The 230,977-nt window shown below is 45.7% G+C and overlaps 3 protein-coding genes and 2 long non-coding RNA genes across 6 annotated transcripts; 1 reads left to right on the forward strand and 4 right to left on the reverse strand.

Annotated features, from left to right (window-relative positions):
* Positions 1 to 1,262: 1,262 nt before the first annotated feature.
* Positions 1,263 to 112,547, forward strand: LOC146057888 (uncharacterized). Its single transcript, XR_014469797.1, has 4 exons — positions 1,263 to 1,614; positions 101,096 to 101,139; positions 109,025 to 109,196; positions 112,429 to 112,547. It is a non-coding gene; the product is annotated as an uncharacterized LOC146057888 (long non-coding RNA).
* On the reverse strand, positions 89,149 to 94,328 carry LOC146057887 (uncharacterized). The gene is made up of 2 exons (XR_014469796.1): positions 93,474 to 94,328; positions 89,149 to 89,348 (listed from the first exon to the last, which is right to left on the reverse strand). It is a non-coding gene; the product is annotated as an uncharacterized LOC146057887 (long non-coding RNA).
* A 7,603-nt stretch (positions 112,548 to 120,150) lies between the features above and the next one.
* KCNRG (potassium channel regulator) lies at positions 120,151 to 123,716 on the reverse strand. The gene is made up of 2 exons (XM_083171299.1): positions 123,136 to 123,716; positions 120,151 to 121,158 (listed from the first exon to the last, which is right to left on the reverse strand). The coding sequence occupies exons 1-2, from the start codon at positions 123,714 to 123,716 to the stop codon at positions 120,906 to 120,908; spliced, it is 834 nt and encodes a 277-aa protein (XP_083027425.1). The 3' UTR covers positions 120,151 to 120,905.
* Positions 123,717 to 136,751: 13,035 nt separating this feature from the next.
* Positions 136,752 to 139,638, reverse strand: TRIM13 (tripartite motif containing 13). 2 transcript variants are annotated; one of them, XM_083171301.1, is made up of 3 exons: positions 139,385 to 139,433; positions 139,250 to 139,337; positions 136,752 to 138,020 (listed from the first exon to the last, which is right to left on the reverse strand). In XM_083171301.1, exons 2-3 carry the CDS (start codon positions 139,250 to 139,252, stop codon positions 136,791 to 136,793), a joined length of 1,233 nt encoding a protein of 410 aa, XP_083027427.1. In that variant the 5' UTR covers positions 139,253 to 139,337; positions 139,385 to 139,433; the 3' UTR covers positions 136,752 to 136,790. The 2 variants fall into 2 exon arrangements, with proteins under 2 accessions (XP_083027427.1, XP_083027426.1); XM_083171300.1 differs by lacking the exon at positions 139,250 to 139,337 and having other exon boundaries at positions 139,412 to 139,638.
* Positions 139,639 to 212,236: 72,598 nt separating this feature from the next.
* On the reverse strand, positions 212,237 to 215,451 carry DLEU7 (deleted in lymphocytic leukemia 7). The gene is made up of 2 exons (XM_083171302.1): positions 214,678 to 215,451; positions 212,237 to 212,544 (listed from the first exon to the last, which is right to left on the reverse strand). The coding sequence occupies exons 1-2, from the start codon at positions 215,155 to 215,157 to the stop codon at positions 212,338 to 212,340; spliced, it is 687 nt and encodes a 228-aa protein (XP_083027428.1). The 5' UTR covers positions 215,158 to 215,451; the 3' UTR covers positions 212,237 to 212,337.
* Positions 215,452 to 230,977: the final 15,526 nt, after the last annotated feature.

Consider the following 230,977-nt stretch of genomic DNA (forward strand, 5'->3'; position numbering starts at 1 on the left):
GGCGGGCAGCTGACATCCGGTGATGTCAGCTGCCGCCCCCCCGCATGTCCGTCACAGACTTATTAGCATGAGAACGCCCAGCATTTTCATGGGAACGCGCATGAAACTCTGGGCGTTCCCGTATGCTAATGAGTCGCCCTGCCGCCCCCCCTCTTCCCTGCCTAGCATTTGCAAGATTAGGTGCATGCACCCACCAAGCACATGCACATGCGCAAACACAAAACATCGGCGCAAACACAACATCATCTGGACATACACTTGATACCATATAACATCATCTGGAGATGCACCTAGACACTATGGGGTCCATTCATTATGCACCACATATACAATGCGATGCACTCAGGCAGGTGCCTGGGGGGGGGTCTGTGCATGAGCGGGTAGCACTGACTCCCTTCTGACCTCGCTGACCACACTGCCCCTGTGGCAGTGAGGTCTGTAGCCCATAGGCTACAATGGGATCCCCCATGTCAGAATGGCGGTAGCCCCGGGAACCACTGCAATGTTGCTTCGCATCTCCCATAGAAACCTATGCGGGATGCGGCCGGCGGCAGTGCAGGAGGGATCGCAGCGAGGATCGGAGATACATTCAGGTGATAGTTAATATTAACCCCATAAAAAACGGCATATTGTCTGGCAATTCCCAAGTAACAGGAATAGGCAAAGTCAATGGACACACTATGGATTTATGGCATCACCTTGGTATATGCCCCAGTATTCTTCTTAAGAAATCCCAGTATAAAGTAGCATTTAGACAGGACACAAGACTCAAGAATGGCGGCACAGATTTGCCCCAGAAGTCACCAGTACAAGAATCCAAGAATTTTGGAGAAGCCCCAGTAGCAAACCATCCAGAGATCTGCCCCAACCAATACCACAGTAGGATGCACTGACTGGTGTTTCTATAGAACAGCTGCTTATTATGGCTATTATATGTGTGTTCCTCATCAACAACCTATGTACGAGGACACACAAACACCCTATAGCTAGCTAGCTAGCCACACATACATAAATTATATATATATATATATATATATATATATATATAATATATATCGATCTTTCACCCTATTATTGACACTGTGACAATAGACAGCACTTCGGCTGAAATCTGAGTGTTGCCTGACTTTCACCTAGCAGGACTTCTCTTGAGTGCAGATGAGGCGGGGTAGGGGGAAGGAGGAGGGAGGGGGGCAGCCTCCATACAGCGCTTTATCTTGCTGGAGCTTGCTGCTGCTGCCTGTGTGTCGGTGTGACAGGCAGGCTGGCAGGCAGGCGGGCAGGGCTGGTTATCCCCGGACACGTGATCCATCTGATCTGGCGATCCTCAGCGGGGTGGAGGAATCAGCGCTGCTGCGATGTGCCTGCCGGAGTGCTGTGGCCACGCCTCTCCTGTTCGCAATGTTGACGCAATGTATAAATAGTGGAACAAAGACAACTTCCTAGAAGCTTTTGCCTAAACTGCCCAGACAGTCCGCGGGCTCCCCTGCCCCTGCCCGGCTGAGGAGCGTGAGCACATGAAACGCATTGGATGTTGGCACAGGACAAATGGCTTTCTATCAATGTTCAGCTTCAGGTCTGGGTTCCCCATCCACTGAAGGCTTCCCCCCATCAGTAAGTGCCGATCCACTCTTTCTTGTCTGTGCATTTAGGGTTGATTCGTGCGTTATATATAAAAGACAAGAGGGGCATTGTCAGACACGTCCCGGAGACTCCTGTATATACTCCTGCTGGACGTATGTGTTGTGCTGACCACTGTGCATGCTAGCCTTTGATCAGCAATGCCTCTTGCTAACAACTGATCGCCTATTTGTCGCAGTCCGCTGTGTAAACAGAAGATCGGCGGATTATTGGACGGCCAGCCTTGTTTACCTCTGTGCGATTCATCTGGTTGTATGGTGACTACTGATAGCGCCAAGCGCGCAAATGCCGGCGCAGCTGCGTGTGCATCTATGTGCGGTATGAATGATTAATGTCTTTATGATATGTTTAGCCTTCTACAATGAATGTATTGCTCTCTGTGTATGCCCTGAGCTGCTGGCAGTGGAGGGGTTACCATCCACTTGTCTTCCCCTCAGCTCGCCAAACCATTGGAGGAGGCTCTGCTACTGGGGACATTACGTCACCTCCTCACTGCTTCTCAATGAATTGCTTTTTTATTTATTAATTCTAGTAATTTGCCGCTGGATCCCCCCCAGCCATAGAGCCCGGCATAGAGGGGGATGTCCAAGCTGCGGTAGTGCTGAAGGAGAGCCTTTAGTGAGAGGTAGGTGAGAGGGGGAACTAGGAGTGAGAGGGGAAGGGGCATAGATCGCCGAGAACACAGAGAGAACGTTCTGTTTACAGTCACAACAGGCGTATTGTGACGTCACGTAATTGACAGGTCCCTCTGCCAGAGGGAAAAGTCGCCAGCGGCTGACAACGGGCTAATTTAAGAAAGGGATGACGTCATCGCCTCCTTGACAACAGGAGAGGCAGCACTGCCCTCCCTAATCCCCCACTCCCTATCACAGACCCATAAGTGACAGCCTTAGGGGACAATGCTCATTGGGGGAGACCATCACAATTAACAAGCCATATGAACTGGATGTGACTAGCCTTTGTATCTGTACTGTCATTAATGTGGGGTGCTGCTATGGCCATGAGCAAGTGAATCTTGCCCCCCACCCCCCACATACACACACACACATTTTAACCACTCTTCTTGTTTAATCACAATGCTGCTGGGAAAGGGGAATGAGACTGGTGGAGATTTCATGTTCCTACGCGCAAGCTGTGTGTCATCTTGCAAGGCGAAACAGGTTACTCGACGGCAGAATAAGGGTTAAAACAGCAATTTCCTGCTGATGGAGCACATTTCTATATAATTCCTTACGGGTGAAGGTGTAGGCTTGTAAAATGACCAGTGTTCAATGTATCTTGAGTGCAACTGTGATTCAATTGATTCTCCAGACTTTCTTTGGTTTGGTGTAAAAATCTCACATAATATTAAGTTGGATAGACTTCTTTGGCAGGTAGCCTGATACAGATGTACCTGTATTTCCTTACTGTAGGGAGCTAGAAACACAGGTGCATACAGTATGAAAGGGGAATTGTAAAAGTAGACAATTAAAAGTTATAATACTGGTTCCATCTGTGTTGGGGCTGAGGACCCATTAAATGTATCAACTGGGTCGCTGATTTCAAACTGTCCTGAATTTCTGGATCTATAGTATAGCAGTTTGGCCTTGTGGGAACCGTAATGTAGTGCACCTTTTTTCAGTTGTTCCTCCACGAATATTGAGAAAATGATATTGTTTTAATATATGTATTAAGCCATGCTCCTTGCAAACCATTATGCAATCATTTTCCTATGGGAATGCTCCCATACTGTACATTGATTTGCAACTGAATAGGACCCATCTGCTGTAACGCAACTCAAAACGCCATGATTTATTCTGTGCTTCTGTGCATAGTACAGTTTCATGCCACGTATGTGCCAGTATCAAAGGACACGATGATTTCTGCTTCGGGTAATCATAAATAACACCCAACACACCGAAATGCCCAAATAGTATATGTAAACCACTAATGTACAATCTGCACATTTCATACCTACAACCACAGCCAAGCATCTATTGCTTAAATGTAATCATTCGTTCACATCAGTATTAATTATTCTACAAGTTTGCAAGGGCTCTCTACCTCTGTGTTCATTCCCTGCCTTTTTTTATGACTGCACTTGTGAATTGTACAATGCAATGGAATACGGTGGCGCTTTAGAAATAATTGTTTATAAATAAATTTTATATATATATATAAAATTTATAAGTAATAAATTTGAACTAATCAGATGTATTTCAGTAATCTAACACCCCTTTCACACCAGAAGCAAATTCCTGGGTTAAAGATTTTCAACCCGGGAATTTGCTGAAAAACCCGGGTTTTTCTTTGGTGTGAAAGGGTTAACACGGGTCTTAAATCCCTGCACTCCGACCCTGCTCTTGACCATGGTCGGTGAGCCGGGATTTAAGACCCGTGTTGATTTTTACACACCAAAGAAAGACGCTGGTTTTTCATCAAATTCCCGGGCTGAAAAGCTTTAACCCGGGAATTTGCTTCTGGTGTGAATTGGGGCCAGGCTTCAACTGGCCCCAATTCACACCTTGGCTGGTGTGAAAGGGGTATAAGTTGAACTAAACTGGGCACAAGGAATGACTGATTTCTTGCCATGAGCCTGTATACATTTGTGCTGTTTTAGCAATCAATCAATAATATGGAGCAAATTTACTAAGATGGGAGTTATATTTCACATGGGATGTTGCTATGGGAAATTAATCAGAATCCACTTCTTATTTCTGTAGCATCTACAAGAAGATAATAGATGGTATCTGATTGATTGCCCATAGCAACATACCATCTGTAATGGAAGTCCCATCTTAGTTAAAACCCCCTATGTATTTTTAAGGGTTTGCGTAGAGGCAGCGTGATGCAAAAAATCTCCCAGTTTTTAAAGGTTACTAAAAGAAATCATTTTAGTACACAATACAAAAGTGTATGGAATACAATTTATTTTCAGTTAGTTTTGAATACGGTATTGTCATTTCTTGGCATGTAGCAGCCTTTAGTTTATAAATGGTTCTTGGTGGATGTTTCTAGACCTCAGCTGTCACAGGGCCCCGTTGGCTGTGTAGAGGCCTCTCATGAAGCCGAGGAGGATTGTTTTCTGTCCAGCAACGTAAATTCTGCTCGCTAACTTAGCCAGACAAATGAAAGTGTGCTTCAGCAAGAATTGTAGCGATAACGGCGGAAATGATCCAGCGAGTGATCAGAAATCCACTACACATGTGTATCGCACACTAAGCTGCATCTGGGTGATATATTCAAAACCAATTGGAAATAAACTGTATTCCATGCAATTTATGATTATGTACTAAAATTTTATATAGCATTTACCATGCTTATTTATAACTTGGTGTTTTTTTTGTTTTTTTTGGGGGGGGGGGGGGTTGCTTCACCCTGTCTATGTATATCTAGGCAGTATCCAATTAACCATGGTAACCACAGCTCATTGATTCAACCGTGGCTATCCTATTAGCCCCGATGTGCACATGAAGCAATATCCCAGATAATCAGACCTTAGAACCCCATTTTCCCCCCAAAACACATAGTTCCTGGAACATGTGTTTCCAGTCGAAAAAGAAAAAGGGGCTATAATTGAATAGTGTGACAATGACCATATGGCTAAAATCACAATATTAGCCATTTATTTTTGGCCCCCCAAAAATTTTCGCTTGCAATCACCGCATTTTAATGTGTGTGTCATAGGCATGTGCAGCACATTTTATTAGGGGGTGCGCCATCAAAGGGGTGTGCCTAGCACCACCTACTGGTCATGTCTAACAGCCCGTTGGGCGTGTCTTACACCACCAAGCAGGCGTGTCTACCATCATCTATTGGCACTCGCTACAATATAAAGAGTCTCTCAGCCACACAATAATATCCTGCCTATTTCAGTTTGTAATTACTCTGTGTAACACTACATGCAAATAAAGTCCAAACATACTGTATATGGATTACGCAGGTATGTAGTGATATGGCAATGGTCTAGTACAATTACCATTGCACAATACACATAATTGATTGATTGGCAGTTCTTTTAATGGATTACAGTTCTAAAAAGCAAAAGTTTTCAGTAAAACGTATTTCTGGCAGGGAGGTTCATAAGGTGTGCATTAGGGGGTGCCTGTGCACCCTAACACTCAATGTGATCACACCTATGGTGTGTGTATTATACATTACACTTCATTATAGATTTTTTTTTGTATGCACCGTACACCTGATTTTATTATACAGATCATACATGATTTGTATAATACCAGAGTCCTCTTGGTATTGTAAATGAGCAAAACCAAAGATCCTGGGTCTGATAGAGAATGGAACACGTATCTGCCGCATTGAGTGCACAGTATCAAATGCCTGTATTTGGCGTATGCAGATACCTACACATCTTGTGGAGCGCCCACCCCGATTAGCTTGGTTTGCTACTCGTCATCATAAACGTTATTACACCTTTGTACCAGTCTGTACTAGGCACAGGTGATACACCTGGAAACAGACATATGTAGACTTACACAAACGTACCAAGATGGCGCTGATAGTGCAATGTTTTAAATAATTCTTTCAAATATTAATCAAATAACATCTAAAAAAAAATATTCTAAGTATTACACTAGCAGCACCCCTTCATCGAAGGGTCTACATAGAGGAGCAGCGACATGGGCCTATTTTGTATTAAATGACTGTGTGATCATTTATGGGAGTTTTGTGTGCTGAATTTGTATATAATTTCATGGCAGTGTAAAAGTTATTGTAGTATAAAATCTGATTCACACTCCTGCTTGGAGGAGGAGTCAGCCACAGAAGCGATATCGGTGGCTTTCAATTAACTAATTTAAACTCGTAGGGGAGGAGAGGTGCCCCCTTAGGAGCAGGAGCCCGGTGGCAGATGACTCCACTGCCTCCCAGAGTTCTGCCTGTGGTGCATGGCACTGACTGATGATCACACGCATGCAGTAGCCATCCCACAGCTCAAAGTACAGTGAGCACTAAAGCGATCGCTTTATTTTACACCTGGCAAGTGTTCTTTCAAAAATCTGGGCACTACAGAATTTGATAAGAGATTTAAATGATAAGGTCTAGGATCAATGATTAATAAATGTGACCCCATAGGATTTGTAGTCTTTTCTAGAGGAAGAAGTATATATGGTACTTGTTTCCTAGCACGGCCACAATCGCGGGCATCGTGTACTTTTAAGTTAAGGTACACGATGCCTGCGATGGACCCGATTTCCTTTGAAATCAGGTCCATTTTGCCGGCAAAGGGAAAATCGAGGGCATCGTGTCGGTCGCGACCACCAAAATATTTTTTAACATTGAAATCGGGAGCATCGCGTCGGTCTTGTGCCATTATAATGGCACAAGATGAGATGGACTTGATTAAGTCCATCTCACATAGTAAAAAATGTTAAATGGGCCAATATGACCCAATTCACATTATATATGTCCCCGTCGTCATCCCACAATTAACGTGAACCCGAAGCGTGGCGAGCGCAGCGAGCCCGCGCGGGGCGGCGGTGCGCGTCCTCCGACCTTTTCATTCCCCTACTATCCACGTCGGCATGGAGTTGAGAATATAAAGTGTGGCGAGCACAGCGAGCCCCGCGAGGGGACGCGTATACCTGTGAAGTTATACGCGTCCCCTCGCGGGGCTCGCTACACTCACCACATACTTTATATTCTCAACTCCACGCCGACGTGGATAGTAGGGGAATGAAAAGGTCGGAGGACGCGCACCGCCGCCCCTCGTGGGCTCGCTGCGCTCGCCGCGCTTCGGGTTGGCGTCAATCGTGGGGTGGGGTTTACGGTGTAAAATTGGGGGTCTAGAGAATTTTTTACATTGAATCCAATGACCAGGGACCCTATTCACATTTGATTAAATAAAAAAACTGGGTCGGTCGCGTCGGTCGCATCGCATGCGACCAAATCGCATGTGATGCGACCAACGTGATTTTTCCGACACGACCACCCCGATGGAATTCGGTGTGGCCGTGCTAGGAAACAAGTACCCTATATATAATGTTTGCCATATATTCTGTTTATAGAGGATATATACTTGGGTGATCGTTGTGGTATGGGGCTCCGACAGGGGGGCGGGTTCAAAGAAGCCCCTTGCGGGTTTGCTGCGCTCGCCACGCTGTTGGCCTCGCTACGCTCGCCACAGGTTCTATTCTCCCTCTGTGGGGGTTGTGGACCCCCACAAGGGAGAATAGTCCCTGTGAGTCGGTACCCCCCTTGTCGGAGCCCCGGCAGTCGGGATCCCGATGTTGGGATACTGACTGTCGGGATCCCCACTGCCGGCACCCTGGGAGACAACTGGGGCTTTGGAGTGCTGGGGAGACGTAACTTCATTTAGGGGTGGACTGTTCCCTATGTGTACAGGGAAAATCCCAAGTGAGCCCACTGCCTAAGGGCCTTGCTCATTCCTCTAGGGATCAGTAACTTGTTGGAGCAGGATCATGAATGAACTTGGGTACTTGGCTTTATTTCTATGGAAAGTACACCAAGATTAGCCCTCCTGCCATTCAAAGTGGGTGATACTGACACACCCCAGTTCCCTTCTATAAAGGGCCCATGTTCTTTGCATGTCCTCTCAAATACTTGGCCAAGTACCTCTATGGTGACTGGCCACACCCTTTCTGGTGGTATGGTATTCCTTATGCTTGAGCACCTACAACTGCATTCCCTGGTGGGATTCATGCGCCAGTCCCACACTGACTACACCCCCACGATGCCAGAGCCGTATACTTATCCCCTGATAATTCCTCACTGTAGCAATCAATGTATGTCAAAATGGGCATAGCTGTGACTCCTCACATGACCACTTCCCCTATTACCAGACAGAGATGTCTCAGCAGCTGTGCACATAAATAGGTAGAAAAAAGATATTTGCTAAAAGGTAAATATAAAATCCTATCCATGCCCTGAAAAAAACGATAGAAGAGTTAAACTCACATAAAGAAATATTTGTTATAGAAAGCAGTAATATTATAGAATACAGATAGTGTAATGTATGTGATGTTATGTACACTGCTTATCAGAACTGACAGCCACCTCTTGTACAGAGGCCTACCTATACCTCCCAAAATGCTCTGCTCCTGGACTTTCAGTGGTGGAACTGCACCACTGTCCAAAATTTAAATAGGGGAGCCATACCTGTCAGTGAGTCCTGAACTGTGGTGTATGGGGTAGCAGTTGGTGGGGCTCCCCTTTCTGAATTTTGGACAGTGGTGTTGTGCCACTGGCAGGGAAGTCCAGGAACAGAGCAACTTGTCCCTCCTGGAATGGGTCCTGTTGGGAGGTATGCCTACCTCTCATTTACCAGCCACCTGTTGCATAGAGACCTACCTCCCATTTGCTAGCCACCAGTTGCACACAGGCCTACCTAAGGATTGCTAGTCGCCTGTTGCACACAGGCCTACCTAAGGATTGCTAGTCGCCTGTTGCACACAGGCCTACCTAAGGATTGCTAGTCGCCTGTTGCACACAGGCCTCCCTAAGGATTGCTAGTCGCCTGTTGCACACAGGCCTCCCTAAGGATTGCTAGTCGCCTGTTGCACACAGGCCTCCCTAAGGATTGCTAGTCGCCTGTTGCACACAGGCCTCCCTAAGGATTGCTAGTCGCCTGTTGCACACAGGCCTCCCTAAGGATTGCTAGTCGCCTGTTGCACACAGGCCTCCCTAAGGATTGCTAGTCGCCTGTTGCACACAGGCCTCCCTAAGGATTGCTAGTCGCCTGTTGCACACAGGCCTTCCTCCAATTTGCCTGCCACCTGACTGGAATACAGGGATTGGCCTTCCCTTCAACTCTTATCTGTAGGTGCCTCCCTAGAGATACAGTCACTATGTTGACATAAAAAATGCCAATACCACAATGTACACATTGTTCAATCTAGGGGGAGGGTAAGAGGTAGGCTGCGGAAGCTGATGGTTAGCATAAATGGTTACAGTACTTAACGCCTAAACTGCTCCATGACAGCTGACCACCAGATCCAGAATACAACAACAGAGCCATTGGAGAGCCAGGTAAGCAGCACTTTACTGGAAAACATTGTTTTATCTGTATTTCATTATTGTGAACATGGTGAATGTTGATATGATGAATGTCGACATGGTCAATATCAACATTCTAATGCAATATGATGAATTTCAACATGATGACAAAATATATCCAGCAATCTCCACATCACTCACTATCAATGTTCAGCGGCAAGTCAGGGCTGAGTGAATAACCTCAGAGGTCAACCTGCCAGGAGATTGTTCCACTTTCAGGATCTTGCAGGTCCAAAGGGCCTATGTGTCAAAGCCTGGAGAGAGACAAAAGTAAAGCGAGACCTAAAGTACCAATAAATCTGCTACTAACGCCTATTTTTTAAACACAGGGCTCTATGTACTAATGCCAGGAGCAAACTATGCAATGTGTACCCAGCCAATATGTCACCCAGACAGGCCAACATATCGGAAGGATGGATCGACATTTCACTCCGTCCTTCATTTGCGTATAAGAAGCCACTAGCATTATCGCCCGGTTGGCCGCGCAGCAGAGCCGACTGGGCGGTGATGCTAGCAACCACAGGCACCCGCATATCGGGAGTACAGACCGAACGTTACAATGTGTTTTTGCGATTCAGTCGGAAATACATATCTTGAAGATATTGGGCGGTATTCAATGAGGCAGAATCGCCAAGTTTTATGGCGATTCTGTGTTTTTTTCGTGTGTGCCGGCGATTTTTGGAGCTGAAAAAGCGAATCACCCTATTCAACGACCTCTATTCGCCGATGACGACCGGTGAATGAAGCACCAATCGCCAAATGTTATTCTCTACAAATCGCCGGTTTTTGTCTATAGGAATTTTCATGGGGATTCGCCGGTAGTCGACGGGAATCACCATGAATCGCCAAAAGTGTATTCAATGAGAAGTTGGCGATTCTTATTTCTTGTTTCATATCGCCGTTCCTCACCGAGTGTCCCTCGTCATCTTTTTATGGTGAACTTTTATAGGAACCTGTGAAATAATTGGTTTTAAGTGTTCAATTTAACTCTGCAAGTGTAATGTATTATTATTTGCTGCCCTTGTATGATGTGATGGTCGTAGAAGTGCTATACAAATATATATTTAATTTTTTCTGGTATTTTTTTTTTCGCCCACAAAGCACTGTTCTTACCCATGGTGCACCTCACTTACCCATGATTCTCCTCCCCACCTCACTCCTTCGTTTGGCCTTTGAGGAGATTACACAGCTTTTGCAGTCTGCTGTATTGGAATCATTTTTTCAGGGTAATTTGCATTTTTCTTGCATTTCACTGCAATTTCTTACAGTACTGAAGCTGTTTAGGGAAACGCCGGATTGGCTGAGAATCGCCGTTGGGGGCGGCGATTCTCAGCCACGTTGAATAGGGTGACACAGCTAGTCCCGGCGACTCCCGACGAATCCCTACGCTTGGCGAATCGACGTTAAAAAACCGGTGAATGGCTGGCGAATGTAAAATCAGAATCGCTGTGACCAACGATTCAGGTCATTGAATACCGCCCATTGTCTCAGAGTGTACCCAGCTTAAGCCTTGGAGATATGGTAACAGCCAATCAACTTCGGCCTGCCGTGCTACAGGAGCTGGTTGGTTGGTACTTTATCTCCATCCAGCTTATCTTTCCAAGGCTTAGAACATGTGGCTAACAGCCAGTAAACTGACAGTTATAAGGTGATTGGTTGGTACTAGGGAAGCCAATCCCGGGGCATTTTTTCAATCACGGAATTCGGGATTGAAAAATGCCTGGGCAGGTGGTGTGGCGTGGCCTGGAGCTGGGTGGGTGGGTGGGACGGCTGTGTGGCCTGTGTAGCTTGACCTCTGACCACATCACATTGCGCAGATCTGCACGGCCGGGGACAGGAGCGCACATCTGCACAGCCGGGGACAGGAGTAGTCTGGCAGCGTCTGAGCGGGTGCTCTGATGCTGCCCGGCATTAGACTGCGCATGCACAGTTTAATCCTGAAATCCTGGTAGTTAAATCCTGCAATTTTTGGCCTGGATCCCTGTCCCGGGATTGGCCACCCTAGTTGGTAATTTATCTCTATATCATACCTCCCAACATGACCCTCTGCACGAGGGACACAATGCTCTGCTTCTGGACTTTCCTCTTAATTTATGATTACTATCACCTGTGTGGAAGAACCTTTCTTAGCAACTAACCGATTTAAAACAGGTGATGGCAATCATACATTAAGAGGGAAGTCCAGAAACAGCATTGTGTCCCTCCTGGACAGGGTCATATTGGGACGTATGCTAACCACTGTATCTCTCCGTACCCATGGGCATGGGTGATTTTGGCATGGTGCAGTGGTAGCAGCAGTGATAGCAAGTTCACCATTGAAAATTAATTTGGCTGATTCCTCGGAAAAATGTCTTGGAGTAATTAATAAAGTGTAATGTGTTCATTGTACAATGGGCAAATTCATTACAGTAATAAGCAGCATGCCCCGAATAGCGAAAGGTGGCAAATATATATTTTTGAGAACTTGTGTATTATCACGGCGCTGGTGCAGGCAACGTAGTCAACATAGTCAGAGCTAGGTAGTCAGCGTAGTCAGAGCTAGGTAGTCAGCGTCAGCCAGCGTAGACGTAGTAAGGCAGCGTAGCAAGTGTAGTCATCGTAGTGTAAAGTAACGAGTAAAGCTGCCGGCGTCCACAGGGTCGGGTGCGCTGGCAGACGCTGGTACAGCATCGGAGGGTGCTCTTTAGATACAGCGCTGGCAGAGAGGCGCTCCATGTTAGTTGAACGAGCAAGCATCTTATACGCACGAGCGTCCCAGACACTCTGCGGCTGTGGACGTAAACCCTGCCCATCTCCGCTTCAGTGAGACGGACAGGGTTAGGGGATGTGGTGCACATGCGTCTTGTGCACAAAAAAAGGACGCAATTGCCAGTGCTCCATGTCAAATTCTGGCAAATGCCTCCATTTCAAACCCCCACTATCCACGTCAGCCCCGCATGGGGGCGCGGATTACTTTGCATGTATTCCGTGTCCCGCGTGGGGCTCGCTACGCTTGCCTTGCTTTGGGCCTCACAGGGCACGCTGCGTACGCCACACTTCAGGCTCGGTGGCTCGCTCGGCTCGCCACACTTTATAAAATCAACTCCACTCCGACGTGGATAGTGGGGGTATGAACAGGTCGGGAGGACGGGTACGAGGACTGCGCTCGCCACGCTTCAGGCTGATGTGGATAGTGGAGGTGTTTAAAGAAAACATTCACACCTGGCCTATCATCCGTCTGAGACAGTAATGACGACGTGTGTTAACTGGCAACTGGATTTTATTGGATACTCTAAAGAAGTCATTCTTCACTTTCTGCATTCCCTTCAGATGCAGCTGATGTTGACTCATCTGCTTCAACGTTTGTGTCATCTGGTTTTGGCCATTGGGACCAGAGTTAGTGCGTGTAAAATTTGCGGGAAAGCGTTCTCTGCACCAAGGGTTTTGCGACCATATAAACTCCTGCAGGTAGGAGTCAAGGTATTGGGGCGCAGTGCCCCTCTGTCTCTTGTTCCTCCACTTGCAAGAGCCCCAGAGCCTTTCAATAGCCACAGTCACAGTCGCTTCACCTTCACCTCTGACTGTCTATGCTGAGTGCGTAAGCATTCTGACTGACTACGCTGAGTGCGTAAAGCTTTGCTTCGAAGCGATCGTACACACAGTCACAGTCCCTGTTCCGCTATTCCGCTTATTGGGGGGACGTACACACAGTCACAGTCCCTGTTCCACTTACACTACGCTGGAGGGACTGCCGTCGCCGTGCTGAAGGGACACTACGCTGAATGGGACAGTACGTAAACTACTTAACGGGCGCCGTGATAATGCACAAGTACCAATTTTTGCTATTCTACCATCAGTACTGAATTAGCCCCTATATACTGTACACACATGTAAGGCAAGGAAAAAAAGTAAGCATGAAGCCTCAAATTTTGATTCTGATGCCGCCCCAGTAGAAACTCTGATTATTTTCAGATGTGTTTTTGTTGAATCAGGCAGCATTTGAACAAACAGAGCATTAGTAAGCATTGACAAGTGTCCCCATGGGATCGCTAGTATTAATCAGCTCTGCCATGTGTATAGTGTTTCCATTGTGGTTTCTTTGCTGCTGATGCAGTCGTAGTATTAAGTCCTGGTTTATGTTACATGTACAGGTCTATCCCCATTCATGATGCTTATCTAATGTCAGATGAGATTACAGTAGATATTAGCAGAGAAAACAGAGTAAACCGAGTCTGAACCCTGGGAAGGTCAGAGAATTCTAGATTAGGCTGAATCTACATGAGTCGCCCAACTACTACCCCTTCACAAATAGTTGTTTCTAATGGGGCCTAGCCACACACATAGCGATAAAGGGCTATTTTCTAAAGGTGCCCACACACTAGAGCGATTTTTTGCCCGATTGGCCGTTTATCGATAAATCGGCCGATATATAGTCCGATGTTTACCGATAATCGGCCGATTTTGGTCCGATGCGCACTCCCGTGGATCTTTTGCGAAATCTTCCGATCTTACGTGCTGCATAAAAGATCAGAAGATTTAACAAAAGATCCATAGGAACGCACATGGGATCTAATGCGGGGTACACACCAGGACGACCCGCTCACGATGCACATCGTGAGCGGGTCGTCAGTGTCTCGTCCGACCCGCTCACGATGACGCGGGAGGGCACGACCCGCTCACGATGTGCACCGTGAGCGGGTCCGATCCGATGCCGACCCGCACCCGGCTGTATGGTCGTCATTGAGATCCTACCTGCAGCAGGTAGGATCTCAATAACGACCGACCGACCCGCGGGACCGCGCATCGGATCGGTATCGGTCCACACCAGGTCAGAAAAGGGCCCAATCAGCACACAATCTACATCCAATTGATCGGAATTGGATCTAGATTGTGGGGATCGGGCCCTAGTCGTCCTGGTGTGTACCCAGCATTAAGGTAAAGATGTGCCCTTGCCTGAAATCTTTTGTCCAGGACAGGCAAAAGATTTGAAGGCTAATTTATGCAAACATCTTCTGATCGCAGATCTTTCTAGTGTGTGGGCACCTTAAGTGATCTGACTTCATTTGACTAGATCGCTTAGAAATTAAGCACACATCACTGTGTGCGTAGGGGCCCATAGCGATGCGCGGCACCATGTGTCGCTAGCACCGGGAGATGTATAGCCAGACTGCTGGATAAATCTGGTCAGATCTTTTATCAAGAGACTACACATCTCCCGTGTTTTGTGTAGTGAGCGATAGCGATCAGCGATCTGCGTTCACTTGCTTAACTTAAATATCCCATGTGTAATCGCTGGTGCACATTGCTGGCACTTTTTAAACGATCTAGGTTCCGGAAAGCTCAAAGGGAATCTCTCATGTTAAATCGCTGGCACAAATCTCTGTGTGTGTAGGCCCCTTATGAGATGCTGTGATTTACTACAATTAGTTAGGGATAACCAGGGTTGCATGTAACGCATAATGGGTACCTGCAGTATCCCATAATTGGGCATGACGTCAGTGAGTTTTTTTTTACCTTGCTAAACCTCACTGCCAATTGAATCACCCCCCATAACTGGGATTCATATGTCAAATGCGAATACAGTAGGCGAGATGCAGCAATGGATAAAATGCGATCAAACCTCCAAAAATGCCGTTTTCGGAGGTTTGGACGCAGCCCCCATTTGCACCAATCCCAGAATGGATTCCGTGGGCAATGCAATTTTAAAATCAGCTTTGATCCCGGGGCTGGTTATAGCCAAGGGGGGGACCCCACGCCATTTTTCAAAAATTATTATTTTTATGACACTGGACTGCATTGCACGGATCACACTGATCTGTGCAGCACCCATGGAATTATTCAGCAGAGAAGCTGCACCCTGCTATTTTAAAATCAGCATTGCCCATAGAAGCCTAAGGGCTTCCATCACAGTTTTCTGTTGTGAGGGAACCAACCGGATCCCTCCCAGCATTCCCAGCAGCGCATGTCACTCTGCGCATACACAGATAGGGCTCTGGTCCAAATCCCAGGAGTCCTATCATCACAAAGGACGTCTCTTACCGCAAGAGGTGTCCTTTGCAACATGCTTTATGCACATGGTGTTAGTAAATGCCAGTATGCATGCGTAGGCTGGTGGCAAGCATTGTAAGATTCTTACAGTGCTTGCTACATCTTGCCCAGTGTGTATAAAAGGTTTTGGTACTTATGTAGTGTCTGGAAGCCTGATTTTAAAATCGGGTCGGAAAAATCGCATCGCATGCGATGCGATTTTCTATAGGATTCAATGTTAACATAGTCCTGTTCATTTCTCCACTATCCAAGTGAGCATAGAGTTGATTTTATATAGCGTGGCGAGCGGCCGCGGATTACTTAAAATGTTTTCCGCGTCCCCTCGCTCCTTTGGCATTTTTTTCGTATTCTATTTTTTTTTTCTTTTAAATCATGGGAAAATAAAAATGTTCAGGTCTTCCCCTCAGTGAGGAACACACAATACTCTGTAATGTCACATAACATAAAAACAAAAAAACACATTGATTATTGTTTGCCTTTCACCAGAATATCTCCCTCCACTATAAAATGGTAGATTCCTTTCCCTCACAGGCACAAGCAGACACACATATACATACAAACATACACGCACACTACACACACCACCACTGGATTGCTACCCAGGATGGAAGCTTTCTTTGGAGGAAACTCCATTTTTCTTTTTAAAAAGTCTTAGAACTCTTGTGGAAAACTGCGATTTGATGGTAATGCATGGGACTTATTGTAATACTTTAGTGTATTTAGTGTAATACTTTAGCAGCACTGTGCTGCTGTTTAGTCATTAAAAGATATGAAGTATGAAGTGGTTAGGTGAGGCATTGCCCAGAGCAATATTATGATAGTATGATTCATCTTTTTCCATCAATTAAACCTTCCAGATATAAGATGGTAATAAATTCTGTGCCCCAGAGATCAGCTCGAGGAGTAAAAATTGAAGGAACTGGTTACAGACGGGTGACGTCAGCGCAGACTGGCGCAAAGCGAGGATGTTTATTTATCATAGAAAAAAAATAATTCTGCCCTAAAATATAAATGAGTCCCAGTATGAGAATGTACCATGGCAGTGTTATGCTTGTTGTCTAGTTTAGCTACACACAATAACTGTTTCAATTTACATGTACAGTATCTAGGCATCAAAATTGTATTGTTAAAGGACACAAAGACACAGCACAAAACATTGATAGGACTGTGTTCATATAAAGTTTGCTGATTGGTTACTTTGCCCAAGTATTTGTCAAGAGATTATTTGTCAAGAGATGTTTGATGCCTTAGTTGTTACGCACAGTCAAAAAAGGAAACATCAGGGGTAGCTACAGGGATGGATTGGGAGCTAAAAGTGTCCCTGGAAAAATTTGTAGAAGTGGCCTCATGTGATCGGCACCAAATCAAATGTAGGCGGAGCCAATTCCAAATAGGCGGGATAAATACATCACTGCACATGGGTGGACGCCGTTGGTTTCAATGTGTTTGGCTGTCTAGATATCCCCAGACTGTTAAACTGCTGTGACAAACCTTTACATTTCAAATAATACCCGGGGTTTAATATCGACCATGGTATGGTCAACCACACTTGGTTGACGCGGCTTAGATAGATGCATAAAGATAGTCAGGAGCCATTAGAGCAGCAGAAACGCTACTTAGACACTGGTGGCTGATCAGCGGGATCATGGTCGACGGACACATAGTCGACGGGACTTTTTTAGGATTTTTTGGCGCCAGTCCACTTGGATCATTCTTTACTATCCAAGTGGACATAGAGTTAGAATAGAATAGTGCCCGAAGCATGGCGAGGGGACACTGTGCATATATACAGTGTCCCTGGGAATCCGTGTGACATACGGCACCAAAAAATCCTGAAAAAGTCCCATCGACCATGGTCGCGCCAATCAGCCGCCAGTGTCTAACTAGCGTTACTGCCGCTCTAGCGGCCGCCGACTATCTTTACATGTCAACCAAGTGTGGTCGACCATTCCATGGTCAATCTAAACCCCGTTACCCTGCTATACCACAGCCCAATTGATGAGCATTGGTTTCTTGTACAGAATGAGACCAACATTTGCCTAATTATCAGCCAAGTGTCTGCAATGTCCCTTAAGTATGGGCCCACACAATTGTATTTCTCCAGTGGGATCTACATGCCCCAGTTCAACATTGATAATAAGCATCTATTACAGCAGGCCTCAGGGGCTGAGATCCAGTCTTAGGCCCTGCTATTCACACCACACCTCCCATTGTACAAACAGACAGGTCAGAGCTACTGGGTACCAATGCATATGACGTTGGGTGTGGAAAAATTCAATAAGGAAAAGGGCAAAATGTGGGCCTGTAAAATAGGGATACGCACACTGAGGTGAATTATACCTATTTTATTTTAAATGTATTCATATCATAAACCATAAAATATGCATATAATAAAACCTACAGACAATTTAAAAAAAATGCATTTTTCTGACCATAAGTATATATTCAAACGGCTTTTAGCGATAAGCTCTAATTTCCCACTCTGGTATTCCAAACACGGAATAGTTCTTACCCCACAAACGTCCAGATCTGGTATGGGTGATATCTGTAGATATTCAGTTAGGGAATAAACTAATCCTCCTTTTAAATGAAATGGGTATTTGTATTCAAAGATCAATTGTTTGAATCCAGATATACTGTATGTCTGGTCACTCTCCCTTATTGGGACCTTAAATCCAGGCAGTTCCCTACCCTCTTATGCTGGCCGGGACAATCGGTGTCATAATGTGCTGCTGATTACTCACACTGGGGAGATGGGTGGTTAATGAGCGTCCATACTCTCTCTCTCTCTCCAGCCGTATGAAGTCACACTTGACCACGGCCGCAACCCAGTGCTCAGCTTCCGCCGGGCAGCTCAGATGTTGTTTTGTGAGCCTGTCCGTTCTCCCGGTGGCCGATCGTGCGGTGCTTCTATTGATGTCCTGCTCGCCAAGCTGTCTGGACCAATGTGACCATCTGTGAATCTGGGGAAGGAGTCCACTATTGAACGACACTGTGGATGATGCCTTTACGCGTTTCGCCGGTGTGCAAATTTACCGGTTTCCTCAGGGTTTTTTTTTTGTGAGTATATTTTTCCAGTTATCTGGGAGCTGCAGGTGAATAGAGGGTTAATTTAATTTAATCAATTCGATAAATTGAGATTATACATTTATACAATATATTTAGTAAAACTATCTGGGTTGTACCTGATTTGTTTAGAGTAAAATAGGGATAAGCCTGTGTGAAGTGCATGTCCAGCATGGATATGAGAGCACTCCCCATAATGAATGGGTCTAAAACCTTATCACTCAGCTTTTCCCGTATTTCAAAACAAGATTGACCTCTGCTAATAGATTTGCTGGGGCTCTCCTATTTTCCCAATGCCGGTATCCTTATTCCCTGATACCAGCACTTATCGAGTATTATGCTTTTTGTGCCTCTGGCGATAAGGAGCCACAAGACCCTCAATATCACAAGGATTCGGTAACTTATGCCTGATCCCATGTGCGTTTGTGCAGTTACAAACTTTTGTGCAATTGCCCACTTTCACAGTGACCATTAAAAATGGCCTCCAATTGGATAACATGATAACAACCATTGATCATTAAACGTGATATCAGTCCGTTTTTATCAGCTGGAAATGTATCGGGGCTCTTAAACCTGTGAAATATTTATCTGACAGAAACAACTTTTTCCAACCATTTTTATCTGGAGAGAAATTTGCTGTCTCAGATTTGTAATTTAGTTGTGAATGAAGTGTGAGAGGGCTGTCTTATTGTTGGAAAGATTTCCACTTTGGTAAGATCAACTAGAGACACATGTTTATAATTTTGCAATGTATCAAGTATAATCTGCAAAAGTTGTTGTTTTTTTTGTTAGTTTTAGCCTTTCCAAACACATTTTATATTGTTGCAAGAAAATCAGGGCTTTGTGGTAACGTTTTGTAATGGTCCATTGCTGTTCCATATGCATTTTTATTTAATAAATATAAGCAAAAAAAATAAAAATAAACCTTCATACTTGTATATGGCCCGTGCTACTTTCACACAATGGAGGGGTAATCAATCTTGGCCCACTATTGTCGCCATGGGAAATAACGGCCTGTCTATACAGTGCTATCCGACAAAACAGATCATCTTTAAAACAGGTCGGATCTGTTCTGTTGGAAACGGTCACAAATTGTGGAATTCACTGCTGTTTTTCGACAATCCATGGCCCTTTTTTCGCCGATCCGCCCAGTTTCATTACACTCAACAGCCGGAACATTGAAGCTGTTGAGTTACAGTCTAGCTGAGCGAAAACTACCCGGGATCCTGACTGTGGGGACGTTCTGACAGTCCGAAAATCAGATTGAATACATCCAATGTGTGCAATCTTAGAAATTTAGAAATATACTAAGATGTTTTGGGAGTAGAGTTATCAAAAACTGTAAGGAGGAAATATGGAGGTGATAACCATAGTAACAATCAGATTCTTGCTATCTAGTACATTGTAACAAATACTAGCTAGAATCTCATACTTCCCAACATGACCCCTGCCAGGAGGGACAAAATGCCTTGTTCCTGGACTTCACTCTTAATTTATGATTGCCATCACCTGTATTGAAGGGGAATTGATAAGAAAGGTGTTTCAGCACAGGTGATGGTAATCATAAATTAAGAGGGAAGTCCAGGAGCAGAGCATTTTGTCCCTCCTGGCATGGGTCATGTTGGGAGGGGTTGGGATCGTTTGGTCTACAGCAAGTTGGTTGACACCGTTAGGTTAACATGGGGAAGGGTCAACATGGGTTTAGGTCGACAGGTCATTAGGTCAACACACGCATTAGGTCGACAGTGCGTTTGTCGACAGACACAGTCGACATGGACACGGTTTCCAGTGCACCGCATCCCCTCGCATTGCTCGCTTCACTCGTGATGCTTCGGGCACGGTGCCTCGCTACGCTCCGCACACTCTTTTGTTCTCCCACCACGCCCTAGTGGATGGTAGGGCATGAAATACTGCCTGTCAGCTCAAAAAAACGTGAAAAACCTCCATGTCGACCTTTTGACTGTCGACCTAAACCCATGTCGACCTATCCCCATGTCGACCTAACAGTGTTGACCCAATGCTTGTCGACCAACTTGCTGTAGACCCAATGACCGTATCCCGTTGAGAGGTATGTAATCTGATTGATTGCTATTACCAATTTTCCATTTTGGAAGTTATGCCCAATCTACCCATTGGGGTCATACATACTACAATTATCTGGCTGATATGCCCAATATCGGTAATTGCAGCCTGTATGCGGGCAAACACTCCTGTACTACTAGTTGGGCATGCAGAATTATCCAACATGTATAGTTTGAAAATGCATGTAGGCCGCATCGGGCACTGTATGCCCTGCTGCAGCCCAATGACAGAATGTCTCCTCCCAGGAGGAGGAGCGCCAATATCACAGCCAATAGACTGTGAAAAATATCACTTTGTAAGTTCCTGATATATGCAGTGACCGATATTAACTGCAAAATATTTCCACCCTGCTGTGCCACACGGCATCTTGAGGGGAGTGTAAATGGGTAGGACTGCCCCTGAAAACTGTCCTACTTAGTAAGTATGCGTACATAATTACAAATAAAACAAAATGTCATAGTTCAAGGATTGTTTTTATTATGTTACATTGTCAGGCTTCAAAAGAGGGCTTTTAACCAATCAATGAAAATAATACAATTCGGTAGAGGCGAAGAAGCTTTTAAGGTGTGTACACACGGTGCGATTCTGGCTCATGGCTGTTTAACTACACAATTTTGACTATCTTCACTTACAGTTTTGACTTAGTGCTATTTGGCCTATGCCAAAATACACTGTACACATAGACATAGTTAAAATTGTCTTGCCTGCACAGGCTGTCTCTACTTGCCATACCAACCTCACGTATCACCATCAATATCGCAATCAAGGTTAGAAACTGTGCAATTTTGGCTAACTTACTACATGATTTTAACGTGGGGTTTATTCTGGTTGATTCGCATTCATGTCACTTACATATGCGTGCACGCTGGGAAAGAAATGAGTGGGCAGCAAACATATGGTGATGTCAGCTGCCCGCACCCGCATCATGGCCTCATTAGCATGAGAATGCCCAGCATTCTAATAGGAACGCCCATGAAACGCTCCTATATGCTAATGGGGCCGCCCGCCGACCTGTGTCCCTCTCCGCCCCCCCCCCCCCCCCCCCGCGCGCTGTCCTGGGTGCGTGCACACGGTGAACAATCTATTAGTGTATACACATTCGCAGTAATGCGCATGTGCACATCGCCACCATTTGTTTTCAGAATAAGGGCCCGTGTGTACACACCTTTACTGTTGTGCTTAGGGGAACCATGACTAATAAATCCGTCCCTGCCTATCCTTCTGTTGCTTCAGTAACAATGTGTGTTACATTACAAATACATGTGTGTCTGCAAATGCATGCATGCATTCATTATCTGGGCATACGTGCAAACTCACACAAAATATAGTACGGAAACTACCGTAGTTCTCACTGTGTCAACCCTTTACCGGTTACATAATTATAATACTTTACACATTTTTTTGTAGGCAGAACAAAATAGGAGACTTGCTCAAGAGAGCTTACAGTCTCCTGTATTACAAGATCCGGTACTTATGTAGTATCTGGGCGCCTGATTTTTTGATTGTATGCCTTAAGTTAAGGCATACAATCAGATGCGATGCGATATCGCATCGCATCACATGCGACCATCGGATGCGATGCGATGACCCGATTTTTCCATAGGAATCAATGTTAAAATGGACTGAGTCCATTTTAACATGGAATTCAATGGGAAAAAGGGGTCCTTTTCATACCCCTACTATCCAAGTGGGCATGGAGTTGGATATAAACCTGTGGCGAGCGTAGCGAGCCACCGAGCCCGAAGCGTGGTGAGCGAAGCGAGCCCTGCGAGGGGACGGTATTCTGTGTCCCCTCGCGGTGCTCGCTACGCTCGCCACGCTTCGGGCTCGGTGGCTCGCTACGCTCGCCACAGGTTTATATCCAACTCCATGCCCACTTGGATAGTAGGGGTATGAAAAGGACCCCTTTTTCCCATTGAATTCCATGTTAAAATGGACTCGGTCCATTTTAACATTGATTCCTATGGAAAAATCGGGTCATCGCATCGCATCGCATCCGATGGTCGCATGTGATGCGATGCGATGTGCCCGATCCGATTTCTAAATCGGACGCCCAGATACTACATAAGTACCCAAGATCCATGTCAGCTGCTGTTAAACCCCAGTTACACTGGCTGTATTGTGAGGGTCATGTGATTACTCTCCTTTTCTTTGTTATTTTCCATTTTTATGGCCCCCTAGATGACTTGTGTTGTAGAAGGTTGGGAATTGTAGAAGATTGGGAAAGCTGACTCAGAGGAAGGAGATGAGTTTGCCTCACCATAAATTAATAGTTTGGAATTATATTACTGGTCCCCTTATAGGCTTATACCAACTCACAAGAGATGGAGGCGTAACTCTGCACCAATAGAAATGTGCTCCAAGTTTTCTCAAGATAGTAATTTAAGACAGGGGGATTTTTTTTTTCTCCACATTTATACACCACGATTGAAGGGCTTCTAGCATTTTTGGGGTTTGGAAGTTAGAACACTGGAATGGATACAAATAATACTTTTTTATTATTGTTATTTGACCATGGACATGTTAGAATGATCTTGGTCGTGAACCAACCGAAATGAATCTTCTACACAATGGCAGGTATTCAATGCTGTTTGCGAGTGGTGACAGCGAGCAGGGCTTCCTGCTCGCTGTCACCACTCACCCTGACAGCATTCAACACCAGGGACGTGCAGTCAGGGGAGGCAGGGGAGGCAGTGCTTCCCCTGTCAATTTGTTTTAAAATAATACAAAGAATATACCTATGACACATGTTCTGTGTCATAAGTATTTTCTTTATATTATTTTACTAGTTTGAATGATTTAACCTAGTTTGGGAGGCACGATAAGCGTGCCTCCCAAACAGAACTGCAAGGGGACGAAGCGGGGGGCGGGGCTTGGGGCAGGGCTAAGCAGTGGTCTGAAAAATCCATTAAAAATAACACTAAAAGCGGCACTTCTAGAAGTGCCTAATTGACAGGGGCTGCTGTGATTGGACAGCAGATCCAGCTGCTGTCCAATCACAGCAGCCCCTGTCATGTAAGCCGACGACAGTGCCGCGTTTGCTCCCTATGCTGTGACCTGTGCCACTGCCGGCTCCCGAGTCCCGGTTCCCTGCCTGCGTGGCTGCTGCTCCCCTGCCCCCTGCCCAGTGAGTATAATTTTTTTTCGGGGGGGGGGGGGGTGGTACAGCGGGCGGGGACGTAGGTTTGCGGCAGGGGGGGTTTTGGCTGCTGCTGGAGGAGGGGGGCAGCGGGTGTCGGCAGCAGCCAGGAGGGGGGGGGGTGCGGTGGTGGCTGTGACAGTGCCTCTCCGTTCACAGCCACCACCGCACGTCACTGTTCAACACAGCCTCCGCATCCGCCAATTCCCCCTCGCTCCGTTTGCCAATTCCCCCTCGCTCCGTTTTTTGAGCGAGGGGGAATTGGCGGATGCGGCTCCAGAAGCAGCGAGACCCGCGGCTAAAAACTGTGAGTTTTCTGCAGCAGCCGCGGGTCTCGCTGTTTTGGGGAATTCTCGCCGTCCTGTGACGGCGAGGATTTCCCCTGAACGTTGAATAGAGCGAGCGGCCGGGGCGGGGGTTAAACAGCGAGGATCGCTGGTTTTCAGCAATCCTCGCTTTTTAACCTCCTCCCCGGCCACTCGCTGCGGCATTGAATACCCCCCAATGATTGACTTTTCCTAGAAAGCTGGGATAAATAAACCAGTAAAATCCTCCCACATCAGGCCCCATTACTAGTAAATGTTGGGCTCCGTGTGCTAGGGGGCCTTGTGCAAATGCCCTTTTTTTTTTTTTACTTATTTTCCTTTAAATGGCCCTTTATATAAATGAATATGGTAGATTCTAGAACCAAGTCTAGTGTATACAGACATACATTTAAATGTTGTTTTAACACATTGATATTTTTTCAGGGGACTCGTTGTAACCGTCTCATGTTCATGGCGACTCAACCCTAAATTTCAAGAGCGCTGGTGAGTTGCCTGTTTACTACCAATGTGTACATTGTTCCCAACAGAGCCATCTCTGGGGAATAACCACAATTTTCACAACTATAGGTAGATATTTTACATTGTGGGGTTGAAAACCACTATTAGGCAGTCTGTTACAGGTTGAGGGGGGAGGATGGTTTCTCTCCCCCCTCACACCAGAAAATGCAGAGACTGACCGGGAATGTCCCTGCTTGATCCCTGGACTGTATTTCCGGGTAAGTCCCTGCATTTCTGGTGTGAAAGGGGTATAATTGACAGGTCATTTGCCAAGAGGTCCCCAGTCCAGTCTTGTACTTTGTTTGTACACCGGAGGCTAAGCTCCACTGCCCCAACCGCCAGTCACAGCAGTGACCACAGGCAGCAGGCTCGGGGATGTTTGTGGCAGCTCGGGATGACTTGGGCGCCTGAACTCCTGAGCGCTCTCGAGACGCCCCGAACATCCCTGAGCCTGCCACCTTTGTCAGTGCTGGGGTAGCGGCAGAGCAGCTCCGGCATACGATTGCTGGAGCGGAGGTGATGGGGGGGATGACGACGACAGAAGGGGGGGAGTGATGGGGGGCCCTAGAGGTGGTGTGCCAGTGGTGCACAGCTGGAGGCACCACTGGCGCGCACCTACGGCATATTGGTATACCCGGAAATTTTCCGGGACAGCCCGCTGCGGCAGTGCAGCTGAGCCCGGACAATTTCTGGGCATACCACCCAAAGTAATGATGTACTCAACCGAACAAAGAATATGAACATACGGTTTGGAAAATCTATATTTAAAAACATTGTTTTCCTGCAGTCTCCATAGATGATTCTGTTTTACTTCCCCCAAAGTGATTCTTTATATTGCCTAACCGATGCCCATGGAGAAGAATAACATATTTCTACACGCCATTACAAAAAATACCCTTTTGTGCGTTTGCTAGACTATAAACACTGTAAATACAATCTCAGTGCTCTGGCTTCTTATTACATTTTTATTGCCTTCTTAGTAGATACTTTACAACTTGTGAGCAAAGCGCAGTGAAGAGAAGAGATTTGAGATTCCCTGTGTTTCCCGAGTTAAGAGAAACACACAGTTGAACTGCTAGCTCAGCAGTTTGGGCTGAGGCAATAGAATCCTCTTTGTTTAGCATTGCATGGTCTGCTATAATATTTTTGCTCTACTTACTTTCTTTTTTTGTGTTCTGTCATGTGCATCATAGTGTTGGAAAAATAACGATATTCATTAGCGAGATTGACTCTTTTTCTTTATTAGGGTTGTGAAGGGCACAGACATAAAGGCAGGAACAGTGCTCACAGTGTGTGCATGCTCGTATGGCAGGAAAGGACCACGAGCAGACTTGGATAAAACTTGCTAATAGGAAAGAATCTAGAGCCTAATTCAGACCTGCATACTAGACTGGGTATATGCCCCCCCCTGAGCGAATCGCATGAGCCCACAAGATGGAAAAGTCATTTGATGGTTGCTCACCATCGAATGATTTTTCCAGCCTTCATAGAAAAATGTAGGTCTATACTTATTGTTTCCTGGACGGATATGGGCGAGATGGTCATGGACATCAGCCGCCCAATCAGGCATGGACTTGCTTGCATCCTGATTAGCCACTTCCAGCATTTCTATGGTCGCCTCCACCGGTTTTGTGAGTAGTAAGTTTTATTTACATAGCGCACTTTCTCCAACAGGACTCAAGGCGCTTTACAGACATTAAAAATAACAGTGCACATACTGCAATACACAGGGTTATCAGTACAAGGAACAAGCAACAATGGCAGTACAGATATACATCACACGTACAGATATGCACTAGCCGCATTCTAATAAGGGACACGGACACGGGGAACATATTTACCAAGCTGTGCAGCACCCAGTCAGCCATTCATCGGTGCCACATGGTGATTGCACCAGCCAGATAGGAAGACAAGTAACACAGTACATATATAGGACATGTACAGACATATACTAGATGTACTCTAATGAGGGACACGGACATGGGGAACATATATTTACTGAGCTGTGCAGCACCCAGGCAGCCATTCAGCGGCACCACATGGTGATTGCACCAGCCAGATAGGAAGACAAGTAAAACAGTACAGATATAGGACACGTACAGATATATACTAGATGTAGTCTAATGAGGGACGTGGACATGGGGAACATATATTTACTGAGCTGTGCAGCACCCAGGCAGCCATTCAGCGGCGCCACATGGTGATTGCACCAGCCAGATAGGAAGACAAGTAAAACAGTACAGATATAGGACACGTACAGATATATACTAGATGTAGTCTAATGAGGGACGTGGACATGGGGAACATATATTTACTGAGCTGTGCAGCACCCAGGCAGCCATTCAGTGGCGCCACATGGTGATTGCACCAGCCAGATAGGAAGACAAGTAAAACAGTACAGATATAGGACACGTACAGATATATACTAGATGTAGTATAATGAGGGACGTGGACATGGGGAACATATATTTACTGAGATGTGCAGCACTCAGGCAGCTATTCAGCTGCACCACTTGGTGGTTGCACCAGCCAGATAGTTAGACAAGAAAACAGTACAGAAATTGAACACTACAGGGGGGACACGGGGTACATATTTGGCACACCCATGAAATGCTGGGCGGATCCCATCGACCTCCTCCTGCCCGCCCAATAGTGATTGGATGCCCCCGGTGAGTGTGAAACTCACCAAAGGCGTTCGCTCCGGGGGCTTGCACATGTGCATATTCACACATGCGTAAACCCCCATCATTGGGATAGGGGGCAAATTCCGACCCGAGGTCTGAATCACCCCCAATGTTAGATTTAAAATGAATGAAGCAGTCACCACCAGTTTAGATTCAAGTATTGATGTGTTGAGTTATGTTACTTACATTTACGTTAACATGACCCAGTTATGGTTTAGAGGAGCTTGAAGAATTATTTGCTCCAGCTCAAAATTCAATCCAGTTTAGCCAGCTTAATAGTCTAACCGGCCTGCAGATGGTCAGTGTGGGGGGGCATGGCCAACATGATCGCATCCTCGTAGCGCCAGCACCCCGCCGTGTAATGCTGGTATTTTAGGCGTTGCACAGCAGGGGACAGGGTTACAAAGACGCGGCTCGCAATATTTGCTCACCCGGTTGCAGGAGGCTGTCGCAGGAGGCTGCCCGGAGTCTGGGAGACTTGCCTACCTTTCCGGGGGGCAGGGAGGTTGACCCGATTTCTGGGACCCTCCCAGCCATTCCAGACAACCCTGGTCTAAACAGTTTCATGGTATACTGTAGTTGTGATATCTGGGACAGATCGGTTTAATCTTTCATTTTTTTGTTTGCGGTTCAAGATTTTTTATTCAAGGTTCATTTTTATTAACTATAATTTCCAGCAGTTTTACTTATTTATTTTTCCCAGTTGGAATAGCAAAAAAGTGCTTCACTTCTCTGTTCAGGGCAAACACTTTTAATAATACTTTTCAATGCAGTCATTTAATCTTGAGCAATTTTAACTGTCTCGAACATTCTTTAACCTTTTCAAATGTTACATCCATTTAAACATTTTTGAGCCTTAGTAAATAGACAGTGCAGGGTAAAGTGCTTGTCTCATTCATGCCAGGATGATTTACAATTAACACTACTCAATTGTGTTATAAGGATAGAGACTGGCTATATGATTGCTGTACGTGATCTGCCCAGAGAGGGTCCTACAATGAGTATAAAGGCCCATACACACTGGGCAATTTTGAGCTGAAAGACGCTCAAAGTACCAAGTTTGAACTGCTTTCAGCTCAAAGGCGCTCGGTGTGTATGGCCTGGCGATTAGTGGTGAGTAGTGATGTGCGCTCCCGCATCATCGCCGGAAAAGCCGCTCAACTGCTGGTATTACCAACAGAAGAGCAGCTTTGTGGACAGCTTTGCATAGCGCTGCGCTATGCAAAGCCGTCTGCCCCCCCACCACTGACCACTGCCAATGAGCAGCTTTCTCCCCAGCGATGACAGCGATCATCGCTGTCCATACATGCTGGCATATGACCAGTGATGGGGATGCCGGCAATCATAATATAGACTTAGGCATCCCAATGGAGGGAATTCGGACAGGAGTCAGGTAAGTATACTTCCTCCCCACAGCCTAAACCCACCCCCCTGCCCTGCAGCCTAACCCCCACATTCTAAGTGTCTAACCCTCAGTCCCTGCAGACTACCCATAACTAGAGTCCCCTCTAGTGCCTACACCTTAATCAAAGATTGACATGCTTTTAAATGTGTGCCCATAAAACCTATATAATAAAAGGCTAATGCTGCTCTGCACTTCTATGATGGAATTCAAGTGTTGTGCGCCCCGGTAGCCACTAGATGGCACCTGTTGGGGCAATCGGTGCCAACATTACTGTTATGATGTTCCATTATTTTGACAGGCTGGTAGCTAGTACTGTATATTTATATGTGCAAAAGAATCCCACCATGAACATACAGTGGTTGTAGGGTTTATGTCCAGTATAATGACATTAGAGAAGCATTAGAGGGTATAATAAGTATTCATTGATGTGTGCCAGAATTTCTTCAGTTCTCAGGAATATATCCTCTTTTAACACTTTCAGTCCCAACGTTGCTGCAAGAAATGTGTACATACTGTATGTGCTAAAGATAATCCACTTCAGATCATTTCCAGGCAATGAAAAAAAAGTGATTGCTATTCCTCGACTACGACCCTGGCATATTTTCTCTCACAGCAACATTGACACTCAAAGGATTACTATGGCCATCCCTCTATTAGTAAATGGCACTGGGTAATGCTAGCCTACTCTCCTTGGAAATCTGCGGAGCTCTCCTGCATTCTGTCCAGGTTTACAATTAAGTGGCCCATGGACCTCTCAGAGGGGGGTGGGTTCCACTAACTAGCGACTGTAATGCACTAGGTTGTTTGCCTCTGGTACCCCTGGAGTAAGGCCCGTATTGTGGCTCAAGTTAATTTAATATAACCTTTTTCTCCCCTTAGTTGCGTGGGTTTCCTCCGGGTACTCCGGTTCCTCCCACAATCCAAAAATATACTGGTAGGCTAATTGGCTCCCAACAAAATTAACCCTAGAAAGAATGTGTGTGTGCATGTACATGTGGTAGAGAATATAGATTGTAAGCTCCACTGGGGCAGGGACTGATGTGCATGTTCAAATATTCTCTGTAAAGCGCGGCGGAATATATGTGCGCTATATAAGAAACTGATAATAAATAAATATGTAATTAACCCCCAAACTCTGATTAATATGACTCCCATGATACAGTGTTAAAAATTCCCTGCGTAAGTGCCATCTTCTCCTACACATATATCTACATCCCATTACACCCTACATATGAGTCACATTGCTGTGACGTTACCGTATAGTACTGTGTGCCGCTGGATGATATAGGGGTTGCTAGATTTTTTTCCCCTGAAAATTGTGTTGCTGTGAATCACCAGATCAGAACTGCTATAATTCAATACACATCACACTGGATAGATGCTTGGTAGGCTGGATAGATGCTTGGTAGGCGTGAGTGGGCTGATATAAAGTGAATGTATTCATAATGGTTTATCCAGCATGTTTACACAAGCTATTGTAATATAGGTACAATACATGTAAACAGTTTTCATACTAATAGATATCGGGATTTTTTTTTTATTTTTAAGTATTAAAGAACGTCTGTTCTTTAATACACACAAATAGACATGATGTTTCCCCTATATCTATTAATATGAAAACAAATAAAAAATGACATATACATTTTATTACAGCCTAGAAAGTCACACCTATCCTCTAGCACATTGTATTTAATATCTATATAAATGTTAAAAGCCATGTGGGTTGGATTAATTGTGTAAATTGTGTAAATCATGGGCAGTATGGATTGTGCAATGGTTAGCATTACTGCCTCACAGCACTGAGGTCATGGGATCGATTCCCACCATGGCCCTAACTGTGCGGAGTTTGTATATTCTCCCCGTGCTTGTGTGGGTTTCCTCCGGGTACTCCGGTTTCCTCCCACAATCCAAAAATATACTGGTAGGCTAATTGGCTCAATTGGCTAATTAAAAAAAATTAACGCTAGAATGTCTGTGTGTGTGTGTACGTGTGGTAGGAAATATAAATTGTATGCTCCACTGGGACTGATGCGAATGCTTACATATTCTCTGTAAAGCGCTGTGGAATATGTGTGCGCTATATAAGACGTACGCAACCGCTTATGCTTACGATCAGAGCAGCGCGCTGTCTCCGATCACTAAGGTTGAGAACCGTCCATGCGCGGCAGCGTACGCTCATATGCACGCCACTCCCCATCGCATCGCATCCCCCTACAAGTGCCAGAATTGTACGGCACATTTTAAAGTACAAAACGTACAGCTCCATATCCGAACGTGTATGGGCACCTTTAGATCTACCTCTGGCTGACCCTATAGAGGGGGATCCCTTCTTTGTTTCACATAGAAGGCAGGACATAGTGTTCCCAGAACAGGCTGATTTGGAGGATGTATTCAAAGCGGCCTGGAAAAACCCTGAAAAACGTTTCCAATTGTCTAAACGTTTTAAATCTATCTTCCCCTTTGATCTTGCGGGTAGGAAGGCGTGGGAGGAGCCTCCAGTAGTGGACGCTTCGGTGTCCCGCTTATTTTGAAAGAGTAGGCTGACAAGGAGGGACTGAAAACAAATAGCAAATAATTATGTTAAGGTAGTAGTTAAAGATCAACCGATCTACATTACCTGCAACGTATCATAAAACACTCAGCTATCTGACGTGTTATGGGGGCTACACACGGGGAGATTTAGCTGAGCGATGCTAGATCGCTCAGCAGGATCGCTCAGCACACAGTGATGTGTCAGCGCTGTATGCTGAGCGATCTGTCGGGTCCAGTGTTCTCCAGTGAGAACACTGGCCCTGACGGGCGATCTAACTAGATTTATCCAGCATGCTGGATATTAATCGCCGGGCAATAGTGGCGTGCGGGCTGCACATCACTATCGCTATAGCACCTACACACGGAGCAATGTAGGGGCATTGTCTTAGCCATCTAGTCAAATTAAGTCTGATGACTTAGAAAATGCCCAGAAATCACCCCCCGTGTTTAGGCCCCATTACTGCTGCTATGGGATTTATCTCACTCCTGTGCTCAACTTTTTATTGTCAGTAAATCATAACTTGTTTTTTTTCCAAAGTATACAGATGGAGCGCCTCCCAGCCAGCCTGAGGAATCGCCAGATTCCCTGAGCTGGCACAGGCTGGCAGTCAGGCGCTCCTTCTGAAGGGAACCCACGAGCGTGTCCCGTCAGCACGGCGGCGGGAAGCAGATTCCCTGACCATCTCTGTTTCAGGGCAGAATGAGGGGGCTTTGGGGTAGCAGCAGGGATGGTGGCGGCGGCGGGATCCATCAGAACGGGGCACACAAGTGTCTCATGCGCGCGCCCCCCTTCTGTCGGATGGTGCGTGATTAGGGATTCTATCGGCAGGAGCAGCTATATTGAGAGCTGCTCCATCTGTATTTGCTTATCTAACTTCAGCCACGATTACAATAGCTATAATACCGCTCTAAGTTTGGGGTGGAGTAGCTTTTTGAATGTAACGTTTATGTAAAAAAAAAAAAATGTTAGACTTCATTGTTAATGTATTACTGTAGCTCCTTCTCGGTACAAACCAGGAGATGTTGCAACCTATCGTTGCTACTGGTACAGTTGTTCCTGTCATTCCCGTTTGTTTTTATGCTGCTTTTCAAAGCAAATTAGTGTTTCGTGACCCTGGACACTAGCAAGTAGCAGACCATCAAAAGATTTCTGCAGCCATTACTTACTTTTCAGATGGCCGCTGAGCTCTGAATTTATGTGACATCAGCCACCCGCCCTGAAAAGGCGTCGCCATGCCTGCCTTCTCAGGGGAACTCCCAGTGTTTTTAGGGAGATGCCCATTAAACGCTGGGCATTCGCCTCCTATCACCCCCTGCTCACGCCCTTACCTCCTCAAGCCGTTCGCTCCCACAAACCCCGGACATCCGGGTGGAGACTAATTCGGCCCATAAAAAATTGGCCTGAATCGGCCCCAATGTTGCAAATTAACTAGGATGGTTCTTGTATTAGAAAAATAGTGAATTGGTAAAGTCTATTCCTGTAGAATACAAAGAAGTATACGATATAGGACAGCTCCCAAGTCAGCCCGTCAGCTCTAACTAACGGATTCTACAAGATGTGCTTTCCAGCATTGTTGTAAAACATGGATCCAATGCCAGGAATTGAAGTTTGCATTTTACTGTTTATATGCACTGGAAAGTTCTGACTTTGGCATATACAGTATACCATACATATGTTTATTGATTGAGGAACAACTTTTACTTAAATTCCAGTTTCAAAAAAATAAACTTAAGAAAATTGATTAAGTTATTTATATAGCGCACACATTACCCAGAGCTTTATACAGAATATTTAGTCATTCACATTTTTATCAATTTAAGCACACTGAGGGTTCGCCCCTACATGGCCAAGTCAAATTTGACATTTTGAGATGAGTTTTTGAAAAGGGTACAGGTTTTACATTTCTAAAGGTGCCCACACATGGTAATATTTTTTTTTAAACAATATGGCCATTTTCAAACAATATGGCCATTTTCGACCGATCGGGCCAACCAATCGTTTCAAATTTTACCATCATGTGGTCATGATGATGATCCAATGCGGGTTCATCGAGCCTGCAGATCCTTTCCACTGCAGCTCTCTCAGCCAATCAGCTGCCATCCATTAATTTGAATCAGAATTTTGAAATCTCCTGCCTACCACCGGCCTCTCTCTCCATCTGCCAGCTGTGTGGGGGGTGGCGGCGGTGGGGGGAGGGGTATGGATGACCACGAACACCCTTGATCATGGCATTGATCATTTACTCAATAATTCTATGTGTGGCCATGATCAGAGGTGTTCTGGATTTCAAGGGAAATTGGTTAGATCCGATATCTATGGTACATCCTCCTGACCTGCCGACTGATCTAATGATTTGTAAGGTTTATACACAAATGACCTTGTGCTTTAACACTTACCAATATCTGTTATATTCAATGGATTTGGCAGAGCTTCTATGGCTTATCCATTGTATTTCTTCTGGTATTGTATAAGAGTGTTAGTGTGCCTCCGGATAGGACTATGCAGCTGTTTTGGAAATGCCGATAAAAAACTTTTAATTTCCAATTCAAACTTGGTGCCAGCTGATGTTATCAGTGAGCTGACGGTTTCCTGTATTTTAATAAACAAAATGGAAATAGCTCAAGTCACTTTATAAGCCCATCATAGGTGCATGAAAGGGAGGGACTAATCTGGACGAAAGAAATATAGCAAATCTTAGCCCCAGCTCACTGCAAAATAGCATAAAGAGACTAAAGGGCTGGAGACACTACATAGTCAGAATTACATTGAAGGTTAGCCAAAATCGCACAGTTCACAGACTATCACAGACTATCATAGTGAACATAGACAAAATCGACCAGTGCATCTAGTCAAAATCGCTTAGACAAAATCGCACAGTGTGTACTCACCTTTACATTCTACCTGATAATAGCAATGCCAAGACATCATTTGCATACATTTACAATATTGGAAGTCTACAGGCCACAGCAAGGTGTCTCTGTTCTGGTCAACCCTACGTTACATGATAATAGCACTCACTAAGGTTCATATATTTCTGTTTCTAAATTGAGAGATAACTTAAGTGGAGGTACCCCAATCCTACAGTAAGTCACTACAAGGATCAGCATACCCTCCTGCATACCATCCACCTGCTGACCCCATCCATGCTCCACAAGACACTGAAACAGAATTAAAGTTGCTCAAATCAATGCAAAAGCCCACTACAGGTGTATGATTTCCTGCCCACCTCTAGAGGGCGCACAACCGCACACAAGCAGAAACAACCATAGCAGCATCAGCATCGGAGAGCTAAGGGCCGTTCCACATACCAGTGGCGGATCCACCAAGGGGCGCCTAGGGGCGGTTGCCCCGGGGCCCCCACACTCCAGGTGGGTGGGTGGCAGGCAGCGGGGTCCAAGCAGCGCGGGACGGCCAGGGGTCCCTGCGGTGGCCGTACAGTCAGCGGCCGGGTCCCTGCTGTGAAAGGGAACTAGTTCCCATCCACCACAAGGGACTCCGCCACTGCCCATTCGCCGCAGCGTGGGAAGCATTGCAGCAGTGCTGGGGGATAGATGCCATGTTCTCCCACTCACCTGCCAGCCTCGCATCTCCTGCTGCCCTGCTTTCTTGACACACTGTCTCCGGGGGGGACCTACCCCGCTCTCCTGGCCTGATCACCCCATGTCCCAGGCACCATGAAGAGGCTGTGCCCGTGCATCTCAGACTCCGATGGGCAGCGAGAATAACTACTCTGGTGAGTGCTGTGGGGGGGGGGGTGCAGATTAGAGGAGGGGGCCCCCACAATTTTTGTTGTCCAGGGCCCCCACAGACTTTAATCCGGCACTGCCACATATACAGGCCAATAGCAGTTATGGTCAAGCATGGGTGTTTTAAGAAAGGAGACGACCCCCATGCAGGCAGCGTGTGGGCACCATTCTCTCTGGCAGCGAGTAAGCACTGGCATTATGCCAGACTTTCGGTAACAAGAAACATGTCAATTGCATCTTGTTCCCGGGACACTCTATTGCGCATGTGCATACCACTGGGAAAATGGGCGTGGTACTCCAGAGTAGTAAACATAATTATATAGCTGCATGGTGTAGTTTGGGCCCCCCTGGACCCAGGAGCCCATGTGCACCCATTATAAATATGTCTATTCAATTAGGGTATACAATTAGCTGGCAATTTTTTCCGAAAGTCGAAAAATCCGCACTTTACGACGATTTTAGGTTGAATTTTTACTTGACGTATTCAATTGAAGTACCAGTTTCTCGACTGTTGAAAAATCCAGCATGGTCGGATTTACTCACGTATCTATGTGGTTTTTTGTAGTTTTTGACTATTATTTACTCATGTTTCGCCAATGTAGTTTCGACTTTTAATAAAGGGAAACTGAATCAACAAAATATATCTAAAAACCGTCTGAAGTTTTTTGGGTGCTAGCCTTAATTGACATACTTGAATACCCCTATGTCCCCATATGTTATAAATTCCCCAACTTTTTGGACATAAATATGCAGTGGAAGCAGTGGACTAGGGTATGAAGGGCCTACTAGGGTATGGACTGATTAAATTTGGCTAAGCTGAGAGGGAATTACGCATGCGCAAATCTGGATAAGTGTGCAACATTCGATGATGGAAGCATGTTTTACCAATCGCTTACAGGCTTCCAATGGCCATCCCTACTGCAGCCTGACCAGCACTGTGGGGCAGATTCATGATGCAGTGATAAGGGAGGAGAAGTGAGCCAGAGGAGAAGTGGCCCATGGCAACCAATTAGCTGCTCTGTATAATTTGCTATTATGCTAATTATATATGTTACTTCATTGCTGATTGGTTGCCATGGGCTACTCCTCCTCTGGCTCACTTCTCCTCCCTTATCACTGCTTCATACATCTACCCCTGTTTTCCATGTAACTACTGCACTGAAGTTAAATGAGAGAGAGAGCTGTGTTACACATAGGTTGTGGAGGAATTGTATCAAACCTAAATATGGAGAAGGTGCAGACGTTACCCATAGCAACCAATCATTTTATAGAATGTACTTGATAAATGCTGGATGGAATCTGATTGGTTTCCACGGGCAACTTCTCCACGTGTCTACTTTTTTTACTCTGTAAAAAGTTTGATACATTTCCCCAGGGTATAAAGCATCACACCTGGTGTTTTATCAACTAGCTGAGTGTACTTTGGAAAATATAACAGACCTACAGAACGTAACACATGGAAATATCAGCTTAAATTTATGTAATTAAATTGAAATATTGAAGCAGCAGCAGGAATGATGGAAAAGGTTGTAATTTAGCTGTTGATGAGAAATCCAGGCAACCCTGTAATCCTGAGATGCACACCCTGCTATGTGTCACTGCTTACATAACCCTCAACTTTATTTTGTATTCATTAAGATCTATTTATTCTGTAAACAAGATCACTGGCTGAAATCAGGGAGCTAGAGTGGGGAACAAAAGTACTCACTTTATTTTGTGAAAGCAATACGCCTCCTGCCAAAAATGCAGCACATCTTAATATCAAACTAATGACAGGCGCGCTTACTAGATTTCTTTTTCATCTGCTAAGGCTGAAATTTCCACAGGCTGGGATTTTACATTAAAGAGGTAATAAGGGGTTCCAATAGTATCCCCTGCCCCTACTGTATGTGAGTCACGGAAAGGTGCGACGGGGGCACGAATAGTGTCTGTACGATAGAAACCAAATCTTCAGTGTAGATATATTCAGAATATAATATACTCTATGCACAACAACAGATAGATCACCCTATTTATATACAGCCATACTGTATACATGAATTTAGGGCATGTTCCTGCAGTCCCTGGCCTGACAGTAAATCTACATTATTTTCCCCACCTAGTCTCAGTAGAATCTCTCCTACTTGGCTCAGGAAATGCTTTGATTGCTGAATGAATCACAAGAACGGGCTACATTATGACAGGGCTCTGGGTACTGTTGGGTTTATTTGTGGCATTGTAGAAGTGTGTTGCAGAATACAGACTGGGCGATTTTGAGCTGAATGCAGCTCAGTTTACTGTTCGAGCTGCTTTCAGCTCAAAAGCCGCCCAAGGTGCTCGGCCCGGCAGTGAATGCTGATGTGCGGTCCTGCATCATCCCCGGCCGGCGCCGCTAATCTGCTGTTGGTATTACCAGCAGATGAGGGACAAGGTGGACGGATTTCCATAGCGTCCTGCTATGAAAAGCCGTCCACCCCGGGAAAATCAGTGGCCAGGGGGAAGATCGCTCCGTGTGTATGGACATTAATGGGGCAAAGCGATAATAATCGATATTAAGCCATTTTCTAAGCGATTTGTCTTAATTTCTCAAGATCGCTTAGAAAGTAAGCATACGTCGCTGTATGTGTGTGTACAGCCCATAGCGATGCTTGGCCTTTGCATCGCTGTCGGTGGTAGATAAGGAATGAGCATGTACCATAAATCTAGTCAGATCGCTTAGCAAGAGACTGCATATCGCCCGTGTTATGTGTAGTGGGCGATAGCGATCAGCGATCTTCATTAACTTGCGTAACTGAAGTCTCCCTTTCTAAGTCGCTAAGCTGAATCGCTGGAGCACATCGCTGACACTTTCTGAACACTTTCTCAAGGGGAATCGTCCATGCTAACTCACTGGCACAAATTGCTTTGTGTGTAGGCCGCTTAAGACTTTCTTCACTCAGTTTGCTGTCTTTGCTCGCGAAGGGGTAATTTGGACCAGCAAGCTTCCATCCCCTCAAGCTACATAAAGCAACGTTTGCCAGTCAGGAGTCTAAAGAACGAAATAGTACTAAAGCAGCGCACACAAGTCCTTATGTACCTTCATCTCAGTATGTATTATCATTATCAGGAGCCACTGTTATGAAGTCATTTAGCAATGTCAGGGGTGGAAGAGGTTTCCACCAAGGCAGCGACCACTCTGTCCCTTGGCATTGCGCCCCAGAGATAGCTGTGGTCACACAACCCTCATTATGGGGTTTATTTACTAATACCCCTTTCACACAGAAAATCTAATTACTGGATGAAGCAGTTCTCCTTCCTGTGTGAATGGGTCAAGACCCGGAGAATTTTACCAGGGTGGTGGACCTGGGTTGACCCTTTCACACAGAAGAAATACCCATGTTATTAAGCTAATTACCAGGTAGAAATTTCTAACCCAGTAATTTGCTTTTTTAGGTGAGGAAAGGGGGGGGGGGGGGGTGAGGCTGCGATCGGCAAAGTTACCAGCCAATGGAAATGCTGGCTAGAGGCCCGGATTTCAAGAAATGTCTGTCTGAAAGTGATATACGATGGGAGTTCTATTGAAGATGGGATGTTGCAATGGGCAGCCAATCAGATTCTATCTATTATCCTCTAGAACAGTGGTTCTCAACTTTGGTCCTCAGGACCCCCACACAGTTCATGTTTTCCAGGTCACCTGTGCATTTTTAAAATGTGACAGTTGGTGATACAGAGAGCAGCTACTGGTGACCTGGAAAACGTGCACTGTTGGGACACCCGAGGACCGGGATTAAGAACCACTGTTCTAGAAGGTGTTAAATAAAGTAGCTGGTGATTTGGTTGCCATAACAACATCCATTCTTCAATAGAACTCCCATCTTAAGGTGCCCATACACGTACCAATTACCCGGTACTTTTTGTGCTAAAATAGCATCGTTGTGCATATGTTGTGCATGGGATGCGATGCTATTTTAGCACAAAAAGTACCGGGTAATTGGTACGTGTATGGGCACCTTTAGTAAATACACCCATACAGTATATCTCTGTCCCAGTGGGCTAGCTTCATCTCCTTTACAATGGACAGTATTCAGCCCAGTTCCGGAGCATGGCAGAACATAACATCATGCAGTGTTCTCTTGTCCTTTAAGTCTTTTCTTGTTAACAGAGCTATAGCTGTAGCACTGCGTATTACCTCCACACCTTATACACAAGTTTAGTCACCTTTAATGTCCCCGGCGTATTACTTCAAGATATAAATTATAGTTATTATGTTCCAGGAGAATGACAAGAAATACATTGTAATAAATGACTTTAATAAAAATGAATGAATATAAAATGTGATATAACAGAGCAATCCATCAGCAATTAACAGCCACGTAGAAAACCTTGATGTTGTAAGTATAAACATATTGTCTGGATATGGTGTAGAAATACTCGTAGGTAACTAAAGTCAGATAAACAGCTGTACAATTGCCTCAGGGCTTTATCCATGGAGGAAGTTGAATGGTTTGCTTGCAGCCACGTCCAGGCATGAGTCATGCGTTAGGTAATCATGGCAGCCGCTAATTAGTTAAGATGGGGACTGGAAGGGAATTACTGCACGCTTGGAAAGCACCATTGATTGAAATGGGGAAATCCAGTGAGATACTGAAATCGCTGTGTACATGCAAGGCTTCTGATTCCCCCAGAGGGCCAAATGTAACAGGGTGTGAGAATCAGAAAGTGGGAGATTTTGGGAGTTTTCCCATTTTTTTAAAGCAGCAATTACAGTACATGGCAAAATGTATCTGGCTTTATATTTTAAATGATTGCTGCTTTAAAAACATGGGAAAACTCTCCCAAAGGGCCAGGTGTATCAAGCTTCACAAAGTGATAACATGGAGAGTGATAAACAACCAGTCAATCAGCTCCTATCTGTCGTTTTTTTCAAACCCAGCCTGTAACATGGCAGGTAGGAGGTGATTGGCTGGTTGTTTATCACTCTCCATTTTATCACTTTAAGGGCGGGATGTATTAATATATACATCGCCGCCCAGCCGCCGCGATGCCAGCGCATATGTACTAACATATGCGGCTGGCATCGCAGTGCGATACCTGTAATGTGGTGTGCAGGGGGGTCTCCGTCACCTCCCTGGTGCCTCCTCCTCCCCTCATGCTGGGACAGCTCAGCGTGGCTGTCCCCGGCGCCTCCTCCTCTTCCTGCAGCCAGAAGGACGTCCGGCTCCCTTGCTAGGGGGAGGAGGGGTTTACCTTTCCGGGTCCAGGAGGACCTGCAGCAAGGTAAGCCGGAGGGAGGGGGAGAGGGGGGTCAGCAGAGGCGGTGAAAAGAAGGCCCATAGGCTTCTATATGGTATTGCCACCCAAAGGTGGCGATACCCTGCTATGCGGTAATGCGGCGGCCGGGGATTCATACATTAGGAATGAATCACAATCTATTACATTTGGCCCAGAGAGTGAGTTTGGGCCTAGTTAGAATCAGTAAGCAAAGAAGAAAGGTCTGTATTAGTTACCTATCATTTAGAGACATAGAGGGAGATTTGAGAAAAATAATTCAGAGAAAGATAAAGTACCAACCAGCCAGCACCTAACTCAGCAAAACAATACAATGGTGGCGGTGTACTCACAGCTCCATGGAGCAATTGCAAGACGAATGCTGCACCTAAAATATACACCATATTTTTGGCTGCAACAAGGAAAAAGACATTCTTGCAAGGTCAATTTTTCTGTGTCCACTTAAAGTGTCCGTACATAGTGCGATATGGGCACTGTTCGTCCGATTCCAGCAAATCGGCCCAAGAAATACCCCTACATTGAGTGATTAGTGGTCTGGTCTACTCTTCTGTTTCCCAGACCCTATGTAACAGATTACAGGAGAGTATGGGGAGTGGTGCAGATGAATGGGTGTGGAAGGATTTATAGCATGCAATGGTAGGAGAAGGTCTTATCTGAAAGACAACAAAGACAATGGCTGTTTAATTGTTGGTAGCAGATAAAGCCTTTATTACCAGTCACTTATACAGAGCACACATGTACTGTATTCCACACTGCTGTACACAGAAGTCTCTGCCCCAGTGGAGTTTGTAATCTATATTCTGTATCACATGTACAGACACACATATATACACACACACACACACACACACACACACACATGCACCCATTCATACATACAATTATTTAAAATCACTATACCCATCAATAATATAAATGGTTTTCAGCCTTGTTTTCAGGTCACTGAATCTATACCTTATCACTTGGCTGTTATATACTGTAATATATATATATATATATATATATATATATATATATATATACATACTCCCGCTGCAATCACGCAGCAGTAGCAGCACTCGGTATAAAAAAATCACAACTCCAGCAGGAATATAAACTGCAACGTTTCGATTGTTTCATCGATTAAATAATCAAAACATTGCAGTTTATATTCCTGCTGGACTTGTGATTCTTTATACCGAGTCCTGCTACTGCTGTGTGATTGCTGTGGGAGTGTATATATATATATATATATATATATATATCTATATCTACACATATATATATATATATATATATATATATATATATATATATATATATACTCCTTGACTAGCGGGCACCACCGGGATTGTATGTTTGAAATCGGGTTGTGTTTGGCCTCCCAGTGACTGTGTGTATGTGTGTGTATATATATGTTTCAATGGGCCCGGCACTCTCAGCAAAACAATACAATGGTGGCGGTGTACTCACAGCCATTGCAAGACGAATGCTGCACCTACATACTATATATATATATATATATATATATATATATATATATATATATATATATAATAGAACAGAAGAGCCGCACTCCATCCATTTCATGCGGACAACATTGTGGTGCTCCGCTCTGGAGGAAACAATGTCCCAAATACAGCAGTTTTTGTTTGAAGCAGGCACTCACCATAGACCATAGGTAGTTGTTGAGACAAGGTTTATTTCATAAATGTGGTCACATTTATGAAATAAACCTTGTCTCAACTACTACCTATGGTCTATGGTGAGTGCCTGCTTCAAACAAAAACTGCTATATATATATATATATATATATATATATATATATATATATATATATATATATAGTATATTGTACTTACTGTATCTCAACTTTGAAAATAGGTATTAAACTTACTAATGCTCAATACTATGGTGTGACTGTATGTGGTTTATGTATTTGTGCAAATATGATGTAACAGATTTATACTTCAGGCAAATATTATATTCACCTTTATTTGCAAGAGAACATTGGTCCATGAATTTTAATCAAATAAAATACTAAAATATATACCATATTTTGGGCTGTAGCTAGGAAAAAGACATTATTGCAAAGTCAATTGTTCTGTGTCCACTTAAAGTGCCCATACATAGTGCGATTTGGGCACTGTTTGTCCGATTCCAGCAAATCGGCCCAAGAAATTGGATTCAAAGTGTCAAATCACGTGTTTCAGCTCTGATTTCGATCCGATGCACTATAAACTTATTGGATCCCTCAGGCCTTGATGGAATTATATACAATACATTGAATGAAAAAGGACCACATACGATCGATTCAGCCACCTGCGAAGCTGCCGGGTGGTTCAAGGAGTATCGTGTGAGACTTCTACCCTCGGAGAAGGTGCATAGTGTATTGGGGCCTTTACTGTTCATTACTTCAAAACAAGATGAAAACTATGAATAGTTTTCTTTTTAGATTGTCACATTGGGTCTTATTCTGGTTCACTCCTTCTGGTAAATTCCTTCTTAGATGGACAAAACCATGTGCACTGCAGGGGGGCTGATGTAACATGTGCTGAGAGAATTAGATTTGGGTGGGATTTTACTTCAAAGTGAGATCTATATTGCAGTGTCAAAAAAAAGCAGTCAGTATTTTCCCCGCACAGAAACAAAATAACTCACCCAAATCTAATTCTCTCTGCACATTTTACATCTGCCCCCTGCAGTGCACATGGTTTTGTCCATCTAAGAAGGAATTTGCCAGAAGGAATGAACCAGAATAAGGCCCATTGTTCCTAAAGATTCACATACATTAGCAGACAGCCACTTATACACCTAATAAAACCCACTTAGATCATTATTTCACCCCTCACAAGCTGTCATTTGGTGCAGGGGCGTATTTAAAAAAAAAAGGAGGAGGCCTGTTCGTTGTCTCCATCTGCAGCATACTTCATTACACTGTGTCAGCACTAGAGTCACTAGGAGACTAGAGTCAAGCGCCCATGCAGGTCTCCAGGTAAACAGAGCGGTATCCATTTTACTGGTGATTTTATTTCTGTCGGAGTCCGCTGAAGAGGGGGCGGGTGCTGATGTCAGCTGTCATGTGACTTCATCCGTCCACCACAAGCAGGCATTGGTCCGCCGACGTTCCTAGGGGAACGGCCAGTATTTTCATGGGGACACTTATATAACACTGGGTGTTCCTCTCCTCCAGGCCAGTGTCCGCACAGGGGTCTGCACATGAGCAAATACCCCCCCACCTTCAGAACATTAGTGAATCACCCCCTATGTCTCACATCTTGCACCCATTATTGATAAGCCACTGCAATGGGGCCCTTACCATTGGTGCTTCACCTCTTTAAGATTTTAATTTTTACCTTCTTAAGGTACACACATTTTTTGTAGAACTCATAACTCATAATTTGATTTGCTGATTGCATCTCGTTAGCTGTGGTAATCACGTTTCCTTGTGCTAAGCAAAGGTTAATAAAGCATGTCAACAGTAATGGGGAAGTAATGCTTTCCTGTAATCTGTAGCTTGCATGCAGTCAGAACAACACATGTTTTGAAATAAAAATGTTACTTCAGTGTTTGTATAAGTGTTTCTGCATTCTGTATCTCAGCCAACATTCTTTGTTGTCAACAAAAATATACACATTCAGTTTATACAGTATACATGTTTTTATGGTTCTATAAATTATTGCTGTATAGGGGTGTACACAGAGTACTCGTGCTGGGTGATTTTGACTAAGCCGAATCAAAATGTAGCTAGTCATCGGAGATAGTCGAGTAACTACATCTTGCCATCTTGTGCGGTGGCTTAAGGCCCCCTTATGTAGCTTTCACCTTACACTTGTCCAACTTGTTGTCCAACAAATTGGACCTGATTGACTTGACATTTATCTTATGTGCAGGAGGATCAATCTCTTGGTTAGACCCAATGCGCACGGGATTGTGCATTGGGTCCTACACATCAGATTTTGTCAGACAGGTACATCAGATTTTGGGCCAGATTCTCTAAGCTTCAAAAGTGATAAACAACCAGCCAATCAGCTCCTGCCTGACATTTTTCAAACACAGTCTGTGACATGGCAGGTAGGAGCTGATTGGTTGGCTGTTTAACACTCTCCATTTTATCACTTTTGAAGCTTAGAGAATCTTGGGTCAAATCTGACAAAATCTCACAAGTGTAAGGGACCCTTTAGACAAAATTGCCTTGCTTGCACAGTCTATTTGATGCCGCGGGGCCACTCTACATTACCAGCAATGGGAACTATGGACATTGGTACCAACATCTGAGTGACGTTTCCATGTACTCTGAGTTTTGAGTATACTATTACATACGTGATGTGTAACCTCACTTTTCCACTAAAACCCGGGTTACTGCCATGATAACCCAGGTCGCGGTTCAGCATAAATATCTTCCTTAATAAAAAAAACCAGATCCAGTTTCCCGAGTAGCAGCAGCAGGGGAGCTTGCACTGGCTGGCGGTGGGCAACAGGGGGGGGGGGGGGGTGTGGCAGGCGTGGTGGGTACCCCTAGTGGTGGTGCATCAGTGGTGCACAGCTGGAGGCACCATTTTCGCACACCTTAATAGGTGGCATGTCCAGAAATGTCTCTGGCAAACCCGCACCGGCAGCACAGCTCAGCCTGAGAAATTTACGGGCATACCACCGAAGTGGTTAATGCTGAAAAATAGAGACATTTCTATAGAGAAATGCTGCAGTACTTCTATCCACAGATACAACCCTGGTATTTTCTCTGGAAATAAGGGACATATATGTATGCTATAATTATGTAGTGCTGCCCATGCACACAGAGCCTAAAGAGATTGCAAGCTACAGGCAATGATTATAGTACACAATGGAAGAAATGTGTTGCACAGTAAAGGCCATGCAAACTTATAATCTTATACTGTTTTTCCACCAAAATCATGGGTCACACACGCGGAACTTTGACCTGGGATTTTGGTGGATCCCCTTTCATGGTCCCCGATTCAACTGCCCTGACTTCCCTTGGGTTGATCCCTTTCCCACTGAAAAGGGAAAGCAGCGTAGAAGGGGATGCGGCCAGTGACAGGAGGGGACGGGCTGGTCAACGACCAGTGGATCGTAGGTCAGCGACAGGCTGGCTGATACCGGCAAGGGAGTGGCGGGCTAATCAGCAATGGGTGGGCACCGGCGCAGGGGGGGCAGGCTGTCAGTGACAGATGGGCGGGCAGCGGGTGGTGCCTGCTCGATGACCGCCTACCCTGTCCGAATCGAAAAAATCCGGGTAAGAGCCATTTCAAGGGCTCATTACCCGCTTAAAAGCCTGCTTGATTCCTGGGTAAGAATACCAGGTCTTCACGAATGTTCACGTGCAAAAACAGTCCGTGGAAAAGTGGTATAAATAGGGTCTAGATGAAAATAATGTGGCCATTCTGGTATTGTAAAATTACCTAGACTTTTGACAATTAGAGATGAGCAAACAATGTCAAAAATGACATATGAACCAAGTTTGGAGTTGACTGTTCCAGTTATACAATCTGCAAGTTTATAGTCTGTGAGTACAGCTGGGATAATGGATTATGTTATTAACGGTCAAGAGTGGTCAAACTATCGACAAGAATAAGTCAAAACGTCAACACAAGGTTGATGTGGAAATGTTATTTTTTCATATTTATTTGTTTCAATTTGTAATTTCATCAAGTGGACTCCAAATTAGCATACCAAGGAGATAATTCAACATGGATCGCTAATGTTGACCAATTCACAGTCGACTGATCGATCGGGTACCGGACAATGATGGTCTGTTTATTTTGCTGTGTGAGGCAGTTGGGAAGGAGTGGGAACATCTAAGCCTAAATTACACCAGTACCACTTAAGAGGCAAAGATTATGTTGTGCTTTGGTAATTTTGCTCATCTCTTATGCCCAACTATATGGAATTGACATGGTGTCTGAGGTATTGTCTGGCACTGTTACTGCTTTCCATTTCCTATACAGGGTTCTGTAGCTGTCCTAGATAGGACCGTTCCATTCATCCTGCTGCACTTTCTCTATGGCTCTTTTATCGAGGTCACAAATATGGGGCATTTGGAGCATGTTTGTTCCAGTAGACCATGCAAGGACCTGGAACATTCCGTACAATCTGGGAATACCTCTGCTTACTGACAGGTGCAGTCATAGCATCATAAAGGAAATGGTAAGAGACTTGAAACCCAGAGTCATGGCTGCCATTACCAATGCCACGGTGGCCACCATCCTGACAGTGATAATACGACAAATCCCAATGGTGACTAGTAGGCTGGTGAAGGGGACAGTTGGGGTTAGGCTGCAAGAGAGAGGGGTAGGTTATGGCATATATTAGTCACCAAAATGCAATTAGATTTTCACCACTGGGATTCCGCTGCCAGTATAGTGACTGTCAGGATTGTCACCTCCAAGATATTGTACACAACCCATATTATGAGCGGACATGTACACAGGGTGTAACCACTGCATGCTGAGTGTTTCAGGCACCCATCCACAGAAGCTGAACTGCTGGGTTGGGCACCAGTACTTTCCCCCCTTCCCCATTGGGCCAGAGAAATACATAAGCTATAGGATATCTATTGAATAGAAGATAAAATAATTTGGCCTGAGTAAGGTTTGTATAGGTGTACCACGCATTCCACAGCAGATCACGGTGCAGAGTCACAGTATGTCATAGATTTCTCTCTAATGAGTGCATATTGATGAACACAATTGATGAAATGGTTCAATAAAGATTGCTCCATCTGTGGGGTGGGAATTTAGTGTCTGGTAATAATGAGGAATTGCGTGGAGCAGTGGAGGTTCCGTACATTAGTTGCAATGGGGCCATATGACCTCTAGTTATGCTCTTTGATGTCATTCCCAAGTGCACAGTTACTAGTGTGCAGGAAATGTATGCCACTGGGGAGGATTTCTGTTCCTGTTATACAATGGAACCTCATTATCAGGCCGCAGAGTCTTTAGTGAATAGGTGTGACTCATCACCATTTTGTTACTCACTCGTTATGCATATACCACAATGATGTGAGCAGGGAAGGGGTTTCTTTTTTTAGTGTGTGACATTAATTACATGACAGTAATTTGCTAAACTGGACTAAATCTATACTTACTATACGGTGCTATTTAAACCCAATCTCTACATGCATGTCAGCATTTACAGCAAACCGCAGTGTTTTTTTTATTTCTGCACAAAGCGACAATTAAGTTATTGGTACTTGTTTCCTAGAACGGCCACCATCAGGGGTAATCGTGTACCTTAACTTAAGGTACACGATTACCCCCGATGGACCCGATTTCCTTTGAAATCAGGTCCATTTTGCCGGCAAAATCGTGTCCATCGCGTCAGTTAGGTGCATTAACATGGCACGCGACACGACCGACGCGATGCACCCGATTTTGCCATAGGGTTCAATGTTAAAATATTTTTAACATTGTAATCGGGAAAAAAATGGGAAATGGGCCAATATGGCCCATTTCTCATTGTATATGCCCCCCCCCCCCCATTGTGGACGTCACCCCACGATTGACGCCAACCCGAAGCGTGGCGAGCGGAGCAAGCCCGGGAGGGGCGGCGGTACGCGTCCTCCGACCTTTTCATACCCCTACTATCCACGTCGGCGTGGAGTTGAGAATTTAAAGTGTGGCGAGCGCAGTGAGCCACCGAGCCCGAAGCGTGGCGAGCGCAGCGAGCCCTGCGAGGGGACGCGTATACCTGTGAAGTTATACGCGTCCCCTCGCCACGCTTCGGGCTCGGTGGCTCGCTGCGCTCGCCACACTTTATATTCTCAGCTCCACGCCAACGTGGATAGTAGGGGTATGAAAAGGTCGGAGGACGCGTACCGCCGCCACTCGCCACGCTTCGGGTTGGCGTTAATCGTGGGGTGCCGTTGAGGGGGTTAAAATTGGGGTCTGGGGAGACTTTTACATTGAATCCAATATAAAATAGGGTCCCAGGGACCCTATTCACATTTCAGTCAATGTAAAAATCGGGACCATCGCGTCAGTCGCATCGCATGCGACTTGGTCGCATGCGATGCGATCGACCCGATCAACATCGGTGTGGCCGTTCTAGGAAACAAGTACCAAGTTATTTTTACAGGGGTCTTGGAAAGTTATTTTACTGTATATCTAAAGGTGCCCACACACTAGAAAGATCTGCGATCGTATGATGTGCGCATAAATTAGCCTTGAAATCTTTTTTCCCTCCAGGACAAAAGATTTCAGGCAAGCGCACATCTTTACCAAAGATTTTTCTTAAGATCCCGTGTGCGTTCCTATGTATCTTTTGTTTAATCTTCTGATCTTTTGTGCAGCACGTAAGATCAGAAGATTCAGCTAAAGATCCACGGAGCGCGCATCGGACAAAAATCGGCCTTAAGTCATGGATGCTGCTTTTAAAGCTTTTGCCTAATAAATATACCCATGTCCCTTGTTCAACCATTAATCCAATTGGCTGTTTTTTTAAGGTGCATGGAGCTTCAGTGAGTTGTAGGGACCCCTGCCAAATTTTACCTCAGGACACAACATAGGCTGCACATAGACACCCCTATGGGTGGGATAGACAGGCATCACTAGGTGATTGTGATCCACACTCAGGAGTGACCCTTCCATGGCGTGACACCAAAATGCTGGCTTCTCCTCAGTGCTAGAAAGCTGGTTGCTTTACTGTGACATTATAGTTCAGCGTCGGCTCATGGAGGAACCAGCAGTACAGCCAGAGTCTCTGGGTTGAACACAGCATATACAGAATGCTGAGCCTGCCCCCAAGTGACAAAAATGGGGACATGCCTTGAGGCCATGCCCCAGTTCACCAATGCCACGCCCTCAGGTGGTTTATATGGTACGCTGGGTATTGCTGCCCACAGTGATGTCACTGGTGGGACAACATGGGCCAATCCATTGGTTCCCAAACTGTGTGCCGTGGCACCCCGGAGTGCCTTGGAAAACCTGCCTGGGTGCCCTGGGTTAGTGGTCCAGGACCAGTTCACATATTGGTCCTGAAACAATGTAAAAGGCAAAAAAAACCTGTTCTGATGGCTGCCAATCATACAAAATGTGGACAAAGAGAAGCAACCTTGTCCCTCATCACATAATTAAACCTGTATATTACCTAGAAAAACAATGTACTTAATGGATTTATTTTTTGTTTTCAACATTTCTGAATAAGAAACATTTGGCCTAGGGGTGCTGTAAAAATAATTCTGATACTCTAGGGCACCGTGATTCAAAAAAGTTGACCACTCGGTCAATGGAAAGTTGTCAGCCTTCTCCCAACCAATCAGCTTTGAGCTATGTAAATATAGACTGTACTTGATAAATGATAGTGAGAAGCTGATTGGTTGCTATTGACTACTTCTTCACTTGTCCTTTTTAGAAGGTTTCATAAATCCCTCCCCATTATTTGTAGTTTACTATTGGTCCATACAGACACTTCCCTGCCCCTTCCATACAGTACAATAATGGCATTTTTTCATGACCTACCTCTGGATTATTTTACTGCCAAAATATCTGGTCACTTGGGTTACATAAAGTGAGAAAGTTGTATTAATATAAGAATGGAAGTGAGGAAGTTCTGCTGAGATACATATTCCTAAATTTCCCCCCTTTCCCCCTTTATGCAGTAGTCATGGTTGATTAGCGGAAATTTGACTCTCCTGTGTTCATTTGACATGTTTTTAATTTGCATAAACTATTTCAAATCACTTAATTGAGACAGAGGCGTATCTAACCTCTGTCACCTCTGTCAATAAACGACTCGCTGGGAGGAGGACATGGCCTTCCAGCTTAACCACCATTTTTGTCACTTTGGGGTTCCTGGAGATGCCCTTGGTGACAGTAAAGGCTGCAGTGCTGACTCTTACACAGTAATAGGAGCCAGGTGCTGCATTTTGGTGACACCCAGGTGCGGCTCCCATCCCCCCACTGCATGTAGATTTTGGTTAGATGGATTTTGACCGTAAAATTGAGCACGATATGAAAGACGGATTTTACGACATTATATATTTATGTGTGTTTTATTATTGCCTAACGGTGATGTGTGTCTGTACAAAGTACATGGTAAATGCCCTGAGGGGTGACTGTGGGGACAGCGATGGGCATAGATGTATCTTTCTGGTATAAAAGCCTCATGTTATTGTATTAAGGTCAGTAGTTCCCAAACTTTTTGTAATCACGGTGCCATAGAGCAGTGGTTCTCAACATCGGTCCTCAGGGACCCCTAACAGTGCACGTTTTCCAGGTCTCCACACAGAATCACGGGTGAAATAATTAGCTCCACTTGTGATCTTTTAAAATGTGCCATTGAGTAATTAGTGCACCTGTGTATCTGTGGTGACCTGGAAAACATGCACCGTTGGGAGGTCCCTGAGGACCGAGGTTGAGAGCCACTGCCATAGTATCAGAGTTATTTTCATGGCACCCATAGGTTAAAAGTTTATTACTGAGAAATGTAGAAACAATACATTGGTTTATATGTCATACTTTGTTGCACATACGTTGTTGCACCTATGTCCATCACTTGCTTGTTCCACCGCTGAAAGAAGAGCAGGGGAACAGATGTGAATATAATCACCAAAATAACTCCCCCTATGATAATAAGTAGCGATAACTAACTATTTTTAAAATATAAACATTTGCTTGTATGGCTGAAGGTCTAAAGAGAAAAATTCAGACTCAACCGGTCGGGGACAAATTCAGCCTCGTTTCGGATTGTGCTGGTCTGCCCATACGTGCGGGCAAAGATGCGCATTTGTAGACTCCCTGAGCGAATGCCTTTGGCGAGTATCACACTTGTCGAGGTGTTTGCACATGGGACGGAAGGCGGAGGCCAGGGGACAGCAGCAGGGGAACTCCCAAAGTCTTATGGGCGTCCCCATAAAAATGATGGGCGTTCAATGTGCTTGTTTTTTTGTTTCCATTATGATGTTTGGACCCTATTCAATACACATGCTTTTTACCATGACTTTATACTGTACTTCCTATGCAATGCATTTCTAATGCCCACTAAACCAATACAAACCAAATGCCAAAGTGTTCCTTCTTCAGTCCCCTTCTGTTTGATGGTGTTTTGCTGCATTAACGAGGAAGATAACAGCTTGCAATGTATATAACCAATGGAGAGCAAGCCATATGGTCTCATCCAGTGCAATCGCATTGCTTTTACCCAATAGAAATCGCAGGTGGTTCCAGCCAATTAAACTGCAGTGAATTTAGGCTGTGAAGCTGTAACAATTCCACACCGCTTCTACTATTCCAATGGCAGCAGTAATACCCAGGGGGCAGGGAGGATGAAGCCCTCTGGCTGCCAGGGTGACAGCACTGACCTATATCAGAAACAATGGTCTTAATAGCTCTACAAATATTAGAAAAAATAAATGGCTTTTGATTATGAACAAGGAGTATTAAGGAATGGAAAATATTTCTACTTAGTCACCGTACAAATGACAACACACTTAAAGGCACATACACAATGACATAATCACTAATATTTGTAATCATTTCCAGATACAATTTGGTGCTTAAGAGAAGTATGTAAGCCTGACACTGCCTTGTTGGACATTCATGCAGTAGAAACCCATGCATTACATTTTTATTAAAGATAATATATATATATATATATATATACTAGTTTGCCCACTTGAAGCAAAAGCTAGTCTGCTACCTTGTGATTGCCTTGGTGTTTGTTGTTTTTGCATGTGTGAGAGAGAGAGAGATGTAGGGCGGTAGTCTGTGGGGAGGGTGGCTTGTTTTCCTTGCCGTTTAACCCCTGCACTGGCCGCTTACCCTATTCAACGTTCTGGGGGACTCGAGAAGTCCCCCAAACAGTGAGATTCGCTGCTAATGCCTCACTGTTTTGATGGCCACACTCGCCATGGGCATTTGCAGTGAGGTAGAAACGGCGGGTGCAGGGGGTCAGTTGAATACTGGCCCCCAAGCTGTGATGGCGAGCTATTGGTACTGCGCGCCGTCACAACTCGCCAAAGAGCATTGAATATACCCCGTAGCCAACAGAGTATTGGAGACACACATTTTATTGCCCTTTAATTATCCCACTTTATTAATTTTTAGAGTCAAGACATTATTCAGAGTAAAAGCATTTGTGTTGCCAACTTGACGATATTGAAAAATTGGAACATTTCATGGAACAAACATGCTTGATCATGGATAAAACATTGGAGGTTACTCAGATCTGATCGCATGGCTGCTAATTCGCAGGCTGGGCGATAATGGATTGACCGCGCACGTGTACAGCTCCCCGTAGGTATGAGCGAGGCCATCCTGTGATAAAATCTTGCCACTTTTTTATTGCTGGCCGTATGCAAGTTGACTGACAGAAAGCCGACGTTGGGGGTGGTAACCGCCCATTTTCTGGGAGTGTCATGGAAATTGCAGGCGTGCCCCGGCATTTGAAGGGAAGTTGTGTAACGTTAGCTCTGGTCACAATCTGACTGTTTCTATTACCCCAGCAGGGCAGGTCCTGGGCTACGCGCAGACTGCACACACTGGGAAACTCGTCTGATGTGAGTTGCGAATGGATTGCAGCTAATTGTAGGTGTTCCACAGCCTTATACATATATATGCTGGGCGGCATCTATCTGCTCGCAAGGCTCTGCAAATTAGAAGCCGTGTGATCAGGTCTAAAGACCCCCAGTCACTAGTCAGATTTGACCTGTTTTCTTCAGACTTAGATGGATCTGACACGCAGATCTGAAGAAAAAAGGCCAAATCTGCTCTCCCTTAGATCAGATGTGTGGCTGAGTCTCAGATCCATCTGACAAAAAAATCTTTGGTGCTGCACCAAAGATCCATCTGATCTGAAGCTATCAGGGGTCAATCATAACCCCCCCCCCCTTAGGTCTGTCACTGGAAAGCATAAAGCAACTAGGATTGCATGCATAACTATCGCATAACATTAGTTTAAATGGAAGCAAGTTTCCTTTTATACATATTTGTTTTTGTTATTTTGTTTCTATCTGAAACAGCTTTTAGACCATTCCCACATCGGAGATCATCTGTATACTTAGCTGTGGCTACAAGAGGGCTGGGAAGGGAGATTGTGGGGGAGGGGTGGGACTAGCTTCTGACTGTGTCTTATCTGCTGCGCTCCAGAGATGGCACAGTTTATTATAAACCAGCTTTCAACCCTATCACTTCTTGGAAAGTATGCATTAACTTACATAACCCTCTGGACACGTTACCGACATTCTGCTTCACGTTTACGTTGGTGGCGAGTAAATTATTTAAAAGCAGCTGTGAAATGCAAGAAAACTTCTGTCCAAGTGAGTAGACAATATTCTACTATTACCTTTACGTGTGCTTGTAATTTACACAGATGGGACGCAGATACACCAGAACGTAATGCTGTGTACACATGGTGAGATTTTCTGTTCTATATAGTCAAAATCGAATTGAAATCAAATGGACTTTGAACGGTTTTCAGCCTCATTCTATGCCGATTCGATCCCATTTATGCTGCTTTCAGACCGCATCTCTGGCTTTGACCCTGTATTTGGAAACGTTTCCAAAAACGGGTCTGCCAGATAAAACCCCTTTCACACCGCAGCACTTAAACGGTATAGTACCGTTTAAGTGCCGATTTCTTGACACTGGCAGACCCGTTTTTGGAAACTTTCCAAATACAGGGTCAAAGCCAGTGCAGCTCCCCCCTCCCCCCCCCCCTCGCGCGTGTCGACCGAGAGCGTGTCGACGCCCCCCGCGCATGTCGACGCCCCCCCCGCGCGTGTCGCCCCCCCCCCCCCGTGTCGACTTACCCCGTGCCGGTACCTCCGTTGTGGATCCCGGCACTGTAGCTCAGTATGCTCGGAAAGCACTTATGAAAAAAGTGTCTTCCAGAAAATGGCTGCCCCATAGGAAACCCTGTTTAAAAAAACTGTCTTTCGTATGGGGGCAGCCATTTTCTGAAAGACACTTTTTTTCATAAGTGCTTTCCGAGCATACTGAGCTGCAGTGCCGGGAACCACAACGGAGATACCGGCACGGGGTAAGTCGACACGCGGCGGGGGGGGGGCGCCGACACGCGACGGGGGGGGGCGTCGACACGCGCGGGGGGGGGGGCTCCAGTGCTGTGAATACTTAATGAGCGCTCATTAAGTATTCACTGTGCTGAATTTAGGACCCAGCTCATTGGCTGGGTCCTAAATACCGTTTCAGAACCGATTTTGAGCCTAAAATACCGGTTCTGAAACGGGTAGGACCCTGCATTTTAACCGGTTAGAAAAAAACGTTTTTTTCTAACCGGTTAAGTGGTCCTGCACCTTTCAGACCGCACACATTACCGTTTTAAAACGGTAAAAAAACTGCAATATACCGTTTTTAAAGTGCGGTCTGAAAGGGGCATAAGTGTACATCGAACAGTGAAATAGACTGTGCAGGCAGGACTATATAGCCATACTTGCCTACCTGACCCTCTCCATGCGGGAGAAAATGTTCTGTTCCTGGGCTTCCCTTGTAATGTATGATAGCCAGCACCTGTGTTGAAACTCCTTTACCCAGCTCCCCACAGGTGATGGCAATCATACATTACCAGGGAAGTCCAGGAGCAGAGCATTTTCTCCCTCATGGAGAGGGTCAGGTAGGCAAGTATGTATATAGTACAGATCTGTACTATATAGTCCAAATGTAATGCATTTTGTTTGCCGTTTGATTCTATCCCAATTGTAAGCAAAATCGCACCGTGTGTACCCAGCATAACTCGTTCCTATTGTGTGTTTTTTTTGTTTGTTTGTTTTTTAGTTTACAAATGTCTCATATTACTTTCTTTTATAGCATACACCCTAATACCCCTTTTACACCGCCGCAAAAACCTGGGTCATCAGCGGGTCAGACCCGGGTTAGCGGCGGTGTAAATGGGTCACGCCGTGTCCCTTTACACGGGACTTCTAGAACACGGCTAGGACCTGGGTAGAGGGCAGTGTAAACGGGTACACCGGGTCGAATTTGACCCGGCTCCAGTTTACATCAGTGGGGTACGTACAACCTGCGGACCGCAACGTGTGCAGGTTGGCCGGGGGGACACACACAGCCTCAGCTTCTATACTCTGCAGACAGCAGCAGTGGAGGAGGTGAATGGAAGCCTGTGTCATACCCTCCAACATGACCCATTGCATTCGGTACACAATGCTCTGCTCCTGGACTTCCCTGGTAATGTATGATTGCCAGCACCTGTGTGGAACTAGGTTATTGACAAGAAGGGTGTTTCAACACAGGTTATGGCAATCATACATTACCAGGGACGTCCAGGAACAGAGCATTGTGTACCAAATGCAATGGGTCATGTTGGAGGGTATGCTGTGTGCGGCATCAATTCACCTCCCAGACAAGGGCTGGGGGCAGCCCAGCAGATTACCTTAGTGCTGGGCTTGCCCCCAGCGCAGCGGTCCGGGTCCCGGCTGCGGTGATCGGCGCTTGGAGATGATATTATCTCCAAGCGGCGTCTCAGGAACCACCTGCGCCGGGGGGGGGGGGGGCGCGCCAAACGCCAGGTCGCACCCGGCTTGGGGGGGGGGGGGCGCGCCAAACGCCAGGTCGCACCCGGCTTGAGGCTGAGTCCAAAAACCCGGGTGCGACCCAGCGTTGTAGTATAAAAGGGGTATTATATAGCAGTTCAGCAAAATTACAGATAAAGGGCATCTAACCAAATTCAGCCCCATTTCTAAATGATCTGACTAGATCGCTTAGAAATGGAAACACGGATCGCTCTGTGTGTATGCCCTGCAGTGATGGTGATGGCTATCGCCCGCAGGGAAAGAGAGTGCTTGCAATAGGCAAAACTCCGCTCAGCACACAGCATTGCGATGTGCATAACTAGTGCTACGTAATCTCAGGGCTCTGCTTTACAGCAGGTATGAAATTAGCCCTTGGTGTCAATTAACTTTATAAACGTGCGTGTATGTATGTAAATATAAAACATGAGGTCACAAGGTGTCATTGTGGAGTGAGAACACTCAAAGGGGCACAGGATCCAAAAAAAAAAAATGTGTATGTGGTATTTGTCCTCTAGACAGTGGCCCTAATTCAGATCTGATCACAGTACAAATTTGTTCTCAAAATGGGCAAAACCATGTGCAGGGCAGGTGGGGCAGATGTAACATGTGCAGAGAGAGTTACATTTGGGTGGGGTGTGTTGAAACTGAAATCTATATTGCAGTGTAAAAATAATGCAGCCAGTATTTCATACCTCCCAACAGTCCCGAAAACCGTGGGAATGTCCCCGAAAACCGGGACAGTCCCTCCTGTGGTCGGCAGTGTCCCGCGGTGTGGGGGGGCTGTTGGGAGTCCCCACTGTCGGCTGCTGAGCAGCTGTGAATAAACGCTGTGCGCACGCGCACAGCGTCTATACACACAGCTGGGGGCATGGCTAGAGACTCACAGAGCCTCTAGGTCATGCTCCCATAGCGTCAAAACGGGGCGTGGCCTCGCAGGAGAGCTGCGATTATAGGCCACGCCCCTCAAATTAGGCCACCCCCCCGGCAATTTTTTTCTGCTGCGCATCCCTCTCTCCCGCCTCCGTCTCCCTGAAAGTTGGGAGGTATGGAATTTACCCTGCACAGAAACAAAATAACACACAAATCTAACTCTTTCTATACATGTTACATCTGCCCCACCTGCAGTGCACATGGTTTTGCCCATTTTGAGAACAAATTTGTACTGCGATCTGATCTGAATAAGAGCCAGTGTGTTTCAAAAATAAAAAGTGAATTATTTCATTGTTAGGGATCATCTGTGTGTGCATGCCCCACAGTGTCTACTACAGCAATAGCAGGTCTCACTGAGTGATTTATCTTGTGATATGTACTCAGCATATCTCAAGGTACTACCCTATAGACAAGATAATGAGCTATTGATAAGGAAGCTACCCTTTGTTTTGCAGCACAATGTAAAGAAAGCAACCGTAACAGCTGCAGCTTCCAGCAGTGGCATAAAAATATTGACACAACGATACGATGTACTATATACTTGTTACAGCCGATGTACAACAGCTGAAGACAAATCATTACTGGGGCAAATATATCAGTACTCAGGCCCTTGCCTGCCCTCAGTGGCCCTGTATGCACTATTCTGTAAACAGATTATTATATGCATTTATTTGCATTCGAAGAACCTGGGAGCAGTTGCAGCCTCCTTGCGTGCAACTCTGCAATAGCCTCTTTTGACTTTATTAAATTATCCTTCCAAAAAAATGACATTTGCTTATTTTCGGGGCATTTAAATGGAATAGAATGTACAAATAAATAACTGCAATGCACTCGGTCAGCAGTTTCTGTGAGCTGTACATTCACTCCCTTTGCCCCTGAATGCAAAACTGTTTCAGTTTAGAGTTTGCAGAATGACATTGTGCTAGCAGAATGGATATAGAGAAGAGCTGTATTTTACATTAAGGGATGCCATTGTGTACTCTCAGCACTATGATTACAAGTGAAAGCTGTGATTTGGCTTTGTAATGTTTAGCTTAACCCCTTCACTGGTGGGTTTTTTTTTTTTGGAGGGATCTTCCTAAAAAAAGAAAAACCTGCTGTGTCCCCTGGGGCCAGGCAGCGCCTCTGAGCACTATATCAGCCGCTGCCCGGCCCTGCCCCCAGCAACCCGGCTGTATTCGGCATAACGTTAGCAAGTTCACGCTGCACACAGCCAGGAGGAAGGGGCCGGGCAGCTGAAGCTGAGCTCATCACTAGCTCAGCACAGCGGCGTTGCCCGGCACTAAGGAGGAGGAGACGGTGGAAATCCCTGAAATTTTCCGGGAATGGCAGTATTACCAACAGGCTTGCCTACCCTCCTGGATATGTCCGCCTCCCGGCCCCTCCGGAAAGGTGGGCAAGTCTCCCGCTTGCCGGCCAGAGCCCCTGCACCCCCCTTCCCCGCTGTTCGTATTACCGGCATTTACCACAAATCGCGGGTCCGTGGAGAGGGGGCGGGGGAAAATTACGCAAATCGCTGCATTTTAGTCCCGCCCCCTACTCGCGGACCCGCGAATGGCGGTGTTTGCGTGGACTTGCTTTGAGTCACCCACCTTGTTCACGCCCCCCCCCCAACCAGGACATTCGGCTGGCCTCTCTGGGCTTCTCCCGGAGAGGCAAACGTAAAAGTCGGCAAGTATGGTTACCACTGACGCATAGCCCGGAAAATTTCCCGGGATTGCCAGTGAAGGGGTTAAGGGTATGCTTTATTTACCCAAATGCAGTGGTTAAGGCTTGTTCACTCGGCTTTGTTTTCCAGAAACAGCAAAAGTAGTGTCACCTCCAAGAAATATCATTTATTTTTTATTTTTTTTATATCGTCACAGGGACAAGCCTGCCTGGATTTAACATATGTTTTCAACTATACTGTAGTGAAACCATTCTGCCCTGATCTAAAAATAAAAAAGAGACAACAGATGTCAATTTAACCCTTCTTATACTATTCATGTACAGAGTTGGATATATCGAGCAATAATGCTTGTTCTCACACCAGTAACAGGCAGAACACACATCTCACAAAACAGTCAATAATGGGGTAATTCAGAGCTGCTCGCTATGCTGCATATATTCGCCCTGTTGAACGCATCTATCTGACAATATACAACAATATATATGTTTTTGTTCCCTTTGTAGGATGTTCTGGGGTTTAAATTCTAAGGCAGCAACCTTATTGGCCTACACCTTGAACCAGCCATGCAATTCCACATTTCGGGCGAGATGTACTAAGCCTTCAATAATGATAATATGGAGAAGGATAAACCAAAAAACAACCAGCTCCTGTCATTTGTCAAATACAGACTATGACAGGGCAGTTAGAAGCTGATTGGCTGGTACTTTATCTCTCTCCACTTTATCACTTTTCAAGCTTAAGGGGCCTACATGTGGAGCGACTTCATGGCATTTTCTAAGCAATCTCACTAGATCGCTTAGAAAATGCCCCTACATCGCTCCACGTGTAGTGCCATAGCGATAGCCTTCTGGACTTGGCCCACGCCTGGAGTCCAAATTATATCTCAGCGGCCTTGTACACAAGGTGACAATGTCTTTCGCCATTCTTCACGAAACAGTTACTTAATGAGCAGCAACAGCATAATCATGTGACAGCAGCACTTAAACCCCCCCCCCCCATACACTATGTGATTTCTCAGAGGGGAGGAGTCACATGTAATCCCCTTGAACCGCTCGCGGCCAGTTTCACCGGTTGCAGGATCACACACGATACATTGTATGCGGTCCTTTTGCTTACGATTTATCATATGCGACCCCAGCAAGGCCTGCGGTATCCGATACATCTATAATGCAGGCCTTGTGATCTCCATCTCTGATCCAATGCGTACGGGAACGCAGATTGGAATCACAGGTGACATTTGACATGTTTTATCCAATTTATCTCACTGTTCCATCAAAATCAGATGAAAAGTGGCCAAATCACACAAGTGTATGGGCACCTTCATTGCATTGGGCCACAGATGAGCGTCACAGGGAGACTGTGTGGTCATAAAATAACCTTAGGGAGCAGCTGCCATATTTGCTACCAAGGGCGGATTGGCCCGGCAGAAAACCGGGCCATTTTCCGGAGGGCCGGCCCATAAGGGACCAGAACGGGCCGCTTTCCCCCCTGGCAGGACTACCAGAACGGGCCGCTTTCCCCCCTGGTAGGACTACACCGCGATCTTGGCGGTGGCTAGCGGCCATGACCAGCGTTTTGCCATAGGTCCCTGTTTGCTACCTACCTCTGCCAGCCATGTTAGGGCTATAGACCAAGAATATGGAATAGTCTAGGAACAGACATGATGCAGTCCGCATCCTGACGATTAGGATGCCGGCATTCAGTATACCGATGCTGGAACTTCAAAAGATTCAGGATGCCAAACATGGAATATCAGCAGTTGGGTTGGCAGGGTTAGGGCTATTTCACACGCTCCGGCTCCTGCCGGGCGGCAAAATCCCACACGGCCAAGTGCCGTGCCGCACACAGTAGTAATTAATGGACACGATTGTGTCCATTCACACGGGACGGCCACTGCCCGGCCACCTGTTTGCAGCCGGATCCCAACACTGGAAGGGACGGCTGCCAGGCTATGGCCATCCCCACCATTGAACACTTCTGAGTGTGGCATGGATTCTTGGCCATGCGGGGTTTCGCCGCCCGGCAGGAGCTGGATCGTGTGAAATAGCCCCTAGGCTTAGGCACTTAGAAGGGGGAGTTAGGCTCAGGCCTTAGAGGGGGTGGCAGGGGTTAAGTTAAGTCCGCAGGGTACTGTCAGGATTCTCTCCGATGCCAGCAATGGTATTCTGACTGGCGGTCATCCATATGTATCCCACCGTGACAGGCAATTTGTCTTACCAATGGCGCCGGAACATACTAAATCACACTAACATTTTAGGAACATTATAAACATGATTATTTGATATCCTGAAAACCCAATGTACAAGTGACCTCTCATAGCTGCTGTGTGTATTTATTAGCTGGATGACAAAGCATCGCTCTGTCATGACAAGTATGTCTCCCATGTCTAGGATTAGAGTATCTCTATTATTGCTGTGCAGTGTGAAGCCTCCATTATACTTCTAATCACTACACAGAAAGGACAATGTGCAGCAGTATGTGACCCTAATTACCCATTGCAAGCTTGTTAGCAAGCTGACATGTTCTGCTCCCTTGAGCAAATCACCAAGAAACAGAATTTCTTTGTTTTAGAAGAAAGCTGCTGTTTTTATTTCTGTAAAGCTTGGAAGCCCAATAAATGGATCAGATGAACACAAAGGGCTTCATTTAGATTTAAGGGGAAAATGCAGCTCAATGAGGCAATTTTGCACCATGGGGTCGATTCAGACCCATTCATAATGGGGCGAATTCGGCCCAGGGCCCGATGTTCAGGGTTTGTGCGGGAGCGAATGGCTTTGGTGAGTTTCACACTCGCCAGCCAGTTCTCTCCAGGAGGGGCGTTTTATGGAGGTGCCAATAAAAATGGTGGGCGTTTCCCTGCTAATGCAGGCGTGTCCGCTTGGGGTGGGCAGTCCAGGGTTCACTGCGAAAGGAAGAAAAATGATTCGATGGTGAGCGATGTATGGATTGTACATGTTAGGTTTTTGCTTGCATGCCGAAACATTTTATGCTGTATACAGAGCATCTGCCACCACATTGCACGCTTGATAATAGCCACCCATTTAGCCATAAGTGGAGATCCAGGTTACTTCCGCGCTACTATGGGTAGCTCCACAAAGATGCAAATGTGTACGTCAGATGGCCTTGTATGTATGAGCAGTGTGAGAAATCAGATGCTGCAGTTTTGCATGTGATCATAATCAGACCCATTGTCTTTTTATTCATGTTATATACAAATGCTGGATAGCGTTATTTATGCACTGCAATGTAGTGATGAGCTAGGGCGTGCTTCCTTTCCAGCTCCTTATCTGTCCGCACATTTCAGATGTGCACACATCTCCCCCCCCCCCCCATAACTCAACATTGGTGTATGTGCAGGACCAGTCCAGCATGTGCGTGGAATGAATGAGTTTTGGATGAGCACGCGCAGTCCCTCCTTAGCTGCAATATGGTTAATGTGCTGCAGCCAGCGGTGTAGCTAGATGCCATGGTGCCCGGAGCAAGGACATATTTTGCAACCCCCCCCCCCAGTGATGAATTGGGGGCGTGGCCAACATGTGTTGGCATGTTACATTTGAAATATATAAGACACTGTAACGGAATCTGCTGCGCTATATAAGACACTGTAAAGGAATCTGCTGCGCTATATAAGACACTGTAAAGGAATCTGCTGCGCTATATAAGACGCTGTAACGGAATCTGCTGCGCTGTATAAGACACTGTAACGGAATCTGCTGCGCTATATAAGACACTGTAACGGAATCTGCTGCTCTATATAAGACGCTGTAACGGAATCTGCTGCGCTGTATAAGACACTGTAACGGAATCTGCTGCGCTATATAAGACGCTGTAACGGAATCTGCTGCGCAATATAAGACGCTGTAACGGAATCTGCTGCGCAATATAAGACACTGTAACGGAATCTGCTGCGCAATATAAGACGCTGTAACGGAATCTGCTGCGCTATATAAGTAGTAGTAGTAGTACGTTTATTTATAAGGCGCCACAAAGTGTCCGCAGCGCCGTACATAGCAAACAAAAACAAAAAACAAATTACAAGGTAACGTACAGGGTGTGTAGAAAGATACAGTATAAATAGGGGTATAGCTGGTAGAACTAAAATCAGCATCAGTTCAGAAGTAGGTGTCAAAATAGTCAAGGAGACCGAAGATGAAGTAGAGGAAGGGAAGAACAGGACAGGAGCACAGGTGAGGTAATGAGGTAGGGTGAGTACGTGAGGAAGGAGGGCCCTGCTCATAAGAGTTAACATACTAAAAATAGGTGGGTGGACGAACGAAATACAATAGGATAAGTAGGAACGGAGGGGAACGGAGGCAGGATAGGAGGATCAAAAGAGGTTAGGAGGAGGGATAGGCTAGTCGAAAAAAGTGGGTTTTGAGGGAGCGCTTGAAGGAGGTAAGGGAATCAGATAGCCTGATGGGTGGCGGGAGGTTGTTCCAGTGCAGGGGGGCAGCGCGAGAGAAATCTTGGACACGGGAGTGGGAGGAGGTGATTAGGTGAGAGGTCAGTCGGCGGTCAGCGATGGAGCGAAGAGGACGGGAGGGAGTGTGGATAGAGATCAGTGAAGAGAGGTAGGGAGCTGTGGAGGAGGAGAGAGCCTTGTAGGTGGTGGTGAGGAGTTTAAAGAGAACTCGGAAAGGAATGGGGAGCCAGTGAAGAGATAAACAGAGGGGGGAGGCGGAGGTAGAGCGGCGGGAGAGGAAGATGAGCCTAGCAGCAGCGTTAAGAATGGATTGGAGAGGTGCGAGGCGGGTGAGAGGTAGCCCAGAGAGAAGGATGTTGCAGTAGTCAAGGCGGGAGATGACAAGAGAGTGAATGAGAATTTTGGTCGCGTCAGTGGAGAGGAATGGTCTGATGCGTGAGATGTTGCGTAGGTGAAAGCGGCAAGACTGTGAGAGAGCACGAATGTGGGGGGTGAAAGAGAGGGAGGAGTCAATGATGACACCGAGGCAGCGCGTTTGGTCGGTGGACGTGATCTCGGTTTCACCAATGCTGATGGAGATAGTGGGAGAAGAGGGGATGTTAGGGGGATGGAAGATTAGAAGTTCAGTTTTAGCCATGTTTAGTTTCAGGAAGCGTTGGGTCATCCAGGCTGAGATGGCCGTGAGGCATTCGGAGACCTTGGACAGAAGTGATGGGGATAAGTCGGGGGAGGAGAGATAGATTAGGGTATCATCAGCATAAAGGTGGTAATGAAAACCATAGGAGCTGATGAGGGTGCCCAGAGAGGTGGTGTAGAGGGAGAAGAGGAGAGGGCCAAGGACTGACCCTTGGGGAACACCGACTGGCTGGGGGGTAGTAGGAGAGGAGGAGCTCGGAGTGGAGACGGAGAAGGAGCGATCGGAGAGGTATGAGGTGAACCAGGAGAAGACCGTGCCAGTGATGCCAAAGGAGCGGAGGGTGTTGAGCAGGAGAGGGTGGTCAACAGTGTCAAAGGCAGCCGACAGATCAAGCTGGATGAGGATAGAGAAGAGGCCTTTGGATTTAGCCGATAGTAGATCGTTAGTGACTTTGGTCAGGGCAGTTTCAGTGGAATGTAAAGGGCGGAACCCGGATTGGAGGGGGTCTAGAATGGAGTTAGCAGTAAGGTGGCTTAGGAGACGATTATAGGTCAGACGTTCTAGGAGTTTGGAGGCAAAAGGGAGGAGGGAGATGGGCCTGTAGTTGGATGGAGAGTTGGGGTCCAGATTTGTTTTTTTGAGAATTGGGGAGACAAGAGCGTGTTTGAAGGAGGAAGGGAAGATCCCAGAGGATAGGGAAAGATTAAAGAGGTGAGCCAGGTGAGAGCAGACTGATGGACTGAGACGACGGATAATATTGGAGAGGATAGGATCAAGCGGGCAGGTGGAGGGAGAAGCGGATTGAAGGATAGAGTGGACTTCAGCAGCAGTGGTGGGGTAAAATGAGGACAGGGGTTGGAAGGAGGGGAGTGGAGATGTAGGAGGGGAGGAGGGAGAGGGTGAGGTCATGGCAGCAGTGATGGCAGTCCTGAGAGAGGAGATTTTGGTTGAAAAGTAGGTAGCAAAATCAGCGGCTACGATGGAGGACGGAAGACGCTGTAACGGAATCTGCTGCGCTATATAAGACGCTGTAACGGAATCTGCTGCGCAATATAAGACACTGTAACTGAATCTGCTGCGCTATAAGACGCTGCAACGGAATCTGCTGCGCTATAAGACGCTGCAACGGAATCTGCTGCGCTATATAAGACGCTGTAACGGAATCTGCTGCGCTATATAAGACGCTGTAACGGAATCTGCTGCGCTATATAAGACGCTGTAACGGAATCTGCTGCGCTGTATAAGACGCTGTAACGGAATCTGCTGCGCTGTATAAGACGCTGTAACGGAATCTGCTGCGCTATATAAGACGCTGTAAAGGAAGCTGCTGCGCTATATAACATGCTGACAGCTGTAAATAAAGATAAATAAAGATAGATATATACAGCATAAATAAAGATATATATACAGCACAGCAGGCCAGGGCAGCAGCAGAAGCCAGAGATTCACTCTCCCCCCCCTACCCCCACACCCCTCCTCGGGCTCCACGAATCCAACAAAAAAAAACAAGCTTATTACTATGTTTATTTTAAGAACATTCTTTAGCTGTAAAAGAAAAAAAAAATCAATCCACCTTGAATAACGGAATAAGGCACGGGCGGCAGCCAGCAAGACACCTTCTCCTCCAGGCTACAGCCAGCGCTTGGGAAGGCTGATGACGCTGCTGTAGCCAGGGAGGAGGGAGGGGGTCAGAGACAGGTGACTCTCTGGCTGGCGCAGTGCCGCTGGGAGGAGTGTGACAGTGTACATTGTCACTAGTGCTGCTACGCTGCCCGGAAGCTGGACCGAGCAGCAGCAGCAATTCAGAGGCAGCCGCAGGAGGAGGACATGATAGGACTCGGCGTGTCAGCCCGCCGCCCGGCCTCACCGCCCGTGACGCTTGGCGGCAGGGACCGGGCGAGCAGGCCGGGCAAGGCAGCCGCCGGCGCTGCTCGGGCGTACGCCACACTAGTTGCAGGGATCATTTGCGGAGGGGGGGGGCGGGCCGGCGGCGCCAGCCAACCAATCGGCGACCGGAGCAGGAGCTCCGGTGGCTCCGCCCTCCCTACACCTCTGGCTGCAGCATTTGGGGCGGAGACCAGGACTATTCTATAAAGTGTAGGCCTGTCTCCTGCATTATGTAGTCCTGTCCAGTCCATGATTTCCTGAACCGATCTGTCCAGTTCCGATGGCCAGCCTGAGTAATCTTCAGTTTATGCCGTATTGCTGAGGGCTGCGATCATTGCGACTGATGATCACAATGGTGAATCAACGCTGCATCTTTGGACACAGCATTCCGATCGCATATGCTGGCAGGAGGCATCTATTTCCTACAGACCACTCATACAGTATTATAATATTAATTATATGGCACTGTATACCAACCAGCTCAGAACCAGGAACATGGTTCTTGACCTGTATTTCTTTTAAATGAGACACTAGATCAGTGGTTCCCAACCCTGGTCCTCAAGTACCCCAGACAGTGCACGCTTTCCAGGTCACCCGGCAGGTGCACTCATTATTCAAACCCATTTGAAAAGATCCACAGGTGGAGCTAATTATGTCACTTGTGATTCTGTGTGGAGACCTGGAAAACATGCACTGTTGGCGGTACTTGAGGACATGCACTAGATGATTTCCCCCTGAACTACCAGGTGAATGATATTGCATACACCATGAACAATCTTGTTAACAATATTGTTCAGTGATGTCATCGGGTTGCCGCTCCGTACACACAGTCTTTGACGATATAGTCAAGATGTAACTGCATGTACAGACAATGGAGGACATCTTTAGTGATCTACGGGAACACACTATATTAACTATATTGATGGGTGTGGGTCATAGGGTTGACAGTAATTAGGTCAACCACTATTGCTTGACAGTCAAAAGGTCGACGTGGTCAAAAGGTCGACATGAAAAAGATGTGTTCGACCAACAGCGGTCGACCACATGATTTTCAATCTGAGCGTCACCAATCCGCTATACCAGTACCCCTCCCACCACTGACATCTAGGAGATCGGGATGCTCACATGGCCTTGCTGGGATGCCACAAGCCACGCCCCCATTTTTTCGATCATTCGTGGCAATGAAATGTTAGTTAAGATAAACTTTGGCCCAAATTCAGACCCGATTGGCCCCATTTCCAATGGCATGGGTCTGCGCATGCGCAAGTATGTGCCGACTCCCTGAGCGAGCGCCTTCAGCAAGTATCACACTCGCTGAGGAGTTCTCACGGGCAGGGTGGGGTGAGAGTAGGCAGTGGCCGGAATCAGGGGAATGACCAGCGTCTGATGGACGTCCCCATAAAAATGCAGGAAGCTGGGGTCGATGCCTGTTTGGGGCGAGTGACTGATGTCACATGACCTCAGCACCCACCCCCTTTTCAGTCCTCTCCGGTTTAGATTGACCTTTATTTGCGGACGGGGGGAAAAATATCATTTGATGGTCAGTGACCATTGAATGATTTTACACACAGGCAGCCACATGTGGGGATTCGCTTGGGGGGGGGGGGGCTGGGGCACGTTCAGATGGGCGCCGTTTACCTTTTTTTTCCAACAGGTGAGGAAATACTTTTTACAATAGGAATCACTACTATTCTGTAATATAGAGCAAGATATGTCCAACATGTTGCCTTTATTGACTACTGGTAAATGGGCATGTCTTTGACAAACTTGGGGGTGGGATATGTCTATCTGGGAGTGTGTTATATTAAATCTCTCACCTACTGTTAACAAAATACCACAAAAGCTATATGAACCCAGTGCTGCAATTCCTCACCGTAATCTTTGTGCACATGTATCCACTGTTGGTGCAATCACTGCATGCTGTAACACTGCTGGTGATTCTTGACACAGTTCATGACACGCCCATAACACGCCCAAGAGGCAGCATATTTTTCCCCGTTCACTTCAGACCAACACCCAATAATGACCATAGTTTCGCTTCTCTATTTCTGATTCTGTTTGACCTGATAGCGCATATGTGTATAGACTTCGGGTAATGCAGACGCCATCGGCGTTGACTTATTATTTTGTGCATGCGCAACAGGAAATAGTCGGCAAGTTGTGTGTACATTGGCGCTGCATTCAGTCCGGGTGCGACCCAGAATCAGCCCCATAATAGTAACCTTGTTACTACTCCTGTAGTTTAGGAGTGTTGCATAATGCTAGTGAGGAAGTCAGGATCTGGAGTTTGTTTCATGTCCTTGTTTAGTCTAGTGATGAACCCGACACCTTGGCCGATACTGAGTAGTAGCAAATGTAATCTATACTACACATAATAAAACATTAGCTGGCACAGCTATACGGTGTGCATTACATTGACCAATTTGCAATCTCAGAATCTGTGTTACCATTTATATGTAACATTGTATACATTTATATAATGCGTTGCCCTTGACCCTTTTTCAGCATTCACCACTGAGATCCCAGGAGATATTAATTCCATATTACCTTTTACTTGTGGTTCTTCGAGTAAAATTCAACATTTCTTACTTTTCTTTTTAGTTTTCATGTCAAAATGTGATGTCTTCCACTTGACTATTTCAGTTGGCCAGTACAGCCAGTTCTCAAATAACACTGGCTAAGCAGACTGCAGTGCACCTCCTCAGTCTGGTAATTCAATTGTATCCCACCAAATGATGAGCTTTCAAATAAAACCCAGGCAATATTGGAAAAAGACTTTAAGCAATTTTGATGCTTCGATCCACTTGCCGACCGCACAAAGGCACTTGTTTCATCGTGAATTATATCATTAATACTTTAGACTACAAGAAAAAGGATAAGGAATAGTTTCTGGTCATGCTAAGACATCAAGCTGTATACTCATACTGGATAAAACAAATGTAGATGTATCAAAACTTGGAGAGAGATAAAGTCTCAACCAATTGGCTTTTAACTACATTTTATAGGCTTGTTTGAAAAATGGCAGGAGCTGATTGGGTGGTACTTTGGGTGATATTTTGAAAAAATTAGAGAGAGATTAAGTACCAACCAATCGCCTATCATTTTTCAAACACTGTCTGTAAAGTGTCAGTGTATGCATTTACTGTATTTGCCATCATAGAACCTTCCAAATCATAGCATAATTATTTAATTATATGTAAAAAAAAAAATACTTTTACTGACTATGGAGGTTATACAACTTTGTATTGTTTTTTTTAGGTTGAATTTCGATTCGCCCTATTCAATTAAAGTGATGATTTTTTTTTTTTTTTTAAAAGACATGGTCGAAAAATGACTACAATTGAATACAATAAGAGGGAAATAGTCGCCCAAGCCCCCCCCCCCCCCCTAAACGGAAAAAAAAACAGGACTGCTTAAATACCATCCCCTTTAGAATGTAAGCTCTCATAAGCAGGGACATCTTTTCCAATTTGCTTTTCTTGGAATATATATGTTTGCCACCCTAATAATTGCATTTTTTATTTTTTTGCTCATTTATGTATTGTTAAGTGCTGCGGAAACCTTATGGCGCCATATAATAAGTAATAATACCCCTCTACAACAGGGATGGGGAACCTTCGACCCTCCAGCTGTTGTGGAACTACACATCCCGGCATGCCTTGTGACAGTTGTGCTATGTGGCCATGCTACAATGGTTGCAGGGCATGCTGGGGTGTGTAGTCCAACAACAGCTGGAGAGCCGAAGGTTCCCCATCCCTGCTCTAAAAGTACCCAATCAGCAGTTTGCTCCCAATTGCCAGAAAACAGATGAAAATGGTTGTTCCAACAAGTCTGTTAAATCTGTCACTTGCTCCCATCCATTCCGAGATTTTTATTCTACCCAACTAGATGGTTGGGTGGAAGTTGAACTAGTGTGTGGCTAGTTTTAGGCGCAAATACATTGACGATAACCTCTAATATGTAATCAACCAATTTTTAAATATGTTCTAATACGATTATTTTGTGTGCAATATATCGCCACATCACTACTTTACAATTGTACACAGGATGCAATTTATTTCTGTTACCATAGTTTAAAGCGCTCAGAGTAAAGTGTTATAGTGTGTACACAGGGTGAGATTCCTTTGCTATTCGACTTAAGATTCGAGTGCTATGCAATCTTTGCTAACTCTGTACTGTTTACATACAATTCATGCTATCTGCATTCGATTCGCACTATATAGTCATTGCTGCCCTGTCTATCTGGGTTTCGATTTGTGCTGTCACGGGAGTGCACATCGGGATCGCAAGGTAAAAAACCTGTGCGATCTGCTTGCGATCCCGATGCGATTTTGACTATATAGTCAAAATCTCATGCTGATTGTACCCGTGTGTACACACCATTAAACTAATGTGTTATTAATACTAAATAAACATTATATGGTTATCAGCCTGATTCAAAGTTGGACGCAAAGCTGATGTTTGTGCGGTTGGTCTGTGTTTTGCTACTGTGTATGCACTGCGCGTGTGCTGCTGTGGTCAGGCGATGGCACTTGATGTGTGGTTTAAGAAACCAGCAGATGGTGACACCATGTGGGAATTCACAGGAGAAGCCAGGAGAGGGCCTCCTCCTTTTATAGGAATTAAGAGTCTTCAGAATTTGTCAGGGCTTGCAAATTCACAATTATTTCTAAACACTTTTTAGTATTTTCATTTCTGGCTTTATATTCCACTATAATGTGACATATTATCAACTGTGAGCACAGTAATTTGGCACAATATGACCTGGGAGCACTGTAATGGTGTGTACACACGGTGGAGATGCCGTACGATGCGAGTCCCGATGCGATCTGATCGCATCGGGACTCGCATCGCATGGCATGCAGGAGAGAGAGAGGACAGTACCGATAACTGCAAGTCACCATCCTCACACACGCAGTGCCGCCGCTGCAGGTGCCAGGCAGGGGCACAGATGGCAGGGTGCTGCGACTCACAGCAGGAGCTGAGTGCCATTAGCACACCCGGGGCCGCGGCACAGTTCCCCAAGGTACAGAGACAGCTTCCCCCCGCTGCCCCCCCATGCATACAGCAGAGGCCATACTCCCTCTCTATACGTTGGATAACTTCCGCCCCGGGCCACTGCACATCAGCCCTGCAGCCCCAGGAAAAGCCCCTCTGGCCGCCGGGGCTATCTGCGTATGTAAGGCAGTGCGTACGGGAGCGCGCATAGGCAGTGCATCGGGCTCCCAAGCCCTAAAAAGTACACAATCACCATGCGATATGGCTTCCGATGTTAACTATATCGGCAACATCGGAAGCCATATCGCACCGTGTGTATGCTTGTGTAAAGTTTATATAATGTTAAACAATGTGGACTGATAATAAATATTCAACAAGTTCAATGTATTTGTTACATTAATGTGATAAAATAGTCACCATGTACTTGTTATTGGTCTTCTGTATCATATCCTTGAACAATAGCCTTTTCCTGGAAATTCCAGCTGCGCTTTCAGACATTACTAAAAGAGCATGATGTGGTTTTATTATTAACAAAAAAAGTTTGGTGTTTGAATACTCCATTCTTGTAAGCATTATTTTAATATTAGTATGTGATGGAGATCCATATATAGACATGTGCGATGTTTGGGCCTCAATAAGAGGACTTTCAGCCAAACATCTTCAGAAAGGCAAAGGATAAAGGAAGCAGCATTTTCAGCCACATGTTCTTTTTCTACTTCTGTCACCTAAAAAGGGCTACAAATCAATAGAAGCATTTAGTAGTTATTAGCAATAAGGGAAATGCTATCATACTAATCAGCATTGGTTTATCTATAGTGTGTGCATTGTCTGCGGTTCAGGGGGGCCACACTGTCATCAGGAAGGGACTGCGAGACTTCAGTCCCCGGTAGGCATGGCCATTGACCATTTTAAATCATCGATTGGAGAGAACCAGATGGCTTCCCTCCATCGGTGGCACAGCAAAACCGATGTGTTTGTTTATTTTTCAAAGTGCCGGGACACCGACCATAGCTACGCCCCCCCGGCACCCGCGAAGCTCCGTCCCCGTGTTTCAATTGACCCACATGCCAATCAGTCAACCAAAATGGATGACCATCCATAGGTAAAAATGGCCAGTTGCACTATTGCCATCGATGGCCATCCCTAGTCCCCGGTCCAGACAGAAAGGGGGCCCAGGACTGGAGTTTATGAAGTACAATTTGTCATAAACAAAGTTCACATTTCCCTTGAAGAAATGCCGAGGTTGAGTAAGGCAATCAGTGCAGACACTAGTCTCACCAGGCATTCCAAGTGTTCGAGAAAGGGAAGTGGGGCCCCGCCTATTTTGTCAGTTCCGGGCCCCGCAATTGTTGATGGCAGCCCTGCACACTGTACACCATGCTTTCAAGTTGAATTATTTACCACTCTGGTTTCTGCCATTGATAATGCAGGAGAACTCAGCTGTAATAATGATGCAGTAATGTTTTCCATGGTGATTTGCACACAGCGTTGTATGGCGGGTGGTGCAGTTGGTCCCATCTCACAGGTTGGAGTATCCTAGGGCAACACCCTCGCCATCTTTGTATCTGACTAGCAGCCCATTTCTCTGCTGCAGTGCCTTCTAACATGCTCTTTGGACATTTAAGAGGAGTATAGAAGGGAACCAGAGCTGACACACCCCCTCCTACCCTCTTTGATGGGTACAGACTTATGACAGCATGTGCTCAGGGAGGTTGGCGGTGGCTGCACAAGGCTGGCAGACACCCAGTTTTGCAGCTGTTTCGTGTATGCACAGTAGGGAAAGTTTGGACTATTGTTACTACAGAGTTCAACCTAAACCCAGGGGCGTTGAGAGAGGGGGAGTCTGTACTTTTTCCCTGGACCCTGGTTTGCTCCCCTCTCCCTGTTGCAGGAAGCTAGGCAGTTGGGAGAGAGAAGACAGACTGCCTCTGCAGCACAGCCTCTCTCCCCAGCTCAGCACATGCTGCTCAGTGCCATGTGCTGAGAAGAAAGACAGCGGCAGCAGCATCTCCACATGCAAATGATGGGGCAAAACTGAGCTGTAATAAATTTGTGAGAGCTAGAACTCTCTACAGCCTGCTTTCAGTATAGCAATATATGTACAAGGGTAGTTGCGCTACAAAGTATATTCAGGTTGTACAATAATTAAGAAAAAAAATGTATTATTGACACTTTAAAAATTGGCTGCATAGTCCCAAAGAAAATAAATATAAATGACAAAAAATAAGAATAGCTGCAACCAGTTGTGCACATTTAAATGGTTTTTAAGTCTCTAAAACCTCTTCTCCTGATGTGTCCCTTTCTTTTTGGGCCCAAAAAGGTGTAGTTCGTCCTGATATTAAATATTGGGTATTGTTCCGCCAACTACTTCCTCCAATCAAGCTGGGGGAGATGGCATTCCTCCACATAGGTTGTTGCTCACAGAGATGGATTATCTGAAGTAGGGGGTTGACTTGACCCTGAGCAGCCAAATTAGAGATGTGGCATACCTCCACAGTTAATGGTAGAGCATGAATGTGGATTTTGTAAGTTCTTAAATGAAGAACCACCCAGTGAAGTGAACACACAGTCAGATGGATGGTATATCAAGCTAAGCTAATGGATATGGTCGGTCTCTTCTCAACACTGCGTACAAATTTGCATACAGGCATTAGAGGTCTATTTAGTTAGCCTTGGAGAGAGTTCCAGTTGAGAGCGATAAAGTACCAGCCAATTGGTGTCTATCTGTCAGTTTATAGGCTGTTTTAAAAAATGACTGGAGCTGGTTGAATCAGGGGATCTTAAAGCCCAAATCGATAAGTGCTTCAGAACTACACAGTGGTATGAGACCAGGAATCTTTTAGGAGATGCCCCCATCAATCTTTCAGCAACTTACTAGAATTCTGTGCATAGAGGGTTCCCTTGAGACGTGCCCAGCTACAAATTTTACTTACAGATTGTATAGCAAGGAGACAATCTCTTATATATTTAGCCAGATCTGTCACTCAACCCCTGTGGAGAACGTTCCTGTGTAGAACAGTTTCACTTTCATGTGTCTGACGTTCCACCCCCTTGACATCACCTCCCCCCGCCCAGCCAGGGCTACAGTACACGCCCACCATTACTCCACAGCCACCATCCACCATTACTCCTGCACATCCCTACCCTCTGCCAGGACCCCCGCGACCCCCCTCCCGCGATTCGCGGGACCCCCCACGACCCCCCCCTCCCGCGATTTGCGGGACCCTCCCGCGATTTGCGGAACCCCCCCGCGACCCCCCTCCCGCGATTCGCGGGACCCCCCGTGACTCCCGCGAATCGCTGGACCCCCAGCGACCCCCCCCTCCCACGATTCGCGGGACCCCCGCGACCCCCCCTCCCGCGATTCGCGCGACCCCCCCCGCGATTCGCGGGACCCCCGCGACCCCCCCCCCCCCGCGATTCGCGGGACCCCCGCGACCCCCCCCCTCCCGCGATTTGTGGAACCCCCGTGACCCCCCTCCCGCCATTCGCAGGACCCCGCACCCCCCCTCCCGCGATTCGCGGGACCCCCGCTTTCCACCCTCCCGCGAGTTGCGGGACCCCCGCGACCCCCCCTCCCGTGATTCGCGGGACCCCCGCGACCCCCCTCCCGCGATTCGCGGGACCCCCGCGACCACCCCGGTATCCGGACTATTGTTAGACAGCACTTACATCGACAGCCATTACATCGACACCATTAGTTCGACACCTCAATAGGTCGACATGGTTTTAGGTCGACATACCATTATGTCATTATGTCGACAGCTCATTAGGTCGACAGCTCATTAGGTCGACATGTTTTTAGGTCGACAGTGTCTATGTCGACAGTCAAAAGGTCGACATGGGTTTTTTCACTGTTTATTGAGCCGACATGTGCCGACAGGCGGTATTTCATGCCCTACTATCCACTAGGGCGTGGTGGGAGAATAAAATAGTGTGCCGAGCGCAGCGAGGCACCGTGCCCGAAGCATAGCGAGCGGCTGCGGTACACTTCAAACTGTGTCCATGTCGACTGTGTCGTCATTTCGGCCAAAAAAACAGTGAAAAAACCCATGTCGACCTTTTGACTGTCGACATAGACTCTGTCGACCTACTGGCAGTGTCGACCTAAAAACATGTCGACCTAATGAGCTGTTGACATAATGACATGTCGACCTAATGGTATGTCGACCTAAAACCATGTCGACCTATTGAGCTGTCGAACTAATGGTGTCGATGTAATGGCTGTCGATGTAAGTGCTGTCTAATATCCGTCCCAGACCCGACCACCCCCTCCCGCGAAATGCGGGACCCCCTGCGACCCTCCCGCAAATCGCGGGACCCCAGCGACCCCTCCTTCCCGCGAGCCCCCTCCCGCGATTCGCAGGACCCCTGCATCCTCCCCTCCCGGGATTCGCGGGACCCCTGCGACCCCCCCTCCCGGCATTAAAAGGGCCCCCCACGACCCCCCCTCCCGCGATTCACGGCACCCCCCCCCTACTGTGATTTGCGACCCCCCTCCCGCAATTCGCGCCGCCCCCTCCCGCGATTCACGGAACCCCCCGTAGCGCCCCCCTCCCGCGATTTGCGGGCCCCCTCGGCACTTCTCGCGATTTGCGACCGCCCCCTAATTCACACATTCGGGGACCCCACCTCCCGCGATTCATGCCCCCCTCACGCAATTCACGGCACCCCCCACACCCCCCTTCCTGCGATTCGCAACGCCCCACGACCCCCCCCTCCCGCGATTCACGAAACCCCCCGTAGCGCCCCCCTCCCGCGATTTGCGGGCCCCCTCGGCACCTCTCGCGATTTGCGACCGCCCCGTAATTCACACATTCGGGGACCCCCCCTCCCGCGATTCATGCCCCCCTCACACAATTCACGGCCCCCCCTTACCCCCCTTCCTGCGATTCGGAACCCCCCACGACCCCCCCTCCCGCGATTCATGCCCCCTCCCGCGATTCACGGACCCCCGCACCACCCCCCTGCGCCCACCCTCCCTTGATTCACGCCCCCCTCATGCAATTCACGGCAACCCCCCACACCCCCCCTCCTGCGAGTCGCAGCCCCCCCACGACCCCCGCCTCCTGCGATTCATGACCCCTCCCGTGATTCACGGACCCCCGCACCACCCCCCCTTGACTCACGGCACCCCACGCGCCCCTCCCGCAATTCACGGACCTCCGCAACCCCCCCTCCCGCAATTCACTAACCCCGACAACCCCCCTCCCGCAATTTGCGGATCCCCCTTCCCACGATTCAAGCCCCCCCGCGCCCCCGCCCACGATTTGCGGACCCCCGCCCCCTCCCGCTAACCGCGGATCCCCACACACCACCCACCCTCCCGCAATTTGCAGACCCCCCAGACCCCCTTCCGGCAATTCCACCCCCCAGCGGACCACTGCGGCCCCCGCTCCCGCATTTCACGTACCCCCGTGACAATGGGGGATCCTGTACCACCACAAGCAGGTACCGCCCCTAGGTGGGAAATCCGGCCCTGGCTGCCGCACTGCAGGTTCCCCACTGCCCTCTGCACCAGCGCCACAACTTTTATCAATGTCTTGCCCACATACCACTATTATACAGCCTCCTGCTCTCATGCACGCTCACTCCCTCCCAGTGGGAGGAGACGCTCACCCACTGCCGGGAGCTGCATACTGTCCCCCACCCTCCTCCAGTTCTAGGGATGCCCATCGACCATCAATGATTTTCAAATAATCGATGGTTTATGGCCGATGTTGAATACTTTTGCCATCAATGTGGGAGGACACTGCCCTGCCTCCTGTTCTCCTGCCCCGTAACTTCCGCCAGTGGAGACCCGCTCACCCTGTGTTGCCCACATTCCCCTATCATGCTTTACCGCCCAGCCTCCTGCTCTCATGCACCCTAACTCCCACCCAGTCGGAGGAGACACTGACTCCTGTATTTCTGTGCTGCCACGCTGGACCCTCACCCACTGGCAGAAGCTACACAGTGTCCACCACCCTCTTTAGTCCCCCGTATGCCCACACACCCCTATCACTACCCAGCTTCCTGCTCTCCTGAACCGTAACTTCCACCACTGGGTAATCGCTGACGCTGTGTTGCCCACATACCCCTATCATGCCTCATATCCCAGCCTCCTGCTCTCATGCACCCTAACTCCCACCCAGTAGGAGGAGACACTGACTCAGGGCCACCGTCCGGTACTCCTGTGCTGCCACGCTGGACCCTCACCCACTGCCAGAAGCTGCAATACAGGGCATCTTTCATACAATTCTAACCATATTTCTCACAATACAAATGTTCACAAATTAAGGGGCGTAGCCCCTTACGCCGGTGTGAAGAGCGCCCGTAGGGCGCGATGAATCACCTAGTGATTAATCAAAATGTACTTTATTGTAACTTAAATTTTGTTACATTTTCTTTTTCCTTTTCTTTAATGTTGTAACAATAACCAACACAGTTTGCTGATTGTACTGTTTTGATGCTCAATCCTAAATAAAAAATAATTGGAAAAAAAAAAAGTGGAAGCATATCACTGTTCTAGGTAAGTATTTCTGACACTTTTAATTAGTACTTTTTAAGTGATACCTTAGGGCAGCCAGTTCTTTTAAAGCAGGAGGCTGGGGCAGCTGACAGGGTAGGAAAGGGGTTGGGCGGGGCTAGAAAGGTATGCCATGTTTGAGGGCGTGGCCAGCACAATCACATCCTGACACTAAAGGCAAGTCCTGCGAGGGTATGAACAGGAGGTTTCAATCTCACGGTTGTGGTCAAACACCTTAACACCATTGAATGTTCTGCCCACTTGACCCCTGAAATAGAAACAATGGGAGACACATAAACCTTCACCATTGTGTATGTATACCTTTTCCACTCCTTTGCGATACTAGTACCCGATACAAGTGCCATTGAAAAAAATATATATTTTTAGTTGCCCAGTCTACAAATGTCTTCAAAATTCAAGTTGGCTGCTTGATCTGCAGTTTGTTAGTCCTACACTTGTGGTTGTGGAGGTTTGCCTTATCCCAGGATCAGCCGTGGTACCAGTAGTGTCAATCTCCTTTGTGTCTCGTTCATTGCAGCCCATTTCTCCTTGGGCAGGCTGACCGCAGGCACAATGGCTCTGGCGTCTTACTACAACAGCCATGCTGCATAACACTAGTGGTCACTTAGGAAGTCGCCATTGACCGATGTGTGTCCTATCTCTGATTTTGTACACGAGCAGCAATGGCATTTAAATAGAAGATTAGTAGCTGCAACAATTGCATATTCATATTAAATTGCAGCTACAAAGGCATTGGTATCCATATCTGAATCAGACCCTGGCCAAACTTCAGTTCTTTCACAAATGCCTTTTAGTTCCACAAGCCTTAACAGAATTCTAAGTGTGCCTGCACAAAGCACAGTGCAAGCAAGACCAGAGTTCTGCAGTCTGCCCCTCTTAGCAGACGACCCTCCGCAAAGGGAAAAAACCTCAGGGAGAGAAGGGGAACTGCTAGCCAAAAGTGGTACTGTTAAAACCTTGCATATTTAACATCCCAGCACTGTATTTCTTACCCCTTGGGTATTGTTCTTCAGTGGCAGCTGAAAAAGTCACATTCAGGCAGAATTTAACCCTGTCTTACTCATTCCTTCTACTTGGCTACAAATCTTGTGTGAGCCTGAGGTCCCATTAGGAATAAATCCTGTGCCACGTTAAGTGCCCTATTCTGGTGAGGGATGAGCTGGAAATGAGACAGAGTAACTTGAGAAGGGTGGAAAATATAGACCAGTGATTACTAACTAGAAAACATTTGAGTGACAATGTTAGTCATAAACTGTCACATTCATTTTCATGAGATCTTTAAAATGGAAAAAGGGCTGAGTTAGTGATTTTATGTTTTTTGTTTTTATATAAGGAAAGAATGTGCCATGTGTCTTTTTTTAAATAATAATAATATTTAATATTTTGTCAATTCTGCATCATATATAAATGAATGGTGGTTATTTGAAAACACAATAAATTACAATGAGAATGTAGGTGAAACAAGGATGTAAATTCACTAAGCTGCACTTTTCAGAGACGTCCCCTCAGGCCCTTATTCTGGTTCACTCACGAATGCAAATTCCTTCTCAAATGGACAAAACAATGTGCACTGCAGGGGAGGAGGGGGGGCAGATGTAACCTGTGCAGAGAGATTTATATATGGGTGGGTTATTTTGTTTCTGAGCAGGGAAAATACTGGCTGCTTTATTTTTACACTGTAGATTTCACTTTGCCGTAAAACCCCATTCAATTCTTGTTTTAATTTGGCTTTACCACCCATTTGCCAGAATATTTATAGACTAGGCTTACTTGTCCTTGTTCTTATTACACTACCGGCCAATCCCACTGCTATTAGCAGCATCTGGAAAAATAGACAGAATAGATTATAATTTGTAAATGGACCGATTGCACGCGTATGAAAAAGTTTTCCAACTTTGAGTCAGATTTTCACTGCACTGCTGGGCAAGGTCTCTATTTTCATGCTGCAAATCAGGTTTCCATGTTTCATGGGAGAGGCCTGTTGCCAAATGCATTAGCAGTCACAGATTTTAGAATGAGCTACAACTTTCCCCAGTGCTGAAAAACAATAGACAACCTTGTTATCACTATCTCAATTTATTTTATAATAGCACAGAATACAATATACACCTATGTTAATTTAAGACTCATGCTGGCTACACACTTACCGATTCCCAAGGTTGCCAATATAGTTAACTATATCGGCGTAGCCAAGGGGAGAGCGCTATTGCGCGTACACACTGACCGATATAGATAATGCTGTCGGTCAGTGATGTCACCCACCCACTGCTTCGTACATGCAGTCACTGACCATATTGTCAGATTGAGCTGCATGTACGGAAGACAGGGATCGTTAAAGATTTAGGGGAGCGCACTTCTTTAACAATATTGAGCAAACACACTGAACGATGTTCACAATGTATCATTAACGATATTGGTATTGTGCATATTGTTTACTATATATCGCCCAGTGTATTCCCTGCTTCACTATTTTATTTTGGAAATGGAATTGGAATTGTACTGCATATAGAAATGAGGGGGGAAATTTAATAAGATGAGAGATTGAGACAGTGCGAGATTTGGTAAGAAATCTCCATTTATTTTTTTTAAAGTGGCAATCCTTTACATGGCAAAACCAGTTTCATTTTGAATTGTAAATGATTGACGCTTTAAAAAACCTGGAGATTTCTTACCAAATATCTCACTTTCTGAATCTCGCATCCTATTAAATTTCAACCTATTGGTCAAAAATAACATTATAAGAGGGAATACATTTTTGTTTCATTATTGAAGTTATTATATCCACCAACAAGATCTGCTTTTTCCCAAAAGCCCCATGGTTGCCAACTGTCTCTAATCTCCAGGAGCAGTTCCAACCGAAGAGACTTCTTTTTCAAAATAACTTTTAGGATTTATATAATTCTTAGTTTCAGTTTCTACCAAACAAAGTAAGATTTAAACCTTGCTCTTAATGTTACACTTACTGGCCTTTGTATTTTAACATAATAGGTTCTGTCCAGAATTGCCTAAGCCGCAGTTACCACAGGTTATAGATAGCAATATCCAGGAATGGCAGTCAGGTTTCCTGAGGGCGCTGTGAAAAGCTTACTTGGTCTAGACTAAAATCAATATGATCAATGGAAAAAGTGTTTTGACTACTCAAACCCAACTCAAACAAACATCTTGGCTACTGCATGTGTCACTAAATGCATCCAAAGTTATCAGCAGGACTCAGACCTAAACTTAGGCACTACAGGGACTATTCTGGAAGTCCTGAAGACTAAGTTTGCGCCCCAGGGTGTTTGATATGTTACATGCAGTACGGGTAGTGAGGGGACCACACTACTGCGAGAAACCTCATGTCCAGTGCACACCAGTATATGACCAAAGCTTACCGGTCAGGCCAGGATCAGTTTAGTTCACTTCCTGTTAGAGATGTGCAGGTTCTGATTTACTCTGATTTCAAATCAGGATCTTATTGGCTATCCCAAGTCACATGACAGCAGATAGCCAATAAGATCCTGATTTGAAATCAGAGTAACTCAGAGTAAATCAGAACCTGCACATCTCTACTTCATGTTCATCTATCTTTATTCAGAATGGGAAGCTGTTTGCACAGGTTATTAACAGTGGTACAGTGTACAGTGATCCCGTGCATGCCATTAAGATTAGCTCCATGTTGACAAGAACCATTATTGTAGCTACTGATAGATCAGGTTGACCTTGGACCTATCAGCACCTTTTGAAGCCCTTGAAAAATAGAGGAAGTTAAAAAAAAAAAAAAAAAAGTATCTGTCCCTCTAATCCCTAAAACCTTGATTAAAAGTATTATTGTAACTGTGTTTGTGATTATCCGGATTTGCTATAAATATCTTAACATGACTATTGAAAGTGTTATGGAAAAGTGTATTATTTGTAGTTTGGGGCCGATTTTAGACCCATTCGCCGGGTTCGAATTCAGCCCTGTTTTCAATTGTGGGTGTCTGCACATGCGCAAGCGTCGATCTGCGCATGTGCACATGCCCTGTGCGCACGCCGAGGTGTTCGCACTGACGGGGGGCGGACATGGGGCTGCAGTAGCAGAACACCCAGTATTTAATAGGTGTTCCCATGAAAATGCTGGGCATCAGTGGCGTAACTATAGCTCCGCAGCCCCCGTGGTGGCGGGGGGCGCAGAGAAATTGGGGGCGCCGCCGGGGGGCTGCGGGGCTATAGTTACCCGCAGTCTGCGTCTCGCCCGGCTCTCTGTCGGGACCTTCCTGACGTCACGGTCCCGGCCGGCTCCTGCTGCAATGAAAACTGACAATTAGAAAATGGCTGCCCCCATACTGCAGACAGTTTTCTGTCTGCAGTATGGGGGCAGCCATTTTCTAAGAGTCCGTTTTCATTGTAGCAGCAGGAGCCGGCCGGGACCGTGACGTCAGCAAGGTCCCGACAGAGAGCCGGGCGAGACGCAGACCGCGGGTAAGAAGGGGGGGCAGGTTAGGTGCGGCGGGGGGGGGGGGCGGCGCCCCCCCACGTGCAGCGGGGGGGGGGGGGCGCTAAATAGTTAGTTACGCCCCTGCTGGGCATTCCCCTGGGAATGCATGCGTGGTATTTTCTGCTCAGGGACGAGCGAGAGGATGTGGACGGCGCTGGCATTCTTCCTAGCGAACGTCCGCTAAATAAAAACGTAAACAAAAGAAAACTCAAATATGTCCTGGTGAAAGAACACAAAACTGGGCAGAAAAAGAAATGTAAAAATAAAATAAGAAATAATAATGAGAAATGTAAAATATGAATTTCAAGCCAAAACGACACAGTCATGGAATAACTAACCACCGCTTGTCCTGAAGGGGTAATGACCTCTGACATAACAAAATAATTAACCAAATAAGTCTATTGTTTCTGTTGGCAAAACTTGTGTCCTATGCAAAATATTTAGATTTGAACTTACTTGTAACTGGATCTAGTGGTGAGTTCTACATAGCCAGTGGGAGAATGGTAGTGTTTCAGTCATACAGATGTGGCGGCACCAGTCTACATACAGAACGGTACTGTATTGTACTCTACAGAAATAAAACAAAATTTGAGGCTGCCTTGAGCATAGAGGGCTGAAACTTTTTATTATAGGGTGGTATTCAATACCCTCCGTTAGCGGTGGCAAGGGGGGTTTGTATTGCGAGAATGGCTTTTTTTTTTTTGGTTAGAAAAAGCCATCTTCACCGTCCAGCCCACTCGCCGCAGTCTATGTTCCGGGGAAATCCTTGCCGTCAGATAGCGGCAAGCCTTGATGTTTTGATGGCCGCACTCGTCATTTGCACCTCGCCGAAAATAAACAGTGAGGTGGAAACGGCGAGTAAGTGGGGGTCAATTGAATACTGACCCGCAAGTTATGATGGCGAGCAACCGGCACTGCTCGCCTTCATAGCTCGCCATTTCGCAATGGTATAATTCAATGCCCTTTATGCTCTAGTGATTATATGACTTACTAGTACTTGTTTTGGGTGATCTATTACCTACAGCAGTGTTTTTCAACCACTGTGCCGTGGCACACTAGTGTGCCTTGAGCTGTTCTCAAGTGTGCCCCCAGATCTAGAGATGCCCAAACCAGTTTACAGCCACCACCAGTTCAACTGTTATTTACTGGTCTCTACTTTTCATGTAAAGGACCAATGTATTTTATTTTGTTACCAGTGTGTTTGTTTTTTATATTGGGGCCAATAGGTTTGTTTTTTCCTGTGGGGGCCAATGTGTTTTGCCCCGTGCGGATCTCATGGTGTGCCTTGGCAATTTTACAATCAGATTTAGTGTGCCGCAAGGTAAAAAGGTTGACAATCACTGACCTACAGAATACAGAAGTTGATGTTACCACTGATTTATCTATTAAGTAAACAAAAAGTAAACTAAACTCCAAACATGTTACACATTACTTATGAATGAGAATGAGATAAGATTATAAATACAAATATATTATGGGATTGCAGAGATCTCTATAATTCAGCAACCCATGTTCTGTTTGTTTTGTGTACGCTTTACTTCTGGCAAGTGAAGAAGATTGCTACAGCTGGCAACTCTGCCCTCTAGTGGTGTACCAGTTATCCAGATACAGTAAGAGAACCTGGAACCTTTATATAATAACTAGGTGATTCATCGCGCCCTACGGGCGCTCTTCACACCGGCGTAAGGGGCTACGCCCCTTAATTTGTGAACATTTGTATTGTGAGAAATATGGTTAGAATTGTATGAAAGATGCCCTGTATTGCAGCTTCTGGCAGTGGGTGAGGGTCCAGCGTGGCAGCACAGGAGTACCGGACGGTGGCCCTGAGTCAGTGTCTCCTCCTACTGGGTGGGAGTTAGGGTGCATGAGAGCAGGAGGCTGGGATATGAGGCATGATAGGGGTATGTGGGCAACACAGCGTCAGCGATTACCCAGTGGTGGAAGTTACGGTTCAGGAGAGCAGGAAGCTGGGTAGTGATAGGGGTGTGTGGGCATACGGGGGACTAAAGAGGGTGGTGGACACTGTGCAGCTTCGGCCAGTGGGTGAGGGTCCAGCGTGGCAGCACAGAAATACAGGAGTCAGTGTCTCCTCCGACTGGGTGGGAGTTAGGGTGCATGAGAGCAGGAGGCTGGGCGGTAAAGCATGATAGGGGAATGTGGGCAACACAGGGTGAGCGGGTCTCCACTGGCGGAAGTTATGGGGCAGGAGAACAGGAGGCAGGGCAGTGTCCTCCCACATTGATGGCAAAAGTATTCAACATCGGCCATAAACCATCGATTATTTGAAAATCATTGATGGTCGATGGGCATCCCTAGAACTGGAGGAGGGTGGGGGACAGTATGCAGCTCCCGGCAGTGGGTGAGCGTCTCCTCCCACTGGGAGGGAGTGAGCGTGCATGAGAGCAGGAGGCTGTATAGTAGTGGTATGTGGGCAAGACATTGATAAAAGTTGTGGCGCTGGTGCAGAGGGCAGTGGGGAAACCTGCAGTGCGGCAGCCAGGGCCGGATTTCCCACCTAGGGGCGGTACCTGCTTGTGGTGGTACAGGATCCCCCATTGTCACGGGGGTACGTGAAATGCGGGAGCGGGGGCCGCGGTGGTCCGCTGGGGGGTGGAATTGCCGGAAGGGGGTCTGCAAATTGCGGGAGGGGGGGTGGTGTGTGGGGATCCACGGTTAGCGGGAGGGGGCGGGGGTCCGCAAATCGTGGGCGGGGGCGCGGGGGGGCTTGAATCGTGGGAAGGGGGGTCCGCAAATTGCGGGAGGGGGGTTGTCGGGGTTAGTGAATTGCGGGAGGGGGGGTTGCGGAGGTCCGTGAATTGCGGGAGGGGCGCGTGGGGTGCCGTGAGTCAAGGGGGGTGGGGCGGGGGTCCGTGAATCACGGGAGGGGTCATGAATCGCAGGAGGGGGGGGTCGTGGGGGGGCTGCGAATCGCAGGAGGGGGGGTGTGGGGGGTTGCCGTGAATTGCATGAGGGGGGCGTGAATCAAGGGAGGGTGGGCGCAGGGGGGTGGTGCGGGGGTCCGTGAATCGCGGGCATGAATCGCGGGAGGGGGGGTCGTGGGGGGTTCCGAATCGCAGGAAGGGGGGTATGGGGGGTGCCGTGAATTGCGTGAGGGGGGCATGAATCGCAGGAGGGGGGGTCCCCGAATGTGTGAATTACGGGGCGGTCGCAAATCGCGAGAGGTGCCGAGGGGGCCCGCAAATCGCGGGAGGGGGGCGCTACGGGGGGTTTCGTGAATCGCGGGAGGGGGGGTCGTGGGGGGTTGCGAATTGCAGGAAGGGGGGTGTGGGGGGTGCCGTGAATTGCGTGAGGGGGGCATGAATTGCGGGAGGTGGGGTCCCCGAATGTGTGAATTAGGGGGCGGTCGCAAATCGCGAGAAGTGCCGAGGGGGCCCGCAAATCGCGGGAGGGGGGCGCTACGGGGGGTTCCGTGAATCGCGGGAGGGGGCGGCGCGAATTGCGGGAGGGGGGTCGCAAATCACAGTAGGGGGGGGGTGTGCCGTGAATCGCGGGAGGGGGGGTCGCGGGGGGCCCTTTTAATGCCGGGAGGGGGGGTCGCAGGGGTCCCGCGAATCGCGGGAGGGGAGGATGCAGGGGTCCTGCGAATCGCGGGAGGGGGCTCGCGGGAGGGAGTGGTCGCTGGGGTCCCGCGATTTGCGGGAGGGTCGCGGGGGTCCCGCGGGAGGGGGTGGTCGCGGAGGTCCAGCGAATCGCGGGAGGGGGTGGTCGGGTCTGGGACGGATATTAGACAGCACTTACATTGACACCATTAGTTCGACAGCTCAATAGGTCGACATGGTTTTAGGTCGACACTGCCATTAGGTCGACAGAGTCTATGTCGACAGTCAAAAGGTCGACATGGGTTTTTTCACTGTTTTTTCTGCCGAAATGTCGACATGGACACAGTTTGAAGTGTACCGCAGCCGCTTGCTATGCTTCGGGCACGGTGCCTCGCTGCGCTCGGCACACTATTTTATTCTCCCACCATGCCCTAGTGGATAGTAGGGCATGAAATACCGCCTGTCGGCACATGTCGGCTCGATAAACAGTGAAAAAGCCCATGTCGACCTTTTGACTGTCGACATAGACACTGTCGACCTAATGGCAGTGTCGACCTAAAAACATGTCGACCTAATGAGCTGTCGACCTAATGAGCTGTCGACCTAAAACCATGTCGACCTATTGAGCTGTCGAACTAATGGTGTCGATGTAATGGCTGTCGATGTAAGTGCTGTCTAACAATAGTCCGGATACCGGGGTGGTCGTGGGGGTCCCGCGAATCGCGGGAGGGGGGTCGCGGGGGTCCCGCGAATCGCGGGAGGGGGGGTTCGCGGGGGTCCCGCGACTCGCGGGAGGGTGGAAAGCGGGGGTCCCGCGAATCGCGGGAGGGGGGGTCACTGGGGTTCCGCGAATCGCGGGAGGGGGGGGTCGCGGGGGGTCCCGCGAATCGCGGGAGGGGGGTCGCGGGGGTCCTGGCAGAGGGTAGGGATGTGCAGGAGTAATGGTGGATGGTGGCTGTGGAGTAATGGTGGATGGTGGGCGTGTACTGTAGCCCTGGCTGGGCGGGGGGAGGTCATGTCAAGGGGGTGGAACGTCAGACACATGAAAGTGAAACTGTTCTACACAGGAACGTTCTCCACAGGGGTTGAGTGACAGATCTGGCTAAATATATAAGAGATGTCATAAAGAAGTATTATTATATAAACATGTGTACAATTTTCTTTTTTGTATGCAGCTCCAATTTGGATTTTGCAGGGTTGACAATTAGACACCTAGGGCGGGATGTTGTAACATCCGCGCCCATTATCGCTGGCTACCGCATTTTTAATAACGGCATATGCTATAACATATGCCGTTATTCATGCAAGGGACAGCTCTTGCGGTAAGAGCTGTCCCTTGCGATGCGGTGCCGGCGCTGGACTTCCGGGTCTGTGACCCGGGAGTCCATCTGCGCATGCGCAGACCCCGGCGCCGGCCGCAGGGCACGCTGGGAGGGATCCGTGACGGATCCCTCAAACAGCGCTGCGGTAAGAAGCCCATAGGCTTCTGCAGGGATTCGCCAGCTTTAGCTGGCGATTCCCTCCGCAGCGCTGACACTGCGGAGGCGCCATATAGCATATAGAAATGCGGTAGAAACCCCGAAAACGGGGTTTTTACCGCATTTCTGCTATATAGCATCCCGCCCCTATAGGTAAAGAACTAATAACACTTTAAGCCCGATTTATAGCTTTTACAATTGATTTATAAAGAAATTAGAGATGTGTGCCAAAACCTGTGCTTTAGCAAATCCACCAACACTATTTTATTTTAGATCTGTATTTTTTTTTATTATAAAACCGTTAATATCATGTAATTTTGGCCCTATGGTATTAGTAACATCAATAACACTAATTTCCAGTCATTTTGACCACTTCACCATTCATTACATTGTTCACCTATATTGTCCAAAGACTGGCTGCCATTACTAAGCAACAGAGCAGCAGCACAAACAAACTGAAGTTTAATAGAATATAGCAAATCTATGAAATATTGTCACACAGCAGTGGCAGAGACGATGGCAGTTTAATAACCTACATAAACCCATAAAAACCAAGAGTGTTTTCATTAACCTAGATGAGAGACCTAAGGGCAGTACAATTAAATGGAAATGGAATACGTACAGTATGTAGAGGAAAGCAGGTAAAGGATTGATTGATTTAAATGATAGAGAGAATTTAAGATGATTAATTTAGATATTTTTATAGTCCAAAAATGTAATATGGGATGAACAGCTCTGTAATTACTATTCATTTTCTTGGCTTCTCTTTCATTTCAACCTTTGGCAGGACGGAATCCTTGCCTATTAACAATGTCTGGTTAAAATTGTGTTGCAAATTAGTATGTATAGCCTATCAAAAACATTTTTAAGCAAAAAAGACCATCATCAATGCCCGTTAAAATACAGCCCATAATAAAAATAAAAGTGGTAGAAGATGGAATTGTTCTTTGCCTCTCCAATTCACCCATATGTTGTATATTAAAAAGGACATGCACAGTTTAACAAACCAAGCACTTTAACAACAGGGGCTGGCACTTGTCTGGGTGAAGTGCTTGGTTTATGCAAAACTGATATAGAAAACAATAAAGGTTCTTTGGGGCTAATGGGGTATGTTAACCCAAGCAGATACTAAAAATAGGAATAGTCAATCCCTAGAATAGACAAGATAACAACAAAATAGTAATGCTAATATGAATTAACACAATATTAAGTAAATATGGATGCATTTTTTAAAAATAATTCTAATTTATTCTATTAAAAAAAATTGCTCATTGATTGGTGGGAAGGAGCTGCCTATCTGCTAAATTGCATCTTTTAGCCCCACCCCCACTTCATTCAGCTGTGAAAGTCCCTGTTAACCTCCATCACCAGGAAGCAGGTGGGATAATAGAGATGTGGTCTCTCTTCCATGGGAGCTGCCTGAATAAACTTGTGTCTCCCGGCAAATGCAGAAGAGTAGGCAAATATAAATAACAGGCAGTATTTTCTGAACTTTGTCCTTTCTAATCTATCTTCTCCATCTAATAACTACCGCATGCTCAATTTCACTGATGCCCAACCCTCCTTTTGGGACTACACCCAGCATAACCATATAATGACTTTTATATCACTTATATCCACTTCATAATAATATTTTTTGCTAATGAACTGTTATTATTTGATTATACCAAACCAAAATGTAGTGACTGATATGCGATAAGTCTTGAGACTTTGGCATCATTAGGCCCCGCCTCATCCTCAAGGTAGGAACATGGTGAAAATTATATTGATGTAATTTTACCCCCGTCGCCTTCCTTTTGGCCTGTGATTCCTGGCATAATCTATCTTTCCTGACCACTTCCATCGGAAGTGGGCAGAATACGAGAGGAGTACCTACTCCACCGGTTGTGGGGACTACAGAAAAATCATGGGTCTCCCATAACTTCCAGTAGAGTAGGTAAGTATGAGTTAGTATGGTTGACAAATCCAATAAAAAAAAGTTATTGTGCTGATCCATTGAGCCCATAGCTTGAAATTTGCTAATGTAGCCTGGCATGGTGAATCTTTTTTATGTAACAGATTAAATTTGGTTCGGTACAAGAGGTCAACAGTACTATGTTCATAGTGAGTGTGTACATGACAATGGCAGTACTGGGTTCCCAACCTGGGTGTTATGTTACTTACAGCATTTTAACCATGCAAGTGTTCTAATTTTAAACAGACCAGTAAGCAGCATATTTAACCTGTTGATTGCCAACGTTGCTGAGAGATCCTCAAAATATCTGCTAAAAATGCCAGTGTCACTTACCGATCTGGTAATTTATTGAATGGCAATACTTTAATCCTTGCAGCCACAGCCTGGTACTATCACACCTACTCTGCATTCTGTGCAAGCCCATAACTAACTCTACACAGCTTTGTCCCCATATTTGTTGATGACATCTATAAGGTCATTAATAAAAACATTGAAAATACAGGGCCCCAGACAGATCCCTGTGGCATACTAAAATAACATTTGCCCAAGTGGACCATGCTGCATTTAGAACAATACTTTGTTTTATGTTCTTAATTAGTTAACAGATGTACGTACCATTATCTCTAGACCTAGGACTCTCATCTTACATACCAGACTGCTACATTAAATGGTACCGGGCTCTTTCGTAGAAACCAAATATATGATACCAATTGCACTACAACCAACCAGCTGGAAACTTAGCTTGTAAAAACAGCACTTTAATGAGTTGATTTGCTCCAGAAGGCTGAGCAGGCTTCACGTCAAAAGGGTATTTTCTGGTTCATGACACGAGAACTCCGGTCATCCTTTTTCCCTGTGCTTACCCCCACTTTTTGAACTGCGATTGCCGCAGTCCCTTGTTATAAGGGACTGTATTCATCTTCCGGCTGTATAACTGCTGAGCTGGAAAGACACCAGGTGCAATCATTTTAGAGACATAATTGCTTTTCTGTTCATTTCATTGTTTGGCTGGGCTGTACTGTCCTGGGGCTGTCAGTTTCAGTAATGCAGATTAGATTCTAGGCCAATCTCAAGTCTGTGCTCTCCACCATACAGTTACATAGGCATTGTTGGGCCAGGGAAAACGTTCCATGCTGTAATTTTGCTGTTATTACTACAGACAATCTAACAATTTATCTAACAGTGTTTAAACACAGTAGTAATAGTGACAAGGGATCCTCTTTGGGCTAACGGCCATCCTGCTCAGTTATAAAACTCTTAAACTAGAATTGTTCTGCCCCATTACTTAAGTAGCTGGCAATCTTCAGTAACATCTATACAATTTTTGAGTACAGGTTTAGATTAAAATAAGATCAGGGGGTAATTCAGGTTGGTTTGCAAAACCAAACTCCTCCTTTAATACATAAAACCATGTGCACTGCAGGTGGGGCTGATGTAACATGTGCAGAGAGAGAGAGTTACATTTGGGTGGGGTGTGTTCAAACTGAAATCTAAATTGCAGTGTAAAAATAAAACAGTCAGTATTTACCCTGCACAGAAACAAAATAACTCGCCCAAATGGAACTCTCTCTGCACATGTTACATCTGCCCCACCTGCAGGGCAGCATGGTTTTGACCATTGGAGGAGTTGTTGGCTTTTGCAAAACAACCTGAATCATCCCCTAGATTTCTTGATTTATCACTCTAGGTCATTCATTAACAAAACATGCTGATGTGCAATGTTACACATACAAGTCTTTGCAAGATGCTAATGGTTTTTCCACTGGTCACCACTCATCACATGAAATCAGCCTGGAGTTGATGTCACGGGATGCAGTTACAATCCCGGCGGTCGGGATCCCGGCGTTCAGAATCCCGACCGCTGAAATGCCGACACATTCTCCCTCCGTGGGTGTCCACGACACCCCTGGAGGGAGAATAAATTAGTGTGCCGAGCGTAGCGTCCCCCCCCTTGTCGGCATTTCGGCTGTCGGGATTCCGGCGTCGGGATTCTGAACGCCGGGATGCCGACCGCCGGGATTCTATACTGAATCCGATGTCACAACCCTACCCTAAAATGCTTGGGCACACCTGTGTTATCCTACACACGCCTAGAATTTTTTCTGTCATGACTGCGTTTTTTTTGGCACGCCCATTCAATGGGCCAGATTCTCTAAGCTTCAAAAGTGATAAAATGGAGAGTGATAAACAGCCAACCAATCAGCTCCTACTTGCCATGTCACAGACTGTGTTTGAAAAATGTCAGACAGGTGCTGATTGGCTGGCTGTTTATCACTCTCCATTTTATCACTTTTGAAGCTTAGAGAATCTGGCCCAATGTCCGGTTACCATCCTTAGATCACTGCTTCCTGTCAGTCACCTTGTGATTGGCTAACAAAGGAAAAAGTAGCAGCATTTGTTCACTAGCAGGTGATGCACACGCGCATTGTGGCCCAGATGCATGCAAAGCGTATCGATAATTACCCACTGCAAATTCGCATAGCAGTAAACAGGTCTGAATCGGGCCCATTGTGTCCGAATGAAACTGGCAAAAATTGAGGTACAAAGAAGGTGTATCCTCAGAATCTCTATTCTGTGTGTTATATAGGGGTATTCAATCCGTGATTATTTTTCCGACAGTTGGAAAAAATTGCACTTTTGCAAATTTTTCTGTCGAAATTGACATTTGACCTATTGTCTAAAAAATCATCATGGTCGACAAACACGTAGATCAGCCAATTACTCATTGATCCATGTGTCAAAAATACAGTCATTTTCGACTATTTTCCATCTATGCGGATTCAAATTTAAACAAAAGTCAAACCGGTATTCCCTTGATTCCTTGTAATTTTGCCTGTTAAAAACGAAGGGGGTTATTCTGATTCACTCTGAATGGCACAATCACTCTCTAATGGACAAAACCATACGCAATGCTGATATAAAATGTGCAGAGAGTTACATATGGGTGGGGGGTGTACTTCAAACTGATATCTATATTGCTGTGTAACAATAAAGCAGCCAGTATTTACCATGCATAGAGAAAATATAACACCCAAATCTAACTCTCTCTCTGCACATGTTACATCAGCCCCACCTGCAGTGCATATGGTTTTGTCCATTAGAGAGTGATTGTGCCTTTCCGAAAGAATCAGAATAATCCCCTAAGACATGATTTGGTGAACACAGACTGGTCCAGTGCTGAAACTGATGGTCGGATGCAGCACAAGATCACAGATGCATTCAGGAGGTGTCTATTTTCTACAAATGCCACTTGCTGCATTTTCAATTGTTTAGTATTGAAAAGCACGCTCAGTTAAAAAATAAAAAAATAAATTATCTGGGAACACTCATAAGGCTCTCATACACTATGGCCATAATTCTGGTTCACTTGCAAAGGCAAATTCCTTCTCAATTTCACAAAACCATGTGCACTGCAGGTGGGGCAGATGTAACATGTGCAGAGAGAGTTAGATTTGGGTGGGGTTTTAGTTCAATGTGAGATCTATAATGCAATGAAAAAATAAAGCAGTCAGTATTTTCCCTGCACAGAAACAAAATAACTCACCCAAATCAAATTCTCTTTGCACATGTTACATCTGCCTCCCTGCAGTGCATATGGTTTTGTCCATTTCAGAAGGAATTTGCTTTTGCGAGTGAACCAGAATAAGGGCCTATGCGATTTGGGCCTAATTTCACCCAATTCCGACGAATCGGGCTAAGAAATCGGGTGAAATTGGCCCAAATAGCACATGCAGAAGGGTCTTGGGTAGCTCCATCGGCATTGAATGCGATTCTCCCATTGAAGAAATCGCATAGTTTATGGGGGCCTTACCTCTGCCCAAACTTTTGCAATTATATTTCTTGTTTCCTACAAACCCAAGAAGCAACATTTTATTGGTGGAGGGGACCTGGGTGAAATCTCTATATTACTCCTCCTCATGCCTCTGCAGTGTGTAAAAGTCTATTTTGCACGTGCATGTCCTCGAGTACATAACCTATGTGTAACGCTTTGTGAGATATCAGTGTATTTCCGGGGATTTATTCAGTGGTAGACACAAGGTAAGTATATTCTCTGGGTACAGCATGTACAATGTAATTGAGGCCTATGTGCTCTGCTTGCATAGAACCCTTTATAGATGGGCAGGGCTGACCTGTTCGCTAGGCTCCCAGTGTACGCAGGGTCTGAATCAGGCCCTATATGTACTGGCAGTCTATCGATATTAGCAGCACCGCTATATACCACAACCACCAACAGAACCCAGGACTCTGCATTAGACTTTGGTACTTGTGTACTAGCAGGGCGGCCACGATATTAGGTCGCACGACATATAATCGCATCGCATGGCATACACCCGATGCACTGCGATGCGATTTTAAATTGTATAAGCCTCCTATACGATGTTTAATTGTATAAGCATCCTAATGGGGGCTTACAATGTAAAATGCACCCCCACGCCACCCCCACTATGAACGCCAACCCAAAGCATGGCGAGCGGCGGCGGTACGCGTCCTATGACTTTTTCATACCCCCACTATCCACGTCGGCGTGAAGTTGATTTTATATAGTGTGGCGAGCCCGAAGCGTGGCGAGCGGACGCGTATTACTTTACATGTATTCCACGTCCGCTCGCCACACTATATAAAATCAACTCCAAAGCCTTCGTTATGCAACGTCCATTTTTAGTTTAGTCCAAGGTTTACCAAGGTGGCTGTAGTACGCAGCACCATTGCACAGCCAGATACACTGCTAGTATAGATTAACATACATGTGTCATATCAGTGTATGCGATATATGCTGCTTATTAAAAAAAAAAAAAAAAAAAAAAGGACATTCATCAAAGTTGGAGGGAGATAAAGTGGAGGGAAATACATCAGTGACCAATCAGCTCATGTCATTTGTCAAACCCTGCCATGCTGTGAATGTCACTTTTATCTTCTCTATCTCTCTTCGTGCATTGATAAATTCCCACCTAGATTTCTATAAAAGTAGGTGAATGTGTCACTTTTCTCCTACTCTGCAGACGTGAAGGGTTGATATCTGCCCCTCCCCTCTTATACCGATGCGTGCTTAGTACACTGTGCCCCCACCATGTACATGTTGACCGGCCGCCATCCATCTCGGTGCAGGCGCTGTTCTCCCTCGCAGAAGCGGCCGTGTGTGTTTGCGGTGCCCGGTAAGCGGGAGCGCGAGCAGCCCGCTGTCACTGCGCCCGGCCCGAGCCGGCATCCTGGTCCTGGACTGAGGTGGGCGTGCCCTGGAGGCGTATCACGGGATCGGTGGGTGGGCGTGGTCACCATGACAGCCGGAGTGGTTCCCGGCATGCCCCTGGGCACTAACGAATTTGAATGAGCAGTTCTGCGCTTTCGGCGCCATTTTCGAGTCATGACTGGAGCGGTACGGAGCGGAGTTGGCGCACAGGATGCTCAGGCAATGCGTGTCAGCGGACGGCAGTTTGGGGTTGGAGGGACGGAGAGCGGCAGCCGGGGAAGGGGGTGGGCTGGGCTGTCACTGAGGCGGAGGTGAGTGTGGGCGCAGCGGGTAATGTATGGCAACTACATGTCCCAAACAGGCAGGGCAGTGACCGGCTCCGTCCCCCCACCCGTCATGCCCCTGTGTGTGGTGACAGTCACCGGGTACCGCTCGCCGCCCCGCCCCGGGAGCCCACACCTGCTGGAGAAGTGGTGGAAAAATCGGGAAAAAAATCTTAAAAAATACCCCAAAGTTCCCCGAGTGCCCCCCGGGGTCCGCCGCGTGTGTGCGGGGAAGATGCGGTTTGAATCCTGCAGTTTGAGCGGGAGAGGGGGCGGGGGGGCTGGGCGGGCGCTGCTGTCATCTCCCGGTAGGGAAGAGAGGGGGGGGGCTGCTGTCACTGTGCTCACACCCGGATACCTGGCACCACCCCCGCCCTACCCCGGGTCACCTGCTGAGGGGCTCGGGTCGTAGCTGTTACCTGTACAGTGTGTGCATCCCGGGCGTCTCCCCCCGCGCCCTGCTGCTGCTGCTGGGACCTCCCGGTGTCTGGCGAGGAAATGGTTACAGAAAAGCCAATCTCGGCTATGGGCAGGTATACTGTGTGTGTGTGTGTGTGTGTATCGCCTGTGTGTGTATCGGGCTGTGCAGGACGTGTCTCTAATCCAGTCTCCCTCCTTGGCTCATAGGCTTTATCGCCATCATACCCCCCCTCCTATAATTCTAACTACGGGCCAGTGAGTGACGTGGGCTGCGGGTCAGACAGCCGCACATGCCGGAGCACTGGTGACCGTACACTGCATGTATAGGGGGGTGGGCGGGGAGCTTGTGGCTGCTGTCAGTCGTATAGTGTCTGTCCACCCTGTATAGCGCTGTGCTGCACTCTCCTGCAAATGACATACAGGAGTGTGTCCCCAGGTGTGGAAGTGCCAGTGAGGGGTGTGCTGTGATGTATGATGCCATGTGTGCCGAGATCTCCTCTCACAACTGGAGAATAGATGGGTGACAGTGTTAGCAGTGGGATTTGCTTTCTCTATATCCTATGTAGTAAACCACTTTCTTTTTTTTCTTCCCCAATTTTTTTGTCCGATACCACAGTGGAAATTAGTGCTATTATCACGCGTGTGCGCCTTTTTTTACCGTTAGTTTAACGTCTGATTCATGTATATGCTGTGACTACTTGTATACGTGTGGAATTAATGTATATGAAACCGATTTCTATACAGCTGCATTTCATAGTAGTGTAATAGTGTGAGTTTGTATATTATGAATGGCTGCTCTATAGGTGTGCTAGAACACCCTTCTTGGTGTGCACTATTTTTACTATAAAGAAGACTTCATTCTGTAGTAACTTAACTAGATGTATCTATTGTAATATACTGTATATCTCAAAATTATTGTGTGTGTACAATAAAAATAATATATAGCCCCTTGGTGCGTGATACTAATACATATATGCTTTTGCTAAGTTATTATGTTTGTATATTTCAGCCATATAACAAAAGTTGCTTATAGATGTACACTATTGTACAAATTCAGCACTGATGGGTGTTTCTGTTTTGTTCTGAGTAGTATAGCTCTGTTTGTGTGTGTGTGTGTATGTATGAGTGTACGATACAGATCACTTTCGATTATTATATTATTTATAATTTAACTTTATTTTTCTCTATGGAAATCCGCTGTTTGCATCAACATAGCATGTTACACTATAACACATGTTCCTCTTGTCCAGAGCACACGGTGCAGGGAACAGTGGCCAGAGGTGCACTTTTTCGTGCATACTGTGACACTGGTGGGAGCTGGAGGCCAGGGCAGGTGTTAGCTGTTGACCGGACAATGGGGCCGTGGGAAGCATGCGAATCGGTAGTACATACTGTAACGCTGACATCCCGCTGGGTAATAAGGACATATCAACTACATGCAGCCAAGGGATAAGTAATAAGAGAGAAGCAGCAGCAGTACACACAGCCCTGGCCAGCTACAATCCGTTGCCTCTTACACCGCGCAGCTTCTCCGTTCCCTGCATACAGTGTGACAGCCCATCCTGCCATCCAGGCACCCTATCAGTAATACAGCGTAGCCCACTGCTTGCTGTACACGTGAAGTGCGTCTGTGAGCCTTTCCTGTTGCATGCAAACAGTCCAAGACCCCTGTGCAGCAAGACGTGTGTGTAATGGGTCTGCAGTTTTCCGAGGCCTTACTGGCAGGTGATGTGGCTTCCCTTCCTCGTACCTAACCTAACCTTCTACATCTTGCTGTGTTATTCCCGTGATGTGCGCTTTTCTGGCATTCAAAGTTCTCAGTCGATTTTCTACAAGGCTGTACTGTAGTTATCCTGGGTGTGGTTAGACCGTGTGCTATGATCTACTTGCTCTGCTTTCACCATAGTACAATTTATATACTTGCTCTAACTTCATGCCTACTTTGTGTCATTGTTGCAAAGATGGTGTCCTCATAAAAATAGGAAAATGATCTGTTAACTACAATGTTAGAATTGTTTTACAGCAGTAACATTTTTGAAAATGGTTGTTTTTAGCTAGTTTCTTGCATTTTTTTTTCTTATGGAAAATGTTAGTGTTTATTTTGGTTGAAGTAACTTATTTATATAAACAAGGCTTTAAATTGGTCAACAATTTGTGCTAGGAGTAATCATGTGACGTTATTTTCGTTACTAAAAATAATTATGAAACTTTTTTTTTTCTGTTCCCTTAATTGTTAGCCATTTAAAAAATGATACTTTGAGATCCATTCTTGTATTTCATCTTTTGTTTTAACAGTTAACTGACCAATGTCACAGCTTTAGTGGAGTGATTTTAAATCATTTAGGGTTTTGTTAAATTAAATGTGTTCGAAATGCCTGTTCTTTCTGAGTATCTTATTGGGGGGGGTTGTTTAACAAAGCTCAGAGATGAAATTGTGAGAGACCAATTGGCTCAAACACCACCTGAGGTTGTGTATACTATCTGCTATAATTGGTGTAATAGAAAAGTGTGGAGCCTGATACCTAATTTAGTTTCTTCTGATAAAACTGTAGTACAATGTTATAAATTTTATGACTGTCACAAAAGCAGATAACATTATCATTTTATGAAGCCCAAGTTAAGTATGTGTGTAATTAATATATGTATGTGTACACTTGTAATGGTCTACGAGGCGTGTGTGTATGTATATGTGTATATATATATATATCAGTTATTTTCCCCTATTTGCTACTGTCACTCAGTTACTGGTTTTCCATTCGAGATTGAGCAACAACATAGGCAATTGATAATCTGCCATGTTTTGAAGGAGGGCCCCAATGCTGTGTAAATTATTTATTTATATATATATATATATATATATATATATATATATATATATATATATATATATATACCAAATAGTTCCCTGGTGTGTGTGTGTGTGTATATACACATTGTATGTATTTTGTACAACAGACACCAGAATATTTTATAATTCCCCCCCCCCCCCCCCCCCCCCCCCCCCCACACACCCAGAAAAAAAAAATGAATACATAGGTTCCCACATATCCAGTGTGTATACAAATCAACAAAATACCGTAGCAGCCCACATTACTGATTGCCTTTCAGTGACCATGGTGGAAACTTTAAAATATATTAAGGTTTTAAGAAAGTTCAGAAGGGAAACATTCTTCTTCAAAGGAGAAGTATTAGAAGACATGGGCATACACTGAGAATAGAAGGAAGCAGGTTCAGTGATATTTAACCCTTTGTGTGCAAACTTCACTGTGAGAGATGTTCAAAATATCGGCTAAAATTCCCAGCATATCTCACATTTGTTATATAAATTCAAATAACAATTTTTTCCCCCCTATATAAGATAAACATTACAGGCCATTATGATTTTGCTTGCCAATTTTCACACACATTTTCACATTCACTTGGCGCTGAAATGGTTAAGGAAGTAAAACTACTTTGCAGAAGGGGTAGTGAAATGACCTCCCGTCTTGGTTAAGGCTAAGACAGTAGAGCAATTTAAACATGCTTGGGATATACATATAAATATCCTTAAAAAAAACCCTAAGGATCAAAAAGGGTTGAGATTGCCTAAAGGATAAAAAAGGGCAGACTAGGTGTGCCAAGTGGTTCTTATCTGTGGTCAAATTCTGTTTCTGTGTTTAGCTAGGGAACCATACGATCTGGTTGAAAGTAAAGAGTTATATTTGTGTGAAATTCTACATCCAAAATATATTTACAGGTTTTGTTATATGATCTTGCAATACTTCTAGTTAGCCATGTTTTGGTCTTTTTTTTTGATCTAGTGGAGATAAGTGTTGACCACTTTGCCTTAAAAATGGAAAAGGGGTTAATGTTAACTGGAAATTCAAATGTCCCAGCCTCTGACTGTTCTTGGCACAATTGACCTTGTGAAAAGTTCTAACTGCAGTTGAGATTTGGTCCTATATAACAGAGCGCATATTTGCATCTAATTTTGTTATATTTTACCTACATTTTTTTTTTCTTTGTTTAACTTAAACAGAGGTCAATGTAGTTAATATTTGTTACGTTAGGGACTTCAGCCTATGTGTTGTGTTTTTCCATTTGCTACAGGTTGGCTTATTTTCCTTCCCTTTTTTAATAATCAGCATTTATAGCTATTGACAATGATTGTCAAACTTACAAATTGTTGCAATACCTATCCAAGTACTTTTTTTTACAATTAGTGCTGCTCACTGCAGGTTTATAGCTTTGAAACTACTTTTTTTTTTTAATTTTATTTTTTTTGTTTTTTAAAGCTGCAATCATTTACAAGGAAATACCATGCCTTGAAAATGATTGCCCCTTTTAAAAAAAAAAAAAAAAAACTTCCACGTTCGGCTGGCATACCGCATGGCTGACGATATTTGGCCACAAATTTTAATAAATACACCCCTAATTTTTATTTGTTTATATTGCTACCAGTTTTTGGGTGGTGGTGAAGGGATTCATTAAAGCTTGATGCAATATTAAATTGGCAGAGATACTATATTAGCTAATTTACTTTCTTACATCTTACTGACTGTTTTGAAGCGGATTGGCTGGTACTTTGTCATGATTTTATCTTTCTCCGCCCTTTCTAAATATACTTCCTAAAATTTCGTAGTGTTCAATATTTCTAAGGGGGTTGTTTCTCAAGTAATGTATATTCAAAACTACAGTACACAATTGTACATAGCCAAAATTGCACAGCTTGCATAGTCCATATAGGTGGTTCTGGCCTCCAGAGAGTTCAAGGGAAATAGTGCATAGTCAAAATCGCCCGTGAGTATGCACATTTATAATTATTTCAGTTCCCTGTCTCCTGATGCAACTATCTCTTTATCACACTGAGCTATATTGCCCTGAATTAAAAGTAATTTTCTTGTTTTTGCTCATTTGTGTAATATTAGGCTCTGCAGAACACTTGTGTAGCCATAGACCTAGATGATTATGATGCATATGCAGTGTTCTCCCCAGAATTTTGTCCCATCCATGTGGCATCCTATAGAAACAGGTGGGTGGGGGTCTTCGCAAAAAAAAAAAAAAAAGTGGGGCGCTGCATAGTCAGTGAGGCGTGTCTAGTACTGCCTATTGGCACACATTGCAACCAAAAGTCTCTCATCCTGCACCACCACATACACTAAAAGCGTGCATCAAAAATGTACACCGTAATCCTACTACACATGTCACACACCTATTACAGGTCGTAATGCACAATACACGTTATACCACACACAGTAATGCCCATTGCACATTATACCACACCGTAATACCCATATTATACCACACGCCGTAATGCCCATTACACATTATACCAAACACTGTAATGAACACAATTATTGTTTTAATGTCCAAATAATGCACAAGTAATTTCTCACTCCCACTGGTTGGCACAATGGCTCCATAATGCTTAGCAGCTCCCAGGATAGATAATGCCCCCACAGAGTTATAACTAGCTCCTAGAAGATGCACTAATGTTTTGACACCGGTTTGATTTTAATAATGGCTACACACTGCAGTACAGATTCTGACAGTGTGAGCACTGCTGCGTAGTCAGGTGAGTTTTCCCGCGGGGATTGCAGTCGTCCCCTACGTCACTGCAGGCCACGCGCCCACCCTATGCTGCCCACCTGCTGTGTCGGTGCTCGTCCCAAGACCGTTTCCTGCTGTCTCAAAGCACTGTTGCCATGCGCCTGCCCACACTGTACCCGGCACTCTCTCGACCTAACATCTTGTTGAAGGTGGACGCTGGACAGATTGCCCGCTCAATGGGAACATCATGTGACACTGATGATGGTCCATCCGTAATCAGTGTTCACCTGCAACAAGATGTTGTCAGAGTTCCGCGTGTCGGGAAGCCCTGGGCGGCAGCGCGCCTCTTGCCGGGCGGCCCGCCTGACAAATCAGCGATAGGAAGAACACTGCATATGGATTATAACTTTTAGACATGTAGTTCTTTAGCTGACCATATACAAGTGGGATTTGTCCACTTTTCACCCAGTTCTGACTGTTCGGGACTAGAAATTGGGTAAAAAGTGACTAAATTGAATGTGTTTGACGTTAGATTTGATCCAATTCATGGTCACGCGTGCATATGAGCCCTGCTTGCACAGCCTCTCGGCAGCAGGGAATTGGTATTGCATGCAAACTATATATCTTATGTGAATCTGCAGACCGGGAAGGTCACGGGTAGCTCAAAGGGGATTGGTTGTGACTTCTCTTGGAGAAGTCTCTGTAATATATGAGGGCGATTAGTCCTGGGTCATTGGCATTCGCACTTACAGAAATACTGTGCCGCTTGTCCACATGCAAAAACCTGGACTATCTGTGTGTGACAGGGGTATGAGTGTATTTAGCTTAATACTGGTAAATGATTGCCATCTGTATTGTTTTTGCATTGATTGGAAACACCTGCAGTGCAAGATTATCATTTGAAAGTCCAGTGGTATAAACACATGAGGTCAGTCTGATGACCTATAAGCATGTTTGAGGATCAACCCTGAATCCTGGTCTTGGAAATCTGTTGAACGTCACCATGCAATGTTACATGGCAGTTTTAGTGCCGGTTTTGACCTCTTCAATATATAATGCAGGTTTGAAGTGGGAGTAGGCTTACTGCTGTGCCTAAACAGGCTTTAGTAGAGCAGAAAGCTAATGTAACAACGTTAAAATACATTCTCCATTGCTAACCGGTACCTGCTTTCCTGTGCATTAGGCAATGTGCCATTATTTCAAATCAAATTTTTTGTCTTCCTTTCTAGACTCTGAACACCCCCAGAAAACTTCAGTGGTAATGAATGAACTGGTAAGTGTGCACGCTTTTTCAGAAGATCTCGTGTGTATGTGTGTCTTTTGGCTAGAGAGAGTGTGTTTGGAAGTATTCTGCTTTGAAAGTGCAAACTCAAATTATTGACAGCTTGAAGAAACAGTGTAAAATCTAAGTTTTAATCTCAATGTATTTATATATATAAAAAAAAAAAATATATATATATTATTTTCACACCGTTCTGAGGCTTGAAATACTATCAAACATAATCCTTTGAAATATTCATTTCAGAAGAGCAACACTTTCACTTGTCCCCAATGTTATTCAGCAGTCAGATAATGACTTTGTAATTAGTCATTTCATCCAACTCTGCTGCATGGTTTAGAAATTTATTTTTGAGATGTAGCATAGTGCACATTATGTAATAAATATAGATCTATTCACTTATAGGTAATAAAAACATAACTATTTTATACAGGAAAATTATTACTTTTACGAAAGTGATTCACTTGCATGTTGTATCTTCTGTCACTTAATACAGCTGGCAGTGGTTACTTGTGAAAAATGTTCTTCCCTTAAAATGTTGTTGCGGTTTTTATTTCAAATGTCTGAGGTGATTACCAATTGTTATTTAGTTAATGTAGCTGTACAATTGGCCTGTACATATATAGGTTATGTTTTTGTGTGCAGAGGTTTGGTTTCTAATTTTTGATGTCCAATATTAGAATGGTTTTTAACCGCATTCGGAAATATTTTCTGTCCATTTGATTAGATTGTGCCTATATATAAGCAAAATAAAATAGACCAAATCGAACCATGTGCGGGGCATTAGATTACAAATGATTCTATTTGGTGTTAACACTATTATCCAACTTTGTACTGTGTATTCTAGAGTGATGTGACAGTGTGTTAAAAATATAAATCCCCTAACCAGTCTGCTTCTAACTCCATTTATACAAACTGTGTTTGAATAAATGGGTTCTACCCTTTTAAGATAAATGCCAGGGCTTGGGCCCTGGTTTTTCCAGGGTTTTTGAACACTAGTTGGACCAGGGTCGCAGCTCCTTTTACACAGAATTTTGGATCAGCTCTGCAAAAAATGTAGTCATGATTGGGGCAGCACGGATGGTGTAATGGTTAGCATTACCGCCTCACAGCACTGAGGTCACGGGCTCTGTTCCATCATGGCCCTAACTGTGTGGACTTTGTATGTTCTCCAAGTGCTTACTTGAGTTTCCTCCCACGATCCAAAAATATACTGGTAGGTTAATTGGCTCTCAACCAAAAATGAACCCTAAAATGTGTGGGTGTACATGTGGTAGGGAATATAGATTGTAAGCTCCACTGTGGCAGGGACTGATAGGAGTGTTCAAGTATTCTCTGTAAAGCGCTGCGGGATATGTGTGCGCTATATACATAACTGAATAATAATAATAAAAATAAACCTCAGACTGGTTGATCAAGAGGGCTGAATCCTGACTCAATCTGCACCATATAAGCATGAGTTGGAAAAAAAACAGGGTTGCACCCTTTCAGACAGCAAGCAGCCCGGTTCCTTTTCTGTGTCTTATTAGGATCTGATTGGTTAGCGATTTATCGGTTTTCTTTCTCCCTGCTTTGAGGACTACCCCCTAAAGCAGTGGTTTTCAAACTGTGTGCCTAGGCACCCTGGGTGCCTCATGACACTTGCAGGGGTGCCTTGGGTTATTGGACCAGGATCAATTCATATTATTTATTGTCAACGTACCAGGCAAAACCAGTGCTTATAGCTGCCAATCCTATTATATGCGACACAGAAGCAAATCCTGTCCCTCAGCAGAAAACTGTGACATACACACACAATGCACTTAATTTAATATTTTTTTTCTGAATTTCTCGATAAGAAGCATTTGGCCTAGGGGTGCCTTGAAAACATTGTGATGCTCTAGGGTGCCGTGATTCAAAAAAGTTTGGGAACCCCTGCCCTAAAGTATGTGTTCTTGACCATTCTATTGCTTTATCATTTCATTTAAAAAAAAAAAAAAAATATATATATATATATATATATATATATATATATATATATATATATATATATATATATATATATATATATATATATATATATATATATATATATATAAAAAATTCTAGTACACCACACTGACATATACATTTTGATGTTTGTTCAGAGATACCTGAACTTTATTTCATTAAGGCCAAAATTCTAATGGCTAGAATTTTTGTTTATCTGCATCAGTAGTTTTTTTTTTTTCTACTGTTGTGCTTGTAACATTGATAGTGTTTTGTCGGTAACTGAAAAAGTTTGTACAATTTCCTGAAGCCTCTTGTCAGCCAGAATCTACTTGCACTACTTATAAAGCTCCATATTATTCTGGTTATGTACTTACCCACAAGAGTATAACTGACACTGCATTGTGTACCCATGTCATCACGGCCGTTATATTTCATATTTTGCATTAGTGAGATGTCTGCAATACTGGATTTTGACTGCTATGGTGCATCAATCCCAGAGCCAGATAGCTCAAGGGGAGGTAGATTTATTTTCCCCTAAATCTGCTATTACTATCGTGTCAAGCCACTTTTATAATTATTTTTTGTGGTTTTATGTCTTTACACATATAGCAGTAGTTGTCAATGTCTCCATTGCATTATGCTGAAATGAAAGTACATTTTTTTTTTCTTGAGTAAAGTTCATGCCCCAAATTCACTAATTTGGCAAATCTTCCTGATTTTTAAATGTCGTTGTGTTTTTTTGTTTAATAGAAAATGTTTTTGGGTATTGATGAATCTAGATGTTCGGAATTAAATCGAATAATCCTTTGATGCAGTTAGATAAGTGTTCAGAGGTGAAGTCGGTGCCAAATAATAAATACATAGTGCTTTATTACGATCATGCTTTTTATGTGATATTCTTCCATAACAGAATCTGGTTGGCTAACCGGCAAGGACACATTTGCAAATAAAGGGTTATATTTAACACTGTTTTTCAGTCACTTGTTGGGTTTGCTTACACTGCAATATTTGGCATCTCTTTTTTTTTTTTTTTGTGTTTAATATTGGTGTGTAACTTCTACTACATTACTGCTGTCTAATAAATATAGCCCGAGGTGTCTAATGGTTTTGCACTATTGTAACCACCTTTCTATAAAGGGACATCTTGTATAAATCACTTTGTATAATTGTATTACATCAGAACTGGGTGGATTTTTTTTTTTTTTTTTTTTTTTATGCAGTAGACTTTGTAGCTGCACTTATTGGTGTGGCAGGACAACTTTCCATATATTCAGTGTTGTGTCTATTTTTTATTTTTTACATAATACAAATTTTATTGTAGCTGCTAGCAAGTCAGGGGGATGAAACAGTGTTTTAAAATGCCTTCTCTATCACCTTGTTTGTGCTGTCGATGCCTCTCATTGCCTTGTGCAGCTGTGCTACTCCCTGACTTCAGTAACGACAGTTTGTATGTAATGCATATCACTGTACAGCAATAGTTAATGTCGTCTTGTCATTGTGATAGCTGGTACTATAGCTCCGTATGGATAAGCAGTGACAGAGTTATGTTCTGCACCCTGCTGGACAACGAATGTAAATTCAATGTCCGATATCATGTCTTCAGCCTTGTGTCATTTCTTTAATCGTTTTTTTGAGATTTCAACTTAGACAATGAATTTTTTTATTTTTGTAGAACTTGTGTAATGTATAGAACCCAAGGGTCCTGGTGTTTGTTTTTTATATATTATGAGCCTCCTTTAGTATATGGTATGTTGTGTTCCCTGTCCTGCACAGGTTACCTCCAACCCACTAGCAAGTATGATGCAACTGTGTTGGCATGAAGAATAGTGGGTTCATTCCTAAGCCAGCTTAAGCGTCTCACAACTCTTCAATGCTCATTACTTTCCAGAGACTTGCCGAAGTCGGGATGGAATGCATTTCCTTTTTGGTTCGGCTATGTGTTATGGCCTGTTAGGAAAAGTCCATACAGACAAGATGGAGCACCCTCAAATGTTTTAGAAAGCAAGTACATGTGCCAAAAAGCAGCCACGAATGTGGTCATTTTTGAGTATCACTAGGAATGATGGTAATTTGGTCTGATTTCACCATATTAATAAAAAAAAAAAAAAAAAAAAAAAAAAGCCTTTTAAGGTTATTGCTTAATGGTGCAATTTCTGAGCAGATTTGCTGAAAATGAAATAGCTTTTAAATTTTCTTAAGAGATCCTTTTTAAATTGTGTATCTTTATCCTCTACACCCCCCCCCCCCCCCCCTTATATTTTTTTTTATCTGTATTTAGCTTGTATCTTATCTTCAAGATTTGATGTATATGGAGGGAGATTTATCAATCACAGGAATAGGTTTAGTGTATCACATTAATATATATCGTTAGCTTGCCAACAGGGCCCTCCTACCTCTGTCTGTTACTACCCAAACTTTTTTTTTTTTTTCAGTTTCCTATTGTGAAGCGCAATGGAATTTGCTGCGCTATATAAGAAACTGTAAATAAATGTTAAGGGGCCTACACACAGGGAGATGCGTAAGCTTTCTGAGCGGCGCTAGATCGCTCAGCGCACAGCAATGTGTCAGCAGTGTGTGCTGAGCAGTCTGTCAGGGACAGCGTTCCCTGTTGAGAAATTGGCCCTGCCCAGTGATTTATAGATTTATCCAGAATGCTGGATATTAAGCGCCGGACGATAGCGACGCGCAGGGCCTATAGCATCTCTATGGCCCCTACACACAGAGTGATGTAGGGACACATTCTAAGCAATCTTACTAAATGCCCTGAAATCGTCCCGTGTGTAGGCCCCTTGAGGCATTTGGCTTCCTTCATTAATATTTCTTCCCTGCCACAGAGAAAATAGATATCTGAAACAAAACTTCTCCATCCATTTGCGGCAGATTTTTTTTTTTTTTTTTTACTGGACTAACCAGCTGCCACTCAAAAAGGTAGTGTGATAGAAGTCACTTCTGTGGGGCTGACTACCCTTGGACCCAAAAAAGTAAGCCTACCCAGGGAAAAGGCCTACCACTCTTATGCCTAAATATTCACATGAGGGCTGATCCATATGTTTACACAGCTATTTACAGCTTCCGTTTAAATGCATTACATGCTGACGAGATAACTGCAATGCTTGGCAGACATGATGTGAACACGTAGATTAACTTTGGCTCCCACAAGTGGCCTGAACATTTGACCGTGACTGAGACGGCATCACCAGGGAGGGCTTTAATCTATATTTTTTAATTTTTTTTTGCTGGAGATGTTTCAGCAGATACAGGTTGATAGCAGTGAAACCTCATGATTAAATAAAGTTTGCTTATGCTAATTGGACAGTCGGTGACATAATGGCCCCTCGTTCTGGGAATTCAATCCTGCACAATGTGCAGCACTTGTTATAATGGCAGTTTTTTGAGGGAGAACCTGGGATGCCACAAGACACTTAACATGGTGTTGATGTTGGAGAATTCTGAAATTTGGGGGCATTTTAGTTCCTACTAGCAGGCTTCTGATGGCTGATTCACCTATTTAGGGTCTTTTCACACAATTGTAATCATTTCTGTGGCACGGATTAGTATGTTACTGTAAGAAAAGTTTGTTTAGTTAACACTTTAAGTGCCAATGTTGCTGTGAGATCCTCAAAATATCTGCTAAAAAATGCCAGCATCTCTCACGGCAACTGTTCTTTTAGTATAACAAAACAAACACAGCCAAGATAATTAATTGAAGCTCAGTTAACTATTCGCCCCCTCCCAAAAAGGAACAGTCGCTGTGAGCGGTGCTGGCATTTTTAGCAGATATTTTGAGTATCTCGAACCGCAACTGTGGCACTCGAAGGGTTAAGCATAAGCTTGCTGTCTATTTTGTAATAATGGTACAGCAGATCGCATTGCTACCTCACCAAATGGGACGATGGATTATAGGGCTCGCTCTAGAATGCTATTTTGGGGAGGTATAGTGAATTAAGGTTCCGATTATCTCAAGAGAGCACATTTTTTACTCCTGAATGGCATAATTTCTGGCTGTACTAGAATACCTGCAATTCATATTATACCACATGGACATTACAACAATGTGTGGTGTTTTCTTTGGGGGCGGGAGTGCAAGCGGTTTTATGTGTTGGTTTCGCGTTTATTAATTTTTAAGATGCACAGGACATGGGGACATAGGTGGAATTGTACAAAGTGGACAAATCAGAGACAGTAATTTCTTCTATCACATGGGACAGGCACAGACGGATGTAATGCCAGTCTCAGATTAGAATAATCGAGAAGATAAATGTTACTTTACTGCCCGGAGAGTATTGTACATGATCACAAATGCCTGAGTGCTTGTAGTTTACAGCCTTGCTCATGCATCAGTAGGTTTCAGATAGCCGACTGGCTACATGCAGCAGGCATTGCAGTGTAGTACCTTTTTTCTGGATATTTTGCACCTCCTGGGGATCGGGTTGTAGTCGGACCCAACTCTTTGCTCTGCCCATGTGTCTAGAGTGTTGCCAAAACATTTAATCTAGGGTTCATGCTAGAATGGCAATGTTTCAGTGAGTTTGTATGTTCTCCCCACATTACCCTGGGTTCCCCCCAGTCTATCTAACCAATCCAAAAACCTACGGTTAGGCTTACTTGCTGTAACTATTGGCTGTGTTATGTTGTACTCAAATACTGATGTGAATGACTAGTTACACGTCTTGTTCAAGCATTAATAAGTCATTCAATGTAGAAAATATATTACCTGTGCAAAATAACCTTTAACACGAAAGGGGTCTGCTCCCTTGCTTTATTAACTGAATGTACAATTGTATCATTAATGTGGCTCTGGGCTGTGTTGGCAACATGTATTCAGATGTTGCTCATTACATACTACCATAGGGTTTTCCTTTTATTTATTTTTTAAGAATTAGCACTGCATGTGTGATTTAAGGCTCCAAAACTGATTTTTATGTTCATTTAATACTTTGCTATATCTTTTGTCAATGTATTAATAAATGCGTTAACACTTCATTTTTTTTAAATATATAATTGTAAGTGCTATTAGTGTGGGTTGTGTTTTTTTTTTTTATATAAATCTTTGTGTGTTTTTGATATATCTTTTGCATGGACCCCAGCATTATCTTATTGAATCCAAACCCTTTGAGTGGGTTTCCTAGGTATGTTCCAGCAGATCTGCTTGGTGACCTATTTCACCTTTTTTGTAAAAGCCATTGTGCAGGTGAGCTTTAAATGAGATAGCATAACTTTTCTGTTTCATTCTAATGAGGGCACGATTGGCAATTTTAGAATTGAGTGAGGAACTTGAAATAAAAATAGGGCCCCTTACCCGGGGGTCTGCACGCTTCTCCATATAGGAATCTGGTTGCATACCACATGCAACCCAGATCTAGGAAGTTCAGTGTGTGTGTTTATAATACTCAACATTTTTACATACAAAGATACTAGTAAGCCCGCTTTCAGCAAATGCTTTGAAAGTTGGTCTGCTACCTTGTGATTGCCTCTGTGTTTGTGCATGTTTGAGATGTAGTTTCATTTGCTGCCAACAGATGGCGCTCTCAAACACACAAATGGACACTAGGCATATATAGATGATGCGGATATGTATCCATATTAAAAAATAGTTAATGTTTGATAAATAGATATGTTTGAGTATAAGCAGGGCTGATTGTGTAAAATAATACTGCAGTCACAGAGTTCAGCTCTATATTTATGCAAATATTTAGTGATTACTATCCTTTTTAGATTACATTTGGGTATTGAATAACATACTGTAACCTCCTCCCCATTTTTAAGCGATCTGACTAAGCACGTCGTTCAGCCTCCCTGCACCCGTCTGTCCATGTGTATGGGACATAAGTTTACTGCTTGCTGGACTGTCGTGTTCTTATAACAAAATATTTATTGTAAGTCTAAACTATTGTAAATTATTTTTTAGGTATATTGATGTCCAACCACAGCCAATCTGGAAAAGTATGAAAGGTTTGCAGTGCCAGTATCAAGGGATATTACTATCCTACCAGTTCCTGCAGTGGATTTGGAGGTTCCTGATCATGAAGTGCAAACATGGAAGTTCTTGATTCCTTATCAACCTGTGATCTACAGATAAAGTGTGTTATTTTTTTTATATATATAGAGATAGATAGCGTTCCCTTGCTGTTCCGGTTGCTCATGGCAATAATTGCTAGTAGTTGACATTTAATGCCAAAGTTATGATTTAAAGCAGGCATTCCCAACCACGGTCCTCAAGGCACACCAACAGTGCAGGTTTTATGGTGCGTACACACGGGTGCAATTATGTATGAAATCGCTGGCAAAATGGTCGCCCAGCGACCATATTGCCAGTGATTTCATGTGCAGCCGGCGATAGATGGCTGGGAGCATGCTCCTGCGACCAGCGATCGCCGGGCAGGAGGTCAGCGCCGGAGAAATCAGCGCTGTTCTCCCATGCCCTGCGACGCTGCTCCCTCCCTCCTCCCGTCACCTGCTGCTGCTGCGCTCTGCCTCCGCCCCGTAGCAGTGTAGCAATATATCCCCAGCAATCATATAGACCCGTGTGTACACAGCATTAGAGATATCCAGGCTTGACCACAGGTGACTTAATCAGTACCTCATTTATTTTGATTTAACAGTCTGTGCTGAAGCCTGGATATCACTAAAACCTGCACTGTTGGTGTGCCTTGAGGACCGTGGTTGGGAATGCCTGATTTAAAGGATTGATTTTTTTTTTTTTTTCTTCATTCATACAAAACTTTCAGAAATTTTAGCAGGTTTTTATATCTAGCTATATCTTTCCTTTTATTTCGGGTAGTTAATTACTACTGGCTAAATAATCTACTGAGGGCTTCTCCATTAGAGCATATAATAGGCTGTACTTAATGCAGTTTTTTTCTGAGTCTGATGGAGGCATTAATGCCCTGATTGTGAGTGTGTGAGCATGTTAATCCATAGAAATTGGGATAAATTCCTGGAGCTATGGGTTAACGTGTTACTGTGTAATTAACTGCATGAGCAACAGGGGCTGTAATTGAATAGCTCTGGGCATTGAAGCCAGTGGCTAGCACCCTTGTCCCTGAGCTGTAAATTATCACATCTAATTGAATCTGGTCCTTAAACAATAACTGGTTTATGCAGCATTTAATCTAAAAATCATACTTGGCAAAAAAAAAAAAAAAAAAAAAATTTAAAATGCAGTAAATTGATTGCTGGCTCCGTTTCTATGTTTAGAAAGGGCAAAATTAAATTTGCCCAGCAAAGAGACCAACAACAGCTGGAGTATTAAGGTTCGCCATCACTGATTTAGGCGGTCCTAAATTGTGGTTATCTTGACTTCATTTGTCACGGAGTGCCCCTGGACCTGTGTATAGAGCTTTATTTTATTTTTTTATATATGGGGCCACAAGGGATTTGCAGCACCCAATTACAGAGCAAAATAGTGACTTACATTATAATAAAGTACAAGTAAAGGGTACATACACAGCTGCATCAGATGGCAAAACTAAAATAAGTATCAGGGTGGCAGAAAACCGCCGGATTTGGAGCCATGAAATCTATATGTGCGTATATTATTATTATTAGTTATTTATATAGTGCGCACATATTCTGCAGCACTTTAATTGAACATCAGTCCCTGTTCCAGTGGAGCTTACAATCTATATTCCATACCACGTTTACACCACACACATTTATTCTAGGGTTAATCTTCTTGTTGGGAGCCAACATACCTATTCTATAATTTGGCATAAGACTGGCACTCCTCACAAAGTTATATACTATTAACAGTGTCCCCACCAGAACTGCAAGTCCACAGACAGCATGCATATACAGCAGCGGCACTCAGTGTATAAATGACAGACACTATTTTTATTTTTCCATTGACAAATAATAAAGCACCTTGGGATCTGTTGCAGAAAGAGCGGTGTATACATATAATTGTCAAAATGGTCTGTAAAAATGAAAAGTGCCTGCTTGTTATCAATAGGCAGTCGATATATAAATGTATAGTTTTCTTATATATGTAGTCTTTTATGTTTGAGCAGCACTATTGGGGGGGGGGGGGGGGTCTATTTACGGTCTAGTTTAAATTCTTCCCTTGTCAGATTTTCATAGTCTTAAGTGCAACTCTATTTCTGTTCTTCTTTTAAAAGCTTGTTAGAAAATCATTAGTCTTTACTTCCCATCTGTGCAATGTCACCTACTTCACAATTGTGATTGTTCTGGCGTGTACTGTGCAGTTCCCCTTAATTTCTGTGCAAAAAAAAGTAGAATTCTTAAGCTCCGTGTGCACTGAGCAATTGGTCGCTCAGCAATACAGTGACCAAATTGCTGAGTGTCCCATTCACTGATTAAAAAGGATACTCTGCTGTGGGGGAAGCCACTGGTCACGGGAGCGCAATCCCAGCAACAGTCGCCCTGTACGCACGCTTAGCGACTATATCCCTCACGATTTTAGCTGAAATCTCCCCGTGTGTACGGAGCTTAAGTGTGTGTATTTGGAAAAATTTGGACCTGACAGCAGTAGTCCTCTAATCAGGTAACCCATGGATACATAGATATTTTTTTTTAGGTTTATATAACCCTAATCTTGAAATTTATATAATTACCGGTCAAAATATATACATAAATTATAGACTTGTATTTATTTTAATGAAAAATGTACAATTTTTATATTGCATTATCATGCTAGTGTGGTAGATTGGCTTATTTATGAACCGTTTCTAATATAGAACAACAAATTCCATTGCGCTTTACAATTAGAAACAGTGATGCAACAAACTGGGTATTTACAGACAGTCAAGAAGGTAGGAGGTCCCTGCCCACAAGTTCACAATCTGTAGATGCTAGAAATGTAAACGGATTGCCTAAAGTATTGAAGTCACGTGATTGGTAAATCAAACTTCTTATGTGTTTATATCCTTTCATCTTTCTGTTGAATCCAGTAGAACTGCAGCTATTAAATGATATGGCATATGCTGTAATCCATATTAATCCAGGAGCCACTAAATTAGATGTGCAGGGTCTTTATTTTCCTGATGCCTCTCTATAAGTGAGTAAATTAAAAGGATATATAGTGGTATTATCCTGGAAATGTTTGCTTAATGAGTATGATTGCCTCTTCTCTTAAAATGCATTAAAAGTTGTGATGGTCTGTCTAAGGCCACAATACCCCATTGTGTTAGGTTATACAGTAGGCATTTTGAATGCTCATATTTGCTTGAATGCAGGCACTCCCATTACAGTTTAATAAAAATAATATTCAAAAGCCGTGATCGGTCACCTAATGATAAGTCTTTTGATTTGCTTATTCAGCATTTTCATTAAACTTTTCCTTTCTTTCTATAGGGGCAGTGTCTTGGAGCAGTCGGTAATTGTATATTTTTTTTGTGTTTTTGAAATGTGTTTTTATATTAAACAAGCGGTCTCTAGAATGTGTGTTGGGTTTTTTTTTTTTTTATCTGCTGGACAAGTTTTACATTAAATACCTTTTTTGCCATTACATAGTTTTCAATGGCTATTTGTTGTTGGTGGTTTTACACCACATACTGCATTTTTAAAAAGTGCGATGTGCACTCCCATGCACATCCTATAGTTCAAAAAGTATGTGCCGTATGTGCTTTTTTGAACTAAGTTCGGATGGCATGCAAATCCAATGTAGTACAATGATTTTATCGTGTATGGGCATCTTTTAATATTAATGTCCACTCAATGAAAGCATAGAAAGTCCGGTGCCTTCACAGAAGTAACAAATATAGCGCAGGAAGGTGTGGCACTCGGAATAGATGCAATAAATCACGAGCGTGGACAACGTTTCAGTTGTATTAGACAACAGCAAATATATATATATTCCCACATGCTGAAGCTTGGATGAAATTATAGATGTGATATATTTTAAGACTCTATGCTGACTGTTTTTGTCTTTAGGTGTTGTGGTAATCTAGGAATGAATTACCTTGTTGTACAGTAGCAGCACATAATGGTTTGTGGGATACACAGAGGTGCAGGCCATATTGTGCTGCCGCCAAAACGCAAGGCTTGTCTACTTCTAAAATGTCTTCAGAATTTATGAATGGCAGCAGTGCTTTAGCAGCACGTAAATATTGGAGTTAACTCTTCACATTCTTCCAATATTAACAGTGCTGCTAGAGCAAAGCTAGCCACTACTTTCCCCTTTGAGAAGTGATCACTTCAGGATTTATACCCGGGAAAAGAACAGTTCCAGTTAAGTTTCATGTATATGTGGCATAAAACTGCAATCTACTTGTAGACCTGCTCGTACTGCTACGGTATGTGTTGTATCTTTACTTTTGCAGCAATATGTTTCAAAGTTTCCTAAGTTATCTGTATGGCTGACGGGCAATATTGAGATTATCAGTCAATAGGTTGACACCAAAACGTAATTATTGAAAGTGTTGACACAAGTAATAGGTCTTGAGTTTTTTTTTTCTTCCCTCCTACTACTTACCATCCACGTGGCCAGAAGCATGGTGAGAGAAGTGGTACACAGATTTGGGGTCCACGTGCTCTGATGATATTGTCACAAGAAAATTATAACCTCATGTCGACCTTTTTTTCTTGTGTCAACCTAGGCATTCTGTGAGCTGTACCACACCAGTTCTCTGTTTTAGCATGTGACAGTCTTTAGGGTACTCTTTACCTAGCATGACGCCCACGATTTTGATCGTGGGCATCGCAGGTAAAAAAATCGCGGGCATCGCGGCCATTGAATGCACTAAAAATCGGGTGCGACCGACGCGATGCCCGCGATTTCCCATAGGGAACAATGTTAAATATCTCAATTGACCCGATTTTACTGTTCAATGCCTCAATTGACACGATTTTTCCATAGGAAAAAATGTTAAATGGCCCACAGAGGCCAAATAGCCACCCTGAAGTGTGAAATGGCCCCCACAATTGTTAACGCCACCCCACAATCAACGTCAACCAGAAGCGTGGCGAGCGCAGCGAGCCCACAAGGGGCGGCAGTACGCGTCCTACGACCTTTTCATACCCCCACTATCCACGTCGGCGTGGAGTTGAGAATAGAATAGTGTGGCGAGCGCAGCGAGCCACCGAGCCCGAAGCGAGGGGACGCGGATACCTTCACAGGTAAACGCGTCCCTTCGTGGGCTTCACAGGTATCCGCGTCCCCTCGCTGCGCTCGCCACGCTTCGGGCTCGGTGGCTCGCTGCGTTTGCCACACTATTCTATTGTCAACTCCACGCCGACGTGGATAGTGGGGGTATGAAAAGGTCGTAGGACGCGTACCGCCGCCCCTCGCGGGCTCGATGCGCTCGCCACGCTTCGGGTTCACGTTGATCGTGGGGTGGCGTTAACAATTGTGGGGGCCATTTCACACTTTAGGGTGCCTCTGTGGGCCATTTAACATTGTTTCCTATGGAAAAATCGGGTCAATTGAGGCATTGAACAGAAAAATCGGGTCAATTGAGACATTTAACATTGTTCCCTATGGGAAATCGCGGGCATTGCGTCGGTCGCGTCGCACCCGATTTTTTTTTTTAGTGCATTCAATGCCCGCGATGGGCGCCGTGCTAGGTAAAGAGTACCGTCTTTAGTACTAGCACAGTGCTACCACAGAGAAAATAAGCATGAGTTACTGTGTGTATAAGAGAAAGTGAACCCCTTTTTTAATAGGGATGGTAATAAAATTTGCAGATACATTCTTTGATCACTAATTATCTGACTATCTAAACCAGGGTTAGCCAACTCCAGTCCTCGAGAGCTACCAACCGTGCATGTTTTCCATATCTCCTCACAGAATCACAAGTGAAGTATTTAGCTCCACCTGTGGATCTTTTAAAAGGTGTCAGTGAGTAATGAATACAGCTGTGCACCTGCTGGGTGACCTGGAAAATGTACTGTTGGTAGCTCTCGAGGACTGGCATTGGCTACCACTGATCTAAACAGTTACTTAGAATTTGTGCACTTGATTGTACATTTCTTACTCAATGATCATTTATCAAACTAGCAATCTGCTGTTAAAAGTTATGTTTATGTATGTATATTTAAAGCTTGTGTTTTTTTTTAAATAAAGTAACAAACGAAAACACCTTATGTTGTATATGTAGAGTTTTTGTTCCTTTTTTTTTTTTTTTTTTTCACTGAGATGGTAGATTCTTGTGTGTATCTAATTTTTAAGGGTAGTTTAAGTCTCATTGATAGATATTATATGAACCGAAGTGTCAGCACAATTTCATGTTGAGATTGATATTGCATATGGAAGGATAACACAACACACACACATTAATCCTGCATGCCATAGATTACCCAGTATTGGTACGGTGCTTTGCCTGTATTATGGAGAGGAAAAAATTCACCCCTCCAAAATTGTGTATTTGTTTCTACACTTTCCTCCCCCCAATAATTAAATCAATAATGCTGGGATGCTGTATCTCAGGGCAGACCACTTGTCTTGTAGACAACCCTCTTTTTAGCTTATAATTGGAGAGCACTCACCAGACTTGCAGTAATATTCATTTAATCCCCACATGACAAACCAAATAAAGTGCAGTCAACTTTTCAAGACCCCATCACTTGCCAATTCATAAAAGACAAGCCAAACAAGCAAGGGTATTTAAAAGTGACGGAGGTCTTGAAAAAGGTCTATGAAGAAAACCAACATTTCAACAGCATCAGAGTTGGGTGATAAGGATATATTGGGCATAACTAAAGACTTTTTTTTTTTTTTTTTTTTTAAGTATCCTGACAAATTTGAATTCTACTGTAAACTACCCACTGTAAATTCCCTTTTTTTTTTTTTTTATAATATAAGTGGGCGTTGGATACAAAAAATATGGGAAAATTTCTTGGAGTCCATTACACATAAACACCATAAGAATAGATTGAAGAACAAACCTGAGTCAGAATAAAAGGCAATCATGCTTTGAAGGGGGCATCATAAAGGGTTGGGATGTCTTAGGAAGGCGGAGTTCCATGGGCATAGATCTTATCCACTGTGCTAAGTAAACCACTTGACTATGGGGGAAAATGCAGAGGGAGTATGTGGATTGGATTTTGGCAGGGTGACTGCCTGTAAACATTCTTTTAAATTGATATCCACTGCCATGAAGGGTGCATTTGGGTTCTGCTACCTCACTGGATTACGGTCTCCATACATTTAGATAATTGGTTTCTGTCTGATGGTGAGTATATATCTGAACACAAATTCTCATTGTCAGGCAAGCTGGAAGATTTTCTTAATGTCCATCAGACTGATAATTGGTGCTTTTTTTGCAGCCATAAACATGCTAATAATTTGCACATTCAGCTGATAGTTTGCTGTTTAATCAGATAATTACATACCTGCTTTAAATATTACCACAAACTTTGTATCTTATTGAGGAGCAGTTGTAAGAACCCTAAAAGCCAGTGGTAGTACTTAAAGGTGCCCAAAACACTAGAATGATTTTTTTTTTTTTTTTCGATAAATCGTCCGATGTTTACCGGTAATCAGCCGATTTTGTTCCGATGCATGCTATCATGGATCTTTTGCTAAATCTTCTGATCTTACATGCTGCATGAAAGATCAGAAGATTTTTGAAGGCTAATTTATGTGCAAATCTTAAAATCGCAGATCTTTCTAGTGTGTGGGGACCTTAAGGTTGCAGATCATACTAGAGCTTTATACTGCCAAATGCAGCAGCACTTTATGAAGAATACAACCCTCCCAACCTGACCCATTCCAATAGGGACAGAATGCTTTATTCCTGGACTTTTTTCATCACCTTTTCTGAACAGGTTAATAAGAAAGGTGTTAACACGGGTGATAACAATCATACATTAATATGGAAGTGCAGGAACAGAGCATTGTCATTTTGGGAGGTATGAAGAATGGAATAGAGTGTCGGCAGTGATGTTGTTGGTCTGCAAAAGATTGTGTGTGTGTATATGTATGTATGTATATGTGTGTGTGTGTATATATATATATATATATATATATATATATATATATATATTCACACACACACACATTCACACACACACACATTCTCATGATGCAATTTGGTACTTGTGTATTACCAGGGCACTTAGTGGGCTATTCTGCGTAGTGAAGTCGCATCACATGCAATTTTTCTGGGCAATGCAATGCTTCATTGTATAAGCATCCATACAATGAGATGTGATGGTACTTCATTTTAAGTGCACCCATGCACACCCTCCCTATCCACGTCACCCCAAAGCCTGGCGAGCCCCGCGGTTACGCATCCTCCCTCCCTCCCGTGGAGTTGATTTAATAAAGTGTGTCAAACAGACACGTAATACAGGTAAAGTAATCCACGTCCCCTCGCTGCGCTCGCCAAACTTTATAAAATCAACTCCACGCCAATGTGGATAGTGGGGGTATGAAAAGGTCGGGAGGATGTGTAACCGCAGGGCTCACCATGCTTTGGGGTGCCATGGATAGTTGGGGTGTGCATGGGTGCTTTTTAAAATTTAAGTACCATCACATCTCATGGTATGGGTGTTTATACAATGAAGCATCGCATTGCACAGAAAAATTACATGCGATGCAATTTTCCTACGGTGCCGTATGTATGTAAATTGGGCACCCTGCAAATATACTAGTACCTGCAAAATATATTTTTTTTTTTATTATTATTTTTAGCCATCGGCTGAATTGTGTGTCCCTATTAAATGTAGTCCATGTTTAAAAGCTGCATACAGCACAAAACCTAAAATTGTTATAAAGAAACAAAGTGAAGCAAAAAAAATAATCTATGGTTTAATGTGTTCTTAAAAAAAAAAAAAAATTAGTCATGATCCATACATCTGTAACGCTTTCCTCTAAAGTTGCTGGAATTTGGTTGTTTGACGTGGTACTGATGGAATGTTCAGGGTACTCTTGGGAATTTTTAGGCTAGGTTCCAAAATCTAGAACATGGCTAACCTGTCTGGCAAAAGTATGGCCAACAGTGACCAATACTTTTTTGGTAATTTCTATTCCTCTTTCTATTAGGGCTAGTGTTCCTGTTTAGTGCTTCAAAATTTCTCTAACATGTAGTTAATGGCACACAAATATCTACACTCCATTCTGGTTACCTGTGAGAAGATACTGTAAGACCCAACCCCTATGTATGTTATCGCCCCTGCCTAACAAACTATTGCACTTTAATCTCCTCAGCTAAGGACAGTTGGGTACACACGGTGCGAAATTTTTTTTTATTTTTTTTTTTAGATTTGATTGGAATCGAATGGTACGCAAAATGCATTTGATTTGACTATAGAGTACAGATCTGTACTATATAGTCATGCCAAACAAGACTACTTTTCTATTCGATTTACACTACACGGGAGTGCGCATTAGGATCGATAGAAGAAAAACCATTCAATGCCCATTCTATTTTCTATAAGCAAAATCGAATAAAAAATTAGTGCAGATCTCGCTGTGTACACCCTCTATTGGAGACCTGTCCGTGTCTAATGCCTGCTAGCACTTTCAACTGTAATGTGTACCAATTGCAATAATTTCCCCCAATATAGGGGGATATTCAATCTCCCGCCGTTATTTACCATGGGACCGCATAGGAACAGGGACCTCCAGCAGAACAGACCGTGGATTGTCGAGCTCCCGGCCGCAGCTAGACGATCCACTGACGTATCTTTTTTAGGCGTTCGACATGTAAGAAATTTAATCACACCTGCTGATTCACCTTCGAGCCAGCCAAGATCAGGACGGCTTCTCACAACTATGTCTATATATCGATACTAGAGGGAAAAGTTGTGGCAGATTCCCCTCCCCTTCTTGAACTGCCTGGTGAAGGTCCCGGGTGTCAGGATCACAGGTGTCCTTTTGCATGCCATATTTATTTATTAACAGTTTCTTAAGGTGTGTACACTCAGTAGATATGCGAGTCCCGACGCGATCAGATTGCATCGGGACTCTCATCTCACGGCATGCTACAGGGGCACAATTTACACTATATAGTGTTGCTTGCCCCCTCTATCTGGCTGCCGATTTGCGCGCATTGGGCTCGCAAGCCCTAAATCGAGGAACATCGGAAGCCAAATCTTACAGTGTGTACACGCCATTACATAGCGCATACATATCCGTAGCTGTTACATAGCGCTTTACAGAGAATATTTATACATTCACATCAGTCCCTGCCCCAGTGGAGCTTACACTCTATATTCCCTACCACATGTACATGCACACTCAGACATTCTAGTGTTCATTTTGTTGGAAGCCAATTAACCTACCTGTATATTTTTGGATTGTGGGAGGAAACCCTCGCAAGCACATGGAGAATATACAAGCTTTGCACTGTTAGAGCCATGGTGGTGATCGAACCCATTACCTCAACGCTGTGAGGCAGTGATGATAACCATTACACCATCTGTGCTGCCCCATCATGTGATCCTATTACCCCTGTGGGATTTGATGGAGCCTTGGTGCAGCAGTGACCATCTCTGATGTGATGCGCACAGGACTGTGGAATTGCAGGTTAAACAAATGCACTAGTGGATTGCGGCCTTTACCTGTGTGGCAATTATCAGCAGTATCTCCATTTGCCACCAGCATTGGGCTGAGCTTGTGTTTTTATAGTAGAGGAACTGATTGAAGCTTGGTACACTCTGGGCAATATATTAGTGATCTGCATGATACTAATATAAACACTATCGTGAACATCGGTCAGTATGTATGCTCGATTATCATTACCGATGCAAGCTACCATGCATAGTTAGCCACCCTTTCTGTCAGTGACTAATATAGTAAACACTGTGTATTTGTTACCTGATTCTCCTGTCCTCTTGGTTCTATGGTGAGAGAGTTAAGGGCTGGTAAATAGGTTAAGGCCTGAGCAATATAATATCTATAGCCTCATTATAGAAATTAAGGACAGGACAGATTAGTAAATGTAATAGAAAAACTTAAACAAAAGTGAGGGAAAAATGTAATTGTTGGGACTGGTGTTATGTGATCTGCTCAACCTAACCTGTGCACACATTTGCAGAAACAGTAGACCAAATCCTTGTGTGAATACTTCTACTTTTTATTATAACAATGAATGATTCACCGTACTATAGCTGTCTTTATAGCGCACACTCTGTAAGACTTATGTATTTGGTTTTTTGGAACATGCATGTATTTGGAAGATGCCTACATGCTACAGCAATTTTGTGGCTGATCATCCAACTTTTAAGTTTTACTGCAAATCGTCCACCATGAACGATCACGATTCGATGCGCACTTCCGTGGATCTTTGGCTGCATCATCTGTGCTTCAGGAAAGATCAGAAGATGCGCTGCAGATCTGTGGGACTTGGGTGGTTGGCCATTTGGGAGTTGGTGCGTGCAAATGCTCAGGTATTAGGGAGTTCAGACGCTTCGTATTGGGGCACTCTGGTGTTCAGGTGATTGGTGGGGTGCATACCTCTGAAGGGGTTCAGATTATTATGAAATCTTAAGATAAATCTTAAAGTTTTCAAAACTTTTTGCACAATCTTTTATCCAGGACTATTGGAGTTTAGATCAATGAGATTTCTAGTGTGTGGGCAACTTTATTCTGTTTTGTGTTCTTTGGACTTTGAGGGTTAATATTTATAATCTAGCCATGCCACAGCAAACCATGCAAATACTAAAACGAACTTGAAAGTATTGACATTGCCACTTTACTTCTCCCCTCCCCCATCTCTTGCTTGTTGTTGAATTTTGTGGTTAATGGGTGTATAGATAACCAACCCCCACACCTGTTGCCCCTTGTGTTTACTATTGGAAATACCCAGGGTTGTTTTTGGTACACTCCAGCATGTTCTTGTCTACATCTGATAGGTTGATGGTTGTCTAGACTACACACAGTATGTTCATCTCTTTTTATTGGACTTCGTCTGCTTCACTTGGATTGTCACGTTTCTTTCTGGTTTGGGATTTTCTGCAATAGTCAGGACTTCAGGTCTTTTCTTCCTCTCAAATGTGTAGCACTCTACCTTTTCTTCGGCTGACACTGCTCTAGTGCTCACCAGACTGAAGCCCTCTTTGAGCAGGATATCCAGCAGTAGTCCCAGCACATTGGTTCCGTTTAGCAGTTTCCTCTGATCTGGCTTTATAGACACATACCTGTGGCAAGCAGTAAAGAAGAACTGTAGATGGACTAAAGTCAATTTTTAAAGCTAGCAGACCATACACAGTCAATATTTTTCCCTGAAATCTTGGTTGCATACAGACAAATAAAACTAACATTGTAAAATGTTTAAATATTACTCCCTGTCTTAAAATTCAAATTGTGTTTTGTATCTATATGTACTTGTCGCGGACTACTTTAATGTCTGGAGATGTCAGTTTGTTAATCGGATTCATTACTGGGAAGATCCCAAGCAAAGTGGTGACGACCATTTAATTATACTCTTAATCTTCAGAACTTGTGGGGACACCTGCACACCTAGTGGGTGGTTCAGGTTGGCTTGCGAAACAACATATTTGGTTTGCTAATGGACAAAACCATGTGTACTGCAGGTGGGGCATAAGTAACAAGTGCAGAGAGAGAGTTAGATTTGGGTGGGGTGTGTACTTCAAACTGATATCTATATTGCAGTGTAAAAATAAAGCAGCCAGTATTTATTCTGCACAGGAACAAAATAACTCGCCCAAATTGAATGCTCTGCACATGTTACATCTGCCCCACCTGCATTGCACATGGTTTTGTCCATTAGCACACCAAATATGCTTTGCGAGCCAACCTGAATCACCCCCTAATCTCAAACATGTGACATGCTATCCTGCTACTAGTATGAGGTATTGCATACAATACCTCTTCAAATGGCCTGATGGCTGTATTGCATGTGATACATCGTATGCAAATTGACTGCATATGATCTGTCGCATGTGATCCCATTCACTGGCCTGGGATATCATAAATCCTTGTTGTGGCACTGACCATCTGTGGATCCGATGCGCATGGGACCATGCATCGAATAGGAATCTTAAGTAAATGACATGATTTTACACTTTTCAATTAATCGGCCTGATGCATCCAAATAGATTGAAAAAGACCCAAAATGCACTTGTGTATGGGGCCTTTAAATTTGTTGTTCCACACTGAAATAATAGAAAAAGTACAAAGAAAAACATCTCATGGTTTGTTAATTTAGCAGTTTTTTAATCTCTTAATATTTCCTACTAATGTCCCGCCTTTTATTAAGATGTATAACCTAAATGGTTACAGTGTTACATAAGGGAGAAATAATCATGTTAACATTAACTCTTTAACCTCTCACTAGTGCGGTGTCCCGAGTCCTAGACTTTTTGCTTGATTTACACTACATGGATTGGGATTAAATCTGCATCGACTGTAGAAAAACCAGTGCATATATCACTGTGTACCCTCTATTAGGGATTCATTCAATGAGGTTACTTAGTCTTTGGTTGGTGGAACCATATTTTATTGCCAAAATTTATTTGTTAGATTGCAGAGGTTTTTTTTAAAGAATATTCTGATAAGCGGTGCTTCGTACTATAGTGTGTATGTTTTTTGGGGGTTTTTTTTGTGAATCTTTAGAACTCTAGTAACGTTGTGCACTTGGCAGTACAGGTATTTCTTTTGCATTAAATGGGGAAATGCACGTTAATAGCACTTAGAATTCCTTTTCCCTCCTAATTAAATCCTCGAAATGGAGTTGATTTTATATAGTGTGGCGAGCGCACGCGGAATACTTGTGAAGTAATGCGCGTCCCCTCGCGGGGCTCGCCACACTATATAAAATCAACTCCACGCCGACGTGGATAGTGGGGTTATGAAAAGGTAGGACGCGTACCGCTGCCCCTCGCCACACTTCGGGTTGGCGGTGGCGTGGGGGTGCATTTAACATTATTAAGGTGCTTATGCAATTAAAATTGTATATACAATTTAAAATCGCATTGTATGCCATATACAATGGTATAACAATTTTAAATGGAATACAATGCCATACGACTGAATATCGTGGGCGCCGTGCAAGTAAGTTTGGTAAAGCTAATAAATTCTATTCGTATGTATGATTTTTTTTTATTCCATTCTGTAAAAAAAAATCTAAGGAATTGTGGAAAAAAACTATTTACCTGGTTTTGAAGAGGTCTCCTGTTGCGTAGTCTGTACCACATTGGAATACAAGGTCATGATGTGAGGGTCGTTGAAGTGGAATTGGAGCCAAAGGTTTTTGTGAGGAGAATGGAAAATTCCAGCTTTGCCCTCCCATGGGCTGTTCTGCGAACATTAAAATGCGATCAGCAAATGCTTCAATTGTGCTGTTGCATGAGCAGAATATCCGGAAAAAAGCATGGGTTTCTTGAAGAAGAAAGCGCACTTCCAAGATCTCCAATCTGGGACGATAAATGTTCTCCTGACCTAGCTGCTCAGCCAAGGTTTGAAGATTGTAGAATTCTGCTTCCCTTTGAAGTCTTTCATAATCTGAAAAATCAGGCGCTAAAGTCAGTTGAGATGTTCGAAGATAATCCAAGATGTAGCTGAACAAAGTACCATCCCGATCCACGAAATACTGTCCATTTACTATCTTAAAGTCCTGATCGCTGCCGTCAAGCATATGTGCCAGTCTTCCCTCTTGGATCCGCAACAAAGTTGAGGGTAATGTGCTGAATTTCATACCCCCAACGTTTAGCGTGATCACTTCAGAGTGGCTCATTTCAAACCCCTTTCAACTATCACTAGGTCCCAATGGCTGAAGTAAGCTATACAAATGAAACTGCTCCTTGCATGGTAACAATAAACAAACCACACTATAATCATACGTAGTTGCTGGGGAACCAGTATCACTGCTAACAGTAAAACACATAATGAACTGGTTTAACAGGAGTAATGAAAAGTACACAAATGTAAGCAAGGTTTGGAAATGTTTTCCTTTACATCTAGCATGTGCTTCAAGTTGTATATGGTCTCAGTGTATCTATTTTAACTGTATTAATTAGTATAATGTATCTCAATTAAAATAGAGTTGATGCTGACCTGAACCAATAGCAAATTAAGGTTATTAAAATGTTTTTATTTCAAAATGATACCTTGGTTTAAATTATAGTTTAAATTATTTTATTATATTCTAGAGCAGTGATGGCTAACCTTGACACTCCAGCTGTTGAACTACACATCCCAGCATGCCCTGCTCCAGTTTTACTATTTGGCCATGCTAAACCTTGATGCAGGGCATGCTGGGATGTGTAGTTCAACAACAGCTGCGGTGTCAAGGTTAGCCGTCACTGTTCTAGAGCAGCATTTCATAAAAGGGCAACATCTATTTAACATTGCAGTAGCCCTTTATCTTCGCAGCATTGGTTTTACAGCAAATGCTGCTTCAGAGCTTTGTGAAACTGGACTATTTGCTATTCGTAACTGCGAGTTGTAAATGCTTTTCATGTAAATGAATACTTGTAAGTATACTGTAGTATTCCTTATGTAGTCTGATGGTTTCTCTGACCCCTGTAGTTCAAATCCAGTTGCTCGTTAGCCAGACATCAGGTTTTTTTTTGTTTTTTTTTAGAGTGCATTTGCCATGTAAATAATATCTTGTGATCATAGCTGCTGTTAGTAAAATGCATTCTGTCGATTAGGAAATGCTGGCTAACACCATTCCTGGGTAGAACATGTGCCAAGTATTTTCTCTCTGATAAGAGAACTGGATGTTGGACAAGTGTGTATTTGCAATAGTGACGGACTAGTTTTCCTTGTCTGTATAATGGCAGTTGCTCCCACAAATCACCCTGTGTGACTAGATGTCTGCAATTGGTGCTCTGGGTGCACCTAAATCCCATCCACCCTAGTTCTATCGTGAAGGTGGGGCCTGGTACCACATTTATTAGGTCAGGGGTGGCCAAACCTGTCCTCAAGATCTACCAACGGTGCACATGTTTTCCAGGCAACCTGTGGATCTATAGTAGGAATGAATGCAGCATGTTTTAAAATGTGACAGTTAGTAATGACTACAGCTGTGAACCAGCTAGGTAACCTGGAAAACGTGGACCGTTGGTAGATCTCGAGGACCGGTTTGGCCACCCCTGCGTTAGGTGCTTCCTTTTATTCTGCTATGAATTGGTTTGAGACGTGATACTTCCATGGGTAATTGATCTCCTGACGGTGGAAATAGAGGCGGGGCCCTATTCAATGTGGTCTTCCCTGACAGCATTGAACGGGGATCTCGACAGAACGGGCCCAACTTTAGAAGCAGTCAGGCCTGTTCTACTGAGAATGACCGTCGATTGTTGAGCTCCCATCCACAGCACGATGATCCACGCCCGTATCTCATGGCCCTGCACCCTTTTCGTCTTCTGGCAGGCAGGACATTGAATCCCGACTGCCGATTACCAGTCGAGTCGGCCGAACTTTAATATGAAGGCATTTGTTATACAAAACATGACCGTTTCCCATCTAAGTGTTTGGCGTCATTTCAGCTTAACAATTGTATACCTGTAAATATCCTTTTGTAACCACTTGTAGTTGTGTTAACATTTAAAGGTAATGCATGGCTTTAGTTATATGGATGTAAGATCTGAGTGTGTGATAGATAAATAATTTTTACACACATATTCACATGTGCTGGCACTTCCTCATGTACTCCAGATGTTATCTGCCTTGATGCAAGGATTTGCACTCCGACAAAATATTCTCAATGCACATTTTCTTGGTGGGGGGATTCATTTTGTTGTGACACATACAATCTATACATCGGTGGTCCTCTAGGCACACCAATCGTCTGGGTTTATGGCTATCCTGGCTTAGGCACAAGTGACCTAATTTGTAAATTGAAATAAGATCACCTAAATATACAATTTCAGAATGACTGTTGTATTTTTGACATTTTTTACTACAGCGATCAGTAGTCACTGCATAGGCAACGGGTCCATTGTAACCAACTTTCATTGATGCAAAAATATTCAGATTACAAGTCATTGATGCCACTGTTGAATCTATTTTGCTTTCCTTTTGCAGGAGAAGCAGGCCATAACCAATATCTCTCATTGAGTATCCAGTCTATCATTATGTATTTAATGGTCAATAACTGATGCTCCATCGGTAGAAAGTGTACCTTTAGCATAGGCCCAGCATATATAGGATTTTTCATAAATGACATAAAGTTCTGAGTCACTTTTCCTATATACACCAAACTGCATGGGCACTGTAGGAAGTATATGATATGATTTAATTAACATGTCAAACTCAAAAGAGGTATAGATTTGATCCTTCACGGTCAATTTCTCTTGGAATATTAAGTAACAATGTTATAATATACTAGTTACCAGCCTGTCAAAATGATGGAGTAACATAACCATAACGTTGGCACAGAACAGAGCAGCATCTGAATTGCTCTGTCTGGCACCATCTAGTGGCCGTTGGCACACCAACCATTTCAATTCATAGCATCATCTCTATTGGAGGTGATTGTCTACCCCAGAGGGCACCAGGGCAAGTAATGGTGAATTGTTGAGTTTAGGGAAACTTACAATTTTGTATACTGGATAACCAGTTCCTCTTGTACACATGGGGGCTGATTCAGACTGGCTCATAGTAGGCTCCTTCACTGAATGTTGGGGGTTTGCGCATGCGCAATCCCTGGGAGCAAACTACTTCAGCGAGTTTCACACTCACCGGGCCATTAGCTCTGGAGGGGCTGGAGCAGGGGAACGCCCTAGGACAGTGATGGCTAACCTTGACGCTCCAGCTGTTGAACTACACATCCTAGCATGTCCTGCGTCAGTTTTAGCATGTCAAATAGCAAAACTGTAGCAGGGCATGCTGGGATGAGTAGTTCAACAACATCTGGAGTGCCAAGGTTAGCCATCGCTGCCCTAGGAGCCGGCGAGTGCCCACCCCATATTTGGCAATCAGCGGCGGAAATGAGCCAGTTTTGACTGACTTTTATTACTGAAAGTTTGAGAACTCATTTGGTGGGCTGCATATGAGGCATGCATGGGAGTACACATCCCCTTGCATGCTAGTGAGGGGATTTGGGCTCAGGCGTTCGGCGGGGCCCTGTTTACCTTTTCGCTAGGGTGTGAGTATATGCAGGTCTGAATAAGGCCCATGGTTTCCACTCTGCCGGATGATTATGGAATGATTGCGCATGCCTACGGCTTGCAGTATGCTATAAAACCCAGAGTTTTTTACATCGCTGCTCATACTCAAGTTGAGGGACAGGAATTCAGCATTTGTGGGCGTCACCTGGGCATTTACTAGGAGTGTCAGGGAAAATGCAGGTGTGCCCAGGCAGCGTCCGAGATGGTGTGTAATATCAGCCTGTCTCTATTGCACTAGACGAGTAGGTCCTGGGCTACGAACAGACTGCACACATTGGAGAAATCATTTTGTGGTGAGCAGCTGGCACTTAGCGGGATTTCTCTGGCACGGCGGCGAATACCTGATCGCAGGGCTCTACAAATTAGCAGCCCAGGTCTGAATCAGGCACATACTACTACATACTGTAGTTACATGCATTATTTTGGGTAGAGTAGATTGTGTTGACATTTATAATGTTAATGTGCCACATGTAAGCATTGCTCACATCCACACTGATAGAAGTTACCCTTATTCGAGTGTCGAAAAAAATGTCCCTGGTTGTTTACTGGTGCCTTACCTGGTATGGCCGCCTGGCATTGTCGTGCGGGTGATCATGCAATACTTGCTGTATATCTGTAACTCTCCTAGGGGCCCATTTATCATTTAATAATTGCGGCTAATTTAGGGGGAAAGCTGCAAATATTAAATATTTCAGAAATATATAAATCCCCAATCCCTGCTGCAAAATCGTGCAGCATCAGATCAGGTACTGCAGCTACCACCAGCCTGACCCCACTGCCCTGCCAGCGATGCAGCTCATAGGCTTCCATTGGCTACTTTCCGCAGGGCAGTGCGATCCGCGTCAACCGCGCATGTGCAGACCTCCCGGCACAGCAGATCGCAGGGACGGGCTCCTTTCCTAGCCTCTATCCCTGCATCTGCAGAAAGATACATTGCACAGACAGGATTGTATATTGCAGTGTGATCCTTGGCAGTAATCGCATAGAATATGCAATCATTAGTAAATGGGCCCCTTAGTGCCATAACTTCCCCTCTCTATTCCTGCAGTCCCCGGACAGTGTAGTTTTGTGTGGTGACATTCGGACCAAATCCCCATTTTTACTTTTTTAATATTGCCTGTGGTTAGATTTGGTTTTGGTATAACTAACATAGAAGGTATTTATATAAAAAAAAAAAAAAAAGCATAGCAAATGTATAGCAGTGTGTTGGTGTCAATTTACTATTGTTCCTTCAGAAGTTACTTCCATTTACCATAGATTAGCCAGTGGATTGTACACCTGCCACCGCTTCCTGGTGTTTACAGGCAACTGGTTCCGGCTGATCTACAGCGTAGATAGAAATTGTGACACAATGCTCTGAATAAACTATGTGTCTAGATAGACATGAAAATTGCTGGACATGATAAAAAGGTCTACATGAGTATTTCACAGTTTTTAAAACATTTTTGTATACTCTACCAACCATGTGGACTACAATTGAGAACAGGAAAGTGTGCCGAGTGGAGAGGCACCAGGTCAGAAGCATAGTGGACCTTGAGGGGTGGTATATACAAGTTATACTAATTGTGTTGACATTGACATCAAAAGAGTAAAAACTCATGTTGACCTTTTGACCGTGTCGACCCATTGACTGTCTATCTAATAATCTACACCCCTCCTAAACATAGACTTTTATTTTACATTTTAGTTGACATACAATGCAGATCATATACTCTAAAATACACATACATAGACATTTGGAATATTGTTTATTTTCTGCTAAATAAAAGCTTGAAATTCCAATACAATAATGGATGTCAATACATTCAATAAGGACAAGAAGTAGGAATGCTTACAGTCACATTACACAAGTTTCAAATGGTAAAAATCAAAATACTGTTCTACAGACATAGTAAAACCTGCTGGTTCACATTAAGCTCTAGAATTGTACTGGTTCAGTATACACAGACATAATCATTGTCAAGATAGTAGAATGTATGAAAAATGGATAGTGAGAACTGTGCTTTTCCTTATTTATTTATTAACAGTTTCTTATAGAGCGCACTTATATTCCGCAGCGCTTTACAAAGAATATTTGAACATTCACATCAGTCCCTGCCCCAGCGGAGTTTACAATCTATAATCCCTACCACATGTTACAAGCACCCACAGACATTCTAGGGTTAATTTGTTGGGAGCCAATTAGCCTACCTGTATATTTTTGAATTGAGAGAGGAAACCGGAGTACCCAAAGGAAACCCACGCAACTACAGGAAGAATATACAAACTCCGCACCGTTAGAGGCATGGTGGGAATCGAGCCCATGACCTCAGTACTGCGAGGCAGTAATGCTAACCACTACACCATCCGCGCTGCCCCAATATATACCTGCATTGGCTGTTCCTTGAGGTGTCTACAGGAGATTTGGTATATTGCATTGTGTAGCTTTAGGACACCAGAAATAAAGGTGACTACACACTAGACAATGGGCCTGATTCTGGTTCACTCGCAAAAACAAACTCCTTTAATTGCCAAAACCATGTGCACTGCAGGTGGGGCAGCTATAACAGGTGCAGCTAGAGCTAGATTTGGGTGAGTTGTTTTGTTTCTGTGCAGGGTAAATACTGGCAGCATTATTTTTACACTGCAATATAGATGTCTGTTTGAAGTACAAACCCCACCAGATCTAATTCTCTCTGCACATGTTACATCTGGCCCACCTGTAGTGCACATGGTTTTGTCCATTAAAGAAGGAGTTTGCTTTTGCGAGTGAACCAGAATCAGGCCCAATATGTCATCTGATCTGGTGGTTTGGACTGGCATATGGGGCACATTGTCTAGCGTGCGCAGTCAGCAGCATCGGCTGGGCACACACATTGTGTAGTGTGTACCCCGCTTAAACAAAGTCCCAGTATTAACATACTCTGCCAACTAGGGAGTTGGTTTATTTTTTTAAATAAACTAATACGTTCTGAAATAAGAACATGAATATGGTAGCAAATCTTTTTGCATTAAAAAAGTACAGCTAATGTAATAGATTAATAGAATAAGTCCATTAAACACGAGAGGCATACTTCATCATTGTGCATCTCCACAGAGCTACTCAAATGTCTCCAGAGTGAGTGCGTCAGGGTAGTGGAGCACATTGCAAGCAGCAGAACCCCTTAAAAGTGGATCACTCATGTATATAATAGCGGAACTAGAAAATACAGCAGTCAAAATCACTACCTGAGGATAAAACTTCCTGAGATTTTGTCTTTGGAGTACTTAAAAAATAAAACATAAAATTGTATTTATATGGACAGAGCAAACATGCATTCACAGAGGATGACATTCAAATGCCACCATGGATGGAATTCAGTTGCTTTATTGTAAAGCCCATGCTTTTGTGCGTGTTAAAAGTAATGGGCACCTGATCAGAGCAACAGCTGAATTGCTTTGATAGGCGTCCAATATAAAGAAATCTCACGGCTTAACACTTTACTCCCCTCCTCACACTCCATTGGCTTTTCTCCCCACAGCATCTGCCCAGCTCACAAACTAGGCTTTGCTCCACCTTCCCTACAGTGCTAGAGCTGGAATATCATGCAGTACTGGTTTCAGTCCTTCAATGTTATTGTCCACACTAGAACCCCCTCTTGTATGTCATTCGGAATCTGTCTTTGCCCTAGATAAAAGTACCTACATAGGTAATTACAGTATGTAAAATCCAGTCTTCTAGTTTATATTGAGATTATGAGAAAGGATGACACAGGAACGGTTAATCTGCATGCAGAGTTGCCTTTACTACCCATTTCACACAGAACATCAAATTACTGGTTGAAGCAGTCCTACCTGGTAATTTTTCAGTGTGATAGGGTCAACCTGGGTCGCTGACCCTGGCCTTTACCAGGGTTGGTGACTTGGGTTGATCCATTCACACTGAATAAATACCAGTGTAATTCAGAAAATTACTGGGTTGACCTTTTTAACCCAGTAATTTGCTGCTCAGTGTGAAAGGGAGTCAGTTTGCACCCGGCAAACCATTTTGTTCTGGGACCCTGTCATACAATAAGAGTTATTACAGGACCCTGGCAATTTACTGCACAATGGCCGCCACATTTGTGGCAAGTGAAGTGACCACTGTTGTGTGTGTGGCTAAAGGGGAGATGGAAGAGGGAGGTACTGGGTGTTTTCACCATCAAATACTATATATATTATCTTTAAGATACAAAATAAATAAGGAGTAGATTCTGATTGGTTGCCCATAGCAACATCCCATGTGAACAGAACTCCCATCTTAGTAAATTTCCCCCTAGGTGTCATTAGTATGGTACTTAAAGCAACCCTTGCTACACAGTAGATAACAATCCTTCCTCATGCAGCTGGCTGCAAGCTCAGCACAGTCCTCTCATAAACTACAACTCTCAGACACGGATTCAGTATTGAATCCCGGCGGTCGGGATCCCGGCGTTCAGAATCCCAACGCCGGAATCCCGACAGCCGAAATGCCGACAAGGGGGGGACGTGGATCGCCCCACCTTGCGGGCTCGCTGCGCTCGCCACGCAGCGGGCCCGGTGCCTCGCTACGCTCGGCACGCTATTTTATTCTCCCTCCAGGGGTGTCGTGGACACCCCAGGAGGGAGAAAGTGTCGGCATTTCGGCGGTCGGGATTCTGAACGCCGGGATCCCGACCGCCAGGATCTTAACTGCATCCCCTCAGACACACCCTAACCAGCATCCGTAGGGATTACAGCTTCATCACGTATATTTGTAGTACTGGTTACTGAATGTGGCCAGTGGTAACACTATACAGGTCAGACCAGAATACAATTTACTTGTAGAAATAACACATTTCGGCATGTATATTTCCTGTCAGTCCTATGCATTTTTGTACAAGAGCACTTTATTTTTGAACTTTTTATTATACATAAATAATTAACCTTCAGTGTACTTCAGAAGAAGAGACTTATGAAAATAGAAAAGGCGGAATGCAACATCAGTAGTATATGGTTCATGTTCTTAAAAAACACAACATGCTTGAAAAGTGATAAAATGGAGAGTGATATACTACCAGCCAATCAGCTCCTAACTGCCATGTTACATGTGTATCATTCTTTAGTGTATCAATTTTCAAGGCCTAATACATCTTACCCTATACATACATTTTCCAAGACATCTTGACTTAACCATTTGAGTGCCAAGTGACTTTGCCAAAACAGGTGTGAAAATTGGCAGGCTAACATTTTTATTCATCATAGTGACCTGTAATGGTTACCTTACATATTTTTTTATTTTAATTTATATAACAAATGTGAGCGACGCTGCCATTTTTAGAGGATATTTTGCAAATCCCTCAAAGAGATGTTGGCACTTAAAGCGTTGAGTGGTATGTTTTAATAGCCCTTCAGTCTGCATTTGTCACCACAAAAGGCTCTAAGATTATGCAGCTGTTTTCATCTGTAAATGTATCCTATAAAGTATCAAAGTAATTGAAAAGCAACAAGTCAGTTATGTTTGTTTTTCTTTGTAATTATTACAGACTACATCAGACTCATTAACAGTCTGATGCCATTTCTGAGGTAATGACAGTTTTGGTGTCATTACCGTTTAGGGGTTGGGATGACGCCAGTGATCTCCACTGTAGCATGCTACATCCTAGAATGCAACTCGGATCACTACTGCAGCAGGGGGCATTTGCTTGTAACAGAGCTGTAGAGCCATAGGTTGGACATAGGGTGGCCAATCTCGGGATCCCGGGATTTGGCCCCCAAAACACCGGGATTTCAATCCCGGGATTGGAGTTTCCAATCCCGGGATTTCAGGATTAGACTGCGCATACGCAGTCTAATGCCGGGCAGCGTCTGAGCGGGTGCTCAGCAGCTGCCGGGCTTCTTCCGTCCCGGGCAGTGCGGCTCTGTGCAGCGTGACGCGTCAGAGGTCACGCTGCACAGGCTGTCTGCCTCCATCCTGTCCCCGGACCAGCCCGCCCAGCAGCGGACCTGCCGGCACACTGGGCCACCAGCGGACCAGCCCGGGCTCCATCACCCCACCCCGCCGCACCACGCATCTGTAAGTAAATATGCAGGGCGGCCGAGGTGGGTTTTTAATAGTAGGGAAGCCAATCCCGGGATTGGGCATTTTTCAATCCCGAATTCCGGGATTGAAAAAATGCCCCGTGATTGGCTTCCCTAGTTGGACAGGCCTTGTGTATGGATTAATAGTGGTTCAGGCCACAAACTGCTTGCCACAATAGTACATAGCAACAAGTATGCTTTAATGCCGTGATTCCAAAACTTTTTTGAACCGCGGTACCCTAGAGCCTTGATGGCTAACCTTGACACTACAGCTGTTGTTGAACTATACATCCCAGCATGCTCTGCATCAGATTTAGCATGGCCAAACAGCAAAACTGAAGCAGAGCATGCTGGGATGTGTAGTTCAACAGCTGGAGTATCAAAGTTAGCCATCCAGGCCTTAGACCGAGCATCAATATGTTTTCACTGTACACCTAGGCCAAATGTTTCTTATTTAGAAATTCATAAAAAGAATAATAAATGATGTACATTGTGTTTATATATCACAGTTGTGTGGCGTGGGACAGGATTTGCTTCTGTTTGTCCACATATGCACTGGTTTTGCCTGTTACATTGCCCATAAATAATATGAATTGATCCTGCTTCACCAACCCAAGGCACCCCTGCAAGAGTCCTAAGGTAGCCCCGGGTGCCTAGGCACACAGCTTGGGAACCACTGCTTTAATGGATAGGATAGTACAAATAAGGAAAGTGGAATAAGCCTTTTTTTATTACAAACAAAAAAAATAGCCTCTTGGAAGATTTGTTCAGTGAGCCTGTACTAATTCCTGTTTCTATGGAATTGTATAGCAGTAAAGAAGCAGCTATGCAATTCAATGTAATTAATATTTAAATGCAACAGGAGCGGTCTGTATGATATAGGCACCTACTGTTGTATCTGCGAGATCAGAGTGATTACTGATTACTATTGCGATTCACAATGTTTTTAGGGACAGGTCAGCCTGCATAAGCTGATGCTTATTTAAGCTGGCCAGCTGGCCATCTGACCTGGACACAGGTCCAGTAAGTCTGCGTACGGCAGACATATTCCTGGGCCAGTAACACCTTAAAATAAAGGGGATGACCCCCAACCTCAGCAGCATATCAATCATGGTGCATCTGACAGGGATGCAAGCAATACTGCAAGGCCTAGTCGGGTGCCGGATGCAGTCCCGACAGTCAAAACGCCAACAGACAGGTGCCCGATGGCCACCCACTATTTTCCCTCATGGGGGTTCACGACCCCCATAGAGGGAGAATAGAATCAGTGGCGAGCGCAGTGAGCCTGCAAGGGGCTTTGTTGCACTCTCCATGCTGTCTGAGCCCGACGTTGGGGATTCCGACTGTCGGACCCCTGTACCACACCCGGCCTAGGTCCTGCGCAGAGGTATACATACAAATAATGCGAGGCTGCAATACAGCCTCACACCTATCTGAGTCTGCCCTAAAGGGTTAATGTGGACATGGATTACAAATCATGCATCATAAAAATAAGGGAACTGGTACAGTAGCATGACACCCTGATTATATATATATATATATATATATATATATATATATATATATATATATATATATATATATAATTAGTTTTTCTTCTTTCTTTAAAATAATGAAAGGCTATTTGTACAGATGTTCTCAACAAGATGAACAAAAGTACACATTAAAGAAATATTCAGGTAATCCTTTGGGGTATATTCAATGCGGGTGGCTAACTGTGGCGAACAGTACCGATCGCTTGCTGTCACAGTATTCATCGCTGTTTCCACCTTGCTGGTTCTTTTCAGCGAGGTGGAAATGGCAAGTAAGGCCATCAAAACGCTGCATTTGCGTTAAACCTCACCGTTTAAGGGAATCCTCACCCTCCTCGGACGTTGAGGATTTTTGCAAAACATCGACTATGGTGACAATGGCTTCTACGCCAAAAAAAGCCATACTCTCCATACAAAACCCCCTCATTAAATATACCCCTTTGTGTGTTGCAAGTGTGAACCTGTGTCCTATTACTAACTTGCTCATTAAACAGATTGGAATATAAATGCAAGGGTTTATATTTTGTCATTCCTTGCCACAGAAATTTTGGGTCAGTCGGTGTAAGCTTACTGGCTGTAGGGCTACTGGTACTATGTGGGAGTTGTAAAAAGTGGGCGTGGACCAGTTAATATAAAATATAGACCAACAGGGTTCTATATATATTAAAGCTTTGAGAGAAATAACCAACCAATCAGCTCTTAACACCCCTCTCAGACATACGACCCTGCATTTAGAGTGCCAGGTCATTTTGCCAGGAGCAGCCTGACTTCCTTTCACACTGAACAGCAAATGATGGGGTTAAATATTTCAACCCGGTAATTTGCTGAATAACACGGGTATGTCTTCTGTGTGAAAGGGTCAACTCGTGTCCTAAATCCCGGGTCCTCAACCCTGGTAAATTCCAGGGTCGGAAACCCTGGATTTAGGACCCTGGTTGACCCTTTCACACGGGAAAAGGACTTGTGTTGAACGACAAATTACTGGGTAGAACTGCTTCACCCGGTAATTTGGTTTTATGTGCGAAAGGGGTATGACTGACATTATTTAAATACAGCCTGTAACATTACAGAAGGTGATTGGTTTGCACTTTATTTCTTGCTACTTTCTCTCTCAAGCTCTGATAAATACCCCAATACTAATAATTATATATACACTTCAGACAAATTAATGCCATGTTTAAGACAAACATATGCTAGAAAAAAAAATAACGGACCAGTTTGTTCTAACTAAAGGATGTCCACTTTTTACATAATAACATATGGCGAAACTGGTGAGGCAATTTGGAATAAAGTTACAAAATAAACATATACAGGACAATCTAAGGCCAAAATTAGGGGCCAAATGTAATGGGGTGGAAGAATCAGAAAGTTAGAGATTTTGGGAGAGTTTTTCCATTTATTTAAAGCGGCAATCAATTACATGGCAAAATCAACCTGCTGCTCAATTTCTGATTCTCCCACCCTATTACATTTGGCGGTACTTGTGTATTATCACGGCACCCATCGCATACCATAAGGCATACGATGGTATGCGATATCGCGCAATGTTGTACAATGTCATACAATTTTAAAATTGTATGACATTGTATATGGCACACAATGCGATGGGATGCGATTAAAAATTGTATAAGCACCCTAATGGGTGCTTACAATGTTAAATGCACCCCCACGCCACCCCCCACTATAAAAGTGAACCCGAAGCGTGGCGAGCAGCGGCGGTACGCGTCCTACGACCTTTTCATACCCCCACTATCTACGTCGGCGTGGAGTTGATTTTATATAGTGTGGCGAGCGCAGCGAGCCACCGAGCCCGAAGCGTGGCGAGCGGACGCGCATAACTTCACAGGTATACGCGTCTGCTCGCCACGCTTCGGGCTCGCTGAGTTTGCCACACTATATAAAATCAACTCCACGCCGACATGGATAGTGGGGGTATGAAAAGGTCGTAGAACGCGTACCGCCGCCCCTCGCCACGCTTCGGGTTCACGTTTATAGTGGGGGGGTGGCGTGGAGATGCATTTAACATTGTAAGCACCCATTAGGGTGCTTATACAATTTTTAATCGAATAGGGGTCTAAAATCGCATCATACATTATACAGGACATTTTACCTATATGGTATGAATAATTACAATGTATATTTACATGCAAATTGTGCTACATTCTCTATGAATACTGTGATATAGTTCTTTAACACTTCCACAAAATATAAACATTTTTGTGCAGTCAGATCCCAGTAGAAAGCCGCTTCTTCCACTGCTATTGAGGTGGTGTCTAACAGGTATGGGTACATTGGCTGCAGAGGACTGGAAAAGGCCTGGATGAAGCCGTTATTAGGCATTGACATAAATGCAATGAATAAAAGTACAGGTATAACAGCAATGACCACCTGCCTAATGGAGAATGGGAATTTCAGTTGAAATCTACGTAGCTTGGCAGGTGGCTGTTGCGGCAAACCCAGTTGTTTATCCAGATCTCCGAGTTTGATCTCATCCCATAAACTGGTGTTGAAATTTCCCAGATCAGGAATGAGTGTCTCATCTGAGAGAGAAGGCATTGGGCTTTTAAGAAGGTTGATTTTACCTCTTAATTCCTCAATCCGCTGAAGAAACACAAGTGTGTCAGAGATGTCCTTTAACCCTTCAGCAACTCCCTTAATCTTTTCCAGTTCTCCTTTGATGGTGTTGATTTTATTGATAGCGGGATCATACATTTGCATGACAGAGAGCTTCAGGGTTTCCAAATCTGACAGGGTCTCATTTTTTTTCTGCTCGAGCAAACATAGCAGTTTTTCAAAGTAATCCTTCACCGCGTCTGAGTTCTTATTCAGCCACTGCAGAGCTTCCTTCTTCCCGGCCTCCAAGGCATCCAGGTGGGTGTGGACATCCATGCTCTGCAGGTTCTCAACCTCCCGAAGGAGTGAACCAAATGATTGTTTTTCTTGGTGGTATGCATCTTCAATGGACATGAAGACATGGTCTTTGTGCTGGACACTAGTGGCACAAAACCCACATATCAGCTTTTGATCTGTAGTGCAAAACATGTTCAGGGGTTGGCCACTATGCTCCTTACACAAGGGCATCTTTGGCGCAGCCTTGATCTTGTTGTACTTTTCTACAATGCCTTTCAGAGCATAGTTGACTTGGTGGCTGCTAGCACCCTGCGTGGAGGTTTCTTTACGGCAAGTTGGACATTTGAAAGATGAAGGTCTCCACGACAGCTGCCTTGATATCCCCGCAAGTATGCCTTCTAAACATTTCTGACAAAAGTTGTGTGAGCATGGCAGTACTCTTGGATCTTCAAACAAATTGCAGCATATAGGACAAGTTATCTCCTCCTCTAGAACCTCCATAACAGGCTAAAGAAAACAGACATAGGAAGTCAGGATAAACAGCCTAAACATAGGGTAACACTGAAGATAGCAATTAGAACCCAAAATCTGTAAAGTGCAGTATTATACAGGATCACATCTGAATTAGTTCAGGGTTCTAATTCATCCATTACTACCATAGGCGTGTGCAGGGGGTGTACCTAGCACCACCTATTGGGCATGTCTAACACCGCCCATTGGTTGTGTCTAACGCAGGCGTGTCTAGCATCATCTATTGGCACTCGCTACTATATAAAACATCTCTCAGCCACACCATAATCTCCTGCCTATTGCAGTTTTAATCTTCTAATTACTCTGGGTAACACTACACGCAAATTAAGTAAAAAATATGTAGATGAAAGGTATGTAGTGATAGGACAATGGTCTAGTACAAGTAACAATGCAAAACACACATGATTGATTGATTGATGGGCACTTCTTTTAGTTCTAATAAAACAAGTCTTTGGTAAAAGGTATTTCTGTTTTTCTAGTTTCAGGGAGGTGTTCATAAGGGTGGGCACAGCGTTAGGGGGTGCCTCTGCACCCCAAACACTCAATGTGCACATGCCTATGATTACTACAGTACATATCCCAACAATCTAAGTTATATTATGTCATATTTGCAGCTGTATCCATTGTAAACACACATTTTTGGGGGTCAGTCTCAAATATTATGTATCCCTGCAATGTAGGAGGGGCCCACAGCAAAGATCTCCGATACTTGCTGTGATCCTTCCATTGCAGCCCCCATAGGTTTCTATGGGGGACGTGATGTTGCCAGATATACCAATATTGGCAATGCAAAGCATTCCGGATATTGGTCCCTACAGCTACTGCAATATTTTCATTGCAGTAACTTGTAGCTTATACACTTTGGGGAATGTAGTTCAGGCAGGTTTCCACAGTGACCACAAGTCACCCTGACTGGCTATGGCCATTGCAGGGATGGGTTCCTTTTGCAGCCACTGATATAATAGCTTTTGCCAATGCAATCCTGCTAACATGCTCAGCTTGCATTGCACATGTGATCATTGATAATCAGGCCCCTTAAAGGTTTCATGTGGGTAAAACACTTCTGGGCAGACACATACTCTGGAGCCCTAAGCTATGAAGGTGCATACATGTAACACAAATGTAGGGCATTACTGCAGCACAGATCAATGAGCATGGGATGGGAAAAATCAAAGCTGGTGCAATGTGGTATGTGCATAGCTTACCATGTGTTCTGCAGGTGACTAACGATGTTGTCGCACACAATACACCCACACCCAGCTCCCTCCGTGTGTATTGTGTGCAGCAGTGAGTGATTTAAGCGTGTGTCAGTAACATGTCCCTGGCCACATACTGCCTGCGACAGAGTCCGGCCTGTAATATCTCACCGTGTGCCCGCTGCGGGCATAAGCCCCGAGCTCCAGACTGCTGTTACCCGTCCCCGGGCATGACCGGCAAACATGTACACCGAGCTCCGCTGCTGAAGACGGGAGAGTCTGACAGTCACGGAGCCACACTCTCCTTCCGTGTCCTGCTTCGCCCGCACCGCTGTGCCAGCCCACGGTGGGTGGAGGCTCCCATTTGCCCCCGCCCACTGCCATGGCGCTGCCCTGCTCCCAATTCCACTCCCACCCCGCTCCCAGTCACCACCACCCCGAGCTGCAGGAAACTCCGTCCAGGTATCCTGCCGCACTGTCACACATGGGATATGTCACAGAGAGACCAGGCCTGATTAAAGGTTCCAGGTGCCCTAGGATAATACAAACGTCGCTCCCCTTGTAATCCTGATAAACACGTGTATGGGCGCTCAGGAACTCGCCGCTCATACTGCCCATGTGTGCATATAACAAAGGTTATACACCTGGCATGTAGGATCTAAAGCTTGTGGCATGTGAAGGAGACTTTGGGCGGAATTCTCTACACTAAAAATGCTGTAAAAACTCCATTATCAAGGTGTTTTTACCGCATTTTGGGATGCTCTAAAGATCCCCCGCTGGGTTACTGCGATGGGGGGCATCGCCAGCAAGAGCTGGCGATGCCCCATAGAAGCCAATGGACCTCTACCCCGACCCACTGCCTTCCCAAACGGACCCCCGCTGCACCGCACTAACCCCCGCTTACCTGTGTCTTGGCAGCACGACCCGTGACCTCCTTTTCCCTGCACTATCCTCTTCCAGGTGCAGGGAGGAGGAGGAGCGCAGCCCGCAGCAGCACATCATCCAGCCAGGTGAGGGAGGGGGAGCTGCTTCACATCGCTGGCTCAACGCAAAGGACAGCTCTTAGGGCGGGATGTATTAACATACATCGCCGCCCTTCGCACTGCAGCCGCCGCGATGCTACCGCATATGTACTAACATATGCGGCCAGCATCGGGTTGCGGTAATGGAGACCCCCGCGATACCTGTGATGTGGTCTGCGGGGGTCTCCGTCACCTCCCGGCGGCTGGCAGCGTCCCCTGCATTTCCTCCTCCCCCCTGAAGCCGGATGTCCTCCCGGCTGTCACACCAGGGGGAGGAGGAGATTTTGGAGGAGGGGGGGGGGGGGGGGGGGGGGGGCGCGCGGACGTCGTACGGCAGGAGACGAAAAAAGCCCATAGGCTTCTATGGGGTATCGCCACCCAGGGGGTGGCGATACCCAGCCTTGCGAAAACGGGGCGGACGGGGATTGATACATAGGAAAATGCCGTAAAACGGGGGTTTTACGGCATTTTCCCTTTAGTAAATATCGCCCTAAATGCAAGAGCTGTCCTTTGCCATAATTATCGCATATGTTACTGCATATGCGATAATTATGTATGCGGTAGCCGGCGATGTGCGGCGGACCGTGGTGCGGATATTAGAGAATCCCGCCCTTTGTCTTCAGGTTGCCGAGCTGGTGCTGTAGCACCAATGTACAAAAAGTAATGGTAACATCACTAAGAAATTTACCCCCCACAGCACATTTGGATGGATGATACCTAACAAGCATGGAATATATTAGGCCTTATAATCCTATTGGTTAATCAGTTAATCAGGTACTGCAGAGAGTACTGTCACAGGATAATTTCACAGGGAATACCAACACAGGGAGTAGGGATGGCCATCGTTGCAATTGACATCGATGGTTGCCATCGATAGTGCTAAACTATGCAATGGCTGACTATCGATATTTTTACATATCGATGGTCAGCCATTGTGTTTGATTGTTTGGCCTGTGGGCCAATCAAAACACGGGGCGGGGCTTCGTGGGTGTCAGGGGTGGAGCTATGCTCTGTGTCCCAGTACTTTGAAAAAAAAAAAAAAAAAGGCAAAACATCGTTTTGTTGTTCCATCAATGGAGGGAAACCATCTGGTTCTCCCCCATCGATGGCAAAAGTATTCGACATCGGCCATGACATCGATGATTTTGAATCATCGATGGTCGATGGCCATCCCTTACAGGAGCACTGTCACAGGTGATCATTTCATAGGGAATACCATCACTGGGAATACTGTCACAGGGAATAACATCACACAGAGTACTGTCACAGGTGATCATTTTCATAGGGAATACCATCACAGGGAATCTCGTCACAGGGAGTACTGTTATGCTGCTTTCAGACCGCATAACTGGCTTTGACCCTGTATTTGGAAACGTTTCCAAAAACGGGTCTGCCAGATAAAACCCCTTTCACACCGCAGCACTTAAACGGTATATTACCGTTTAAGTGCCGATTTTTTGACACTGGCAGACCCGTTTTTGGAAACTTTCCAAATACAGGGTCAAAGCCAGTGCAGCCTTCAGCCCTCCCCTCCGTGCAGCTCCCCCCCCCCTCGCGTGTCCACCGAGAGCATGTCGACGCCCCCCGCGCATGTCGACGCCCCCCGCGCATGTCGACGCCCCCCGCGCATGTCGACGCCCCCCCCACCCCACCCCGCGTGTCGGCGCCCCCCCCCCCGTGTCGACTTACCCCGTGCCGGTACCTCCGTTGTGGACTGCAGCTCAGTATGCTCGGAAAGCACTTATGAAAAAAGTGTCTTCCAGAAAATGGCTGCCCCATAGGAAACCCTGTTTAAAAAAACTGTCTTCCGTATGGGGGCAGCCATTTTCTGAAAGACACTTTTTTCATAAGTGCTTTCCGAGCATACTGAGCTGCAGTGCCGGGAACCACAACGGAGATACCGGCACGGGGTAAGTCGACACGGGGGGCGCCGACACGCGCGGGGGGGTCGACACGCGGGGGGGCCGTCGACACGCGCGGGGGGCGTCGACACGCGCGCCGGGGGTGTGAATACTTAATGAGCGCTCATTAAGTATTCACTGTGCTGAATTTAGGACCCAGCTCATTGGCTGGGTCCTAAATACCGTTTCTGAGCCGATTTTTGCGCTAAAATACCGGTTCAGAAACGGGTAGGACCCTGCATTTTAACCGGTTAGAAAAACGGCATTTTTCTAACCGGTTAAGTGGGACTGGACCTTTCAGACCGCACACATTACCGTTTAAAACGGTAAAAAACGGCAATTTACCGTTTTAAAAGTGCGGTCTGAAAGGGGCATTACAGAGATCACCGGCATAAGAAATACTGGGGTAGATTTAACCGCTATAACACTTCCTTCTTCGCCTCATTAGCGAGGTGAAGTAGGAGGGGAGACCAACAAGATGTATCAACATCTTGTCCGCCGAAGCGGGGAGAGCTAACTCCCCCTCCGGCGATGTCCCCTCCTGGAGACAGCGCATCAGTTAAAACTGATGCGCTGTCTCCTTTCCCCCGGCCAGCTCACTGCGCATGTGCGGGATCTCCCGACTCACGCGAGATCCCCAGTGCAGCTCAGAGTCAGCAGCAGGGACAGCGCTGTCCCTGCTGTGGGCATAGGGCATTGCCGCCTGCAGCTGTCAAAGTCGTTAGCTGCAGGGGGTGGAACGGTCAGCGATGCTGACCGTTCATACATTAGGCAGGCGCGCAGTATAAAATATTATTCCTAGACTGTGCCTCCTGCCCCTCACCGCCACACGTTAGACACCCGCACAGCGGGTGTCATAGATCAGGTCACTGCTGGCTGACAGTGGTGGGGAACAGTCCCGCTGATTAGATTGCTGACAGAGATTCAATCCTTGGCTGAAAGGGGGCGCTTTCAGAGAGGGGGGCCTAGGGGTACTGACCCCCAGAGCCCCTGCCTTAATCTGGCTCTGCACCCCAGCCCTATAACTCCCTACTGTGCCTCACCGTCCTAGACCCCCCTAGGGATTGCCAGCTTTATTCTTCCCGTGTAAAAATCACTTATAGCACCCTCCCAGCTCCTCACAACAGTGTCTCCCTATCAGATTCAGGAGACACTTTCCTACTGTGTACACTGCCTCCCCCGCTGTGGTTGGATGACTCAGACTCATCCCGCATGTACGCTCCTCCCCCTCCCAGCGTTCACTACCCACCTCCCTTCCCGGTGCTCACTCTGCGCCCCACTCCTGGCACTCACTTTTACAAGGAGCACCGGGCACAAGGAATAATGTCACAGGGAATCCCATCGCAAGGAATACTGCCAGAGGGAGTATTGCCACAGGGAATACCGTTACAGGAAGCACCGTCACAGGGAATAATGTCCCAGGGAGCATCATCACAGGGAATACTGCCATAGGGAATACTGTCACAGGGAGCACCATTACAGGAAATACTGTACCATCACAGGGAGCACTGTCAATGGGAATACTGTCCCAGGGAGCACTGTCACAGGGAACACCGTGACCTCTTGTACCCCCCCAGTAATTTTCCCTTATTATAGTACTGCCCTTAACACATTATGCCACACACCATAATGTCCATTACACATTATATCACACATTGTAATGCCTATTACAGATTATACCACACATTGTAATGCCTATTACAGAATATACTACACACCGTAATGATTATTACATATTATGCAACACCCACTAGTTCTGCTTTCACACATAATGCCCCAATTAGTGCCAGACACTATATGCTCATTGCCAGTGGGTTACATGCTTTTTGCCAGGGGGTTACATGCTCGCTGTTGGGGGCTGCAGGCACACAGTGCACCATCCCTCCTGGAGTCCCCACTTCCGGGTCTCCCCTGACAGACACTAGAGGATGTGGCAAATATTGAGTAAAAGCTTATAAGTATGTTTATAAATAAAAAAATGTTAAGATTATTTATGGGTATAATTAATAAAGGTTGATTTTTTAAATAAAAAGTATTTATATATATATTAGTAAATGTGGTTTTTTTTTAGCCCTGTATACACAACATAAATTTAGATAGATTTAGAAATTGATGGAAATTGACCTTTAATAAATAGGGGCTCAGAGTCTTCCCACCCTCCTGCATAAAACCTGACAATCTCTCAACCTAACCTGTCTAAGCTCACTTCTTCGCCTTCTGTGTCACCCCAGTCTGTCTAACCCTCCCCTTTAGAATGTAAGCTCTCACGAGCAGGGCCCTCTCTCCTTATGTGCCTTTCTTAGAATATATAAACTTTTGCCACCCTGATAATTGCTTCAGTGTCCTGTCCCCTGGTGCAACTATCCATATTAACCATGTACTTGTCCTAAACTGTCTTGTACTGTAATTTGTTATGTGTTTTTGATTATAACTATGCTCTGTAAAGCGCTGCGGAATCTGTGTGCGCTATATAAGAAACTGTTAATAAATAATAAATAAATAAAATATGTTGACAGAAACTCTGAGCCCTGTGGCACACCACTCCCTCCCACCCGCTTGTCATGGCGCAACAGAGGAGAGGCGCACCCTCTATCTTACTCGGCTCCTGGAACTAGCACTTCCCCGGAGCCACCCTCCTATGTGCCATCACGTGCCCTAACACTAATAACACAACCCAGTAGTGAAGTCTCCTGGATATTGGGTTTCCGCATTCTGGTTTAAAGAGAATGATTAGTACTAATCCAGGTTCAAGCCTTAGTGGCATACCTGGTCTAATCTTAGGGCTGTCCCCCGATGTGCAGCTTCCTGGGGGGGAAGGGGGGGTGCCTGTGACAGATGACATGGGGAAGGAGAGATCACAACCTCCCCATATGGTCCAGACCGTTCCTGTTTTTACTACATACCTGGACCATACAGGGATGCTGTAATCTCTCCCTACCCGTATCCCTGGTGACAGGTGTCACAGGCACCCCCACCAGATGGGGCAACTCTGGACAGGCACTGCCCAGCGGGACTCCACAAGCTCCGGAATGGCAGAGATTGATGAATGCAACATGTGCAGATTTAGATTTGGGTGGGATGGGTTCAAACTGAAATCTAAAATTGCAGCCAGTATTTACCCTCCAAAGAAATAAAATAACCTACCAAAATCTAACTCTCTCTGCACATGTTACATCTGCCCCACCTGCAGTGCAGCACGGTTTTTGCCCATTTTGGGAACAATTTGTCCTGCAATTAGGCCCTAGATTTGGGATACGGTCAAATTATCGACCACACTTAGGTTGATAGTCATTATGTCGACACCGTTGGGTCGACAGGGGGGAAGGTCGACAGGTGTCTAGGTCGACAGGGGGGAATGTCGACATGGGTTTAGGTCGACATAGCGTAATGGCGACATGGTTTATGTCGGAAGGATTGACATGTTTTTTTTTACTGTTTTTTGAGCCGACGTGTGCCGACAGGTGGTATTTCATGCCCTACCATCCACTAGGGCATGGTGGGAGAATAAAATAGTATGTCAAGCGAGGCACCGTGCCCGAAGCATAGCGAAGCGAGGGGCTGCGGTTGCCTTCCAACTGTGTCCATGTCGACTGTGTCAACATTCAGATTAAAAAAAACATGTCGACCTTCCGACCTGTCGACATAACCCACGTCGACCTAACGCTATGTCAACCTAAACCTATGTCGACCTAGACACATGTCGACATTCACCTATGTCGACCTAGACACCTGTCGACCCAACGGTGTGGTCTATAAAACGATCCACACCCCTAGATTTGGTGTGCAAGAAGTTAAGTGGCCTGCACAGAGCCCTGACCTCTACCCTATTAAGCACCTTTGGAATGAACTGAAACAGATATTGGGCGAGATGCACCAAACAAAAAATGCTGTAAAAACCCAGGTTTTGAGGTTTTTACCGCATTTTCATATGCAGCAAAGCCCCACGGCTGGGGCTTCGCCGCGGGGGGTTACTTCAGTTCTAGATGGCGTAACCTCATAGAAGTCTATGGGCTTCCCTTTGCGTGCCCCTCCTCACCCATGTCCGGGTAGCCTCCTGCTGTGCTGCCTGGACCAGTGACCTCCTCCTATAAAGAATATAATAGTGTGCTGAGTGCATTGAGGCACCGTGCCCAAAGCATGACGAGGGCACGCAATACACTTATACGGTGTCCATGTCAATAATAATGAATAACTCATGTCGACATTTTTTAATGTCAACCTATTTCTTGGGTCAACCATGTCGACCTTTTTCATGTGACCCTTTGACTGGTGACCAATAGTGGTCGACCTAATGACTGTCGACCCTATGACCCTTACCCAAAATTGTTTTATAAAGGGGCCTCTGGCACTGAATTTCAATATAGCACCCTGTAATTATAGTGAATAACGGCTCTTATTCAGATCTGATCGCAGTACAAATTTGGGTACTTGTGAGTTATCCGGGCTGCCGAATTCTAAATCGGGTCGGATCGGGCACATCGCATCGCATCGCATGCGACCATCGGATGCGATGCGATGCGATGACCCGATTTTTCCATAGGAATCAATGTTAAAATGGACTGAGTCCATTTTAACATGGAATTCAATGGGAAAAAGGGGTCCTTTTCATACCCCTACTATCCAAGTGGGCATGGAGTTGGATATAAACCTGTGGCGAGCGTAGCGAGCCACCGAGCCCGAAGCGTGGCGAGGGGACACAGAATACCGTCCGCTCGCCACGCTTCGGGCTCGGTGGCTCGCTACGCTCGCCACAGGTTTATATCCAACTCCATGCCCACTTGGATAGTAGGGGTATGAAAAGGACCCCTTTTTCCCATTGAATTCAATGTTAAAATGGACTCAGTCAATTTTAACATTGATTCCTATGGAAAAATCGGGTCATCGCATCCGATGGTCGCATGCGATGCGATGCGATATCGCATCGCATCGCATCTGATTGTATGCCTTAACTTAAGGCATACAATCAAAAAATCGGCAGCCCGGATAACTCACAAGTACCCAAATTTGTTCTCAAAATGGGCAAAACCATGTGCACTACAGGGGGTGTGGGGGGGGCAGATGTAACATGTGCAGAGAGAGTTAGATTTGTGTGAGTTATTTTGTTTCTGTGCAGGGTAAATACTGGCTGCATTATTTTTACACTACGCTATAGATTTCAGTTTCAACACAGCCCACTCAAATCTAACTCTCGCTATACATGTTACATCCGCCCCACCTGCAGTGCACATGGTTTTGCCCATTTTGAGAAAAAATTTGTACTGCGATCAGACCTGAATAAGGGCCAATGAGTATGTGAATGGGGAAATTTTGAATGGTCCTATCCTTCATATCCTCCTTATGATTCCCTAGTACAGTGGTTCAAAAACTTTTTTTAATCAGTGTCATAGAGTATCAGTAATTTTGTTTACTGCTGCCCTAGGCCAAATGTTTTTTATTGGGAAATGCAGAAAAAAAATTTAATTCACTAAATTGTGTTGACATGTCATCCGTAGGATCAGATATGTGCTGATGGACATGATTTAATAAACTGACCATACAGTATATACATGAAATTGGTACCAGACTACCAACCCTAGGCACCCCTGAAACTGGCCCTAGGTGCGACGGCACACAGTTTGGGAACCATTGCCCTAGTAGTTTGTTCCTTATGTGAAACCATCTCTTATATATTTGGCTACATCTGTCACTCAAAGTGTGCCTGAAGCTGTAACGCTGGGTGGAGCCTCTGACTCACACGACTGACTCACATGACAGAGAACCAGCCCAGTGAGCCCACAGACAGTGCCAGACACCCTCTGCCTCTCCATGTCACACAGCAAAGACACAGCTACTCACCAGACACACCAGGTGAGCGCCCCACACCTCCATACCTCCCAACATGACCCTCTCCAGGAGGGACATAATGCTCTGTTTGTGGACTTCCATCTTAATTTATGATTGTCATCACCTGTTTTAAACAGGGTAATTGATAAGAAAGGTGTTTAAGCACAGGTGATGGTAATCCATAAATTAAGAAGAAAGTCCAGAAACAGAGCAATGTGTAGCTCCCCCCCCCCCCCCCATTCACGGCAACCCCACGATTAAATGGCACATGCAAAACACTGACATGGCTATGGTCGACAATGAAAAAGGTTGACATGAGTTTTTGAAGATTTATTTTTCACTTTTTCAATGTTTTCATATTCATTCTCATGTGTCGACATGGACACCAATGAAGTGCCACACTTATGTCAACATTTACATGTGTTGACCTTTCTGTGTTGATTTTTTCTTGTGGCGATTCGCGGCACCCCCCGGCGACCCCCCTCCCGCGATTCACAGCACACCCCCCCCCCAATTCGCAGCGACTCCCGCGATTTGCGGCCCCACCCCGTGACACACCCCCTCCTGCAATTCGTGGCACCCCGCGACCCCCCCCTCCCACGATTTGTGCCAACCCCCCAGGCCCCCCCTTCCTCGTGGTACCCCCCCACCCCCCGCGACCCCCCCTACCGCGATTCCCTCCCCCTGTCATTGCGGCAACCCCCCGCCCCTGCGACCCACCCTCCCACGATTCACTGCAACCCCCCGCGTCCCCCCCTCCCACGATTCGCGGCACCCACACCCCTCCCCCGCGACCCCCCCTCCCGCAATTCACGGCATCCACTCACGACCCCTCCTCCCGTGATTCACGGACACACCTCACCTCCTCCCCCCCCACCCCCGCTCGCGATTCACGACAACCCCAGGATTAAATGGCACATGCAAAACACTGACACGGCTATGGTCGACAATGAAAAAGGTTGACATGAGTTTTTGAAGATTTATTTTTCTTTTTTGAATGTTTTCATATTCATTCTCATGTGTCGACATGGACACCAATGAAGTGCCACACTTATGTCAACATTTACATGTGTTGACCTTTCTGTGTTGATTTTTTCTTGTAGCAATTTTTTTACAGTGACAACTATGTGCACGTCAACCTACACATCATCAACCAATTCTTTGTATAATATATAACACCTGTTCTGTTTTACTGTAGGTGTTTTAAGTCAGATCTTTTACTGCTACTATTACTGTTTATGTAAATGCATTCTGAATGACAGCAACATCCTACCATCCTTCTACAAGAATATATAACCAACTAGGTGATTTATTGCGCCCCGTGCCCCCCCCCCCTCCCGCAATTCACGGACCCCCCGCGCACCCCCCCCCCACGATTCACGCCCCCTCCCACGATTCACGTCACCCCCCGCACACACCCCCCTCCCGCAATTCGCAACCCCCCCCTCCCGCAATTCACGCCCCCTCCCACGCTTTGCGGACCCCCGCCCTCTCCCGCGATCCACGGACACCTGCGCCCCCTCCCTCCCTTGATTCACGGCACCCCCCACAATTCACGGCACCCCTAAGCCCCTCTTTAGTCCCCCGTATACTCACACACCCCTATCACTACCCAGCTTCCTGCTCTCCTGAACCGTAACTTCCACCACTGGGGAGCCGCTGACGCTGTTTTCCCCACATGCCCCTATCATGCCTCATAGCCCAGCCTCCTGCTCTCATGTACCCTAACTCCCACCCAGTAGGAGGAGACACTGACTCAGGGCCACCATCCTGTACTCCTGTACTGCCACACTGGACCCTCACCCACTGGCAGAAGCTGCATAGTATCTCCCACCCTCCTCTTTAGTCCCCCTTATGTCCACACACCCCTATCACTACCCAGCCTCCTGTTTTCCTGTGTCGTGACCTACGCCAGTGGGGAGCCGCTGACTCAAAAACACCCTACTATACTATTGCACACACACACCTAAACAACATGCACACACAGTCCCCCCCCCCCACACACCCACAAATGTCACTGTACCATCCACACTATCAATGTACATCTTACTCTGTAACCGCTTTTTAATTAAACAAAACAATACACACCCCCTTCCAAATCATATGCTCTCTATTTAACACATTTCACCTATAACTCAAGTTGCAATATAGGCCATCTTTCATACAATTCTAACCATCTTTCTCATATACAAATGTTCACAAATTAAGGGGGCGAAGCCCCTTACGACGGTGTGAAGAGCGCCCGTAGGGCGCGATAAATCACCTAGTATAAAATACAAGAATTAAGAACGTCATGTAAACATATCACATCAATTTATTTGCATAAAAAATCTCCTTATACATAACATAAAAATATCACAAATCCTAATAAGGGGCAGAGCCGGCCCTAGCCTAAATGACGCCCTAGGCAAGATTTTGTCTGTTGCCCCCTAGCACCGCCACTAGTTCCGCCTCTGACCCTGCTCCCCTTTCCCAGCACCATCAACCCTCATCATAGCAGTCATCATTTTGGTGCCCTACCCGCAATATTTTAAATAGAAACAGCGCACATATTTGGTGCGAAGCCCAAACAGGGGTGTGTTCTTGCTAGGAAGGGGCATGGCCACACAATAGTACCCCCAATTCAAATTATGCCACACAGCAGTGCAACTTTATTCACATTATATCATGCGATGGTGTCCCGCATTCACGTTACATCACACAGTAGTACCACTTTACCTTATGCACATTACTCCTCATAATTTTCACATTATACCCTTAGAAAAAAATCCTGAGAAAATATTGTATTTTAAGCACCTCCATGGCCACACTGCAACCCAGCACCAAGCAGTGTGTGCTGGGCAGAGGAGAAGAGCTGCAGCTGCTGCTGTCACTTAAGGGCCCTTCCATCAGACTTTGGCCTGGGTAATTTGTACCCCCTACCCCTTTCTCTCGGCACCCCTGATAATACCACACAGTAATGCCCCTTACACATGACACACATTATTAATGTCCCTTACACATTATGCCAACCTTTATTAATGCCCTTCATACACATAATGACACACATAATGCCCCTTACACATATGTTGCACATTATTAATGCCCTTATACACATGACACACATAATGCCCATTACACATATGTTGCACATTATTAATGCCCTTTTACACATGACACACATAATGCCTATTACACATGTCGCACATTATTAATGCATTTATACATGACACACATAATGCCCCTTACACATATGCCGAACACTATTGCACAACCAACCCACCCGCAAACAGCACTCGCACAGCCGCTAACACTGTGACCTCTGCCTCTGCTTGGATACAGATGTTTCCTCATACTGGCCAGTTCTACTAACGTTGGGTGCCTTTTTTGCTGAAAATTCGTCTTTTTTGCAGTGTTATATGACCAACACACACAAGGAGCTTCCAGTGATTAAAATGATATGCGGCATGCCTATATTCTGTGTGCGACTGTGGCTGTACCTGCATACGGAATGCTATGTTACAGTGATTTCCATGAATACACTATTTCATATGCAGATACAGCCTCACTCACACACAGAATATAGACATGCTGCATATCATTTTAATCAGCAGAAGCTGCTGATGCCCCTAGGCATTCCAAATGCCCTAGGCAATTGCCTAGTTTGCCTGAGCCTAAGGCCGGCTCTGATAAGGGGGGGGGGGAGGTTCTAAAATGAAAATGTGGTAAAAAAAAACCCTGTTATTTGGGTTTTTACGGCATTTTTGCTCTAAAGCCCGCAAGACGAGTTAGCAGTGCGAAGGGAATCGGCAGCTTTTTCTGGCGATACCCTGTAGAAGCATATGAGCTGCTTCCACAGCGCTGTCAGAGGGATCCATTACGGATGTCTCCCAGCATACCCTGCTGTTGGCTTATCGCAAGAGCTGTCCTTTGCTTTACACATGCTCTAACATATGCGACTAGTATCGATGCTATAGCCGGCCGAGAGGGATGCAAGCGAGTGTCAGATATATAAAAAGTGGAGGCATGTAGATCTTAAAGCCCCATGCACACTGGGCAATAAAATAAGCTATATCAGTCATTTTAGCCTTTCTGAGCTACATTGCTCATTTTATCACCCAGTGTCTATGCGTCACTCGATGGCCAATGTACGCTCAATGGGTCATTATTTACCCCCTCAACATGGACCCCGTGACCCCGCCGTCACTTGACACCTGTTGGCATCGGCAGGTGTGTATGTTTCCACTGCCGTCAATATAAATCATGGATGCCTACCCTCCTGCATTCTGCAGGAGACTCCCTGAAATAGCAGCAATCTCCCTCTCTCCCTCATTAGTCTTGCAATCTCCCTCATGTCACCTGGCCCACATTACACTTACATTTTTTAGGAAAAAACGAATCAGAGATAGATACATTAACACTGAATCATGAGCGCCATTTCCCAGAACTTTAGCATATAGTATAGTATCTCTTACTGACTGCTTTGGGGCTCATCTGCATTTGGATATAAGTCATTTTAAAAGATTTCTCTCAGATGTAGCAGTACACAGCCACGCTTCTAGGTGCCACGTTCACAAACTCTTTTCACATTCTCATTATATATGGAACTAGACACGCCCTTTGGGTGGAGCATGAGACGCCCCCACAATGGGGCGCTGTGCAACATTCTACTACCAACTATAATCTCCCTGAAACTAGTTTTCAAAAGAAGGCAAGTATGATATAAATGTAACATAGGGCCAGATGTATCAAGCTTCAGAAAGTGATAAAATGGAGAGTGATAAACAGCCAGCCTATAGCATGACAGTTAGGAGCTGATTGGCCGGCTGTTTATCACTGTCCATTTGATCACTTTTTGAAGCTTGATACATCTGTCCAATAAATGGTTACAGCATATTTGTGTAAGACTTTCTGCAGCATGTGATTCTCTGTACATATTGTTTCATTATCGCACCATGTACACATCCAATGTTTTATTGATGACGCTGATGCATGATAAGCGTCTGTTTTAGTGGTTCCAGCTAGCTCAGGGGCTAATATTCCTCATCAGGCACCAGAGTCAGAGTTATTCCATTACGCTATATGTTATGCTTGGCTTACACATTGCAGCAAGTCTGGTGCTGGGTCCCTGGAACTGTGGGGGAATTGGGAAATGTCCTAAAGCAATTGTTCAGGTAAGAGAGAGTACAGCAGCCACCAGTCCTTCCTGACTATTGTCCTGCTTATTATGTGGATTGATTTTTTTCTTCTTTTGCTTTATACAACATTTTTCCATAATCCTTATGTGTTGAAATAAAAAAAAGTCTTTTTGTCTGAATTTTGCTTATTCATGTTTTTGGATCACACTGGGCTGAATGGAAAATTGGACAGAGAATGGCAGCGCTCCTGCCAAGTTTTATTCAAATACAGTTCTTGTATAAGATATTGGGAAAATCTGGATGCAGTATAACGTGCATTAACTCGTTGGCTGCCAGATATGGTTTTCTGGTACACAACACAGAAAGTTGACGTTCATTAGAAGCAGAATGCAAATAGATTAGCTGACCTCACAGATGTCGTACAGAAAAAAGAACAGATGATGCTGTATTCCTCTGATCCTATGATGAAGAAAGCAACTCTGATTGCAGACTAGTAACTTGCTACAGGAAGATTTGGAGAAAAGTAGCTCAGCCAGTAAATGGCCTATGTCATACCGGCAGGGGCGGATCCAGGATAAAATGACAGGGGGGGCACCATGAAAAAAGAAGGTTTAGGTGGGGGAGGGCCAGTGTTAGTGGTGCCAGTGTACATGCTAAGAGAGCGGCAGAGAGAGGGTGGCAATGGGATTAAAAATAGGCCCTGGCATTTAAAGTACGCAGGCCCACAATGGCGACAAAAGTGAAGGATGTAGTTGTGCGCGCGCCGAAGGCACACTCCAGAAAAGGGGGTGTGGCCACTCAACAGGGGGTGTGTCCTTGAGTGTAGTGTACAACACCATATACAACTTTTACACATTATGCAACAAAATATTAGACCCCATTATACTTGCCCCTTACACATGATGCCAAATGGATTGTGTCAAAATTCACATAATGCCACAGGGATTGAGCCAAAATTCACATAATGCCACATGGATTGAGCCAAAATTCACATAATGCCACATGAATTAAGCCAAAATTCACATAATGCCACATGGATTGAGCCAGAATTCACATAATGCCACACAGATTAAGACAAAATTCACAATAAGCTTCATAAACAGGGACATTGTCCACCAAAGGCGCACATTAAACGTTTACACCATAATGTCCATTGCACGTTAAGTTACATGGCATGATGTCCATTATGTATTATGCCAAACACCATAATGCCTATTAAAAATTATGCTACATACAGTAAGTGCTGCTTGTCTACATGCTCATTGCCAAGGGTTCCATGCTCATTGCCAGAGGTTCCATGCTCGTTGCCATGTGGGATTACATGCTCATTGCCAACAGGGAATACATGCTCGTGGTAAATGGGGGACAGCCGCCGCCAGGCAGAAGTGATAGCCACTGACAGTGGCAGAGCCTGGCTGTATTCCGAGCACTGCAGGTCCCAGCTATTTGAAATAATACCCATTTCACACCAGAAAATGCATTCCCAGGTTGGCCCCTTTTACACCAGCCTAGTCCCTGCATTTTGAATACCCCCCTTTAACCAGTTATCTCATTTAACTGGCTATATCTTCGGAACCAACTGACCAATTTACATGAGACAAGTATCATATTGAAGAACTTTTGTGTGGGCTTTGAATGATTTTTTTCCAGTGAAACTGGAACGTTTGGTTCCAGAGTAATCTGCCCTCAAAGAACATGAACAGCCATGAAATTAATATTTCAAACATAAAAAAAAAAAGATTTACACGCTATATCTCTGGAACCGATTGACCGATATGGACCAGCCTGATATCATATTGAAGGCCCAGCGATTTGGAATTGAATGACATCAACCACAAGCTCCTGTGATGCCAGGGGGGGAACGGGCAGCCGTCGGAACCGGGTGGGGGTCGGAATTGACGGGTCCCATATTATCTTATGGGGAAAAATGTTACAGCTTTACCAGGCGATATCTCCGGTTCCCGGGGGGCTAGAGACATGGGGCTGGGCTCATTGGAAAGCTCTGGTCCTCATCTACAAAATGAATGACAGGGGGGGCACGTGCCCAGGTGCCCCCCCCTGAATCCGCCACTGCATACCGGCACTTCCTTAAAGCGTCTGCAGCACCCGCCTCCTGATCCCCCGCACAGATAGACTGAACCCCCACACTCAGACACTCTGCAGCTGTCTCTGGACCCCCCACTCCCACCTTTTGGCTGCATCTCGGGCCTCCAGACTTCTGACAGCCATATCGTCCCCTGACACACACACACTAAGACACCCGGGACGATTTAGTGCAATGTTTAGTAAGAAAATATTTTTTTAGGCATGAAGGTGTTTGGTATTTAGTAAAAGAAAAATGGCGTGGGGTCCCCCTCCTGAGCATAACCAGCCCCAGGCTCACTGAGCTGGACCTCGTTCCAAAAATACGAGGGACAAAAAGCTTAGTGGTCCCCCATATTTCTGAAACCAGCCTCGGACTCTTGGACCGGTCCTGGTTCCAAAAATACAGGGGACAAAAAAAACTGTGGGTCCCCCGTATTTTGGAACCAGCACTGAGCTCCAACAGCCCATGGTGTCATGCCACAGCTGGGAGACACTTTTTATGTAAGGTCCCCCTGCCGTACCTGTAACTGGTCAGCCCGGGTACCTGGGGGAGTAGGGACCACCTCAGTAAAGGGGTTCCGCCAGGCTTCAAATTGGTCCAAATCCAAGTGTATAGGGGCCTTTACCTCTCAAACACCTGGTGTATCTGCATCTGTGGCTTACGTGTGTGTGTGTGTGTGTCAAATTGGTAATTGTCTGTGTCAGTGTCTGTCCGTGTGCGAACGTCTATCCAAGTGTAAGCATCTATCAGTGTATCTGGGTTAGTTTATCTTTTGTCTGTCCTCGTCTGTGTGTTAGCATCTGTCTGTATGTCAAGTTCCTTGTATCCATGTGTCAGCATCTGTCCTTGTGTCAGCAGCTGTCACTGTCTGGGTATCTGCATCTCATAAGCTGCATGTGTGTCAGCATCTCTCTTTGTGTCTGTGTTTCAGCATGTCAGCACCTGCGTGTCAGTGTCTCTCCATCTGTCAGTGTCCACATATCAGCATCTGTGCCAGTGTCAGCACCTGTCTGTGTGCCATTGTGTCAGTGTATGTCTGTTTGTCAGTGTTTTTGTGGTAGCCTCTTTCTGTGTGTCAGCATATAGCTGTGTCAGCATCTGTGTGCCAGAGTCTGTATGTACATGTGTCTGTATTTGCCAGTGTGTCAACGTCCATCTTTCTGTGTGTCAGCCTCCTTCTATACGTGTGTCAGTGTGGCATTGTCCGAATGTTGGCATCTGTGTCAGCATCTGTCTGTGTGTCAGAGTTAATCTGTTATTGTGTCAGTATCTGTGTGTTTGTGTTCGTGTGTAAGGGTCTGTCTTCATATCAGTGTCCGTGTGTCAGCATCTTTGTGTGTGTCAGTGGCTGTCAGCATGTCAGTGTCAGCATCTATGTTTTAGCATCTATGTGTCAGCATCATCGCCCCTTTCATCTTTAGGGTGTGCCCTTTTTTGAGCGACCATGCCCTCTTTTATGGCACGCATACCCCCACTTCAAAATTCCCACTTCAACCTCTGCCTATGAGAATGGTTTGACCAGTGATGCTGCCCAGGGCACAATGCAGAGGGGTCAGTAAAAGGGGTCATATAGGCGTCTGTGCCCAACTAGTGCTTTACTTAGTGGCCAATTATGCAAAAAGGGGCAGCCTTGTTTCTGTCTTCCTACTCTTGTTGCTAGGCTCTCCCCTTTGCAGTGTAAAAGGGCTGGAGGGTAGACAGGGGAAATGAGGGGACGGGCTGGCAATGTATAATGATAGAAAGAGGATGATCCTTTTGTTTTATAGATTCAGACTGGAAATGTGTGGTAATGGAAGTAACAGCCAGTATAAAATAGCTAGCTCCTAATTTTGGGGACATTTGACTAAAAGGGAGATTTATCGAAGTCTGGAGAAAGATAAAGTGAAGAGAGATAAAGTGCAAACCAATCAGCTCCTAAATGTGATTTTTAAGCCTGACAGTTAGGAGCTTATTGGCTAGTTCCTTATCTCTTCACACTTTGGGTGACATTCTATGTAATGAGAGTTGTGTTTTTCGGCGATTTTTACTCCAAAAAACGGCTAATTCGCATTTTTCTGTGAAATCGCATATTTAATGTGATTCGAAAAGGTCCCTAAATCGCATATTTTTTGCGATAAGTCATGCGTACTGAAAGTGTGGTAAAAATTCGCACTTTTATCGCATCCAGATGTTTTCCAATAGAAAAGTAGGTACTCTTTACCTAGAACGGCGCCCATCGCGACCATCGTATGCACTAAAAAACGGGTGCGATGCGATGCCCGCGATGGCCGCGATTTCCCATAGGGATCAATGTTAAAAGTCAGATTGGACGCGATTTTAGTGTTCAATGCCTCAATGCCCGCGATTTTTCCATAGGAAACCATGTTAAATGGGCCACAGAGCCCAAATAGTCACCCTAAAGTCTGAAATGGCCCCCACAATTGTTAACGCCACCCCACGATCAACGTGAACCCGAAGCGTGGCGAGCGCAGCGAGCCCGCGAGGGGCGGCGGTACGCGTCCTCCGACCTTTTCATACCCCCACTATCCACGTCGGCGTGGAGTTGAGAATAGAATAGTGTGGCGAGCGCAGCGAGCCACCGAGCCCGAAGCGTGGCGAGCGCAGCGAGCCCCGCGAGGGGACGCGGATACCTTCACAGATATACGCGTCCCCTCGCGGGCTTCCCAGGTGTCCATGGCGACGCGGACACCTGTGAAGCCCGCGAAGGGACGCGTTTACCTGTGAAGGTATCCGCGTCCCCTCGCGGGGCTCGCTGCGCTCGCCACGCTTCGGGCTCGGTGGCGAGCGCAGCGTTAAAAGAAAACACACACACAGGAAAGTAAAACTTTATTACACACACACACATCATACTTTTACAACCACATACTCACTGTGAAGTTATCAGACTCACCGTAAGACTGTAATTATTATATTTTAATAGGTGTAGTGATTAATGTACTTTTTTAGTCCGTCTGTACCCTCTTATTCTCCATAGATGTTTCTATCCCCCAAATCTGTGTGTATTTCCAGAACCATAGTATTAGACTGTATGTTGCCCAAATATGGTCGGACAGGAAATACCAAGGAAAGAATTCACCAAAATGTTATGGCCAATTACCATACTATTGTTCCTGCTATCACAGGAGGGTGATAGCTGAGGGACAATCTTCACAGGGGGTGATCAGCACATAACGCAATCAGAGGGCTATTGTTCGTTGTATTGACACTCCTGTGCATATCTCTGGACTCTAGTAGACTCTTTGGGGCCTGACCCAGCAGGGGGGGGCAGCAGCAGTAGCTGGGAGGGGGATATACCTGACTCTTGAATCCACCAATCAAGATCCACTGCAAGCCCAGTTTTGGTTTGTGCACCGTGGGAATTTAGAAGGTTTTAAAATGACTTGCACACAAGCCAGGAGGGAGATTTTTGTTGGACTGTCCTAGACTAAGAGGTTGTACTCTGTCTAGGTATCGTGTGGACTTATCTGCTATCACTGCTGTGTGGAGGAGTGATAGTTTTGTGCTTTGGAACTGCTGCTACAAGGACTGCCATTTTGGACTGCTACCCGATAATGTTTATATGCTACATTTGCCTCTTGTTCCTGTCTTTATCTATATGTGTGTGCTGTGATAAAAATAAACCATATTTTGGTTTTATCTGCTCGGTGTCTGAGTGATTGAAGAACCCGTATCTTCACATTTGGCGGCAGCGACAGTGGGATCATTCAGACACCAACCATCGAGCACAGAAAGCACAGAGAACAGAGATCAGACCATATGTAAGGAAACGGAAAATGCAATAAGGTGAAGTTCTGCAAGTGAGCAGGTGTCATTCCTGTGGAAAGGGAAAATGTTTCCAAGGAAAGAAAATCGATGCCTCAAGACCCCTGGAGCAGAGGAGCTCAGGGATGGAGGTTCTTCAGTGTATCGGCAGGCTGGGAAGCCGGATCTGTTATTTATTGTCAGAAAAATACAGTATATCTGGGAGTACTGGGAAGAAGCTCAGCAGATGATCAGCGGGTGGAGAGTATCCAGCATACAGGACAAGTTGTGTTACCTGGGGGATGCATTCCTGCACTGTAAAGGTGAGGCCACCTCGTGGAATCTGCTGGGGGAGCCAGAGTTTGTAGAATTTACAGAGGAAGTGATTGCTACAGTTACCCAGATGCTACAAAGAGGACAATATTCTGAGGCTGAAGGACAAGTCCAGAATAAATTGATGCCCCAGATAGAACCAGAGGAAAGGTCTAGAAGGGGGCTACTGCAATCTGGGCAGACAACCGAGGGGTCTGCCACAGAATTATTTGTTACCACAAGAGAGGGGTCTGTGTCAGGGGGGGCCCTAACTGCCCTGGAAGAAATGAGTATGGAGGAGCTGATAGCAGAATGTCAGCTGCGAGGTATACCCGTCCAATCCTGCACTCGCTGGGAAATCCTTCAGCAGTTCCTTCAAGATCAGGGAGATCCTACAAATGCATTTGCTGATTATCGGGCATGGATCCTCCATTTTGGTGCTCAGTTGAGTGTGTGGGAACAATTGGAGTGTCTGGAGGAGTGCTTCGTGGTGGCAGAGGAAGAGGCGATTGATTGCGGGCTCTTGGATACCCCGGCATGACAAGATCAGTGTCGCAGGGGGCGTGATGAAAGGCACCGTTTGCAACTGCTTCTCCCCCATCCTAGGGAGGAAGCTGCTCAGTGTTCTCTGCAGGGGGAGGTTATCCCCAAAGTGAAGGAAGTGGGGCCTCTGAGCCAGGCACCCCGGGAGGAGCTGCACTACAGCTTCCCTTTTGCTGAGATGAAAGATGAAGAGCTATTATCCTGCTGCCAGGGGATCTATGAGGACTGCGTCCAAGAGGAGATCACCGTGGTTAGAGGAGTATTCGCCAACATCCAGGCCACAAGAATACCAGTCACAGATGACGTCTTGTTTCAGGCTGCCCAGCATATTCAGCTGGGGAAGGAGGTTATCCAGGAGGAGGAGGTGTGCGCAGAAGTGGCTGCAGGTGAGCAACTAGCTTTTATGGGGACAGAGCTGATGCGGCCTGTCCTGCAGCCACCAGTGGAATTGTTCCTGATGGAGGGTCCCTCCTCAGCCCTGGACATTGAGACCAAATGCGGTACTGAAATTTGCCATGCCACTAGTTTGGGTTAGAGGGAGGAAGGATGTGACAGAGGGGCGGAAGTGCCAGGGCCAGAGCCCCGATATTGGGCTGCCGTTTGGCAAATGTTCCTTGGGCAAGAGGGGGAGGTGGAAACTGCTCCCTGCCCCATTGTGCCAGAGGCAAAAGTATTAGCACACCCTATAGGTGTGCCCGGTGTAAAAGTTTACGATGTTGCAGAGGGGGGGTACCCAACATTTGAAGACGGGGAATTGCTAACTCACTTGTTAGTTAACATACATAACTTATATTGTAATATTGCACTTGCTGAGCCTGTGGGACTCAGGTGGTACGTCCAAACCTCAGATTCTCTGCTCTGCATCCCACTACAGGTTGTTATTGGTTCCTGAACAACTGGTACAGGGACTAAAATAGTAGGGGAAGGAATGTGAAGTTATCAGACTCACCGTAAGACTGTAATTATTATATTTTAATAGGTGTAGTGATTAATGTACTTTTTTACTCCGTCTGTACCCTCTTATTCTCCATAGATGTTTCTATCCCCCAAATCTGTGTGTATTTCCAGAACCATAGTATTAGACTGTATGTTGCCCAAATATGGTCGGACAGGAAATACCCAGGAAAGAATTCACCAAAATGTTATGTCCAATTACCATACTATTGTTCCTGCTATCACAGGAGGGTGATAGCTGAGGGACAATCTTCACAGGGGGTGATCAGCACATAACGCAATCAGAGGGCTATTGTTCGTTGTATTGACACTCCTGTGCATATCTCTGGACTCTAGTAGACTCTTTGGGGCCTGACCCAGCAGGGGGGGGGCAGCAGCAGTAGCTGGGAGGGGGATATACCTGACTCTTGAATCCACCAATCAAGATCCACTGCAAGCCCAGTTTTGGTTTGTGCACCGTGGGAATTTAGAAGGTTTTAAAATGACTTGCACACAAGCCAGGAGGGAGATTTTTGTTGGACTGTCCTAGACTAAGAGGTTGTACTCTGTCTAGGTATCGTGTGGACTTATCTGCTATCACTGCTGTGTGGAGGAGTGATAGTTTTGTGCTTTGGAACTGCTGCTACAAGGACTGCCATTTTGGACTGCTACCCGATAATGTTTATATGCTACATTTGCCTCTTGTTCCTGTCTTTATCTATATGTGTGTGCTGTGATAAAAATAAACCACATTTTGGTTTCATCTGCTCGGTGTCTGAGTGATTGAAGAACCCGTATCTTTACACTCACCCTCCAGGATCCAGCGCTGGTCTCCCTTCTGCTGCAGAGCCGGCTACCCCCGCACTGACAGCGGGGACAACCGGCTAACAGCTTCTGTCGCGTTGTCCCAGCGCGACACAGGCTGAGAGCGTGATTGGGCGATGCGTCTCCATGGAGACGCATAGCTCAGCCCTGATTGGCTGAGCTATGCGTCTCCATGGAGACACATAAGCCGAAGACGCTCTCAGCCTGTGTCAGTTTTTTGCAAGTCTAAAAATCGCACTCTATTAAATCTCGCCCTATATATGTGATAATAATATAATAGAAATAATCTACTTTTAATTTTTAACAAGAGCTGGATTTGTTTGTAATTTTTGACTGATAAGTTCTATAAAAATGTGTAAAAAAAAAGGTCTTCATAGTATAAGATACAGACAGTGCAAAACAGGCTGATTTTTAGTTATAGCAAAGTTATTAGCAAACTTTAGTGAGGCAAACTTTTTAAGTTGCTACTAAGTTTGCTTCGCAACAGCATTTCCTCTCATGTCATTGACCCTCCATTACTGCAAAATGTCATAATTTTTTGCACCTCTATAACATCATAATCATTATATATGACATAATAATGAATGCTTATTTATCCTAATTAGAATCGGCTGTTATCATACACTGTGAACTGATAAACTGGACAATTTGGGGTCTACTTGTGAAGAGGAGATAAGCCCTTTCTCAGATTCTCAGTTTGCCAAGCCCCATAGAAATCACTGACCACTCCTACTGTACCTTCTTCTAGCACAGCCAAAAGTGGCCATACACTTATACTACTTTACTGTATACCCCATGTACCTCTATGCAGATTTTAGCTTGTTGCAGTTTTCTCCCCCTCCCTATATGTACCGCTGTGGATAATCATCAGTTACAAGGGCATGAGGAAGCATTTGGCAATCTGAGGAGGGTTGGGAGGTTCCTAAGAACTTAGGATATCCCTTTAATAGTGCATAAATCAGTTCTGATCCATTCTGATCATTGAGATAGTAGATGTCATAATACACAACAGTATAATTCTACCCTTTCAGATATAAGCCAATACCTGTGGGGTTTTTTTTGTGGTGCATGTCCATCAACCCAGGTCTGGCTTACATTGGAAAGGGTATGATGCGGATTGACAGTCCCAGGTCCACAACCATGCAACCACCCAGGGTTATTCCTGGCTCATTGACCCGCCTTACGTGTGAAAGGTATGACCTTGATGACCCACATCATGCATATAAGAAATTCATTAGCAGGGGATGCTTGGTCTTCCAGTGACCCAGGTCTTCAAGGTTACAGTGGACGTTTGGAGAGGATGTCATCACCTCCAGGTGCTCACAGTAAGCTGAAAGAACCAGGTCACTCAAAAACCCAAGTCCGGTGTGAAGGGTAATGACCCAGGTCGTCACTCATGTGTGAATGGGGGTAGGTATAGAAATCCACAGCTACAACCCATGCTCAGTGTCCTGGGTCCAAGCCGGGTTAAAGCCAGGGTTTATGTCTGAAAGGGGTACTATGAAAGATTTATAAGATTCTTCTTGTGTATGTCCTAATAATTTGGAAATAATCGCTTCCATCCCTCTTTGCCAATCTTCCTCATTAAGAAAACGTAATGTACAGCAAGCAATTACCCCAGAGCTCACTATAGTCATTTTGGGTTCAATTTCCTCTTTACACAATAGATTCTTCCACTCCACGCTGCTCATAGCTTCACCAATAATCATAGATAATGGGTTACAATGCTATTTCAGGGGCACACCTTTTTACAGTTAAAAAAAACCCAGAATAACTCAATACTCAAGTAGAAATTTACAGTAAAAAAAAAAAAAATCATGTTGTTGAAGAGGACTGGCTTCATGACTCCTCCACAGAAGTCACAGAGGATTTCTGTGCTCAGAAATGATTTATGATTTGCTCCTCTAGATGCTGACATACTTCAGAGGACGTTCATCCCACGTTCAAAGTCATTGACACTGGTATGAGTAAGCATACGGCACCAAGAACTCTGCTATATAATAGGTAATAGCTGTAATAGTCCAACCAGAAGTCACATTTGTTGATAGTGTTATTTAGTACTCTGACATGATGTTATTACATAATCTGAACGTTTAGAATTCTTCATGTCCATGTTTGAATGTAGTCAGCTATATAAAAACTTACCTTATGTTTCTAATACATGTACTAGTTATATACAAATTCATTCATTCATTGTTGTATATTCAGTGCTTTGTAGTGTTTATAAAAAAGGAGCTTTCAAAATTTCAACACAATCTGTGTTTTTGTTTTGGATGATGCCATACACTTACACTATGGTAATGGGGCTTAAAAGGGAGGCAGTAGTTTCCTTGAGCTCTTCCAGAAATCTGTATACTGTGTCATACCCACCAACATCACCCATTCCATTAGGTACACAATGCTCTGTTCCTGGACTTCCCTGCCAGTGGCAGTTACAGATGTGAGCCTGCAGCACAGTCCAATATTCAAAAAGGGGAGCCACACCTACTGCCACCCCAAAAATCAATGTCCTGGACTCACTGACAGCACTGACAGTTGATGTGACCCCCTCTTTAAATATTGGACTGTGCTGAGTTCAACCTCTGTAATTGCCACTGGCAGGGAAGTCCAGGAACAGAGCATTTTGTACCTAATGGAATGGGTCATGTTGGAGGGTATGCTGTATGTATGTAATTTTAGGATAACCTATTAAACCTACTGCAGTTATGGGCAACATAGCATTTGGTAATGACAGCATATGTGGCAAAAAAACCTTAAAACTTCAATATATTAAACTTAATATTAAGAATAAGAAAAAGACCCCAAATTACCTCAATTTAGCATCCAACATGACAAGGTACCAAATACTCTGCTCCCGGGTTTCTTGTTTCAATTGCAATCAGTCCCACCTGTATTGAACTATTTCATTCACTGATGAGAAGGGTATTTTTGACTGCAATTATATATCAAGTGGAAAGTTCAGGAAAACACCACTTTGTATCTAACGGAAGGGGCCATTTTGTTGGGCCTGCCAAACTATTCTAAGGGGTACACTTACTAAGATGGGAGTTCTATTGAAAAAGGGTTGTTCCCATACCAACCAATCAGATTATATCTCTTATCTTCTGGACAGTGCTTAATAAATAAGAAGTAGAATCTGATAGGTTGCTATGGGCAACACTGTGCATGTCAAACGCAATATCCCAACCGGACCAAATAATCAAGGCCTAAGATTTGTGTGGGCCGGAAGAAAAAGTCTCATATGCAATTTTGAATGGTTTATTAAATAAAACCAACAAAAAAGTGCAGTCAAAGGGATGTTTAATATAATAATAATGATGATAATAATAATAATAATAATAATAATAATAATATATTAGTATTAGCTGGAAGCTGTGTTTCTCACCTCATATCACTGTATGGCAGGGTTGCCAATTTCGTCCGTCCAATCCAATTTGGTATACGGTTGTTAGGTCGACAATATTAAGGTAACCACTGAAAGTCGACAGGCCTCAGGCCGACACATGATAAAGGTCAACATGCCTAAGGTCGATGGCCCAATGACCTATACCCTCCAATTCAAGCCACATGCTCTTCCACCTGAAACCTGCAAATAGTAGGCACCCAGGGACACATACAAATGGTGCGGACATGCCCCAAGCGGCAAGGGGGCAGAGATTTGTGGTGTCAGAACTGCAGAGGCAGCCAGACAGGTGCAGCCGCTCCCCCTGTGGACATTTCCCTGTCTCCCTAGCTTCCAAATGGAGCATTTGTTATGGATTGGTCGCTGTGCCAAGTCATATAGATTTGCAGCAGTGATTAGCATTGTCACTTCTGATAGTCTAACAATTAATCTAGCTGACTACATCTTATTTAGCAGAGTCAATTAGTTAGACGTTTGTTAGTCTAGGGGCCAATTTACACACTTCCATCTGTTCTATGTATTAGTATATGGACACAGGAGTATATGTTAGCATCAAAAAGCCAATAAAAACACATTTTGCTGCAGCCAACAGGCCCTTGGAATGCTCTATTCTCCAGTTATACTAATAGCTGTAGAATTGTTGATTTTATGCGGAATATTTATGTTCATATAGAGATCATTTCAGACTTTAATGCCCCATACACACTAGAAGATATTTTACAATATATATATTGTTAAGAAAGGGGCTTTCGAGCAATATCTTTTAAAATATCCTCTATTGTGTATGCTCAATGTCGTTACTGATGTGCCCAGGCTCGCTCTGCTCGAGGGACCAGGGTCCTGCTCCCCCTCCCTCATTGCAAGGAGCCGGGCTGTGGGAAGATAGAGGACAGGCTGCCGCCACAGCACAGCCTCTCTCCCCAGCTCAGCACACACTGTTCAGTGGCATGTGATGAGATGGGGAGAGAGACAGCTGCTGCGGCAGCCTGTCCTCTCTCCCTCTCGTGTATTTTTTTTCATGGGACGTGCCCACCGGGAGGGAGCGTGGCCATGCCCGTAAAAAAAAAAAAATACACAGTGGCAGCCTGTCCTGTTTCTCATCTCATTTTTTTCACGGGCGTGGCCTTGCCCCCTCCAGGTGGCCACCACCCCCTCCAGGTGGCCACCGCCCCCTCCATTTTACTGGGGACTGGTCAACCTATTGGCACCCCTGCTCCCGTACATCATTAAAAAACCCTCCTCGGTGAACATGCCAGTCAACTTGGCTGTATAGCCAACGACCTGAATGTTCCGTGGGTCATGGTGACATCTTTAACTGATATCATTCAGTGTGTACACTCAATTCCCCCTGGCCGCAGCCCATATTGTCGTGTAGGGTGCATGGGGGCATAAACCTATGAGTGCCAAGTGAATTTGTCAAAATTGGGGTGAACATTGCCAAGCAAACATTTTTATTTATCCTAATGACCTGTAATGTTTACCTTATATATAATATATAATCTTTTTTACACTATATATATTTTTTATTTTATTTATGTAACAAATATGAGCGACGCAGGTATTTTTAGGGGATATTTTGAACAGAGATGTTGGCATTCATTGGGCGGTATTCAATGCCCTATGGCGAGCTGTGATGGTGAGCCGTGCCGATATCTCTCGCCGTGACAGCTCATAGGTCAATATTCAACTGACCCCTCTGCACTCGCTATTTCCACCTCGCTGGGTTTTTCCAGCGAGGTAGAAACAGCGAGTACGGTCGACAAAATGGTAAGGGTCACAGTTATATGCAGCGGGCTTACTGCATTAGTGGCGAACCTCGCATATTTGTATTCAGTTAATAAAGTTTTTCTTAAGCATGATTTGAAAATATAATTGCATTCATATTTCATATATTCATGTTATAACTGTTTTCTAATTGCTGACTTGATTACAATGACAATATTAACTGCGCGTGGAATTTTTTTTCTTTTCTGTGTGTGTGTGTGTGTGTGTGTGAGTGTGTGAAATGACTGTGCACACATACCAAAAATGATGCATACTTCCATATCCAAATCTTAAGCTGGGTACTCACTGCCCAATTTGCATGAATAAACTACATTATAATAACATTATTCAGTGTGTACCCACTATATCGTTAACTATGCACGCTGACCTTCGCTCACTGCCCACTGGGTGATTGTTACCCTGTGGGTAGGGATGCCAATCCCGGGGCATTTTTTCAATCCCGGGATTCGGGATTGAAAAATGCTCAATCCCGGGATTCCCGGGATCCCAGGATTGGCTTCCCTAATAATAAAAAACACCCTGGCCGCCCGAGCGCTGGGTGGGTGGGCGGGTGTCAGGGACCGCTGGGTGGGTGGGCGGGTGGTTGTCAGGGACCGCTGGGTGGGTGGGGGGGTGGGTGGTTGTCAGGGACCGCTGGGTAGGTGGTTGGTAGGGAGCGCTGGGTGCCCGTGAGCGCTGGGTGGGCGGGCGGGTGGCCGGCCGTGAGTGCTGGGTGGAAGGGCGGGTGGCCGGCCGTGAGTGCTGGGTGGGAGGGCGGGTGGCCGGCCGTCAGCGCTGGGTGGGTGGCCGGGCGGGTGGCCGTCAGCGCTGGGTGGGCGGGCGGGTGGCCGGGAGCGCTGGGCGGGCGGGCAGCCGTGGATGTGCGGCTGTGCCGTGTGCCCTGCGCAGCGTGACCTCGCAGCGTGACCTCGTCACGCTGCGCACTGCGGGGTATGGGGAAGCCGGGCAGCGTCTGAGTGCTCAGACGCTGCCCGGCATTAAACTGCGCATGCGCAGTTTAATCCCGAAATCCCGGGATTGGAAATTCCAATCCCGGGATCGAAATCCCGGCGTTTTGGGGGCCAAATCCCGGGATCCCGCCGATCCCGGGATTGGCCACCCTACCTGTGGGCCTTTGGGGGCATTCCGCCAGCATTTTGCCTTTGCAGCGTCGAATGAGTCCTGGCTCACTCAGCGCTGTGAGCAGTGGGGAAATCATTTGATGGTGAATGATTTCCCCCCTGTGTGAATTGCTGTGTACACATTCGCATCCATGTGCAGGGACGGGGAAGTGAGGGGGGCATACTTTCTGGGCTCCAAACACTCACAGCCCAGTGATCAGGTCTGAATCAGGCCCTTGGTGTTGTTATATGCAGGGCAGTAGAGAGCCTTGCCGGGCCCAGGTACTTTTCAGAGGAGGTGGCCTAATCATGGGAGGCGCAATCATGCACCCTTTGAATATAAAACAAATATCACTTCAGGCACCTCCCTGGTCACACTGCAGCCCAGCACACAGCAGCATGTGCTATGTTGAGAAGCGCTGCTCCAGCTGCCAGGTAATGGGGGCCCCTGTATCAGACCTGGACCTGGGTAATATGTACCCTATTCCCCCCTCTCTCTGTGTACCCAGCTTAAAGCTTTCGTAAGACTTGCATGCAATTGGGATTCTCTAGGTCAGCAGTTCTCAAACCGGGGGTCCAGACCATGACTCCATGTTGCTGACTGTCAAGCTACGGTGTCTGTGAAGGGCGAAGGGTTAACTCATACGGTAACCAGCCCAGGAATGAAAAAAATACGCCCACTGGATTTGTTGCAAGCTTGATCACAATTGCATACACTTTAGGGGACTGTACACAATTATAGCAAACATTGGAGCTGAAAGCAGCCACTGGAGGGCAGTCTAAACCCATATATTGTGGTGTAGTAAATGGAAGGATTAAACATAGAATTTGATGGCAGAGAAGAACCATTTGCCTCATTTAGTCTGCCCTTTTAATAATCATATTGTTACCTTAAACCCTATTTGGAGGGGGCACAGAGAGAAGGATGGATGGGATGGGGCACAGAGAGAGGGATGGACAGGATGGGGAACAGAGAGAGGGATGGAGGGGATGGTGAACAGAGAGAGGGATGGATGGGATGGGGTACAGAGATAGAGACAGACAGGATGGGGCACAGAGAGAGATGGATGGGAGGGGCCACAGAGAGAGGGACGGATGGGATGGGGTAGAGAGAGAGGGACGGATGGGATGGGGTAGAGAGAGAGGGATGGACGGGATGGGGCACAGAGAGAGGGATGGATGAGATGGGGCCCAGAGATAGAGACAGATGGGATGGGGCACAGAGAGAGAGATGGATGTGAGGGGCCACAGAGAGAGGGACGGACGGAAGGGGCACAGAGAGAGGGATAGATGGATGGGAGGGGCCAGAGAGAGAGAGAGATGGAAGGGAGGGGTCACAGGGAGAGGGATGGACAGGAGGGGCCATAGAAATAGGGATGGACAGGTTGGGGCACAGAGAGATGGACAGACGGATGGGGCACAGAGAGAGAGATGGATGGGAGGGGCAACAGAGAGAGCGGGATGGACGGGAGGGGCCACAGAGAGAGGACAGAAAGGATACTATTAGGGGACTATACGCAATTATAGCAAACATCGGAGCTAAGGGTTGGTCTATGGCTACACAGACTGGTCACAGCAGTAGCAACTGAGATGCCAGGTTTTTTCACGTACGACCACACCCTGACAATAGCCATGACATGCTTGCAATTTCCCAACACCCCCCCCCCTTAAAATCCCAGATACTGCCTCCCAACGGTCACTTCCTGTGTGATCACAGAACATTCGCAGTCTGCCGATTATTGCTTGTGTGAACATCGGTTCTTGCATCAGGGCCGGTGCGAGCTGTCCCGGCACCCTAGGCAAATCTTCCCCCGCCGCCCCCCCCCCCTCCCCTCAACATAGCCGGGAAGTGGGACTCCCACCCCCTGGCTTTCTTCAGAGGCTACTGGAGCAGAGCCCTCTCTCCACCCGGCACTTCTCATCCGTGCCGCGCAGATAGCGCCGTGGCTATCTGCGGGTGAGCTTACACCCACCCGCCTGACCTAGGCGGGTGTAAGCTCACCCGCAGATAGCCACGGCGCTGACCAGCACAGGGGGGGGGGGGGTTTGCGGGCACCACCCGCCAATGGCATCAATGGGCGGGCCCCACGGGTGGGCAGGTGTAAGCTCACCTGTTCCCGCAGAGAGCCGCTGACCAGAACGGGGGGGGGGAGTTTGCCGGCACCACCCGCCGATCACTTCAATGGGCGGGCTCCACAGGACGGGTGGCTGTAAGCTCACCTGTTCCTTTCCTGCTGTTAATTGGCAGTAACTTTCGTTTCTGCGAGGAGTTCTCGGGTGGGAGCGCTGCTGCAGCTCAGTACCGCCCTCCAGTGGCCGGCGCCCTAGGCAAATGCCTAAGGCTGCCTAGTGGTGGCGCCGGCCCTGTCTTGCATACAAACATTAATTAGGCCCTAAGTACTACTATTATTCCTACAGAACACAGTTTCTCAAACTTGGTCCTCAGGACTCCAAACAGTGCATATTGTCCATTGTATCAGTGTGTAATGAATACACCTCTGTTTGTGCAGGTGACATGGCACAAATGGACTAATAAACTTTAGCCACAGGGATCCTGATGAGTTTGAATGCCTGTACAATAATAAAAGCAGCCACTGGAGGGCAGTCTAGACACATATATTGTGGTGTAGTAAATGAATGGTCTGAAGACACTCAAAGGATTAAACATAGAATTTGATGGCCGATAAGATCCATTTGCCCCATCTAGTCTGCCCCATTTTGTTACCTTAAACCCTATTTGATCCTCATTTCTTTGTAAGGATATCCTTATATCTGTTTTATACATGTTTACATTGATTGCTCTACTGTCTAAAGTCCAAAACACACTAATCGAGAAAGTAAAATATATCGCTCAGATGGGCCGTTCTGAGCCATTTCGTTTACTTTAGTGTGTACAATTATCATGTTTAACGATGCTGCCAATATCACGGCATACCTGCTTACTTTTTGTCACTCCTCTCTGGGAGAAGCCTGGAGAGGAGTGAAATGGGGGTGGGACAAGGATATCAGGAAGCCCCGTCCATTAGCAGTCAGCCACGTAAATTTGCAAGTCCACGAATTGGGAAGGGGATAAAATGACGCGATTTGCGTTATTTTAGCCCCTCCCCGCGGACCCAAGATTTTATACAGCGGGGAAGGGGGAGCGGGAGCCGCGCTGGTGATGCGGGAGACTTGCCCACCTTCCTGGGGGGCTGGGAGGAGCCGATTTGTGGGACCCTCCCGGCCATTCTGGGAGGGTAGGCAAGTATGTATCACGGGGTACTCACATTGCCTAGTGTGTTGCCTTTGTCACTACAAAAAGAGAGAAGAGAAGAGAGAGATAGAGAGGGATTTCATTGAAAAAGAGGGAATGAGGGAGAGAAAGAGAAATAGATGAGCAAGAGAGAGGAAGAAGCATTAATGGATAGACAGACAGAAGGACTGGAAGGGACTTAAATGGACATACAGATAGGAGAGTGCACAGAGAGAGGAAAAGATGGGATGGGGCACATAGATTGGGATAGATGGGGTGAGAAACAGAGAGAAGGGCGGACAGCAGGGGGCACAGAAAGAAGGATGAATGTGAGGGGGAACAGAGAGAAGGACAGACGGGAGGGGACACAGAGAGGGACGAACGGGAGGGGGCACAGAGTGAGGGACGGATGGGAGGGGGCACAGAGAGAGGGACGGACAGGATGGGGCACACAGGGAGAGAGAGAGATGGATGGGATGGGGCCCCACAGAGAGAGATGGACGGAATAGGGCCCACAGAGAGAAAGAGACAGATGGGATGGGGCCCACAGAGAGAGAGAGATGGACGGGATGGGGCCCACAGAGAGAGAGATGGATGGGATGGGGCCCACAGAGAGAGAGAGAGATGGACTGAAGGGGCCACAGAGAGAGAGAGAGATGGACTGGAGGGGCCACAGAGAGAGGGATGGACAGGATGGGCCACAGAGAGAGGGATGGACAGGATGGGGCACAGAGCGAGGGACAGACAGATGGGGCACAGAGAGAAAGAGAGAGAGATGGATGGGAGGGGCCACAGAGAGGGATATATGGGATGGGGCATAGATGAATACACAGACAGGATCCTCTAACTATCGAGGGTGTAGGGGATGCAGCACTTTATTTAGATATTTAGAGAAGATGCGCACCAGCAGTAGCCCTCCGGAGTTGCTTCCACAGCGCCTCACCACTGGCTTCCGCTGCAGCCTCCAAGGTTCCCCCCCCCCCCCCCCGCTATCTCCCCTGCCTCCCAGCAAGTACATTGCCAGGCCCTAACCTGGCCTGGCGATGATAAACGAAATTAAAGAAAAATAAAAAAAACAAATGTAGAAGGTGTCGGGGATTGCCTTCGCCCCCACCCCCACCAACCCACTGGGCCCCAAAGCATCTGCATCCTCTGCACCCTCTATAGTTACGCCACTGCTCTACCACCTATGATGGGAGGCTATTCCACTTGTCCACTACCCTTTCAGTGAAATGATTTTTCCTCAGATTTCCCCTGATCCTACCTCCCTCTCGACAGTGTCTACCTTTGAGGAATGTTTCCTTCCTGGACCTTGTTATAACCCTTGATATATTTGAAAGTTTCTATCATGTCCTGCTTTCCCTTCTCTGCTCCAGACTTTACATATTGAGATATTTTTTAGTCTTTAGGGGTAAGTTTTTTTGATGTAGGCCATGCACCATTTAGTAGCCCTTCTAAAGGGGAGTAATTCACTAATGTAATTTCAGAAAAATTCAAATAGTGTTCCATTTTGGGGCCCAAATGACATTTTTTACATCCCACCCAGTAGTTCAGTCGGGTTTAGATAAACCTGGCACGATCTGGGCCTTTTTAAAGTGACTGGGTAGATGGAATTATGGCAATTGTAGACCATGGGCCAAACTCTGGAATGCTTCATATCTTTGGGAGCTGCGGCTGCTGTCGGGACCATATATCTGCTGCAGACCTTCAGGGAATACTTAATATTTGTGGGTATCCTACAAAAACAACTGTTTTGGGGCAAAATCTTGCAAATACTGTTTCATAAATAATCCCCTAAAGTGCATGAAGGTACTGTGTTATCATTATCCGTTCACAGCACTTTTTAAGAGAAAGCAAACAAAACTGAGAAAAGTGTATCTTATTAAATTGACACTTTAGCATCACCCCATATAGAGCTCTATGGGGACACTGATAATGGAAGAAATAGGGTGGTAATTATCACATTACTGTACAGCAATTTAAGAAAGCAGATACATGGCTAATTAGGAAGCAATGTCAGCAACAAACCTGGAGTAAAATTGCCAGACGGTTGTGTAGGTCGACAACATATGGTTGATATATATATGGTCTAAAGGTGAAAAAAGTATGTCGACCTTTTCATGCAGTTACCTTTTCTGTGTGTTACCAGCCACCTGTGGCTGGCCTATGTACTTTACACTCTAGCAGCCTGACTGTGTGTTTTGTGTGTGCAGTCTCAGCTGCAACAGAATTACCTTGTGTGTCTGGCTGCCCAGCTGCAGTGAATCTGTGCATCCTGAGGCATGGTTTTCCTGGCCATCCTGATTGGGAGTTGTTCCCTTTTTTACCCAGCCTGCCCAAGACTTATTGCTGGTTATACTCTGTCCAAACCTGTTACTCTGAGCAAACCTGATTCCTAGAGTTTGCTGTTACACTGACAAAATCTGAATACTAGCTTTGTCCATCTCAAGACCTGGAGGAATCTGAGTATTGATTGGACCTACTTCACCCGTGAAAGGAGGCTACTAAAAGTGACACCTTAGTTAGCAGGAGGCTTTAGGACTGCGGGGCAAGTGAAACCTTGTTACTTTGTCTCACCTTAACACTGTGTTGACCTTTTCATTGTGTTGTTCTTTTTCCAGTGTCAAAGTTGTGCATGTAAACCTTTTGAGGTCAACCTAGACATTGTCAACCTGCTATACCACACCCTGAGAGAGGTCTTCCACATAAGCAATGCTACAGATCATGAGTTAAATCCAGTAGTAGCAGCTTCCGGGATGCAGTTAAAATCCCGGCGTTCAGAATCCCGACCGCCGAAATCCCGACTGCCGAAATCCCGACACTTTCTCCCTCCGTGGGTGTCCATGACACCCCTTGAGGGAGAATAAATTAGCGTGCCGAGCGTAGCGAGGCACCGGGCCTGCTGCGTGGCGAGCGCAGCGAGCCCACAAGGGGGGGGCGATCCACGTCCCCCCCTTGTCGGGATTCCGGCATCGGGATTTTGAACGCTGGGATCCCGACCGCCGGGATTTCATACTGAATCCGCAGCTTCCATTGTGGAGCAGATTATAGGTCATGAGAATATCGCTTAAATGAGTCCTTCCTATGGAGAGTAGTCTGTAGTTATCACGGGTATGGGTCATATGGTCGACCTAAAGATGGTTGACAGTCATTAGGTCGACACCACAAGGTCAACATACTGCAAGGTCGACATGGGTCTAGGTCGACATGGGACAAGGTCGACACAAACATTAGGTCGGCATGGTCTAGGTTGACAGTCAAAAGTTCGACATGGGGTTTTTCACTGTTTTTTTTACAAGAATGTCGACACAGTCCACATAGACACAGGAATAAGTGCACCGCTGCACTCGTCATGCTTCCGCCACGGTGCCCCGCTGCACTCGGCACAGTATTTTATTCTCCCACCATGGCCTAGTGGGTGGTAGGGCATGAAATACCGCCTGTCGCTACACATGTCAACCTTTTGACTGTCGACCTAGACCATGTCGACCTAATGCTTGTGTCCACTTAATGACCTGTCGGCCTTGTCCCATGTCGACCTAGACCCATGTCGACCTTGCAGTATGTCGACCGAATGACTGTCAACCATCTTTAGGTCGACCAACCGACCGTATCCCGTTATCACACCCATGATAGCAGAAATGTTACTTTAAAAATGCTTATTCAACCTGCATAAGCTATACAGGTTGGAATAGGTTTTGTTAATAAAAGATCTTAAAAAAATATTTAAATGTTTTCCTATTTATAGCAAGATGATATTTAATGCACTGAAAGGCTATAATTATCATTTATGAATAAACAAAGGTGTTTATGCATTTTCATTCAATTATGATGCAATAAAAAAATGAGGACAGCAGATGGAGATCTTCTCATGTTTACAATATATGATAATGATATATGGCGCTAAGTTATTCATACTTGGCAAATATTATATGTATGTCTCATTTCTAATGGTATGCAGTCATGAGAATGACATTATGTTTACAGAACTTCAATTTAACAATGCCAACGCTGGGATTCCAACATGAGTTTGATGCTCCTTACAGCTTAAAGCAACAACAGTGGAATGGGTAAAATGCTGTAAGGAACATTAAACCCATGATGGGATTCCGATGCGGCATTGTGAGATCAACACACTCACTGACTTTTAGGTAATGTCTGTGTCCCCAGGTGGCATCAATCATATGTATTTGGATCATACATGCCTACCCTCCTGGAAGCTGTGGGAGGCTCCTGGTTTTTAGGGTAGTCCCCCGCACAGCCCCGGAGGAGTAGGCAGATCTGCCCTGTCCTGCCCACTTCCTAGTGAAGCAGGCAGGATTGTATGTCACACACGGGCAATTGCTTGAAGATGGTGTGGCTAAATGACTGGATCAGGGCATTCAGGTCCGTCCACTTACCTCAGACCTGTAAGAGGCACGGGGTGGGGCCTGCGCCTACACTCGCTGTGCGTAGTCACCTTGCTATCCTCTGTCTCTCACCTTCGGGGCTCCGATGGTCCCGGTACTTCCCTCTTGCTCCGCTGGTCTCCGATCCAAAGCTACCTGTAGGCAAAACGAGGGTGGAGGATCCCACTATGGGGGGGAGGGGATGGTCATCACAGGCACTACTGGCCTAAGACTGGTTACACCCACTTGTGGAACACGGCGGGTGTACCCCGGTGGTGGGAACGCTCCAGGTGAGGGGAAGGAGCACGAACAACACAACAAACAGATGCAACACAGATTATACTCCCCAGATGTCTACCGTCCCATGACTCACCGAGGATCCTGATTCCGGCACCTGGAAATAAACACAATTAACCTCCTGCCCCCTAGGGTAGGGCAATATGCAAACTCACCTGCGGCTTAACGCCTGTGAAACCTGCGGCCAGAAGCCGTCTTACGCAACCTGCGACCTAGCACCAGATCCTTAGATGCCACGGCCTAGCGTCGCGCAACCTGGTGCCTCACACCCATGCAACCTGGGGCCTAGTGCCGGATCAAGGGATCCCACGGCCTAGTGCCCTCGCAACCTGGGGCCTAGCACCCGCGCAACTGTTAAACAAACACACTCTGGAAAAGAAAATGATTGCATGGATCAACACACAGTGAAATGACCAGCAAGAAATTCACCGTGAAAGCACAGCATAATACAAGCAAGGCAATCACTGCACCAAACACTAGGGAGGGCTTACCTCCCTCTGGCTGCTCTTAGCCACGCCACGGTAGCCACCGTGGCAGTACCTGCTGCCCTGCTCTCTGCTGCTATGGGCCTGTGGCCCATTTGACTAGGCCTCGACTGACTCGACTAGGACCCGACTGACCGCGACCCTGGGCCAAGAGGGCCCGAAGTGCCCGAACCCTGGTTGTCTAGGGGGACTGCAGTGGTTGTTGGCCACTGGCAACTTACATTTAGTTGGGAGAGCACCCCGGCGAGGGAGCTTCACCAGCTCTTCTGCTTCCCACTCCCATGAGGCCTCTCCGGTCTGCCGCTGCTGCTTCTTCTTCCTGCCGCTGGTCCATCCTGACCAGCGGCGCTTCTCCTGCTGCGGCGGCTGAGGGTCTCTCCTCTCCTCCATGGCGTCCGCTCGTCCTGTCCGCCGCTGTCTTCTGGTGCCGCTTCTGGCTCCAGCAGCCGTCTCCCGGCGCGTCCTCCTCTTCTCCTCTTCCCTGCCGACTCGACTCCCTCATGGTGAGCACTTCCCCTTTGAATCCCCGCCGGCGTCTGATGTCAGATGGCGGGGGGAGGGTTGAAGGGCAGTGGCTGTCGTGTCGGATTGGCCCGCCGTGGCTGTCTCCTATTGGCTGCAGGGTGCCAGAATTGGCTCCTGCAGGGTGCCATTTTCAACAAGGACGCCCTCCGTCTCGGCAGCCCGAATGGCACCGAGTACGGGGAGCCACGCCGCCCGCTGCACCGCTTCCAGTGCAGGGGTCTGGGCACCCAGTTCCAGCGCCAGCCGGGGCTAGGACCAGATGGCATAGCTCATCCTGATCCAGTGCTGGGGGAGCTATCTCCGCACCGGAGCATATTTCTACAGACCCACCATTTGCATTTCCCTATGTTGAGGGCAGAACCTAATGACGAGACCATTGGACCACCACCCCCTGATTGCCCCTGAGTGTCTCCTCTCTGGGATTCTGTATCTGCATTTAAACAAGGCTGATCTAGTGATCTTCCTTACTTCCTTTTTGGCTTAATGAAACTGAGGTACTTGTTTCCTAGCACGGCCACACCGATTCTAATCGGGGGCATCGCAGGTAAAAAAATCAAATCGGTCGCATCGCATGCGTGCTAAAAAATCGCATGTGATGGTCCCGACGCGATGCCCCCGATTTCCCATAGGGAACAATGTTAAATGCCTCAATTTACCCAAATCAACAGGGAACAATGTTAAATGGTCCAGAAACCCCCAAAAACACCCCTGAACAGTGAAATGGCCCCCCAAAATTAGTTAACGCCACCCCACGATCAACGTGAACCCGAAGCGTGGCGAGCGGCGGTACGCGTCCTCCGACCTTTTCATACCCCCACTATCCACGTCGGCGTGGAGTTGAGAATAGAATAGTGTGGCGAGCCCCGCGAGGGGACGCGGATACCTTCACAGTTATACGCGTCCCCTCGCGGGCTTCACAGGTGTCCGTGGCGACCAGGACACCTGTGAAGCCCGCGAGGGGACGCGTTTACCTGTGAAGGTATCCGCGTGCGCTCGCCACACTATTCTATTCTCAACTCCACGCCGATGTGGATAGTGGGGGTATGAAAAGGTCGGAGGACGCGTACCGCCGCCCCTCGCGGGCTCGCTGCGCTCGCCACGCTTCGGGTTCACGTTGATCGTGGGGTGGCGTTAACTAATTTTGGGGGGCCATTTCACTGTTCAGGGGTGTTTTGGGGGGTTTCTGGACCATTTAACATTGTTCCCTGTTGATTTGGGTAAATTGAGCCATTTAACATTGTTCCCTATGGGAAATCGGGGGCATCGCGTCGGGACCATTTAATGCTTATTTAGCCGCATGCGACGCGACCGACGCGATTTTTTAACTTTTCAATGCATTTCGATGGGAAATCGGGTCCATCGCGTCGGGGGCCATCGCATACCACTATTGGCCGTGCTAGGAAACAAGTACCGAAACTGAAAATACACGTGTAGACACATTTTTGCACAAGCATGAAATTCATATCATTAGCTGTGAATCTGGCCCTTCGCTGTATGTGCAGGAAAGCAGAAGTAGCAACAATCCATCATAACAGCTGTGTAGCTCTGTGGGATAATAATGGTTATGAAATGACCAGGTAACCATGTAGTTAAATGTTAAAAAATAACAACATATTTAAAATATAAAATATAGAACTTATCAAATACAAATTTGTAAATTTGAATGTGAGTTTTGAAATCTCCTGTCCGCCCGCCGCTACCGCAGCCTCTCACTCTCATTCTCTCTCTCTCTCTGGCTGCCAGGGGGTGGATTGGGGGGGGGGGGTCTCTGAGGCACATAGCTCTGCTGAAGCTGCTGCCTGTCAGACTGCACAGCAGCCGGCAGCAAAGGATGCAGAGCTGGGAGGGCGCCTCTCCTGCCTGGAGCTCCCCTGCTCTGCTGACTATAGGTGTGAACCAGCAGTGCGGCAGGCACCACTGACACACACCTATGGCCCTGATTGGATGCGATACATCGTGGGTGCTAATAAATTACCTGTGATGTACACCGATGCCTTCGATTCCGATAGATCACACTTGCTGAACTCGTGATCTACAGCAGGGATGGGAACCTTTGGCCCTCCAGCTGTTGTTGAATTACACATCCCAGCATGCTGTGTAACAGTTTTAGCATGGCCAAATAGCAACACTATGCATGGCATGCTGGGATAATTAGTTCAACAACAGCTGGAGGGCCGCAGGTTCCCCATCCCTGATCTACAGGATCCTATTCAATGCTCATCAGGTCAGATCAGACGTCAACAAGGTTGGGCAGTTTTCATCCGATGTATCGGCCCAATCCATTGGAATTGGATGAAAACAGGCCAAATCGGACCTGTGTGTGGGTATCTTTAGTGTTCATTCTAGCACCCTGCACCTTTCAAAATCCTGCAGTTCCTCTTTCCTGCCTGGGGTGCAGCCATCTGCTTTGGTGCATCTAGTACAGTCTGGTCTGTATTGAGATATAGGGCCTTATTCAGACCTAAATGCTGCTGTGCAAATTCACACAACGGGCGATTGTCAATATACCGTTAATGTGTATGGCCTGCAATGCACATGCTCAAGGCCTGCTAGTGAAGAAATCCTGCTACTTTTTTCCTTCGCTAGCCATTCGCAAGGCGATTGACAGGGGGGTGATAACCGGTCGCTTTATCGGACTGCTAAGAAAAACGCAGGCGTGCTGGGAAAAAAACCCTCTAACCTTAACTAGGAAACCGTAGGCGAGCCCAAGTGTTTTATGGGAGGGTGTGTGACGTCAGTGTTTACTGGCCGTTGCTAATTCGCACAGAAGCGATCAGGGCTGAATCGGGCCCATACACCAGACCTGTGCTAAAAACACCACTGCAGACAGCTACATCACAGGCAGGGAAAAGGAACTGCATAGGTTTTGGAAGGTGCAGGGTGCTACAATGAACACTAGTACTGTCCATGTCTTTACTCTCCACTTCTTTCATATTGGGCCAAAATGCACAAAAGCATCAAAAAGTATTAACCCCTTCCTGACAGAGCCAGTTTTTGCGTTCCTGACAGAGCCCTTTTTTTCAAATCTGACATGTATCACTTAAGTGGGGATAACTTTTTTTTGCTTTTACTTATCCCAGTGATTTTGAGATTGTTTTTTCGTGACACATTGTACTTCAAGTTAGTGGTAAATTTTCGTCGATACAGTCTGTGTTTTTTTGTGAAAAATACCAAAATGTCGTAAAAAAATGGAAAATTTTGCGATTTGCAAAATGTTAAATTTTCTGCTTGTGAGACAAATAATCTTACCACTCAAAATAGTTAATAACTAACATAGACCATATGTATACTTTATGTTGCCATCATTATTTCAACCTCATTTTCATTTTTTTGGACACTAGGAGGCTTAAAATATGAATAGCAAATTCTCAAATTTTGAAGAAAATTTCAAACACTGATTTTTTTAGGGACCAGTTCAGTTCTGATGTGACTTTGAGGGACTTGTATGTGAGACACCCCCATAAATGATGCCATTTCAAAAACTGCACCCCTCACAGTATTCAAAACAGCATTTTGGAAGTTTGTTAACCCTTTAGGTGTTTCACAGGAATTAAAACAAAGTGTAGGTGAAATTTCAAAATTTCATTTTTTTTGCAGATTTTCAATTTTAATACATTTTTCTAAGGAACACAGCAGATTTTACTAGAGAAATGTGACTAAAAATTGATTCCCCCAATTCTTTGGTTTTCATAAATATCCTATATGTGGCCCTAGTGTGCACGGTGACCAAACCACAGGCTTTATAATAGAAGGAGCACCTACTTGATTTTGGAACCTCCTTTTTATGAGATTATTTTTTAGGCACCATGTAGGTTTCTAGGCACCATAAGATGCTAAAAGTTAGGAACCCCCCCACAAGTGACCCCATTTTGCAAACTACACCCTTCAGGGAATTCATCTAGGGGTATAGTGTACATTTCAAACCCCCAGGGGTTTCACCAATTGTGGTACAACTGGGCAGTGAAAATGAAAAAAAATAATTTTTCATTTTCACAGCTCAGTTGTATCAAAATTGGTGAAACCCCTGGGGGTTTGAAATGTACACTATACCCCTTGATGAATTCCCTGAAGGGTGTAGTTTGCAAAATGGGGTCACTTGTGGGGGGGTTCCACTGTATGGGTGTTTCGGGGGTCATTCAACCAGAATCTGTGCTGCAAAATCCAAATATCACTCCTTCCCTTCTGAGTCCTGCCATGCACCCAACTGGTATTTTTTGGTCACATGTGAGGCATTGCCGTACTCGGGAGAAATTGGGGCACAGATTTTGGGGTGCTTTGTCTCCTTCATTCCTTGTGAAAATGAAAAATTTTGAGCCAGATCTGCATTTTTGTGTAAAAAAATGTAATTTTTTACAGAAAAATGCAGTTCTGGCTCAAAATTTTTCATTTTCACAAGGAATGAAGGAGACAAAGCACCCCAAAATCTGTGCCCCAATTTCTCCCGAGTACGGCAATGCCTCACATGTGACCAAAAAATACCATTTGGGTGCATGGCAGGACTCAGAAGGGAAGGAGTGATTTTTGGATTTTGCAGCTCAGATTCTGGTGGAATTTTGGTGGGTGCTATGTCGCATTAGCAAGACCCCCAAAGCACCAATACAGTGGAAGCCCCCCACAAGTGACCCCATTTTGCAAACTACACCCTTCAGGGAATTCATCTAGGGGTATAGTGTACATTTCAAACCCCCAGGGGTTTCACCAATTGTGGTACAACTGGGCAGTGAAAATGAAAAATTAATTTTTCATTTTCACAGCTCAGTTGTATCAAAATTGGTGAAACCCCTGGGGGTTTGAAATGTACACTATACCCCTTGATGAATTCCCTGAAGGGTGTAGTTTGCAAAATGGGGTCACTTGTGGGGGGGTTCCACTGTATGGGTGTTTCGGGGGTCATTCAACCAGAATCTGTGCTGCAAAATCCAAATATCACTCCTTCCCTTCTGAGTCCTGCCATGCACCCAACTGGTATTTTTTGGTCACATGTGAGGCATTGCCGTACTCGGGAGAAATTGGGGCACAGATTTTGGGGTGCTTTGTCTCCTTCATTCCTTGTGAAAATGAAAAATTTTGAGCCAGAACTGCATTTTTCTGTAAAAAATTACATTTTTTACACAAAAATGCAGATCTGGCTCAAAATTTTTCATTTTCACAAGGAATGAAGGAGACAAAGCACCCCAAAATCTGTGCCCCAATTTCTCCCGAGTATGGCAATGCCTCACATGTGACCAAAAAATACCAGTTGGGTGCATGGCAGGACTCAGAAGGGAAGGAGTGATATTTGGTGGTGGAATGAATGGTGGGTGCTATGTCGCATTAGCAAGACCCCCGAAGCACCAATACAGTGGAACCCCCCCACAAGTGACCCCATTTTGGTCACCAGCTTTGGGAGGGGGGCTGGCGCTGCGGCTGGCGGGGGGGTGGGAGGGGTGCTGGCGCTGCGGCAGCCGGGTGGGTGGGAGGGAGGGGGGCTGCCGGGTGGGAGGGGGGGGGGCTGGCGATCGGTGGTGATCGGTGCTGTACTTAACAGCACCGATCACCACCGATCACTGTGTTGCCGAGCGGCTTAGCCGCCGGTAACACAGAAAACGCTGCAATTGGCTGTTCACATTTGAACAGCCAATCGCAGCGATCGCCGCGAGGGGGGATGTCTGCTGTCAGGGACAGCAGACATCTCCAAACTGTCACCGCGTCTATAGACGCGGTGACAGTTTAAAACCATGACGTATATATACGTCTTCGGTCGGGAAGTACCTCCCGACCATGACGTATATATACGTCATATGTCGGGAATATCTTTTTATATATATATATATATATATATATATGTATGTATGTGTGTGTGTATATGTATATATATATATATATATATGTGTGTATGTGTATATATATATATATATACACACACATATATATGTGTGTGTATATATATATATACACACATATATATATATATATATACACACACATATATATATATATATATATATATATAATTCAGTTCATTATCATGGTTTTTTTTTACTTTTTATGCAGCTCATGCTGCTGCTGCGGCTGGCAGGGGGGGGGGGAGGGGGGTGCGTGCGCTCCTGCCGCTGCCGCCGCCGGGTGAGCCTGCTGCCGGGCCGGGTGAGTGCCGGGTGGGTGGGAGGGGGGTGCTGCTCATCGGTGGTGATCGGTGCTGTACTTAACAGCACCGATCACCACCGATCCCTGTGTTACCGAGCGGCTTAGCCGCCGGTAACACAGGAAACGCTGTGAATGGCTGTTCAGATTTGAACAGCCAATCACAGCGATCGCCGACCGGGGGGGGCACCCCTGCCCCCCCTGGGCGGCGAGGGGGGATGTCTGCTGTCAGGGACAGCAGACATCTCCTAACTGTCACCGCGTCTATAGACGCAGTGACAGTTTAAAGCCATGACGTACATGTACGTCAAATGTCGGGAAGTACTTCCCGACCATGACGTACATGTACGTCAAATGTCGGGAAGGGGTTAAAGTGGAGAGTGATAAAACTATCAGCCAAGGAGCTCATTACTGCCATCTTCCAAACCAAGTCTGTAAAATGCCAGTTAGGGGCTGGTTATTTATTACACCACATAATGGGCCAGACTGGAAGGTGGTCAGCTGGCGTGAATGATCGTCAGGCAAGGGGGGCCCATTTACAGATACGTACCCCCAGTGCACCCCCCTTAATCCGGCTCTGGCCATTCTGGCAGTGTCGACCGATGGTATAGCAACCATTTTTAGGTGTCGATGTAGTCACTGTCGACCATTAGTAGTCAACTTAGTGACTGTTGACCTAGACATTGTCAACCCACTATACAATAAGTGACATAGAGGGCTCTGAGGCTAGTATATAAAGGGCATGGCTATTATCATTACAGTGTATCATGGTATTATTGTGGCATTTTATCAAATTGAGGGCATTCTGTTGTGGCATATTATTGGCATATTAGAAATTGGCACTGCTATGAGGCATGATGTTATCCTGATTTGGGGGGACTACTATGTGGCATATTATGCATGTTAAACTTATCATAGTCTCAAATCATTCTATATAATGTTTATTTTAATATATTTGTATTAGTTTTAGACAAGTTTAATATTTACTCAGCAAAGATCCGTTCATTAATTGCCGGGAGGCAAACTGTGATACAATAACGTGTGTCCCTCCGTTCAAAGTCATTTCCCTAATACAACATTGCAGGATAACCGTTTGGATGCCTCTTTATTAGACAATCCGTTTGCAGTGTCAACATAAGAAAACTCTATCATACATTCTGCTATAGTAAACACTCATTAGGTGTTCAGTACATGTATTACCCAGATTTTAGTTCCAATTCACAGGGACATCAAGTGCTGACACATGCAACTCAGCAACAGCATTTGCGGGTACAGACACAACGGCACATAAATACACAATGGTACAGACATGTTCAGCTTTATCTTGTCACAGCACAATGTTGCACAGATCGACAACCCCCCCAGTGGAGCAAGAATATCAATTCCCAATATTGGGTGAAATGTAATAGGATGAGAGATTCAGAAAGTGAGAGATTTGTTGAAAATTGTTCCCAAATGCTTTAAAACAGACAGTGATCAGTCAGACAGATTGTTTAAATCATTCTGATATAACAAAATTATGAAAGTATATGTTTTTTTCTGTTTTCCTGCATTTGGGTGGAAATTTTGGATTGTTATTTGCTCCCATACATTTCCAGGTTATTGTTCCCACCAGATAGATTGGACAGCTAAATCTGTACGTGTGTACGCACCTTTAGTGATTGCCGCTTTAAATAAACTGGAGATTTCTTACCAGGGGGGTTATTCTGATTCACTCAGGCACAATCACTCTCTAATAGACAAAACCATGTGCATTGCAGGTGGGGCTGATGCAACATGTGCAGAGAGAGTTAGATTTGGGTGTTTTATTGTTTCTGTGCAGGGTAAATACTGGCTGATTTATTTTTACACTTCAATATAGATAGTTTGAAGTACACCCCACACCCAAATCTAACTCTCTCTGCACACGTTACATCAGCCCCACCTGCAGTGCACATGGTTTTGTCCATTAGAGAGTGATTGTGCCTTTCCGAGTGAATCAGAATAACCCCCCAAATCTCTTACTATCTGAATCTCTCATCCTATTAAATTTCACCCATTGTCACATCACCATGTGGGGGAATCCAAAACAAGACCCTATTAATACAATATCATATCATGCTACGGTCTCAGATTAATACGTGGCACACTAAAGGTGGGTCATACTTGCCTATAATGTGAGGAGACCAGATAGCAGCATGTCAGGGGGTGGGACTATACAGATGTTACCAAGCCCCGTCCCCATGGCAGGCAAAGGAGGCAATTTGCGGGTCTGTGGATTGGGGGAGGGGTTAAAATTTCACAAAATTACCCGATTCGTGTCATTTTAGCCACGACCCTCATGGCAGACCCGCGAAAATCAGTATTTTTCACAGCAGGGAAGGGTGGTGTGGAGGGCAGCGTAGCCGATGCAGGAGACTTGCCCACCTTCCCGGGAGACCCGATTTTTGTGAGTCTCCGGCCATTCCGGGAGGGTATGCAAGCCTGAGGGGGGATATATCTGCAGACAGATCAGGCAGCGTGGCCTCCATACACGCTGCCCGATCTGTCAGGACTGACATCACCATCCGCGGCGTCTCCCGGCACGGTTGTATCTGCAGTCAGCAGATCTCCAGTACACACAGAACAATGCACGCCGTTCACAGATATATCGATGGTACACAATGGCCGATGGTGCATTAATATATTGGCCGCACAATCGACTGGCTGATATATTGATCAATGAGTGCGCTGCGGTGCGCACCTTGAGACTGCACATGTCCATCCCCGTCGCCTGCCTCTCTTAAACCACCGTATACTGTGGCTCTTGTGTCTATTAAACTCTTTCCTCATTTTTACCTAATAAACTCCCTGTGACATATGGTTGCTCCACACTGCCCAGGAATAAGGGGAGAAGTACAGTAAGTGGTCTGGGGAAGTAGTGTTATCTGCATTCTTAACTGACCAACCCTGGAACTTTTATTAAGCCCAGCTGAACAATTACATCTGCATCCACCATGTAAAGGATTCATCGTTCCTGAGCTTCTGCATATAAACCCTTTACAGGTCTCTGTGGAGTGAGATTTTCCTGTGGAGATGCAGACAGTTCAACATAAGGAACGGATGGATATTTAGGCACAGATTCAGGTTCTGCACTCCCCTTTGTATTATCAGATGCGGGACCATTTGTCTACAACAAGAAGATAGACAGCCATTAGGTCGAAGCCATTAGCTTGACAACTCAATAGGTCGACATGCCATTAGGTCGACATACCATTAGGTCGACATGTTATTATGTCGACGTGTCATTAGGTCGACTTGCCATTATGTCGACACTGCCATTGGGTCGACAGTGTCTAGGTCAACAGTCAAAAGGTCGACATGGGGTTTTTCATTGTTTTTTGACCCAAATGTTGACACAGTCGACATGAACACCGTTTGAAGTGAACCGCAGCCCCTCACATCGCTTGCAATGCTTCGGGCACGGTGCCTCGCTGCGTTCGGCACACTATTTTATTCTCACACCTCGCCCTAGTGGATGGTAGGGCATGAAATGCCACCTGTCGGCACATATCGGTTAAAAAAACCGGTGAAAACCCCATGTCGACCTTTTGACTGTCGACCTAGACACTGTCGACCTAATGGCAGTGTCTACCTAATGACATGTCGACCTAATAACATGTCGACCTAATGGTATGTCGCCCAAATGGCATGTCGACCGTTTGAGTTGTCGAACTAATGGTGTCGTCCTAATGGCTATCTATCTTCTTGTTGGTGACAAATAGTCCGGATACCGTATTATCAGGTTCCCCTGAATCTGTAGGACCATGAACTGCTAACGGTAAAGGGGAGTACACACGGGGCGATTCTTCTAAGCGATTTTTACTACATCGTCAAAATCACTTAGAGGGGTTGCCTGAATCGCCCTGTGTGTACACAGCGGGTGATAGCAATGCGCGGCCCTGCAGTGGCACTATTGCCCAGCCAAATAGTTCAGGCAAGAATTTTTTGCTACACTGTATATTTTCCCACGGCACCCAGGGCTGGCAGTATGTAGTTAGCTCTGATGGCATAACTACATCTTGATACACAAGAGGCTCAGCCAAAATCACCATGACTGAGGAGCAGATGTATTAAGCCTGGTGAAGCGATAAAGTGTAGATAAAGTTAGACAGTGATAACGCACCAGCCAATCAGCTATGTTTACAAAAATGACAGTGATGGATCCTGCACACATAGCGATTTAGGGGCATTTTCTAAACGGGAATGCAGTTTAAATCCTGGCGGTCGGGATCCCGGCGTTCAGAATCCCAACGCTGGAATCCCGACCGCCGAAATCCCGGCACTTTCTCCCTCCGTGGGTATCCACGACACCCCTGGAGGGAGAGCGCAGCAAGCCCGCAAGGGGGGGCGATCCACGTCCCCCCCTTGTCGGGATTTCGGCGGTCGGGATTCCGGCGTCGGGATTTTGAACACCGGGATCCCGACTGCCGGGATTTCTTACTGAATCCTTCTAAACGATCTCACTAGATTGTTTAGAAAATGCCCCTATATCACTGTGTGTAGGGGCACAGCAATAGTGATGCACGGCCCCAAGCATCGCTATCCCCGCAGCGATCCAAATCCAGCACTGCAGAACACTGGCACTGACAGATCGCTGTGCAGCGTTGTGTGCTGAGCGATCTGAGCTTTCTAAATGATCCAGCATCGCTCAGAACACTCATCTCCCCGTGGTTAGATCCCTTTAGGTATTGATTGGCTGGTGCGTTATCACCTTCCGCTCTATCTCCACTTTGTCCCTGATTCTGGTTGACTCACTAAGCAGCGTGAATTTGCTGCTTAGTAAACCATCTAACGCCACCACCGGGCGAGTGGATGCCGCCACCATGCAAATATCTCCGCCACATTGCGAATGGATGTTTAGCATAAACATCCATTCTCAGGGGAAATATGTCAGAGATTAGTGGAAGGAACAAGGGGGATCCCCACCTTCAGGGGTACCCTAACAGCAGGACGAGAGGTGTGAGTGGGTGAGTGGTAGCAACCAAGTGATGAGTCCATGAGATATCCTGTTCAGATAGACTGCAGAAAGCCACAGCGAATAGAGGGAGAACACCCCAATAAGGAGAGTCCTAGAAGGATGCTGTGCCACTACTGGTTTTCTAAAAAAGGACTGTACTAACAACTAATGAACATTTAACTGCTACCTAAAAGACCACTAACATATGGATGGATGATTAATGTGACAGTCTCTAACAGTGTTACTAATCCACCTAGTACCCACAAAGTACAGGACTTTTATGTTATATGCAGTGGCGTAGCTACATATGTGGGAGACCCTGCGGCGGCTTGGGGGAGCAGCCCCTTCGGCAGGGGCGAATTTAGGGGTCAGGCCGCACCTAGGCACAACATTTTTGTGTGTCCCCCCCATTTTAATGTAATCATATGTATATACATTGTTATTTATATATTTCATTAAAATTTAACTGTAGCCCACCTTAATATTTTTTTAAGCACTGTGGACTGCTCACTGTACGGAGGACCCGAAGGGAGGGAGGCACTTATTAGTACAGTGATTAGCACAGTGTCTCCGTCAGTCTCTCTCCGGCTCACACACTGTGACTGACTGAGCGCAGGGGGGATCTGCGTGCCACTCAGCTCAGCTGTTGGATACACAGCAGCCAATAGACTGTGTGTGTGTGTAGAGTAGCCAATAGGCGGGAGCCGGCAGCAGTGAGCCTGAGCCATTTCCGCACGCACAGGGGGACCGTCGGACCCAGCCACTAAGTGGTGATGTAATGTGCATGGCAGAGTGGGTGGGCAGTGGCGAGCAACACTGCCGCCGACATATGATAATTCATGTCTGCGGCGGCGCTCGTCACTCACCGCTGCCCTCCTGCTGTGCCATGCTGTTATTTAACTGAATGTCAGCCTGTCTGCCGTCCTTAATTGGTGCCGCCCTGAGGCCGGTGCCTCACGGGCCTAGGCACAAATCCAGCCCTGCCCTTCGGGGTCTGTGGTGGGCACCGCCGGCTGAACTGACAGGCGACTCTGGCAGCAGTGAGCGCTGAGCTGGTCCGGCCTTGTACATATCTAATGAGCGGGGACTCAGTGCAGTGCTTATTGTATGAGCAGGTCCCCGCCCCGTGCATATTTAACGAGCGGATCCCGCTCATTACATATGCACGGGGTGCGGACCCGGGCCGCTCATTAAATATGCACTGCGCTGGGCCCCCGCTCATTAGATATGCATGGAGCGGGACAAGCTCAGCGCCCACTACTGCCTGGGTCGCCTGTCAGCTCAGCCAGAAGGGGGGTTCCAGAATTTTTTTTTGCCAGGGGGGAGAAATATTTCTAGCTATGCCACTGATTATATGTTGTTTGTCTAAAGTGTCTAGTGCAAGGTGCACCATCTTTTACTTATACATTTTATCACTGTATTTTTATATGTTCTCACTGGCCAGTGAATAATGTTTGATTAAATTAATATAATTCATGTTTAATTAATTCTGTCTAGCGCATTTTATTTATTTTTTACTAGCTGACCCGCCCGGCGTTGCCCGGGAAAACCTCGGGGTTTCTTTATTTCCAAAATTGCTGAAAAATGTCATCTTACAGTATGCTGTGCCAAAGACCAAAGATTGTAATTTGTTATCGATTTTACCATAATGTTAGAATGTGTTTGCATTGATACTCAATGACGGCAATGAGGTGTGGTGTTGTTGTTTGAAACACAACGCTCCTGAGTTGATAACTTGTATGTGTTGATGAATTCCACATCCACTCCTGAGATTTATCACCTACTGTATGACATATCCTCCAACATCTGAGGGTCAGAAATCGGTACAAAATCAGAAAGGGACGTGGCCACACCTCCATTTCTATACTTTCAATGGTACAGTTTGTAGGGTGTGCAATTACAGGCGCTGAGTGCTTGGGGACTGGGGTGGGCGTTACTTACCGCGCCATAATTAATTAAAAATGTAATGTAATGCACCACTGGGAATGGGTGCAATGGGCCAAATTCTTCCCTTCACCCGCCAAGCCAATCCACTGATCCAGCCATCACAATCATCAATGGGTGCATTGATAAGGTTTGGAGTGTAAGAAGTTGAAGAATAAGACTGAGAAAAAGAATTGCCATGTTACAAAGTGTACAATTTACTCAATAAATCGTGAAAAAAATGTAAGTGTACATACAGTAGAAGTACAATCAAGAAATGAAAGTAGGATTAAAAAGTTGGTGGAACAAATCTATAGGTGGGGGTATGGATATTGTGGGCATAATTGGTGTTTGTTACACCTACAGGGGGCCCTCAATTGATAGGATTTTCACTACAGTGTCACGGTCACAGTGTCACCATAGGGGGATTCCAAATTGGGGTCCAGGTGGTCTTTTAGGGACCCTTTACAATCTTGTAGGTCTCTTCTCCTTGAGCTTACGGTCTCCCTTAATGATAGTCAATCACTGAGGGAGACCCTAGGCTCCAGGAGAAGAGACCAACGGGATTGTAAAGGGGTCCCTAAAAGACCACCTGAACACCAATTGGAAATCCCCCTACGCAGGGCCGGCGCCACCACTAGGCAAACCTAGGCATTTGCCTAGGGCGCCGGCCACTGGAGGGCGGAAAATGCCGCCCGGGTACCTGTACCTGTCTATTTAAATCTGGCGGCGGAGGCAGCGGGGGTCCCTGCAGTCTATTAAAAATCACGAGCGCTATCCGCCGGGCTATGCGGAAGCGCTTCTAGTGTGAAAACTCTGGCAGCACGGCGCACGCTGATCTCAGCCAATCAGCGTGCTGCCAGAGTTTTCACACTAGAAGCGCTTCCGCATAGCCCGGCGGATAGCGCTCGTGATTTTTAATAGACTGCAGGGACCCCCGCTGCCTCCGCCGCCAGATTTGATTAGAGAGAGCGCCGAACGACAGGTACCCCTACCTACCCCCCCCCCCCCCCCCCCCCCCGGCACCGGGGCGCCCCCAGCCCGACTCGCCTGGGGCGCTCCGGTGCCTTGCACCGGCCCTGCCCCTACGGTGACACTGTAGTGAAAATTTCTCATCAACTGGGGACCCCCTGTAGGTGTACCAAACACCAATTATGCCCACAATATCCATACCCCCTCCACCTATAGATTTGTTTCGCAACCCACCGCCATCCAAACAATTATCAGTTTGAATCAGAATTTATTTTTTAACCCTACATCCATTTCTTGATTGTACTTCTATGTACACATATTTTTTTTCACGATTTATTGAGTAAATTGTACACTATAACATGACAAATCTTCACCTCAGTCTTATTCTTCAACTTCTTACAATCATAACATTCAAACAAATGCATGCAGCGCTCATGCCCATCGACCAAACATTATCTATGAACCAAAAGAGTCTGAGAAACCCTTAAGGCAGAGCAGTGCCTGATATCCAACTGACTAACAGGGTGAGTGCAGTGTACCCACTTTGTATTGATCAATGGCATACCTCCCAACCTGACCCTCTCCAGGAGGGACAGAATACTCTGTTCCTGGACTTCCCCCTAATTTTTAATTGCAATCCCCTGATTCAAACAGGTTAATTGTGCTTCAACACAGGTGATGGCAATCATAAATTAAGAGGGAAGTCCAGGAACAGAGCATTGTGTCCCTCCTGGAGAGGGTCATGTTGGGAGGTATGCAATGGGTGCATTGGCCAGGACAAAGATTTCTCAGTGCAACTGGCCAGGGAGCGCAGTGACAGTCTGGAGGACTGGAGAGACGGATATGGGGAACAAAGTAGAAACGGTACATTAGGTACAGTTTTTATTTGCCAGTACAGACTGTTAAATAAAAGGCAAATTATTTTTTATGTGTTCTGTGTGTTTGTGTGTGTTGTACTGTTTTTGTGTGTGTGTTGTAGTGTATGTGGTTGTGTGTGTTGTATGTATCTGTCCAATGCGTAAGTGTGTGAGGTGTGCTACGTATATACAGTATGTGTGTGTTGTGTCTTTGTGTATATGTGCAATGTTTAAGTGTGTGTTTTGTGTGTGTTGTACTGTTTTTTGGGTGTGTGTGGTGAATGTGGGTGTGTGTTGTGCTGTTAGAGGTATGTTATGTGTGTGTGTGTGTTGTGTGTATCTGCCCTATGTGTAAGTGCGTAAGGTGTGCTATGTATAAATCTGTGTGTGTGTAGTGTGCTGTGTGTATCTGTGCAATGTTTAAGTGTGTGTGTTCTGTGTATTGTACTGTTTTTGGGTGTGTGTTGTAGTGAATGTGGGTGTGTGTTGTACTGTGAGTGTTGTGTGTATCTGCCGAATGTGTAAGTTTGTGAGGTGTGCTACGTTTATATGTGTGTGTAGTGTGCTTTGCGTATCCTGGCAATGTTTAAGTGTGTGTTTGTTGTACTGTTTTTGTGTGTGTGTTGTAGTGTGCATGGATTTGTATTGTAGTGCATGTGGTGTGTTGTGTGTGTGTATCTGTCCAATGTGTAAGTGTGTGAGGTGCTCTACGTATAAATGTGTGTGTTGTGTGCTATGTGTGCGTATGTGGTGTACTGTGTGTGTGTGTGTGTGTGTGTACAATGTGTATGTGTGTGTGTTATGTGTGGTCTATGTATATCCTCAATTATTTCCTAATTGTTTAAAGCCTTCACCATAATGTTAGAATGTGTCTGTCATACTCAATGACAGCAATGAAATCAGGTGTGGAGTTGTTCGCAAACGGTTTCCCAGATCATCGATCTTTTCCCCAGAACATCAATGAAGGAAAATTAAAACTTGGTGTTTTTTAAATTTCTAAGTGAAATTTCCCCAAAAGGGTTCCGAGGTGCACACCACCGGGTCCAGAGGTATCTTGTTGCTGAATTTGGTGTCTCTGAGTGCCACGGTGTGTCCGCAATGCGACGGACACGCACACACACGCACACAGACTCTTCAACTTATTATATAGATGTTTTCGTTTTTCATACTTCACAAAGGGTTAAGCAGACTTTTTTAAAGTGCAGACGGACACTAACTGTAAGAGAACCAAGTGCCTCACTTTAGATATACTAGTTCCGTCCGAGTGCGGTGTGCCGTCGTTGCACATGCGCATTGCGTGTGGTACGCATGCGCACTCAGCAGAAAAATGCACTCCGAGCGAATGTGTACCCGACCGAGTCATCCAGAATAAGGCCCTTACTGTATGCTCAGTCCTGGGTGCTACATGGTGCCCGATACAGCGTTGCCACCGCTGGTAATAACTGTTCTATCAACGCCTCCTGATTTAGGGTTGTATTTTCCTTTAAAAATGTTGCCCTCTGTCTTCTAATTGGTTCTCATGAGAAACTTCGATCACTAAAGGCCAGGGGCGAATTTAGGGGTCAGGCCGCCCTTGGCACAACATTTTTGTGCCCTCCCCCTATTTTAATGTAATCATATATGTATATACATTGTTATTTATATATTTCATAAAAATTTAACTGTAGCCCACCTTAATATGGATACACAGCAGCCAATAGACTGTATATGTGTAGAGTAGCCAATGGGCGGGATCCGGCAGCAGTGAGCCTGAGCCATTTCCGGACGCGCAGGGGGACCGTCGGACCCAGCCACTAAGCGGTGATGTAATGTGCAAGGCAGAGTGGGTGGGCAGTGGCAGGTGACGAGCGGCACTGCCGCCGACATATGATAATTCATGTCTGCGGCGCTCGTCACTCGCCGCTGCCCACCCGCTGTGCCATTTAACAGAATGTCAGCCTGCCTGCCGCCCCTTAATTGGTGCCGCCCTGAGGCCGGTGCCTCACGGGCCTAGGCACAAATCCGGCCCTGCTAAAGGCCCATACACACTGGGCGACTTTGAGCTGAAAGACGCTCAAAACACCAAGTTTCAGCTCAAAGCTGCCCGGTGATGGGCGGTGAGCGCTGCTGCGTGCTCCCGCACCATTGCCGGGAAAGCTGCACATCTGCTGGTATTACTGGCAGATGAGCTGCTTTGAGGACGGCTTTGCATAGCTCTGCACTATGCAAAGCTGTCCTCCGCCCACTGACAGTACCAGGCAGGGGGAAAGCCGTTCAGTGTGTATGCACTGAGTGGCTTTCTCCCCATTGATGACAGCGGTCATCGCTGTCCATACACACTGGGAAAATAATCTCCCAGTGTGTATGGACCTTTAAAGTATCAAAAAGTTTATGGCTTTTTCTTCCAATCCAGTTTTGCCTTAACTGCCACCTTCAATATAATAATTGTAGATGCAAATATTGTGCTCTGTGTTATTTACTTGACAAATAATGATACAGTTAATTCTTCAGGCTAGTTATCTGCAGCTTTACTATTCCTTGTTCAAATATGCAAACATTCTGAAACACCCCTGATATGAATCCCAAGAGGAATGTTTCTCAGTACTTTTATTCTTTATAACACTAGACTGCCGATACCTTCTTTCAGCTTAACCCTTGGAAGGAAGATGGTGATGTAAAGTTGGAGGATGTGGCTGATTTATCTAATGCCACCTGAACTCCTTTATCATATGCCCGCAGCGCTATTATTGCATCTCATCTTATACTTATACCGATTTTCGGGAGCCTCCCAGCCATTTCGCACAGCGTCTATTCTTGCAGGCAGGGGGGCTGGGGGCTGGCCAGCAGCTCATAGAGCTGCTGGGCATGCCCCACAGCGGCGAAAAATGGGGGCGTGGCCTCGCGACAGTGCCACCATTATAGACCACGCCCCTTCCCAGTAGGCCACGCCCAAAAAGAATCGCTGCGCGCCTCCGGCGTGCACCCTGTCCATACCCTCCAACTGTACCAGATTTGCCGGTACAGTACCGTTTTTTAACGGTCTGTACCGGCAAATAAAACCTGTACCGAATGTACCGGTTTTTATGCCCTTAGCCGACTCCCCCAGGCTGTCAGTGGTGCGCCAAGCACCAGACTCACCGAGGCTTGCCAAGCACCCGGCCGTTCCCAAGGGTGCATTGTGGGTCCCGACTCCCGGACCAGCATGTGCGGCGAGTCATGATGTCATGACGTTTACAGGGGACACAGGACTCCGGGCGCGTGAAGTGCAGCAGAGATAGCTGCTTTAGGCTGAGGACTCCCGGACCAGCGTGTGGCCGCGGCGCGTCATACCATCATGACGCGTCGCACACAGGGGACAGGACTCCGGGCAGCTGCTTCAGCTATCTCTTACTGTTACTGACTGCACACAGCGTTGGATCTTCGTATTACCATCGAAACAGACGGGTCTATCTCCACTGATATTTTCCGTAAAAAAACTGCTACCAATTCACTGTTACACAACAGCAGTGCACACTTTCCACCAGTTATTAGAGGTCTTCCTAAAGGAGAATTCCTAAGAACCAAACGCAACTGTTCAAAACAAAATGTGTACGATGAAAGAGCCAATCAATTAGCCACTAGGCTCAGGCACCGTGGGTATAGCAAAAGATCTATACAAAAGGCCAAAAAAGAGGTCAGTAGATATAAGAGAGAACAACTTCTTGTCCCCAAAATCAAGAATGTAGATCCAACAGAGAAGGTGAGATTCATTGGCACCTTCTGCCAAGAATGGCGTGGGGTACAAGAGGTACTCAATAAACATCTACATGTCCTCAAAACAGATCAAGATCTGGAGAAAATTCTGGGGGACAAAACAGAAATTAGCTGGAGAAGGAGCAGCAATTTGAGGGACATTTTAGTCCACAGCCATTTCGAGAAGGACATTAGAGCCAAAATAACCAAAATTGGCTCATATAAATGTGGAACATGTAAAATGTGCCCCCACATGAGTCCAAGACAAACCTATACAGACAAATACGACAAAGTATGGAAAATCAACCAATATATCAACTGCGAGACCGCAGGGGTTATCTATAACTTAGAGTGCCCCTGCGGTAAACATTATATTGGTAAGACCAGAAGACCCCTTAAGAAGCGATTTGCTGAACACCATCTCAGCATTAGAGACGCAGCCAAGGATCAACAAAAATTCAAGGCATTAACACCAGTAGCCAGACACTTTCTCAGGTACCATGGAGGCAACCCTCTAGGTATAAAAGTGTTTGGTATGAGAAAAGTGGAAATGGGAATACGGAGAGGGGACTGGGATCAGGAACTCCTCAGACAAGAAACCCGATTGATCTTTTTGATGGGGACTGTATCCCCAGGAGGTCTGAACGAAGAGAATAACTATACAGTCTTCTTATAAAACCATCCATCAAAAGAAATCCTCAACTCTTATTCATTCCCAATATTCACCTTAGATGATATATCTAGGCCTACAGCAATTTTAAGCACATACAATTTCAGTGTATAAATTTCCCCATTTCACTGGTTTGAAGTTTGTTTTTCACACTCCCTTCTGCATGCATTTTTCTTTGTAATCATTATCCCCCCTTTTCTCCCCTCCGGGGTACACACCTTGTAAGTTATTATACATTTTTTCACACACTTCGGAGAGCCATATGTGTCAGCTCCTCCGTTAGACCTCTCACTCCGATCACTAAGACTGGAAGCACAGTCACCCGCCCAAGTCGGGTCCTAACCTCAGCACCACTTCTCCACTTGATATAGTGGCATCACGTATATGAATCACCCCAATCTGCACTCACTGACGTCTTCCCCATTAAGGAATTTTTATGACATCTGCATATCACTTATCATTTAAATTTATTTTTATCACATCCCTATCCCTCAGAGTGTCAATAATACAATGCACTCAGCAATATCATGTTTCTCAATTATGTTGGTGAAATAAAAAAAATAATAAAAAATATTTCCTGGTCTCAATCGATATATTAATACCAAAGTACTACTTTTTTTCACCCCTTTTTCTCCCATTCTTTCCTTCTGTATGAATCGTTATTAAACACCTGTAAACGATTCACATTTCTCAGGATATGACTAATTTTAATCCTACACACTCATTAAAATCATCTCTGTTGAAATTACAAGAGTGTAACAACTATAATATTTCTCTACCAAATGGTGGATGATACTGGTGTTTTAACACAAACCATCAGATCGCATATACATATAAATACAAAAACAACTTATACTATATATTTCCTAAGCTCCATGGTGAGCATACAGTTGAATCATATACATCTTTTTCTAAACTAATTTTATATATCAAGGAATGATATACTAACTATTTATGCCAAACTGTTCATCCAGTTTTCAGGACACATCCACATGTGACGATTTGTTGAGAGACTTAATAAGCTAAATAATTTCCGATGTATTTGACCCTTTTATTAAGTTTCATATAATACACGCAATACTGTCTGCTTTAAAACGTAAAAACTGCAATAAACGCCATTCTTTCATATATTAAAACACATACGACAATCACCTTCTTATTCTCCATTCCATATGGGCGTGAAAATACACACACCCACGGGACACCCCCTCATGAATATGCATGACCTGTATGGGTACAAAAGGGCTTCCGTCCAAGTGTCAGGTTGGTCCTAACGAAGCTTACCTGCGAAGCGTACGCAGACCGACTGCGCCCGCAGTGTATGCCCCCCTGCTCCCCCTTCCCCCTTTGAATGCATTTTGATTCTGTTTAGCTTAATTAGTGCAGCATCGCCAACGGACGTCAGTCCCCACTGAGTCCGTGGAGCCTAAGAAGCGGTGTAGTGGCGCCACTCACCGCAGCTCCGTGCAGAGAGGTGGTCGACCGGCGCTGTCACGTTCTGGCACCCCGGTGCATACTCCACAACAGAGCGGCGAATACCGGCAACGGTTGGTCCCCCGGGGCGGCCGAATACTCCAGTGTTGGTACGTCTGTCCGCACGTGGAGTTGGCCGGCACGGTGGAACTAGCCTACGCCGGGCAACAAACGCCCACAGCCCTGACATTCAGGCTCCGGGCTGACACCGATTGTTATCATTTCAAAATAAAAACACCATCTGCCCCCCATGTATATGTCAAATACCCGTCATGTGTAACTGACAAGCCGACTGATTATAGAGGGACCAGTTCCCCTAATTATGCTATATGTCAGCCACGACATACATGGGAATCATAGTGTATTTACCTTTATTTTGGTGACGCATGCATTAAGATATTATAATTAAGCATATTAGGGGCGGCTCAGCAGCGGGGATCACTGCGCGAGGATTCAGTATCCTTTTTATTACACTGTCTGTGTCCTATATGTTTGATTTTAGTCAATATTTCGCAACATTTTATTGAATAATGTCATTAAAAGTTAAATTTTAAACCTTTTTTCTTCTGAAGTGCACTACACAAGTGACATTCTTTTCTCTTGAAATAAAAATAATTCTTCAGGCTAGTTATCTGCAGCTTTACCATTCCTTGTTCAAATATGCAAACATTCTGAAACACCCCTGATATGAATCCCAAGAGGAATGTTTCTCAGTACTTTTATTCTTTATAACACTAGACTGCCGATACCTTCTTTCAGCTTAACCCTTGGAAGGAAGATGGTGATGTAAAGATGGAGGATGTGGCTGATTTATCTAATGCCACCTGAACTCCTTTATCATATGCCCGCAGCGCTATTATTGCATCTCATCTTATACTTATACTTATACCGATTTTCGGGAGCCTCCCAGCCATTTCGCACAGCGTCTATTCTTGCAGGCAGGGGGACTGGGGGCTGGCCAGCAGCTCATAGAGCTGCTGGGCATGCCCCACAGCGGCGAAAAACGGGGGCGTGGCCTCGCGACAGTGCCACCATTATAGACCACGCCCCTTCCCAGTAGGCCACGCCCCCAAAAACAATCGCTGCGCGCCTCTGGCGTGCACCCTGTCCATACCCTCCAACTGTACCGGATGTACCGGCAAATAAAACCTGTACCGAATGTACCGGTTTTTATGCCCTTAGCCGACTCCCCCAGGCTGTCAGTGGTGCGCCAAGTGGTGCGGCCGTTCCCAAGGGTGCATTGCGGGTCCCGACTCCCGGACCAGCATGTGCGGCGAGTCATGATGTCATGACGTTTACAGGGGACACAGGACTCAGGCGCGTGAAGTGCAGCAGAGATAGCTGCTTTAGGCTGAGGACTCCCGGACCAGCGTGTGGCCGCGGCGCGTCATACCATCATGACGCGTCGCACACAGGGGACAGGGGACAGGACTCCGGGTGCGAAGAGATAGCTGGCAGCTGCTTCAGCTATCTCTTACTGTTACTGACTGCACACAGCGTGGAATACAGTGGCCACGGGACCCGGGTCATCAGGTGCAGCCAGCGGCGACCAGAGGCTGGACTCTGGAGCACATAGGTTAAACTTTTTTTTTAAATAAATCTCTTCTTCATTCTTGTGATGTGCTGCAGCTCAGTCTTATGACATGTGATGGCTGCTGACATATTAAATAATGCATTTATTTTCAATCTTCTGCCTACAATATTATGAATATTTTTTTTTTTACTTTATTCTAAAATGTAAAAAAAAAAGATTATTCATAAGTTATTGTAGGCAGAACATTGAAAATAAACTCATAATTTAATATGCCAGCAGCCATCACATGTCATAAGACTGAGCTGCAGCACATCACATTAAATGAATTTACCCCAACCGCACCTAAAGTGCTCCTAAAGTTAAGAGTATCCCCTTATAAAAAAAAAAAAAGAAGCCCAGTACACATTTTGAAAGGAGGCATGACCACGCCCCCATTAACCCACGACCACGCCCCCATTTGCACGTGGCCACACCCCTTTCTAAATGTGTACCGATTTCTGCCCTTTAGATGTTTGAGGGTATGCCTGTCCTGACCCGGCATGTCCAGAAGTCGGGAGGTATGATACCGTCCTATCTCTCTTTACTTTATTACTCTTCAAAGCTTAGTACATCTCAGTGACGTGCGGTGGGGTCATTGCCTGGGGAGGCACTGATCTCCCTGCACGGGACCACAGGCACGGGACCCCCCCCCCGCATACCATGTTATATGGCAGCAGGGCGTACATGCACCCCCCTCCCCCAGCGGACTCACCTCTCCTCGGCAGTGACAGCGGCTATCTCCCAGCAGCGCCGGACTCCACGCTGTCGCGCTGCTGCATCCTATCCAGGTGGGCCCTGCATGTGTGTGTGTGATTGGACAGCGGATCCATCACTGGATCCGCTGACCCAATCACATCTGGGGGCGTGCATTCATACTGGTGCCCCTGTCATTGCGGCACCAGTATGAGTGCCGCTTCCCCATTAATTTTCAATGGGCTTTTACAGCCCATTGCTGCACCCTGCCCCCTGCCCTCCCCTACCCGCCCCCCGCTGCCCGGTGTTTTAATGTTAACAGCGGGAGGCACCTCTCCCGCTGCCTCCCACCCTCACATGCAGCAGTGTAAGATGGTAGGAGGCAGGGGGAGAGGTAGAAATGATGAAAATAATAAAATAAGATATATAAATATCTTCTTTTTATTATTCTCATGATGACAGGGGAGGCACTGCCTCCCCTGCCTCCCCTGACTGCACGTCCCTGGTACATCTGCCCCAGTAATTGATGCTAATATTGGTAGGCCCGTTTGGTCTTCAAGATGTTTTGATAAAGCTGCATTAGTCTGAGCCACTAGCTGAGTAGGTTGCTATGGTAATGTCACATGACCATATAGTTGCAGTCAGAGGGAAAGCTAGGAAAGGAAGTAAAAAAAAATCTAAAAAGTTGTTTTCTGTGCACCCACTTTAATGACATGTTGTTCTCTGCATCTTCAAGTTCCTGCTCTCACCTTGTGCCATATATTGCAACAGTTCCCCTTTACATAAAGTATGTTCTGATGTCATCAGCTGCCCCGTACTTACCATATGAGATGCTCATCTGCTTATTGTCTCACTATCACTGTTGTGCTATAGCAGTATAAGGGGCCTGGGATTCCCAGAGAAATCTGATGGGTGTCTGCAAGGGGTGTGGATCGTTTTGTCGACAATACTAAGGTCAACAGTCATTAGGTCGACACCGTTGGTTCGACAGGGGGGAAGGTTGACAGGGTTCTAGGTCAACATGGGTCAAGGTCGACAGGTGTTTAGGTCGACATGGGAGAAGGTCAACATGGGTTTAGGTCGACATATGCGTTAGGTCGACATGGGTTAGGTTGACAGATCGTGAGGTCGACATGGTTTTTTTCACCCGAATGTCGACACAGTCGACATGGACACAGTTGGAGGTGAACCGCAGACTCTCACATCGCTCGCTTCGCTTGCTGTGCTCGGCACACTATTTTATTCTCACACCACACTCTTGTGGATGGTAGGGCATGAAATACTGCCCGTCGGCACATGTCGGCTCAAAAAACTGTGAAAAAACCCATGTAGACCTAACGACCTAACCCATGTCGACCTAACGCATATGTCGACCTAAACCCATGTTGACCTTGTCCCATGTCGACCTAAACACCTGTCGACCTTGACCCATGTCGACCTAGAACCCTGTCGAACTTCCCCCCTGTCGACCCAATGGTGTCGACCTAATGACTGTCGACCTAAGTGTGGTTGACAATACGACCGTATACTGTCTGCAAGTAGCTCAAAAGCATCACTATCATTGTAACAATACTAAGCATATGTCCATAACGTGTAATGCACATTAAAATGTCACTGTATCAGTGTTTCCCACTTGTTCCCATGGGGGGCGAACCCTCCGGCCAGGGCCGGTGCTAGGGTGTCTGGCGCCTTCCTGCAAACCAAAAATTTGCGCCCTCCCGCAATACTATTCCCGCAATATTATTGTTATCACCCAGCTAAGGGTGATTGCAATAGTATTCACCATTCCACTTTACTGTATTCCACTTAAGATATACTGTACATGTATGTGAGTATATTTTTAGCATCCGGGCAGCAGTGCATCACACATCACATGGCACAGCACATGGCACAGCACATGAAGTATGTGCTGCAGGTACTTTTTGAACTAGATTGCATCGCATATAGTTCAAAACGCACGGTGGAAGAGCCCATCATATGTGTTTTGAAATACAGTAGATGCAATGGTGCACATCACATCGTATATGGGCAGCATATGAGGGGGTTCATCAGATAGGGGTCTATGTAAAAACCGGACCCGGACTCGACTCCGGACAGGACATCAAAATCTGCAGTCCGGCGCTTGTAGGGTCCGGTCCCGGGGGTGTCCTGTTCGGGGGGTGTCTTGTCCGGGGGGGTCCCTATGTTAGCTATCACCAGGGACATGGGGGAGGGGAGTTTACAGCCTCCCCGTGTGGTCCAGACCGTCCAGTTTTTGCTACATGCCCGGACCATACAGGGAGACTTTATTCTACCCCTCCTCCTCTACCTGGTTACAGGTGTCACAGTCAGCCCCCCCGGACAGGACACCCCTGGTCCGGGGGTTTTGTCCTGGTCCGGTTTTTACCCATACCCATCAGTTAGCTATATAAATAGACAGACAGACAGATATTGGGCAGATAGACAGACAGACAGACAGACAGAGATAGATTTTAGACAGAGATAGATAGATATAGACAGAGAGAGACAGGTAATAGATAGATTAATAAATTGATAGATAGATAAACGGAGAGAGATATAGACAGACACAGACAAATAAAAACAAACTCACACAGCCAGCTCCTCTGTAGGCTCCCCGGCCATCTCTCTTGTGCAGAGCTCCACACTAGGGATGGCCATCGACTATCGATGTTCCCAAAACATCGATGGACGGGACCTAGTGCTCGAGGTTTTGGGCATCAATAGGCGAGGGTCGAATAGTTTGATGCCTGATGGATGTCGATGGATGGCATCCGATGTTGAGATAGATAGAGATATATATTTTTTACCCTGCTGGCCAGCTGCCGGGCAACTCCAAGTTCTAGGCTTGAGTGTGACTCACTTTCTGAATTAGAATTATGTCATCATGCGGCGCAGCAGCACTGGTCTGGGAGTCGGGACTGTCTCTAGTGGATGGACTCAGGAGCAGGACACAGAGCCGCCGGGAGGTGCGCGCATTCGCGATAGAACTAACTAATCTGGCGCAGATAATAATGTTTTTTTTCTGAGCGGCGCGCGCATGCGCAGAAGACATATTATTGTCCAGTGCATCTTGTATAGTTCTATCGCGCTTGCGCGCATCTCCTGGTGGCGGCCGCCGCCCTGTTCTTCCTCTGCGCATGCACAAGTACACGATGGTGGCCGATAGAATGGTTTATAGCCATCAATGGTTCCTGCATAAACTGCCATCTATGGGAACCATCGATGTAAGATGCGTCGATGGCCATCCCTACTCCACACACTGCGATGGGGGCATCTAGTGGCTCCTGCAAGTACTGCAGTTAGCAGTAACTCTGGAGCTTTATTTTCCTCTGCCGCTCAGCTAAGCTCACCCTTCCCCGCGTGCAGGTGGGTGCTTCATGTTGCCAACGCCGCAATATCGTCTCACAGGCAGCGGCAGCCGACAGGAGCAGGGTGCAGAGTAGGGACAGCGCCTCTGCTGGCCAGCGCCTCCCTGCTTTGCATTCCCCCCCCCCCCCCCCCCCCCGCCGTGCAATGCCTGAAGACTGGTGTCAATGCATGGATTTGCCCCTGGGAGGCGGACTCAATTTTCGGGAGCCTCCCAGCCATTCCAGGAGGGTAGGAAACCCTGCACTGTATTAATTGAGGATCTGCGTTCCACCGCCGCCGGAAGTCCTATGCGATCCGCATACGTCACTTCCGCCGGATGTATAAGACCGGAAGGACTAAAACGGAAGCCAGATTACGGCGGGAAACAGGAAAACACACCAACGTATCAGCGGGAGCTGACGGAAAAAGATGGATTAGGACTTTGTGTTTTATTTGCTTGTTTTTTATGTATGTATAGAAGGTAGGTAATCCATGTCTGGTATTAGGCCCTACTTTTACCTGATGAGGAATGGTATTTAAACTGGAGGAGTTTACCATAGCCTCACACCTTGACAAAGATACCGCATGGTATCGAAACCGGTCGGTTCACAAGTCAGGAGGAGCTGTTACAGAGGACCCTGAACCATCCACCAGCCTTCATACACTTCCAGGGACGTCTGCCTGTATGTTAACATCGTGCGCTTTTTGTCTGCATTCATTATGGGCATAAGATTTTGGTGAGAGTCCATTGTTAACACGCTTATCCTGCTGAAAATATGTTTTTAATGTTTTAATAAATTTCTACTGCACCATGATGGTCTCTTATCTCCCGTTTTAAGTGACATCTGATGGTATTTTGGAGTGGAGCAGTGTGCTGGAAGGAGTTATCTCCCCCATTAAACTCAGTTGTCTACCATCTTGTAGACATATCTTTTTTGGTACGAATTTAAAACAATCTGAACCATCCATAATTATTGTTTGTTGTACGGTATCACACTATTGTGTATTTTCTTCTCTTACTTTTGGGTAAAACCATCTTGTTTGAGAGAGAGAGAAATCCCCCCCAAATTAAGACATCAAGGGGAGCCCAAGGGAAACTCCCAAATCGTGGTTTGGTATTATATATGAAAGGCTAACTACTCCTCACCCCTGTGAGGTGAAGTACTGCCACTGACTACTAGAGGCCACTCCATGAACCAAATTACTCCTTTGTGTGATAAAAGATGTTATAACAGAAAGTGAAAGCAATTGTTGCAGGGACACTGATTTGTTTCAAATTTGCTGGATGTGGAGAGAGGGAGCTGTGAAGACCGAGTTTGGAGGTAGGTTTGTGGGCTATATACTGTCACAGCTCAAAGTGAAATTACATTGCAGAAGCCATCATTTTGAAGGGCTTTTAACTTGTTATATTAGAAATCACACATATTACACATAACTAGAATACTGAAAACACTCTCCTGTGACAGCTGTGTATTTTTTTTATTTGTTATTTTGGATCGGTGGGAGGTCTGATGTCAAAAGGAATTTTACACCATGGCTCCACTTGTTCTAGAACCATCCCTGTGTCTCTCATTCATATTTACGTATGTGAATCTGAACTTCTTGTACATGTGACACCCAACCTCTCCCAACTTCCCAGGTGTCCTCTTTTTCTTTACAACCAATAAACCAGAGTTTTAACTGGATTTGAACTTTGGACTATTCTAAAATCTCAAATGAAATAAGTTTCTCAAGCATTGCCGCTCAGGATCATTATGTGGCCTCTACTCACCTCTGCCATGAGAATACCAGGACCAGGCCTACTACCTGGATCTGAGTGGGGAGAGAACTACAGGAACTTTATTTTGACAAAATTATAAATGTTCCGGTCACACTAATGTCCAATGGGTATCCCCTCCCCCCCCCCCCCCCCCCCCCCCGCTGAGCCTGGTCAGGCCCCAGGACCAGACTCAGCGGGGGGGTCTCCCCCCTGTGGAGACAACTTGCACCAGGACCAGGCTCAGCGGGGGACATTTCCATTGGACATTAGTGTGACCGGAACATTTATAATTTTGTCAGAATGAAGTTATCCCAGTTTCTTCCTTCAGTTGGTTACCTGAAAAAGTGTTCTTACCATGTAATTTTTTTGTTCTTAAAGTGTACCTCAGCCCCACCGCATGCTATTTCTGTAGTCTGTACCTCAACTGTTAGTAGCAACCTAAGCAGTGCACCCAAGATCATTGCCTTGGTTGATTGATTTGCGGGCAGGGTGTGCTTCCTTTGAATCTTTCCATACAGGGTATATCAAATACCTACTAAAGTGTCAGTTTTCCTATGTCTGTATTGGGCCATTGTATGGCTCACCTCCCACAGTGTAACCTTCGTATGTGCACCCAACATGGCTGCCTCATCAGGTACGCTTGTAAATAGAATAGAAAATACATGGACCTGATGGTCCAAAAATCATTACCTACCAAAGAGTCCCCACGTTGTAATCAACACACACTACTCAAGTGGGTAAGAACATTGGGGGTATACATATAATGCTAACTCGATATATATTGTGACAGGTATGATATTTGGCAATAATAGTCTTGTATCATTTTATATTATTGTTCAATTTTAATTGTGCTTTTATTGGTACTCTTTACCTAGAACGGCGCCCACGATTTTGATCGTGGGCGTCGCAGGTATAAAAATCGCGGGCATTGAATGCACGAAAAATCGGCCGCGACGCGACCGACGCGATGCCCGCGATTTCCCATAGGGATCAATGTTAAATTTCTCAATTGACCCGATTTTACTGTTCAATGCCTCAATTGACACGATTTTTCCATAGGAAACAATGTTAAATGGCCCACAGAGGCCAAATAGGCACCCTAAAGTGTGAAATGGCCCCCACATTTTTTAACGCCACCCCACGATCAACGTGAACCCGAAGTGTGGCGAGCGCAGCGGTACGCGTCCTACGACCTTTTCATACCCCCACTATCCACATCAGCGTGGAGTTGAGAATAGAATAGTGTGGCGAGCGCAGCGAGCCACCGAGCCCGAAGCGTTGCGAGCGCAGCGAGCCCCGCGAGGGGACGCGGATACCTGTGAAGCCCGCGAAGGGACGCGTTTACCTGTGAAGGTATCCGCGTACCCTCGCGGGGCTCGCTACGCTTGCCACGCTTCGGGCTCGGTGGCTCGCTGCGCTCGCCACACTATTCTATTCTCAACTCCACGCCAACGTGGATAGTGGGGGTATGAAAAGGTCATAGGACGCGTAACGCCGCCCCTCGCGGGCTCGCTGCGCTCGCCACGCTTCGGGTTCACGTTGATCGTGGGGCGGCGTTAAAAATTGTGGGGGCCATTTCACACTTTAGGGTGCCTATTTGGCCTCTGTGGGCCATTTAACATTGTTTCCTATGGAAAAATCGTGTCAATTGAGGCATTGAGCATAAAAATCGGGTCAATTGAGAAATTTAACATTGGTCCCTATGGGAAATCGCGGGCATCGCGTCGGTCGCGTCGCACCCGATTTTTTAGTGCACTCAATGCCCGCAATGGCCGTGCTAGGTAAAGAGTACCCTTTTATTTATAATAAATTGTTATAGACATTTACAGTGCGCTCTCAGTTATATTGTGTGGTTTTGTTTAGACCTGAATGTATGCTCCAATCACACCACTTTTGGTATCTCATCTTGGGGTAGACCAGTGGTTCCCAAACTGTGTGCTGTGGCAACCTGTGGTGACTTGGGACACCTGCAAAGGTTCCTTGGGTTGGGGGTCCAGAAATAATACACATTCATATTGCTCAGTGTAATAGGAAAAACTAGTGCTTCTGGCTTCCAGTCATAAAATATGTAGACTAAAGCAAATCCTGTCTCACCACATAACTAACCCCAAGGTTGACATTTAAACACAATTTACGTAATTTAATATTTTTTTCTAAATTTCTCAATAAGAAACTTTTGTCTAAGTGGTACCGCAAAAAAAAAATCAAATGCTCTAGGGCGCCATGATTCAAAAACATTTGGGAATCACTGGGGTAGACTATTCCACCCGGGTAATCCTATGCACCAAGATGGCTGCATCACCCAGTACCCTTTACTGACACAACTTATGGAAGTTTTTACCCAAAATCCCTACACCAATCCTACAAAATGCTTACTTATTGTACTGTAGGGTGTTTTTTTTTTAAGTTGGTGTGGCTTGTTTATTGATGTATTACTTACATCTTATGTATAATGTGCATTGTTTCAATGTCTTTACCTGCTTTGGGGGGGTATTCAATCTCCAGCCGCTATTCCCGACGGTGGAAATAGTGTCAGGGCCCTATTTAATGCTCTCTTTCCCAACAGCATTGAACAGGGTTCTCTGTAGAACGGGCCTGACTTTAGAAGCAGTCGGGCCCATTCTGCTGAGAACAGCCATGGATTGTTGAGCTCCTGGCTGCAGCTTGACGATCCACGGCCATATCTCGCTGCCATGCCCCCTTTTTGGCGTTCGGAAGGCGGAACATTGAATCCATCCTGCCGATTTCTCGTCAAGAACAGGACAGGGTCACGACAGTCGTGACCCGGCATTAAATATCCCACTATAAGTCCTGTTGGAGAAAGAGCGCTATATAAATAAATTTATTATTACTATTAACTCTGTTTCTATTTGGCAGTAGAGGTTACCTGTAATAGGTTTCTGGAATTGTTTTAAGTGACATGTATCTCAGAGGTGGAACTACCATTGGTGCAGCAGGTGCAGTGCATAAGGGCCCCTGAGGACTAAGGGGCTTACTCCTGCCCAGGTCACCCATCTGGTCTCTCGGTCACCCACTGCTGTATTGCATATCTTGAACTTGGGTTGGGGTGGAGGAGGGGGAACAATTTTTTTTTTCACCTGGGCCCACAATACACAAATTCCACCACTGGTGAGTCCTATTTGAGTCTTTCTACTAAATGTTCCTTTTTGCTCTTTAAGGGGCCCATTTACTATTGAACATTTGGGGCTTGCAGTAAGATGGAGGGACCGCAGCAGGAATCTCCAATCCCTGTTGAGATTCCTCCTGCACCGCTCACAGCCGCATCCCCCATAGGTTTCTGTGGCAGATTCGATGTTGCCTGATGGATCAATATTGGGTAGCATATAGGGCGGGATGTATTAAAATACATCGCCGCCCTTCGCCGCCCCCCCGCCGCGATGCTGCTGCATATGTACTAACATATGCGGCTGGCATCGCGGTGCGGTGATGGAGGCCCCCGCGATACCTGTACACCGGTGTGCAGGGGGTCTCCGTCACCTCCCTGCCGCCACGCTCTCCCCTCACGCCGGGGACAGCTATGCATGCTGTCCCCGGCGCTTCCTCCTCCCCCCTGCAGTCAGAAGGATGTCTGGCTGCTTCACTAGGGGGAGGCAGGGCTTACCTTCTGGGGACCCAGAGGGGGGGTCGGCGAGGCGGCGGGTTTGCGTCGGCGAGGCGGGCGGCGAAAAGAAGCCCATAGGCTTCTATAGGGTATCGCCACCCAAAGGTGGCGATACCCTTCAGTGCGGTATCATTTTTGATACATTGGAAAATGCGGTAAAACCGGGGTTTTACCGCATTTTCCATTTGATACATCTCGCCCATAATCAGGTGTCAGGGCTACCACCATTCTGAGATGGCGGTAGCCCATTGCACCCTGTGGGCTACAGGTTGCACTGCCGACGGGCAGTGAGGTCAGTGCTAACAGCACATGTGCAGACCCCCGGCACCTTCCACAAAAGATCTGCATACATCCTGGCAATAGGATAGCATATACTGTAGCAGTGTGATCTGGGAGGTAGATCCCACCCAGATCACATTACAATTGGTAAATGGTCCGCTTGGTAGCTTGGCAGCATGCAATGATTCTGCTTCCCTTCTTCTTCCCAGAATGAGCTTCACATTGTGGGGGAGATGTGTCAAATATTGATTAGAGATATAATATATAGCGAAAAAGTTCCAACCATTCATCTTCAATACAGATGTAAAATGTCCCTTCGTCTTAAAAAAGTTCCCAGCTGATTTCGGGAACGAAACGCATTGACGTCATCTATTCCCTCCTGCTGACTGGTAACCTGTCTCAGATCTACTACACAGCTGAAGTGCAGCGTTCTCTGTTTAACGCTGCCGGCCATCAGCTCCCTGCCGCTGACCCTCACTACGCTACAGCCCGAGCATACAACCCAGTCCCCCGCTGGCTAACTACAACATCTGCCGCTGACTTCGTTCCGAGTCCCGCTATGGTCAGGACGGTGACTCCGTCACTGGCTACTCACGGACCGGACTGCGTGAATTCCACCACCGCTAAAGCAGGCTTCCAAAAAGGAGAAGATAAGCTTCTTTCTCTCTATACAGCCGGGACCCTACAGCAAATATCCAACAGCCTAAAGCACGCTGCAAAAAAGGGTGAGCATTTCAACTCAGTGTGTGGCCACACAATAAATATATACTATACCAACAGTATTAATTGAGACGGTCAGCCTCATTCATAGCTGGACATAATACCACTGTCCTTTGTGCACTGTTTCATCCAAAGAGAACATATATTGGCACCATAATTTGGTAACAGGTGCTGCTAAGCTATATTATAAGATCGGGATCCCAGTTCAGCAGTTAAATTGGTTATTTTTTATATATTAGATTAATAATTATATGTATTGTCCATTTTTGTATGTAATTAAATGTATCTTTTTATAATGTTTATAATTTTTCTTATATAAATTTACAAAACAAACAGTGTATCCGTCATACATTTTATTACAGCCAATATTGTATATTTATATTATTCCAAATTTTTGTGATTTATTATATTCAGCAGCGCAATACACCTTTATTTCCTCTCTCCTAGTGGTTCTTTCTATATTGTTTAGTGTGAGTCTGGGCGGACTTATCAAGGTGTCTGCTGCAGCTCTCTATATATAGATTAAATGATGCTACCAAGCGCCAGGCATTGTAGCCCGGAGAGGCTCAGTATAGGCCAACTCCGGACTATAAATCCAGATGTAAAATGTCAGTTAGGTGCTGATACATTTCCCCCTATGTGCCTTATTATTGTGCACCACATGGCTGGCTGGTTATCAGCTAATGGGTGGGTCTGTTATTCTTATATATAGCTTATATAACAGAGAATACTATAAGTGAGGCAGATTGGAGCAGATGTATGAACTAGTGTATCTGCACTTAACGCTAGTTAACTGGGGGATTACGTTTTTTTTAAGATGTACAGGAAATAACGGCTTTATCGGCTGCCCCCTGCATAATACATTGGGGCAATATGGGTGCCCGCTTCTCACGTTATGCAGGAGAAGCGGGACCCATTATTTTTAAAATGTAAAGGGCTTTTTAATACATCTGAAATGATCCTGCACACTCAAACAATGAAGGGTTGTGGTTTTCCCAGGTGTCCAAGCTAATCTTGGCAAGTAACTAGTTCTCATTAATGTTTGTACTCAGTACAGGAGCAAGTTTTATCATCTACAGAAATTCTTGGATGAATAATGATAAAATGCTACAAAGATAATGGATTTCCGAATCATTCCAGCAGGAACATATCACTGAGTATTACACTGGCAGGTGCAGACCAATTGTCATTTTGAGCATAATTCTGGTTTGATCGGAATGGGCCGAATTCAGCCCATTTCTGATGGTGAGCGGTCTACACATGCGTATGTGGGGGGGCATACGAACAGCGACCAGATCTGAATTATGCCCTCTGTACCTTTTCCCATACTACCCTAGTAATATGATAACTGACAGTGGGAAATGTGATACTGTACATTATACGATGTAAGCCCCATGTCTGGGGGGTAAGCAGGGCCTGATTAAATGTTCCAGGTGCCCTAGGCTAATACACATGTAATGCTGCTATACACACGTGTATGGGCACTCGCCGGTCATACTGCCCATGTAAGGAAGGTTATACACCAGGCATGTATGATCTAATGCTTGGGATGTGGGAAGGAGACTTTGGCTTTAGGCTGCCTAGTTGGTGCTGTAGCACAATGTACATAATGTTCCATCAGTAAATTACATTGGCAAGGTCATCTGGCAGTCACATTAAAAACTTTACCCCCGACAGTACATCGGGATGGGTGATAGCTAACAAGCGTGGAATATATTAGGCCTTAATTTTATTCCTCTGCTCACCTGCTAGGGGCTCCCCTCCCCCAGTCCTGGTGCCCTGGGCCAGTGATGGCTAACCTTGACACTCCAGCTGTTGTTGAATTACACATCCCAGCATGCCCTGCATCCGTTTTGGCATGGCCAAATAGCAAAACTGTAGCAGGGCATGCTGGGATATGTAGTTCAACAACAGTTGGAGTGTCAAGGTTAGCCATCACTGTCCTAGGCAGAAGCCTAATCAGCCTATTGGTTAACCAGGCACTGGGGGGTAAGGCTGCCTTTCAGCACACCTCACATACCTGCAATAAGCTTCACAATCATTATTTATTTATTAACAGTATAGTTGAACATTCCCATCAGTCCCTGCCCCAGTGGAGCTTACAATCTATTTTCCCTACCACATGTGCATGCACACAGACATTTTAAGGTTAATTTTATTGGAAGCCAATTGACCTACCAGTATATTTTTGGATTGTGGTAGGAAACCGGAGTACCCGGAGGAAACCCACGCAAGTACGGGGAGAATATACAAACTCCGCACAGTTAGAGCCATGGTGGGAATGGAACCCATGACCTCAGCACTGTCAGGCAGTAATGCTAACCATTACATCGTCCGTGATGATCATGTCACAAATATATATATATTTGGAACATAGGGCCTAATTCAGGCCTGATCGCACAGCTGCAAATTTGTGAAGCTGACGATTATCGATAGACTTCGCATGCGTCTGGGACGCATTGCGCGTGTGCACAATGCCGTCCTGTAAAGAAAGCCTGCTACCTTTTTGATAGGAGCCATGTGCAAGGTCACTGACAGGAAGCTGGTGTTTTTGGATGGTAAGCAGCTGTTTATTGGGAATGCCAGCAAAAAAATGCGGTCGTGCCTAGGGAACATGCAGGTGTTTTAGGGGAGGGTGTATGACGCCAGCTCCGCCCACGATCAGTCTGTTTCCATCACCGCTGCAGAATAAGTCCAGTGTTTCACTCTGGCGGGCTGGCCACTGCAAATTAGCAGCCATGCGATCAGATCTGAATCAGACCCACAGAGCACCAGAGTTAAATACATTTCTTTATCATATTTAATAAATTAAAAACGAGTTAAATCAAATGTAACACTGAAATGAGTGTTAAATCTCTCTGAATAATGTAATGCAGTCTCAGCTCTCATGAAGTTCCTGTAATATCTGTTTCAGCTGCTCTCGGACCGTCTCACAGAAAGCACAGGCATTAGCAGGTACACGCCAGTTCATATTGCTGATGATGCTGATTAAACATTCCTGTGCCGAATTCAGATCCTGATGGAATCTCCTGTCATCTGTCTGCAGAGCCATGTGTGTGCAGATGTTTCTGAGTTCTATGCTGTCCTGAGAAAAGGGATAACAATAACCTTAGTGAGGTTTATATCAAATCTCTACAAAAGTTGTATAAAGTATATAACAATGAGTATATATAATATATATATAAAAGCTCTAGTTCAGCGGTTCTCAGACTGTGGGTCCTAACCCCAAAGTGGGTCCCAACCTTCTCAGCATGGGGTGGTGACTCCATGTTGCTGACCATCAGGCTGATGACTTTTCTAATCTCAGTCAGTGATTCAAGGGGTGAAATGTAATAGGAGGAGAGATGCAGAAAGTTAGAGACTTGGTAAGATATCTCCAGTTTTTTTGTAAAGCGGCAATCATTTACACTGCAAAATCAAACTGCAATGTAATTGATTGTCGCTTTAAAAAAAAAGATTTCGGTACTTATGTAATATCTGGACTCCCGTTTTTCTTATGAGACCGCGTCCCCTCGCGGGGCTCGCTGCGCTCACCACGCTTCAGGCACGGTGGCTCGCTGCGCTCGCCACACTATATAAAATCAACTCCATGCGTAGTTGGATAGTAGGGGTATGAAAAAATGGGGTGCATTTAACATGGAAGTCCAGATAATACATAAGTACCGAAAGCTACTACCGCAGCAGCGGAGCAGGAGAGCCGGAGGAAGGAGCAGGTGTTCGGTGAGAGAAACCCCCCCCCCAGCAGCACAGCAGCCACATCGCGCACCCCACCCCCCTTCCCCCCCCCCGGTGGCAACATTGCGGACCACCACCCCCCCGCCACCGGCCAGGTAGCCATATCACGGTAGCCACATCGTAGGCCCCCCCCCGAACCTGGGCGGCCGCCACATTGCGCACCCTCCCCGGAGCAGTACAGTACAGTATGTGCTGTCAGCTGACTACACATGTGATGTGATGACCTTTTGCAGGACCTCGCTGGGGTCCTGTCATTATTTTTATTGTCTGATGGGGTCCCAGAGCAAAATAGTTTGAGGGCCCCTGCTCTATTTGATTTATATGACACTAGTAAAATCATGTAAATGGTATGAGAATGGAACATACTGGTTCTAATAGCCCCATGCCCACATGTACTTGAAGTGGAGGATGATAGTGTCACAGGAGGTTTTAGGCAACACCTGCCTTCTATGCATTCCAGGCCAGGGATTATAAAGTGTTTCCAATGATCTCCTACCTGACCTACCACAGTTGCCAGTCCTGGACCCAGAACCCCCAGTATTGTGACATACTGTCAGTCGCTGCCACTGCCCTGCCCCCAAATGTCTGTGCCTTAATCATATCGCAGCTTAGGCTGCACTGGTATCCGGGCCCTAGGTCAACCATGTCTAGGTCGATTTTTATTAGGTCGAAACCCTATGTTCGACAGTCAGTAGGTCGACACCACTGAATGGTCAACAATGAGATGGTGGACAGTCAAAAGGTCAACACGAATTTATTACATCTGTTTGGGTCCGACATGTGCCGACAGGCCGTACGTCATGTGTCTACCCATGTCATGTCGACTTTGTGTACCTGCTGATCTAATGCATGTCCACCATATTTGTCAACCTACTGACTGCCGACCGCATACCGTATATACATTGGTGATTATAGCAATATGTGACCAGATTTGCAGCCCATTTAATTATTACACACATTGTGGCCACTTATGCTATACTAGTAAGCCGGAGGACTGCCCGACAGGGGGGATCCACACTCACAGAGGCTATTCTACCTTGTGGGGGTCCACGAACCCCATAGAGGGAGAATAGTACCTGTGGTCGAGCGAAGCGATTCATCGAGCCCGCAGCAAGTCCACAAGGGGCTTCTTTGTGCTCGCCCCCCTGTCGGAGCACCAGCAGTCGGGATACTGACCGTCGGATCCCCCCTGTCAGACCACCATACCACACTACACACACACACACACACACACACACACCCTCGAAGCTAATGCTCCCAAAGCTAGTAGATGTAGTTTCACTTGCTGCCAACAGATAGCAGTGTATTGGCATCACACAGACACTAGACATATATATAGATAATTCAATTTGTGTGAATATACTTCAAATAAATGATCTTCCGTATATTTAACTATTGCATTGTATACAGCCATATTGCACTGTTCTTTAACTTCTGTTGTTAATGATGAGGTGCAGCATATCCCATTGAGAAAATTACTCACTTTGAGGTGAACAGGTGACTGGTGGCCCAAGGGCAAATGGTCCACTAGGTTTTCCTCCACGGCTAGTAGCTCTAGACAACAACGTGCGATTCTGGACATGCGATTCCTGGACGCTTTCTGCGACAGTGTGAGCTGTTTGGAAGAGTCTGCTCCAGCATCTGGGCACCCAGACTGCGCTGATCCCGGCTCCTGCAGCCTAGTGCGGCTGTAAGACAGTCTGCTGGCCGCATTGTGCAGGTGCAATGCATTGTCCCGTATCCCTCTCTCATCCATCAGGAGGATCATTGTACTGAGAGCTTGGGCTTGGTGGATGACTGCCTCCATCAGGACTGCAGCTGGCCGGGGCATCTTATTCAGGACTGCAGCTGTCTGGGCCTGGGGTATCTCCTTCAGCACTGCAGCTGCCTGGGGCATCTCCATCAGGACTGCAGCTGGCCGGGGCATCTCCATCAGGACTGCAGCTGGCCGGGGCATCTCCATCGCTCAGCTGCACAATGAGAGAGAATAAAGCAGCTGTGATGTATTGCAGGTCCCAGCGTGCGGTCCAGGGCTCTGTGCTGTAACCTGACTCCCAGAAAGTGACCTTTGTTCGCTAGGTGCAAGCTCTATATAGAGGAAAAGCCACTGCCCTGTATTATTACTGTATCATCGCACATGCAGCAGGCTGTTATATCAGAGGACACATCTTATCAGTGTTCTCTTACAGAGCAGACTAGTGCAGACCCAGCCAGGAATTACAGAAGGAAACGTTTACCACATGCTCACTGCTGGGTTGTTACTGTGTTGTCACAGCCAATGGCATCACACACAGTGCAGTGCCCAACTATATTGTATGCTGCAATCAGTGTTCTGTGGGAAATAAATTCAATCACGTCTCTGCCTAGAAATCTGAGTGGAATGAATCACAGTGAATATATATATATATATATATATATATATATATGGTACTTCTTTACTTTCACGGCGCTAGCATGGCGCCGCGCGTACTTCCGGGTTACGCTCGCCACTAAGTAAAAAAAACGAAGTTAACGCCATGCCAACATGAATAGTTCATACCTCCAGTATCCATGTTGGCATGGAGTTGATTTTCATTAGCGTGGCGAGCGTAGCGAGCCACCGAGCCCGCAGCGTGGGCGAGCGAAGCGAGCCCCGCAAGGGGACTCTGACGCGCGGCGCCATGCTGGCGCCGTGAAAGTACAGAAGTACCATATATATATATATATATATATTAGTATCAAGCTAGCACACATGCCCATCACACTAACACCAGAATCTCCTATTTTGACCTTAGTTTTATACATAAGGTAGGTAAATCATTAATATGAGCTATAAGGTGTAATGGGCAATGTGTAACAACTGATAACGCCTATTTATCATAGGTACAGGGGATATCTCCAGGCAGCACAGATGGTGTAATGGTTAGCATTCCTGCCTCACAGCACTAAGGTCAAAGATTCAACTTTCACCATGGCCCTAACTGTGCAGAGTTTGTATATTCTCTCTATGCTTGTGTGGGTTTCCTCTGGGTGCTCTGGTTTCCTCCAAAAATATACTGGTAGCTTAATTGGCTCCCAATGAAAATTAACCCTAGAATGAATGTGTGTGCATGTACATGTGGTAGGGAATATAGATTGTAAGCTCTCCTGAGGTAGGGACTGATGTTAATATTCAAATATTCTCTGGAAAGCGCTGCGGAATATGTGTGCGCTATTTAAATGATAATTGATAATTATAATAATAACTTGATTTTAGTGAGAAAATGGGTTGTTATTATTATTAACTTTTATTTCTATGGTGCCACAAGTGATCCGCAGTGCCCAATTACAGAACAATTATCACAAGCTATTAAATGTAAAAGGGGGTTATATTTATTCCTGGGGTGATTCTCTACTTACTCCTTATTATACGCAGTAATCGGGAATGAAATGATGTTATTATTCAACAAATATCTGTAAGCTTTGCTAACCCCTATATTAGTTACAATAAAGTTGGCGTTGCCAGAAGAGGCCCCAACGAAACCTTTTCCACATTTACTGAAACCCTGCCAGAGTGAAGCACTGTGGGTAGGTATAACCACCTTGTCATCTATACTAAAGAGACTATGAAAGTTTAAGGGGCCTAGGAATCAATCTCCTGTTTATTTAAACCATGCACATGATTTTAAGTATTGGGTTTATGTAGCAGCAGCCTAATTAATTCAGGAACGATCATAGAAATCTCATGCAAAGGGTTAATTATCGCTACAGACAACAATCCCCATTATCCTCAATGTCTGACCAGTGGGGGATTCTGCCCCTGCACTGCAGCCCTGACCACACATTACATGCACTGTTGTATGTAATATATGGGCTGGCTGAAATACCTGAGGAAAAGCAGTGTCATTGCCCTTCATGGCCCTGTCCTAGTGGTGGAACTTCTGGTTGGTGGGCCCAGGTGTAAAAATATAATTTGGGCCCCCCTCCTCCATGACAACCCAAGTTCACAATATGCAACACGGCAGTGGGTGACAGGGAGAGGCAGTGAGTAACAGGGAGAGGCAGAGTGTGACAGGGAAAACCAGTGGGTGACAGGAACAAGGTGACAGGAGCAGCAGGGGGTCCCTTAGTCCTACCACTGCACCTACTGCACCATAGGGATGGCCATCGGTGCAGTCGTCATCGATTGTAAGTAAACTATGTGATGGATGACCCTAGATAGTTTTACCTATCAATGGTTATCCATTTTCTTTGACTGACTGGCCCCTCGGCCAATCAGAACATGGGGGGATCTTCATGGGTGTCCCGGCATTCTGAAAAACAACAAAAAAACAAAAACAAAACATCGGTTTTGCTGTGCCATTGATGAGGGGGAATGGGATCATTCGTCAGACTGCATTTAGGTCTATAGTCATTAGGTCGACCCCACTAGGTCGACTGGCAGGAAGGTCGACCTGACTTAAGGTCGACATGGGCCAAGGTCGACATGACTTAAGGTCGAATTTGCATAAAGGTCGACATGAGGAAGGTCGACTGGTCATAAGGTCGACATGGGTTTTTCACTGTTTTTTGATCCGAATGTCGACACAGTCGACATGGACACAGTTGGCAATGAGAATCGGACCCTCGCATCGCTCGCTTCGCTCGCAATGCTTCGGGCACGGTGCCTCGCTGCGCTCGGCACACTATTTTATTCTCCCACCACGCCCTAGTGGATGGTAGGGCATGAAATACCGCCTGTCGGCACATGTCGGCTCAAAAAACAGTGAAAAACCCATGTCGACCTTATGACCAGTCGACCTTCCTCATGTCGACCTTTATGCAAATTCGACCTTAAGTCATGTCGACCTTGGCCCATGTCGACCTTAAGTCAGGTCGACCTTCCTGCCAGTCGACCTAGTGGGGTCGACCTAATGACTGTAGACCTAAATGCAGTCTGACGAATGACCGCATCCCGATGAGGGAAACCATCTGGTTCTTCTCCATCAATGGCAAAAGTATTCAACGTAGTCCATAAACCATTGATTATTTTGAATCATCAATGGTCAATGGCCATCCCTACTGCACCAATGGTAGTTCCGCCTCTGCACTGTCCGGCGCTGTGCATGCGCAGTATCAGAGAGGGTAGGGGAGTATGTTCAAAATGAGAGACTTAATTTTGTCTGGACTGCATCATGCAAGGCATGGACAGCTGTTTCTTACCACAGCATACATTGATAACACATTTTAGGGATAACTATATTAAAAACATGATAACTATCAATATGTTTCACTGATATATGGCTGCTAATTACCAGGCTGGTGCTTTTCTAGGAGCCCCAGCAAAACTCTATTCTGTGATTAGTTTTTCCCTTGGCAGTAGGAATGAAGTGAATTGCATACACACAACTTATTTCTCTGCTTGTGTATGGCGATATATGTATGAAGCGATGCCCGCTGCGATCCCACCATTCTCGCACCCAGCCGCATCCCCATAGATTTCTATAGGGGGTGCGATGCTGGCTGATTTACTAATATATCTGAAATTCTATTATTCATATTAGGGCCCCTTAAGCTGGCTGGGTATAAAACAAAGCCTCTCTTAACTGGACCCCAGTTTATGATGAGAAGCTTTACGCCACTTGATGACCTACTTCGTTCCGCCAACCCATAGAGCAGCGGTTCCCAAACTTTTTTTAATCACGGCACCCTAGAGCATCAAAATGTTTTCAAGTATCGCCTAGGCCAAATGTTATGATTGGCAGCCACCAGCACTAGTTTTGCCTGTTACATTGACCATTAATAATATGAATTGATCCTGGTCCACCAACCCAAGGCACCCCTGCAAGTGTCCTGAGGCACCCCAGGGAGCCTAGGCACACAGTTTGGGAACCACTGCCATAGAGGATTATTACTACTTTAGTATTATAGAAACGTCCCCATTAATTATAAATAGGCACTTTAATCCTTTTAAATATTGCATGACGCCTGCGGTGTACATTGTCCGGGGAAAACTGCCATTTTCTCTGGAGTTCCGGCTGACTGAAGCATAATAGACTCCTTAGTATTGTCACATATGCAGATCCTATATATAGACTCTATGGGGTCAATTTACTAAGATGGGAGTTCTATTGAAGATGGGATGTTGCACTTTCTAGAAGATAATAGACAGCATCTGATTGGTTGCTATGGGCAACATCCCATCTTCAATATAACTCCCATCTGAGTAAATTTACCCTATGCTATAGTAAATTTACCCTATGCTGAGTAAATTTACCCTATGCTGAGTAAATTTACCCTATGCTATAATATAATACTCTATACTATAATATAGATCACAGGTATTCAACCTGTGGCCCTCCAGATGTTGTGGAACTACATGTCCCAGCATGCCCTGACAGTTTTGGCATGCTCTTATAGGAAAAAATGTGGCAATGCATGTTGGAACATGTAGTTTCACAACATCTGGAGGGCCACAGGTTGAAGACCCATGATATAGATAGTCATCCTGCAGCTTCTCAGCAGTTCTGAAAACACCATTAGCTAAAAAGGCAAGCTGGGATTTCTAGTCCTACAATAGATGGAGAGCCACTTTACCTGTACCAATGGTTTCCTTGTTCCTGCAGCATTCTATAGCCCACCTAGTACATTAAGCACATTACCATTGTGGCACATCGATGCTGATTGTGTTATCCTGTAGTTGTAGCTGGATTCCTGTACAGATGGGTGACACAGGACACAACCATTACTCAGCTCAGATAATTAGATTGTATTGCAGCATGATGTTTTCCTGTAAACACATGAAGCTAACATAACTGGTTAGAGAGGAAGGCAATAGGACGTACCTGTACGCGGTCAGATTCATCGCTGAAACCCGAGGGAGGTAAGGAGGGCAGATCCCTTAGTCATGTTCTCATTTAATAACATCTTGTTGGTTCTGCCAATCAAGGTTCAGTGACTCCAGTAAATTCATTAGTGCTCTGTATCATGTCATTTAGCAAGTTCATTTGGCTGCTGGTATTTTTGTTTATTTTCACTGCACTGTTACTCAATGCGACACTTTATATTTCTTAGCTGCGAAACTCTGGAAAACATTGTCCAGCATTTTCCAGCATTTGGGAGCAAGTGGTTGATTATTATTAGCTCCCATACATTAACAGATGTTTGTTCCCACAAGACAGATTGGACAGATAAATCTTTAGGTGTGTACCCTAGTTAAAATTCAGTTTTCTGTATTGTCTAAAGCTGCACACCAGCTTTAAATCCATTGCTTGACCACCTGATATTGGGAGATTGCATATTATTATGTACTGATTAATATTAATCGACCCGGCCTCCCAATCTCATAGAGGTCTGTATACACTGAGCTACTGTATTTCTAGCATAGTGTGATGGGGCTCGCAGGTGGCTGACAGCTGGTCATGCCGGGGACACTGCTCTGATGATTGGAAGAGTTTGACCAATCAGCAAAGTGATCATACAGTAAAAGCGTCACTCAGCTTTCTTATATGGAAGAGTTTACTCCTTATAAAACATGACCCTTGTGAACAGTGGCAGTTGTTACCTATGAAGTAAAATCCACCACTGTCTCTGCCTAAAGTGAAGCCAGATGCAGTCTATGAGACTGCTCTCGCTTCACTGTGACTGGCAGTGACTTACTATTGGTCACTCAAGGCAGTCCCATTGGGAGGTTTCTGTGCGCAAATATGCAGCAGCCCCCAAAACGGGCTCTGTGCATGCGCAGTACCGCGGACCATACTGCGCATGTGCCGGACCTGGGAACCTGATTAAGCCTCCGGGGGCTGCTGCAAAGGCATGCACAGTATGTACGATGTTACTGCGCACACGCTGGGCCGTGCAGGGGAGTGCGGCAGCCGGGGACTGCAGTGGTGGCAGCGCCACTGGCATCGGAGGGGGGGGGGGCGCATTGCAGCAGCCCCCCTCCTCCAGAACGGTAAGAGCCACCACTGATTATGAATGAATGATATTGTGCAGACTGTACAATAAAAACATGTTGTTCTTAATGTTAGTGCAGCTTATATGCAGAGACCATTTCATGTATAATTGTAATATGCATATCACTCATTAGATAGACATAACCAGGGCTTAATGTGGTCCTGGAGAGGTGGTAGAACTCATTTCCCACAGACACCTCATTACCCCTTTTTCTCACCTCCCCCCATTACGAAGACCCAAGGCCAGTGGTAGGATTATTGCTGCCGCAACCCACCTCCTCCCTGCAAACTATAATACTTTTCTGTTAGAATTACTGTGCAAAGTGGAGGTTGAACTAGTTCCACTAGTTCCCCCCTTCACACACACAAACACACACTTTAACATTTGGACATGACAACACACCAAACATTGGATATTTTTAAGTAAAGTACTTGACTATGAGGGTCGTTTGATAAGTGTGGTAAATTTTTTGATGTTGGGCCTGGAAAGTTCCATTCTACTAACACACTCTCAGGCAAAATTGCAGCCAGAGGCGAAGCGTTGTTCGCTTGCAGTAGTCTGAAGCGAGCAGTAGTTTCCACAAAAATGAACAAAAACTTATTCTGTGCAATATTACATGAATTGACTTCAAAATGTTTCCCTGTAAACCCTATTCTCCTGATTTGGCCCCTTCTTTCTGTTTCCAAATTTGAAAATCTGTCTCAGGGGGAAGGAATTCTCATCGATAAAGCAAGTCACCATCAGTCGATGACTATAGGTGAATTTTTTTTTTTTTAAGTGTTTTACTTGCTTTTTTTTTATACCACACTTATCAATCTACCCTCATATTACATATACTTCAGTGCATGTTTTTATTATTATTATTATTATTATTATTATTATTATCATTATTATTTGTGCACTGCATTATTAAATTATTACTTTATTATATGTGTGAATAGTTCTGCCTACACCTATTATGCAATATCCAAACACTGTAGTTTTTTCACATGATATTGTTTATAGTACCACATGTCTCATTACTGCTGACACTAAGCTGCTAAATACTATGCTATGAGAAGGAATGTGGAAATAATTAGCCACCACAATTCTCCGCAAAGTAATATACTGCATGTATAAGTCACAGAAGTAACTGTAGCCATCTGTACCTCTTGAAATAAGCTTTCATTTGTTTCATTGTTGATAACAAGATTTTATACAAACTAGATGTGACCTAAATATTTTCATGGGTCCTCAATTGTAGCACATATTTTATACAGATATAACTTCTAAATCTTTTACACTGAAATCCCGGATCCCACCGGATATTTGGAGCAGGGATCTAGTCAGATCTGGGATTTTCCCCGTTTACACTGCGGTGCCAAGCCGGAATATTCCCGAGCCGGCACTGTTTACACTACACATGGGTGCAGGGGACCACTGAATGAAGTGCCTGGACCGGCGATCGCCTTGCTGGGGGAAATCCCAGTACCAAGGTAAACTGCTGGGCTGCCCCAGCCTCCGTACACCCCTAAATCCTGTCCACAAGGTAAATGATTGCCACACACAACCATCCTTCACCTCCTCCCCGGTTCCGTTGCTGTCTGTTCAGTACAGCAGACCAGTGGCGTAACAAAAAAAATGTTGGCGCCCCCACCCCCCTTAAAACACAAGACCCCCCCCCCCCCCCCAGGGAGCTGGCAGGGGGGCCGTGTGGCGCGGGGTATCTGCGGCGCTGAGTATCACGTTGGCGGGGTCCCTGCAGTTACCTGGAAATAACGAGCTATCCACCGGGCCGCGACGCGGGAAGCGCTTCTGACTTTGAAAACACTGGCCGCACGCTGATTGGCTGAGATTCACATTGTAAACTTGGGTTTGGGTGGAGGACAGGGGACAAATTATATTTTTGCACCTGGGCTTACAACCCACAAGTTCTCATATAATATAATTAACAGCTTCAAGCACTGGATGTAACGGTATCATTAACCATAATTAATTTCAACTGGTCCTGGACCACCAATACAAGGCACCCCTGTAAGTGTCCTTAGGCACCCCAGGGTACCATAGCACACAGTTTGGGAACCACTGGCCTCTTGGTTAATCAGGCCCTGGGTACTTTGCAGCATAGTGTGGAACCCCAACTACATCTGAATTAGGCCCTAGATGTGAATACTTTGCACTTATATAAAATAGCTTCCTAATAACAAATACAAGATGTGTTGGTGTAGTAATTATGTCTGTATGGCAACACCCACTGTGTATCCTGAATATCTACTATATTAACACATGAGGGCATGCAATAAATACTTCCACATTCTAGGACACATCATAGTGCAACATCATCATCTAAAAATGTATTGTGCACGTTACAGTATATAATCATGACTCATATAATGAAAATAATACGTCATTATGTTATTATGCTATTTATATTCTGCTTTGTTATATCGAAGTCTGATTCAGCAGTGCACAGTAGGTAAACAGTGTAAAGCTTATATGTGGCTTGTGCGTGACTGTGTGATGTGATTTATTTCACTTTGCTGTCAAAAAATATTTTGCATTATTCCTGGGCGTTATGTTTTTTTTTTTTCTATGTAATAAAAGAATGTTTACAAATCCTCCAATAATGATGGCATGGTAGTAGTGATGGGCACAATGGAGGAAATTTATTAAGATCGCCGATTATGGCCGTTCCACAGTACGAACGGCTACAACCGGGATCAGACGTAAATCGGCCAAAAATCGTAACCGTGAATATGGCAAATTTACTAAGCTGCCGTATTCATCTGATTCGTATTTTCCTATGGCATAGCCATTTGTATTTTGGCGGCCGTATTTAACGGAAGCCAAATACCTATGATGCAACAGCATCTCACAGATCAGTCAGATACTTGTGATGCTGCCCTGTATAAAAAAACCTGAAAAAAAGAAAGAAAGAATCATTTAAAAAACGGCGTGCGGTTCCTTCCCCCTGCCCGATAATTACCATGCCCAGGCTCATTGAAGAAACGGAGAATTCAACTAAGAATTTTCTTAGGTGCCTAAATATGATCTGGATTCATAGAGTGAGCAGCTGCTAGAAATAGGGGGTAGTCCCCACAAAGGTAACCAGAAACAACAAGAGATGATTCAATGAATTGGGAAAAGGCAAGTTGGGTAAGTTTGTGAAGGTAAGTGTACATTACCATAGGTTTTTTCACTGCTGGAGGAAGAAAAAGGAACACTGACCCACTGGTCCAGGTGATGGTATCCTCAATCAGTGGCGGATTCAGGGGGGGGGGGGCACCCGGGCACGTGCCCCCCCTGTCATTTTATTTTGTAGCTGAGGACCAGGGCTTTCCAACAAGCCCAGCCCCGTGTCTCTAGCCCCCGGGAACTGGAGATATCGCCTGGCAAAGCTGTAACATTTTTTCCCCATAAGATAATATGGGACCCGTCAATTCCGACCCCCATCCGGTTCCCCCTGGCATCACAGAAGCTTGTGGTCCATCTCATTCAATTCCAAATCGCTGGGCCTTTAATATGATACAGGTTGGTCCATATCAGTCAATCGGTTCCAGAGATATTACGTGTAAACCGATTTTTTTATTTTTGAAATTTAATTTCATGGCTGTTCATGTTTATGAGGGCAGATTACTCTGGAACCAAACGTTCCAGTTTCACTGGACCTAAATCATTCAAAGCCCACTCAAAAGTTCTTCAATATGATACTTGTCTCATGTAAATGGGTCAGTTGGTTCCAAAGATATAGCCGGTTAAATGAGATAACTAGTTAAAGGGGGGAGGGGTGGTTTTCTCTCCCCCCCATTTTCTGGTGTGAAAGGGGTATTATTTCAAATAGCCGGGACCTGCAGTGCTCTGAATACAGCCAGGCTCTGCCACTGTCAGTGGCTATCACTTCTGCCTGGTGGAGGCTGTCCCCCATTTACCGCGAGCATGTATTCCCCCTTGGCAATGAGCATGTAATCCCACATGGCAACGAGCATGGAACCCCTGGCAATGAACATGTAGGTAAGCAACACTTATGTAGCATAATTTTTAATAGGCATTATGGTGTGTGGCATAATACATAATGGACATTGGATGACCACCAGAGATGGCCACAGATGAAAATGTCACAGTGCCGGGAGAAGAGGCAGGGGAAGTCGCTGGTCGGAGAAGCATGCTCCTTCGACCAGTGACCATTCAGGGGCTGAAAACAGGAGTGCGCACCCGGCGATTTATCGCTGGTGCACACTCCAATCACTGGCAATATGGTCGCTCAGCGACCAAATTTCCAGCGATATTTGCTATAATCGCCCCCGTGTGTACACAGCCTTAGAAAACAGTCAGGAACAGCCTTTGTACAAATATTCCTGTTGTGCAGGTATGCAAAGTTAAATAGCTCACCGGTCCCTGGATGGTATTAGCGTAGATCCGTGTCTCTCCTGCATTGTAGGGAGAAGCACACTGAGATGGACAGCCTGCTTGATCTTGAAAAAGTTTACGTATCGGGAGACGAAACGCGTCGCACATCACTTCCGCCACAGCTGATTTCTGTTCATATGTGCAGCGGCCGATTGGAGAGAAACTCTGCTGTCTTCTTGTCTTCAGCGCCATCGGTGTGCCACACTTTCCTCACAAGTGCCATTAAAATCCTCCCCGGGGGTCTCGGGGGCTTTCCATCTCAGCATGCTTCTCCACTTTAGGAAAATACAGGGGACCCGACTCGTTTTCTCCCCGTATTTTGGGAACCAGGACCTGGGCATGAGCCCAACCCCCCCCCTGTATTTCTGCAACCAAGACCAGGTTTTTTCTATTATTTTTATTTAATGTTTTTACACAGAGAAGTTAGCACGGATCTAACTGATTCGCGCAGGCTTCAGGCCAATACACTTGGAAAATGAGGAGTACACGAGGAGTTGACATCACACACCCTCCCTGAAAATACCTGAGCACACCTGAGTTTTTTCTGACACTCCAAGAAAACGGGCAGTTACCACCCCCAAATGTCGGCTTCCTGTCAGTCAAGTTGTGAGGGGATTGCAAAGAAAGTAATGAATACATTTTATCGCTATTTGGTTTTGCGCATGCGTACTGTGATCCGTGCACATGCGGTCATTTGATAATCCATTGGCTTGCGAGTTATCACAACAGCGATCAAGACTGAATAACCCCCCCCCCCCCCCTAGGTGGATGCATGTAAATCCAGAACACACTGCCCTATCCATCTAGAAATATACAGTATCCATAGATAGATTGATATGCAGATATATCTTTAGGTGTGTACCCAGCTTTAGGGGTCCATGAGATATTAGAGGTGGGAAACTTGCAATCTTGATTTTGTATTGAGGGGGAGATGTATCAAAGTTTAGAGAGAGAGAGAGATACAGAAACAATCAATCAGCTCCTAAAGGGGTGTACACACTGAGCAAATTTGTGCAATTTTCTACGCAATCTGACTAGATTGCTTAGAAAGTAAGCACAGATCTCTCTGTGTGTATGCTCCGAGAGATTAAATATCTCTTGCTAACTAAGTCAGTGCATGCAGTCACAATCTAGTCAAATTGCTTAGCAAATGACTGCAAATCTGTCTGTGTGTACAGAATGAGAGATACTGACCGCAATCTCTCATTCTGAACCACTACCCTGCCTTTTTTTGCTTAAGCAAAATTGCTTAGCACAGATCTCTACGTGTGTATGCCCCTTAACTCCCATGTTACATGCTGTGTTTAGAAAAATGACAGGATCTGGATTCCAGAATGGCTCCCTGCAGCGACCTCTGACTCTGTGAAGCTTGCGTGCTCCTGGTAGGCTGGAGGGGGATGTCCTGTCTTGGGCACTCCTGGTTGGCTGGAGGGTGTGTCTTGTCTTGGGCACTCCTGGTTGGCTGGAGGGTGTGTCTTGTCTTGGGCACTCCTGGTTGGCTGGAGGGGGTGTCCTGTCTTAAGCGCTTCTGGTGGGCTGGAGCGAGTGTCCTGTCTTAAGCGCTCCTGGTGGGCTGGAGTGGGTGTTCTGCCTTGGACAGTGTTTTTGACCGCTGTCACCATGAGTGCAGCAAGGGAGAGATGATGGCCTCCATGTATGGTCCTGAGAAGTGGTAAAAAAACCTTAACGGTCTGGATCTTACAGGTGGGAGTTTGTCATCGCTCCCATGCCACCTCCCCGATGACATCGGTCACAGGCACCCAAGACAGGACACCCCCCCCCACACACACACACCTGGATGGGAACAAGCTGCATGAGCTCCACAGTATCCCATTGACAATGTCTAGGTCGACAATCATTGAGTTGACCACTAATGGTTGACAGTTAATAGGTTGACACTTAAAATGATTGATGTACTCTAGGTCGACATTTACAGGTGGACACAAGCAAAAGGTCAACATTAACATGGTTAACACATAAAAAGGTTGACACAAGTTTTTCATTTTTTTTTTTTTAAATTGACTTATTCATACTTTACTATCTCACTGGACATGGAGGAGGAATATAATAGTGTGCCAAGCACAGCGAATCACCATGCCCAAATAATGGCGAGCGAAGTGAGCACGGTACATTTACATACCTCCCAACTGTCACGATTTTAGAGGGACAGTCCCGATTTTCGGGTCCTGTCCCGCTGTCCCACCCGCGGCAGGCATTGTCCCGCTGCGGGGGGGTGACAGTTGGGAGACCCCCAATCTAGTAGAATAGACGCTGTGCGCATGCGCACAGCGTCTATTCTCGTATGAAAATGAGGTCGCGGCTAATTAGCATAAGCCGCGTCCTCATTTGCATACGCCCCGCCCCCTTTTCGGGCGCTCGCGCGGCTTAGCCGCGCAAGTGTCCCTATTTCATACAGACAGAAGTTGGGGGGTATGCATTTATCTGGTGTCCAAGTCTCCAGACATGAAAAACTCATGCTGGCATTTTCATGTGTCAACCATGTTTATATCAACCCTCAGTCACTGTCGACCTAGAGTATGTCGACCATTTTTAGGTGTCAACCTAGACATTGTCATCCATTTATAACTAAGCTCCACGGTGGCAGAGGTCACTGCAGGGAGTCAGTTAGGCATTCCCTGTACTATATATTAGTAGTTCTCCAGGCACGCAAACAGTCAAGGATTATGCACAGGTGACTCAAGTTGTACCTCAGTCAGCTTGATTATACCATCTCCTATATATTTGGCTACATCTGTCACTCAAAGTGGGTGTCTGTGTCTATAACGCTTAATGTGTGATTGCCTTCATCTGTGCTGAACACCTTTCTGAGAAATTAACCTGTTTAAAACAGGTGATGGCAATCATACATTAAGGGGAAGTCTAGAAACAGAGCATTGTGTTCCTCCTGGAGAGGGTCATGTTGGGAGGTATGTGACAGAGAACCAGCCCAGTGAGCCCACAGACAGTGCCAGACACCCACTGCCTTCCCATGTTGCCCAGCACTGCTACTCCACAGCCACCAGGTGAGCGCCCCCTCCCGCGATTTGCGGCAAAACCTCCCCCCCCGCGCGCCCCCCCTCCCGCGATTCGCGGCAAAAGCACCCGCTCCCCCGCGACCCCCCCTACCGCGATTCGCAGCAAAAACACCCCCGCGACCCCCCCTCCCGCGATTCGCTGCAAAAAGAACCCCCCCACGACCCCTCCCACAATTCGCGGCATAACCACCACCCCGCAACCCCCCCCCTCCCGCGAATCGCGGCAAACCCTCCCCCGTGACCCCCCCCGATTCGCGGAAAAAACACCCCCCCGCGACCTCCCTCCTGCGAATCGCGGCAAAAAGAACCCCCCCGCGACCCCCCCTTGCACGATTGGCGGCACCCCCCCAGCGACCCCCCTCCCGCGATTCGCGGCACCCCCCCCCCCCCCCCGCAATTCGCAGCAGCCCCAGGATTAAATGGCACATGCAAAACACTGACATGGCTATGGTCGACAATGAAAAAGGTTGACATGAGTTTTTGAAGATTTTTTTTTAAATTTTTCATTGTCATGTGTCGACATGGACACCAATGAAGTGGCACACTTATGTCAACATTTACATGTGTTGACCTTTCTGTGTTGATTTTTTCTTGTGGCGATTCGCGTCACACCCCCCCGCAACCCCCCCTCCCGCGATTCGCGGCACCCCCCGTGACCCCCCACCTCCCGCAATTCGCGGCAACCCCCCACCGGAACCCCTGTGAACCCCGCCCTCCCGCGATTCGCGGCACCCACCCCCTCGACCCCCCCTCCCGCAATTCGCGGCACCCCCCCGTGATTCGCGGCAGCTCCAGAATTAAATTGCACATGGAAAACACTGACATGGCTATGGTCGACAATGAAAAAGGTTGACATGAGTTTTTGAAGTTTTTTTGTCATTTTTTGAATATTTTCATATTCATTCTCATGTGTCGACATGGACACCAATGAAGTGCCACACTTATGTCAACATTTACATGTGTTGACCTTTCTGTGTTGATTTTTTCTTGTGGCGATTCGCGTCACACCCCCCCGCAACCCCCCCTCCCGCGATTCGCGGCACCCCGTGACCCCCCACCTCCCGCAATTCGCGGCAACCCCCCACCGGAACCTCTGTGAACCCCACCCTCCCGCGATTCGCGGCACCCACCCCCGCGACCCCCCCTCCCGCAATTCGCGGCACCCCCCCGTGATTCGCGGCAGCTCCAGAATTAAAGTGCACATGGAAAACACTGACATGGCTATGGTCGACAATGAAAAAGGTTGACATGAGTTTTTGAAGTTTTTTTGTCATTTTTTGAATATTTTCATATTCATTCTCATGTGTCGACATGGACACCAATGAAGTGCCACACTTATGTCAACATTTACATGTGTTGACCTTTCTGTGTTGATTTTTTTCTTGTGGCGATTCGCTTCACACCCCCCGCAACCCCCCCTCCGGCGATTCGCGGCACCCCGGCACCCCCCCCCTCCCGCAATTCGCGGCAACCCCCCCACCGGAACCCCCATGAACCCCGCTCTCCCGCGATTCGCGGCACCCACCCCCCGCAACCCCCCCCCCTCCCGCAAATCGCGGCACCCCCCGCGATTCGCGGCAGCCCCAGGATTAAATGGCACATGCAAAACACTGGCACGGCTATGGTCGACAATGAAAAAGGTTGACATGAGTTTTTGAAGTTTTTTTTTTTATTTTTTGAATGTTTTCATATTCATTCTCATGTGTCGACATAGACACCAATGAAGTGCCACACTTATGTCAACATTTACATGTGTTGACCTTTCTGTGTTGATTTTTTCTTGTGGCAATTCGCGTCACACCCCCCCCCACCCCCCCGCAACCCCCACTCCTGCGATTCACGGCACACACACCCCACCCCGTGACCCCCCCTCCCGTGATTCACGGCACACCCCCCGCGACCCCCCCTACCATGATTCGCCGCAACCCCCGCCCCCGTAACCCCCCTCCCGCGATTTGCGGCAACCCACCCCGCGACCCCCCTCCCGCGATTCTCTGCAGTCCCTCCCCTCCCGCGATTCGCAGCATCCACCCCCCCACAACCCCCCCTCCTGCAATTCGCGGCACCCCCCGCGACCCCCCCTCCTGCAATTCGCGGCACCCTCCGCGACCCCCCCTCCCGCGATTCGCGGACACCTAAGTTGCAATACAGGGCATCTTTCATACAATTCTAACCATATTTCTCATATACAAACGTTCACAAATTAAGGGGGCGCAGCCCCTTACGACGGTGTGAAGAGCGCCCGTAGGGCGCGATGAATCACCTAGTCTATAAATAAGCAGTGTTATCAGAACACACATGGTTCAGGGGGCAGAGGCTCTGCGCTCCCCACCAGGAATACGTGCTCAGCCTTAGCTGCCCTCCTCACAGAGTCACACGCATGGTAGTACATGTGCCGCGGCCCGCTAAAGTAACTCAGGGGCAGATTTATTAAACTCGGTGAAGTGATAACGTGTCTGGTTTTTATCA

The sequence above is a fragment of the Crinia signifera genome, chromosome 2, assembly GCF_055691185.1.
Source record: "Crinia signifera chromosome 2, ASM5569118v1, whole genome shotgun sequence".
Taxonomy (NCBI): Eukaryota; Metazoa; Chordata; class Amphibia; order Anura; family Myobatrachidae; genus Crinia; species Crinia signifera.

What these genes read in the sequence shown, in the direction of transcription:
- KCNRG (XM_083171299.1), bottom strand. Translation starts at nt 123,716, where the DNA reads ATGAGCCACTCTGAAGTGATCACGCTAAACGTTGGGGGTATGAAATTC. An exon ending in GGAGACCTCTTCAAAACCAG is followed by an intron (nt 121,159 to 123,135) that starts GTAAATAGTTTT and finishes TGCTTGCCACAG; the next exon opens with GTATGTGTCTATAAAGCCAG.
- TRIM13 (XM_083171300.1), bottom strand. Translation starts at nt 139,624, where the DNA reads ATGGCAGTGGGCGGGGGCAAATGGGAGCCTCCACCCACCGTGGGCTGG. An exon ending in ATGCCCGCAGCGGGCACACG is followed by an intron (nt 138,021 to 139,411) that starts GTGAGATATTAC and finishes TGTTTTCTTTAG; the next exon opens with CCTGTTATGGAGGTTCTAGA.
- DLEU7 (XM_083171302.1), bottom strand. Translation starts at nt 215,157, where the DNA reads ATGGAGATGCCCCGGCCAGCTGCAGTCCTGATGGAGATGCCCCGGCCA. An exon ending in AGTCACCTGTTCACCTCAAA is followed by an intron (nt 212,545 to 214,677) that starts GTGAGTAATTTT and finishes CCCTTTTCTCAG; the next exon opens with GACAGCATAGAACTCAGAAA.